Source organism: Falco punctatus (assembly GCF_963210335.1).
Source record: "Falco punctatus genome assembly, chromosome: 1".
NCBI lineage: Eukaryota > Metazoa > Chordata > Aves > Falconiformes > Falconidae > Falco > Falco punctatus.
In genome coordinates this window covers 7,205,544-7,493,901 of record NC_137580.1, presented here as the reverse complement: position 1 = coordinate 7,493,901, position 288,358 = coordinate 7,205,544, and the positions used below count along the sequence as shown (strand labels likewise).

General features: G+C 39.1%; 8 protein-coding genes and 1 long non-coding RNA gene across 25 annotated transcripts in view; 3 read left to right on the top strand and 6 right to left on the bottom strand.

Annotated features, from left to right (window-relative positions):
- Positions 1-2,568, top strand: part of PGRMC2 (progesterone receptor membrane component 2) — a 12,748-nt gene extending 10,180 nt beyond the window's left edge. The window contains exons 2-3 of the mRNA XM_080390206.1: positions 434-589; positions 1,326-2,568. Coding sequence (XP_080246332.1) covers positions 434-589; positions 1,326-1,423 — 254 coding nt within the window. The 3' untranslated portion in view covers positions 1,424-2,568. The remainder of the gene's footprint in view (positions 1-433; positions 590-1,325) is intronic.
- A 4,871-nt stretch (positions 2,569-7,439) lies between these two features.
- On the bottom strand, positions 7,440-39,995 carry LARP1B (La ribonucleoprotein 1B). 10 transcript variants are annotated; one of them, XM_080389868.1, is made up of 19 exons: positions 39,359-39,994; positions 31,395-31,456; positions 30,254-30,313; positions 27,052-27,220; positions 25,493-25,636; positions 22,977-23,120; positions 22,597-22,765; positions 18,634-18,778; positions 18,254-18,428; positions 17,238-17,410; positions 16,380-16,754; positions 14,529-14,652; positions 13,453-13,664; positions 12,975-13,081; positions 12,280-12,437; positions 11,821-11,965; positions 10,479-10,588; positions 10,130-10,257; positions 7,440-9,344 (listed from the first exon to the last, which is right to left on the bottom strand). In XM_080389868.1, exons 1-19 carry the CDS (start codon positions 39,633-39,635, stop codon positions 9,111-9,113), a joined length of 3,111 nt encoding a protein of 1,036 aa, XP_080245994.1. In that variant the 5' UTR covers positions 39,636-39,994; the 3' UTR covers positions 7,440-9,110. The 10 variants fall into 10 exon arrangements, 9 of the variants coding, with proteins under 9 accessions (XP_080245994.1, XP_080245993.1, XP_080245995.1 ...); XM_080389867.1 differs by having other exon boundaries at positions 12,280-12,440; positions 16,380-16,751; XM_080389869.1 differs by having other exon boundaries at positions 12,280-12,440; positions 23,019-23,120.
- Positions 39,996-44,245: 4,250 nt separating this feature from the next.
- Positions 44,246-69,113, bottom strand: ABHD18 (abhydrolase domain containing 18). The gene is made up of 14 exons (XM_080390265.1): positions 68,995-69,113; positions 65,862-65,999; positions 64,923-65,031; positions 61,544-61,628; positions 60,375-60,475; positions 58,555-58,633; positions 58,371-58,465; positions 57,568-57,585; positions 55,173-55,311; positions 53,067-53,156; positions 52,226-52,327; positions 50,468-50,846; positions 48,235-48,397; positions 44,246-47,221 (listed from the first exon to the last, which is right to left on the bottom strand). Exons 3-14 carry the CDS (start codon positions 65,012-65,014, stop codon positions 47,170-47,172), a joined length of 1,395 nt encoding a protein of 464 aa, XP_080246391.1. The 5' UTR covers positions 65,015-65,031; positions 65,862-65,999; positions 68,995-69,113; the 3' UTR covers positions 44,246-47,169.
- A 40-nt stretch (positions 69,114-69,153) lies between these two features.
- Positions 69,154-81,706, top strand: MFSD8 (major facilitator superfamily domain containing 8). Of its 2 annotated transcripts, XM_080390188.1 has the most exons (12): positions 69,157-69,444; positions 71,104-71,189; positions 72,217-72,260; positions 73,393-73,633; positions 73,952-74,065; positions 75,356-75,500; positions 76,123-76,181; positions 77,299-77,404; positions 78,481-78,615; positions 79,004-79,107; positions 79,205-79,464; positions 80,236-81,706. In XM_080390188.1, exons 1-12 carry the CDS (start codon positions 69,359-69,361, stop codon positions 80,449-80,451), a joined length of 1,596 nt encoding a protein of 531 aa, XP_080246314.1. In that variant the 5' UTR covers positions 69,157-69,358; the 3' UTR covers positions 80,452-81,706. The 2 variants fall into 2 exon arrangements, with proteins under 2 accessions (XP_080246315.1, XP_080246314.1); XM_080390189.1 differs by lacking the exon at positions 80,236-81,706 and having other exon boundaries at positions 69,154-69,444; positions 79,183-79,314.
- A 2,039-nt stretch (positions 81,707-83,745) lies between these two features.
- Positions 83,746-102,016, bottom strand: PLK4 (polo like kinase 4). Its single transcript, XM_080389959.1, has 16 exons — positions 101,850-102,016; positions 100,928-101,023; positions 100,080-100,175; positions 99,872-99,986; positions 96,906-97,935; positions 94,793-94,893; positions 92,861-93,234; positions 91,901-92,005; positions 91,423-91,525; positions 90,422-90,571; positions 89,378-89,508; positions 88,406-88,497; positions 87,887-88,028; positions 86,073-86,213; positions 85,121-85,227; positions 83,746-84,359 (listed from the first exon to the last, which is right to left on the bottom strand). The coding sequence occupies exons 1-16, from the start codon at positions 101,877-101,879 to the stop codon at positions 84,260-84,262; spliced, it is 2,913 nt and encodes a 970-aa protein (XP_080246085.1). The 5' UTR covers positions 101,880-102,016; the 3' UTR covers positions 83,746-84,259.
- Positions 102,017-112,559: 10,543 nt separating this feature from the next.
- Positions 112,560-137,038, top strand: LOC308064945. Its single transcript, XR_013928600.1, has 2 exons — positions 112,560-112,708; positions 115,124-137,038. It is a non-coding gene; the product is annotated as an uncharacterized lncRNA (long non-coding RNA).
- Positions 137,039-137,688: 650 nt separating this feature from the next.
- On the bottom strand, positions 137,689-162,724 carry HSPA4L (heat shock protein family A (Hsp70) member 4 like). 3 transcript variants are annotated; one of them, XM_080390102.1, is made up of 20 exons: positions 162,359-162,724; positions 157,961-158,018; positions 156,460-156,600; positions 154,988-155,110; positions 153,397-153,496; positions 151,522-151,655; positions 150,340-150,584; positions 150,177-150,253; positions 148,838-148,989; positions 148,226-148,332; positions 147,702-147,835; positions 146,283-146,485; positions 144,853-144,900; positions 143,657-143,758; positions 142,996-143,133; positions 142,015-142,140; positions 140,760-140,867; positions 139,551-139,670; positions 138,845-139,006; positions 137,689-138,384 (listed from the first exon to the last, which is right to left on the bottom strand). In XM_080390102.1, exons 1-20 carry the CDS (start codon positions 162,463-162,465, stop codon positions 138,190-138,192), a joined length of 2,580 nt encoding a protein of 859 aa, XP_080246228.1. In that variant the 5' UTR covers positions 162,466-162,724; the 3' UTR covers positions 137,689-138,189. The 3 variants fall into 3 exon arrangements, with proteins under 3 accessions (XP_080246228.1, XP_080246226.1, XP_080246227.1); XM_080390100.1 differs by lacking the exon at positions 144,853-144,900 and having other exon boundaries at positions 162,359-162,723; XM_080390101.1 differs by lacking the exons at positions 143,657-143,758; positions 144,853-144,900.
- Positions 162,725-163,094: 370 nt separating this feature from the next.
- Positions 163,095-176,981, bottom strand: SLC25A31 (solute carrier family 25 member 31). The gene is made up of 5 exons (XM_080400842.1): positions 174,291-176,981; positions 173,206-173,465; positions 170,615-170,717; positions 169,041-169,262; positions 163,095-165,857 (listed from the first exon to the last, which is right to left on the bottom strand). The coding sequence occupies exons 1-5, from the start codon at positions 174,734-174,736 to the stop codon at positions 165,641-165,643; spliced, it is 1,248 nt and encodes a 415-aa protein (XP_080256968.1). The 5' UTR covers positions 174,737-176,981; the 3' UTR covers positions 163,095-165,640.
- A 104-nt stretch (positions 176,982-177,085) lies between these two features.
- INTU (inturned planar cell polarity protein) lies at positions 177,086-233,367 on the bottom strand. Of its 5 annotated transcripts, none has more exons than XM_080389819.1 (17): positions 232,881-232,995; positions 226,742-231,844; positions 221,417-222,003; positions 209,560-209,645; positions 202,468-202,671; positions 197,674-197,792; positions 195,024-195,113; positions 194,374-194,451; positions 193,423-193,612; positions 189,268-189,321; positions 187,972-188,034; positions 186,712-186,933; positions 185,727-186,146; positions 185,089-185,186; positions 184,177-184,366; positions 180,155-180,309; positions 177,086-178,144 (listed from the first exon to the last, which is right to left on the bottom strand). In XM_080389819.1, the coding sequence occupies exons 2-17, from the start codon at positions 227,203-227,205 to the stop codon at positions 178,033-178,035; spliced, it is 3,132 nt and encodes a 1,043-aa protein (XP_080245945.1). In that variant the 5' UTR covers positions 227,206-231,844; positions 232,881-232,995; the 3' UTR covers positions 177,086-178,032. The 5 variants fall into 5 exon arrangements, with proteins under 5 accessions (XP_080245945.1, XP_080245944.1, XP_080245946.1 ...); XM_080389818.1 differs by having other exon boundaries at positions 226,742-231,905; positions 232,881-232,958; XM_080389820.1 differs by lacking the exon at positions 226,742-231,844 and having other exon boundaries at positions 232,881-233,367.
- Positions 233,368-288,358: the final 54,991 nt, after the last annotated feature.

The following is a 288,358-nucleotide window of genomic DNA, read 5'->3' as shown; positions in this document are numbered from 1 at the left end:
GTGAAATTATTAATTAGCACTCCAATTTCTATTTATTGATAAAATTCAACAGATATCTAATTAAGATGTCTATATAATTTGCTTCTATTCATGCCTGACTTGTAAATATATTCTGTTTTGCTTAATAGTAGTGTTTCTTTTGAATTCCAGCCTCCAGTCCCTTTGGAATTTACATCAACTGACAGGGATTTCTCCAGATATCCCTTCAAAGCTATTTTCCTGGTTCTGCTTCTCTCTGCAGACTTTATCTCCTAGTGACGCTTAAGACTGAATTGCAGTGCTGCTGAATGTTGAACAGCCATGGCATTGAAACTGCTGCTGTTCCCATCACTGCTGAAGTTTAATGTATGGCTTTGGCAGAGTGTATAAAGAACTGAGATTGGTCACTATAAACAAAGATTTGAAGGTCTCGATTTTGTCTTTTTGTTTTCAGAGGGTCCATATGGAATATTTGCTGGCAGAGATGCCTCCAGGGGACTAGCAACTTTCTGTCTAGATAAAGATGCACTCAGAGATGAATATGATGACCTATCGGACTTAAATGCTGTACAGATGGAAAGTGTAAGAGAGTGGGAAATGCAATTTAAAGGTAAATTCCCCAATTAGCAGCACATCTTTGCCTTAAGGAAATGCTTTTAATCAAAATGACTGATGTGGGCTTGGGGCAGCTTTTGACGAGATGTTGATGGTAATGTTAATAATGCAGCGTAACTTTCTTAGGAAAATAAGGGGGATTCAGGCCTTTTTTCCATAGGGAGGATTCCACTATAGCTTCTTGAACCTTTTGGTTTTATACAAGAAAGCTGTTCTCATCTCAGCTCTTCAGTGCAGAATTTCATTCTCTGATCTCAGTGTAGCCTCGCTGATGGAGTTCCTGCTCGCGGGTTGTTGGCTTTGGATGCCATGGAATTATGATTAGGACTATGAGTTGTTTTGGCATAAAGGGTTGAACAAGTTTGTCTTGAAATAATTTCTCAAAAGTATGGAAGTATGCCTCTGGAGGGAGGGGGTCATTTTTCACATTGATTGAAATCAAAACAGGCTAAGGGAATTTGTGCCAGTTCTAATAGCAGCATTTTCAGGCATTGTGTGATAAAGCTTGCCTGATGAGCTGTGGGAGAATTTAAAGTAGTCACAGTAGAGAAAGTAGTGAGCAGCAATGGCAGCAAGATTGTTTTGAGGCTGAGCTTGCTGATAAGTTGCCGTCAATTTCAGCAATTGAGGTTTAGTACCTTGGTGTGTAGGAGAACTGAATTTGCAGTAGTGCAGGCTAACTAGCAAATGCAGCTGTATTTGATTGTAATGGAATCATAACTCTCTTTCAGAAAAATATGACTACGTAGGTAGACTCCTAAAACCAGGGGAAGAACCATCAGAATACACAGATGAGGAAGATACCAAGGATCACACTAAACAGGAATGAACTTTGTAAACAACCAAAGTCAGGGGCCTTCGGAACTGCAACCTCTTATTCCCCATCACAGAATGTCCTGCATCTTTGGGTACAGTTCATCTGCTGCGAAAAACATTCAACAGGTTTTGTACAAGGAAAATAATATACTCACAAATGAAGATTTGAATACAAGACGTTATCTGTGCTGCCAAACTTTTTGTTGCAGTTTATTTGTGATGTCTGGTTAGGCTTTGTTAGTGAAGAGGGGCCAGGAATTTAAAGTCAAAAACGCTATTCCTTTTTATCAGTAAGTTGAAGCCTTCAAATAGTATATATTACAAGCTCTCCAAAAGACGTGAGTCTTCAAGCTCAGCGGAAGGTTTGAATCTTGTTTCATGTGTCTTCAGCATTAAAAAAAAAGACGTAGTCATATGCATCAGTATCAGTAGGTTAGACTACTGAAACTGGTGTTAAAATGTGAATTTCCAGGTTTTTTTGGGTTGGTTTTTTTTTTTTTTTTTTTTTTTTTTTTTTGCGGGCGTTAATAGCCCTGGCAGAATACTTCAGTTCTCTAAGAGAAGTCCGTGTAGATTAGGATGGGGGTAAAATTCGTCCTTTTCTCAAAAGGATTGGGTAAAACTTTTCTCTGCAACAACTATGATCTGAAGCCTGCCTCTCCTCCCTTTTCCCATCCTCTAAATCAAATCAGATATTAATTGTGCCTTATTTCGCTTACATAGACTTGAATTGTTTTAAGGGACAGCCCCAAATTTGTGGTTTCATAGTCACTACAAGCAGCATTGAGACTAAAGTTCGAATGTTCTGTTGACTGGAAAACCTTGATGTCATTCTGTGTATAGAATGTAAAAGAGGAATACTCAGTGTTACTGCCATATGTTAATACTACATATACTTAAATTAGCATTGTGATGGCCAAATGCATACTCCCGTGCTTCTTTTTAGGTAATGACAAACACACAAAAAAAGTCACCCTTCCTCCTCTTCCAGAAGCTGCCTAACTTTTGGGAGCGTAGCCTTCACCCCCCTGTAGAGTGAAGGGGCGTGCGCGCGTGTGTATGTGTGCGTGTCTGTCTGAATGCAAGACTTGGGAGGGATTGTTTCTGCAGATATTGTAAATACGAATACCATTTTAATAAAGCATGTACAATACCAAATGTGCTGTCAGACTTTATGTAGAAGCTGTTAGGCAGCTCTGGAGTATGATGGAATACAAAGTAACGGGAAGAACTCCTGGGTGTGAAACATCCACCGCTATTAATCCTGTTCCTAGTCCTTGTGGTGCCTTTTCTCCTTTCAAGTCCCAGCTGTTGAAGAATCTTGAAGAATTACTCAGGTAAGCCGTATTTAAGAGAATAAACCTATGCCAGTGGCATTTGGGGGAGGGGGGGGAAGTGCTGTAAAGAAAGGAGAGAAGCATTTTAGGAAACGTGTAACGTACTGTGAAAGGAATGTGCCTTGTGGCACTGATAGGACAAGAATGCTGGAGATGTGTACACGGGTATCGCTCAACATATTGTAGAAATTTCACCGTCTGTTCTGCTAAATTCATAATGGTGATGCTACTCGGTTTGCGACTTGCAGCTCTATGGCTTACACCCCTACCTGTGTTTGCAGATTTCACCTGTGGTAAGTAACAGATTTCTATAATGTGTATTCTGTTGAACGGTATAAACTGTGAAATTCAAGGGACGACTACTTTTTTTTATTACTATTTGACTGAACGAGATTTATATTGATGTAAACCAAACAAATAAACAAAAATCCTCCATTGAATCGTGTAACTCCCGTGTCCTGGAAGGCAAGTGGAATTCTTCTGTGTATCCAAGCCTGGAATAGAGTAATCACAGAAGCAGTAATGAAACGAGCCATTTTTCCACAGAAGTTAGGTTACGCCTGCAGGTTCTTGTACAGGCTGAACAACCACCCAGCCCGGTGTGTGGCTGTTCGCCTGCTGCCCGTAATTCGGTGAAGCACTGGCCTCTGCTTGGGTCACAGCCATGTAAGCCGAGTGACGGTACAGTGTCCAGGCTTCATTTGCACGTTGGTACTGTAAGTGTCTGCCCATCACCTTAACACTGCTGAAATGCTGGGCAACCACAAAAATAAACGTTTAACATGGAAAAATGGAAGCTACCCCAGGAGAAAGCTTTCTTGTATAGGACAGGAGCTAGAAGTACTTAAGCGGTTTAATCTGGATGCTTTGCTAGGGTTTGTTTTTTCTTTCTTTTAACTAAATCTTGCTAGAAAAGGTTTTGCGCTACACTTCATTTCGGTATGTCTTTCACTTTTAGCTTTTGCACCAGCTGTTGCACCTCATCCTGGCACCGAGATGCACGTAGTTGTGGAGCAGGAAAAGGTGGCTTCTCCAACTGTCGGATAGGACAACCAGATAAATATTTTTTTCCCAGGCTTCTACCTAAAATGGTATGTGTCAGCTTCTACCATACAGTCATGGCTGGAGTTTCTCAACGCTTGCCATGAGTTACTCCGCCTTTCACTCATTACGGCTGTTAGTATTGGCACACCTGGCATAGCTGTAGCGTTAGCTGTTTATCATGTTTGTACCTTTTATGTAGAAACAACATCCTACTGGAGAAAGAAGGGTAGTTTTGGATATGCCGTCACTGCCAAACCCCTTTTCCTTTCCCGTTAAGAAGTGCAGTGAAGTTTAATCACAGTGAAGTTACATGAGGTTTTGTTGTGGTTTGTTGGGGGTCTTTTAAATTGTTTAAAAGAACAATGGTCGGATTTTTACTGTTAGGACTGGTTGAACAGGATGGGTAAAGGATGAGTTTTGCTTTGAAGCAACCTAATGGTAACCGTGAAGAATACAAACCTGTCACCTATAGGAGCGGTATGCTGTGTAAACTTACTCCTGTATTTTGATGTCTAGGGGGTTCTAGATGAACCTCCTTCATCCTACATACAAAGTCACTAGTGATTCAAAGCTGACAACCTAAAAAAAGTGCTTGAAAGCACACAGGAGCTTTCATTTTTATAAATAGTTGACACATACAAAGAAAAAATCATAATATCAGATCCGTCAAAACTTCAGTGCAGTTAATGATTCCATGGAGGTGTTCATCCTTGAAATGTTTCTGTCAACCATTTGGTCAAAATTCACTGTTAACTAAAATGACAGGCAGGTTGATACTGACAATGTGTTAAATTTTGTTTGAGCAACATAAAGGACTCGAAGGAAGTATTTTTTACCATCTTTAGAAACAAAGTACATTTCCAGTGTAATACACGACTTGTTTTCCTAGGCTAGACTTAGTGTTAAACTAGTTGAGTAGTCATCTGTTCTGACACTTCTGCCTCATTTATACACCACCTCCCAAAAATGCTTTATTATGGCAGAAAATGTATTTTTAAACCTTCTTGATTAAAAACAAAAGAAGTACCGTGTCATTACTTGAGCTGAGCATCTTGAGTTTCCACCAAGGACTACAGAATTATCCTTTCACGTGCTTGTACTTGTTTGTCTCTCTTTATTGAACTAAATCTACTTTTTTTTGGCTAAGGTTTACATTTTCTATCCTTCAGTCAGACACGACACCTAAAAGCAGTTTGGCACTCTGCTTCTGATCTCTTTTCACTTCAGATATAGGTTAGTTCTAAACCATTTCCTAATGTTTGGGGTTTTCTTTTTCTTCCTGCAAAATGAGCTTGATTTAATATCTTTGTTGTAAAGGTCAAGGAATAGTTAAAGCTTACTTATGCTTTAAGTCTCTTTGATAATTACTTTCTCTACAATAGAAGTTTGTGGGGTTTTATTTCCTCCAGGAAATACATGCATTATAGTATAATTAGTACAAAATACTGATCAAGACTTAGAACTTTGAATATAAATTGTCTTCCTGGCTCTACTTTGCGGTTGGTTTTGTCCTAAAGGAGTAAAAGTTGCATAGTTTTTCATGAAACGTCACTCAGCCACTCAGTACTGAAATGTTGCTGAAGTTTATTTCAGCAGCCCAGAGTGTGTCTGCGATGAAGTCCTGCAGCCTCGGAGCCCTCCTGGCAGCCTCGGGGCGCTCTCCCATGTTCGTGCTGCAGGCTGAAGCGTAGGCTGTGGGGAAAACCCTCCCCTGGCTGCCCTCTGACTGCTCTTGCAGGCATGAATGGAACGATGCCATTGCAGCTGCAGATTTGGCTATTCACTCCTTTTCCTGCTTGACGCTAGTAATAATCTAACTCTGCCCTTGAAGGCTTACTTAATTATTTGGTTTCCATATTTAAGTATGACTGTTACTGGCAAATCCTTTCACTGGCTTCTAATTTATGGCTGAAGGTGAATGTTTGCTAACAGGTGTTTACAGATTGGGGTTTAAGCTTGCTTTTGATAGAATACCTGTGCCAAGGTTGGTTCAAACGCAGGTGGAGAGCTGTTTTACTTGAAACAACTCAACCACCGAACCCCAAACCAAACCCAAGCCTTCCTCACCCCCCACCCCTCCCCCTTGGGGGATTCTTGGGGTTTTGTGTATTTTCTCCTGTACCAGAAAGCAGGAACTTTAACATGTGAGATCCAGTCTGGCACTGCCGCCTTCCTGCAAAATCCATGAAGAAATAGAATTGTCCCCATTCTGGTTATGAAGTTTAATTGGGGTTTTTTGTGACAATCATATTTTACGGATCTGTCACGTCTTCTAGGTAACTGGGCAAAGCCTGCAAGTGTACACTCTCTATGCATCTAAAATTAAAGCCTTTTGGAAGTACGAAGTTCTGGTGGGATTTGTCAGTAAAAGAACACTGGCTAACACTTAGTCTCTTTCTCTGTCTGGAACTGAAGGAGTGTAGTTTGTCACCTCAGTACCACAGTGAGGCCTGAAGCAAAGGCTGCAGGGTAGAGGCTGTTACGAATATAAACTGGTTTCTGTTCATCCTACTGCTTTATCTCCCACAGAAATCTAATCCCTGTTAGCAGCATCAGCCATGTAGACAGACTACAGCTGCTCCTTACAGGAACACGTTATCTGGTCTCCATCAGGAACAAGAGCCATCTTGAGTCTTCCCTTTCAAAAAGCCTTCAGCATCCAACATTTTGAGCATGACTAAAGAAAAATTTTACCAAGTTTGGGCAGGGAAGTGTTCCGAAATATTTGTAGAGTCATTTCTCAGCAGAAGAAATGAAGACAGACCTAACCAAGAGTTCTTTGTTAAGCATAGGGGAGAATTTTTAAACAAGGAAAGGTCTAGGATTTGCTAGTGTTGAGGAGTAGACTACTATTAGAAATACAACCAGTCTTAAGAAGGACAAATTGGAGGTTGGCTTAAAGGGAGCTTAATGGAAAGGAGGTTGGACACATAGGTGCATGTTCAAAAACAAATGCATGGCTCCGCAGCCGGTATGCCAGTTACTGAAAGGTGATTAACCACTTCCAGCCATATAGAGCAACAAGCTGCTCAGCCAGCAACATCTTTGGGGTTTATTCTAAAATTCCATGGGTTTCTTCGCAGCTCCACGTGCAAACAGCTGTTAACGGGTTGGTTTGTTCCACCTGCCTGCAAGGGCTGAGAGGGGGAAGAATCAATCCCCTGGGAAGTGAAGGGGTGCATTCCTGAAAATGAATGCTGAAACTGGGGGTGGTATTTTGTCCGCCTAAGTAAGGGGACAGTGTCTAAAGCAACTAGCCTTGTAGAGGCCAACAGCACAGACAGCAGGTGAAGAATGCACCCTCTTTGCTTTCAGCTGTATTTTTCTTTGATAAGTACCTAGTTATATGGAAAAAATACATCAGTACTGAACTTGAAGAAAGCTGGTTCACATTCCAAGAACTACTACAGGGTTTGAACAGGCAGGGTTTTCCCCGCTACCTTGGTGCACCAGAGGCGACAGAAATTTATATGGAAGTCTACAGCTTTAACGATCTTTCAAAGTTGTTTTTCTTCACACGTTGTAGGGAAAAAAGTTGACATACAACAGTGTTAGGATTTGGGCTTTTTTTGTTTTTATGAAATTTCTCAAGATATCACAAAATTACACACACTGTAAGCTTAATCTGCACATTTTCCAATGAAAAACTGAAAGGAAATACCTTAAATTTATTACTTGTATATACAATTTCAATCCAAATTTACATTCGTATCATTTTCTTGGATAGCAAAAGGCATGGATCAAACACAGGATTGAGATGTGCCACTTCAGCGTAGTTACAGGATATTACTTAAAATATTGGTATGAGTAAATTGAAATTAATTTAGAACAGGCCGTTTAAAAGGCTCCATTTTGTATTGAAATGGTATTAACTGTTGGGAAGGTCACTGCAAACATACACTACTTTACAATGCAGACGTTCATAATTTGTTTCATTGAGATTCACAAGACAATGACTGAAAAATGAATGGACTTACACCCTCTGAGATCTGGTAGGAGTTTAAAACCCTGGATGTGGCTGTGCAGTCAGTTCAGACACCTTCACGGATTAAGGCATTTGTGCTAGACGTAGCTTTTTAACTTTAAAAGTGAAGTCTTTTCTGCAGTTAATGTTTAACAAAAACCTGAAATTCTTCTTACCTGTTCTAGGAAACAAGAAGTTACTCATTTTGAGTCTTCAAAAACCAAGTAATGAAGTTAAGAAGAAATTACAGGATATTAACATCCCCATCTTTCAGCTACAGCAATGGATTTGTATTTGAGTAACTTACATTCGGTGAAATTGTGTTTAGACCTGCTTGAAATTATTTATGCTTAGCTAGCACAATTTAAACAGAACTTCATTCAAATATTGTAAAATAAAGCAAAAAATAAGATTTACAAGGAATACTTTGTTTCCCCTCCAAACTATTTTTTATTACTTGAAATATGGAGGAAAAAAACCAAACACATTTGGAAAAATTATGCCTCTCCTGTTAGAGCAATTAATAATCATGCTAATTCAAATGAAGATACCTCTCAAGCCAAGAATAATTTGAATAGTTTGCTATTTTAACAACCTGCACAAACTGTAGATACTATATGTTAATTTAAGACCCTATGAAGCCAACAGATCCATCTTCCCCTGTACTCTTCTGTTGCTTGACTTACTAAGAACCAGTACTGAAGGAAATACCTGCAAAACTATCCCAGTTATGTCCACTCAAACTCCATACTTAATAAAATACTATGGAGACCCTGAAAAAACCCAGAAACTATGTCTTTAAATAGAATCCAGAAATGCAGTTTCATGTATAGCTGCACATTCTCAAGCGTGCTTTTGCACAAAAGCGTACTTTTTAATAGTTAGATTCAAGAGCAAACCAATCAAATAGATCTTTCCTTTACATTTAAAATTCTACATACAATGTAATCTTTTTTGCTTTGGTAAAATACAAAAAATGGGAAACTCTGGGTAAAGAAAGCACAGTAAATATCATGGGTATATCATACCTTTTTTAAGAAATATGAGCTGAAATGTAAGGCATCCCCAAAGTATTTTTTGCATATGCAAGGAATGCAGTTCTTTGTAAACAAAAGCTTGAGGAAAGCAATACTGAAGCCAAAGAATCTTCCCTAGGATCCTTCCAATGATCCCAAAACCAAGAGCAAATCTCCTAGGGTAAGTGTTATGGAACTAAATCCTGTGAAAAAGAGAATCCAATCCTTTGTCTTACCCATACATTTTTAATCATGTATTAGATCGGCTCGCCTTGAAGATCTCCCAATTAAGAGAATGATGTAAAAGTTGATTCTCAAGGGCGTAAGCTCATCTTAAGTCTATTTTTCTGGTACATCATTTCCTATAGATTTTGCGGCAGCACTGTTATGACCTACGGATGCTTGCACAGTGTTCCCACTGGTAAGGTTTCCCAGTGCCTGGGACTGACAGGCAGCTGTGGGTTTAGCGGCAAGAAGTGCTTTAGATGAATTAGACTGATGTCTGCGATGACCTGAATCTTCACCTGCAGCAGCAACCGGTCTCTTTCTGCCAGATTCTTCACTAATAGGAGGCTGAAAATAAACATGAGCAACCTGTTAAATGTTTTTCTGTAAGGCCAGGTATTTGCCCTTTCATACACTTAACAGATCAAAAAAGACAGAGCGTTCCATAACTCAGCTTAGTTATTCACAACTCATTGGTAATATTCTACAGCTCTCCTGGCCATTTAGCTAGAAGCGCAAGTGCATGACATATTAAGGACTTTAAACAGTCTTACATTATTTAATTGTCACTGCCCAAATGTTTGCCACAACTCCTAGAAAATGGAGGATTACCGGGGACGATGGTAACCAGGTACGAAAGGCAGGGCAGCACTATACTCCGGAACCGTACTCTTAAGAATTCGGCATTCTGCAGGGAGGCTGCACTGAATTTGGCACTTACATTCTCAGCAAGGACAATGCCTGTCACAGTTCATCAAGGATTGCCATTCATTAATTTGCCAAATTCCTGAACGGTATAGAAATCATCAGTCTTACTAAATGACAAATAAGCTTTTTTTATATTTTATTTTTTTTTGCTATTTCTTTCATTACACAATGAAAAATGGATCAACGCTTTCTACGTTTTAGCCACCACACCTCAGCACCATACTTGGGTTTAAAAAGAAAATAATAACAAATGGCTAGAATACAACTGCCTTTTTCATTTAAATTTTTCTAATCATGCTTTTTCTAGTGATTGACAGGATTCGTAAAGCTGCCTTTTTGTGAACTGAAGTAACTGTTCTCAGTTTACCTTGCAGTAAAAATAGTCATACACCAAATATTTATTTGAAATAGGTACTGAAACTTACATCTACTCTGAAGTCCTCCAGTCTCTTAAATTTACTAAGGTACTCTTGCAGTTTGGCGTCAATGGCTGGAGTCTTCTGCTGAGAGTATTTTAGATAAGCCCAAAATTTTTCCAGTCCATAGAGCTGACCTGATAACGGAAAAACACAATTTTACCAATTTACAGAGGTCAGATGTAATTAAAAAAACCTTAATTATTCACTGGTAACTGTATGTTTAAGAGAACTGAAGATAAAAGGAACACAAACAGAAATGGCTCTTGGGTTCATTAAGTTAGAGGGCCAAGGAACGGGGATTATCTCCAACTAAAAGTTACCCCAGTGTGAGCCGTGACCGGCCTATGATAATTACCAGCTTCGTAGTCTTTCTTTGTTTCTTCTTGGAAATCCTTGAATATTTCTTGCCTGAATTTCTTTTCTAGGCCATAGCTGTAAAACCTAAACAAGCATTCCAATCCATACCTGTAACAGAACAAAGAGGTACAAATACCTTACACATATGCTGCTCATCCCTCAGAGGGAGGCAAGTTTCCAGTCTCTCCTTGCATTTAAGTAGACAGCACAGTCTCATTTTACCCTTCTCCTAAAAAAACGCTTCCTTTTCACATCAGTTTTTATCACCCCATCGTTCTGAAACATCTTCACGAATAACCAAAACTGACTTAGGAAAATCAGGTCTGTCCCATGGTTTCAATTTAGGATCTACGGACACTATACACACATACAAAATGAAGACAAATGCTTTCATGTTTTCAGTATGTGTGTGCACACAAACATTTTTAACACAAGACCAATCATAGTGGGTCGGCCCAGGAGTCAGCCTAACCCACCACCAGCGCAAAACCCGCCGTGTAAGGCAGGACTGTGTTCCTGCAGCTCCCACCCACCCCAGTGGCAGGGTTTCTGACTCAGCACTCAGTGATGCTTCGGCATTACTCTGGCTTTGGCTGCCTCGGGTCTCCAGATAGCGCAGACCTCCTCCCGTTCTTGTCTGCTGCCACCTTAGCGCCCTTAAAAGCCTTCTGAAGTTTCTCCTAGTAAACGTATCCTTGGATAATCACAGGGCATCGAGTAATCCAGAGCAGAGAGACAAGGCGTTATTAAAGCCACTTCACACCCCAGGGAATATCACTCTGCAGCCTCAAGTGACATATCCAAACTTCAGGATTCTGTAAGCCGGTAGGTACACCCTCGCTTGGCACTCAGAACGCTGGGCTACCTCGTCTTTTCAGCTAAGGGAAACAGAGGTGGGAGGAACTGGGTGGAAGGAAGGGAATAACATCAGAGAGCTAAAGGGGCAGCGGTAATTTCCTTTGTGGTCATTTTTCTGGTATTTTTATAAGGCCAGAAGCAGTTGCACCAAAGTTCAATGAGGTTAAGAACGTCTTCACCTATGGAAGGAAGAATCTTAGGAGTGTAAATAAGTACAGAGCTGACTTGTCACAGTCAACAAGTTACAGGGTTTTGTAGAATTCAAGACCGATGACAAGTCAGGAAATGCTGCACATTTAGCTATTCTCTGCAAAGCACAAATATAAACAAACAGATTTTTGGTATTAAAATAACTTACACAGGCTGCTATTTTAAAGATTTCCAAAGACTCAAAGCCAGTACTAAGAATGTTCACTTCAGATATACGCAAACTGCACAGGTACGACCTCAACTGCTCTTAACTTCCAGGAAAAAGTGAATACCTGTAGTGTTCTCTTGCATCATCTAAAGCAAGTTGTTTGAATTCTTCATACATTTTCTTGTTAAAGTGATCTCTCAAAAAAAAGGACCAGAAACGAAACAACGTGTTCATTTCTTGGGACTGGCCAATTCCCAACCGTTTCCTCTCTGGAAGAAAAAAGAAAGAAGTAAAAAAAGAGAAAGTTATTTTCAATTTTTCAGCAATATATTTTCAAGTGCTTTTCCATTAGTAATACACACACAAGAGCTTACAGTAACTGAAGTTTAAATGCGAGGGTAATTTTTTTGTCAAGGAAAATAAAGTTAAATGGAAAGCAGAGCTCATAAAAGAGAAACAAAATAAATCTTGCTTTCCTTTTCCAAGAAAAAATTAGGATGAGGAACAGCATGGAGAAAACTGGTATCAGATGACGCCTTGAAAATTTTAGGTAGAATTTCAGGAAGTACATTTAGTGGCTTACCCATCAGACACCTTCGACGATATTTGTGGTACACCTGTTGAGTAAAGCCATTTTCCTTTAACAGTTCATGAGAAGGATGCTGAAATTTTGGAAGAGAATTTGGGGTACACCCGTAACCTCCCGCTAATGGAGCTCCTTCTGAAGGTGAAGCACTGGAACTGCTGAAGAAAGAAAAAAAAAAAAAAAAGCAAATGCACTTCCGTCCTGTAAAGAGTGCTTTTCTATAGAAACAGTTTTCAACCATTCTGATGTATGCAAGAGCTGTCAGAATAGTGCAGTCACCGGACCGCCACTACAATGCGTGCCTGGGGTCCCAGCCACCCACTTTTGAAATCAGATTCTGAGCTAATATGTCAAAAAACAGACAGTTTTGAATGACAATAATTAAACATTACATTACTGCCTGATTTTAAATGACCACCTAACGGCAAAATCACTGAAGTGAATGTCAGTACTTCAAGTAATATTACTGCTACTGTATCATGGCTCAACAACGTTGTGGAACGTCGTCAGCCTGGCTAGCTTACTCCCCAGTAACCTCGCATTCTATCGCTTTGTCTTTCTTGATGGCTCTTCTCTTCCCTCCAATGTGTTTGTAACTTGTATTTTATCACAGACTGTTTCTCCATTAGCAGTGAGAACTAATGATACTGCAAATAAATATCCTACAACCGGAAAAAAAAAAAAAAAATTACCTCACAGAGGAAGTTCTCGGCCTGTGGTCTCTGGAATCCATCACCCAACCCACATGGCATTCTAAGGGAGGATTTGTACTGTGTCGTGTTTTTCTTTTTCTTGGAGTCTAAGAAAGCAAATGAAGTATTTATTTCCCTATTTTCATTTCACTCATTCTCTCCCTATTAAGACAAAGTTCTAAAAATTTTATATTCTAACACATTATAGTCACAACACTCTGGTTACATAACCTAAAGATTAGTCTTATGTAACAAATTCAAAATCTTTGACATGACACTTTTTCAGCAAGGTCTTTTAAGAAATGTTACACAGAAAACTAGGAAATCATTTTGTAACAATATGGTAAATATTTTGAAGATAAGCCATAAAAATGTACAAGTGTTTATTTTTTTTTCTTTTTATTCCTGGTAAATCGTATGCACAGGCATGAGTTTTACAGACTTTTTCTGGTTTTAGAAAAAGTATGTTTCCATTTACCTTTACATCAATGGATCGTGCTTCTTTAACAACAGGGTAGAACCTGGGTGTTTTGTTGGGATCCTGTAGCCTTGGGGTGCGAGGTGTTCGCGGGGTGAAGCCAGGGTGAATGCAGGGGGAATCTGGCACTGCTGTTGGCAGTGATCGAGCTATTGCTGCCGTCGGAGGAACTTCAACACTTAACAAATTACAAGGCAGCTCCTCTGCCAAATCTGTAGGCAGGAAGGACAAAATACTCATTTTCAAAACAGACTTCGGATTTCAAAGCTTAAGCTCCCCTAGTATCTTAAAGGCTTGTTTCATTTCAAACGAACCACATCATCCCCAAAGGATAATCAAATTAAAAAGAGCACTCGGTGCAGAAGCAGCACAAACCGCTCAAAACTAGGAAATAAAGTTTCAAGCATGTCTTTGCTAGAAAATTTAAACCCACTTCTTCACTGCTTGTTCTTTGGTACTTACACTAGGGAAATAATGGAAAATAAACACTGGTGAAAGCATAACCACATTCTTGCTTTTTGGTGAGGCAGTGGGTTTAGTAAGGTGGTTTTCTTCAACTGCTTTAAAGACACTATTAGCATGTATCCGAGTAAATGTTAATACTACTACTGTATCAGAAATACTCAAAAGATAAGATTTGGACATAGTGACTGCTCAGTAAGGTTATGATACAAATAGAAAATTCTTCTAGTTTCAATTCCTTCTATCCCCATTTCCCGTAAAAATACTGTTTTCTAGAAAATGTTTCACAACATCACTAGCTATTACTTTACACACTGTGAATGTCAAACTACACAAAAAGCACCTGGTGTTGGTACATGGTGACAACAAAATAGAACACTGCCTTTTGATGCTCATATACATCCTGCAAAGTAGTAGTACCAGCTTGTTCTAACTCAAGGGAAACCATGCTACTAACAAACAGTTGACAATTTGAAAAATGAGCAAAGAGCAATCCCCTCGGATTGCTGACTGAACCAAAATTGAAATATTACACAGGCAGAAAGAGTTAAAACACCTATGGAATTGCTCTTTATTACAGAGATTCGGAAAAAAAAATAATACTTATTACTTACCTTTCCGTAACCCTGAAGGTCCTGGAGGAACTTCTTGGGTTGGATCAGCAACTGGTTCTGGTGCAAGACTATCAAATTCCTCTTTACTAATGAGGCTTAGCTTCTTAAAGTTCTCAATCTCTTGCTGAATTAGAGAAAGCAAATTGTAAATGCAAAGCACAATAATTAATATCATCCTGAGAAACAGGTGAAATTCATAGAAGAGAAAATAAGCAAGCCAGAACTGACACAGCTACCCACACACAGCCAGTACAGATTTCTGTTAAGGAAAATGGAAGAAGTCTCTAGCACACGTTGTAAAAAAAGCTGCCATGGACACTGTATATAAGCTCACACTGCACTAGCTAAAACAAAGTTACGCCCGTAAATGGGCAAATGGAGACAGTAAGGCCACCTACATGCGAATTTTCACAGACAAATAAGAAATAAAAACAACTGAGACCCTGCCCCTTGCCAAACCCCAAACCATCCCTCTTCTGCAGTAAGTGTGCCAAGGAAGGCCCTAGCAATTTAGGGGAGCAAAAAAGACCCTCCTCCCTTTCTCAGGCAACATCTTAAGAAAAGCCAGCATTTGTAAATAAAGCGTTCAGCTTGCTTTTTTTTTTTTTTTTTAATGTTTTCATTGGTAGCTTAAACCGCAAAAGCACAGGATTTTCCAGGATGTGTGGCAACAAGTCAAATCACTCTTGCCCCTGCTCAGCTGAAGGTGGGGCGGGACATCTCTGTGCTCGCATGCTGTGCGTGAAAAATCTTGTTTAAATCAATGTTAAGAAGAAAACAACAAAAAAGTAGTTTTCCCTGGCTGTGTGCTATTTCTCACTGTCCTCTTCTAGTGTGCTGGTTTTCTTGGTCCGTTTCCTTTATAATAAAAACTCCATATTCTGAATTCTACCTTTACTTTCCTGCTCTTATTCTCAACATTCGTTTTTATCTGTCAGCTCTTTTTTGTACCCACATGCTCCATTTGTCCTTTAAGCTGCTTCCCCCAAACCACCTTTACCCTTGTGCACAGATAAAGCTCCTTCTCCTCACCACTTACTGTTTAGGTAACTTTGTATTTCTGTACACTTAATATCTGCTAGTGACACAGTGAGATCGTTGACACACGTGCCACTCACTGGGCTCACTTGCACAAGAAAATAAACCAGGAGTGATACGTGACAGGACTGCAGTACGCCACGTTGACCTCTGCCTTTGCAGTGCTGGAGTTCAACTCATCTAATTTCACAGCTGCTCAGTATATTTAAAAAAATAATAAATAATATTTTTTAAAAATATCAAAGCTGACCATCTCCTTGTAAAGGTTTGAAAGCCTCAAAGACGGGCCCACACACAGGCTAGGAAATAGAAGTGTTTCTCCAATGAAATGTAAGGTGTACAATCCAAAGTTTCATTTGCTGACAGAGCTAACATTGTAACAAGCTACAAGGCAAACAGAACCTTAACGTAAAACTACTTCAAAATGACTGTATTACCGTCCTCTCATCTTATCTCAAAAATGTGACCACTTCCTCTCCGGTAAGGGTTTGCAAATGTTATGAAATAAACTATTCATAGAACAAGAAAACACCGGAAAAGTTGAAATTTCTCCAAAATGTTAAAAGATAGTTCTAAAAATATTCATTCAATGTTTTTGGTCAAATCTGTGACAAGAAAAACTTGCCGATTCTGCTTTCAACTGTTTACAATATTATCAAAATAAAGAGAGTTCAATAGACCCGTAAACTGAACTACTATCACTTTTCTTTCAAAAAAAATACAGCATTTTACAATTACACAGCAGATGGCTGAAATCCATTTTAGAACTGTTTGGACGGGCATAGTCTTCAGGTAAAAATTTAAGAAAGTTACCTTCAACATAGTGTCATTCTCACTCTGCTCCATCCACAAATCCTGTTCATAATAGTATAAGCCATCATTAATAACTTTAGCAAGTTCTGATGTTATTTTTGCACGGCATACATGGTTGCCAGAACGATCTCCACCAAGATGTCTTCTCATATATGGTGGTGTCTGCGTTACGATCAAAATCTTGTTTACATCCTGATCATCAATTTCATAATCAGAATCGCTGTCTGACCAATCAGTAAATTTATTCTTCCGACCTTGAATTTGTTCCATCTCTTCATCAAACATAAAATCAAGTTCTTCCTGTTCTTGTTCCTCTGGAGGTGGGGGTGGCTGTTGTTGATCTGATGTTTGATCAGACACAGGAACGCTGCTCTCCTAAGTTGGAAAAGGTGATGCGTTTTACATTTGAATCGGACAGACATTATCCAAATGGGAGACAAACAGAACATGATAGAACATTTTCAATGAACAAACATAGGGGAAACTGGAAACAATATAGCCATTTTCAGATGCTTATTAAGTAAATTACTGTACTAAATAATTCTGCCATAAGCTTTTAGAACAATTACCAATGCACATAATACATTTTTTCAATAATCAACAGGTACAACTGCCCCTCAGCAGAAAAAAAAACAACAAACACACCACAGTATTTCATTTTAGTGAGCATTAGATCAGAATTTCAAATGCACTCAGTTATTCTAGGTCCGACACAGTGAGAAGTATGCACACTAACTGTACTGCATTATCACGCATCACACGTTACGATGTGAAAAATCTTGTTTTACAGTATAATCTGTAAGTTGCCAGGTTTTGCATTTGTTTATTTAAAACCAACTTAAAGGTTTTTGATTTTACCTTTAGTTTGACTGTGGATGCACGGTGCCTCTTCTTCACTTCTATCCAAGGTTCAGAGTCCAAATCAGGCAAACTTGTAGACAATCCTTTAGACATCGTCTGAAAATTACTCGTTTCGGTGTTTTCCTTTGGACTCAGCGGGCTTCCCAGTCTTGGAGAACTTGGTGCAGACTCTAGCAGTGGAAAACAGTTCAGTTTCTACTCTGGATTGCTTTATTTTTGTTCAGTTTCATTTTGTTAAGGGTTTTTTTTGTTGTTTGGGGTGGTTTTTTCAGTTGTTTCACTAGTCTCTTTTAACCATAGTGACTATTTTTCTACTTCTCTGATGAAATGTAACACTGATCAGCAGAATTTCTTTTCATTTTTAGGAGATGGCTTTTTGCAGTTCACTCAACATTTTAGGGAAATATCAATTCTTGCAACTTATTTATGTGTAAAGTTTCTAACAGTCTGAGATAAATTACGTGTTAGTCAGAAAACAAGAGCAGCATCATTGGGGACAGGTTTTCTCCACGCCATCCTCTAGCTCTACGGATGGGTGCCTAACTCAGTCTTCATTCTTGCCATCTAATTCCAGCCAACATTTTAGTAAAAGATTTCCCTGCCGAGGGCTGCCAGCAAACAAAGCCATCTCCCTATTAATAATGCAAATGAAATCCCCATCCAAAACCAGGATGCATCAAATAAAGAGTTAACATGCAGCTGCTACCAAAATGAAGCAGGTTTTACCACTAACTTAAGATTACCATTACTACTTCTACTATTACTACACAACTGTAGTCCATCATACTATATTCCGGAGAACGGTCACAGCAGCAGCATGTAAGACACATTTTTATCTCCTTCACATCAGCCATGCCAGCCATGTGACTTGGCAACTGCAAGGCTGACAGACATATGAGCTGAATAAACCATTACCAAATGTACAAATTCTATTATGAAATCAGTATCAAAAGGCAAACTTCCTAAGCTAGATCGACAGTCCTGAACTCGTTTCTATAAAATAAATCCTTTACCAGTATGTGAGCCGAAAATTTGGCCTGGTATGAATTCTGGACAATTGATGAGCTGGGAAAAGTCAGTCGGTGGCAGGCTGCACGGAGGAGGACCTGGAATCGGCCACTTTTCTGGATCAACCCTTTTTCTTAGCCTCTGATCCACAATTTCAACTTCTGTACTGTCCCTTAGGGCCTGCGTGACAAGCATATTATAACTTTAGAAACTTTACATATCTAGCACCACCTAAAAAAGAAAAAAAACACTCCCAAACTTTGCCATTTATAGTCTCCTTACAAAATCCTTGTCAATGCAAACAGGAATTCATAGCACCGACTTTAAACGGCAGTACAAAATTAACCAAACAACTTTCTACATACATACTCCTGAATTATTTTACCTCCAAAATGAGGGCAGCATTTGTAGTCAGAGCTTGCATCCGACGGAAGCTTGCAATCAATGAAACAGGCAGAAATCCTTGTTGGTCCATCTTTCTCCTCAGAAAGAAGTCCCTTTCCAAATTTTCTGTGCTGAAATAATACTCACTGCAGAAAAGAAACATACAAATATGAGCCTGTTATAGGTTAAAGAAAAATCCCAAAATAGCAACTTAGAGATTCCTTGTTAGAAGTCTTCCATTAAAAACAGACCACACTTTGCCATCATTAACAAAATCGTTCCTTCCACGGGTGTATCATTATAAACAAAACTTACAGAACAGCATGCATGCTCAACGTGTTAAGAAAGAGTTATGATCCAGTACAGTACATAGAGGGTATAAATCAAAGCCTTGTTAACATTTGCATACATGAACTGCATAAGGAAAAAAAACTATGCTCAATTTTTCTTTCACCCACCCCCCTTCCTTATTACTTACATGAACAGAAGGAAACAACATTTTCTTAGCCTCCATATAGATGAAGGACAACTACTGCTTACAGTCAGAGCATAAGTTATTTCCCACACAGCAGTATCAGTGCGCCTCCATTCTGAACTGTATCTTTTCTTTTCCCAGTTTCCAGTACATTAGAAGGTTTAAGTATCCTATCTGAGTGTTGAGGCACATATATGTACTCTGAATCATTACTTCAAGCATGCTTGTGGGAAGATGAGAAAACAAAAATAGTAATGTTGTATTTGTCGTGAAACTGTACCAAAAGGCACAACAGTTCATGGCAAAAGGTAAAGTCAAAAAGAAGAGATGATGTTAAGCAGATAAAGAGAAGAGGGACAAGGACCATTTTGAGAATCTGACAATACCACAGAACGAGAGAGACAAGGGACAAAGACATAGCAGAAAGACAAATCTTCTTAAACAATGAAGCTGCTCTACAAAATGGTTAGGGTGTCAAGATGTTTTATACTCTAGTGAAGAGGAAAATAAGGAATTCAAACCATGACCTGTCACACAAAGCAAGCAAACAAGAAAACATGTTATGAAAAAGAATGGACAACCCCACCCCCCCCAAATTAATCATGATAACTAAAGTCTAGGCCTTTCACAGAGTTTACACATCACACCATGATTTTGCATATTACATCCAACGAACACTACTCCTCATCAGGTTCAAGATAGTAGGCAGTGAAATATTTAATGGAGAGCAATTAAAATTCCGTAACACAAAAATAGAGATAGTGCAAAATAAAACAAGAGGGCATTAAAACGCTGAGGGGGGAAAAACCCAACCACATGCAGATGTAAATCAAGTTAATTCTAATTTCAACTAAGTATAAAATGCTAAGTGTCTCCACTGAAGTTGGGATCAAGGCCAAAGTTACCAAGAGGAGAGGACTCTGATGCCATCACTGACCCAAGGAGAAGCTTGGTACCATTTCTCGCTCTAATTTTTGGTAGCTAAAGAAATCCAAAGTTAAAGCTTTCTATATGAAACACTCGGCTCCAGGACTGAATGAATATAAAAGTCTCAAAGTTGGACAATAAGACACATGACAAATGAAAACACTGCCATTAGATCGGAGCACACAGAGAAAAGAATAACTCTTTCGGAGAATTAGCTCTCACTCAGAGCTAAGTAAACTGACCAGTGAAGCAACTGCGCACAAAGAGAAAGTTTCTTTCAAGAATATCCTGTTTACTGTTCTGAACTGCTACATTTCTTCTCCCCTCCCAGTCTAGAAGATAAGCAAGCACAAAAGCCATATATCAAGTTTTTACTACTGTTACCTTTACAGTCATACAGTAAAGGTAAAATCTTGTAACGATTCATCTAGTTAAAAATTCCACAAGCAGAAATGGACAATGACTGAACTTGACTCAAACTGCCTCACTTGATGTCCATCACTCTAGAAAAAGGAATGTGAAAGACCATTAATGATAAATGAAAACAACGCACAAATTTGCTCCAAGTAGAGGGACAAACCTACACACACACATACACCCCCTCCTCCAGCTTTTCTTTTCATTTTCCTCAGTCCCTTCACTTGTTCTTGAATTGATGGAGACCTGGGTGCGTGTCTGGACTTGTATTTCTTTATTTTTTAAAGAAGAGGACTTTTAAAATAGAATTCTACTGCCTGTTGCAGACTGAGGAGTTGCTGAGCACCGAAATATTTCAGGCTGACAACTCCAGCCTGTAATTAAAAACATTAAAGATGTTTTTGTATCCAATAGAAATATTACGCTCACTTGTACATCAAGCTGGTTCTTGGGACAAGCATGAACTGCTTGACAGCAGTGTATTTCTTACTGTAATTACGTATCGACTCAGCTGAACATAGTCTCTTAAGATTTTTCCCTCTTAAGCAGGTAAATTGTTTTAAAATTCACCAGCTGACTAGGATTCAAACCAATCTCACTCCTCTAATATTTATCTTCGACTCCATAAGGAACGCTGAGACCTAACAGTTCTGTGTAGCTTTATTCTGTATCTACTTCCTTCTTTGGCATGGTTAATACTTTATAACTAAATTATCCCCATTTAGAAGCGAAAAATAAGTAACTGATGAACAAAGTCTGTTTCCAATAATTTTTAATGTGATAGAAAAAGTGAATAAAAAACACGTTGGGTTTTTTGGGGTTTGTTTTTGGGTTTTGTTTTTTGTTGTTGTTGGTTTTTTAAGGAGCATAAAAATAGTGAAGTTATGCTCTAAACCTGCTCAAGAATCTCCCTCTCATGGAAAGCAAACTCCATAATCAATCTGCCTTAGAAGTTCACATCAGACAAGCAACCAACGGCTCTGGTTAGCCAGCCATGCCAAGTCTTCTATTGACACCTGCCAACCTCTCGTTGCTAAAACCAAATACAAATATAACCAGAAGTCAGATGCGACCAATGCTGTAACTGACATTTTTCTCAGCAGAGGGGGACATCATCATGTCCTACCTTAGAAGGTCTGGATTCTACACTGCATGCCCAGAAATCTGGCCAACAGTGGAGTGTCTGTGCTCCTCCCCCACTTGTCTGAGGACAGTGCAGGCCGATTATCCTGACATGGGGGTACATGTCCACTGTCAGGTCTCATAAGGGCCTGGCAGCAAGAGTAACAAAAAAGACTGCAATAGAAGTTTTGAAGTTGATAGCCACATGCCAGATACTTTCTGCCCTTAAAGAGGCTTTTTTCTTCCTTTTTGCGTCAACTGTAACAAAAGAAGCAAGAATAAAATAAGCAAGTTGCTTTATGGAATACAAGGGCAATCAAAAACCACCACAAAGGCATCGCAAACAAATGCCGTTGCAAGTACAGAAGATGAAATATCTGCCAGTGGTGGAAACTGTCTCTTTAAAATGAACTAGTGGTTTCCAGGCCCTTTTTGACTTGTCTCCTGGTGATAATCAGTCTTCCAGATGGTTTCTCATTGCCTAATGGTGTACACGAGAAAGTAAACATTTCAGATTATTGAAAAATCAAGTACCATTGCAAAACTACTCTCTTTCAGTTAAATGTTTCAGGTGAAACACTCTGAAAACATAAAACTAACAAGACTTCTCAAAGTGAAATTGAGAGCAAATAAGGGAAACATCTAGCTACATCACCCAAGAAGAGCTTTATAGGCAAACAGACCAACAGTACTCAAAAAGCACAAGCTCAGAGACATCCAAATCTCAATTACATGACAACATAAAGAGGGCTATGTACCATAAATAAAGCAGGTATACGAGTTAGAGCCAGACTACAGCACAAGATGCAGAACAGCTTCCTTAAAAATCCTCCCCATCACTCAATTTTTTCCACCCCACTAGTGAATAAATTCAAACTGACACTGGTAACAGTCAAATCAAAAAGTTAAATTGAAATGCCTTAATCTCCATCTTTATATGGATAATAAGGATTAAACGCCATTTGAAATGAGTTATCTTAACCAGATCCCTAAAAATGTGTTTACATTAAAGGATCCACTTACATTTGATGTTTTATATATTCTTTGAGAAGTGCTTCATCCACAGAATACATCTGCACTCCTGTTCCATCACCATAGTAATACATCACACTAGCATTAAGCTCAGGATGAAATACTTGGTCAGTTCCTTCACCATACAGTTCTTGATAACCAACTGAATATTCAAAGTTCACTTCAAAATAAAGGAGAACATAAAAGAAAGATGACAAAAATATTAAGCCCAGCACACAAGTATAGCACGCTGCTACTTTACTGTTGGTTTGCAGCATCTGATCTTAAAAAGACTCAGGCTACGTTTTCTGAGACAATTCCTACTTCATGTGCAAACAAAAACATTATAAACAGTTTTAAAATTTTTGGTTAGCATCTACTTCTTTGCATACTTCTAGGGTTTCCTCTGCCTCGTCCTCTTCCTCTGCCTCTACCTCTTCCTCTGCCTCTGGAGAATCCTCGAACACTGCCACCCTCACTTCTCACGCTGCACACTTCGTCATGATCGTCTCTCTTTTCTCTATCACGACGCCAATCTTTGAAAAGAGAAAAAAAAAACAGTACTAGCAATCATAATTAAGTATCACAGTGACACAAAGTCCCTTGTAACAAAGTTCTCAGCTTGCGCCCAGGCAGTCCACCGACTCAACCATGCTGGCCAAAGCTGAAGGTCAGATCTGAAGCTGCCGGAGTGGAACAGTAAGGTTTGCCCAGCCATGCCTGAGGTGAGTCGGGCAGAAGCTGTTAGCAATAAAGAAGAGTACATGGGCTTGACTGGCAGGCAACCTCAAATGCTTCTGAAGCCACTGGACGCTGTGGTGCCAGTTCAGGGATCACAATACCCAATCGGCTTGGGACAGGAAGGAATGATCATGCAATTCAACTTCCCTTCCAGGCGCAATAATACAGTCTCCTCCTGTGGACAACTCCCAGTACCTAGAGAGAGCCAGGAAGAGTTGCCAGCTCTTGACAATCCTTCTTGGTGTGGGATTTCCACAGCCACGGCTCTCTGGAGCTTCCATTTTGGTCCTAGAGGCAGCCGTCTACAGCTCCCCTGACACGGCCCATTTAATGGCGATCATTTATTATTCTCTGCTGGTCGTGCCCCAAACCGAGCTTTTAAGTTAAGGACCCCTTTTTGATAACACATGCACATCTAAGACAACTCGGTAAGAATCTATGTAAGGTTTTCATGTAAGTATGTGGTCTGCACATAGCAGAAGAGAGCAAGAGAGAAGTAGAAGAAGAGAGAAAAGCAAGCAGGTCCAAACCAGACCCCAGGGACCTTGGCTCCACTCACCACAAAACTTAACGACAGATGTAATTCTCCCTTTACTCATGAGAGAAAACGAAGCCCTCTCACACCATTTCTTTCTCTTTTCCTAACACTCTCAGAGACTTCCATCTTCAGGCACCCTTGCTTAAAGTTTCTTTAAGTTGTAATTGGATATCTTCCAGATGCCGGGGGACCTCTCTGTCAGAGGAATGCCTGGGGATACAGCACCTACTTGATCAAATTGAGAGTTGCTAGATTTAACAAAGGACTGACTAACGATATGATTTTTTTTTTTGTTCATATTACAAATCTTGGTTTACTAGCAACTGTTTTTAATGAACCCTACGACAATATATGTGTGCTCATACATTCAAGTTCCTGTATTTTACTTTTTGTCAAATAAGACTCTGAATTTATGAGTATCATAACCTGTATGCGTGTGTATCATTGGGAATTTGGACCTTAGCGTTCACACTTGCCACCCTCAACCTTAAGAGGTCCGAAACGTGTAGAAGTTACTTGAACTGTTTCCTCAAATCAGTTTTATTTTTGCACTCTGAGAGTACATGCGGCTCAGACACACGCTACAGTCCTACGTGAAACACCTTAATGAGCTAGTGCTGATTTAAACCCGAAACAAGCTTTTTATTTAAACAGCCAATACTCCTGAAGAGCAAAATGTGTTTCATGGTCCCTCACACTGAATCTGGTCTTGAATCACTTACAGCTACAAGTTTCTGGTCCTTTGACCAACCCTGAGAAATAACTGCTGAAGAAAGTGGTAACACTAGTGAAAATTCTCCCCTTACTCCTGTCCATCCCTCAGACATCCACATCAAACTTTGCACCCATGCTCCTAAAAGAACTTCATAAACAAATCCCATCTCCGTGGCAAATAAATAAACCAAAGAGTTACGCTCAGCCTAAGATTTCTGCCACCTGACAAGCTGTATTCAGGACACCGAGGACCAGAAGCAGTACAAGCTGTGGTGCAATTCTCCCTCTGTTGTTCTAGTACAACTTTTTGCATGGCCATCCTGAGAAACAGGTCAGGGAACCGAGGGAATCGGTCCAACTTAAAGGAGAAAACCAACATCAGTAGAATTGCCAAAGCAGAGTTCAAAGTGTAGGCCCCCAAGCAATTGCTCTGGTAGCAACAAGCTGCGGGAATAGCAGTAGAGCAGGACAGAGCAGCCGCCTTATGAGACTCCAGACTTTCTGTATCGTAAAGCTGTGGCCCAAGACTCTGTAGGGAGCCATAAAGAGAAAAATATATGCTGCTCTGATTCAGAGCGCCAGCACACACCGTAAAGGTAGACTGTTTCCAAACTCAGTTACTCAGCAGAGCCAGTGATGGAGACATCACAACTCTGCTCAATTATTGAAAAGGTTAAAAAAAAAAATAATAATTGGGCAGCAAGCATTCGAACAAAATTTTTCGATCTAAAATTTGTCAAGCTACAATTATTTATTTATTGCTGGTTATTGGCAAATATAAACACTAGGTTTTACTTAGTATAGGCAAAGTCATGTTCAACATAAACTGCCAATCAACAAAATAAATGCCTACTCATGTGGTATTATACTTTGTTTGCCACAAATAGAAAAACCCAGAGACTGAAAACCACTTACTTCTTGCCTCATTCCGTCTGTTGTTATGAGGTATTAACTTGTTTGTTTCCAGCAGAAATCTTGAGCTAGCTCGAGAGCCTGGTCTGTCTTGATTGTCTGACCTTACGTCGTCCAAGTGAAGCGGCACCCATTTCTGCTTGTTACCTTGAAAAGTTGATATATTACTCTTCATTTTAGTACTACTGGAGGTTTCAGCTCCTGAGAAGATTCTATAGCATTCTTCTTGTAGAACTAGTAACAGTCAATTTCTAAGTTTAAGAACTGGGAGAGGCTTAACATTGAATTTGTAACCTACGACGAATAACTAAATAATGATAAATGCAGTAAATGGGAATTCCTCTAACTGACAGGTCACCTTACCTAAGCTTTAAATATGAAATGAAGGTGAGCTGCTTCTACCAAGAATGTAAAGCTACCTAAGTGTTAAATATATACAATAAATTCATTACTATGTAGTTTCACAACTTGGATATGAAACTTAAAGGTAAAAAAATAATATATCAAGTTAACCACTAAAATGAAGATTTCAATCGCAAACCATAAATTTTCCTGAAAAATTTAGCTACAGTACTGTATTTTTACCTTGTAATATACGATTAAGTTCCACTGCTGCGTATCAAAACTTATTAGTAAAGCTGTATTTTGCTGCAAGCTGGCTAAAATATTTAATAATAGTATTTGCTGTCCTATACTTGATTGGTATTGCGGGCTTCATACCTTTGTAGCCAAGAAATATAAGGAAATACATAGTATGTGTTATCCACACCAGGGGCGGGGTGGAGGTGGAAACAGATTGTACCTGTGGAATGCTTTGCTTTAGATTTCCACATAGACTGAAAAAATTAAAAGTAATAAAGGGTTTGTTTTTTAATATTATATATCTATATATATAGGATGATTAACAAATCTAAAATCAACTCAACTAAGGTCTCTAGGACCTGAACAAATACCAGCAGGGAAGCAAGGGGAAAAAAAAAAAACAAACAGCTGATGGTAGCTATATCTTAAAACTCCCTCAGCTGTTTCTCCAGCCTACTCCAGTCTACTGACCAAATAAGATACAGGTTTGCTTCCTAGCTTTAATGTTACAGATTGGATCAAAAGGAAATTAATAACCTGGTTTACTTTTCAAGTCATCGCTTCAAGGTATAAGCTAATAGTAAAACATGAAAATTAAAGTGTTAGTATATATAGTAACACACGTACACACATATATATATGTGAAGTTAAATTAACATAGTGCTATCTGCTTAGGGAAACAAAGATACGAGAGACAGTAATGGTTTGCACAGCCATGCTAAAGTTTTCCAGAAATTGTCAGAGCTTCATGGACCATTAATAGGACATTAGCTGCTTTTTCCTTGGAATTCCTATTTGACTGAACAGAACACTCCAAAACCGGAGAAAGGAAGCCTGTTTTAAGCTTCCTAGCAAAAAGCAATACATCCTGTTATCACCTAGAAAATGCAAAACATCAAGGTTTCATGAAGTCATTGAATGGAATTAATGTAACTGTATCAAAAGTGACTTATTGCATTACACACAGCGCCCAGGCTGACCTTTTTTCCTCTGGTTATTAGCTGGAGCTTCATCTTCGCTAGTATTATCTCCCGGACCATCTGGCTTTGCCTCTGGGTTGTCCTTGATTCCATTATTGCTTTTCTGATCAGATTTATCCTCCTTTTCTCTTCTATTTGTTGGCTTCTTACTGTGACTTACAGCCTTACACTGCAAGAGATAGTAGTAATTATTTCTAACAGCAGCTTATAGCAAAAGGTATAAGTTTCCTTTACCTATTAAAATTACTTTATTACTACCTGTTCTCAACCTCTTCAGTATGGTAAGTTTTAAAAACTGTGCTGTTTCGTAAAGTCTCACTTAAAATGTTTCTATATTCTGCTAACTTGGTGAGAGTATAAAAAGAATTTTTAGACTAGAAGATTTTGAAGTTCCTTAACTGGATATGTAGAATTGTGGAGCACACAACAGTCGTGTTCCAATGCCTCAGAACTGAAATTTATTTTACAGAAAAGAAAGAAATATTACTCACCAGTACCTAATGTTCAGACTGATTATCTTTAAAAAGCTGTGCTTACAGAATATTGAATGTAAATCGGAAATTCCCATGATGCTGAACAATCTCAACAGCATGCCAAACACTGATGTAAACTGTAAGGAGCCCTAGGTCTTAACTCTGACAATTATGTTCCACTAAATCAGAACACGAACCAAAGATCAGAGGATGTGGAGGTGTATGATTACAGATTTATTTTTTCCCCATATTAAAATACAGCATTTACTGGGAACTGCGTCCCTCTGAGTACTGCCAGCATCCTGCAGATCATCACTTCTTGGAAATCCCACAGAATGATAGGTTTCAAAGAAGGCAAAATGAACAGCATTTTAGCAAACAGTATAAAGTTTCATTTTTCCCTGGTATCAATACAGGCTGGAGGATGAAGGGATTGCGAGCAGCCCTGTGGAGAAGGACTTGGGGGTACTGGTGGATGAAAAGCTGGACATGAGCCAGCAACGTGCTCTCACAGCCCAGAAAACGAACCATTATCCTTGGCTGCATCACAAGAAGCATGACCAGCAGGTCGAGGGAGATGATTCTGCCCCTCTGTTCTGCTCTGGTGAGAACCCCCCTTCCCAGAGCACCGCATCCAGCTCCGGAGCCCTCAGCACCAGAGGGATGGGGACCTGTTGGAGCGGGTCCATGGGATGGCCACAGAAATGACCAGAGGGCTGGAGCACCTCTCCTTTGAGGAACGGCTGAGAGAGCTGGGGTTGTTCAGCCTGGAGAAGAGAAGGCTCTGGGGAGACCCCATTGCAGCCTTTCAGTACCTAAAGGGGGCTTATAAGAAAGATGGGGAGAGACTTTTTAATAGGGCTTGTTGTGGTAGGACAAGGGGCAATGGTTTTAAACTAAAAGAGGAGAGATTCAGACTAGATATACAGCAGAAATTTTTCACGATGAGGGTGATGAAACACTGGCAGAGGTTGCCCAGAGAGGTGGCAGATGCCCCATCCCTGGGAACATTCCAGGCCAGGTTGGACGGGGCGCGGAGCAACCTGATCTAGTTGAAGATGTCCCTGCTCATTGCAGGGGGCTGGAGTAGATGGCCTTTCACAGTCCCTTCCAACCCAAATAATTCTGTGATCGGATACAATATCTACCTGCAAAATTAAGCTTTACAGACATTTCTGCCAAACAGAAAGAGTACTCCTACGTTGTGGAGATAGCTTTGAACCAGGAGTATGTACAGTATATCCTGCAGTACCACGCCATAATTAATTTGAACGCAAAGCCTTCCCCTAGACAAATAATTGAGACTAAATACAAACTAAATGTTATGTATTTTAACAGCTGTTACATGAATGTGTACTAAAATTCTCAGATATTTAATTCAGCAAAAGGTTAACTATTATCTACATAATACAATTTAAACCATCTGGTAAAACAAAAAAATATTTTTAAAAATACTCTTAAAGCACACCGTTTCACACAGAAAATGTCAAATGTGTATATTCTTATGAAACACCACACATGCATCTCTCTCAGCCACTCTGACTAGTACTGTACAGACACCATTATTCATAGCAAAATTTGATAATAACCAAGTAGATGATAAAGATCTGAAGTACTAAAGAGAATGCAAAAGATATGGGTGCATATTTTCTTAAGTCACCTACACCTCGATGGGACATACACCCACATCGAAGTATTCTACCTGGTATCTGAACAACTGAAGGAGCATTACTTTATGGGCATATAATCAATTCAGGTTTTAAAGACTCTTCTAGCAATCTCCAGGATTTTCTTTGAGATCCTGTAGAAGAAGATACTAGAGGAGGCAAATTCTACCTACCAGCAAACGTAAAGTTGTGTCAAATCTACAGACATCTGTAATTTTCGCCTGCAACGCTAAAAGCCTAGTTAGATACCTGAAAACGTTCTGCTGCCGACATAAATAACGAAGTTAAGACAATCAGCTGGGGGAGAAGGGAACATGTTAGAAACTGAGCCCACAGGACAAATTATTCATGCCCAACTACTTTAAGATACTCTTTTTCAGCTTTCATTTGGGCACCTTCCATTATACAATGCACACTGTTGAACCCAAATCTTCTGGTTTCCCTCACCAAGAAAACAGTAAAAGCATCGCAGGGTGCTGCAGAACTCAAGTGAAGAGTGAAATGGCACCTCATAGCTTGCAATAATCTGTGCTCTAGTCTTGTTTTAAATAACACAAGATGCAAGATATATTACGTGCTTATGACTCAAGATAAAGTGAAAGGAAGATAATTTGACAGAACAGATGTTACTAAAGATCCAGCAAGGGGAATATCTCTCAGGTCAAGGATAACGAAGTCATCCGAAGACAACCTGCACAAAGCATTCTGAGCCACAAGGGAGGGCAGCAGGTTCACAACCCCAAAGGCCTCATCTGTGCACAAACCTCCCAACAAGTAGCAAAGGGGAAAACAAGTTTTAAAACAGCGGAGTAAACATTTTTTTACCTATAGGTCCATGGCACACCGCTAACGGAGTGTATGTATCTGGGCTTACAAAGGGTTCAAAAATTGCAGTACCAGCACAGACAGTTAAGCATAGACCAGTACCCTGAATTATTAACGGAATTTCTGCTGCAAGCCTGTAACACCCAAAGCACATGCTGGGGGGAATGGTATTAAACAGAGAAGTCAATATGTTGTTTTTTTTAAAAAATAACACTGAAAGTAACAATGGGTACTTACTTCATTGTTTGCTATTTCACTTGGTGTTGGCCAGTTTGTGATATCACCAAAATCACCAGCCTGCAAAGACGACAAACAGTTTATACAACTTCCCAGATTTGATCCTTTTTAATATATAGAAGATGTCAGTCATGACTCAAGTGGCCAGACTACCCCTTTGAGCAGAATTGTTAGGAACAGCAATTTTTTAAAAACTGAGAAATACAACAGTAAACAAACACACAACTTTTGAAAACAGAGTATGATCAACTGTAGAAACAACTATTCGTTATAGTTACATCCAAATCCAGGTCCAACAGACCTTAGCTTGTAATTTGTATAACTGTCTAAAGAATGCCTTCATGAAGAATATTTTAGGTGAGCACAGCCTAAAAGAAGACAGCAAGCAAGCAAGATTTTCTACATTCTATTATAAAACAAACTAAAAGGGCTTATGACTTTTGAGCACACATAAAACAATTGTCAGATTAAATGTTGTCTTACAACCAGTCACCTATGTGATTTAAAGGTATCTACTGCTTAAAAGTCTCAGCTTTTGGAAGACCTCTGAGCACAGGTATTATTCAACCTAAAGAACGGTGGCTGTACAAGATTTTAGAAAATTTTTCAGTGAAAGGATTCAGTGTCTCTTGCTGTCATAATGATAATTTTATGACGGCACATAAAACGCACACCACGTAATATGCAAGAAGGATTTCCAAAATCTATCTAGCATATCTTGTGGTCAAGTAATGTTCTTTCTTTGCAGAACCCTCACATCTTCATACAATCCCATTACTTGCTTGAACAACAGTGGCTTTTCCTTATCCCTCATACATACACCACTTAAGCATCCCTCCTAATTTTAATTTCCCTTCCTTTTCCACTTTCCTGCCTTCAAAATTAACCACTACCAAGGTAGGACATAACACTTCTGGTTGTAACTTAAAAATACCTTGCTATCTTTTTATTTCAGTAATATCAGCTGTTTATCATAGTGACAATTTACAGCCAGAAATTCTCCTTTGAAATTATTTCATTTTCCTAGCATATTATCAGCCAAGCTAAATGCCAGTTTAGATTAACAGGTTACATGAACTGGGACTTCAAACACAATCAGTCCAGTAACTCACTGCTAAATGTCCTTCTGGCAAATACAAACCTTGCTGCATTTCCTTGTCCTGGGTTTTGCTGCTTTTATAACTTTAGCAGAATTTTGTAGTTCTGAAAAGAGAGAAAAATATTTTCAGGTGAAGAATTAGACTGCACTTCATAAGAGTAAGGAAGGTACACTTTAACAACTCTGTTTAACTATCATACTACACCAAAGTTTTTTTGAGGCCTTGGTATTATAAGTCAACCAACATATCCATAAACTAACTAATACTACAAGACATTGAAAAACCCATGTTCATAGTAAGTGTAAATAATCTTGAAAACCACATGTACAGGATACTGTATAACGCAGTATTTAAGCTATTACTCAGCATAAGGCCAAGACTGTCTCAAAAACCCCTGGTATTTTAACCTAAGAAGCAGCAAAGAAAATGAGCCCCTGAAACACATTTTAGAAGTCACCCTATTAGAAACTATATTTTAAGACAGAATTATTTTCCGAAATCTGTCATTATGCAAGCATAAAAAAAAAAAAAAAAAACAGAAGCAATTACATATTCACAAATTCCTAGTAATTTCTTTTTATAAGCAGTTATTCAAATGCCAAATAAAATTCAGGCATATTGCTCATAATGAAGCCAAAGCAACAAAGAAAAAAAAAGGGGGGGGAAGAGAAAATTACTATCACTACTACATTAAGACTAATAAATTTTAATGCCCAAATTCCACAATGGATATCTTAATGACAAATACGAGCATTTGCAACGAAGCTGACACTCAGACATTTTCAGAACCATCCTGAGTCAAGACCGAAACTTTATAATAAACGATCTCATCTGATCTCCTGAGCAACAGTCTATTATATCATTGTATTTCTACCACTAATATCTGCCAGGAATTAATACAATGCTTGGAAATAACTCTCTCTCTCTCTCTCATATATGGCAACATTATTGGGCCTAATGATCTAGGATCAATAACCCACATTGAAAAAAAAAATCTGTTTAAACTTACTAAGTCTTTTAATACATGTGCAATTACCCTTCTGTGTATGAGCCCGATTTTCTCATTCTGTGCAATTTTTCCCTACTCATCTCAATTGTGTTCTACTTTTTGCACTGGCAATACAGGGGGAAAAACCCCACTAGTAACCAGGCAATTTTTCTTTGAGATTAGAATAGAGACAGAGGAAACCAGCTCTTAACCTCTCCTGCTAAGCCCTGGTTCTGTTCTGCCGATCCATATTTTCCCATAAAGAAGTGGTCACCACCTTTCCTCAAAACTTCTTATTCAGTATTTTATTGCAAGACAAGCCTGAAGCATTGAACATGCCTGAAATCACTGGATTACTATTTTGTACAGGGATAACATCACCTCCTCAACCCTTATCGCTTTCACATCCAGTGACTAATCTTCCTTATCGCAGCTTCACACTGGGAACCCCACCCAGTGACTCCGAAGCCCTCTTGCTTTCTGCTTTCTGGAATATACCGCCAACATCAGAAGCATAAACTAATGTACACTCCATGTTCCTCTGTAAATTACATTAATACTGCTATATACAACTTGCCCATCCCACAGCGAATCCCCATCAGCCTTTGACTTCTGCCACACCGTTTACCAGCAGGTTTGGGGTTTTTTTCCCCCTCTCCCACAGACTGGCTTTTTATAACAAAGACAAAACACACCTGCCCCTGCCCCCCCCCCCCCCCCCCCCCGCCTCTTTCTTCTTACTCAGCCTCAATTAACTTCATAGACTTCAGAAACTTTCATTTTCTGCCTTCCGCTTTCAGAAACACGCAGTGCCTGTGTAATCCTAATTTTTCCTTGTCATCCAGTAGTAAACTAATTGCCCTTTACAAAACAAGACAAACAGCTGTTGGGGTGGAGCAGCAAACAAATTTGTAATTTTCTCCTACAGAACTGCCAATTATCCATAAAGGTAAACTGACCGGCCATAGCATTTGTCCTCCAGTAGTCTGTAAACACACGTCTCTTTAGCTTGTTCAATCACCTTAACGAAGCTCTTTTTCCATCTCACAGCACTTTTACTTAAATTGCTGCTGAAGGACTGCTCTGCCAGGACTTCTGTGTGTCACCAGGGCGTAGCAAGGAATTAAAAAATAAAAGCCTCAATGTCGCTGCACTATCTTAGTCATGGGATATTATTCCAGGCGGCAGGAGAGACTATCTAAGTCAAGCAGAATGAGACCCAACTCGTTTTAAGGAATCTCTCTTATCCGTATGTAGCAATCCAAGACTTGGAAGATGCATTTGCACACTAAACAAGAAGAAAATTAGTATTAGGCAACACACCGCCTAGTTGATGATGCCCTTTCTGAACTCAAAAGGCTCGAGATCTCGCTGCACACCATACTTCCCTACCCTCCGCAGAGTTTCTTGTCCTCCCAGAAGAGCCATGCTCAAAACCAAATTTAACTGATCTTTCCTAACTGGCTTGCTGGGGCTTATCATGTGGGAGCCGGATTTCAGCCAGAAGCATTGAAAACTATGATAAAGGGGAAGGAAAAAAAAAAACAAACCAGAAGAGGATGGAAGAGAAAAAAACCAAAACATCAGGTCACTGGTTTTACCCAGGTCACATTTGTTACATTGTTATGAAGAGGGCTAAAGCCACTGTTCAGGCAAAACTTATTCTAGAGTCCGTTTAGATAAAAATCTCTATGCTTAACATTACTCCAATGTTTGGTTTCAACATCACGTAACAGTGCTGAATACCCAGAAACAGCATCTTTAGTACACTGCTCCAGCAGAACCCAACAAGCCTTTGCAACTAAACTATTTCACTTAGTAATTCCAACCTGACTGTATTAAAATATTTGTTCAGTCATGTGCTACAAGGTAACCTGCTCAGTGACAGCATGCTGCCTTGATAAAAATTCTGTTATCTTCAGTTACTTCACCTGCTGTGTTTCAGCTGAATTGGGGGTGGGGAAAAAAGTAAAATCAAGGATGAGCAAGTTTAATCGCCAATTACCATCTTTCAATCACTGAACTCCATCTAATAAAGATGTCATTCATTCACAGGAAAACAGAAATCAGCCTTCAAAGCCATTTTTATTATAGTTCTCCCGAGCCTCTTAATACACCACATCCTAACGTGAGATCTTTTCTGCAGAAAGACATAGATGTGCAACCACGCCAGCTGCAGTTATGTCAAGACACATGGGATGACAGTTCTGGAAAACGAAAGATGAATTCTGGAACCACCAAAACAGCAGCAGAATCTTCTGGGCCAACAGCAACAGAAAAGGAAAAGCAGGCTGGATGCTGTGCAGAGACAAGAGAAGCAAAGTTTGTACATAAAGATGTATCACCAAAGTACCACCGACTGCAAGACAAATTAAATTTACTGTAGTAGTACTTCAGAATGGAAGGTCTGAAGTTCTGCAAATAATTAGTCAGCAAGTAATTTCTTCTGCTAGAAGGGGAGGGATGATTTGCAAGTTTCTTCTGAAAGAGTCTATTAACAAAAGGTGGAACACATTCTAATTTTGATACAAACACGGTTTATGCTGTCAGGATTTCTAGACAATATACAAGCGTTATTTTTACTCTGACTGCATGTGTATTTCCTTCAGTGAAGGAACAACATTGCATATACACCAGAAGTGCTTCAGGAGGTGGTTGAAATCACCCAGCGGAACAACTCTTCAAAACTTGAGTGGAACGCGTTTGTTGAACTTGTACACGATTTTCGTTTCAATGCTTAGTTTGAAACTTCACAGTATAACCCGTTTTTAAACAAGGTAAGCTATACTTAAAACCAGTGTTTTAACATGTTTACATGAAAGCCTTGCAAATCTGACAAACCAATCCCTTAGAGTATATCATAATTTAAATCTAGAGCGTGGATTTAGATCCAAGAGTCTGGGAAATAAAAAAAAAAAAAAAAAAACAACAAAAACCCAGTAATTATGCTAACATCCTTTCCTACAATAGTTCTAGTATTTTATAGCAAAGCTGCGTTTAGATTGACCTTCTTCACGCTATTTGAACAACTAAACAATGCAGCAAGTTATGACACCAGCATCCTTCCATCTAGTGACATTCGAAACCCATCAGTTTTTCAATACAACAAGAAACAGGGGGAAAAAAACCCCAATATATGATAGATTAATAAATAATAATTACATTATTTCTTTTCCTTGCATTTTATTTCTCATCTCATTTTTTTTCTTAGCTTCTGCATAGGAAGCTGCAACCTGTGACTCAATTTCTACAAAAGCTTTTATGGTCTAAAGGGAGCACGTGCTCGAGCACAGCAAGCCAATACTGTGTCTCGGACTGTAGGCAGCAGGATGGATTTCTCTCTCATTACAGGTCTCCAGCTTAGAAACAAAGCAAAAACAACAAACAAACTACCGTACAAAATTACATATGCTGTTATACCCGACTAAAATACAGGCAGCAGGTTTGCAAAGATAATGTTTTTAATCCCTTCAGGGCTGGAGTAATCGTCAATGTCATACCTTCGGATAATTCTTAAAATGATTTTTAAAAGCTGCTATTAAAACACTCAGTGAATTCATAAGAGCTAACGATAACACCTGCCTTAAATACACCAAAAAGTCTTGATAATCCGATCATTTACCAATTTACTAGTCAAAAGCTCACTACTCCTAGTAACACGGTATACCTTTACTAAACTGTGCTCTTACAACTCGTTTTGCCCACAGACTAAAGCAAATTAATTTACACAAGAGCACCAGAGTGAACTGCTTCTGCTACCAAAAATATCAACCCGATAAAAAGTGTTCTTTGATACCCAGAAATACACACAACAAAGACAGACAAACTGAGCACAGCATAGACGACTGAAGCGTGCAGTTATTTTAATTAACTACATCATTCAAGCATACTAGGATGCAAACCCACTTCAACCACTTAAGCAGCACAGGTATTTCATTTCATTGAATACTTTCATAAATTTCACGAACAATTTTAGAATAATTAGCTAATGAATCATTAGAGACCCACACCTGCTATACAAAAGGCTAGAGAACTTGTCATTCAGATTCCCTTTTGCAACCTTACAAAAAGGGCAGTACTTTAGGTTTCATCAAACGAAGAGGTGAGAGAACTCTTGTAATAAAATTAATTCAACAACTCCATCCTGGGAAAATTATTTATACCGAGGAAGGGTAACTAGCTGCTTCTGCGAGAGCCCTGCTCTGAGTAGCAGCTGGGGAAAAACAAGACTCAGAGGGGAAAGACAAGGAATACAGGACTAACACTGGGCTGTTCCGCAGCTTCCATACACCTTGTTGGCTCAATTTAAGAAAAGTTTATCTTGTTACCTCGTGAAAAATTATCTAGAAGATTATATAGGACTTCTTCCTTGCAGCTGTTCCTCTCCTCTTACACAGCTTCATCCTGAAGAACCGAAGATTTACTGCAATACATTGCCTGGGCACTACAAGTGAAGGTAAGGGGAGGAAGACCCATCGCAGAAGTTACCTTTCATCATTTGACAGCCTATGCTAAAGCTAATTCCTTGTACTCACAATCCACAATCACCAGGATTAGTCAGAAGCCTATTAATTTCACTAGCAGTTTTATACTGCTGAGTCTTTCTCCCATGAGTTAAATGCAGATCAGGATGCAAAAGTAGCTGTATAATTCTGAAATTACTGTGCTTAAAAGAGAAGCTTAATAGAAGGCTTTAGTCAGAAACACTGAACTGTGGTAAGAAACATACCATGAAAAATCCAAACATATTTACATTAGGTGTTTGGTTTACTATAGCATGATTAAAACTTACTAACATATTTGAGACCAATATATATATATAAAAAAAAAAAAAAGACCATAGTAGCATCACTTCAACCGAATTCTTTTGCCAAGGATTTTAAGCCTTTTGCATTACTTTTTTTCTTTCTAGTGTCAGGTGACGTTAACAGTTTCTTTCAGCAACAAGAGTCAGATTTGCCTCTATTACAAACGAACACCACACCACATTGAAAGTCAAAAGATGACAGACTGGGGTCAATTTTCTCAAGTGCATAACTATCACTGAACATACCACGCGTGCATGTCTCAGGAAACTTTCAACAAATTAAGCCAGGATCAACAAGTTGAACAGGATTCAGTCACTACTTTGATGTGAAATTCTTTTACATTTTATTATCCTCTTGACGGATAGTTTTACATTCCATCCCAGTAGTATTTCTGCTCATCTAATTATTTCACATGACTAATTACCATACTACTACATTCATAAGGGCCTAGTGTGGCTGATTTTGCTTTGCCAACATGCAATTAGTAACTTCAAAATACATCCCTCGTTGCAGATGGAGGCACATGGCAATTCCTTCCTTCAAACAGCCAAGAAAGATCAGCTGCTTTGCCTTTTACAGGGGAAAGAGCAGTGGCTCCTTCACCGTGCTTTCGGCAGTGGCCAAACCAAAACACACACCCTGGCACGTGTTCTTCACCAATGCCATTCACCAGCAACAGCAACTCCCATCTTTGCTCAATTATACACTTGCCACTGAAAAAGCTGTTCCAGCGCAACTACTCAGTTTAACATTAAACTTGATAAACGCTAAGCGCAACTTTCCTGCGGAAGAAAAATACAAAGTTCTCTGAAATCATCAAATTAAGCATGTAACATGCACAGCGTATGAACTCACTGCCTCCTTTCCCCTCCTTCCTTCTACAACTATTTGTGCGTTTTACCTGAAGTGGAAAAGTAAACTTTAAAAAAGGTGAAGCACGAGGTGCTAATAAAACAAAAGCAGCTTTCCCAGTGCTTCGGACCTACCATTCATTATTCTTATGACTGCCACGGCGAGGCAAGTGAGTGACAAGTTCTCTTTCATGCACGGACAAGACCACAGGCTGCTGCCCAGCAAGCCAGGTTCCAGAAGCTATGCATAAACAGGTATTTATGAGTGTGTCAGGACACGCAAACAAAACAGTCGAGACGATAAAGAGGGCTCCACATGTTGCCAAAAGGTTTGATCTTTGGCTAAGTAAAGACTTTGTGGTCTGGGGAACTCTTCCGCTTGCGTGACCTGTCTACTTGAAGCTATAAATTACATATTTCTCTTTGTGACGGAAGTACGTATTTAATTCAAGGATAAAAGTGACCGTGAGATCACAGAAAGGTTTGCCAGGTGCCTGGGGAGCAAGCGCCGCGATTGAAACTCTCGGGAAGCGCAGGTTGAAATACGTATTCTGAGGCCAGCGGTTTGCTCCCTGCCGAGAACAACGCTCCCAGAAGCTGTGAACTTCTAGGAACTCTTTGCTAGCCCAAGCATAAGCCCTGGCAGCGTTAGGCCACCTCTTTTTTGTAAAGCCACTTGCCCCTCCAGTCGGCACGGAGCCCGTAAAGTAGCTTTATCTGGCGCGCAGGGATTAAAGGCCCGAGCGTTACACCAGGGCTGCTCTGCCCTCCGGATTCAGGCTGCTCATGCGGGAAGCGATGGAGCAGGGCAAACCGACCGCTTTTGTTAGCGTTTAAAGCCTCCACAACCCAAGTCTTCCAGAAAGCCAAACCAAGTAACGGATCGCCCAGAAAGGGCCCAACTCTGTAATTAGGAAAAAAAACCCCGGCAGACCGGCGGTAAGGCCAACGGGACTTAGCCACGTTTCTAAAGAAAAAGCGAAACGAATCGCTTGCGAGCCCTGCGAGCCGGTGCCCGAGCCCGGCGGAGCCCATTCGCAACGGCCGGGAGCTGCTGCCGGCGCGGCCGCTGCCCCCGCCAGCCCCGGGCCGTCCCGCCCGTCCCTCCCCGCCCCGCGCCGGGCCCCGCGGCCGCCGGACCCCCGCCCCCGCCCCGCTTCCCTCCTCTGCCCATGTATGTCAAAAGGCAGCGCGGCCCCGCCGGGCTGCCCCGCACCCGCGCCGCGCCGAGCGGCGACAAACACGCGCGATTCGCTCCCAAAAGACCCCACGACACCACGCGCCGAGCCCCACACCGAGGAAGCCGCACACGCCGCCGCCCCCCCCCCCCGCTCCCCGGCCCGGCCCGGCCGCCGCACCTGGGTCCTGCGGGAGGAGCTGCCCGCCCGCCGCGGGCGGTGAGGGGCTGTCCCGCGCCGCCCTGCGCCTCGTCCACGGGTTCTCCTTGGGCGGCGGGGCTTCCACCGCCGGCCGCCGCCGGCCGCCCTCCTCCGCGGCCTCCTCCCCGCCGGGCCAGCCGGGCTCGGGCCGCCGGGCTTCTTCCGACTCCGCGGGCCGGCCGGCCGCCGGGCCGCCGCCCTCAGCGCCCCAGCCCCGCCGCTCGGCGGGCGCCGCCGACACCTGCGCCGCGGACATGCCCTGCCGCCCGCCGCGAGGGGCCGCCAGCCGGGGCGGCCGCAGGGAAGCCGAGGCGGGGGGCCCGCTCCTCCCCCCGCCGCCCCGCCCCGCCCCGCCGGCCGGGGCTGCGGGAGATCCCCTGTCAGCCTCCCCCGGCCTGGCCGCGCCGCCGCTCGCTGCCCTCCGCGTCCCTTCCGCCGCTCGGGGGCCGGACGCCTCCCGCGGCCGCCGCGAGGGCAGGCGCGGGGCAGAGCGACCCGGGGCCGCTGCGCAGGGACGGGCGGGCGCTGCCGGCCCCGCTGCGCGCCGGCCCGCGTGGAGGGGGGTGCGCGGGCGGCGGCCGCCGTAGCAGCGACGCGCGGGGCGGGGCTTGGGGGCACTCCCCTGCGTTATGACCTCACGGCGGCCGCGCTCCAGCACGGCGGCGCGAGCCTCCCCCACCCCCCCGCGGAAGCGGCGGGACGGCCCCGCTGTCCCCGGGCGACGGCGCCACAAGCGCCCGCGTCGGTAACGCGGCGAGCGCAGCCCGGGGCGTGTCCCTGCGCGCAACGCTCCGTCACTCGCTTCGGCTGTTCCCCGCACCTTCGTCAGCGGCCGTGCCCCGTCCCGACCGCGCACTAATCGTGTGCGTTAATTAAAAAGGAGAAAAAAAAAAAAAAAAAAAAAAAGTCCACTTCGGGGCCCGAAAGGGCGCCCGGCACCAAGCCCTCTCGCACACCCCGCTCCCGCAGGCGCACACACACTGAGCAAAAAAAAAAAAAAAAGCACACCCCAACAGCTGTAGAGCGAGGGCATGCCTCAGTTTTTAACGCCTTATTAGAATCCGTGATAATTTTTTTTTTTTAATACATCAAGCCGCATTGAAAGCGGCTGCCTGGGTGGAAGGCTGAAATGGAACCGCAGGTGAAGGCGGCAGCAACACAGGAGGTGAAAGCTGCACAGGGCAGTGCCCATCTCCTGCCTGCTCTCCGTTACCGATGCACCCAAGATGGTTCAAGCTCCCAAGCAATGCGCACTGGGCCTTTTGGGTTTCTAGGTCTTTCCCATACTTGCACGATGTGACCAGGGTCTCAAAACGCAGTAGGAGGACAAGTGTGGTTCGTTGAAGCAAAGCGGACTCGCCTGGTTCAGCCCCTCCGGCAGCCCAGCCTAGAGAACGTGTTCAACGGGCACATGAGAACATCCCTGGGTCCAAGCAGTGAGGGCATTGCGTGTCATTTCAGCACTGCCACAGGCGGGGACCTTCGTATCGTGTCCCGTCCCCTCCACGTTTCTACTTTCTGTCAAAAATCTGCCAGAAATCACCTCGCGGCAGCACACTGCACTGGACTCGTTAGGAGGTTACGCCGGCACTTCTGCCGCTGCCTTATCCCAGAAGCACTGTGGGCACAGAACGGGGAAAGCCACTACCGCATGACATTGGTCACCCCTTTCCCTCTCTGCAGGCTCCCACTGCTCCTGTAATTCTCCTCGATTACACCTTAAAAAAAGACACCCTCTCCTACCCCACCTCTTGCGTTCAGTCTCATGGCCCCATTTTACTTCCTTACTTATAAAAGGTCTTCCAAAATAAAAAACCCAACCAAACCCCCAATACCTCCTTAATGAACTAAGCGAATTCTTAAATAGGCTTTTATAAAGCTAGTCAAATATTTTTAAAGTAGTGTCACATGTAACTGAATTTCCACTGTTTTGCAGGAGCAAAACATGTTCCGTTTGGGGTAACGGTACTGTCTGCTTTAAGGAGGCTGTAGCAGTTTTACCCCTTCGTCAGAAAGAAAACCACAAACCCACCAAAAACCCAACGAACCCCACCACAGCTCCCACTTCTTCAGGCACCAAGGCGTTTTTAGGATTACTCTGGAGCTGCAGGTACAGTAGCAGCTCAAAAGAAGAGAGGCCACCTTCTGCAACACCAAGCACTTCAACTGTCCCGACTGGCCGAAGTGGCTCGTGGCCACCTCCCTCCCGAGCCCAGTGCCACTCAGCCAGGTGTGATGGGGTCACACCACGTGGCTGGGGCCCAGGTCCACCTCAAAGAACCCCGCCCCTAGGTGCTTGTTGCTTTGGTTTTTTTGGAAATTAATGACCTTTTGTGGTAAAGGCTTGAAATTAAAACACCCACCTCAATGGTTATGCTACTACAAACAAACCACAGATACATGAATGCACATTTCTGTAACTGCAGGTTTCAGCACCAAACATTGGGAATAAGTGAGGAATTTCTCTTTTCGTAAATAGAAAATCACTATTGCTTCTAAGCACTTTTGCACAAATAGTGACACGTGTATCCCTTCTTCATTTTAAATTTGCACCACGAAAGAAGGGGGGGGAAAAGGCAGAATGATTAAAATGAAAGCAAATCTTCAAACTCATAGAAGCATTTTTCCTTTGTAAGCCACCAAGAATGTGATTTGTTTCAGATGCAATAAATTTACTAATCAAGGACATGCCGGTTGCATATTGCAGTGACAAATTTGAAATAGAGGAAAGCATTCTTAGTAATTTTGACTGGGGAAAAAAAAAGCCAGTATCTGTATATGTTTACATCTACGTTCCTGATAGCAGAAGCATCCATCACACTGCCTGTTCAAAACGATTCTCAAATCTTGTATTTGGTTTCCCAAACTCAGAAGTTAGCAGAGGTTGGAGTGATATGAAAGGACAAAGGCCCTACCTAAGTCACTGGTAAGAAGGGGATTAACCTCCTGGTTCCTCTTTTCTTTGCTCAAGGGTTAGAAGATAAGGGAGCAGATGCATAGGCCGGCTGGGACTTCAGAAACACTGTAGTACTGCAGTGCAGGAACCTGAACAGACCAGGAAAAAAAGCAGAAAACTGATGGAAGAGTTAACAATGTGGGGGCAAAATACCAGTCAAGGTGACCAGTAACATGGCAGCTTGAGAAGCTTTTGTGCATACTTGTTTTGTAACTTTGTGGTAACAGAAGGCTTACCCTCTACGTTATTGGATGGACGGGGCCTGAAGAGTATAGAAAAAGGTTTTATAGTTGTGCAAGACTCATTTTTAACTCTTTGTCCACTTTGTTTCATCCCTCTTGTTACTTTCAGAAGCAGGACAAGTCAGACTTCCTTGGTGAAGCCCACCTTAGTTTTCCCTTTAAGAGCACAGTATTTAAAAATACTGGTATTTGAAAAAGAGGTTGATATACACTACATAAAACCAAGAGAATAACAATCGTTATGAGCTACTTTACATTCTAACGCTTATGTTTTTTCTTGTGTGGAAGCATCCAAGTGTTCCAGGCAACACTGCAAATTGCAGGATTGTGTAATACAGTAGCATTTTACTCATGTAATAGTTTTTCATGGCAAATTACATGCCTACAGACTATACAAACCTCCTTTCAATACTGTGTAACTTATCATTAGAGCCAAGCTGACAGAGAACCTGACAGTTTAAGATAAAGAAGCTTCCCTGCCCAACCAACTGTAATTAAGAACAACATTTTTAAAAAAGTGACATGGCAGGAGCAATTAGGATAAATAAAAAAAACCCAAAACTAACTGCCTCAAAATGTTAGCAGCTACCAAACAAAAATTAAAAAAAAAAAGCATTCCAAGGCTCCAAGTATTTTCACTTTCTCATCTACTATTTACAGAGTATCTGTATACATGCATATGACATTCCAGTAAGAAAAAGCAACAAGGCTCTGTTCCTTCATATCATGATACCTTTTTGCAGACTTTCTAGTGTAATACAACACAAGTGATCGATCCTTGGGAAAAAAAAAAAAAAAATTGCTGAGCTGTCACTTTTGAGGGGTGTGTGTTTTTCTAACTCAGAGAGGGGGAAAGATTACAAAAAGCTCCTTTCAACAGATCAGATGCGTTCTGTTCTAGACTGTGACCAGCCCTTCGATGCCAGGAGAAATACATGTAAACAAACACTAAAAAAAAATTACCTGGGTTACTCACGGGTAACACACCAGACCTAAACTTTCACTCCGTCCTGAGCCTTTCCTTTCAAATGTAGGCAAAAAGGACTACCCGCTCTGTCTGTCCTCCTCCTGTTTTGTCAGTATTAGTATGCAGAAGTGTGTTGCCACGACCTGTTCAGACAGTGTAACTGAGCACCAAAACAAAATTTATTGCATCTTGGTTGCTGGGTACAACCAGCAGGCTTCCACCAGAATAACTGCTCCAATTCCACAGAGTAAGCCGCAACAGTTTTCCAGGACTTTTTTTTTTTTTTTTTTTTTTTTTTTGCATATAAACATCAAGACTCAAAGATGCACCTGCTAGTAACATTTACAGCTATCTGTTCTAAGCAGCTTTTCAACTAGCATGTGACATTCCCATTCGTGTAACAAACTGCTGCAGACGAAGAAACAGCCGCCTCCTGACAGCGGCAATCCAAAACTCCTACCACCTTCCCACCTTGCAACCATTAACAGCAAGGGTGATTTTTTCCAGTTCCTCTTAGAGGTGTCCTACAATATGCTCTAAGTTTATTATGGCACAACACACCCTTGCTCGGAACACAGCAGCAAGCAGGAAGAAGTTGTACAGGATTTGGACCCTTTTAAAAGCAAAAGGGATTTTAAATGAGTTCAGGAAATTCTAGCACAATGAAGCCACTGAGAAGTACAACATTGGAACCACAATAGTATCTTAATGAGATGATACAAGTTTATTTTCTTTACTAGGTGCTGCATGTAGAAAAACATGAAAGCAGTATCACTTTTGTTATGTGAAGCTTTTATCTTGTGCTGTAGATTAACTACTCTTCTTGTGCTACAGTACTAGTAGGCATAACAAGGTTACAGGATGAGTGAGATGCACTTCGAATTTCCTCTTAGCAAGAAAGAAAAAACCCTCACACCTATTTTTTTAGGATTTTTATTGAAAAATATTAAAACCAGAAAATTATCAAGGCCAGTTTTACAATAAATTTAAGACATACTGAATGGCTTATCTGCTACTCAGATTTAGTGCAGGAACCTTATTCCAGTATTTTTCTTAAGCAATTACTGGATTAAAATCACATTCCCATTTAACATCAAAACAGATTATTAATAATGCTTTCATAGGATTTAACCTTAAAATCCAGTTTAAAAAGTCCATTTTCAAAGGTTAAAAACATTTACACAGCAGAATTCCCCCCTTCACAGACCAGCTAATAGCTTCCTGTGTCTGATAACTGGCAGAAATAGGCCACAGAGCTCAATTTTCCTTTTTATTATTCAAACCTGATAAATTTCTTAAATGCTTCTTACCAGGCTTTCCTATTTGGCAACATTACTTTAGTTACGTAGCAAAGTGTGATTTCTCCTTTTTTTCAGAGACCAGTCTTTCACTACTTATCCCAAAAGACACACTCGCAAATGGGAGTTACATTAGCATAAATCTGCTTCTGTGACTAGTATGCCCTTTTGGCAAGTTAAACCTTGTTAGTAATATCATCAGAACACTGACCTCAGGATGTCAAGTTCCCATCAGTTGTGTAATTCCTAGTATTGTGCGCTTTGAAAATATTTACTTTGGCATGTTATACTTTGTAGCTTAGAGAAGATGATTTTTTTTGTGCTTACTCTCAGCCTTACAAAATATCTTTTCTCTCTTCCATTTATTCATGCCCTTTCTCTCACCACCAGTTACCTCCCTTTCTCATAGCTGCAACAGAAACAGGACATAAAGCACACAAATACATTTAAAATGCGAGATCTTAAAAACGTTGGTGGACAGCAAACAATAGTCTTGTAAAACATTCTTAGATTATGAACGAGCTTGTAAAATACAAGTCCCATAAATCCTCCAGTATAGTATCCAAGCTTTCAATTTTAAATTTGTAAGCTTAGTTGTACTTGATTTCAAACTTTTATTCAGTGTTCTAATCTATTTCAATAAGCTAGTCACTCCACACTTGCTCCCAATATATATAAAACCAACACTGTCTAAAGAAATGCTGAAAAACCACTCAAAGGAAGCAATTTAACTTCCAGCAGAATGCATCTTACTTTGCACTTTCTGCAAAGTTGTACGTTGAATCATTTGGGTTACTACAAGTTGTTGCACTTTGGTTTTAACTGAACTTACCTGATTTTTAACCACGATTTCTTCCCAGTTACTAGTCCTATCTGCCAGACTAAAATTCAAGATAATATAGTTATATAAACTGAGTTTTGTTTGTTTCATACTCTGCCTATTAAAAACCATTACGATAATCATGGAGATCAATGAAATGCCTGACATGAAGGGTGCAGGAGTCACACATCCTGAGAAATGTCTGGATTTTTCTATTTTTTTTCTGTGTAACTCTGGTCATTACTGTACTTCAGCTTCTCTGCAAACCAGCTTTATGAGAACATTACAGGAGATTACCATAAAATAAGATGTGGACAGATACCACATAGAGCTGAGGCATGACAGCCTTTTATTCTACTGCAATTTGTTGGCTTTTTTGATCCCAAAAGAGGAAACAACAGACTTTGGATTTTCTTAAGTGTACCCATAATCCCAATTTTTTATTTCCCATCTAGTTAAAAAAAGTGTTGAGAAATAAGGAGCTAACCTTACTGTTCTAATAACCCTTAGTCTCACATACATTATTATTATTATTATACAGTGAAACTGTATTTTGCATATCAGCACTGAGTGCACTTTGAACAGGACCTCTGTTGAAATACTCCAAACAGGTCCTTATAGCACCATATAATCTGCTGCCGATTTAACTGCTTACAATCAGACTCTTTGTGCCACTGCTTCTAAAGAAAATTACATTTTTATTTCCCCTAGCATTCTAAAAAAAATCTAGAAGAAAAAGTTTGTTATCCAACTGAATGCATGTAAACAATTAATTACTAGACAATCCATTTTCACTTATTCCAATTTTGTGAAACTGATCAATTAATTGCTACCTGATTCTTCTGAAATGGCATGGTTTAATTCAGTGGCAGAAAAATCTCGCGGATGTGTTGAATGAAAAAGTCTTTCACTCTTCACTGAATTTTGAAAGCCTCTTTTTGCAAGATTTGATGCTGCCCCTTCTAGTATAGCTAATTTTCAATTAATAATAGAGAAAAATCAGTGAGAAACACAAGAGGCCGAGTGCTGGCAAAGCCACAGTGCAGCACAATAGGAATAGCAAGGGATGAGAAAGCAAGAGGAAACCCAGGTACCTGGAACAAACTAGAAACACACTAAATGCAGGAAAGCATCTTAGCCCTACAGCAAATTTTACATTCTTTCAATACTTAATTGGTCTGTTTTCAACTGATACACAATTAAGGATTTATTCAGAATTGAAGGAATACACAATGTGATTAAACATGAAGTACGTGAACCATTCATGCACTAACAAATGTTGCCAGCCATTGTTTTTTCACAGCTTTTTTCACTGAAGCAAGTGTGTCAGAATGGCATTTGGTTAAAATGAAAGTAATGCTGGTATTTTACCATTCTTGATAATTGTTACCTACAACAGTCAAACTCAGTGAGTCAAACTCAACGTTGCAAGAGGCTTGTTTTCCAAATATGAGTTCTAGTAAGTGGAAGTACAAATGAGATTGGTTTGAACACATTAAGAAGATCTTTAAACTGTGTATTTCTGAAGGAAGCGGTCAAATGCATCATAAATCGCTTGTCTAAAAGAAAAAAAAAAAGGTAATTTGTGTAATTTGGGAAAAGGCAGATATAACTGGCCTATTTTCATATATTTCAAAACATGTTTACAAAGCTATCATTGCAATTTCAAAACAGCACTCAATAAAAAAGTTGTATTAGTAGTCTTTCCTCCTTCACTTATTTCTAGGATCTCTCACTTCAACCCAGTAATATATCTATGTTTCAGGAACAACTGGGACTGTTTACCAACTTTAATACGACTGCAAATGTTAATGGATTAGGAGGTTTCTACGCAAACATGTCAAGAAATGGTCAGAGAGACATGCATAATTCGTAATTTTTGTGCAACTGTCACATAATAAGGGTGAAGTTTTAAACAGCAATGAGCTACTAGTTAGCATACCTTGAACCAGTATATTGCTATTTCTTTTTGTTGTTGCTCAAAGCTTCCAAAATGGGAAGCATGTAGAGTCTTACTAATTTCTTCCATTTTAAAATAAACAGCACAAGTATTTAACTTTTTAAAACTAAGGAATTGCATTTGTATAAGCGACTTCTATAACTGTCTTCAGAAAGTCAGTGCCTAGTATTACTAAGGCAAGAATTCATGCAAGTACTACTCCTTGGCAGTCAAGCTTGTATTCTGCTTTTCAATTGTGTGGGTTTTTTTAATCTCAGAAAATAAGATTTGCAAAAAGACAACAGCTGCACAATACAACATAAGCAGTCACTGCTTAAAAGAATATTTTTCTAGTGTCCAGTGAACAAGCTAACCAAAAACTTTTGTAGGAAAACAAGAATGAGAAGGATCATTCTCTTGCCATTGGCTTACTGAATGACCATACTGCACCTCATCTTTGCTCATAAAATGGAAATGTTGTTATTCTCTTTAAATGACTTCAGATCCAGCAACTTATTCATCAAAGCAGTATTTGGTAATTGTTGCCTTAGAGTAGTTACAGACTTGCTTTTAGAAGAAAAATCATGTATGTCGAAATTGCGGATTTAAGCTTTCAACTATTTTTTAACTTACCTGAAGAGCCCTTGTTTGAAGAGGTAGGCACTGACATGACCTCCATCCAGATACCTAATTTCACACCCAGGCCAGATTTCTTGAAGACTGCGCACCCCAGTCCGAGGAATATATGCATCCTCCTTAGCTTGTACAACTATGATCAAACTTGGGTCAACTGGAACTAAAGAAAAACAAAACTGAATTCGTCTAAGGTAAGAAAGAGAAACACATCAGCTGAAATTTCTGTTGTAAAAATGTTCTCTATTTCTAAAACAAGTTCAATTATTCTAAGCTTTGGTAAAATTATGTTTTCTGAAGTCTCCTGGCAGAATTTGTCTGGTTTTTGACATTACAGTACTGAGGCCATCAGTAGGGAAACAAACTAATCAATCCCTTTCCCTCCCTTAAAGCAGAAAGCTTCAAAAGTCTCTGAGGAACGATAGAATTGTCTTTCCTCTTATCAACAAAACTCTATAGGATTCAGGTCAGTTCTCTGAAATCTCTTTTTTCCAGTGAAAAGAACTAGGAGACATCTGAAATTCAGAGTAGAAGCTTTGTATAATTTTTTTTCCTCGAGTACCAGAAAAGACAACTTTTCATATGAGAGGTCAGACAAAGTGCAGTATCCATTCACTTTCTTTTCTGTTTCCTACATGTTTTAGTTACAACATAAAACGCCCAACATACTGTTATATGTATTTATTACTCATTACAAGAATTGCACCAACCAGATTACTAACAGGAACACCACCAAAATGATGCTGAACACAGAACAGTTCTCTCTTCACAAAGAATATAAGCGGTATGGTAAAGAGTGGCCAGCCAAGACGTTTGACAATGGGATGCCACAAATAATTTAGACCCTCTACTTTCATATATCCTAGGTCACGTAAAGAGGACATGTAATGCTAAGATAGATTCTAGCCTTCCATTCAATTTTCCATGAAATCTGAATGTTAGGCGGATTTTCTGAAGCTCCTCTCTAGACACACTCCAAGGATACCCTGGCAGAGGATACAATGTCTCCCAGAGCATGAAGAGACCTGGGAGACAAATGACACGAAGCGCTACATCGCTTTGACAAGTGCGTTAGGATCACAGATCCTCTTAAGTTTCAAGAAAGGTCAACACTTTAGCTAAGTGATACCTGTATAAGTGTCTAGAGAAACAAGAACAGCTGTAGTTAGAATAACTATTACAGACTTTTTTCTGTCTACTGAAATAACTTTTAAAGGTTTAAGGAAAACACTTCACTGGGATTTATCACGAAACCTCTCTGGCTAGATGATCTCGGACATCGCCCAAGTCAAGAAATCTATGCTATTATAGAAGTCTTTGTGTTGTTTTTTTTAAAAAAAACATTTAACAATGGAGTACTGAATGTCAGATTTAAAAATGAGGTGGCACAGGGTCTCAGTATCAAGAATGTTTTGACATTCAAAGACAACTCTTTCAGAAACCTGTCTGAAGTTAAAACACGTTCTAGGATGTGCTGAGTGCTCAGTGGGTACACGCTCAGTTGAACCATTTTGTCTGAATGGACTGCCACAAAAGCAATTCCAAGCCCCAACTAAAGCAAAACCCTTTCAATCAGCTCTAGGATGAAACCACTTGCATGGCCTGCAAGTGGGCCATTGAAAGGGATTTGTCCTAGAGGCCAAGAAACCCAGGTTCATCAGATTTAAGGCTCAGTGAGCTACAGCTCCCTCTATATGCTATACCTGTCTTGGGAAAGATTATATTCAGATTGCATCATTCCAGAAGGACCTCTGTGCACTTTTACTGGTCACACTTGTCTAAAAGAATCATTCAAGCTTGGTTCTCCGCTATGTAGTTATCAGATTTCCACTTTTTCTTTTATTAACTTGAATCTGTTTGAAAAACCTTATTAGCAGATAAATTAATCTAGCTATTAGATCACACCTAATCTAATTTTTTGTTCTTTTAAATAATACCAATTTGCACTAGCACATATCTGAAAATAGCCACAGCGAGGCACTGAAAAAATAAGCAAAGATACTGAAAGGCAAACTTTTAATTCACTTTATCATTAAGTGGCCATTAAGAAGAAACAGAAAAACAATTAGGAAATGGAGTGGTAAACAGACGCTGTTCAGTAACACTCAAGATATTTTCCTATTTCAGCTAAGGTGCCAGCAGGTTTACACAATGGAGGATGAAGAAAATACCTCTCCTTCCATCGTATTTTACTGTTTTCCAAACTGCACATTAAAAAAACATAAATACATACCTGAGAAGTTGGCTACATGTGTACATTCATCCATCACTCCTTTCATGAACCTTAAGGATTCTCTCTGTAAAGTGTCACTCTTTCTTCTTTTATTTATCCTGTGTCCTTGTGGGCTGGTTAAGTTTTTATTGCTATTGCTACTGGTTGAAAATGTTTGATTTATGCACTGCATTTTAGGAGCATCTTGCATTAAGAGTCTTTCTGATGAGGCACTTAGAGTACTTTTATTTGTGGCAAAGCTGTGAACAGCTTCTTTAGATACAGTCTGGTTTGAAGAATCAAGGTCAAACATTCTGGAAGTCACATCCACATCCTCCAGACTGTCCACACTGTCAGGGAAGTTTTTAACAAAGTCTTGCCCCATCTTGAAAGAATCCGTCTAAACAAAACAACAGGTAATTTACTAAGGGTTTCTCCTTTAAACCAGTTGATTAATCTTATCTTTAAGATCAACTCAATATTACAAGAAAAAAGAACAACAACAACAACAAAAAAAAAGATACAAAGGGCACTGCTCACAGTACTTCTTATTTTCAGCCGGCATGTCACTCAGTTAAATCCTGACCATCATTATCTCTTGACAATTTCATTCTACACTTCTGTCAGCTTAAAAAAAAAATGCAGAAAGTACTTATATATGATAGCTTATGATACAAACATTTGGTTTTGATTCTATATTAAACTCTGAATTTATAAGTGCAGTCATTTAAGTTTAAATTTCTGGGTACTAAACCTATGTGACCACATCTAATGTTATGTTTAGGACTGAAAAATCTAAATACGAAATGTCCCTAAATACTAGGAAGACATAAGCTGAACATCTTGAAATGTTTCTTCTTCTAATGATGTCTGCTCCATCAGTGTTCCTGGAGTGTATTTTACTTAAAAATGGCAAGTGTCTCAGAAACTATCTTCAGCCCAGCCCCTATTCTGTTGCAAGATATTTGAAAAAGGACAGTCACAAAGCAAAGAATCTTAGGAAAAAGTTATTTATCAGAATTGGCTAGAAGACAGTGTTGCGACATACAAGCAATTCTCAAAAAGTTATCATTCCAATCTAGAAGAGCAGTGAGGCATAGAAATTCCTCTTGGCACGAGTCTTTCAACCCTAGTCAAAAAAAGTCAAGAAGAAAGCAAAAAACATATGCAGACAATAAATTACATTTCATGAGGAGCAAGAATCTAATTATAAAAGCTCTAAATCCTGTTTATCCCAATTGCCTGTGCAGTAAATCTAAAGCTGAGGGAGGTCAAGCATCACACAAAGAAACAGAAATAGAAAGACCTTGCACTAAACAACTTAGAAAAGTTACAATGTTGCTACATATTAAAAACAGTCTACAGCATTGACTATTTGGAAGCAATTACTTCAAAAGGTAATAAATCATGTTTTAATACTTGATAATACACCAGGTTATCTGTTCTCCAGACTATAAAGCCAGTTACTGAGAAACACTATCTACAGTTTCAATGTTTTGATTAAATTAATCTTATGTTGCAGATCACACTAAGTGTGGTCACGGAAAAAAATATTTAGCAAGGGCTATACTTACACACATTACACCACCAAAATATCAGCTTCTTTTTTTCAGCAGGTTTTCCTTCAAAGATTACATTTATCAAAAGCATAAGGAAACAACAGGCAAACCTGTTTTAGCTAACAACTGGTTATTTATACTAGAAGTAAAATGAAGTTACATTATTTGTTAGATTTTCACATGTAAATATTAGCAAATAGGGAAAATAAACTATACTTACTCCACAGTATTCAAGCATTTTTATGATTTCTTCTTCATAAACAGTTTGTGTAAAATACTGTTTCTCCAGCTCCCTCCAGTTCACTGCCTTGCTCAACACACCCTGAGATTATAAACACAAGCATCCAGTACACAAGTAAAACCCACAGATCATTCTAAAATAACAATATACAGAGAAAATGGATCTGTTCCTCTTTGTGACCTGATTTTTCCAGTGGAATTCTGGCCAAGTTTCCTGATAACCCTTACAAATATTGTAATCAAAGCATAAGCACATATTATAAAGCTGGACATTGAAAACCACCTCCCTTTTAAAACCAAACTAAAAAATAAGGGGGGGGTGGTGGTGGTGGTGAAAAAGACAGAAACCAGACCCACTTCGGATTTGCACATATCTAGACTGGGCTAAACCAACGATGGTTGTCAAAGCCAGTCTATTCATTCACCTACCCCAGCAGCAGCAGCAGTGAAAACAGACACCCACCATGGTAGTAGCAGCATTATTATCCAACTATTTAAGCCAGGCTTTGAGCAGAAGAAAACATGTTTTCGTGGCTTGCTTCCTCACCTTCCCACACTCAGACCAGGACTCTGATCATTGTCCCACAAGCCAGCCCCAGTCCCCACACTGGTACAGGACCCGCTGAAGTAGCTGAAAGCTACCTTCCTTATCACCTGTTGTATCTCTGGAGCAGGAAGGGTGGGTTTTGCCACTAGTCACTAATAGAGGCTGAAAGGTGCTGAAATGCCCTAACTGAAAAGGTGAATGTGGCCAAGCCAAACCTTTTAAGTTCCACATCTAATTACATTCTAGTATATTAACAACAATATATTTTAATTACCGTAGTAAAGACTGCAGAAGCTGTTGACCAGGAAAGACACGGAACCAATGGCAATGGTTTAGGCCAGTTTGTCACTGCCAGTGAAGCCATCTACAATCAAAAGCATTTATTAGTTATTTTAATACTGAAATCACAAAATGGTAAAAAGAACTCTCTTATCTTCAATTTAATTGTTTATACAGTATCAACCAAATACACAGTGTCAAAGTAGTTAAGGACTGTGGCAGTTGGATATACTTTCACCTATTCAGAAGATACAGCCTATTCTTCAGTGATTTCCCTAACAATAAACATTGTTGTGGATAAGGCTAAATTTCAAGACTGAATTTTTGTTTTAAGAATTCCCAATGGCATATTTATTCTGACTTTTAGTTGTTTAAAACTATGAAAACTACCTATAAAGCCTTTTCATCAAGCTCTTGCAAGCTTATTCCAAGGCAAAATGGAAGTCTCCCGTCTAAGAGAACTATTTAAAATGCCATACTTTTAAAATTTGTATACTGGAAACAAAATATGGAGAAGTAATTCAGCATGTTAAGTAGATTCTTTTTCTGTCCTGTAAAGTTTAAGTTAGTACTTTTACATCAGTTCCCAGAACACATTTTTATGAATATTTTGTTTGTCCCAGAAACGTATATAAGTTTCCTACATGGTATGTTCTTGACATGTTTTATTTTATTGCTCTAAACTGAACAACAGTGTAACCCCCTTAATATATAATACCCCATGTCTGTGCCATATGATTTCATAAATTGATTTATATAACTAAGCTATAATTCTATTGTAATTATTTTTTTAAATAAAAAGTTAGAACACCATCACATATCTATGTTCTGATAGCCAGAAAGTCTGACTTCTTTCTTTTTATTTCCAGCTCTCCCCATCAATTGAACTGAATTTGTGCCACCTACCTTCTGTTGCAAAACACATTCTACAGATGATCAACATAAAATACAATTTATTTCCCTGGTTTTAAATTGTACCAGAAGTCCTGTAAGTCAGGACCAGTCAAACACTGTATGTTCCAGACTACGAAAAAAATTTTCAAAGGAGTTTCCAAACACACTCTCAGATCTTGCCTCCTTCTATACCCATGCTGCATATGGTCATTGGTACCGGATACAGCACTCCATTATTCCTAAAGCATTTGCACAGCATTTGAAGTGTCCTGCAGGGTTAGCGGGGCACGTAACTGTTTGAGAATTCCAATCCAACTTACAGATATAAGACAGGGAAGACGTGTTTAACAAAAAAGCTGTTGTTGCAGCAAGGTGATATTTATGTAAACCAAAGGTGATTAGTACATTTACAACAGTAAGAGTTATAAAAATGTGCTTTGGGGGAAAATTACTTTCCTTTCAGTAGACACTACAATTACCAACATTATTTATTTAGCTCCTAACAACAAACAAACAAGGATCAGCAAAACAGAGGCATGCTGTTTTAATAAGCTTTGTAACTACGTCTCACAGGCCAATGATTATCTGTAGAGATATAAACAGTAATATTTTAACTGTGTATTAGTCTTTCAAGCATCATACTAATACCCTGCTGTTTTAGTTTGAATATGCACAGTGTCATACACAAAACGTTATCCACCTCAGCCACAGAAATCTCCTCTGATCAATACCAATGATTGGGGAAAAAAAGATGAGCAGAGAACAGAACTGACACCAAAAGTCACCTCAACTGCAACACACCTACAAAGAAGAGACATTTCACACAACCCATTCAAACACACACATTTAAGGCGAGAAGAATGGAGTTAAAAAGGGAGAACTAGCAATTGATCAGTACAGATCTTATTTCAGAAAACATTCCCACTCCATAGAAAAAACCATAATTATGTGAGAAGCTTATATTCTTATTAAGCCTGTCAGGAGATGGCTGACAAAGGGCTCTATGATCTGTCAGTACTTACTGAGGATTTTACTAATTCAGCACCACAGAAAGTAAGAATTGCCAACAATTTGTTTCTTATGACTGTAAATGTTTATTTTAAATTACTTTTGAGAGGAACACTATAAAACAAATTCTTTCTGTATGCTAAATGATCAAACGAGAAGTTAAAACAAAAATTACTGAACAGGAAATATAAAAGCTTACATGTCCTCCCATGGATATTCCAGTCATCCCTAGCGGTCCATAGCCTTCTCTCTCTAGCCAGTGCAAAAGAGCTGCCGATTCTAGAACAAGAGCTCCTCCCATCACAAACAGGTCCGAGACATTTTTTAAACATGACCGTCTTTTTGTCCCCAGAAAAGGAAAATATAGGATTTATTTTCTAAGATTAAATTTTTACAGTTCTCATCATTCTATACATACTTTTATACAAAGCCTGATACAATCCCAGAGAATTTTGGAGCTGAACTCCTGTTGATGCAACAGGAGAAAAAGCAAGTCCAGATTCTCTGGCACTTGTACTTCTTCATCTAAATAAGGATGAGAAATAGACACCTGCTAAGCTTCTAATGTAATATCACTGACAGCTTGGTCTTCTAGCAACAGATATTACCAACATCAGAATCTCATTAGCAGTAATCTTCTACCCTGTAAGGTCATAACGGACCTTTTAGAAATAGAATCAAAGTAATACAGTCCTAGATATACACTATCTCATCTGCAGAAACAGTTCTTTTTTTTTTTTGTCTTGTTTACCTGTTTTACATCATTGAAAAATTGCACACAACATTTGAAGAGCAATCAGTATGTCAGCTTTGGAAGCACTCATCAGTGTCACTGTAAGACTGAAATTGCAAAGTGGGAAGTTTGTCACGGTACTGAGAAATTCATGTAGTGTACTGCAAAGCATTAAAACAGAAGAAACAAAAAAATGTAGAAAGCTATTCAGCTCAACCGTAAGAGGGACTCTAGAAAATGGGAAAAAATGTATTTTACAAAGCAATTGATACACCTCTAGTCTGGGGAGCGGACTGTGTATTTTCAGTAACACGCAGTCAGGTTACAAAAGGCTACGGGCCTCTTCTGCCAGCGTACAATCACATTTGAGACACTCTGAAGCACAAGGACAAAGCTTACTGTGCAAGTCACGGAGAAATGAACATAGCTGCTGCAGACCAGTATTTATAGGCTAATGTAATTCTTTCCTACAGCTTTGTTATGATATTCCTCAGCCCTGTCCAGCTGCTATATTTATTAAACACTGTTACTTGTATATTAACAAAAACCACTGCTGCTGCTTTGTAACCTCGTATTGAAGAGTGACAATTGCTTCACTGTTGGGAGTATTAGACTGAGCACTCTCTTTAAAAGAATCCTTCTATAAATCATGCATGTACTAAGCTGTCAAGCTAGAGAACTGAGGATGGAGTTAGAAATATCCTCGCCAAAATATTTAAGTTATTCTTCCGCATCAGATCCTCAATAGCTGGAAAAAGAAACCACCAATGGATGTATTCCAGCACACACTCTCTCCTGTCACTTCCTATCTCACACTTCTAAATGCCGTAATATTTTTTAAGCAGTTTCTCTGTCAAAAAAGCAATTCTTAGTTGAGAAATGTAATTTGCTTTCTTTAAAAATGTGGTTCTTATGCCAAAATAAATAAAATTCTGCATCTGCTTTGGAAAAAACCTAGAAACTATTTTTTAATTAAAACTTTCTCCTTTGAATTATTTTTTAAAATGTTTCGATTTCCTAAATCCAAATGCTGAAATTGAAATAAAATCTACAAAATCTAAAATGCTGTAGTGTGAGATGGTGCTCCTGGTCAAGTCTTAATAGAATGGACAGGTTTAAAATTAAATCGCTTTCTATGCATCTTCTACTCATGTTAAATGTCCAAGTCAGGATTAAAAAGGATTAGAAACACCAACTCATATTTGGATCTTAAATATTGGTAGACTAAACCCACAGCTTTGCCTCAGACACATATCCTGGTGAATTCTGTTAATACTCCAATGGTTCAGAAAATGCAAAAAGCAAAAAACCAGGACCATTTAACTAAGCTTCTAAATTCCCATTTAACAAACTGAGGGAGCAAGTTCTGTAAAATATTGAATATTGCATAGTTTCCACTGACTAACAAACAAGCAACATCAGATTTATTTACATGTCTGATTGTAAATCCTTAAAATATCTCAAAAAAGAAAAGTCTTAGCAATTACAGCAGGGAAATATGCTGCCTCACCAAAGATTATTCACAGTTGATTGACATATAATTGCAGCATTTGTACACGCACAGTTGTGAATCAGGAAATTAACTGGTGCTTGCATTCACACAACTTGCTGAAATCTTGCTCTATACTACAAGTTCGTCTTGTGCAAATTTCCTGATCACTGTGATCTCTTAACAAAAAATATCAAAACCATCTAGCAAAGGGTAGACAATTTCACATTAAAAGGTTACAAGTGGTCCATGTTGGGGACTTTTTTTTTCTTAATAAACCATCAAAGTTCATACTACTTTGAGCTTCTTGGAAAAAAAAAAAAGGTGGTAATTCAAAAAGACAGTTTCCATGAATGTAACAGTAATACTTACAATTGATCCTTAGGTTTTCTACAGCCATGTAGAAGACTCAAGTTAAAGAAAGTAAAATATTTCTATATAAAAACTGACAATCAAACAAAAAATAAAATAAATCACATACATAAATAACATGGATTCATTATAATTTGGAACTTAAATTCTAAATGTTTAACTGGAACTACATCAAGTTAAATGTAGTTTGATGATGCAGTTTGCAACAGAAGATTTTACTTTTGTCAGGTATGTGGGCAGGAAAAAGGTGTAACCAGAGAACCTATTCAATAAAACAGAGTAACAGTGTCATAGAAGTTACTGATGAGTTGATGACTAGACAGAACTTAACTTTTTTTAAGAGATAAATCTTAAACAGTAGCAGTAAATTTCTCACAAGTACCTAAGGTACTGAAGAGCTGTATTTGAGAAGGGAAGGCAGGAGAGGCAACTTTCTTTTCTGTCATTAATACATCCAGAAGTCATACAGGATGATACAGAATGAATGCAGTTTCCACGCTGTCATGGCTAAAGGCATGATATCAGTACTTTGATCAGTAAACAGATTCATATCAGAACTTTTACTCTAATGACTACAGTAAGAAGTTGTAAAAGACATTTTCAAAAAAACCAAAAAGCAATACTCGGTGTAAAAGTAGCCTACTATATTAATGGTGTTCCACACTGTGTTTCTTGCAATGGTCATACTTTGCTTCTATCTACTGAAAAGTCCATGGGAAATCAATCCATAAACTAGATACTATACCAGTGTGACGAGTCTTTTACCTTTTGGAGAGAACATTAAGAATAAATATGCTTTCCACAAAAGGATATAATAAGGATTTTCTAGCAATAGAGATGCCATACAGGCTTCTTTAATCATTGGGCGTGCCATTAATGTGCGTCTCCTCCAGAAGTGCTAAAGATAAGACGTACAAACATATATTAAGATAAAATCTGATTATTTAATTTCTCAATAACAATGCATTTTACATTTTACATACTTACATGATCTCCAGTGCCTGCTAAATGAATGCACACAGGTCTGTGCTTGCTATTCCATCTTCTGGGTATAATGAACTGAAATCTGTGAGAAACAAACACCTATTGTAGCAAAGTATATCTATTTACATGCTGTGCAAGATAAATTAATCCAAACAAACAAAAGAAACAAAAAAGAAAAAGACAGAAGAAAGTATTTTTATAACCCATGCAGCAAACTGCCAGCGACTCAGCAGTATCATTTTTCATAAACACATCCAGCAAAGAAAGGAATCCGAAAGCAGAAGAGAATAAATGTCAAACAAGAAAAGGAGCCAAGCTTAAAGATCATGTTCCTAAAAAAGACCACTACCTCATCATCACAATTTAAATTTTGCAGAGTGGAGAAATGGAACTTCAGATGAAGAGCAGCCTAAAAAAGTATAACTAGCTCTCCTAGGCAGATTGCTATTTTTTTCCTGAGGACACAACAGCTGAAATTGAACATTAAAGATAAGTAATATATTTAAATTAAGAAAAAACATCAAAACCCCAACATACAAACCATGAAACTATTCTATACACCCAACATCAATCACTTAGTATCTTTTGCTGCTACTCAAGTTATTTACAGGCTAACTACTGGGGAAAAAACCCAAACCCAAACTTCTGAGCCACTGGTATTTTCCCCACAAGATGGAGCACTGTTACATACAACAGTGTTACACTTTGGAAAAAAATATTCACACAATGCACAACTAACTTAAGAGACATTTGTAGAGCATTTCAAAACTGTAACAATACTGTCCAATACAGCAATTAGCATAACTTGACTACAAATTGTAAGAGAACATAGATAAGGAAACAACCAGTATACTGTATTTTCCACTATGGGACTATATAGTCCAATAATGTTAAGCAACAGTTTCTTTCTGTAACCAACGGAGAGGTGGAAAAAAGTTGATATTTTGACTAACAAACTTTTTCTGACATTCTTTAGTTTTACATGTTTAAGTACACATAAAACCACCAACCAGTAATATTGATAAAATTGACAATACCAGTATCAACCTGAGCTGACAAAATGTTTAAGTTATTAAACAAAGCTTGGGAAACCAATTCCATCATGAAAGTTTAGCTCAAAATTATAAGCAAAAAGAAATTATGCTCCCTTTCCAAACCCATCCCTCAACTGCAAAGCAGTATTAGTGTAAAACCAGCAAAAATGTCATTAGGTATCATCCAGCTTTCTGCAAGGATGCTTTTTTTTTTTTGGCTTGCCAAGTAAGAAAGGCACCAGATTCTCCTGCTACAATTAAATGAACTTACTGCTTCAGTACACATGCAATTTTTTTGTATGCAATGTAAATGGAAAGCTGGAATGATTCTTTCAAATACCATGTAACACGCTGCTTTCATGTAAACAGCTTTTCCTGCTATATGTAAAAGAAACAACTACTGTCCTGGCTATAGTATCCTTCATTTCCAGCATGCTGCTCATTTCGGAAAAAATAAACAGTTTAAAAAAAAACCCCAGGGTATTCCATAGCTTTATGCAATATGATTTCTACACTAAAAAAAAAAAAAAAAAAAAGCCCCCTAGCAAAGAACATACTTTGCTAGGGGGCTTCTTATTTTATTATTATTTATACACACATTAAACTATCATGAGTAAGATTAATTTTCACTTTTGAGGTCAAAATCTATTTAAAACATTAGTACAAAAACCAGTTTGAAATATTTTATATTGTATTACAATAAAATAGCTTCACAATAAAACTACTTACAGACCATTGTTTCTCTGCAATGCTAGTTTCAGAAAGGACATACCACTTGTTTTTTCTTACCTTGCTACAAGAGATTCGACTGGCAGGATACCTGGGACATAATGAGCCAATGGGGAAATGAAGTGCCCCTCAAGGATTTTACAGTCAGATTGCTCCTCAACCTATAGAGAGAATAGGATTAAAGCAGTATGTTTCATATCAGTGTTTAACTTGCTCTGAAAATTAATCTCTTAAAGTACAAGGATTTGTTACAGGATAAAAATGTACTTTAAAAACCCCAAAGCTGAGATCTTTTTTCAAATATAGGAACACACAGTCAACACAATCAACACAGTTGTGTCAAACTCTGCTTTTATTAAATGACCTATTGAAGGAATCAAGGAATAAAGTGTAATGCTGTCCCATTTCAAATAACTTCCATAACACATACTAAGTTTCAAGCATTTTTTGAGTCTCAAGATCTGACATCCCACCTCCACGACTCTTGTACTACTGGGGGAAAAAAAAACACCAGTATTTGTAGAGCCACTGCTTTCATCTTTCAGTTTCCTTCTGTTCTCTACTAGAAGCCAATGGGACTGCTCATTTTCCCATCCCTTCCAACCTGTTTCACATTTTTGCCTCTGCCTCTTAATTCTATCCACAGCAGCTCAAAAACAAGCAAAGAAACCAAAAAAGCCCCAGGAAACTATGTACTTAGCTTGCCACAGCATTGACCACCAATGCATTTATTTGACTTCAGAACCACTCTTTATTTCTGCTCCTCTGTTCACACTTTCTAGATTGAAAAGTCCTCAGGGCAATGATCACTTTATCTGCACGCCTCACACGTGGAAGCTCAGGGCTTCCTTTTTCCAATCAAGAGCATTTGAAAACTCACACTACTTAGATCTCTTTTGCCTCTACAGACTCACTTCCTCTTCCCACCCAGATCAATTGCAATGTCCTTTTCTTGATACAGAACAACTGAGAACACGAGTGAAGTCAGTTAATGTCAGTAAAATCTAACTAAATGTTGTCAGGTGCATTCACCACCCTATCTCTATGTACTCCCTAACCCAAGTTCCCAGTTGCCAATCCCAGCAGCAAGTCATGCTGTGACAACATCACATGACATCAAGATTGAATTTTTCTATCTTATAAAAGCAGCCTCCTAAGTTGATTTCACCTTTATATACCATCAGGAAAATAAACATAGTTGAAATGCATCATCTCTTGCTTTTAAGTACCTTGTCAATGAAAACTGGGTAATCTTTTGAAACCAGCGTCTGGCATTTTTCCCTGTTTCCAATAATCTTTCTGAATTCAAATATTCTGTTGAAAGGAAACAAGTAGAGAAGATTCAACTTTTAATCTAAAAAAAAAGAGAAGATAAATGTGTGTGTGTGTATATATATATATATATATATATAAAAACATTCAGGAGCTAAAGTAAGCCACAAAGAAAATAAAAGTTATGAAAGCAGCTTTGCATTTACAGATTAATCAGACTACCATACGTTAGGTATATAAGAATGCTTTTAAGTTAAAACATAAAAAAATGCTAGGTACGCTGCTTGCAGTTGCACAGCTCTTAAATAATATTTTACACCTGATATATTGAAAACGTCTATCATTTTTCGGGGCCAAATTAAGTTACAGCAACCTCCTACACTTGCACATCCTTGTAGCTACATTGGGGCAATACAGACTGAATGGGTGAAAAACAGGTTGGACCACCAACATCAAAATGTAGTTGCCCATGATCTCAAGTCTAGCTGGAAACAAGTTAACAGCAGCACCTAAGGATGTTTATGAATGACAAAAGCCAGAGGGTGAGGTTGATACCTAGAAGGTAAGGCTACCATTCAGAGCAACCAGGATAAAATGGGAGGAACAGGTCAATAAACATCCTAAAACTGAATAATAAAACTGCAAAATCTTGCACCTAGGATGCAACAGCCCCATGCAATAATACCAGGCTGGGAACTTCCCAGCTAGGTAGCAGCTCTGCAGGAAAAGACATGGGGTTTCTGGCAGACAGCAAAAAGAACACAAACTCACAACACATCCTTGCAGCTAGGAAAACCAATAGCATACCTTCTCCATTTAGCAAGAGGGCAGCCAAAAGGGCAGGGTAACGGGGTTTGCATTGCTGGAACGGAAGGCTAAGGGGCAAATCTAGTTGCCGCTTTTGCTACTTCAAAGGGCTGCAAAGTCTTACAGAGAAAATGAAACAAGACTCTTCACAGAGGTATACAGCCAGAGGACAAGAGGCAATGGTTACATGTTGCAACATAAGAAATTCCTACTGGAACACAGTGGAGATTTTTTTCAGAGTGGTAACAGTTAAGCATTAGAAAAGATTGCCCAGAGAAACTAGGAATAATCTCCATCCTCCAGGGACTTTCAAAACTCAAATGAATGAGGTGTCAAGTGACTTGACTCAACTAAGTGAGCTGTGGTTTGAATAAGCATCTGGGCTAGGTGTCCCCAAGATGGCCCTCTCAACCTTAAATACTCTATGCTAAGAATATCTTGCTCATTCTTATGGTTGTAAACACACACGAGGTTACCTGACCAACTAAAACAGCAAGATGTGGGTGGAAAGTACAGAACAACAGTATAACAGGAATGACGTGTTCACCTTCCCAACACCAGCGAAAACCAAACCACAGACAGAAAGAAAATCAGTTTACCACAGCAACAAAACCAGCTCTAATACATAGTCTCTGCTTTTCTTATACAGAACAGTTAAGTCTATTAAGTATGAGAAAATAAGGGTAAAATTATTAGATGTGAGCATGGAGGGTAAGCTAAATGAAGAGGTGTTTTGCTTGACACAATCCTCTAAAAATACTGATTTATGTATTTAATCTGTAGTTAGGAGGATACTGAATGCTAAATCTTGCACGTGTTGAGGAATTTCAGCTCTTGCTAATGAGTTGAGTGTAAAGCTTTACAATATTAACAGTCATCACATGAAGAGTATGTACGTAAAACTTCAGATTACATCTAGGCAGGTAGTCTGTAATATCAGTCAATGCTAGATAAGAAATTTCATAATTCCTTCTAATAGAGCATCACAGTCATCAGTTTAAAAAAAAAAAAAAAAAGATGCTGACACTGTTTCTGGCAGCACAACAGGGCACACATACTAGGGAGCGGTACTGCCTCCTCTCACTCGCCAATGTGAGGAATCGGTGGGAGGTGAGGTTCTTCCTTTGTCATCCAGGTGAAGCCAGGCTGCTGGGGAACAGCTCATCTTCTTCCCATTGAGGGGCAATACATGTAACAAATCCTCCCTTCCACTTTTCAGACCAGCAGGCCCACAAGCCTGCCTCACGTCTCCCCCATAGCTTTTGATGTCACGTGAGAGGTTTTAGGTTTCCCCCCCTCTATGAAAAAGGACGAGCCACAGCCAATACCATTACTACTACCAGCAATGCTTCTTTGTTGCCATTTGACATTAGCACAATTACCCTTATAGACCCCATGTAAGAGAAAAGCCTTGCCTAGTATTGCAAAAACAGTAGAATTAGTCCGAGGTTCCCCCATACAGACAGCAATTGCACTGGGGTCAGGAGGGGATAGGGCAGTGAAAGTTCATCATGTCTCACCAAGAACCTAAAAGTTTTTTAGAAAGTGTTTTGGTAACGTTAAGATGTCCCCTATCAGATACACATGTGTAGCAAAATACAGAAATGCTGCAATCAAAACAAACCCGACATTTTTTACTTACTCCAAGAGAAGTAAACTAAACATTTTAGAAATTCAACATTCTAATATGGCAGGAAAGCCTGCTACTTAAGAGAAAAAACCAACTGAAGACAGACATACAAAGCAATCCAAGTGCCATTTTAAGATGAGATGTTTCACTTGGACTTAAACAAAAAAACAACAGCCCCCCCAGAACTGCACTGCTATCCAGAGTGAATAAAATTTTATTTGTTTTTTCCTTAAAATGTCTTTATTGATTTTCAAATACCTAAGAAATAGCTTATTAAATGCAGACTTATAATTTCCTATTTAAATATTACATGATACAGAAGATATATATTCAGTTATTTTTAAAAATTAAGAAATTTAAGTGCTTATCTCCAGGTGTTACTCTTAATAATAAATAATAATCAGCAAATACTTGAAAATTAAGAGGTACTTCCATTTTTTCTTATTTTCAAGATATCTAAATTGGGCTATGAAGACCTTCTGATTACATCTTACACTTTTAAAGGTCACTATTATTAAGAAGTTACAGAAAGCTAGCAAAATCCTCTGATGTTCAACGTAACAATTTCTCTGCAAAAACTCAGCAAGTTTTGATTTTAGAAAACACTTTCAGAGATGTTGCTTGAAGTATGTTATCATATATGCAGAAATTAAAAATGTAATTGGACATATATACATTCTCTCAAGAACAGCCTCTTTAAACACAAACATTTAGCAAATCCCTTTTTGACTTCTTTTAAATCCATTTCCTCCCTTGGCATGAAAACACATGATTTCCTGAACAAAACAAAGTTTAACACTTTGGGTTTTTTTAAATACAGGACAATAACAATTGTTGGTACTTCAAGTGTTGAATTTTTCTTTTACTATAAAATACTGTTTATGCTGTTAACAAGTCACCTTTTCAGATCCTCTGGCTTTCCCCATCCTCTGATGAAAAGTTTAGTGAGGAGAAGCTTTCTGTATAAGACGTCTAATTTACTTACACCCATTAGCAGCAAACTGGCATCTAGAAAAAAGAACAAGCAGAAACAAGGCAGTTAAAAGCGGTTAATTTGAGTGGCAAATTCATTGGCTTGTAACACATAGTAGCTTCTTATTCTGGTACCTGTAGTAATGAAAAGCCAAAGCGTTTTATTCCAAGGTAGTTAACCTTGACATTCAGATCAATACTTTAAATATTAAACAAAATACAAAGGCAGTTAATACAAACTCTAGCTTTTTTAGGAAAATGCAATTTAGAAGTAGGAATTTGATGTGCTTAATATAACTAGGAATTTATTACATAATTGATCACAAGCCAACCAAAAAGGCACATAAAGTCACAGAACTACATCTTCAGCCAGTCCTAACTGTATTTTACTTGAACCAATAAAACCAAGAGTGGCATTGATACCTGCCTTATCAATATAGCTGTGACAGCAACTTTTCAATCCACATGGGCTTTCATAAACACATTTCAGAATGGAAGCTTGAAACAGTATTTGTTTTTCAACTACTATAAGGCTAGATCCCTAGCTACATACTTATTCATTTATAAAAAAGAAAAAAACATAGCTCTAGTCACTGATGCAGAGAAAGTTTAGTTTTGTAAACTTCTCTTCATTGGTGTCTCAAACATATATCCTAACCCTTATTTTATCCATTCTTTTCCAATTTTTGACAACTGATTTCTTACAGTTTTGAAAATGATGCTCCCACACCCTTCAGGGAAGAAATCACACTGTCAAAATCCTTACTAGTATCATTTCTCTTTCAGCAAATACACTAGCTCAAATATAGCTAATAGCAATAAATACTATTAGTATAAATAAGTATTATTTTCAAAGCTATACTTACTGAAGTGAACAGGTAGCCACTATTGTGCTCTACTGATGAGGAAGTGGGGCGGGGGGAAAGATAGCTCAAACCTGTTTTTTTGGGCAGCAGGATACAGGTTATTCAATTAAAAAAAGGAATTCCAGGATCCGCATACACCTAAGAAAACAACAGATTTAACAATCAAAGACTTGGTTAGTAAATTACCTACAAGTATTTTCTAGTATCTCCAGATCCTTCCATACCAAATGGACTAAATAACTTCTTCATACTCTAAACCAGTGTAATTTAATTCACATAGTTTTGTGTTTTTCACTTTTAATCCAAAGTTCATCTATTCTGCCACGTTCATTCTTAAAATAAACTTGTCTCAATATAGCAAGTTAAAATTGTGGTCAGATTAATAAATACATTCCTTTGCTCTTCTAAAAAGCCAACACTTAAAGCATTTTTCTTTTTTTTTTTTCCCCTGTATATTCTTAACACCTACAGTAAGTTACTATCAAAACAGAAATTACAGACAACTTAAGGTACTTGAATACCTTAAGTACAAGCATCCTAGAAAGCCAAAATGGTTCTACGTCCAGTCATTACAGGGCAGAAATAAATACCTGAAATCACCAGAGAGTCAAAAGCAGGGACCCTCTATTTTAACACCGTAGAAAGTGTTACATTTCTACTCCACCAGTCCCAAACAGCTGATTGCGCAATCTTATTATTCTGATCCATATTTGCTTGGTCTAATAGAATCACAGCCCCAGTGCAATCTTTTTCCTTGCCCACTCTGGAGATGGCCATTGACCCCATGTGCTGCTGGGGAGTCAGACGGGAAATGTTTGCCAGCCTCTGCAAGGTCCCTCTTCTACTTTTTGAAGCAGGGGGACAGCTCAGCATTTTCCCGGTGCTAGAAGAGAACTGGGTGGTGGAGACAGAGACAGCAATACAGAGTGGATGCTATGGTGCTGGGAAGACAGTTCAGAGGGAGGACACACAACACTGTTATCTGTGCTGTCAAAAATATACTAAAACTAGGTTTGCAGTTCTATTACTGCTCACCAGTAATTGTAAAAAGAAATTTTAATGAATGTTTTGACACTTAACAAAGCAGCCTTGTGTGTTTTGTTTGTTTGTTGTGTTTTTTTTTTAATGCTCTCCAAAATAAAAGCCAAATAAGAGAGAAAATATGAAGATGTTGATTTTGCTGCAAGTTCAAAGGCTGGCCCGATGAGCTCGCTCTGTTGCACAAAGAATGCCAAGTTTCTAGACAAGTACATTATATTTAAATGCAACATTGATTGAGGTCAAAGAGTTGTCTCATTCTGTATTCTATTTCATTGACTGAATAAAGACTCTAAAGTAATTCAGGATATTTCAATTAATCTGATTCAAGATTAAATCGCAACTGGAAAGAGTACAGGAAACACTAAAAAATATTCCAAGTACATGAAGTATGTCATATACAACTTCAGAAATATTACTGAGGTAAAATAGGGCTCATCCTCCCATTTTGTTTACCTTAGTAACAAAAGGGTAGGACATGCTTTAGTCACCGCACATCAACGTCTACATGGAAAGACAATTACAGATACTTTCACTGTCAGAAAAGGCAAATCCAACTGTTGGAGGCGGAAGTTCTCTAACTTCATAGCAGAGCTACAGAGTGTATTTTAGTAGCGAGTGCTTGAACTTGAGAAAAGAATCAGCAGAGCTTGTTTTGGAATGCAACTGGATTTCCACCACTTGATACCATATACATCACGTCATGAATTCCTTTGTAAGACAGATCAGCTAGAAGTCATGACATGATAAAGATGGTGCATAGTTGTGTAGCCCAAGAAACAGTACCTGTGTTATGAATATGTAATGAGTATATTTGCTAACACGGTAAGCTCTACATAGTTTAAGTTGTGAATGTAAATTGTAACAGATCAAAGGCACATAAAGAAGCGATACACACACACACACACAAAAAAAATACTCCCACATTTTAAAATAGTATTTTCCAGAGAAGAAGACAAGGAAACCTACAGGTAAATAATAATCAGATAAATAAATACTCTTGCTCTAGGAAGAGTGGGTTTTTTTGCTTCTAGAACCCTCATACTGCATAGTAACTATAAATTTTTGGTATGTACAATTATTTCATAGAAACAGACACAAAAATTAATCCAAAAGCCAACACATAAACGGTCAGCTAGTCCCTTTTTGCCAGTGCATGCAGCTTCAGTTACAAGAAAAACACCACAGGGAAGTTCATAAAGACTTTATTATAGGCCCAGACCACTTTTCCTATACATGAATAAGAAACTGCTCCCACCAAGAAGTCAACCTGAAAAAGCCAAGAAGGTATATCTATTTTAGAAAACTAAGTCCTTAACTTCCTTGCCCTATTACCTTTGGGGGAGAGGGGATGGGAATAATAAAAAAACTCTTCCAATTAATGTCGGGTCATGCTTTTTTTTTCCCTCTTTCCCTCCAATAAGTGGCAGCTTTTAGAAAAAAACCGAAATCACAAAGAAGTCACGGCGACAAGCCAAAAACAAGCCCCACAACAGCCTCACACAGCGCACGGAGGAGCCTGCGGATAAACAAAGGGGCCTAAGCCAGCAGCGTTCCACGGGCCGCCGAGCGGCTGCCCGCCCGCCCGGCACTGGGCTATCGGCGGCTGGGCGGCCCGACCCCGGCACCGACCGGTCCAAAGCGCAGGGCCGGACAGACCGCGCCTGGCCCCGCCTGGCCGGCAGGTGGAAACCCCCTCCCTCAGGCACCGAGCCCTCGGCCCGCCCCCAGCGGCACACGGGCGCTCCCCGGGCGGCCGCGGGAAGGCGGGAGGCGCCCGACGGCCCGTTAACGCCCCGAGGCGCGGCGGGGACAGGGACGCCCGCGCCCCCTCAGCGCCCCGGACACCGAGACCACCGAGACCACCGCCCCCTCCTCCCGCCCCAGGACGGGGGCCGGTAGCCCGCCGCGGGGCCAGGCCGCCTCAGCTGGCAGCGATGTGCCCGCAGCGCCCCTCGGGGCTGGGCACAGCCGTGAGGGAAAAGCCCCAGTGGGGCACGGCTCATCCGCACCTGAGAGCCGCACGGAGACCAACCGCCGCTCCCCGGACGGGCGGGCAGCCCCCCTTCCCGTCCCCCCCGCGAAGGTCACTCACCCGACGGCCGGGCACTGCCGGTGCTGGGGCACCACATGGACGGGCGGGGGGCAGGAGGGGGAGGAGGACGAGGAGGGGGAGGGCGGGGCCGGCCTCACGCGCGGGCGGGCGCACGTACGCACGCAGGCCCTCAGCAGAGAGGGGCGGGAGGCTGCTGGCCCCGCCCCGCCCCGCCCCGTGTCACTCCCGGCCGGCTCGGCGGCCGTTGGCGGCGGCGGGGCCCCTCGCGCCCGGCCGGTAGCGCCCACCGGTGTCACGGCCGCCCTCTGGTGGCGGCGGCGGGCGGGAAGGCCGGCCGGCCGGCCGGCGGGGACCGGGGGTGGATCCCGGCGCTACCAGGGCTCGGAAGCTGCCCCGGCTGGGTATGGCGGCCGCGCTGTCCAGCCCGGAGGTGGCTGCTGAGGGACAGGAGCCTTTGCTGAGTGCCGGAGAGGCGGAGGAGGAGGGCAGGTAGGGGCTTGTTCCTTCCCGCGCCCCTCCTTGCTGAGGCGCTCCCGGCGCCGCGGGCGGGCAGGAGCTGCGCCAACAGGCGCCTCCCGTCCCTCCCTGCTCGGGGGGGGCTGAGGCGACACCCCCACGAGTCGCTGCAGGAGCCACCCGTGGGTGACGGGTCCCTCTCCCCCCTGCGCGGGTGCCTTGCCCCGCAGGGAGAGCCCGAGCCCGAGGGAAGGCGCCGGCAGCCGGCGCGGGGGGTCCGGACCGAGCCTCTGGGGCCGCGGCGGCTCCTCAGCCCGGGCCGCGCTCGGCAGGGGCCGCTGCTGTAAGAAAACAAACGCCCTCGCTGGGGAGGTGTCTAAAAAGCGTAACGATCGGTTATGGCGGTGCTGGAGCCTGGGTGCTCGGTAGCACTCCTGTGCTGGGCAGCAGCTGGTCACCGGCTTGTTTCCTTCCTGTCAGGACAGCGACAGCGGCCTGGACCTGTAGGGCGGCTAATGCTGCCGCCGCTGCTGCCGCTGCCGCCCGCTCGGCCCAAGGCGCTCTGGCAGAGTGCTCGCTGCTCGATTTGCCTAAAACCAGAGCACTCGCTGCTCGATTTACCTAAACCCCTGAAAGTCGCCAAGCGTAGCATAGGCGCAGCGTGTACCAGGGTTTGACTCGCTTTTTTCTATCATGATGGGCAATAAGATAACAAATTACATGTAGGAACATCGTTTATGGGGTTAAAGTATCATTGAACCGAGGCACTTCAACGGTATAAACGTTTCTGAAGAAATAAATGTGCAATTCGTGCTGTGGAATAGCTGTATTAGCTTTAAAATTGGGCTTGTGCCTAAGTCCACGTACGACGTATATAAACAATGTTTATAAATTATGTTCATGCCTAAGTTCGTGTCCGTGTACGACATATATAAACAATGTTTATATATTATGTTCAGGCATGTATAACCGAGGTCTGTACCTTTTGGACAGAGATTATTTTGTTCATAACACTTCAAAACCAGTGAAGAACCCTGGAATGCCTTTGCTTCTGAAAAAGTACTTGGGTCTCAGATGGTACTTATGAATTCTAGAAAAATAATTTACTGCTCACACAGTTTGTAACTTTTCTCTTTTTTTTTTTTTTTTTTTTTTGCAGCCCTTACAATCTATGGCAGTACCTTTTACATGCTTCTTTTACATTGTATTGTTACTTTTTCATGGTAAGAATAGGCAGCCCATACCTTTTAGTCAAATCAATAGTATTTCAGGTTTGGATATTTTTTTGCTTTAAAGTCAGCGTTCTGAGAAGGTGTCTGGGTTTTTATGGTTTAATAGGCACTCCTTAAAGCCTTTACATGATCTCTTTAATGCTCCAAAGTGTCTATACAAAGAGATTGTGGAATTGAAGAACTCTAGATAAAGATCTCTTTATGTAACTTTGAATGCAGTGGTACAGTAATAGCGTTTCTGTTAGATTTTTGATTTGTCAATGTAGTATTTTCCAGTGAAAAATTAGCTTGCTTCTAAAATATTTTTGTGTTCTTCGCTGTGTGGAAGTCCATTCCTGCATAACAGTTTACACAACTGTATTGAGAAGTCTGTGAAAAATGTTTTCTGTGTCCTGTGGGAACAACTAGAAGAGAATCTAATAATGATTTCTTTCTCTCTCGACTTTTGGTTCAAAAACAGGGATGCTGTGGAAACACAAGAGCATTATAAGAGCAGGTGGCGGTCCATCTGGATTATGTATCTTACTATGTTTCTGAGTAGTGTAGGTGAGTAAACACAGGTGGATTTCAATGTTATTTCCTTAATATATTTTGGGTTGAAAATTATGGAGTTTTCTAGAATTCAACTACATTGCTCCTTTAATACTACTGTTCTTTTATAACCTTAAAAGGTACGTTTTCTGATTCTTCAAAAGAGAAGATAGGACTAGCAAATCAAACAGAAAGTTACATTTAATAAGACAACTTAAACAATGCTCTGTTTTGAGACTAAATGACATGTTACTTAAATCTTTATTTTATGGCTTTGTAGTAGTTCAGGGTAAAAGGTAGTGGCAGAGTAAGGTTATTGCTCAGAACCAAAGAAGGCAAAGGTCACACTTAGGTCATCCAAGTGAAACTTCTGGGGAATGGAAATAGAAATAATGCAGAGTTCTTAAGAGGTAAGATCTTTGTGGGAATGTGTGTTATCTATTTCAAAAAGTGTATTAGAGCTTGTTTTTTCCTATGGGATTTTGCATCTCCACTGGAGAACAAATTACTTTTGATTGCAAATTGTTTGATTCCTAAATAACTGCTCCTGGAAACAAGACTTCTGTTGGTTTTTGACTTTTGGTGATTTTCTGTGGGCCTAGAAATGATCTTGAAAATTGTAGGATTCTTCAGTGATTTTTTTTTTATTTGATTAATTAAAATTTCTTTGATAAAGGAAAACAAATATATCGGTATATCAAGAAATTCTTTTTGCTCCAAGGACCTTGTTGTCTTTCAACTGGGAGGGAAAAACCCATGCAGTTTGCTTGGCACATCAGTATTCTTTTTATAGGAGTTTTTTATTTGGTGTGTACGCACCTATAAAATCTCCTTTTAAAAACAGTTCCTCCTGCTAGGAGGAATTATCACTTTTTAAAAATGCACATAATACATAGTTTTTTCAGATGACAGACTGATGCACAGTTTTAGGCTATAATACACTTAGGAGTAGAAGAATGAACCTGTAATAACTGTTTCAGTAAGAGCAAATTACTGATAAACATGACAAAATAACTTCAGTTATATTTTTACTGCATTGCAGGTTTCTCAATTGTAATTATGTCTGTGTGGCCATATCTCCAAAAGGTTTGTAAATGTGTTTTATTTTAAAATTAATGAGAACAGAAAAGTCCTGCTTGAAAAGTATGTTATACAAAAAATGGTGTTTTATTTAGGAAAAGAGACAGTAAAGGGAAAAGGCTTTTATTTTGCCATCCACTTAGCTTTCACTATTTCATGTAACATCTGTCAGTTGATATCCTGAATTGATAAAGGTACATCACAATCCAGAAATGTTTGGTTTTCCAATATAGTTTCACTGTTGTTATGGACAAGGAAGCAGTAGAAATCCCTTTATCGGAATGCATTTGTAGTGTTAAAACGTAATACGCAAGGCTTGTCTGCATTTTGGGGTGGGAAAAAAAAAAAGGCAAGCTGAGGGTAGGAAGTTGCTCTGTAAATGTCAGATTGTTGCATGTAGACCTTCTTGATACTCTCAACAAGGAATTGCTTGTGTTCATGGATAGTGTTTTTAGTTTGTTTGTGTTTTTTCCCCCTCTTTGTTACATTCTTGTTAATCATGGCAGAAAAGATCTCTAAAACTTTTAATTTAATCCATGCTAGGATTTTACTGCTACTGGAATTCTAGAAGGCAGTTTCAAATGCAAATCTGGAAGAACATATCCTGAGCAGGGTCCTAGTGGTATCGTTAAAGTTGAGGCTGGTGCTGAATTCTTGGGGAAGAAAAGAAAATGCATCCTCAGCCTTGTAAATCAGGACAAGCATGTGGAGAGATGACTTAAGTGATTCCTTGCTCCTGGCAGGTAGATTGTCTACTGTACTGCTTAAGTTACATCTAGTGCCATATGAAAACTCTTAGAATTTGCTGCAAGTGAGCCATTTCCAATCTCGGAAGCAAAGCACTTTTTATTGGTTTGGTGCTTTGCTGGAGACAGGTACCCAAGGTTTATTGCCCCAGACAAAGTACTATGTGAAAAGAACTGCTTCTGAGCCCCAGAATGGTGCGTTTATATTCAACAGCAAACAATGCCATGCAGACGCACTAACTTGTTTGGTGATCACTTAGGTTTAACACTGCACCCTCAGAATTACAGTGCAGAGTCTCAGGTATTTCAGGTACCAATTATAAAATGGTTTTGTTGATACTGTACAATACTGTAATACTTTACTTGTGGAATTGATTAACTTATTTCTGCAGATTGATCCGACAGCAGATGGAAGTTTCTTGGGCTGGATTATAGCTTCCTATAGCATTGGCCAGATGGTTGCCTCTCCCCTGTTTGGTTTGTGGTCCAATTACAGGCCAAGGAGAGAACCTCTCGTTGTTTCAACTGCTATTTCAGTAGCTGCTAATTGTCTTTATGCCTACGTCCACGTACCTCATTCACACAACAAATACTATATGCTGACTGCACGTGCTCTTGTGGGATTTGGAGCAGGTAACCACAGCAGAATATACATTTCTGAAACTTACTGAATTCTGTGTCTTATGTAAGATAGTTATTATATATTAGTACCAGATTTACCATTATTATGTCAATGATAAATTTACTACATAAAAAAGCAAAGAGTCAGCCAATATAAGTTTATAATAAAATTGTGTAATTGTGCAGTTGTCTATAAATGCTAGAGGGAGTGCTCGGGTTTATTTTTGTGCAAAGTAAGGGGGAAAAAACCTAAAATAAATATAACTGGATAATTTAAGAATATAACTTGGTATTTCCATGAACACTTTCTTGGTGTGTTTTTTTTTTAAGGAAATGTGGCTGTAGTTCGATCGTATATTGCAGGTGCCACTTCGCTTACAGAAAGAACAAGTGCCATGGCCAATACCAGTGCCTGCCAGGCAGTTGGATTCATATTAGGACCAGGTAAAGCTTATATTCTTTCCTCACTTCCGTAATACTTTTTTAGGATGGAATTGAGCTTTGGAAGTAGGAAGTCTCTGCAGATGCATGTTGGGGATTTTAAGGCATAGGTTGTCAGTGGTATCAAAATTGAATAAATGGGATATGCTCATATATACTTATGTTTGCCAATATAAATTAAGTATTCTAGTCCAAAGAAATTCTAATTGTAGTTAAAAACTACCGGGTTTGTACTGCTTGCTGCAGGAAAAACAAGTTCCAAGATGCTCTCTTGTACCAGTACCCACTAAATAGACCATTTGCACTTTATTCATGGAGAAGAGAATTTAACATTAGTGTACTAGGGCAAAAATTTCCACCTTTCCAAAACGACTGAAAATTTCACCTTGCCTCACGTGTTGTAGAAAATAACACCCAACAGATCTTTCTGATCTTGTAATGATGATAACCAAATCTTCATATTGGCCAAAATTTTAAGACATAGCACAGGATTTACAGGGAGCTAAGGGAACAAAGAGCTCGAGGGGTGTTTGTTCGACCAGGCATTTCTGTGGCTCCTGAGGTGCGCTATCTGCTTTGTGGGAGGAAAAGTGTGTTAGACTTGCCTTCTGTTGTAGAGAGAGACCAGCAATTTTGTCCTAAACAGCCTCTACCGATTACTTGTCTTCTATAGCTGGAGATTAAGATTATCCGATTAGTAGTAGAGCTGAAGTGCTCTGTGTATGGTAATATAATGAGGTGAATGTTTAGGGCTGAAAGTTTTTTTTCTCCAGTTGATTATTACTAGTGCTGTTGATAGAGCATTAAGGGGTCTACAAAAAAAAAAATATCTGCGTTCTTTGTGAGATTTGCATAGAGTACAAGCGTAGGTAATTCCCTTTCCTAATTTGATAGGGACTCTCTGTCTGTTTCCTAGTCCAGTCTCAGGAGCAAGGTTTTCCGTGTAGGAGGAAGAGGAAAAAGAGTAAATCAGCTGCCTGCACGTGGCCAAGAAAATTAACCATTGGTACACTCAGAATTCAGTTCCAGTTCTTTTAAGTGTCATGCTGTTATTTATACAGTGTATTTGTATGTAACCAAGTAGTTTTCCGGATAGTTGAGATCCTACTGGTATCAATCAGTTTATTTAGAATCAGATGCTCAGAATGTAAAAGGTTGGACAGGTACAATATTTAAATTTTACTTAGCAATTAGAAGAACTTTGCTTATCCAGTGTTATATGTTTATTCTATATGTGTTCTAATATTTTCTTAATTATTCTCAAGATTTTCCTAATACATTTGTGTTTTTAAGTTTTTCAGACGTGTTTTACACTTATTGGAGAAGAAGGAGTAACATGGAAATTGGTTCATCTTCAGCTGAACATGTATACGGCTCCGGTTTTATTTGGAGCTCTTTTAGGAGTTATTAATATTATTCTCTTCTTTGCCATATTCAGGTAATCAAGTGAAAACAGAGAAATATCCTACTTTTTTTTTAGTGGGTGGCTTGTTACAATATGCTGCTCGCAAGGAGGACTAATGAGCCTGAAATCTGGGGTGCTGAAACTATAAGCTGTTATTTATTTTTCAGGGTTTCTACCTTCTTTAATACCTATCTTTTTCGTTATTCTCATTAATTAATCACAGTGATATTATGGCTAGAATGTAAATTGATGGAAAAAGTTAGAGCTGTTAGATTAGTAGCTTAGCCTTGATATATTTTTGATGTTGATGATTTCTGCCCATGTTTTTTCTCTAAAGAGAAATAAGGTTAGCTTGTCTGTAGGGTTCTCACTCTGTGTCTTTCCTTTAGGAATCTTGAGGGGGGATTTTTATACATTATCCCGTTGGTGGGAGTGAGGGGAGGGGAGATATGCACACAGATATATGATATTCTCCCGCTAGGATATTTTCTTTCTTGAACATGGTTGTGTCAAATGCAGACTGCACAGATGATGTTTGAAGGAGCTGTGAATACTTAGAATGTAAGATAATGTAATTTAGAATTATTTTAATAGAAACTTGACTCAATAGTAGATCAAATAAATATGGGTATTAATGAAACTTCTAAATTTCTAGAGAGCATCGAGTGGATGACTTGGGACGGCAATGCAAAAGTATCAATTGTGAAGAAGAAGGTACCTGTGTTTTCTTGAAAACTTATTCTGTGATTATAATTTTGAAGTATTTTCTTCCTACATGCAAGCCTTTGGAAGTATTCTAAAGTCTGATGAATTTGGAACAGATCAATAAGTGGAAAGTAGGCTACATCTCTTTCTAACTGCCTCATGTCCATGCTGTGTCCATACTGCTGTCTGGTAGCGAAGAAGGAAAAAAAAAAGTATGGATCCTTCCAGATTTTCACCCTGGAACTGTCTCTTCCAAGGGGCAGGATGAAGTGAACATGAACGTTAAAAAAAAAAAAATCTCCCTTAACTTCTACTCTGCAGTCATACTTCTCTTTCGTTCTGTATCATGCTGAGCAATATTGTTGTTGCATTTCAGCTTTCACATACAGCATCTTATTAGAAGATGTATGTTGTATAAGTAAATTTGGTTGTTGAGACTAAAGTACAGTAGTTGCCCCATACAGTGCAACAGTTTATGTTCAACTATATACCTTCATATATAACCTATATATATGCATACTGTATGCGGTTCAAATTTTTTAAAAACATTGTGAGTATCCCTTTCACTTGAAGAATAAAAAGTATATGAAAGGTCATCTTAAACCTCTTAAAATCTATGGAAGTTGCCAGTTTCAGTATTGTATTAGTTTTCTGTTTAAAAAGGGAGCTATTTGTGCATACCTCACACGGGTGTTTTGTGTGTGAAAACACCATGCCCAGGTTAGAGGAACAAAGGCTCTGTGGTAGTGTGGAGAATTCTACTGTGTACTTTTGATCTTGCAAGAGGAACAGAAAGTGTTTTGGTTTCCATTGTTAAGATTATTTAAAGTTTGCTTATTTTGCTGTCACTCGGGGCTTTGTCGGTCCCAGCATTACATTCGGAAAACAGGTGTTATAACCAATTTGGAAATAATTTTCCCTCATTGTCAGAGGAACTGAAGTTTCAACAATTCCATTTCAATTTAAAAACATTATGCTTAGATTGTCAAAATACAGCTGCCTAGTCACCCATCAACCTGCATGCTAAATACTTACCAGAGTAAGGAAATCACTACTGTTTGTAATTTGTAGTGGTGTAAAAAAAGCTCAGTTGGCAAGTTTAGATTATTCTTTTGTTTTGTTGCAGAAAGTGTTCAGGATCAGGAGGCAGAAGGAAACATTGACCATGTTGCTGTGGTAGCAATCAATGTTCTTTTCTTTGTCATCTTGTTTGTATTTGCTGTCTTTGAAACGTAAGTTTGTCTATTTTCTCTCAAAATACTTAGACGTGTAATGTAATTAGGCTGGATGTGCATATAAAGTCCTTTCTGTTGTACTCATTTTCTTAACTGTACTCTTCATAAATAGAAGTCAAAACCCATATGCAATCAAATTGATGTGTACTGATATAAAGTAAGGAATTAAAGGTCAGTAATAACTAAAATTATGTAGCATACAGTTTGTGGTATGTGAAACATTTATGTAAAGGCTTTTGAATGGATGCAAACCCATATCCTCAACTTATGAAGTGTTGGGGGGGGGGGAAGCTACCTGAAATATTCAGAGAAAACTCTGTTCAGTTGAGTACCTTGTTCTATACTTTTTATTTTAATTTTGTGTAATTTCTTAGCATGGTTCTGTTCAGCTCCAAAAGCTCTAGTAAAGCTCTTATTTCAGTAATGACTAACACAATTGTTTGAGATAGCTAATGCTTATTCTTAAATACACTATTTTACACGACTGTTTAGTTTACCTAAAGAGGTGTGTTATTCACTCCCAAATTTTCTGTGTGTAAGAGAATAAGCAAAACTTCAGGCTGAGGGGTACTTCATTTTTTTAACTTACAAACTTTATAACTTACAAAATACTTTGAGTAAGCTTTTTGATCTCTAATGTAGCTAATATGCCTCTGTCTTCAACGCATTATTTTTAGAAAACTGGGTTCCTAGAGACTGGTTGGTTGCAAAAACTGAAACAGTATAAAATGTTTATTATTTTTACATTCAAGGGCCTGATTTTTTTTTTTCCCCACCTGCTCCGTTACTCTTACTTTGACTCCACCATCTCTTCCTCCACTATGAGGAAGGGATTAACGATGCTTCAGAGTTTGGCTGGTGTAATGCAGTTGTGAATTTTGTCTAGTGGATTTAGTTTTAATAAATGATGCATCACAGAATTAGTTTATGACTAGCCTGTGTTTTCTGATACGCCTGTCAGGAGGAAAGGCTTCTATACCACTGTGTTTGATGTTTGAGACAATATATGTATGGAAATGACTGTATAGAAGAAGGTCTTTTTTAATTAATGTAATGTCGTTCTGTCAATTTAGTATAGCTACTCCACTGACGATGGATATGTATTCCTGGACCAGGAAAGAGGCTGTTTTTTACAATGGAATAATCCTTAGTGTGGTTGGTGTTGAATCGGTTATTGTTTTCATGGTGGTTAAAGCACTATCTAAAAGGTAGGGGTTTGGAGTTTATGGGAATGTTGTTACTGATGTTAACTAAGTGTGAAAACACTTCACATTTGGCAAGGCCAAATCTGCATTACTCAAATCTTTTACTTTTTAATGATTTTTGGTTTACTACGATAATAAAGTACTTCCAGTTTTGACACAGCCGTGATGCTGTTGTCATTCTTTACTCTGTTAACGTAACCCCCTTCCTTGTCTGTATTTTACCCTTCAATCGCAAGAAAAACAGGTTTTAAGTTACTGTGATTTTGCAGTTGTCTTCCAGGTGTTTTGGTCAGGCATTGTTTCCAGAAACTAATGGGCTATGTCGTTAGCACCTTCATACATTTTACTTTAATTAATTGATGTATTTAATTGTAATGTCATTGTTTGATAGGACTGGTGAGCGTGCCATACTCCATGGAGGCTTACTGATTGTCTTGGTTGGATTCTTTATCTTACTGCCTTGGGGGAAAAAACTACCAAATATCCAGTGGCAAGGTATAAATCAAGTCGTACTGAACTATCATCATCGTGGATTTTTTGAAAGCTTTTTTCGTGTTCTTTTCTTAATAGTATGCATAACTTAATTTTACAGAAATAAAGAATAACTCCATTCCTAGGACAACTTCCACTGAAATGTTAATGCCTTTCTGGAGTTTGCAAGCAATGCAGCTTCCGTCCAACCACACAGCAGAACCCACCGGCTGCCCTGTCACACAGTCCTGGTGCCTGAATACTCCTATGATCTACCTGGCTCAGTATATCAGCTCTGACATACTAATCGGGTTGGGCTATCCAGTCTGTAATGTCATGTCCTACACTTTATACTCAAAAATTCTAGGACCAAAACCTCAGGTGAGCATGGTGTCTTAACAGTTTATATTTCCTTTGCTCTCCAAGACTTGCACCCGCTTTATTAGAATGAGGGATCTAGCTAAAATTCCTTTTGTCACCAGCCAAATAATAGTACGCTTCAATTGCGGCAGAAGTTTCCAGAAACTGTAATCTTTTTTAAAATCCAAGTTAAGTCCCTGGCGGAATTAGAAAGCAAGGCTTGGACTACAACTTACGGCGAATCTTCCAGAGTGAAAATTTCAGAACAACTCTGAAATCCAAAGCTTGTGGATTTCACGACTGTTCTGGAAGGGTCATTTTTGTAACAACCAATACAATTATATATTTGGTGTATTAGTACATAATAATGTTCCTCTTCCTGTGTATATTGTATAAAGGCTGCAAACACTATGATAGCTCCAGTTACTGACACTTTACAATGTGAAACACACAGCATGCTGATATTACTGCTTAACAAAAAATTTTCTTCCTTTTCCACCACTTATCTAATTTTTTCCGTGTTACATTTTGCTGTGAGAGACTAGATGCTTTGAGCCAGAATGCCATTTTATTAGAAAGCGATGGGGGATGTAGCTCAGTGGAGCCCTCAAATTAATGCTTAGAGAAGCTGAGCAGTACTCTTGGAAACAAAGTACTGAGTACCTTAACGAGTTAAGAAAGATAGGCAATTGCTTAGATACTTGTAAATTTTCTAATGAGGATAATTGGTGGGAATTACTGGCAAGCCAAATGATTTCTTGATCGCTAACGTAAGCTTTTGATTTTCTGCAGGGTGTCTACATGGGATGGTTAACTGCCTCTGGAAGTGGAGCACGAATTCTCGGGCCTGTTTTTGTGAGCCAAATATACACTCACCTGGGACCGCGTTGGGCATTTAGCTTAATCTGTGGGGTGGTTGTAGTCTCTCTTTTACTCTTGGAGATAGTATACAAGAGACTAATTGCATTTTCTGTCAGATACGGAAGGATGCAAGAAGAGAATTGTTAAATATGTAGTTAAAAGTAAAGCCAACCAGAAATAACACTGAAGTTTACTACTGCTTTTTAATGAGGAGTACCTAACCACTGACCTTGTTGGCTGTATGCTAAGAGCTGTACACCTATACTTACATATTGACAGAACACAAAACTTGTCATATCCTAATACATGATTACACCTGCTGCACTAGGGCTTTTGTAGTCTGCTTTCCTAGCAGCAGAGGGAGGGACGTGAACAAGTTAGATCAACACAACAGCACATTTGATGTGCGTACAGTTTAAATGATCACCTGTGTACTGAATGCAGCTGTGAAGGTCACAGGTTATGTGCATCCTTTCCAGAAAGAAGTAAAAGAAATATTGTCTTGATTCTGTGAATCAGGATTAGTAACTCTTTTGTGACTACAAGATTAGTTGAGCTGCATGCACTTTGTATGGAAACATCGCTAATTAAGTGAACCTTCCGAAGTTCAGTTTGCTAGCCTGTATGCACTGATTAATACAAAATGTCTGACTTTGCAAACTGTTAAGGATCAGTAAATCTTCTCCAGGATTTCAAATGAAATGTGACAGAATGGTACAGGAAGGTAGGTGCCTACTTCACAAGCAGTTTATGTGGGATTTGGGTATTTGAGTTGGTTAAGAGCCATTGAAGATCACAGCCTCCATGGCTGTTACTTGAATTACAGTGAACCAGATGTGCAATTTTTCTTCTGCTGTTTTGCTGAATGCCTTTTTGTAGCAAGAAAGATAACCTGCACAGAGCTGAAATATGCACAGCTTTTCTTAACTTTACTACAAGAAGGAAATACTAAGAACGATAGTTTACACTTCCGTTGTCATTTGAGAGAATGAATGCGCTGTGCTGAGCAACCGGTGTTAAGTAAAGAGGAGGAAACTGGCTCCTTGGGTGTTGACTATTATCTGTAGACTTCTTTTTTTTTTTTTTTTTTTTAAATAATATGGTATGAGAAACAGGAATTTAAAATTTTTGGATCATTCAGTGTTTATTTTAAAAAGGGAAATTCTAATTTTCCTTCATAATGAGGCCTAAGCTTATCTGTATGGGTTTGGTTTATCTGTTTTGGTACTACTGGGGGAAAAAAAATATGGAGTAACTCCAATATGAGGGTTGTAGCTGCTGTTTAATGTGTCTAATATTGGATGTTTACTGAATTTAATAAATGTAATTAAGTATTCCTATGTAATCAATTGTTCAAACACTCAAAACCTACTCAATTAAAAGATTATTTTTTTAATACTGACTGAAAGGAGTACAGAAATTTTATTCTCTCTCGGGCTTCCCTGCTGCAGAATCACAGAATGTTAGGAGAAAGGATTTTGCTTTTAGAAGCATTTATTTTACATGCTAATTCATAATTAGTAGTACCAGAAATACTGCTTTGGTGCTGAAGGCAGACTGCAAAGTGCTTAGTTACAGCACTGAAAGTTACTTCAGCCATGAGAAACTGGTATTGCCTTAGACATGAGAAACACAAGAGTTTTCAAAATGGCTAACACGTTCGGATTTTGTGTTCTACAACTCAGTTTGTGCTGAACGTTAGGACAAAGTATGTATGTTGGAGGGTTTTTATTACTGTTCTTCGGGCTAGCTAACTTCCAGCGTAAAAGTGAGAAAATGGGTACCTGGAGGTATGTTTTACCTGTAACTTGTGTAAAGGGTTAAGAATAAAACTAGATACAATCCCCTTCTTCTGCAGCGCATACCTGTGGAACGCAGAACAGCCCTGGAAAGGGGTAGCCCATGCACATTGATGTTCACACCATAACTGAAGTAAGAAAGCGAGATTTAAAATTCTTTGGGTGTGAGAGTTTTTACGTTCCTTAGTCAGCTGTGTTTAAAGCTATGGCTTCCCTGTTATGGGTTGGCATCCTCTCATTCTTACAAAACATCTTGTTATTCACAGGTAGGGCATCTCTTTTTTCCATTTTATTCTGGTTAGCAACGTAATGTAACTGCGCTCAAGCCACACTGTTTCTTACACTGGCTGAGTGTTCTTTCTAGGCGCTTACGCCTTTCTGCTCTCTGGCATCTACCCTCGGGCTCTCTTCAACTATTAGTGCATTTAGCTTACACAAACTGTAGATTATATTGTGTCTGAAGTAAAGAGAGTAAGCATGGCTGGTAATGCAAGTTTTCTACGTGCAGTGCTGGCCCACATCTTATCAAGGTTGACTTGCTACATTTAAGATGAAAGTACTAAAATGCTTCTTAAAAAAGAAAAAAAGCTGTATTTACATACCTGTGCACATGCTTCTAGCTACAGGTTGATTCAAAAAACCTTAAGAGTCTGTGTAAGAGCTACACATCCCACTTGGTTTATCAAAGACTTGTAATAGTTAAGACGCTTTACCATGCAATGACTCCATCTGAGCAGTAAGGTCCAACATGAGAAGGGGCACTTCTCAACTGAAAGCAGTTAAATTCCACTTAGAGAATCACTTAAGCCTTTTTGTGTGGGGTTTTTTTTTTTTTTTTTGGAAACGTGCTACTTGTTTATCATTCTTTATACAAATTCTTTATTTGCAAGCTCTTTCCTTGATTTAGACATGAAAAAATAATCAAAATTGTCTGCATTAGAGACTAGATGAATAAGGAGAACTGACTTTAAGGCTATTGCAGCTCTGAGCTGAGCCTGGAGATATGATGTGAACATCTTCCCGTTTTGGAACGTCTCTTTCCTGAGGGTTTTACAGCTGTTTGTTGCATCCAGACCACATAGGCAGGGCCCTGCCCGCTCCCCTGAACCTCCACCCTCCTTGCTGCTGCCACCTTTTCAGATTTCACTCTTCTTTACACAGCAGGAGAAAGGGTTTTGCCGAGAAGATATGTTGGAGTATTTAAGTATAACTATAAGCAGCATCAGGAATGCTACCACACTAAGAAAAATGCTTTAAAAAAAAAGGTACTATTAGTGCTACTCCAGTTTGTTAGCATGCTTCATTGTGTAAGACAAGGTAAAAGTATCTTAATAAAATTCCTACAAAGTAACAACCTAAGTTACTACAGTAGGTGCAGTTTGTTTTCCTATCTATGTGCTCCTGGTTTTACTCAGCTGTAGGCCAAAGGTAAGATCTGAACATGCAAACTACAGTGCACTTGCAGGCCAGAAGTAACTTCTGCAATAGCTTTATACCACTGCTCCAAGTTTCACTCAGCCCTGAACTCCCAACCTCTGATGCTCTAAGATACCAGATCAGTTCCTGTTATAAATTGTGGTTAACACTACAGAGAAAAGGGCTCTCACCCAACCATCACTTGAACATGAAACAAACAAATAGGTCTGGACAATTGCCACTGGATTTAATTTTTTTTTTTTTCGTATAAAATGCTTGTGCAAGAAAGTTAAAAGCTGATGCTACAAAAAATAAAAACAGTTGTAAAACATATACATATTTACATATATTACTTGTAAGACAAAAATACAAGTTATTTACAAATACAAACACATCAACAGCACAGATGCATTTTCCTTGATTGTTGGCACCAAATAAGCACTGGGCGTAAAAAAATACAACAGATTGAGAATATTTCCAAGTAGTTGATGCTATCTAGAACTAAGTTGCTCAGAGTTTTACTTGAGCAAGTTTATCCATCATTTTGAGGAAAAAATGCTTTGTATGATACTTTACAAGCAATTTGCTACACAGAAACAGAGCAACCTTCCCCTTCCTATTTTTTTTTTACCAGCTTTTGAATGAATTTCTGCATAAGCTCAGTAAGATCAGTCACATCACTTGAAAGTCAGTAAGTGGGTTTATTAAGCTCTTGTGTCCTGACACCTGCACTGCTTTAATTAGCAGGGACCAGCTGGGTTGGTAAACATCACAAGAATAGAAGACAGACAGTGCAGCTTCTCTTTGATGTATTCTGGCAACTTATCGTTTTCTCCATACCTAGAAAGACAAATAAGCACAGAAAAATTTAGATGCTTGAAATAAATTTCAGGACAGTATAATTATTTCAAAACCTGAGTGGTTTGCCTATTTACAGGCAAGCAGATTTTAAGTATACCTAGACACACTGATTGAGCTTGATGGCTTAAATCCAGGCTCCCGGTCCATATATGTATTTAACTGAAAAAAGCGTTTCAGATAAATATCTAAACCATGCGTCAAGCTGTAATACCATCTGAACCAACTGTCTGTTACAGTCTTGAACATTGCACAAAGGAAGCACGGTACTGAGTGGCTGCATTTGTGTGGGAAGTGCCTAGTAGCCAAAAGATGGGCAAAACTTCACCTGAGCACTTCAGGTCTATGCATCAGTGGTGACATGTTATCTCCCTAATCTAGCAGCATCTTGGGGGAGGGGAATAATAAAACCTTATTTTTCTTCCCCTCCCTCTTTTAAATACTATACAGGAATAGTGGCTATACTCTAGAGACCAAGTAGATGCATTCCCAGTTTGTTTGGGTTTTTTTGGGGGGTTTTTTGTTGTTTTTTTTTTTTTTTTAATTGATTTGTTATGCAGAGTTCAGTCAAAGCTGTAGATCCTTCTCTTCATTTATCAAGCTTATATAAAGCTAATCAACCAACAAGTAATGGAAAAGCTAAACTTTAACATTTACAAAATGCGTAGCAGACATGAAGTTTATGTTTAACAGCTTTGTACCAACAGCAGACTGGGCTGTTTTTATAGCAGTGATGGACTCACCTAGTTGTCTGGCCATCTGGAGATGTGTAAGTGATAGAAGAAACACCTGCCTGGGCTACCAGTTGGGATCCATCATTAAACTGAACCCACACCGCTCCACTGGTCAGCTAACAAAAGAAGTTGCATTATGGTTTGAGAACATAAAATACAAGATTGTGTACCTAGAGTTTTTCTAATTGAAAATTCTTCAGAATTGCTGAAGTGACTTAGGTATCTTGGTCAGTCTTTTAAAGATTGCATGTGTACTACTTTGGATCAAGTAGTCTTACGCAGTCTCAAGAGTCAGACTCCCAAAGGTTTCAGATACTCTGCTTCAGTCATCCTTTTTCAATGAGAGTTAAACGAAGAAGTGCCTTTAATCATGCCTAAAGGCATTTTAAAAAGGACCAAACGTAAAACAGAAGGCCCATCTGTGAGAGTTCAGAGCAATAAACATTTTAAAGTTTATATATGTAAAGCAAACTTCTGTTAGGACAGGAAGCTACTTTATCTGGATTGCAGAGAACAACTTTTACATCTAAAGCTGGTCCCACAGAAAAGCAGAGGAAAAATTTCTATGGAAACAGCTTTTCCTGTTGGACAGGCGGATTCATTCTTCTTGTATAGATCTGGTAAAAACACTTTGTCATGACACCTTTAAATTTCTGTCCACTAATGCAGATGTAACAGCTTTGATTTTTTACTAGAGTCAGATTTAGATGACTGAAGACACTAAAATAGGCAATAACCATCCCAGGAAAATTGTGGTAACTGAAGCACTGTCCTATTTATCTAGGACACTTACTTGGAAGAATCTTTCCACGTAACAATTTTCAGATTTAAACTGTAACAGAGCATAGCTGAATGTATTCCTCACAGATCAAGTTTAAAGTAAATTACTTAAAAATACATATCTCAAGTTTAATAGGAAAAAATAACAGACACCCCTCCTTTATCAGAATTCACTTCTCACCTGAGAAGCCCAACCAACATTTTTCACGAAGACAGATTTTAGAAGTTGGGCTGAATTTGGACTGCATTCCGTTTGATGAACAGAGGAGCACGTCGTTTCAGCAGCATTTGTCATAAACGCAGACTTTTCATACGACACCACCTAAAACCCAGAAATGCACAGTATTAGCAGCCTTAGTATTCATCCAACAGATTATGTACTAGCTGTAAAACAGGTGGTAATTAACCCCTAATCTTCTCATACACACAGACAGATTTAGTCTATATGCTTCATTTAACACCATTACATTCTAAAAACGCCACAGGATTCCATATGACTTCCTCAGTATTACGACTGTTTTTCTTGCACTGCCCTGTACTCAAAGGAATTGCTTTCCTGAAGTGATTTTTTTCTAATTAAGCCCCATTTTTCCTTATTTAACTGTCAGAAAATACTGTCCATCTTCAACAAAAATGTTCAGCACATGTTAGATTACAAAATAGCTCTCATCCCAATGACCACTTGGCCAATATTTTACTAAAACATGGACGTTACTCTTAATTGGAAACTAGAATATTAAACATGAATAGAAGAATTCTACAGCACATACAGTCTGTTATGAACAGAAGAACAACAGAGGCTCAAACATTGGAGGTCTTCAGGACAAGGCCACTACCACTGTCTAGGAGGAACACATCTGCTTCTGTAAAAGTTCTGCTACTCGGATACCTCCTCCCATAGTCAGAGAGATGACAAATGAGGCGGTGGTCTTAGCAGGATTTAAGATTCAGGGTTCAGTGAAAAGGTACAAGTCAGAAGATGCCTCTGAAATAGGACAGCTTGGTCAGGAAAGAGATTAGGATCCAGATAGTTACAGGAACCTGAAAGAAACGTCTTGTACCTCAGGATATACACATCTAGTTCAAGTATAAAGAAACTGATAAGAGTCGAGGGTTAACACCGAAGGGCAACCAGCTATTGTGTTATTTTGCTTAGAAATACGTACTTCAGAGGAGAATGCAAACAGAGGAAGTCTTACAAAAGACCCAAGCATTTGCTATATGGCACACCAAGAATGAGTCTGAATGCTGAACCCTCAAGTTAGAACTCCGGTGGTGGGTATCCTTAAGTCAGTGTAAAGATCAACACTAATACTGAAGCCCTAAAGAATTTTTGTTGCCAGGTTCATTTCAGTCAAGCAACAACTGCGCTAAGGGCATGTGCTGCACAACCGAAGGACAGAGATGCAGAGCCACGTAAGTTCAACACAGTTCACAATACAGTCTCAGCGTGCCGAGACCCCAGTACAATTCAGTCAGCTGGGGATCCTGTATCAGGGCTGTGATGCAGCAGTTGAAGCTTTGAGGGGCTTTTAAACAAGCTAGATGAAATCGCACACAAAACCTTTTTGGCTATACGTATATTAAAAAAGTGTAATTGTAAATATATTTATACACACTAACACTTGATTATTTCAGAATGACCTCAAGTGTAATATCCTTTGTGACGACCATGCCATACACAGGCCTGAGGGCACCTCAGAGCTCTCCAAAACAAATTGAAGACAGTGCTGTACAACAGGAGTAAGCAATTCCCAGACTATGTTCCCAGGAGGCATTTGTGCTGAAGTTTTGGAGGATCTTGATTTCTCAGATAATCTTAAATCCAGATACCCAGCCAGTTAAACTCAAAGTTAACATTTCTAATCAATATGCTCACAAACGGCTAACAAGAGCCTACATCCTTACAAATGTTCATCCATTAGTTCAAATACAAAAAAAATATTTTAGTTCCTACTGATGAGCAGTTTCCACTGTATGTTCTTGTGTACTTACAGGAGGAGTACAGTTTGGAGTTTGAACTGGAGTAGAACTGGCAGCTGTATTTCTATCCAGTGCCATAACTTCTTTCAAACAGTTTGTATTGTCCAACAGCGGAGGTGCTACAGCCTGTGGCGATTCACTATTGCCAGGTTTTCTGGAAAAATAGCGAGACAAATTGGGAAAAGGTCTGTTCAAAAAGGAATAAAGAAACAAGTGAGGACAAAATAGCTTTTCCTTCAGTTTCCCATGGACCGTACAAAGCACCTGATGGCAACGGTCTTCCGCAGAACTGTTTTTCATGTGCCGTTAGCCTGGTTTAATCTTAAATCCACAAGTATATGTTGTCCTAGGATCAAAGGGGGCTTCGCAGGTCCAAAATAAGGTGTTCATATATGCTATCAAGTTAATATTTATCTTGCTAATGACTATAAGCCTCTGTTAAGCAACCCTGGCTTCTGCAAACATTAGCTGCATAAAGCTGCTTAGTGGGAGTATTCAAACGTATAAGTATTTTCAAGTTAAATATACTACCTTCCAACAATTATTGGGAAAAATGGAACACTTTCACTCTTTTTCTCTTCCTCCAAAACGGCAGATTCCAGTGCAAGGCATATACGATGTCCCTAGAATTAGAAGGAGCTTGTTAAAAAGTTTTTAATTGAGAACAATATAACCATTTCCTACACTTTTAGCACGGCAGGCGAGCCTACACAAGGAAATGCTTTTTTCAGGGGTACTGAGTATCAGTAATAGCTGCACTACGGAGGCAATTCCAAAAGCTTTACTACAGCCTGTAACTATACTACTCCCTGTAACTTCAGCACATCTGGAATTATGCTCTTAATCATCACTTCCCTTTTAGTAGAGCTAGACAGAGGACTAGAAGCCCCCTGAATTCTATTCCAGAAAACAACAGAACTTAAAGAAGACTGAATAGGAAATTTGCACTGTATTTTTACTGTTTCTTAAGTTCATAAGACAAAAAAATTACTCATGACTGTTAACTGGATGACCTAAAGGGATAGAAAGCACAGCAGGCAGGCCAGTTAAACACTTGGCAGGTTTTTGTGCTTGTTTTTGGGGTGTTTTTTTTCAGGGGGGTTGCAGGGTGGAGTGGAGCTTTGTGTGTGTGTTTTTTCTGTTGGTTTTTTTGTTTTGTTTTGTTTTGGGGAGAAGTATGTGTTTAGGTTGTTTGTTTTGAGGTTTTTTAAACTTGTATAAAGCAGTTTCATTTGTTCTGTTTAACCCTGTACACACTAGTAAGAATTTCCTAACATTCTTCCCATAAGGTATTGTTAATGTAGAGGCAACAGGGATACTCACTCTTATAAAAAACCCAACAAAACCAACAAACCCCACACTTCTTCATCCCTCCTTATTAGTGTAAATTTGGGGAAAAAATAAAAATATGAAAAACAACATCAGAAGCGCATTTGTGAAAAAGAAAGTGAATTTTCAGGTAGTTGCTTTGCACTGGAAAAATGTCTACGTAGAACAGCGTACCTCATTTGCATGATCCATATAAGCTTGTATTTCCTTCTTCAAACCTGCTTCGCTTTCTCCTTTCAAAGTGAAGGATTTCCCTGATTTTTCAATCACACGAGTTATACCAGCTGTCTTGTGTATCTTTGCTCCTGTAAAAAAAACCATAAAAACTTCTACTGTGAATCGTATATCAGCTTCTATAAAATACAGATTTCTGCCATTACATTCTAAAGTGTACCTCACTGACTTAATTACTGCAAGAATAAAACCACTCCTGCGTGAGCTCTATGTCTAGCAGACATAAAGAGCCACTTAAACTGGAACTATGATGTTAACGTAATGCCCTCTGTGGCCAAAGATTACTACTTAAGTGGGCTGAATAATGTGTTTATTACATATTTTAAGAACTACCTTTCTAAACAATCTGAGGCAATATTAAAGTCTGTAACAGCATTGCCAAAAATTGGTTAAGCAGGCTTTATCAGCGTTTGAATGTCATTGTAAGAGAGACGCCCATTCTTTCAATAGCGCTTCCACAATGAAACAAAGCTGTTAAGTCTTTTTTTTTTATTTGTCACAAATTCTGTTGAGGTACGTCTACGCATATAGCAAGTCATCCTAATTGACTGTAGCCTACAGTGAAAAAACCATCATCAATGCAGTCTAGTTTAGGAAGGGTAGAGTTGGAAAAGGCAGCCAATTGCTTTCTCCAGTCAATGTTCATGGTAATATTATTACCTCAGTCAACAACGGAAAGCTTGGAGTATGGACACACCCTTCCCTAAGTTAACTATCAAATGTAGATTCAAAGAAGAGCTCATGAATAAAAACAAGGCGTAATTTAAATAACACTTTTGTAACATGTACTCCCTGAAGAAGATATCAGTAAACAACTAATGAATAACAAACTGATCTGCAAGTGCTAGAATAAAGACAGAGTGGCAAATAAAAACCCAAAGGTTCTAGTATTGTCTTCAACCTGAAGTTTAGCATTTGGCAATATTCTAGTGCACCTTTAACACCACAGTAACTATTTGCACAATTGCCAAAACGAATACATACCATCATAAAAACAGACTTCAACATCTGCAGTGGGTGAGTTTTCCATCAACATGCACTTGGCATATCTTGTGTAGAACGTAACTTTGGGGGTTTTTGTTCTCACCAACTGCACAAACTTGGCTGCATACTGGTATTTTTTCCAGTACTTTTCTAAAAAAAGAAAATTTAAAAGCTTTTGATCTGAGTACTTTCAGCTATCAAATACATATTTTAAGTTACTTCCCTCCGAGCTGGTGCACAGCGTTTAACAAAAAAAGTAGTGAGCAACATTTCAGTACTTTACAGAAGTATATTCAAAGAAACTGACTTATTTTCACCAACTATTAGAAAAGTGTGTATCTTCAATAGCTTCACTTGAATAGCTTCAATTAACATTGTTCAAAACCTAAACAACATAGTGAAGTGCTGCATATACCGTTCAACTAGATAGCGTGGTCCAGACGGCTTCCTGGCTTTACGTAAAACCTAACTTTGATGTCTAATTAGCAGAAAAGTCTGCTTGTCTCTTAAGAGCTTACAGTTAGCTTATACTTGTTCTTCAGCTGACTACATTAAATACTTTGTCAATGCTTTTAAATATGTGTTTTTCCCCTTCCTCCCCAAGCTATGAGCGTTAGGAAGCACAAGGTAAAGTTGCTGGTTTAAAAATGACTCCATTGTATTTTTCCACTCATACGTAAACAGTTTCCAATATGAACAAGGAGAACATTAAGAAAGCTTTAATTTTAGTACACTGTATTATAGAGTGTATTATAAAGGGGTAAGTGACTCCTCCTAACTTCCATGCAAAATGAATGTAAACCTGCAGGTTTACACTTTCTTGCGAAGTTTCAAAAATACAGTTCCCAGTTAAACCGTAGTTTGAATCTTATTCTGAAAGGATTTTTATCTTCACAATCTGAAAAGTAGCAGCTAAAAGCCAAAGTCTCAAACAACATTCTTTTTTTTTTTTTTTTAAAGTCACATTAACCATCATAATTTTAAAATAAATTTCAAGTTACCTGGCAAGTTGTCAAAATTATACATACAGATGCCTTCAGGAGGAGCTGGAGGTCTGTCATCAAGAAGGAAACCTCTTCCTTCATTTGGATGATACACTGCAATCTATAAAAAGGGGAAAAAAAAAAGTGTTTATAGTTGCAACTTACTACAGCACTCCCTACTTCAACAGGTATGGAAATAACCAGTTTAATTACTTACCATATTGCTCTATTCCTCTAAGTAATTATTTAACAGCACCAGTTTTTAACAATACTTCACCTATTCCAAAAGTTAAGCCTAATTTTGCTCTGAAAGAATTGCTGACTATCTATATTTGTATGGCTGTACTACAGGGAAAAAAAAAAAAAAAAAGGAGTTTATAGCTATGCATATGTAAATATCGCATTTCCAAACAAATAAACACTTAAATGAAAATAAAAAAAAATTCTGAAAGAACAGAATACTCTAACCCCGACAGTGAAGAAACTGAAAACATACCACATTTCCATCACAAGATATTCTGAGAACTTCTTTCACAAGTTCTTGTGGATGGTGTTCTTTTAGAAACTCCATACACACTTCCCCGGTATCTAGAATGCTCACCTAAAATATTTTAAATGCAGAAATTAAAAAACTTTAGTTTCTAGCAAGATAAGATAACATTTCTTTCCACAAATGCTTTAAAAAAACATTGGTTTATTTTTCCTCAAATGCACTGCAAACTTATGCTACTTACAGTAACTTGTCTTAGTAGTGCTATTAAAGCAGAACACTGCAACATGACTGATTGTTATAAGCCTGGTCAGTGAGGGTGGGGCTTCTTAAGTGACTAATCAAAGACAGGTCAGCTCTATTATGTTCTTTTTCAAAAAAAGAAATTGGGGGTGGGGGGAAGCATGACAGGATGAATAAGATTCTAAGAAATGGAACAACAGGTGATACCAGGAACAAGCCAACCAGAAAAACGTAAAGTGATGATCGGTAAGGATTAATAGAATTTGTTTTGCTTCCTCACCCACAGGACAGGGAAAAAGCAGTGCTATAGGAAAAAGTTTCAAGTTTGTACTTGAGAGCAAGACTCTTCATTTCTAATTCAGCTATTTATCTGATCTGTAGAAGTGTTTTATGTATTTGACATAGTTAATCTTAAGTGCAACTGTACAGCTAAGCAGGACAAAGTTTCAGAACAGTAAGTAGTATACATGCACTTAATATTTGCTGTGTCTACCTACAGCTTCTTTGCTTGTAAGCTAAAAGCAATGCCACGTCACTGCAGGTAGTGACCATGAGAGCTCCATACACAAAAATTAAGATGCATCTTACCAATGTAACTTTAAATTAGGTCATTATAGATTGTTTTCTAAAAACAAATGCTTCTAGTTTACCAAGTGATTTTTAAGTATTAAATACAGTGTGACTATCTCTTACGTTGCTTCCATTTTAGGAACTGATACATACCACTGCATTTTTCGTTTTTTGCCTGATTGGTTTTAGCCTGTGAGCATTGAGAGGCGATACTATACTTCGCAGTGTAGGTTTCTGATGTGCTGGTGGTTCTTTGCCCCACGTTTGGTTTTGTTCTGAAGTTGACCAAAGGCCACATGCAGAAGACGGTTGAATTTTGTCAGGTTTGCAGAGAACGCCAGGGATGTATTTCTTAGGGTTTCTCTGGTGTAAAGAATGTGGATAGTCAACAGATGCATCGTGATTCCTTATATCTTTTAAGGTGTTCCATGTATTTCTTGATGCATCTTGCTGCATATCCAGATGATAACGAAAACCTCCATGTGCATTACTGTTGCCAGTTAGGTCTGCAGGTGGTCTTGGCGGAACTGAAAGAATCATAAAGGTACGTTATAGATTTGAAGTCACAGTCAGAAGAAAAAAAAAATGCTATTATGTTTTTATAAGCTTTCCAAAATATCATCTTAGAAGGCTTAAGTGGAGAATGGGATTTCTTTAATCCTCAGTCCAAATCATTACGCTATGACTTTAGCACCAATCAATACCAGTGTTAACAAAATTCCAATGCTGCTTAAAAGAAAGTTACGAAATTTCAGTTATGATGGCCTTCAGTCTTAACATACAGCAAATCATTCTGCAAAACCATTTATAAACAAACTACTATTTCAAATAGATACTTAAACAAGAATTAGTTTACTCCACCAAAACACAGTTTACCTGCCATTCAGATAACTGCTAGTACCAAGTTTCAGCTTATTTAACTAGTGTTTCAGCATCAACCAGAAGTTTTGGTACTCAGGATGTTAAATGAATCCTCTAAACCTCTTGTTTTATTTCCAATCACTTGTTAAAAGACAAAAAACTATTTTTGTATTTAAACTTCTTATAACTGCTTCCCTAGTTTTGATATTTAAGCCCTTGATCAACTTTCATCCCACCTACCTAAGTACTGCACTCCTCCTGCCATATTGCAGGACAGTTGAAAAGGGACTAAAAATTAAAACAGGATTATTCAGACCATATGTCATGCAAGTTCAATTCCCTGTAGACAGGAAGGGAAGGAGTCCAATAATATCAAAACAAAAGAAGGCCAGAATGGATTTGTGATTTTGATTTATGATTAAATTACATTATTTGTAAACGATGTAACATGATGCACGACAAAGAACACCTCCTTCCCTCCTGTGTCTTTTGTCCTTTCCTCCACCCCTCCGTCTGCAGCCTCATTATCTTTCTCATTCACTAAGGTCCCATTTTCTCTTAAGGAGTATTTACACAACTAAATTAACAGAGCTTTTGATTCACCTGCCTATCTTTTGTCCCATGTTTATAGTTAGACATTTCAAGTCACAACTGAATAATTATGGCAGGTTCTAGAATGGTTTTCCTTTTTTTTTTTTTTAAATTGCTAAAATACTAAAAGAGAACAACCTCATTTCAGGAAGTTAAGTATTCAAATTCAATGTACAATTTCTTCAACTCTTACAAAGGCAGTTAGATACAATTCATTATACCAACCCAACAGCTTAAGAGGAACACTAACTACAGAACCTTCTGAAATTAATTCCTACCTCATGAAACTGAAGCATTAGAGCTTAGACCAAAAGAGAAGACAAAACAATGTTTCCAGTGGGCAATTGCTTGCTTAAGAATGAGTCTACAGATCAGCAATGCTGGAAATCAATCTGTGTCAAACAAGTCAATTTAGGGTCTCCCATGCTTTTCATTCAGAAATGGAAAGTAGCCTCTGTTAACATCCAGTCACTGTTATGTCAGATGCCAGCCTTATACGCTGGTATCAGTTACTTGGCCATACAGACACTTCTGCTATAAGTTTAAAGCAGTGAAATATAGAAAAACCCACAGAAACTGTTAAGTCGCTACTCCGGCTTGAGTGCAAAAATAAACAACCGATTGATAACACACCATTTGTTTGCATGCTTCCAAGCCACTGCTGCATTGTTTCAGCCTGGGACTTCTGCTCTAACAAACCAACCTGGGGCTTCATTGTGCAGAGATAATTCGAGCTGAAAAAAGAAGTTACATATGTAATCAAGATCACATCAAAGACATTTGCACAGCAAAAATTATGTTACAGCTACAGAAACCACAACACTTTTAGAACATTGAAGAAACACAGGTGGCATTTCACAGCCCTAGACAGCTTAAAACGTGCTTCTTTTTTCATGGGGAATGTTCATTAGGTAAAGCATAAAAAAATAAAATACTGTTTCCAAATGGAATGAACAGTTTCAGCACAGATTTAAGCCTGTTAGCACTCACTAGTAGAGTCTTGGAACTGAGATATATGAACAAAAGAGCTATTGATAATGCGCCAGCTCTGGATGTTCACATATCTAGTTCTTAGTTCACAGTATAAGTAGGAAACAACCTTGAAGACGACACAGGGATGATGCACACGACCCCAGTGGCTCTCATTCAGCATCACACATATGAGCTGAAATACGTAGGCAATCACCTACGTGTCACCTAACACACATCACCTAAAATAACTTGAGTTTACATAAACTATAGTAAATCCCAAATATTATCAAGATTTTTTACCAGCTTTTTAGACATATGTAGTCACAGGTGAACTCATAATCCAGACACTGAAAAATACACACAGAAACAGTTACTGTATCTGTTGCAAAGTCACACTAAGCTCCTGCGTGGTTGTCTGTTTCTATAGCCGGTATCTGTCTGTACTTTCATCTTGTGATGATCACCACTTTGGCATTGGCAAGGACTCAAGTCGTCATAAAAAAAAACTCAACCCAAAATAGAAGTATCTAATGTAAGTCTTGGAACCTTGCATTTATGATTGCTGTGCAGGCTAACTGTAGATGTAAGAGACTCTCCTATAATCAACCATGTAAAAACCAGTAGTAACCACTCAGTTAATCTGCACACTCATATTAGTATTCTGTCACTTCTACATTCAGTATGTCTTTATGTCATGGGGAAAACAAGCAAGCATTATGTTAACATTTGCACGTAAGAATTTCTTTTTGGATTCATCAAATATTTCTCAAACTAGAAAGAATGCACATGCCCACTGAACTTGCTGAACAGAGGCTTATGTCAAACACTCCATTTACTTTTTCTACTGGGCAAAATGCTTATTTGCATTTTTATGTAACTGATTTGCAAAAAGAAAAACATATTAAACCACCGAAGTTGCCACTTAATGTGGAGAGAAATGCAACAACTAAGATATGCAATAGCCCTTCTGTTAAAACAGGAAAGTGTTACTTGATACCCTGCTGAGGGAAAAAACAAAGCAAACTTCTGAGCATAGACTGAAGTTATCACAAAGGAGGACTCTATTTGTGTAGCAGTGTAGCTCAGAAGGTAAGGATGAGGCCTCCAACAACACTCTGGCATCAGTTGTAGATTTGATCCCCGAGTTGGTTTATATCAGCTGGGGAAGTCCATCAATGTATACAAAGAAGCCAGGATATTAACCTAGAAACTACAACTAAGGACAGAACTAAGTCTCAGATAGTTATCTTTGAGTATTATTTTCCTTTCTGGTACGCCAATTTTATAATCCATCACCTAATTTTGTATTTTTTTCTTCCTTTATCTTGTCTAAGCATAACAGAAAAGAACAGCAAAAAAAGCCAGAAAAAAACCCACACAACCAGAACAGAGCAGCAAGTTAAAGCATTGGTAATCACACTCTGAATGCCTTCTGGCCTAGTCTACATCTCTTCTACAAAGAATTAGTAAGGCTCTCTACTACAATTAGTGTGGGGAAAGAAACACTCTACTTGCTGCATATGGCAGTAAGCCAATAATAAGATTATTACCAGGATAAATAAAAGCTACAATAATAGATGGAGACTGAGATAGGAACAACGGGGAGGTAGACCTCTACATAGCAACAGCATTAACTATTGACCTCTCCTACTTGCTATTCAAGCTACAAGTGTAGACTTTGGACACTTACTACAGCTTAGTTACAGGAAAAAAAATCACACGTTTAACATATAAGGCAGCTCTAAATTTCATCTTAGGAAAAACTGTTTCTTACTGTGGTTGATCTTTTACAGGTGGAGATATTTGCCCTTCAAAAGAACCAGAACTACTAGAAGTCTTCTCCTTAAATATTTCTCCTATATCAGTATAGCTGTTCGCAGGTGAAAAGCACTCTGTATTTTCTCTTGTTCCTACTTTAGGCTTAGAAAGCAGTTCCACAGAGTGACATCTCTCAATATTTGATACGCCTTGAGTCTGACTACAGGATGTGCCAGACCTATCTGAAGAGTGGGCTCTTCGGAGGTAGCGTGAATGTGGTCTCTCTTCAGCAAGTTGCATTGTTCTTCCTCTGCCAGTTATGCCCACTTCTTTTCCCTGAATTCCCCATTGCTGGAAAGAGCCACTTCCATCTACTGACGAACTATTACTGGAATTCCTGGTTTTAGGAAAAAAAGTAATTTTGTTTGGGAGCGGCTGTCCAACTAACAGCTTCTTCTTTTCCTTCAAGCAACCACTGGTACTGATGCTGGAAGAACCTGTGAAGGTTGTAGAGATAGTAGCATTTCCACTGTCCATGGAATCTTCTGAAGTTCCCGAATCTTTACTCCGTGCAGAACTACACCTGGACATAAAGGGATGATCCAACACAGAGGAAAGACTCAAACGATCTGCTGGATTTTTGCGAAGTAACCTATGTATAAGGTCCTGTGCCTCTCTTGATAAAAACGCTGGCATTTCATAATCTGCTAATACTACTTTATTCAGCGTATTCTTGACCGTGTCGGTGTCAAAAGGTGGCTTTCCAATAAGCAGAGTGTAAAACATACAGCCCAAAGACCACACATCAGATTCCAGTCCATGTGGACTCCTTGTGGCTATCTCAGGAGAAATGTAATTTGGAGTTCCACACATGGTATAATGCTTTTCATGAGGCATTTTCAGCTGAGTTGCTAGTCCAAAATCAGCAATCTTGACATTCATATTATTGGTGAGTAAGATGTTAGAAAGGGTGAGGTCCCGGTGCAGTATTCCATGAGAATGAAGATACAGCATACCTGTGATAATTTGATGCAAGAAGTGTCGGGCTGTCAAAACACAAAACCAGATGTTTTAGTTGTATAATTGAAATCATAGCTGTGAAAAGAACAACTTCATGCAGTCTGCTATTGGTCTTTTTTTTTTTTTTTAATATCCTTGTAACATCGTCACTATTTAAGTGTCCTGGTAATGAGATTGAAATTAACTTTCTGCTTTTTCCTTTAAACAACATGGCACAATTATGTACAGAGTTCCTTAAAAAAAAAAAGGTGTTCTGTAATGCAGTAACCAGATTGGTTTTTTGCTGACACAATAATGTGAACAGAACTGGAAATACTTTCAATTGGCCTATATTTTTAAAATCAGGTTCCTCATTAAAAAAGTTAAGTCGCCTCTCACTTTCAGAAACAGCAAATATACAAAATGAGGCAGCTTCACTACATGCAGATTATAATCTAAAATGTCTCCTTATTTTATATTTTTTTTATAATTATCAAACTGGCAAGGCTAGTATTATTCCAATTTTTCAAAAACACCTACATTCACAATATTGGGATAGACTTTCTGTTCTATTACATTAGAAATTCAGGGAATATTTAAGAATTTTAGCTTACAGCTGGAATAACAAAACCTCATCCAGGCTGAAACAGCATCATTTATTACAATATCGCAATTACAGCAATCTTAAGAATCATTCTTTCTAGAGCAAATAATTTACAGCCTTCCTTCTCTTAGCAAAGTGAGGGCAAAGCAGGTAATAAATGTTAGCAGAAACCACTGCTTGGAGGAGGAGACTTCTTCATCCAGGTCAGTGGTTTACCAGCTTTTAGAACTAAGATACCATCAAGCGAACTCTTTCTGCTGGAAGAGACACAAATTAAAGAGATGATGCCTGTAGAGCAGTACCCCTTTAATCCAGTCCTGTGATCCAGGTTGTGAAAAATCCCTATCTGTAATTGCTTAACAGAACTATATTAGAAACTGATAAGAGAAGCAGGTAAACTGGAATAACTGTGTAAGAGATGATCAGGTGCTACGTTGCAAAGGCAATAACCACTGAATCCAGATCAGGTGAGACCAGACTAGCTTGTCTGGCTGTGCCCTCAAACATTATATACTGCAGCTTCTTTGCTGTCTTTTTTCTAAGTACTGCTGTTCTGGTTAGGCTTCCAGTGGTCCGTGTTCTAACTGAAACCCTCTCTCTCAAAAAGAGCTGTAAGAAAATGGAGTATTAGTAAATTCATAAGATTAATTTTTTTCCAAGTCTTCTTGCTCAAAACAGTATTCAAAAGAGTAACATAGCCAATTTAAAAAGTTTTAGCATTACTCTGACAATGAACTCTGTGACAGACAAAATTTTCAGCACTCTCCATAAGAAATGGAGGTAAAAACCATAGTAGAATTTCTCTTCAATTGCCAGTCCTTCAAAAACTCTAGATGGAGTGTCAAATTGGACACTTCCTTACTAACTCAGCCCTTAAGCAACACAGTTAAGAACATTACCTTCATTTCCACGCAGAGCTTAGAACACAGTAAATACTTCCAGTGATACCACATAAGGCAACCTATAACCTGGAAGGTTTTTAACTTGTGACACGTAATACAGTAATACTGAGGTGAAGAGATGCAACACAAAGAAAGCAGATGTGTGGATGTGAAGTTGCCAGTTCCCTTCTGTGGAACTTTTCAATCTTGACCTTCAACATAATTCTATGTACAAAAGTAAGCTCTACCTTCTACACACCTCTACCTTCCCAGATAACAGTTTTTTTTTTTTAAACCCCAAGAACACATGCTACTGTAAAATGGCATAAACAGAAACAAAAGTATACAGGAATTCAAGTGAATATATGTGTTACATTAATCAATCTCTAGATTATCACTCAGCACAAGGTTTTAAGCTATAGAAACTGGTTCAGTGATGGCAGTTATAAATATTTTTACAGTAATGCAAAGAGAACTACACACAAAAAAAAGTCTCACCTTCTTCTTCTGAAAAGGGTTTCTTTCTGTTCTTTATGTATCTGCTCATTTCACCATTGTGACACATCTCAAGTATCAGGTATACATAATTGCTATCTTCAAAATAGTTATAAAGCTAGAATATAAAACAATGAAAAAATTGAAATACATTTTATAGACTATACAGCAAGTCACATATACAGTCTTCTCTACCAAAAAAAATCCTTACCTCAAGTATAGATGGATGCTTTAGCTGACAATGTATTTTCACCTCATTTTGAACCCTCTGTACCATTCCAACTTTGTGCATGGCTTTTTTATCTATCTGTAAATGGATGAAAGAATATATTTCAAGCACCACAACATCAATTACATACATGTTAGTTTCAAGTGAACTTGACATTTTACATGTTTGATGCATGTTGGCCTGAAAACTTCTAAGCAAGTGTCCACAGTTTAACCTAATTATGCTTTTAATGAACAAGTACCATAGATAGCTGGAGGAACACACAACTGTCTGAAAGAAGGTAAGCATTAATGTTTTCAATACTAACACCAATTAATTTTTTTTCTGAAATACTTAAGCAAACAAACCTAATTTAGCAGATATACTAAATATAGTTAACATTAGAAATGTAGCTAAACCAAAGTACTACAGATTACAAGTAGATCTGGCAAAACACCTGTGATGTGTGAATTTCCTTTGCAAACAGTTTGTCCTGGCAGTAAGGGAAATTTTTCAAGGCATTTCTTCCAGGACCTCTCCAGCCACAGGGATTCTAAATGAAGCTTTTGTGATTACGAATTCCTGAATTAAAAATTATAGGACCGACTGTCCACACAGTGTTGAATATTTGAGCTTAGGTGCTTTTAACAGTAAAGTAAGCATTTCTATTAATTATTTGTATAGTCTAGTTTGTTGCACTGCATCTTTCAGGATCGAATCCTAATCTAGATATCGTTAGATACAAACAAGCAATCCAGGCATGAATGTCCAATTGCCTAACTCCAACCTGTTGCAACTTGCCCATGTTCAGTCTCTCTGAAGCCAGAGACTTCCTTGGCTGGCTGCCTTACCATTTTGATAGCCACTTCCAGTCCGGTTTTCAGGGACACTGCTCTGTAGACCCCTGCGAAGGAGCCCTTCCCCAGGAGGTTGCCCACCTTGAAATCCTGCAACACGAGCAAATAAGTCATCGCCCTCAGCCCCAGCCCAGGTTTTGATGCCCCTCTCCCGATACGTAGAGATCTCGCCCTCGAGATGGGGCCCCACACCCCTGATGCCGGGGCAAACCCTCAGCCGCCGCCGGGGTGCCCGGGGGGTACCTGGACGGAGCCCTCCGGGCCGCACCGCACACCCCGCGGCATCGTCCTCCCCGCCCGGCGGTCGCCTCGCACTGGCACCGGCGCTGCCCGCGGCGGATCGGCGCCGCCACCTTCCCGCCGCCTCTCCCGCCGCTCCCGGGGGGCAACAGACAGCCGCCCCCACTCCCGCTGCTATGGCAGCGGCTGGGGAGCGACCGCCGGCCCGCCCCGCAAACACAGGGCCTGGGCACCGCCCGGCTCCCAGGCAGCCCACCGGGGCGGCTGCCGCTCTCCCGCCGGGTGTCATCGCCCGGGGGCGCTCCGCCCGGGCCCCCCGCGAGTGGGTAAACGAGGCTTCACGGCTCGACCCCGGGGGCGGGTGGCGGGACCGGCGGGCTGAGGCCCTACGGCCGCTCCCCCAACGGCCCGACCCCAGAGGCGCCTGGGGGCCCAGCCCACCTCAGCCCGCCGGGCCGCACCCGCAGCAGGAGGGCGCGGTGGTGCGGACGGGCCTGGGAGGAGCCCCGCTCGACGCCCCGGCGGCCACCTCCCACAAACAAGCCGCCCGAGAGAGAGCCGAGCCGGCACCGGGCCCCCGCCTGGCCTCTCCCCGCCACCGGCCCCACAACCCCGGCAAATGGCGGGGCGGCCCCGGCCAGGCCCGCAGGTGGCGGGAGGGGGCTGGGTTCCGCACCTCTATTTTCTCGCCGATGCAGGTCGCCATGGCGCCGGTCGCTCTCCCCGGTTCCCGCTACAGGTTCTCCTCAGGACCTCGACCGCGACTCGCCATCACGGTGCCCTCCGCCGCCCGCCTCGGCCCAGGCCCGCTGGCTCCGGGGCCCGGCGGCCGCTCCCCTCCCCCAGCGCCTCCATTTTGAAAAATCGCGCCGTTACCCCCCGGCCCCGCCCCGCCCCAGGTCGAGGCTGCGTCTGACGCAATCACGTCACGCAGGGGCGCCCGGGGCGCTGGCGGAGGCGCGGGGAGGCGCGGCGCACGCGCGGCATGGCGGCGCCCGCTCCCCCGCGGCCGTTACTGCGCAGGCGCGGTTGGGCGCCCGGCGGGGGTGTCTCGTCGGCCGGGTGCGTCAGCTCGGCCCGGTAGCTGGAAAATAACCGGCTCTGAGGGGCCTGTGTGGTCCCAGGTATCCCTCCTCAGTGGAGGGAGAGTCTCCGCGCTGCCTGCGGCTTAGCCTGGCCGTGTTCACCAGGAGCGTCCCGATGAAAGTCCTCAGGCTTGGAAGACCGGCCGAGCAGAGCTGGCAGGGTTAGCTCCTGGGGGCGGTGTGAGCTCTTTTAGTCAAAGGAACTGTTCTTCCCTCACGTGGGTTTCTCTCTCGCACGCAATAGAAAGGTTTAGCTGTTTCTGGGCTATTACATTACTAGCTGAACTAAGTTCTGGGGTGAGCTCGCACAAAGTTTGAGGGCCTCCCTTTGGCTTACTGCCTTCCATACCGAACACGAAGTGCAGTTTTTTCCGTCTTGCTTCCTCTAATACAGTGTCTAGTAATGAAGTTGCAGGGTGGTCGTCTGGGATGCACAGGCTAGAAACAGCAACGAGTGTAGGTGCGAGGGTCTGGGTGCCCAGCTTTCTCCTGTAGGGTCCCCATGGGGGAACGTGCCCAGAGCTGGCTCAGACAGCTGTCGACTGGGTTTTGTCGTGTATTGCCCTCTCAGGTGTTCCATTCGCTGAAGGAAGAGGTGCGAGTTGAAGCTTTAAACCCTCAGTTCCCAGTCTTCTTGAAGGTACGTTTTTGGGGCTGTAGTGCTAAATTAAGTAATGTGCTGTGATAGTGGCATAGCTTCAACACACAGTGCACGACCGTAAGTAGGTTTATCACGGAGTGCGCTATGGAGCAGTGAGCTGCGAGTGGTGATTCTTTGTGTCTGATACCTACTTCTTGGGTTCTTTCTATTCTCTTTCATATGAAATATAGAAGTTTTGGAACGCAGACTTAAATACGAAAGTTGCTTAGGACAAAAGTATTTGTTTTTATTGAAACTTTACTAAAGTACTGTAATCAAAAGGGCTTTTAATAGAAGTAGTGCTTCTGGGAACAGATTGTCATTTGTGATCAGGTTGTATTTCTCTTATAAAATGTGGGCATGGTATTTTGGCCTGCTTATATTAAGGGGCATGGGGCTTAATATAGATAGTCCTCCCTTAGCAGATACCCCAGCTATATATATATATGTGCTATGTATGTGTATGCTCCGAAAGATGATTGAAATCGATTGGAACAGAAGGGGGAGCTGTCAGTACACCAGGCAAAGAAGAAAGGGCGCTGTAATTTTCCAGGCAGAAGAGTTTGCCTCTAGAATTCCTCTTCTGCTCTTAACAGGAGTTACTGTTCTTTTCTGATGATCTGGGAGTGGAAAAAGGGTACTTGGTCCTGTAATGATCTTGCACGATGAAACATTTAGCAGTAAGAACTCTTTCTGAGACAATCCTTTCTATTAAGTGACCAGGTCAGCATTCTCCTACTTGACTTGATCTTAATTCTTTGTCGTTAGTAAGTGGCTGTCTCCCTTAAAGCATCGGGTTTTGTCGTTTTGTCAGCTTTTTATGATGTCCTTTAAGAGGTATATCCTTTTCCTTTAATTGTCTGTAGCATCATCACTCCAAAGACCTCACTGTTTTTCTGGCCTTCACTTTTATGAAATGTATATAACTGGATAACGTGTTTGTTTCTTGTAAGTGTGCTAACATGTTGTGCTCTGCTCATTACACGCCTTCGTTTGCATAGATGAAGTTAACATTCTTGCTGAGTTACTGTTTAGTTAGAAAATTATCAAAGTTGAGTGGTTTTGAAAGTAGAGCCAGGAAGATTTTACGTTTAATGGAGTAGAATCTAAGCTATAGAGGAGTAGACAAACTTTTTGGAACTATTTATTTGGAAAGGGAAAGGCACAAAAGGGAAAGCAGACCTGTCATACATAATTCCATTATTTACATTTGGTTGTTTTTCTTGCTGTGAGATTCTGCTTGTGTTTTGGTTTATTTTACTTGGAGTAAAATGCTTTAGTGGATCTGGGATGGTTCAGTCATTCCACAACTATTCTATCAGCACCCTTGTTCTCAGCTGTGTTTCTGATCTCTCTGTGCTGCTTTCAGCTGCAAGCCATGCTTTTGCAACCAAATTCCTCTTGAGTCTTTAACCTTTTCCAAAGGTACTGCAATTCCCACTTCTGTTAGCCTGTTCCACTGATAGAAATTATGCCGGTTTTACAGTGATGGTTATTGTAATTATTGCTAGAATATAGCGCAGCCTTTCTTTGAATTGCCTTCTACCACAAGAAGGTATAATGAGTGTTAAGTACAGGCAGAACTGAGAGGTAAAGGCAGAGCAGCTGGTTTAATCCATTTGTAAATTTAATTCTTAGCTACATTGGGGTTTTTTGCAAAAATGCTCTTTCCAACTATTTTTTCTGCTGAAATAACTTCTGAACTGTGAGTTGGATTGGAGTTTTAAAAAAACACAAGTGAAGAAAATCAGGAGTCAACCTCATTCCATCACCTGTCCTTAGCATACTCTTCTTAACGTAAATCTTTCTTTAACCTGAGTCACTAATGCATTATTGGGCAGAGCCCTGATTGGTAGGCCTCTTGGCAGACCTGCAAACCTACTTCTTAACAGCAAACTCATCCTTTCTAAGGCTCTTGGTCACCGTTAGCTTGGATGAGGTTACTCAGGACTGCCATTGTCTCATCTATCTTCTTTAATGTGCTGGCTGTGATGCTCTTTCAGCTGAGTGGGAAGCCTTTTTAAGAAGCTGAAACAGCTCAAAATGTGGTTTTTTTCGGCAGGATTAGGTTTTGTTCAGTGCCCTGAATTAGGTCAGCGTGTGATTGTGCCAGCAGTAGTGCTGGTGCAATGGACGGGGCAGGACTGCAAAATGGGAGCAAGAGGGAAGGTGGGACAGTAGCAGCTCTCTCTTGGATGGGCTGATGTTGCTGTGGAATTCCACCCAAAGGCAGAAGGCAGTGAGATGAAGCCGAGCAGGGGCAAGAGCACCCTACATTCTTTTCCATTCCATTCCATGACATTATTACATACACATTACATGTACATTATTACAGATGCATCATTACATTAGGCAGTTAAGTCTGCTGTTTCCATATAGGACTTTAAAAATGTTGAGTGACCTTTTTGTGTTGTGTTTTATGGAGAATTTATGATAAAATAAAATCCTTCAGCTGTGTTGAGTAGAGAGTGCTATTCTCACATTGTCTGTGTCCTTTTGGTTCTTTCATTTAGATTTTGTTTATGATGTCAAAGTAGCAATTAGAGCTGGTCAACAGCACTTGGTGTCTAAGGTGAAACAAAGTAACATTGTTTTAACAAATTTGTTTTTGTGGGCTAGCTGACTACACCTGGTGCCAGGCATCAGTGATGAATTTTCCTTCTGTAGTTAAGGTGAATTTAATATGTGAGGGAACGTCTTCAAGCTCCATTACCTGACCAGATTGTTTACATTCTCGTGTGCTTTTCTATTCCTAGCTACTCTATTAAAAATGGAATTCATCCTTGGGCAAGTATGCTCTCAAGCAGCATTCAGACTCAACCACTATAGTGAACTGGTGCGGGTCCCTTGCACAGAATAAATTGTCTTCAGTTTTGGAGAAGATAATTGGCTTTTCCATTTCTTTTCAACTGGTAATTCAGTTGTTTATTTATTTATTTCTTGACATTCAGATGCAAAGCTGTTGAAGCTGGCTGATGCAGACATGACTGTTTCCACCCTCTGTTTCTTCCTCTGCTCTGTGACAGGACTGTTCATGTGGCTACACAGTGAACCAGATCAAGGAGTTGCTTTTGGCTGGGGAAAACAATTTTTGTTTGTTTGGGGGTTGTTTGGGTTTTTTTTTAGTTAGATGGCCCTGTGAATCACACTGCCTGATAAACAGCTTGCTGGCTACTTCTGTGCCAGGGGAGTGCTCCCAAAGAGTTACTCTGGCTAGGGCAGGCTAGCATCCAGGATGCAAGGAAGTGCATTGACTTAGCACTTCACCTTCTCCAGTGTTTGCCATCTTGTGACTATGATCTTAAACAGTTCCCTCACTGCCTGCCAGCTTTCATTGTTGGAATAAAATATGGAAGTGGCTTGTAATCAAGCTGCACTTTCTCCTTCAGAGGAGGGTCTCAGGACGTTGCATGCAGTCATCCAGTCCTTCGTGCGTATAAAATGGATTGTGGATAAGTGTGTGTGTCAATTGTTGAGAATCCTTAAGTGTAAAATGGAAGCTATGTGACTAAATAATCTGGTTTGTGGAGCTGTGCCACATCAACAGTCATCACTGGTTTGAGTAATTAGGGTGGAAAATTAGGAAAAATAAGACTTTCAGTTTAATTTCAAGGCTGGTTTTTTAACCTGAACAGCGATGAGAAAAGTTGTGTGAGTAGATTCATGTGCCAAAAGTATGACTGATATATATTGATGTTGGAGCAAACTAAATAGCTAATAGCATAAAAAATGCGCTGCATGACTATACAGAAGACAAAATTTGTAGGTAGAGGTAATACCTTTTTATATTAGCCACTGCTGGAAAAGTGTGTGTGCTTTAGGGCACGGGGACTGGTTTCCCTGAAGTGCTGTTGCATAGTGCGTAGCATATTTGGGGTTGCATAGTAGTTAGGAGGTTATAAATAGGAAGTCTTCTGAAGATGATTGTGTTTCTTGCATAAGATTGGGAGGTAGGTGTCATTGTTTAGTTTGGCTTATTTTTCTTTCATGTTACATAGTCCCCGTTAAAATGGGAGCCAGAGAGTCTTTGGACTTTCATCAGCTGGGTAACTGCTCCTCCTATAATTGTCAAGCCAGCAACATGCCAGTGATATGATACTTTCCTCTGATTAAAAAGAAAATTGAATCAATATTCTGTTGTTGGGTTGAATTTAGAGGTCAGCATCTGCTGTAAGCAGAGCTTGCAAGATGAACTAGCGATGTAATAAATCCCTTGCTAACAGAAAGCGAATATATATCTAATCCTGTTCTCCATGCCTCCGTGTTGAAGGAAATGCTAGCTTAAAGTCTTTTTAAAATAGTTTTAAGATAGTAATAGGACTTCCTTAAAACAGGACATGCAAGCCTTCTTTCGACTTCATTGCACAAAAAAAAGTGAAGATTTAGAGGGTCCTTCATCAGTGGAGAGCTCAGATTAGCAACAAGAATAAAAAGGAGCTGAGGAGGAAGGATGATGAAAAGCAAAACTAGAATATACGGAACACAGAAATTGGGAGAAAGCGAAGTCATCATCCGTTCATGCCATTCCGCTTCATTCAGGTGACACCGTAACCTTCTAAAGCTGATGGACCTCTTCCAGCCCAGCCTGGGGAGTAAGGGAGTGATGACAGGTTTTTGAGCAGAAGGTGAACAAGAATTGTCAAGAGTGTTTTAACTTGCAGCGGTGGTGATGGTTCAGAGCACTGTGTATGTGTTGGTGCGTTACGCCTTAGACACAGCATTAAGCAGTGAAAATGGTTATTTTAGATCTGATGTCTCTTGGCTGCACTGACGAACTTTATGAGCATGGATAATTGTCTTTGCTATTGAAATCCATCTCTGTGTGTCACAACTGATGCAAATCAACTTCGTCCTTGAACAGAGTGGCAGAGGTGCAGTGTCAGTGGGTTGCAGAAATGTCCATGCAGGTAGAGCTCAGGTCTTTAATTAGCCTACTTGTTCAGAATATCTCCTGATATCTAATTTGTTCTCATTAAAAAGGGCAGAATTTACTTCAATTTACATTCTCACTGAGTCAGAAAAGCGAGCAGAAAGTTTGAGTGGTAGAGGCTGCTTGGCACGCCTTGTTTAATAGTTATTTCATGGGTATAGCATTAGGTGAGGCTGCAATGCATTTGGACTGTGTATGGTTGGTACCAGTTCGGTAGGCTGATAAGCAGAGTATTATTCTTAGTACGATCTTGTAACTTGAAGATACAAGTTCTTTTGAACATGCAGTCTCTGGATGGGTTATTTTGCGCTAGCTCATTGTCATGAAAAGAAAAAAAAATAAAAATTAAGGTGTCCTGTGGCTTTTCCTGATCTGTTGTACATGGATCAGGTATATGCAAAAAACATCTTATGTCATGCAGACAGTATGATCTGAGGTTGTTTTGGTCTGGGCTAATTACATTGGTCTGACCACTGGTTCCAGTACTCAGGCATAACTAATAGTATGTATGCGATACAGCTGTTTTTCTGTGTGTTGTGATTATAAGCAGCCAGTAATTAAACAATTTCTGGTGAAGTATTTCATAGTCAAAATGTGAAGAAGATCAAATTGACCCTGTTTTTATTTTTACCTTTGACATTACAAATATAAAAGGTTTTGCTGGGTCAGACCAAGAACACACTTTTTATTTTAGCAGGCCTTTTTCATTGTGATTTTCTCAATTAAAAAACAAACAGACAAACTCAAACAACAGACCTTGGATTTCTGGTTGTAGCTCTTAATTTTAACAAGCCCCATTTAAATAAGAAAGACTTACTTGTAAAACCTGAAAGCAGCCAGTGCATTTGTAAAGCTGTATTAAAGAATATGATGAATAAACATGGATAAACATGGATAAACTCAGAGGGTGCTCAACCACAGGGCATAAAGTTACAGTTTACAAATTGTAATCTGTCATTATCGATTGTTCTGCAGCTTTGCTTGCATCTTGTCACAAATGTTCATGACACTAGTAGTTCCACATATTTAATGCAGGTACATATTTATCTCTTATTGCTGCTTTTGACAGATGCAAGGAAGCTTTCTCAGATTTATCTGGTAGCATAGTGCCAGTCTAGACAACAAAAGTTGAGTCTTTTCAAAACCGTTGTTGGCGTATCCTGGCTTTTATTTGACAGTTAGGACTAAATAAAAAAATCCACTTGGTTTTGTTTTTCTCCTTCAATGACACTCAAGTGTCATGAAACATTAATTCTTACTGACATATTTTTTTTTGTTGTGATGAATGTTGGTTCCTGATGCTATTGCCAAGTGGAATTTGGCTTACTGTTTTGTACAGCACATGACTTCAGCAAATCATATCCCACTAAACTTTAATCACAATGGGTCCTTTTTGTCAAATGCAAGGGGCAGTTGGAGAGATTCTAAAAAATGAAGTTGTGATACTTCAAAGGTTTCTTTCTTGTTTGAGGAGAAGGGAAAGATTGAATAAGGCAGCCAAGGGCTTTGTAGATAGATTCCTCCCCTCTGCCCCTTCCTGTCACCACCCTTGCAATACTTTTGCAATACTTGATTTCTATAGCTAAGCAAACTACTATTAAGGCTGCTTCACACCTGCCTTTGTAATCTGACCATCATGGAAGTTGTTAAATGAGAACAATGCTTCCTATTCACTGATTTGTATTCACGCTGCTCAGATAGTCAAGCAGTAGGGCAATGGTCAAGCTAATGCTTTGGAACCTTAATTTACTAGTCTACATGGTGCTGATGTCTATTTCTCTAATAGCATACTGACAAACAACACTTATGACCTCAAGTGTTTATTTTATCAGTATAAACAAGCCAAGCTTTTCTATTCTCATATGGTGGGTATGTTCTTTGTTTCCCAGGTCAATCTGTAGCTTTTCTCTGCACTTCCTATGTAGTGAATTTATCTTTTTCTTATCATGAGTTGTTAGGGCTGTTGCTGGTATTAAATTAACACTTAGTGCTACTATTCCTTTTCTTTTACTAGAAATACTTCTGATTCTTCAGAAGATCACACTTTTTCAGTCCTGTTATACTAGCAGTTTATAGTCTTCATGAGATCAGCTATTACATTCAAATCCTTCCTTCATTGCCGTTCTTCAAATTTAGAAACATCTTCAAATAGCATAATTATTTTTGATTCATCCACAAATGCATGATCCTTCACTGTGTATTACTGGATTTGATTTCATTTCTGTTATTGAAATTCTGAGGGTCATCAGATACATCATCTATGGTACCCAACCCTCTGTTTTTATGATGGCTTCTAATTCTATGTTATCATTAAAGTGTATTCTTGCTTCCCGCATGTTTTTATAAGAGGGCCATTGATAATCTTTTCAATTTCAAATTTTGATGAAAAGCAAGTTTAAGCCTTCTCTGTACTTAGGTTCCAAAATCTTCCTAGCAAAGAATTGTATTTTTGATGAACTGAGATATCAGCAATAGCTCCATGATTATTTTCTATGAACAGGTTTTTTATGGTGGTTTGCGAGTTGTCAGTCCAAATTTCAGGTAGTGTCACCCCTCTCTGGCTCACTGTACTTACGGCAAGTACTTTGCTTGAACTTCAGTTTCCTTTGATCTGTTGAATTGTTTTCTCATGCTGACACTACACTCTGTAATATTTCTCCTTCTAATCCTACAAGACACTTTAGCCTTATTTAAATCTGATTCTCCCTCTTCTGGACTTTTTACGCTACCTCAGTGAAGTATCTGAACCCAGTTTGGAATCCCCTAATTGATTTGACCCTGTTTAATCTACAGTAGTTCTTAATTATTTGGTCTCTTATATCATCAACATGTTGTACAGACTCAACAACAAAACTAATTGGGTTAGAATTTCAGCATTAATTATTAAATGATATTTGTCTTTTGGGATCCAAAGTTTATACCAGCCTTTTGCCAGACATATGTTACTAAAACATGCTCAAACCAAGACAGAAATAAAGAAATCTCTCCATGTTACTCTGCTGCAGCTGCCATGACCAGACATACTCAAACTGTGCTGTTTTCTACACAGAAGAGAAGGAAGAGTGTGGGCAGTGTGTTTGCCTGAGGGGCCCACAGCTCTGCAATTCCATCTCCAGGGATCTCATTTCCATATTAAACATGTCAAATGACAATGACTCTGTCTTGCCTTTAGCTAGGTTGTCTCAGTGGTTAATTGCCTCTACTTTAAATGTATGCATTTATTCTAGAGTGACTTTACCTAACCTTAGCTTCAAGCTATTTAGCTTTTTGTTTCTTTTCTGCTAAAATACAAATCACTACCATCATCCTGTTTGAACAAAAATGCCAGGTGGTACTAAGTCAAATGCTTTTCGAAAGTCTTAAGGTTGTGGTGTTATATCTGGATTGTCATAGGCCTTCTGACTGAACCAAGGAGCACACCTGCAGCGTTTCATGTCACTTCTGTGACATTGTGTGACTGGTGTTTGCGGTGCTAATACCCTTTAACTCTTTCAAGTCTTTTACTTTGGTCCGCACTGATGTCTGATTAAGCCATCCATATCTCAGGTCATTCCATTAGCCTTTTAAAAATATTATTGTTATATTAATTTTTTAGTGGTTTTCTGAGGATTCCCCAAGTTTCAGCAGCTTGAATAAGCTCTTTAGTTGTGGAGTGGCTGGAAGAATATGGGCATGCTATGAGCAATCCAGACCGAACAACTTGGTTGTAATAACGGGCCGGGGCTGTAACAAGTTGCAGCTGCTGTGAAGGGCATCTGCAAGGCCAAGAGAGGCAAAGAAACTGTGTAATCGCAGAGAGATAAGAGAGTTGGACTGAAAGATGAGAAAAAGCAGGATGCCTGCATAAGGGGGGAGCAGCGTGTGGGCACCACACCGGGACCAGTCATAGGGGAGGCGGGAGCGTGTGAACGAGTAGTTTTAGCCTGTCACCTTCTGCATAACAAAGCCTGCGTAGCGTGTGTATCTTGCTGAGAGTATAAATTGCTGTAAGTCTTTTAATAAAGTGGCACTAACTTGATCACATTGGTTGTATAAGTTGTGTTCGAACCTTCTGCGTCAACAAGTGGCGCCCGAATGGGGACCCTCTTGTCCATGCTTCCAGGAGCGAAGAGGCGGCTCAGAGGGGGCAGAAGCAGCCGGCCGTAGCAGGTGCTGCCCCGGTGCCTGGAAGACGCTCGAGCACAACTGTTGGAATCTTGCCCTGATCACGTGAGCTGTCATGGAGGAGATGGGGTCCACGCTAAGCAAAGAAGAAGTAGCATTAGTTAAGCTCCTCTGACATATCCTGTCTAAGAGAGGCTTATCTTATGATGAGGGAAGCCTGAAGAGGTTGCTGTCATGGGCTCGGCAGCGTGGATTAATCCCCTCAGTGAGTGCAGCCTTTGAACTAGATACTCGGGAAAAGATTGGCGCAGCACTGCAGGAGGACATTAGTTCAGGCTCTAAAGACAGTGGGAAATTCTCCACAATGTGGAGATTGATCCTAGAGACTCTGAAAGAGATGAAAGCAGAACGACAATCTACTGCATCTGCTTTCGCTGCCCTGTCGGCAGAAGCTGAAGGTGCTAGTGCAAAAGACTCTGCTACTGCTATGACATTCTCAGGATCCTTGTTCCCAAAAGCCAGGACAGGGATATGTTGCGTGTAGCAGTAGTGCGGCTAAAGGGCCGAGAGCTAAAGGAGATGAATCTGCCACCACTTGTATCTCCTGGTCCAAGTTCGAGAGAACAGTCCCCGGAACACGCATGCAACGTCTCAACAGAAGATGGCTTCTATCCACCTTTGCTTCCGTCACCCCGATCGGCGTCTGCAGAACGTCGCTGTGGTTTGGAGAATGTGCAGCTGCAAGATCTCATGAAAAAATTGGAGCAACTTGAGATGTGAGTGCAAGAAGCAGCTCAGCCTGTTCCTACAGCACCGCCACTATCTCCCTTCTCTACTAATCCTCTTCTACGGGGTGGAGTGGGGGTGGGCAGTTCTGGGAAGACGTTAGCAGCGGGACCGCTACCACTGCCGGTTCCAATGGGAGGTGTGGGGGGTAATAGTAATCCAGCACGTCGATGGCGGGGGGTTATTTGGGATGCAATTATAGAGGGGCAATTTGGGCAGCTTGGGCCAATGGCATTTCCTGTTATAGTAACGTCACAGGGTGACGAGTGGGAACCCTTAGACTGGAAGGTAATTTAAAAAAGCGAAATTAGCAGTAACACAATTTGGGTTGAAATCTCCATATACTAACTCAGTAATTCAGCGTATTTTTACAGCAAATTTATTAACTCCGTATGATGTGCGTATGGTTGCACAAACTTTGTTAACGGCTTCTCAGCAGATCCAGTTTTTTCAACGCTGGCAGGCAGCGTGTGACGCTGCCGCAGCCATGCCTCGTCAGCAAGGGGATCCGCTGTTTGGAGTCAATGCCCAAATGCTGACAGGCGCCAGCCCCTTTGCTAACCCGGAGTGGCAAGTGGGATTCCAACCTGAGGTGTTACAATTAACACAGGAGCTCGCTCTGAAAACATTTTTTACCCTCCATGATGACAAAATAGCGCCAGGATTTATGGGGATAAAACAGGGACCTACAGAATCTTAATTTTTAGACTGTGTGCTGCTCTCATGAGTAACCCTGATTTGAGCGAGGATATGAAAGCAAAATTTCTTGATAGGCTTGCTTATGATAATGCTAATGAAAAAACTAAGAAAGCTTTAAGCCTCCTACCACGCGGGTTGTCAGCTGCTCAGCTGTGGGAGGCGGCAGAAAGAATGATTGATCAAGAAAAAGCTGCCTTTATAGCTGCTGCGGTAGGAGCTGCAGTGAAGCTGCTTGTGCAAGGAAAAAATAATAACGGGAAGCAAGACAGAAAATGTTTTGATTGTGGCAAGATGGGGCATATCAGATCACAATGTCGTGTTCCAGGCGCACAGCAAAAGAAATGGTGTGTGCGGTGTCGGAAAGACAATCATAACACTAGCGATTGTCGGAAAAAGGGAAATGAGACGCAGAGCACGCCTTGCCCTTGTGCTATGACACAAGTCCAGGGTGCTTGGACCACTGCTCTGCCACTGCCTCCGGAAGCGCCGGAGTGGACCTGGCAACAGCAGTAGCTATTACTTACCGACACCACAGTTCAATTTGTTGATTCAAATCTTGTGGGATCTTTGGGACATGGTTTAAGTGCCTTATTAATTGGGTGTTCTTCACTATCTAGGAAAGGTGTTTTTGTGGTCCCAGGGCTTATTGATGCTGATTTTGAGGGACGGATTAAAATAATGGTTTACACACTAACTCCCCCTATAACTATTAAGGAGGGATCAAATATTGCTCAATTAATTCCTTTTGAAGCAAAAGTGCCTAACGCAGAACAACAGAAAAGGGGGATAGAAGGTTTTGGGTCTACTGGTCAACCCGATGTTTTGCTAGCCATGGACATCAGTCGGGGAAAGCTGGAGGAGCGAATGGAAATGAGGCACCCTAATGGGCAAGTGTGTAAATTGCAGATGATTATAGATACTGGAGCTGATGTAACGATTTTACCTTTTTTTAAGTGGCCTAGGCAGTGGCCTCTAATGCCAGCAGGTACCGGCATTGTGGGGGTTGGTGGAACTCAAGCTACCTTTATCAGTAAAGATGTAATTGCATTCATGTTCTCCGATGGTAAGGTAGTAACTACACGCCCCTATGTAATGCACTTACCTGTGGCACTCATCGGAAGAGATCTGCTTTGCCTTTTTAGGGGCGGCCACTGTTGAGCAGCCAATTCTAAAACTCAGCTGGAAAACCGATGATCCAATTTGGATTGACCAGTGGCCGCTAAAGCAAGACCGGCTGCAGATTGTTAATAATTTGGTGCAGAAACAATTAGATGCTGGACACATTGTGCCTTCAACTAATCTATGGAACACCTCAATTTTTACAGTCCCAAAGAAATCTGGGAAATGGCGTCTGTTACATGACTTATGAGCAATCAATGCTGTTATGTGTGATATGGGCGCCTTACAACCCAGGCTACCCTCCCCGGTTATGTTACCAGAGGATTGGGATTTGGTGATTATCGATTTGAAAGACTGTTTCTTTACAATTCGTTTACATCCGGAGGATGCTGAAAGGTTTGATTTTACAGTGCCATTGATAAATAAAGCAGAGCCAGTGAAAAGATATCGCTGGGTGATGCTACCACAGGGAATGAAAAACTCACCTACGATGTGTCAATTGTTTGTTGCATGGACTTTAGAACCCGTTCGTAGGCAGTATCATCATTTACTTATTTATCATTATATGGATGATATTTTGGTAGCAGGAAAACAGCTGGATTCTGAGACGATTTTATGTCAGCTCACACATAGTCTTGGAAAAAGGGGGCTGAAGATAGCTCCAGAGAAAATTCAAAAGAAAGGGCCATGGTTGTACCTGGGCTGGATCATTACAAATGGAATTATTCGACCCCAGAAAGTGAAAATTAACACAGCAACAGAAACACTGTCTGATGTGCAAAAACTAGTGGGAGATATCCTGTGGGTTCGTAATATCTGTGGGATTATGAACGATGATCTGAAACCATTGATGCCGCTCCTGGGAACAGCTGCGCAGGCTCAGGAACGCCATCAATTGAATGAGGATCAGCAACAGGTGTGGCAAGTGATCACTAATAAGATAGTGACAACTGATGCTCGCAGATGATTAGATGACCAAGCTCTTTCTTTTATGATAATTAACTCAGGAGGTCAGCGAGAACACCCATTAGGGATTATTATCCAGCTGGGAGAAGGGAGACCGTGTTTATGAATTTTGGAATGGGTTTTTCTCCCCCTCCAGCCCAGAAAAACAGTTGTTATGCGCCCTGAATTGTTTTCACAGCTTCTTATTGAAGGCAGGCACTGAATTGTAGATGTCTCAGGCCTAACTGTATTTGGACTGGTTGTTGTCTGCTTCAACAGCATTTCAAATAGCAGCTGCTGATTTTTTGTGAACTCTTACTAACAGTTACCCTTTGGACAAACTTTTGCCATTGTTATCTCATCAGCGACTGAACATTTGCCTTTGTGATCAGAGGTTCCTGTAAAAGGGATAACTGTTTTTACTGATGCTGGACCAAAATCTCGGAGAGCTGCAGTCACCTGGAAAGTAGGAGAAACTTGGGAACATAAACTACTCTCTGGGGTGACTGGAGACTCTTTACAGACTTTAGAACTCCATCCAAGCTGGTTTTTGGGCATTTCGGCACTGGATTCAAGAACCTGTCAATGTGGTATCAGACTCATTATATGTTGTGGGTACGGTACAGCGTTTAGAACATAGTATGGTGAAACCTGTGTGACATCCTGTATTGTGTACTCTGTTGTTACAGTTGCTAACGCTTTTGAACCAACATTGGGACGAATATTTTATTGTGCATATTTGCAGTCATCAGAAATGTGGGAGTATAGCTTTAGGTAACGCTCAGGCTGATCAGCTTGTCGCTCCAGCCTGGACAGGTCCTGTTGTTAAAACCTTTGAACAAGCTAGGTTATCACATGAGTTTTTTCACCAGCTGGCAAAAGTGTTGGCCAGGCAATTTCACATTCCTGTGGCTGATGCTAGAGAAATTGTACAGTCCTGTCCTGATTGCCAGAAGGCAGGAGTTGGCCTTGGTTTGGGGGTGAATCTTCGAGGACTCCAACCCCTACAACTTTGGCAGATGGATGTAACTCATATCCCAGAATTTGGCAGGCTTAAATATGTGCCTGTTTCAATTGATACCTTTTCCCCAGCGCTCTGGGCAACGGCGCAAGCTGGTGAAACAGCACGGCATGTAATTAAACATATGCATGCTGCCATTATGGCACTTGGAGTGCCTGCACAAATCAAATCTGGTAATGGCCTGGCCTATATTTCTCGGAACTTTACACATTTTTGTCAACTTTGGGGTATACGTCATATCACAGGCATAACATGCTCCCCCACGGGACAGGCCATTGTGGAACGAGCGCATCAAACACTGAAAGCGCTTTTGCAAAAACAAAAAGGGGGAGAGGTATTGGGCACAGCAGAGCGCCTTGCAAAAGCGATATACGTATTGAACTATTTGCAGTTTACAGGTGATAGAAATGAACCGCCAGTAATAATACATAGTTTGGGTTTGAGATCTGCGGTAAACCAGTGTGGAAATAGTGGTTTTGTTCAATATGGAGATGCCGCTACAGGAGAATGGAAGGGACCTGAGGAACTAAAAATGATGTGGCGAGGATATGCTTTTATTGTTACAGATACCCGTGTTAGATGGATTCCGGGTCGCTGGGCGCGGCCCTGGAGAGGAGATCTTAAGAATAATGAAGTAGAGGATCAGGTTTAATTTTGTATGTTTTACAGGACATGAGTCAATGTCAACAGTAGCCTTACGTTCTGAGGCACTTCAACGACATTAACATCGACTGAACTTGGCATCTTGACCCCGTTGCTGGCAGCATGACAGCCGGCAAACAGTGAAGCTTTTGGTCTTTTGCCAAATTTGCCGTTGTGTCATGCAGCTGCGCGAACGCAGCCGCTCAGCACAGAGCAGACCAAGGGAAACGGCACAGCTTGTCGAGAGCGTGTCTGAACTGTTGACCTCGGGTTTTAATACATTGCGCGTGGTGTGACAAGAAGACTGGGAGAGTCACACGTGCATGTGATTGGGATAGTGCGTTTAAATGTCACTCGTGTAGTGATCGGGTTGTGTTTTATTCTGAAGCGAGCGGGTTGTCTGACTTTGTAGGTGTGTCAGCATATCAGTAATCTGCTATTAATATAGAAAGGCAAGCACAAATACTTAGAGGATAACAGTAGTTTTTTGAGGCTTTAAGCTTAATTGAGGACCTTGGGCAAGGGGTTTTAGCATAAATTAGTTTCAGGCTTTTGAAATGCTTAGCTTTGCAGTGTATTCATAGAACAACAAGATAGTTGATAAGGTTTGTGGACTCGGAATAAACATTCCTCGAAGCTGGCAGGTGCATCAGAGCAATTGGAAAAAGGAGGTAAAACGATGGCAACACCTTAAAAGTGGATCACAGTTATGTTAACTTGTTTTCTACCAAGTAGTGAGGGGGTTTTTGACATTTTACCCAGAACAAATATTTGGGTAACAACTGGGGTAACAGATTTTTGTCTGAGTTTGCAACAAGCGGATAACCCTTTTCAAACCTGTTTGATTAGTATTCCATTAATATCAGTAGGAACCATGAAAGATCGCACAGATCTATTCGAACCTTTGATGATACATGTAACGACAACATACAGCTGCCATCATTAGCCACTGTTATAGCCACATCCTTTTTCCTCCCAGAAGGAATGTCAGACATAAATGCAAGAAAAAAAAAACCCAAACAAACGTAGATTAGCATGTTGGGGCCAGAAACCATTTAATTTGATTTCACAAATGATAAGTGAGCTACTTACTGATGTAGTTAGTTTTAGACATGATACTTTGCAGAATAGAGCTGCCATAGATTTTTTTTATTGTTAGCAGACAGACATGGTTGTGAAGACTTTGAAGGGATGTGTTGCTTCAATTTGTCTGATCACTCAAGAAGCATAACTTGGCAATTGGCAGCACTGCACGAGAATATGAAGCATGTTACTGAAGGATGTGATCCTTTTTCTGGCTGGCTCAGCGGTCTTGGACTAAGGGGATGGTTGCAGGCTGCAGTTAAAGGAGCATTGGTAGTGTTGATAGTGGTTTTGATTTTGATATTGTTTCATCCCTGTTTGCTTCAATGTTTGCAACGCATGATGGATGGGTTAATTAAACAGATGTTTGAGAATGGGGTCTGGATTGCTCAAAACAAAAAGGGGGATTTGTGGAGTGGCTGGAAGAAAATGGGCATGTTATGAGCAATCCAGACCGAACAACTTGGTTGTAATAACGGGCCGGGGCTGTAACAAGTTGCAGCTGCTGTGAAGGGCATCTGCAAGGCCAAGAGAGGCAAAGAAACTGTGTAATCGCAGAGAGATAAGAGAGTTGGACTGAAAGATGAGAAAAAGCAGGATGCCTGCATAAGGGGGGAGCAGCGTGTGGGCACCACACCGGGACCAGTCACAGGGGAGGCGGGAGCGTGTGAACGAGTAGTTTTAGCCTGTCACCTTCTGCATAACAAAGCCTGCGTAGCGTGTGTATCTTGCTGAGAGTATAAATTGCTGTAAGTCTTTTAATAAAGCGGCACTAACTTGATCACATTGGTCGTATAAGTTGTGTTCGAACCTTCTGCGTCAACATTCAATAATCTCTGTATTTGGAAGAATGGAGAGGTGGAGTCATTTACATAAATAACCTCAGATTATTTTCCCCCCTAAATTTTATTGCTTCAGATATGTGCCAGTCTTTGTTCTGTATTTTGTTCCACTTTAAGTCTAGGGCCAAATGCTCAGTTTCATTTTAATAATAAATGAAGGCCATTGAGTCCTCTGGACAGATATTTCCCATCGAGAAAAATCCACTGCTTGCAATGTGTAATAAGCACTTTTTAAAATCTGAATTGTGATTTGAGTTAACTTAAAAACTGTCCAGTTTTGCATGAATATATACAGGTCAATTTTGTTTCACAGTGTTCTACTTCCCAGTCCAAGAACAGCTTATCAGCGCAACAATTAGAAACCGTAGGCGATCTCTTTTGTCATAGAAACATTACGCTCTACAATAGTGATACTCTGTTGAAGCTGTTCCCTTCACTGTGTTTACTTCTATAGTGTCAAATGTTATAGTAAAAGATTAGTGTGAAAGTCTGTAGTTTTTCTGGTGCAATACAGACATGGTCAAGCTGACACCTTGCATTTGGTGAGTGGTGATTTGCGGGCTGTTATTAACAGTATTCTGCTAAGTGTTATTCTCTAACATGAGAAGGCGGGAGTGGTTTGGAGAATGACTCAATCATATCTTCCCTCATCCCCTGAAGAGCTGGGAAAGGTGGCTGTGCTTTTGAAGAAAGCTCATTTAGACGACATGGCAAAGTTTGATGAGATCTTCGTTATTTCAGATTTAAATATTTTAAGTTTGCATAACTTCTCTCACTTATGACTGCTTTAATATGCAAGAATGCTAGAAATAACATGTTCGGCACTGGTGAAGGGAAGAAGGAAAGGAAATGAACCACATAATGCATCGTTCATTCTCTTAAGACAATTAAGGTGTGGCACAGGAAGGTGTTGAAAGGATCTCTGTCTGGTTCTGCTTTGATGTGTTAACTTTATATCCTAAATATTAGAATAAATCATGCCTTAGTTTCACAGGCATATGCACAGGAGATTGCTGTGACTGGCTAGGGAGTGAGCTCATTGCAGCGTGTTTGTGCAGGGAGTGTATTTCTGCAGCGCTGCAAGCTGTTGGAGCAAAGAAGGGTAGCAAAGCAATCCAAGCACCAGGGCTTGTCCTGCCAGTCTGCCCGTGTGCCTTAGCAACCTGTTAAAGTAAATGCAATTCTGTGAGACGTTGTCATTGGAAACCAAGTCTCACAACGACAAGAAGAAAACTTACTTAAAAACCGAAGTTTGTACTTATGCAGCCACAAAACCTTAGTGGGGTGTTTCCTGGCCTAATACCATTGAAATGCATATTTTGTTTTTCTGTTTATGACTCCCCTGTGAAGGAAGAACCCCTTCCAGTTACTGTCTCAGTGACACCACACAAGCAGTTTTCTCCAATATTCTTCATTCTGGATGGTAACACTAGAAAAATTGGGCAGGGAAGGACTGATTTACTCAAAACATAAAATTTAGTCCAATCCAGTTTATGTTTGCAATGCTTTTTATTGTGTATTTTTTATTCATTTATTTTATTCAAGTACATGATCATGAAGCTTGGATGCCTCTCTTTCACTGAACTGTGTTTCTACAAAGATTATAAAATTTTATCAAATTAAATATTTGTTTTGCTGCCCACCCACACAAATGCTTTCTGCGTTAACCTTTCAGTAAGAGAACTGAGCTTTGCTTTCAGAGATGAGAAACCTTGCTCTTGTTATTTAGAATTATCTGTCTGATGAAAACTTGAGTGGCGAAAAGCAAAGTTTCTGTCAGTAACAATTCATTACTGGATGCTTGTTTCAGTCTGGCATTTCAGCGGTTGGTTTGTGAATTTTGGAACATACTTACTGGATGTTTGCTGTTTACAGTGGTCTGCAGTCTTCACATAGTGCTTTTTATGTTAAACATAGTAATGTAATAATTGCAATAAGTACGTCTTACAGAGGAGCATAAAAAGGTCTTGCCACTTTTGTGCTTTATCTTAAAAGGCACCATGCCAAAATTCATGAGAACAAAACCTCTGTATCTTGATTATACTGAAGTTTGGAGCAAATTCACTAAAAGTTTTGACTCTTGACTGTGCTCCTTTGGGAGCGTATGACATATTCCTGATGGTTATTATCCACACCTTCAGTGTCTGTAAATTTATTTTTTTTCCTAAGTTACAAACTGTCCAAAAAATTTAGTGTTCTCCTATGACTCAGAAGATAATCTGGGAAAAACAAAACAAAACAAAACACCTCTGAATTTTTGGCTTATGCAAGGGATATTCCACCTCAGACTTTATCTATGCTTAATTCAGCCTGCCAAAATGCCCTCAGAGGAATACTGCAACATCAAGTTACTGCAAATGCATTTTATTCATGTAAAGTCTTTAGTTTACAAATTCCATTTTGAGCATCCCAATATTCAAAGGTGACACTGGCCTCCAGTTTGTAGCAGGTGAATTTTAGTTGTTTGTCTTCAGCTCTGTAAACCTTTTCATCTCGTGTTTCTTAACCTTTTCTCTTGACAGCCGAGTAACCTGGTACACTGGAGATGCAACTCCACAGATAAACATGTTGGCTGAAACGTGCTCAGTGTGGTTTTGTATCTGAGGATTCACTAGGCTGTTTTTATCCTTGCCCAATGCCAGCATCATTTCTCCCCCCTCCCTCCAGATACACTGCCTAACATATTAGTTTATTTAGATGTTTGCTAGAGATTTCTTTGGTCTTCCTTACTGAATATTCAGTTGCCAGCAGTGGGTGTAACTGCCATTGTTGACAGCTAGTTTTATTTGCAAACATAGACTGCTCCCTTAGGCACAGTTCCTTTGTTAATGATGTTTCCAAGCCGTACAGAATTATGCAAGAGTCATGACATTAACTACTGTCTTATGTCATATTTTATTCCTTTTTCTAATTAGCATTTGTCCTTATATATGTTTTCAGAACGGATCTTTGCGCTTACCTGTACGCTGAGCTTACTGTGAGCAGATGAAGTTTGCATCTGTTTCATAAAATCCAAAAAGACCACCGAACAGGAGACAACTGGATTTTGAACTGCACTTTAATGCCTCCATGCAGGAAGACAGGATCATAGTAAGCAATGCTTTTGATAATGAATGGAGCATTCGTATCTGAGCAGTCTTTAAAAGTTAAAAAAAAATACAGCTTATTAAGTATAGATACTTTTAAGATGTCACAGGTAACAAAGAGTTAACCTGCCTTTATAAAATGTAGTGTTTATTATGCTCTTCTATCAAAAGAGAATTAATGGATTTACCCCTGTCTTTATGCTTCATCCTAGCAGTAAAGCTAACCAAATTGTAGGAGGAAACATATGTGCCTGCCCTATGCAGCATAGTGTAATTAGGTATATTTCTTTATATTGTGAATATTGATGATCATCCAGTGAGCCATCAGGTATTACCTTTTGTCATATGAAGTGTAGAAGTTCTCTGAGTGAGTAAATGATCTAAGTGACCATCGCTGTATTCCTGGGATCCAAAACTACCGGTGACATTCATGCAACTGCAGAGGCTTGCCCAGCTATTACGTCACAGTATCACAGAATGGCCAGGGTTGGAAGGGACCTCTGGAGATCATCTAGTCCAACCCACTGCTAAAGCAGGTCTCAGCTTCATCCTCAGCTTCCTCTAAGATAAGAGGGGCTTAGCAAAAAAAAAAGAGGAAGATTTCTCTCAGTTTTAGCAATAGAACTGATCACCAACTAAATGAACGTGGTTATTTTCCACTATCTTGACTGAAAATAAATTTGAAGTGCCTGCTTAAACCCTGCAACTCCTCTGAAGCAATCGGGGCAGCGCTTTCCAAGGGCAGAAACTGTAATAGACTATTTTCATCTCTAAACATAAGCAGCTGTAGTTCCCCTGAAATTAGGTAAATTGTATTGCTTTGTACAAAGGTTCAAGTTGATTCCCAGGTTGGGGGTTAAAATTTTCAAAACCTGTGAAGCTGCGTTGCTTCTGTGACGTTTCCAGCTCAATAATAAATAGCCTTACTCATAGCAAATAGGAGGAAAAACAGAATAACGGACTTCTTTCACCAGTAAAATTCACATACTGTCCGATAGGCTTTTTTTTCCTGCATGTTCCAGTCTCAGGAATACTTTGGCTTCACATATGCACCACTTCTTTTACAACAATGTGTGCCCACTTTTTACTTAAGCCTGAGCTTGGGCCTGTGTTTGGGGATTAATAAGCCTGTGTTGAGCACTGTGCTGCTGTGGTACTTGAAGAAGGCAGTTTAAAGTTGGAAGGGGTCTCTTTACAGTGTGATTGAGTTTTGGAGGTACACAACACAGTATGTAGGCTTAGCTTTCTTAAAGAAAATCCTATGCCCAGCTTTAATTATTGAGCTCTTGGTTCTCCTCCCTGATACTCTGCCCTACCATTAAGAGACCAGACTGGTTTTCCTTAAGAACTTTCCATGGCCTGTTTATGCCCATGATACTTTATTGCTCAAGGCTGACAAACAATGGTGTTGCTACAGTGCATTACACCCTCTGTTTTTCCTTTCAGCAGCCTAAGCTTATTTTTTTCCAAAAAAAATTTCTCCACTTCAGATGTTGCATGTGGCTGCTCAGGAGAATGACATTTCTCTCTGAAATGTGCTCAGAGTAAATACATGAATTTAAATGTCAGAATGTTTGAGTTGTGAGAGACTGGGAGTTGAACAAGTATCTTAAGACCTGTGTAATTTTTGATGCTTTACCTCACACAGGAAAGGGCTGTGATTCTCATTCCTCTGTCTGATGGTGAGTTCTTCAGAGGGAACATCTGTTTCAGACAGAAAAATAAACTGAAAACTTCTTCATCCTGTAACTGAGCCTGCCACTGTCATGCCAATCTAGAAAAAAATTATTTTCTCATCTATCCTATTCTTATGCTAGTGAAAAATCCACCTATTTCAGAGAAGGATATTTTTTTATTTAAATCTGTATCTTTAAGAAACAAGTCAAACTTGTCAGCCATGTGATTTAGTTTACTCATCTGTAAAATCGACGTGTTTCCTCCTTAGCTGAGGAGTGTGGGTGGCGTTATTTCTAATGTAAGTGGAAGAAAAATAGTTTGTGCTAAGAATGATTCTTTCTGAAATACTAGTTATTAAATATATTCTGGTTTGAGTAAAATCCTTGGTATGTCATAAGGCTTTGTTTCAATGTCGAATACATTTTTATGGACATTCCAGCTTTGAACTCTCCTATCAAGTTACTGGCCCGGCAGCAATGTCCCGCAGTCTGTTACAGGAATATGATGTTGCTTATATAAATGCTGTCAAAGCCAGGTGGCTATTCTGTTTTTGCTAATTTTGTTGGACTCCAGTGCCAGCATTTGGTAGTCCGGTGAGATTAACTCAATGGAATTTCACCATTTATGCCAGCATAAGCTTTTTTTCACCTTGTATCTTTTGTACGTCTTAGTGACCTTATGGTATTTGTAACTTCATGTGGTATATTTGAGTCCTGTTCTCTGTAGATACCAAGTGTGAGGTTACTCACTGATTTACCGCTAGAGCCAGGCTGACATCATGCCTATATTGTTACGGAAACAATGAGGTCATTGATAATGTTTTGGTGATTTAGCTGATGCCTTGGTTGTAAGAGTCTGCCATATTTGTTGCTGTATGGAACATCATACCAGATCGTGCCGTGTTCTTAAGCGGGACATGAATCAGCATGAAAGCAGCTTTTATATTGTCTTCTCTGGAAGTTCGCTGTATGTTCTTCAATCAGGCTTTCAGTATGTTAATCTTCTGTATTTGGAAGTCATCTATTCCTGATTTGACTTCCCTACTCTTGACTAAACTTACCGGTTTGCAGCCTTCTTTGTAACTCCGTACATCAGTGGATATCAGTATGTGATAGATACATTGACTATGAAATGATCTTGGTGTCATCACTGTAGAGCAAACACAATTGCAAAAGCAATTATTGTTAGTTGTGATTTACAGTGTGGTAGTGTTTCCCCTTTCTTCCTTGTTCATCAAACTTCTCAATGGCAATCAAATGTCTTACGTGTATATCTGCATATCTTTTGAAAATGAGACGACATTTCTAGTCTTTAACTGTACAACAGTAAAGAACAGATACTAGATGGGTTCTAGGTTCAACAGCGCTCAGTGTTTTGCATATGCATATTGATATTTTCCCTGCAGAATTTGGTCTACATAGTTCTTGTCAAAAAGGAGACTTGTTCACAGCCAGATTGAAAATTTGTCGCAGCTATAAAATCCATTTAACAAGAAAACATCATTAAAAGCCTTTCGTTGGTTGGTTGGTTGTTTTTTGTCTGTGTTCTCTGTGAACCTGCAAATACATCCTCAGTATATCTCCTGAGATTATGAAGTCTGTCATTTTCAAGAGAAGCAAAACACACACTTGCTAGGACAAGTATACCTTTTTTATTTTTGTCTTGATGCCCTTAAGTTGACTTGATAACCTCTAAATTTTCTGTGATTCTTTTGATTGTACAGCACTTGTGACCCCTAAATAATAGTTCCTAATAGAGCAAACTTTTGAAAGTCAAAATAAATTTTGTGAGAAAGGGTGGTCTCAGTATTTGAACTGTTTCTTAAGACCTAGCTTTGTCTAGGATTATCATTAAATTCATCACAATTTAATTAAAGTCTTCACAAACCTTGCTTTTATCAGTGAAAAGAATTCCTCACACCAAAGTGAAAATAATATTATCAGAACACAGATGAAGGAGTTTCAAATCAGTGCAGATACTGGGTTAGCGCTTGCATTGTGTCCCTTTACGAGTGGTGTTCTGCCTTGTAAAGCAATACAAATTTAAAATTAGAAAACAGATTTTTCTGTGCAGCAACACTCCTATTTGGATACCTACAGCTAAAACCCAATTTTAATAAAAATTTATTAGGTATTTCCCTAGGCTGTTTTGTCAGAAATTCTGATTGACTCCCTTTGAAACTATTTTTATAAATTTCTGGTTGTAACTAGCACTTAGTTACCAAGCGAGCAGCTGGATTTGCAAAGAAGCTGAATCCCTTGGGTAGTGCTATCTGCTAAGGTCATTCAGGTAGATCAGAAGAGCATAATTAAGGATGTAGTATAAGATCTAAAAGCTTCCTTAACAAAATGTCAATTACATTGTAGTACGCCTGACTGAAATACTAATATATCTTTTTCCTTTTTTTCAGTTCATATGTCACCATCAGGGCACATGTCTGCCCCTTTGGCTTTGAAAATCAGTTTATTGATATTATCCATAAAAACAAAATGTCACCCGAGCATAGTAAATGTAATTTATGCATTTGTCCAGTTGTTTACAAAGGATTTATATCAGCAGTTTAGCAAATTAAGACAAATGACATTTCTCAGTGCCCTTTTTGTGGCAAACGGGTGGTTGTGGTGTTTTTCCTGACATGATACTAAAGGAAAGCAAGACAAAATACTTCTCTGATGGCTTGTTATATCACCAAGATGGTGTAGCAAGAAGTTAATTGAAAAATCAGTTTCTGTTGTCTGAGTTTGGTTAATTTGTCTTGAAAAAGCACTGTCATGGTAATTTAGCAAATTGGACTGTGGTTGTTTATTTCCTTGTGAGCAAAGGCGAATGCAAATACTGTATTTCTGACATTTAAAGTTGTGGGAAAATTATTTTAAAAATTTCCATAGTCATGGCAAGTTAGTGAATTTAGATACATTTTCTACTTCTACCTGTCAAATTATATTTATAAATATGTATTTCGTACTTCCTGTAATATGGGAGAAAATGAAACTTTCCCGTGGTAGACCAGGTCAAATAAAATCCCTGTTGAATATCTGAAGTCTTAATGTGGACTTTTGGGTTTCGAAATTGAAAGCTGTGATTTCTAAACCCACCGATTCTGCCTAATTTAGAAAGGAACTAAATCTCCCGACACAGTGCCGTTTGGTTGGCAGATCCCCAGCCTCGGCTGTGCAGACGCAGCACCGTCTCGGGCCGGCAGAGCTGGAGCAGCCCCATCACTAGCTCGGGGCTGAAGTCAGAGCGGGTGGAGAAGACGCAGCGTGCCTGTGCCTCCGTCCTGGAGCGGTGCCTTCCTCTGGAAACTGCAACGGAGAGCGTCCTAGCAGCTGGAATTGCAGGGGAGGAAATCTGTGCTTCCATTGCACGGATGGAAAACAAGCTCCGGTAGACAAGTTTGGAGATCTTAGCTGAAAACAATTTTTTTTATTGTTTGGGGTTTGGTTTTTTGGTTGTTTTTTGTTTGTGTTTTTTTTTTTTTTTTAATCTTATAGCCAACTTCAGCTTGCCTTTTTGGTGGCAAAACCAGTCCAATAACATTCTCTGTTCTTTAAAAACACCTGTATAGACAGAAAGGTCTGTGTGGAAGAGAAAAAATTGCAGGGTTGGGCTTGTATCTCCTGTGCAGCGTCACTTGAAGGTTTTTGAGGGACGAAGCTTCCCAAGTAAAGTTTTGTGTTTTGCTTCTGATGTGTTTTATTTGAGATGACTCCACTGAGTTCAAAGACTGCCTTATTCATGGAGCGAATGATATTTCTCTGACTGTCTGAAGAATAGAAATATTAATGGCTGCAGTTCTCGTGCCTGTGCCTAAACTGATGAGTGACTAACATCTGCCTCTTTCTGAAGCGTCTGCTGGGACTTGACCAACTGTTACCTGAGCGAGACATAAGAAAAGACAGAATCCATATTTTCACGTCTACCCATTTGTTCCTAACGCCTGAAAAGAGAGCTCAGAGCGCAGGTGCTTAAGAAGGGGCTCAGAACTGAAGGCCAAAAGCTGTGTTGGGACTGAAGTGAGGGACGTTGGCATACAAAGCCCTAAAATCCAGTTCTGTTCTGGAAAGCCGTGGCAGCAAGCTGCGTGACACCTCTTCATCAGAGTCCTAGGCTCAGATTTGGTGGAGAGTCATACCTGTGCTCTGCTCCATTTGTTGCAAGCAGCGCTTCTTACATTGGTAGGATTAATCACACTGTGTTCAGGTGAGGATCATGGTAAATCTTTGCAGAACTGGTCAGTGACCTCCATGTCAAATTTATGTGCCTTGTAACTACAAAGTTACTCTTTGGCAATTGGTGGCTACGTAACAGCCTCGTTGATCTGGAAGTCAAACTGCATGTTTGGGTTCTTTTTCATTTGTAAGGATATTTACGCATTTATTTACACATCTGTAAAGCCATTACCTACTGGGAAAAACCTGAGAAGAATTTAGGAAATCACAAGAAGTAGCAGATGTTAGCTCGCTCTGAGGTAGTTCTACAAGGTTTAGGTAAGGAAAGTTAGGAAAAATGTGTTTCTGTGTTTTCTTATTTAAATCAGTGTACTAAAAAAGTTGTTTGGAAAACATACTGAGCTATGAAAAGTCCTCTTTGCTCCTACCTAATTCTGCATGTGTGGAGTTATCTGCAGTGTCTGCAAACTTTTTCTGAAAGCCTTTTCTCTGGTAATTGCAGTAGTTTTGGCTGCCTATGTGGAGCGTGTTCAGAGGTCTTAGACTCTCTTCGGTCGTATCTTCTACTTGATTTTAATGTGTGGTCCTGTTCCGGAAAGTGTAAGTAGAAATGGGGTTGGTTTATTAAATTTTATCTGTTGACTTACTGAAAGTGTTTGAGACAAATAGAAATTTGCATTTACTCTCCTTTTTGGTTTTATACTCAAAAGAGAGGAAAATGTACTGTACTTTTGTTTCTAGGTATTTATTTCTCTGCTTGTAAATGCTGGGACTTTGTATTTTCCTGCTCCACCCTTTGCTTCTTTAAGTAATTGTCTTTGAGGTTTGGGGTTTTGTTTGGCATTTTTATTTTTGTTTCTTTCTCCAAACGTGTTTGTCAAATAAGTAAAATATCCTCTTGCCTCTGGCTCTTTTCTGGGGAATTGAAGGTTGTTTGGGTCAACAGTGCTGGTCAAAAGTAGAATTATGAAAATGCTGGAGAGAGAAGTCACTGAAGGTCTTTTGTAAACGAGAGATTGTTTAGGAATAGCGCTTTCATAATAGGAGGGAGTTTGGATTTTACTTGAATTCAAGCTCCTGCTGTCACTGAGGAAATAAAGCCCAGCCGATGATGTGCAGCGCAAGGGAAATGGTCGAATCTCCTCCCTTTTCCTGTAGAGAATGCCATGGTGCACGAGGTGAGGAACTTTGAGAAACAAGGATTAGGGTAGCAGGAACTAGGGGAACCTTGAATCAAATTATAATAATTTGTGGCAATTACGGATACGTACAGTGAAAAAGAAACCTCACAATCTATTCCCTTTGCTCTGGCTTCTGCAGTTTGTGAGGCAGCCAGGTCTATGCATGCCACTACTGTGTCAGTTCTTGTAGAAAAAACATTTTTCCCCCGAGTTATTTATTGTAAGGGGCTCACGGCTTTAGGCGTGCAGAGGTAGAAGTGAGTTTCTCCGCAGCCCATCAGAGCCCTTGCTCCAGGGCAGGTGCGGGGAGAGGAGAGGGCTGAGGAGGATGGAATACAGGCTGTACCCGCGTGACCCTGCCTACTGTCACTTGCAGAAGGTGGTGTATCCTGCCGAGGTGTGCTGCTAGCCCACCCGCCCCGAGTCCTCCCTCCCCAGCGGGTATTGCCCTTCACCCGTACTGCCCACGGCTGTGGTGTGCTTAAGCTTCTCTCCTGTCCGAGGCGAGGGAAGTGAGGCAAGGCACCGAGGCTGGAGGAGTGTGAGTAGCTGAGCACCCTGTGTTCTGTGAGCACGGCGGTCATAGCGTGAGGTTCCCGTTCTCATATAGAGGGGCAGTCACTGAGTGCACTGTGCGGGGGAGAGCAGTCTGCATCGCTCCCTGGCTAAATCTGTGTGCTGTTACTTTTCTGATACGTCCCTTAGAGAAAAGACCTGGGTTTAGAATCGTAGAGTCGTTTCGGTTGGAAAAAACCCTTAAGATCATCCGACTCCAACTGTAAACCTAGCGCTGCTAAGTCCACCACTAACTGTCCCTACCTGCCCCATCCACACGTCTTTTAAATACCTCCAGGGATGGTGACTCAACCGCTTCCTCGGGCAGCCCATTCCAGTGCTTCACAACCTTCCCGGTGAAGAATTTTTTCCTGAGCTAAACCTCCCCTGGCACAACTTGAGGCAGTTTCCTCTTGTCCTATCACTTGTTACCTGCGAGAAAATCCTGTGTTTCTTTATGGAAGCAGTTCTCTAGAGGAAAACGTTGTTGGTTTGGGTTGTTTTTGTTTGTTTTTTTTTTTTCATTACAGCAAGCAAAGGAGTAACTACACGTGTGCCTGGATGTGGTGGGTTGCCTGGACAGGAACTGCAGCTCTTTGTGGGGAGGGAGCAGGTGTATTTCTTACGGGCTCTCTGCTTTTTTCTGTTTGACACGGAATACTTCCTCCACTGTAAATTTAAATTTACTGTAAATTGAAGCCCAGAGATGCCAGCCTCTTCAGTTTTATCAGGTGTTTGTGAACTTGCCTTATCATTTTAGTTTCCAAGAGTAGCTCTTGTGCTGGCTGCTGCCGTGCTTTACAGAAGGAACTCAGAAGCTCTGGCCTAGGATTTTTATGCAGGTGCCTTGCCTTCCTGGTGTTGAGGATGGCTGCAGTCTGAAATTCAAGACTAAATTGTCTCAAGTTCAAGGTTAAATTCAAGGTGAAAGTCTTCAAGGCACCTTAAAACATGTCCCTGCCACCACCTTCCTTAGAAACTGGTGTTCATGTTACAGACAGAATAGCTGCTGACCCAAAGGCATAAAATATTTGTGTTAAACTGAGCCCAGTGCCCCTGTCTTTCTTGTTTTTGTGGGTGCTTCTTGGAGAAAGCTCATGGCCTTACTTTATCCTCCTCAGCACATGAGGGTCTGGGGCGTAGGGGGAAATGTTTGCACAGGCCAGACTTCGGGAACTGCTGGCCCTTGTGGAGCAAATTCCACTGCGGTGTTTGTTCCTGGGTGTCCTGCTACTGCTACCCCTGCTGTGGGAAGCCCCAGCGTATTTACAGGCCTGATCTTGTAAAATCTGAGTCTTCTGATAGCTGGGGGATTTTGTCTTTTCTGTGGCTGGTTAATTGCTCGTAATGCCTTCCTCTGAAGGGAGACATGGAACTGCTGTGGAGTTAGACTATTGTCCTTGAAAATTGCCAGGCTGGTGTGGTTTATTGCTTTAATTCCTCTTCTTTAAACTTCTGGGTTTAATATTATTACTGTAGCACATAAATTAGGGCAAAGAAACTGCTGTTTGGTGAGTGCTCAGGCAAGATGCGGCAACAGAAAGGACGTACGGTTGTGAAGTTATTTAGGAACCCACGTCCGTAATCTAGTACTTCTAAAAATCCTTTTGGTCAGACGGTGTGTTTTTCTTATTTCCCAGCTGGATTCAAAATATGCTTGTATAAAATGTAGCCTTGGGAGACAGAACCACTGGTGACACAATTCCGGGTGCTTCTATTGCCCGCTAGTGCCAACAGCAGCAACGGAGGCACGTGAAGGCGGCAGCGTTGGGGATGCGCGGTAGGGCAGGCAGGGTTTCTTACCTTTTCTTTTTCTGCTGTCTTGGCTGAGAATATATTTCTACTGAAGAGTTATCCAAGTTCAGTGCTCAGAGAAAAGACATACGAGAGAGAACCCGGGATCTCCAGAACTCTCACATCTGATTTGCTGTGTTTTGGGGAGCTGTTAGTTGTGTCCAACGGGTAGTGGAGTATTTTCTTTCTCTGCTGAATCTTCTCCCACCAGGTATGTCTCCTTGAATATATGTATATGTTCAAGTATATTCTGGAGAAATTTGCAAGTAAAATATTCTTGACTTGTAGTTTTTAAATGCTGTATTTGCTATAGAAAGTGCCCTTTTCTTTGTGATTGAAAGTGTTTCAGCAATACTGACAAATCCAAGTAACTTCTTACAAAAGGAAGAGCACACATATTTGTAGGGAGAATAAAGAAGGTAAGACAGGGTTAATCTGAGAAAGTAAAGGATATTATTTACTTGCAGTCATGGTAACCATCACTGGGACACTCTTGTTTCAGCTCAGTGACAAACACGGTCCCTGGGAGTAGATTGTTTTTATTCCGCAAGCAGCTCTTTTCTGCCTGAAACTGCACTGCACCTGCCTGTTGGGATAGCGTGAGGACGTCACAATGCCAGATTTGAGACAAAATGTGAAATCTACCAATGGGTTTCAGTGTTTTGATGCAAATACCATTAGTATGACATCATGGCTATGTCTTTAATTCTTTAAGAGTTTCAGCTGGCTACCTTAAACTCTTCAGGTTCACTTAATTTTGCTGGAATAATTGATTTTCCTCATTTGCAGCGGAACAGTGCAGTAAGTTTCTTGAGGGTGAGCGTCCTTGCACAGCTGGTAAATACTGGAGCGTGAACTGGCTGATGTAGCAATCCGAGATGCTCAGATGGCAACGTAGGTCAGGGGCAGTATTTTCCCCTATACTGACACATGGAGTTCATTTTCAGATTGTACAGCTATACATGTGCACATATAGATGTATATACGTGCATATAGGCGTGTATGTATTTTTTTTATTGGCAGGACCTTTCCCCACCCCTAAATCCCAAACCTTGCCTGTGAAATTAATGGTATAGTTTAAATACTTCATTAGACTTGATTGAGATCCAAGTGTGCAAAGGCTGGAAGAAATGCAGACTTTGTGAAGCTTTTTAAAGCGCATTGAGGAAGACGGATATGAACATGCTGAGCCATGTTGCAGTTTGATATGGTTATGCAGATGGTCTACAGCCCTCGCGTACCGGTGGAGGCTGGAGGGAATCCCATTGCGCTGCTGAGACATGAAGGAACTCCTGGAGCAAGTCCATGGACAGCTGCTTTACTGCTGCGCTTCACTATCTTCTCCAAGCACCAGCAATGCCCAAAGCCAGCAGCTTCCCCCAGCAGTTCAAGATGCCAGGAAATCTACTTTGAACGCGTTTGTATGTTGCAATAAATAATTTGTGAGAGGAATTACTTTAAATTTGGCAATGTGTGCTTATCCAGATGGACAAATGTGACTGCAGGTGTGAAAACAACTGGAGTTCCCCTGAGGCAAACCCGTACCGTGTTTGGGCTGCGGCAGGTGGAGCGGTCACAGGTAATTCACCCGGTGCCATGTGTCAGCAGGAGAGAGACTGCAGATGCTTGGGATGGAGAAGCACGAGAAACCAGCCCTGCCACCGCCAGCAGGACAGGGTGAGCCACCAAACCCACTCATTCCTTACCAGGGGTCTTTTGGACAAACACACGTTGAATCGATCCGTGGCTTCAGAGCATCTTTTAAGAGCACCAGTGTAAAAATGAGGTCTTGGGTGGTCATTTATGGTTCAAGTAGCAGTTTATATATTTATTATAATTATACACAACCTTGACAATCTATATTGCCATTCAAAAATAAATTGAAATATTGTCAATCTGCACATGATCTGTCACTAATAAGAATCCCATTTACATACATAGTAAACATTTTGCATACTTAGAACACTGCTTTAAATTCTGACACTCCCATCTCACCCCCGCCTCCCCTCCCATCCTACGGAGTTATGTTCAGGCTGTGTAAACAAACTTCTCCCACTACGCAACATTCAGGGACTACCACCTTTTTTAATTAATTTAATTAAACCATTTCAGTGCTTTGTAGAGGTGGCCGGTGGGTACAGCTCTTAGAACTCTTTTTGTTTAAAATGATTCATCAACAGATCACGTGGCAGCGATTCCTACTTTTTACCGCTTGCTCTATTTCCTTGTGACCAGGAAAGATGGAACACAGGGTTTAGTATCTGTATCAGGTGAGTAAAGTCAGTCACACAAGTGCATTCCTGGTGTGCTAACAGGAGCTATTCTGCAGTGCTAACAGTCACATGTAGTTGTTTTCACTGTTTTCATGTGTAATCAGTGGTTGGAGTCTTAAACTTTCAACTGGAGAATTATGAATTCAGCTAAGAGTCAGCCACAACACACATGCTTTTTGACTACTAAGAGTTTGCATTTATACTCCAGACATTATCTTGGGAGCTGAAATGAGAATCAATGAGGCGTTAAGAGGCAGCGTAATATTCTTCTATCCACTTGAAGAAAACTCAACAGCTAGTGGTAGCTAACAGAAGCATCCTTTGAGCGCGTGGACACTACACTGACCCCCTGCTGAAGTTTGGACACCTAGGCTCACACAAATGAGCACATTAACGTCTTACACTGTGCTAACACTGAAATGAAAGCCCTGCTGCCCGGTCGCGAGGTTCACGGTGATGCTACCTATGGGAATTTACCTTTTTTTTCTCCTACAGGGGCTGGCACATGCTTTCAGCCAGCAAATGCAGCACGGTTGGAGAATGGTTTCACATTTTTTGAAAGGCAGGGATAACCAGAGCACCGAGCAGCGTAGATTCCAAGGGTTGTTAAGGCTGTGAAGTTCTCATATACTGTCCAAGAATACCTAGGAAGCAAAGTCTCCTGCCAGCTCCTTGCCCGGTTCCTGGAACTACACTTAAAACATAATCCTTACAGGGAAAAACCCCACTGAAGTAGGGGGTATTCGAGAGCAGGCCAGTAACAGGAGATATCTACAGTAGAGGCTGGTGTTCAGGGCACAGAGATACTGGTTTCAAATGCCCAAGATGCAAAGGAGTCTAACCAACAGCTAGAGGGGACACGCTGGAGCAACGGCTTTCCCTTGGAAGTGGAAAACCCAACCCCCTCATACTGCATCCCCAGCAGCAGCCCCCCCAGCTGCCCCCGAGGCATGCACAATGCTGCAGCCCTAGACATTTCAGAAGCAGCACCACAGCACCTGCGGTTCCGCAGGATCTGGGACCCAAGCGCGTGCTCTCACCCCAAAGGCAGCGTTTCAACTGCGCAAGAAGGGCACTGACTGCCACAAGCAAACACGGGAGAGGGGTTTTCAATTCAGAGCAAACAAGGCAGGCAGCTGTGCCAGGTTGTTTTACCGTGTAGCACACTTGCCCGTTCAAAGAAAAGTAAACTTTTATACTCTTAAGAAAAAATCTGCTTATATTACATCTGAATGAAGCTCAAAGAAAATCCTGAAGTTTAAACCACTGTAATGAAAGACATGGAAAGCAAGCCATGAATCAGTTGTAAAACAGCTAGTAACAACTTCAAAAGTTCACTGTAAAGCCATTTCTCGAGCAAGTCCACTAATGCTCGAGAGAGCAGCATTTCCTTTCTTTAAAGGAAAGAAAGATGGATGGTGCTGGTAGAATAAAGTATTTATGCTGGTTTGTAACTGAACTTATACATGAAGTTTTAAGACCACGATTAACAAAACATTTTTTTATTCAACACAAAACTGTACTGCCTTTACAAGGATGGCGTCACGTCCTGTTAACTTCCTTTTGGGGGGTGGAGGGAACATTCTCAAACACCAGAAATGTATCTTTGCCCTTCAACAGAAAGTCTAGCAAACTAGATACTAGCATATCGAACTAAGTACCAGCAAAAAATACCTGCTTTGAAAATATACAAGGAGAGTAGCATATTACTGTTGGTTCCCTAACAGAATTTATTTTATGGTACAAGATACTTATTCCACTGCTGCTGGGGTAACCACAGGGTGACCTGCTTCTTGAGTCCAATGCACAAAACCTCATCATCAAGTTGTGCATAGCTTGTATTAATACTTGAGAACCTTACCATCTGCATCCTGGGAAAATTTCTTATTTGTAACAGAAGACAGATAACTTATTACAGTAAGGCCTACGTTTATGTGTCAGTGTGAAGTTTGCTGTGGAAGAACGGTTTTGCCCTTCCAGATGAAGTTCCTAACCTGTATATCCACAACCAGTTGCTCTCGGCAGTCTGTGGGCAGCACTCCCCTCCACCACCCATCCAGAGACAGAGCAGACAGATGCACAGCACCTGTGCGACTAAGACAACTTTACTACAATTGCTTGCCATAACCATACCTGCTTTTAAGCTTACCTCTAAAATTATACCAGCCTTTGCGCATAAGTGCCTTGAACATTTGAAATGTCGTATCAAGCATCTGCTGACCACAAGCAGAAGACTTTTATGTTCTTACACATGACCTAGCTGTTGGAGAGCTTACACGGGAGGTTCCCACTGTTCAAGCTCTTCAGCCAGGTATCAGGAAGTCTACTAGACAAACTGATGCGTAGATGGGTTTTAGGAAGTCAACACTCAAGCACACAACTCATTCCACTGCTGTGGTAAAGCCACAAAGATAGTCAGGATGTTAAAGCCTACAGGACCAAAGCTAGCTCAGTTGTGTACAGGCTCAAACTTATCGGGACAATTGACACTGAAGTACAATCACCCCCTCGGTGCCAAAGGTGTGCGACCACAGTGGCAGAATTCAAGACTGAGGTTGCAGAGCAGCTGCAGCTCTCTTCAAGGTCACTCAGGTTTTGTTCAAGGGCTTTAAATGTGTCAACTCAGGGTGCCAGACCCCATCCCCAACTGACAGCAGAGCAAAGTACACCACACATCTCAGTCACTTACAAAGATACAATTCCAGCACTCGAGCTAGTAGCAGGTTTATACGCAGCTGTAAGTGACACCTGCTTTCTCTGTGAAGGTACATCAGAGGGTAGTTCACCTCCACCACCTCCAGCGTGGGTCAGGGCCTGCTCTCGTAGCATCAGCAATGCTGGAGCACGAAGGACACAGCTGCAGCTGAAACGGCTGCCAAAGGCAGGAACAGGAGCACGACCCTTCCCTCGCTTGCAAGGAGAACTGCTGCAGGAGTGCCTCAACACCGCAACACCTACAATGCATTTCTGTGATGGAGTTCCAAGTCACTGAAGTGATACACTGGAGCTAACCCCAGCCCCTTCTGCTGACTGGACTAAGGAATTACTTCCCATGGAGGAGCCTATTCCTGTTCCGGTCAGAGTAGTTGTTCCAAGTCAAAAAAAAAAAAAAAAGTGACTTGCTTTAGCCAGTGCTACAGTACCTCAGTGACTGACAGCGACTGAAGTGTTCAGAATATACAAACACGTATTAGACCTTGACAATGTCTAAGATGTATCAAAGAAAACAGTGACTCAACTGTGTAATACGTTATCGACACTTTCATTAGATCGGCTAAATGACCAGAGATAACTTGTAAGCTATGCAAGCTTGTGAAGTAGATTCCATCTTTGGGGTAATAATATCCAGTTTGAAAGCTCTTTTGTTTAGATCCTCAACCCAAAAGATTTACGATTTACGTGCCAAGTACTGAGGCTTAAATAAGCCTGCAGTATTTATTTCAAGTTTGCAACAAACAGCATTTAAAGTAACCTCAAAATTAGGGTGCTAACACCCAGCTCGCACAGCACAATTTCTATTGTTTCTTCTCCCCAGCACAAGATGTGATCAAGACAAAGAGATTTCGTTCAAAACAAAAGAAATGGAAATACTAACATGTGCAGTAAGAAACTTCCAAGGGAAAACTATGCAACAATTCCTGTATATCCTACCCCTTCATACTATTATCATTAGCATCGTCCTATCGTAAGCACAGTACGTTATGTACAGCGATGGGCACTGAGACCATTCACTTAACTGCAGCACGCGGCAGAGCCATCACGCTAGCATTTTGTAACTAAGATTGTTAGTAGTATGGGGATCTAAAAAAATGTTTTAAGCTTGTATTATTCAGTTTATGAAAAAGACGGTACAATTCTCATGGTACATCAACAAGATGGACTAGTATGCCAACTAACCTCTATTTTAATATTTAAATTATAACAATACAATAACTAGAAAAGGTCAGTGCTTCAAGTGACAAGTTTTGCCACTTCAATTCCAATATTTTTCCAAAATAAAGATGCAATTAGATCTACACTTGAGCATCAGTAGTGCAATACAGTATCCTTTCCTGAATAAAGGAGCTGAGGTTTATCCACAATAAAAGCTTTAAATAAGGTAGATTGTTGCCATTTATATATCAATTCTGTATGTTTGATATAAAATATATTGGGAAAGCTTAAACTGACTTATACAATCTACATTTGGCTAAAGCTCCACGTAAGCAGCATCAGTGGAAATGAACATCAGAGGTGTACATAATATAAAACACTTTCAAAACTACTCAGCAACAAATGACAGAAGGTTGGCTAAGAATAACTGAACATCTGAGGCGTGTACCAGACAGAAAGAATGGACCCTGTGGTTACTTGCACTATTTAAAGTAAAAGAAATGCAAGAGTTAGTCCACTTCCATTTCTCCAGGTGGTTTGGTCTGCTGAGAGTTCTCCTTCGCTGGTTCAGGTTTTGTTTCAGTACCGCTCTGTCCATTCACTGGTCCATTGTGTTCACCGTTAGCTTTTGACTGCCCATCATTGGGAGGTTCTATCTTCGGTTTGGGTTTGTATATAATGGGATTACAGAAGCTATCCAATTCCTAGTTGTGACAGAAGTGAGACAGCAAGTTCATTTCATGGCACAGTAACTGCACAAAACTATGTCTCAAATATATTCCTGGTTCATAATGACCCGCAGTTTAGTTTTTAAGGACTAGGCTCTTCAGTTCTATCAAATCTAGAAACTTAAAATATTTTAAGATCTCTCACTAGCTGAAACCTTCCAGTCTGTAAAAGGCCAATACGGCAACCCACTCCCTAGCAAGCCTGGTGCTGTAACTCAGGACATTCTCAGAAGGCTTATGCAGAGGTATGGCTGTAAATCACAAAGAGCCAGAACTAAAAATCAATAGAACTGCTGCTCCCTCTGTATGGATCTTTTAATAGCTTTAAAATCTCTGAAGATTTTAACATTCTAGCTCAACACAAAGGCCAAAATCTTGTTAAGGAAAAACTTATCAGAATGCAACAAGTATAACTGTATTTTATTTTTTTTTTTACCTTAGATTTTGTCAGTATTTCTGCCACCTTAACAACTGGATCCTGAGTTAGACTTAGTTTGTTCTGGGCATTCATTTTGCTGTTCAACCAATTCATAGCCTCGCTGATGTATTTCTCAACTTTTTCCATGTCAGCAGGATCTAGGTGATCATATTTTTCATCCTAAGGGGAGAGATATTTATACCACCGATTAATTTGTGCTTCTCACTCAAGTAAGAATTCCGTCAACACATAATGAAGTAGGGAAACATTGCTACAACCTGACACAAGTAGTTTTAACAAGCATTTAGTATGAAGAACAAGACAGACAGGACATTTTTTTTTAGTAATTTGAAATTTTGATCTTCAGTGCACGCTGCTGAAGCACAGGTTAGTAATGAAGCTGCAAGGAAAAGAAAAGCACCTAACATTCCGTGTAGTTTGTGTAACTAACCCCAATAAGAGTTCTGAGTTACAGAAACTATGCTAACAGCCATAACTCGAGATATCCATTTCAAGTGGTACAAGCCATAAAAAAAAGTTCTTATCAAGAAACCATTTTTGCTCGCAATCCAGAACTGTTTTAGAAGTTCCTGGAGGAGAAGTCAACAGCCATTTTAAAGCAGCTTAACAGGTAATCTTACAGGATTTCTTTTTAAACGCAAAAGACTCTACAGCCAAGCTCAAAACACCCATAATAGTTCATTCCCTAAGTAATTAGCTTTACCTTATTTTTGTATGCTTCTACTGCTTTCATAAGGAGCTGAATCTTCTTTCCCAGTTCATTTAAAACTTTTGGTCTCTCTTCATGTTCCATGTATCTTTCCTGAATAGGCTGTCCAAATTTCTGGAAACAAACACAAAGGTCTTGAAAAAGACAGTTTTACTTTAGTCTGGTCCAAGAATAAAACACGGCATCATTAGGAAGGCTGCCTTAACACCTTATCTCACCCACCCAAGAGGTTCAACTTTGCATTTTGCTTTAGAGTACAACAAAAAGCAGCCCAGAAGCTTAAACACGGGAGTAGTGCCTGTCCTTACTGCGCTTAGTATTTTGTGGTTATTTTCAGCAAGAGCAGCATTTGGTACAATGCATTTGGAAGAAAAAACAAGACAGGATTTACATGGATGGTTTAATGTCGAAGTAGCTCATCTGGAAACTTCTCTGTTTTATTGTTTGTTTTTAACTTCTCTTGAATACTGGTATCCAGGCAAGCAGGCAGTTGCCAGGATCTGCACTGCTGCTTCCATCAGTTATCCCTCCCCCAAAAGAAATCAGACTCAAGAGAAAACAGCTGAGGCCCAAGAGCTAGAGACAAACTTATTATAGGGTAGCGAGTCATTCGTGAGAATTCATTTTCCTGTAAGAGAAAAATCTCAAGTATTCAAGTTTTTTTTGTCATTACTAATCCAATGATATAGTGGAAGCTACTGTTAAAGCACTTTTCACCATTTGTCATTAGGTATTAGAACAAAAATTTTACAATACAGCTATAGAAGACTGCTGAAATCGTGAAAACCAGAGCATATATACACTGGAGTGTAATTCTGAATACCTGGGAGAGCAGTCTCAAAAGCCTCTCAGATTGTAACAAGACTGACAGAAAATTCCCGTAGCAATTAATTGTATTGTCACTAGTTCTAGACACTAAATGTCTGCTTCATTTTGACTGTATTCAAATTAAGAGCACAACTGACATTAAAACAAACTGTATTTCTCGTTCTAAATATTATGTTCATTTCATAACTCCGCTACATCCAGATGCAACCTGAATGTCCACACTCAAAAGTTAATGGATTTACATAACTCACATACGGATGTGCACACACATATCCCTCATTAAAAGAGCTCTGCATACTTAGCCATATTTATGTAAATGCTCCCAGCCCCAAAACACACACGCGATTTTTCTAAAAAGTATCTTAAAAACCTTACTCTTAATTCCTGAAGCTTATCCATGTATACTTGTTTTGGCTGGTCCTCTCCGTCTTCATAAAGCCAGTTTTCTGTGTCCTCCAACATCAAGGTCAGCTTGTTTGAATCCTGTGAGGCAAGGTAGGGACACACTAGTTCAGAAGAGAACGCAACAAATGAGACTTCTCCCCCCAGCATGCAAAGAAACTCCCCTGCTCAGAAAAGACCGTTTCATCAGTTTAAAACATTCACAGTGATAGAGAAGGAAAACTAATTAATAGACTTCAAAGCCACCATCTTACAGAACGGCGAGAGAGGCAGGACAGCCCTACTAATCTAATTCGCAAGTAAAGTTTATGGGAATTACGTAGCTTCAGGATTGATTTTCTAAGAAAGCATGCGCATCCCAAAATTCCCGCCTTTTATCTTGACATGGGAAGTTCTGCTTCTCAGGTTCTCCGACAGCAGGACAGAACAGACAAATACGGACAAGTACACAGATAGCTGATGTTGCAATTGTGGTAACTCGACTCTGCTGGCTATAACCAAAGATTTTATCTTAACTTTTTTAGAAATAAAATATCTATCCCCATAACTTAGGTAAAAGATTGCTTTTAGATTTTAAATAAACTCCTGATTCATACTGGAAGGGAGTCTGTGCTGCACTGCTGGGTTGCAAACCATGTAATCCAGAGAGCAGACCTTAGAACTGCTGCTGGGCATTTGTTTCACCAACTGGTTGCTTGCATACCAGTCAATTTAGATGGCTGTTATGGAAAAATGTATATTGGACAAGTGTTCTTTCAATACTGCTTTTGCAGAAGCCCAGTGTACAGCTTTCTTCTTCATCTTTTTCTTGGACTTTCAAGTGGGGAAAGAATCACGTTTCTAAGTTAGTGAAATTAGACAATAAAGCCCAGAGCTACAGACACACTAATTCTGCTCATTTTCATTTTATTCGTGCCCGCTCATGCCATTTAGAAGCTCATGGTGATCTGTCCTGCTTGCCTACCCCCACCACGGGGTTTTTTATCTTCTGCCTGCATCGCAAAACCTTCCTCACCACTGAGAAACTTCTCAGACAATAAAAGCTCTGCATCATTGCATGTCAAATGTCAGATGTAAGTGTAGTTTGAACTTCACTTCTGTGATTTTTAGAATACGAAACGCATTAGTAAGTCCCAGAGACCCCTGCAGCCTCCACGCAGCCACACTCAGAACTTCTAAACACAAAGGAATTTTTTCCAACAGCTGAAACACATAGGCAAGGTCTTACTTCTTCTGTGATGAATTTCTCATAGACTCCACACAGCTTGTCTCTGAAGTCATACACATACTCTTCAACAGCATTCTTTGCATCGTTCCTTTCTTTCTCAAGCTTGTCTTGCATCATCATTTTCCCCTAGGGTGGAGAAAAGCTTATTTAAAACTAAAAGCACTTGCAAGTGTCAAGCTTAATGATTACACTCTTCAAACTGTACCACAGAACTTTGCAGGAGCCTGCTAATTTGCAGTTACAGATTACAATTTTCACCTTTGTCTAAGTCATCTTCACTGCAGGCAGAACGGCAACAGAGGAAAAAACAGTTCAGATTTGGAAGCTGTTTGGCAAGTGCTTCAACCTAAGTGGATCAGATTATCAATTATCAACCGACCAGCACAGCCAGGACTAGAAGACAAGTCTCGACTCTGGTTTGTAAGTCACTAGAAATCATCCTGCTCTACAAAAGTTATTTTGTATTTGATTCCGCAGACTGACCATCCTTCAGATAGGAGCTTATGCTGGTGAGATCTTCGTAGATACAATACCTAGAAAGTTCAGAAAGGATCCTCTGAAAAGTAAGTTTCCTACATGTAGTAATACTTTCCTGCTGACACAGGACTTGAAGGGCAAAAGCACGACAGAACTAAGGACACAGCTTCTGTAAGGCATCAAAACACGTGCAAATGCTACTCCCGACCAGTATTAGGTCAGTCAGCACACTGCGCAGCCTGTACTGGCAAGCCTTAGGCATCTTCTGCCTAAGAAGAGAATTGACACCAGGTAACAACAGGCTAATAGGTCAAACTCAGACATCTGGGTACTTAAATCCAATGAAACTGATTAGGTTTACCAAACAGCCCAACCAAATCAAAACCCCTTAAAAGACAAACCCCCGGAAAATTCTACATTAGATAAACTTACGGTTGCAAATACTTTCTGGATAATTATTTACAGTGACATTAATTTGAGTGGTCATCTGTTCAGGCTGCTTACCTCGTTTTCTATATAGCAATTGATAAGATCTTGTTCCAGTTGTCTGTAGAGGCTTGCCTGTATAGGTAGGTCAATACTCTTAACTTTTGCTTTAGCCTTCGGCTGGGCTGGATGATCTTGCTTGTCTCCAGAAGCGGTCTATAAAAAGATTTACACTCTTAAGAAACTTTTCAAAATAGAAATATTACTGCATTTATGCTTGACAAGAGACAGATGAAACTAGCCGGACAGCTACAATTAATTATACGTAAATGAAGTACCTAATTGTCCTCCTGCTATTCAGAATCACCACTACCTTAGTTTTGAACCAAACTGGTGGAATTTCTTTAAACAAAGAGCTGTTGAGAAAACTTGTTCAAAAGCTAAAGGCGCAACACAGTCTTCTGCATAATGTTTCCAAAGTTCTCCTAGATTCCGCCTTCACTACAAACCTATGTTAAACAACAGAAACTTACTTCGAAGTCTTAATCATATACCACGTTGAAAATGAAAGTGCTACGGTAGCATTGCTAACTTAACCATTTCAGTCTAGCTGTGCTCCTCCAAATACAGTCTTGTGTTTTGCAACTAGTAAGATTAATGACTGAGAATACTGGGTAAAAAAAAAAGAAAAGTCTAAAGGAAGCAACATTACATTTCCTTATCAATACTGAATACAAACTTTTGTTTCAGTTCCTGCATTTTCAGCTTCCTCATCTGCTTGGTTCTGTTGTTCAGCTTGATTTTTCTGAATACCTTCATCTTGATCAACCTGCATTTTATCCTAGAAAAAGAGTTACATAACTGAATGTAAAGAGTTGCTGTACAATTTAAGACTGACGTCAATTACAGTAGATGGCAGACAATATATGGACTTCAGAATCAATCTGAAGGATTTTTGATTCACCATGTTTAAACAGGCATTTTGATGTAGTACTTATATTCATTTCTTTCTCAAATTAAACGAAAATCCTATTCTGCCTGTCCCACTTCAAATAATTATGATGTTGCCATCTGTCCCCATTATAGAATTACACTAAGTCTTGTGAATGCTCCATTTTAAATTAGAAATAAATACATATAGAACATATGCAAAGAACATTCTAGAAACACAGCACCAACATCGGCAATAACAACAGGTTCTTTATGGAACAGCCAGAACTTCAACCTCCTATCATTTTTCACCTGAACATTATAAAGTTTTTAATCCAAAGCAGAAGTAACTTCGCCATTGTAATTGTTAATGGCATCTGTCTCACAGGACCATAAAAATTAGTTTCTGTAGTAGCCTCTTGGAGCACATGACCAATTATCTCCCCTCCCTGACACCCAAAATTAAGGGAGTTTCACTTAAAATTTGTCACCGATGCCCTATTCTAAATTTAAGGATCTTAAAGACATCACTTATCACTAGTGCTGATCACAAACGGTAACATAGCAATGGATAAGTCTGATATTTTTAGGATGACTCCAATACTTGGACATCCAGAGCATCAATAGCTAATGAGCTGTAACCGAAGTCTGAAAGTTCTGAGATTACAAGGAATTAAGATTCCTGGATTCACAAACTACATATGCATGTAAAACAATTTACTGTTAGTTCTGCAAAATACAGGGAAACGTTGTTTAAGGATTTCAAACTCTAGCACCAGTGTGTGGGTTGCAGTTTAGCTATGTTAATTGATTCAGCAGGTTTTTAATGACAGAAGCTGAAAACAAGAAGGCTACTTTTACCAAATTTAAGTTTTGTCACTTCGGAGCAGAAAAAAAAATATCGTTTGCTGTTCTTACTGTTCACACAGAAAAGGCAACAACTGGAAGGAGCCGTTTTGCCTACGCAGAACAGCTAGAGGGGGAAAATACATATACACCACAAACCTCCTCCTCAGTGTCGAGGGCATCGTCCTCAATAGTGAAAGGTAATTGCTGACAAGCACCATTGTAAAACAAAAGATGTGTTAGATGAACGGAAGTACTGCAAATTGAAAGCCTGAGGATGGAAGCGGTTATTCTTGCCCTGAACAGAGGGTACTCCTCTTAGTACCTCCACAGGCAGCAGGCCTGTAACACTACATGCCAGCGACGGTACTTTCAACCATTTTTCACTTGCATACAAACACCAGATGCAGAGCACTCATCCACAGGGACCTGCATCACGTTTGGCATTTCAAATACGCTCTAATTCCTGAAAAGCAGTGTAATATTGAAGGAGTTGCTTGTATCAATTGCGTAGTGCTAACTGTGTAACCACTTGCTCCAATTCCTGTAGTATATCCAACTGTAAAAGCTGCTACTTTTAAAAAGCTACACATTTAAAAAGATAATGACAGGAAACGCATTTGTCCCTTCCTCCTAATAAAGCTGCCAAGTGTTTGCTTTCTGTCCAACCTTACTCCGCAAGAAAACCTTCCCTCAGTGTGCCCGACAGCCTGCAAGACTGGTCACTCTGCCAAGCACTCTGCCATCTGCAGAAGGCAGCAGCAGTGGGCAGCAGCAACTTGCTTACTGCTTTACCCTCTTTTTCTCTACAGTATCACCCCTCTCGCCCCCTCCCCGTGAGCTGTGACATAACCAAAATCCCAGGCAACAGAAGGGCACAAGCAAAAGGAAAGGCTGCTGAGGCTGGTGTGCCGTTCCCTGCTGCAAAGTGCTCCCTAGCACCAGCCCTCAGCTCCAGAAAGTCAAGTGTAACAGCTGCACCTCACTACTCTCAGTGATCTACTTCCAGCATGCAGTGCACTATCAGGGAAGTTGATCCTCCTTGCACTAGAATAGGACAACATAGTTTTGTTAATTCCTCAGTATTAATGACATTAATTTCCAGTAATTTTCCCCTATAGGCTTACACGCCATTGATACTTCAGTACAGTTCTTACATAGAAGTGCCATCAGTGTAAGAATGTTTCTGAAAAACAAGTCTTCCATATATAAAGAAATACCATATATTTTTTATTCCATTAAGGTGTAGTACTTGAGGAAAACCAAACTTTTAGCATTAATTTGTCAATCGATCTCACCGAGTATGTTGCCATTTGGTAGCAACACTAGATAATGCTAAGACTAGTAGAGAGATGGTAAAGAACAATGAAAAAAATTTTTAGAATCTGGGTTTACATTCATTTTTGCTTTCTTAGCACCACATCACCAGTACTTTAATAAAAACCATGAAGAAATGTGTTACATAACTGAAGAAATAATTTAAGGGTGGAGAAACAAAAACTGTCAAAAGCTACACACTATGTTTTAATCTCTAATTATTGGCTTTCGTCAGAATTACAAGGAGTGTAGATATTTACAAGTTTACATACCAGCTCATCATCTCTGCCTTGGTTCTTACTTGATGATTCAGTGTCCATAGGTGTGTCATTGTGATCTCCCTCTACGTTCTGCTTCTCTATTATAGAAGCGTTAGCCACGCTGAAAAGGCCATGAATATTGACACGCACTTTAACCTTCACTTTGGAATTTTCACCATCATGTTGGGGACCAACATTCTGAATAGTGAAGCGCCCTTGAGAACACAAAGATGGTTTTAATTGTTCAAAAAATAGTGAAAGAGGAATAAAAGAAATAAAATATGTTGTTGGAAGGGTGTTAATATTAATAGCATCTTAACATAAACTAATTGGAAACCTCCTTCTTAGTTGTCAATTCTACAATGTAAGCCACAGCTAAAGGAATTAAAACCCGATTCCCCAATTATCAGTTAACTGGTAACTAGTAAGATTGTTTAGCTTTATCTGTGTTTCTTAAAAAATGTCAACATCACACTTTATTAGGCATTTTACTTCCCTGTTGACTTCTCTAACCATCCTCCTAGAGAAACTACTCTGATTCACCTTGAATGGTTTCTTTCATCCACATAACTCAAACTTCGCATTGAAGAATAAGATGTTAACAAAGATAAACCATTCTGTTTGAATTTGGTAATGTGGTTGTACTACACACTTTGGGGAACAAGCAGTGCTTATCAAAGCTTCTGGAAACAGACTGACACCTTGTTTGCAACTTGCTGGAAATTTGAGTGTAAGTGATGCAGACTGTGCACACCTAAAGGAGAATCCTCTTTCCTAAAGACAATAGACTCCTTGAACAGACAGCTGAACAGGCAGTACCAAGTTTCTATCTGATTCATAAATCAGTAAATAAAATTGTGAATTAGCCTAAAGACCCAGAGGAGTCTACTAATAAGTGCAAGTAAGGTAGTATTAACTATCAGGAAACTTACTCATACCATCTAGTATTTTAGGCTCTACTACAGATGCCAAAGTTTAGGAAATGCCTATCTTGTGTGTTCTCAGATTAACAGAAAAGAGACATGACAGATACCTGTCTCGACAGAACTGTCTACTGCTAACTGCTTCTTTGATCCGGTTTCTTTGAAAAATCCAGGCTGGCGAGCATGTAAGATCCTTATCCATTTTATAGAGGTTGAAAGAACCAGACAGTAGAGCACTGCACTTATTGTACTTATTTTTTTTTAAATCATTCAGAAGCAGTGAAGACAGACAGATACTAAAGAAAGCAGATTTTTTTTTTTTTTAAGGAACTGCCAAAAGATGTTGATACTGCCTGATCACTGCATCTACACCAAGAAGAATGTACAGAGCTTTTCTAAAGAACCTAGAAAATACGGAAGTTAACATCTCAAAAAACCCCAGGAGAACCACTTTTCTCATCATCAACAACAGGAGTTGGGTGTAGGATTTTTCTTCACCTGTCCTTACCTATTCTGGAATCAGGATAAGGCACTTCATGCGGATGAGTATAGTACGCTTCCAGGTCAAAAGGCTCCTTCTTGTGGAAAGTAATTACTTTTGAGAATGGAGCAGCATGGTTCTTACTGAAGACTTCACACTCCCTAAACCAGTAAAATATTAAGTAAGGTTAAACCACTGAGCATAACATAATGGACAACCACAGTCAAGGTATGTTAATCATCAGCAGCCATGCTAGCCAAGCAGCTAAGTAACTTCGTTTAAGCCAGTTTATGACAAGAGTTGCAGGTTGAAGACCTGTGGGTCTCAAAGCTGGACTACGTATTCTATGTCACACTTCAATATTAAGCAACTTCTACCAACGTTTTTTAGTTACATGTATCTTCAATTATTAAGCAGTAATCAAAGGAAGAAAATTAAAACTGTTCGAGTAGATGACAGCTTCAAGGTCTGAGGCCTGATCTTTCCCATAGCTCAACACTTTCCTTTATGTACACAAACACGCACTTTTTAGTAGGCACCACAGAACCTACCCTGTTCCTTCTTCGTAAGACGATTTCCATCTCAACGTTACAGAATAAGGAACAACATCTGTGATGGAAAATTCACGCACTTTAAAAGCTGGGGAAAGAATTGCACACTAGAAAACAAAGACCAAAGTTTTATTATATCCAGGCAGTCAAATAAATAGCAAGTACAATAATTAATACCTAAGTGCAGAAAGGCTACAATTCACATAGAGGTCCTGCTTATCACGGAATTCTTAACAGAAACTTCCTATGCTTAGTACGAAATTAACTGAACTGAAAGACTTAAGTAATAGTAACAGATGCTACTTCCCCAGTGATTGTCAGTAAAGATACGCAGCAAATCCTCCAAACGACTACATGGAAGTGGAACAGTGCAATGTGGGTCATCAAATTTAACAGGTCTCTAAGACGACCATCCTTCTAATGACACAGCCACAAAAAATTAGTACATGTAATACAGTAATTTCTGACAGTTATTGCCACCAACTGTTGAAAGAAAAGTAAGACTCTACATCTTATTTCAGCTATAGTACCTTTTGCTTTTGGTTAGTTGCATTTCATTAGTACATGATGTTAAAGAAGCAATACTTTTAAGTTTAGTTTTAATAACTATACCTGCAAGGCACAGCCTCTTGCAACAGCTTCATCAGCATTTAGCGTGGTGCTTATCTCTTTACAGAAAAAGCTAGAGATCTGTTCCTTCACTGCTGGAATTCTAGTAGCCCCACCTACTATTTCTATACTGTAGATATCTTCACGCTGAAGTTCTAGAAAAGAGAGCGCATGGCCTTAAGTTATCATCAAGATACCAAAAAGCTGTCTTTGGACAATCAAAAAATTAGGAGTTCTCTTATTATCTAGACACTGTGACAAGCGCTGAATATATTCAACAGCTGACAAGGTCTTTAAAATCAGATTTGTCATCATGTGTGCTATTCAAACTCTTTGCCTCTCCTGCAGGCTACAGTTTTCTGGTTGCACTAACCTGGAAAATGCAGAAGCCAAGCACCAATGAGGACAGCTGTTCTTTAAAATGCATTGTCCATGTGCATCCTCCTTCTGGTGTGCATTAACTCCAGAGTGTGAAAAGAGGTTTTCTTTGGCAGCCCTGCACTACCGGACAGTATCTCACCCCTCCCAAACAAGAGAAAAATGAAACCTAAATACACCTCATTTTATGTCTACTTTAATTTGGCTGCCAATACAGAAAAGCAAAACCCTTAACTAAAAATAAACAATATTGGACTGTGCTTGCAGGCTAGCTTTTTAATTCTGAACTCAAGAAGTGATCTCAAACAACTGAGAGTCCTTGAACAGCTCTACTCAGCAGTTATTCAGGTTCTTACTTCCTGTATCAGCTATCTAGCCAAGTCACAAGATATGCAGATTTCTTCCCTTTTACTTGAAGATGCTAGAATTGGAGAGTAAAACCTTTCCCTGTGAAAGTCTAACTCTCTGCTCTACACTACATTATGCAAAAGAAAACAAAACAAAAAAAATGTTATTTGCACATGCTTCAGAAAATTTATTTCAAGAATATACTGCCAAATTCTCAGGTCAGTGAGGACATGTATGTATCACACATGGAACAGGCTGGCCAGACAGTTGCAGTAAGGAGAAATAGTTTTTCCCGTCATAGTTTCAGTTTGGTTGCTTTGTGTTTTGAAATAAAATAATCTTTCAGGGCACCAACCTTTTCCATTACACAGGGTGAATGAGGGTCAATAAACCAAGGTTGCAGAGTGATACGTGTGCTAAATGAGGCAGGAATGGGATCATGCATACATGACAAGCACATGAATGGAACTTACATTTAACTTTTCAGTATTTAGCTTTGCAATTCTAATAAATACAAAAATATATTAAAAAGATAATCATTAAAGAGATCTAGGATAACTGGATTACTAGTTACTTTCTTGAACCAAAAGCGGCACCTAAATTAACTCCTACTTACTAGCTTGATCCATGGCTGCTCTTAGGGGAGGTTCCACTCTGGACAGAAGGGCAGCACACAACTGCTCAAACTGAGCTCTGCAGGAACAGGGAAAGCGGTTCACATTACAGGACAGCTTAGAGACCGCACTTCGCTGCACTTCAGTGAAAATAACGGTCAGTACCTGTTCATCTTACTGGAGACGTCAAGGTCATTCATGAAGCACTCAATATTGAGTGGAAGGTCAGATGCATTTGCACTCATAAGCTTCTTTAATTTTTCACATTCCTGATACAATCGCAGCAGTGCTCGGGGATTCTCTTTTACATTCAATTTGTATTTTGTCCTAAATTCTTCAGAGAAGTAGTCTACCAAAGCCTCATCAAAATTCCTACCACCTACAAAAGGGTCAAAGGTAGTAGCCAAGACCTGCACAGAAGTGAAAGAACAAAGATTCAAAGTTATTAGACAATGTTAGCTCAGGTATAGGGATAGCTTTCCTACAGACACTAGTTTCCTAAGTTAACACCTGTAAAAACAGAGGTTTGAGATGGGAAAATTTTTTGTGGTTTTCTCACCACCTTCTATGCAATTGCCAGACAGAACAACTTCAAAGGTCACTCAATTATTTAGTATTTTATTTGTGAAGGGAAGAAACTATCACATCTGCCATGCTATTTTCTACCGTGGTGAAAGCCTCTACTCTGTTTACTAGCTCACTAAAGAAAAGGCAGGCGAGGATAGCTTTTTGGTCATGCTATTACTAGTTCTGTGTCATTACTTGAAACAGAAAAACTCTTATCGTCTTCCACGTGACTTCAGATGACTACATTTTGCTACCAAAGTTTACAAAAAATTCAGCTCACATCCAGTGAGCAACATCAGTAGCTCACAAAGTCTCCAAACCAGGAAGTGAAGACTGTTCAGTTTTACTTCACATCTTATTGAATTTAGATTTTGAACAGTCCTGGGTGGCAATAAAAAAAAAAGTCACAGAACAATTCGGGGAGTTCAACAATTTCCCATAAGTCATTCAGCTGCACAACTGCAACATTTCTGAGACTACCAGAATATGCAAATATTTCAGTGATATAACATGGCACAAAAACTATGCAGTATACTTAACAGTCAAGCATTTTCGAAACAGACTTTGGGATACTTAATTTCTGCATTTTATAAAAACAGATTTGCTAAAATGGCCAAAAAATAATGAAACTTTTGTATTCAACATTTTGAATATATTTGCTAGAGGCATTTATTTAGTTAAAAAAAAAATAATCTTTCAGCAGAATAAATAGTATTTTGAGTATTGTTCAATTAAATACCTCAAGAACATGGAATTTTACTGTATGACTTTAAACCTTACCTTCAGTTTTCCCTTGTTAAAAGCACAGATTGAAACCTGATACGCAGAATGCCCCATATCTACAAAGACAACATTTCTTGGCTTCTCTTCCAAGGCTGGCAGGTCTTGCTTGTATATTCCATAGGCTAGTGCAACTGAAAAACACCAACCAACAGAAGGTAAGAGAAAGCCGTATACAGCTGTCAGGCACACATTAAGAGCTCTACCAATAGATAGACGATACTTATGTTTACTCTTTCTAAACACCTCCATTACTTTGCTCAAATAGAACATAAGGGTCAAATGGATCGCAAGTGTTATTTTCATTTCTGTTTGATTTATAGTAAATTACCTCATGTTCATTCATGTAATTGACATTTAAGTATTCTGCATTACCTAACATCTCTTTCCAACAAGAACTGGATGCTGTGTACCTTCAAAGCACTAACTAAAAGTCAGCAGCACATATGCCTTCATAAATTTTTTTAGACCCAGGATTTAACAGACTGGCTATTTTTCCTTTTGCTTAAGAATCACTGTCGATATATAAAGCAGCTCATCACAAAGCAAGTTAGCATTTTGAAGACACTTCTTTCACTAACAAGGGAAAAAACATGTCGAGTGAAGGTTTTACACTACCAAAGCATCACCTTTTATTTCAGTTCTGCTTGTAGCGAAATTACCATTGTAACGTGTGAAACTGCACAGGTTAAGTCTCATGCCTACATCTCTCCTTTGAAATGCCTTATTTTCAGTATTTTTTAGCTCAGCTTTGCAAAATTCAAGCATGCTCAAGAGAAAAAAATTGTTTAGACGACTAGTTTATATGAATCTAAGATTTCAATACCAGCACTCACTTTGAAAGTTCGTTGAGACTTTCTAAAAGCAAACTGAATTTAAATCAAGAGAAAAAAAAAAGTTACTGGTTTCAACAGCTGCAACTTTAGTTCCCATGAAGTGTTTCTATACTCTACCCTGGAATTCACCAAAACCATAAGAGGGGAGTAAATTACTTCACAGAAACAACAGCTACACCAGCACCAACAGGACTGCCACAATGTTAAACTGTCATAGTGCCATGGACACATGCTTGACGATGGGGGTATTTTGTAAAGTCATACAGTTCAAGTTGTTTCTAAATATGATCAGCAACACTGCTTTCAGAAAAAGCTCCATAAAAATGCTCTTTGTGTAGGGGAGGCTTTCAAAGCATATGTATATATTAAAAATGAAAAAAATCTTTGGATTACACACTTAAAAATTCCTTTTCCATGTACTTCACTTCAAGTAAGTATTAGCTTGTGATAAAAAAGTACTTCTCATACTTCCAGATTTTTTTTTTAACACCAGCACACCCATCTTCCAGTAAGCTACAAAGAAAATTAGAAGACCCCACTACACACCTATGTTAAACATTTTACTGTAATCTTTCAGACAGATGCAAATTACATCTGATAATGCTGTACTATACTGTTATTTAATACAACAACTGAGAATTTAGGTCAGGTCCACACCCCAGCTGGACCAGCAGGAGACTGTGAAGCAGGCTCAGGCCTTCCTGATACAGCTGCTGTAGCTCGATGGTACAGCTGAGAGGCAAGGACAGATACCAGCTTTATTTCAGAAGCAGAGCAGCTATTTTCAAGTGGCCCTGTATTCAGGTTAGCCAACCTGAACTCTCACCATGTCTCATAAGTGCTGAGCACCACCCCACCAAAACGGTTGCTGTGTATCCAGTTCCCAAGCTGGATTGGGCAGTACTAACCTGGATAGCTTTTTCCCCAAGCTTCTAATTGTGTAACAGGAGTATGTCATCACCCTCACAAATTCAGTAGTCTGAATAGGTTAAAAAAAAAAAAAAAAAAAAAGCAAAAAGCAAAATTTGTTGCCCTTTACCTGCTGTAGTTTCATTCATCAGCTTCAGACAATTTAATCCTGCAATCTGTGCAGCTGCCATTACAGACCTTCTCTCAGCATCAGTGAAGAAACTGGGTACCTGTTTCCAAAAGTAATTACGTAGGATATTATGAAATACGGACTTTTTAATTTAAAGAAGTCAGACTTACCCATTAAGCAACCCAATAAATGTCAGTACCACAAGAAACTGTTTTAAGGTAACCTCAGATTAATAAGGGAGTCTAATAAACAGCTATGTAATTCATTTTAGTGTATATTTTAATTAAAATGTCAAAACATGACGAAAGTGGAGTGACATCCAGGGTTTTTTTAAACAAAAGTAGATTTAAGCACTAAAACCAAAAAGGTTTCTTCAGATTTTTCTGTTGAGTCTTTGATCTTAAAATCATTACCAGTTCCTAAAAACATTTGTGCACAACAAAGTCAACACAATAAATATTCATACATAGCCCCAAAATAAGTTGCTGCATTAGCACTACAGCAGTGCTGGAACCAAACTCAGAGCTGAGCTACGCTTTGTGTTACGACCAAACCTGTACCCATTTTTCAGTTATCACCTCTACCACAGCGCACTACAATATTCAGTTCCACCGAGAACAGCCAAAGCACAGCTGGAGCCCATTTAGAAACTGGCTGCATCAGCCCGCATGTATTTTCAACTTCAGTCAAGCTTGAGACACAGAACTACATTCTTAGTTTATTTCACGAGCTACCATTGTGGGGTATAACCAAGGATCCTTATTTGTGTGGGAGGTATTCTCTGCAAGTGTCTTTGTATGCCATAAAGAAGCACAGACAGAGATCAAAGCGGATTTCTAACAGCTGAAGTATACAGCTTGCCAGTTTCCACGTCTCTCTTTGACAGAGAGAGGATAACCACAACACTGCATGCCCAGACTTCTCACCAGAACAAGAGCAGAAGTGAAGCAATAAACAAAGACAACGTGAAAAGCAAACATTTAGAACTCCGTATCAGGAACAAAACCTCATCTTCAAGCTCACCCCCCTACCATGGGGGATGGCACTAGCTAAAAAAACCTCAACGCAAGTAAACCAGTCAAATAAAAGCAACCTTTTCAAACAAATGTAGGTAGCTTGGGCTTCTCAAATTGCCAGTATGACCCTCAGAGCCACAGAATTCAGGCTACTCTCAACCACACTACAACCCAACAGTATTCAACTACACAACAACAAAGAAATTCAACGTGAATTTGGGAAGGTTCTTTGGAATGGAGGAAGATGAGCTTACACGTAAGACAGTTCGCATTTATCACAGGGACTACAGTAGCCAAGATTACTGTATGGAGCACTTGGAGTTAGCCAGTCTCGATCACCTTAAGTAGTAAATTCCTCCTGAAAACACACCCTTGATTTCACAAGTTTTCCATCTTCTCACACATGGTTACATAAGTATTCTACGTTGGTAAAACCCATAATAAAATCCCTTTTTTGGGGGATGCAATTTCTATCCACTACTTTTAACTCTTACCACTGCACCATGGCATAAATGGTGCTAGCTTACATAAAGTTATCTGTAGAAAGAATTGCAATAAATATATTACAAACTTACTGAAATCACACAGTCTGCCACTGGTTTCTTCAAAGCACTTTCTGAAGTCTCTTTAAGTTTGGCCAGTAACATTCCTGTAATCTGTTCAATTGCAAACAGTCTCTCTTCATCTAGGTATCTCACCTGAAAGACAGAATTGCAATTCTGTAATAAACCATCTCAACTTCTCTCCAAGATGTGCAACCTGAACATTTTTTGCAGTTTTGCGCATTGAGACCAAGTTTAACAGCAGATTCTGGACACGAATAACTCTCCATATCAACTAATGCTATGGATTTGTGCTACCTACAACAAATCGTAACAGTACAGTTTAGCTGAAAATTGTTGTGTGAAATGTAACACCTGAGTTCAAGGGGCTATTCACAATGCTTCAGTATTTTTTTAAATTAAAAAAAAAAAACACAACCACACAAAATCCCTAATACACATAGAGACACATTTGTCCTGTCACAAGCTAAAAATAAGTTTTGGAGTGAACCCAAGGAACATTTGCTTCCTGCAAGGATCACTCAGGCACATGAGGCAGGGAAGAGGCAAACAAGGCAATTCTAACAGTCCTGCCCTGTTCCAGCAACACATCTAGATCTTCAGCCTTCGTGTGAGCTTCCTTCTCCTGAACTCCTGACAGGCTGCTGTATCTCTAGCAATCCCAAACACTCTTGTGCAGGGAAACCTAGAAAGATGAGCAGCAGCTGTTTATACCAGCAATTAATGTGACTTTGGGAAGAACAGTTTCCAGCCACTTAGTTTAAAAGCAAATTAAAACTAACTTGTTCAGATTATGTCTTCACAGCGCTACCTTGTTTTCCTCAGAATTGGTCTGTGCATGTCTAAGACCTAAACTCAGATGAGACTAATAATCAAACACTGTAATTAGATGTATTTGAAGGTAAATCTAGTAAGGTAAGGTGAAAAGCTACTAATGTGACTATAGAAAGCCAATACAATTGATGAGAAACCTCAGCAGGTATCTGACAAAGTACAGGACTTGAGCAGATGTCACTGCAGGGAATTAAGTGTCCTCATCTCTTGCTAACAGCAGATTTATTACACAGTCCATTTTAATGAAGGGGAATGAGACCAACTTAACCTTTTTTGGGGGGAGTGCTGTTAAGATTTTATAGCATACCTGTACGGCAGATGACAACACTTTTTTTACACTACTTTATTACTAGAAGACATGAGCATGTAATACAGAGCAAGTGCTCTAGATCTTCCTGAACATTTAAATAAGTGAATGAATTACAAAGAGAAGCAAGAAACACAGCAAAACTATGCCAAGGCAGACTCTGTGAAAAATAAAGCTTTTATTGTACTGGTTATCACCTGACTTTTCTTCTCAAAATGATTAAGAATACATTTAGAGTTGTGTTAAGCAAAATGTAAATCAGCCTAAGTAGGAAGTTAAGTGACAGAGGTCCAAAGTGCTCATCTCTACCACTAAAGATATTCCGCACAAAGCTCTAACTCACCTTTACTCCTACAGAGCCATTCGGCATCTTCTGAAGTTCATAGGGAAGCTTGGCCCTTTCAGCTTGTATGTAAGGATCTTCAAATGCTCTTCCATGCAGTTTTTTGAAACCATGTAATGTATTTTTTACATTTGTGACAATCTGTGGGAAAAGGTATTTTGTTTTTAATTACTCATGACATGTAGACTTTAGAAGACGATTTAGAAAGGAACTCTTGATATCTTGGCCTTAATGCCCATCCTGAAGACCCCTGCCAAGCTCCACACATTTACTGGAAAGCAAAGGGTGGGGGGAGAGAAGTAACATCTATTTTTAATCTATGGTCTCCATTAAAAAAACTCAAATTTCCTTCACTCGTTAGTACCCATCAGCTCGCTGCCATCAATTCTCACTGTACTTTTTATTTTTAGAGCTTTCTGACACAGCATGCAATGTTTAAAACCATATTACATATTGTTGCAATGGCTGTCTGCAGGAACAAATGAAGTTATCACCTACGCTAACCTTAAATGAACCTTTGAGAAATTAAGGCATTTCACTTCCTTTAAAGTTCTCCTCTAATTCAGATCCCATCTGGACATAAAGCCTTCCCACACCTATTTTCTCATTGGTGTTTCAACCTAATTACTTTAGGGACAGACTTTTAAAGTAAAAAAAGGACCAGAGCAAACACATCCTAACACAATGTTTAAGCTATTGAAAGAAATTACTCCAGCGTAATCTTCTCCAAGATAAACTAGTTTAAACAGCAAACTTCATAGCTGGGAGAGTACTGACAGGATACCTTCTCACCAGCAAAGCTCAGGGGTTGAGCTCAGACAAGAAGCATAAAGTTTCTCCAAATAAAAGCGATAACAGCCGCTGCATACACTGTCTGCCCATGGCACCACCAGTGGGCTCCATCACCTTCATATCTGCCCAGCAAATTTCCAGTTACCTAACTCTACCCTAAGGGGAAGGAAGTCCTCAGCACACTAACGTGACGCATGAACGCAAAGAAAAAGGATAAGACCCCATCTGTTTTGAATTTGTAGATTCACACTGGCTATTCTGAAATTTTACATATTTTCTTTCCAAAAGGAAGGCTTTCCTAGGTTGCAAGTGATTTTACAGAGGATGAAGAGAAATTTTACTTTTGTTCTAAATTCAAAATTGAGACAGTGCAGCATTCTTCCCTACCCCCAATGGAGATTTAATTCTGAACTCCATTCTTGCTGTCATGCGTAAGCAAAAAGAAACATCTTTTACTGGGGAAGAAACATGGTTTTCTGTTTCTTCCCATTTTTTACTCCAAATGACAAAACAACACAGAAATAGCGTTTCAATTTCAATACAGGAAAATAGTGTTGAAGCAGTAACTATTACTGTGAAACATACACTTATTGCAGAAAATTTACTTGAAAGCAGAAATAAATATATCAACTTTATTCATTACTTTTCTTCCCGCAGTTCAAGAGGAGACAAGTTAGTTAAGTAACATGAGAGTTACTGATCCATTTACCTGGCTCTTTGCTGCGTTCCCAATGGCCCGGGTCTTTGATCCTAAAGATATACATGCTCTAAATAAAAAACAATAAAACAGAAACTCAGGTTTAAACATCAAAAGATAATTCCACGATACTTTAAAGCACCCACAAAAATTAAAGTCACAAAATACTGATACGGCATTTAACAGCATTACTGCATGAAGCATCAGAACTTGGAGTGGAATTCCAGTTATTTTTTTCTTTGCAAATTAATTCAGAAACTACAAGCAACTGCAATTGTTTTCATTATAACTGCATTTACGGAATTCTTTAAAAGCTTACATGTTCTAGAGATCTTATCATGAAGGTAAGGAATTAATAGTTACTTTTGGGTCACAGGTTATAACCAAAGAAGCCTGTGACATTAAACCTGAACTTCACCAATCAGGTCTTCTTGACTCAACAACCCTGGAAGTCTGACAGTACCACTGCAAGAGACATCAGCAACAATAATCGTAAGACAAAAAAGTTTTTTTAAAAAAATACACACCCAAGATAGCTAAACAGCCTAGTTCTACAAACTGTTGAGCGCTTCCTGTGCCTGAGGAGCCTGAGGACGACTGGCAAACAGGCAAAAGGGGAGATGGCTGGCAACGGCTCCCACCCACCAAGCGCTTCGGAAGCTCCAGACTTCCTTGCAGCTTGCTTCTTCTCAGGTCACCACTGAGCATTCCTCTCAGCCTGGCCTCTGGCTCTAGCAAAGGTTGTCCCAGGTACCCATCTGGCCACCTCAACTGCCTTTAGAAACCTTTTTTTTGTCAGTTACTGTTCACCACATCTTTGTTTTACAGATCTGAAATGGAACTCCTTCCCCAAAACATAACAGATCAGGCTAAACCCATTCAGTAGGAAATAACAAATACAACTCTGATTTTATATGGTTCAAATTGTTTAATGAACACGTAAAGGTCACTACAGTAGATTGCTTCCTGCCTCTTCGCCATCATCACAACAATGAGGGCACTGTGTGTAACTCGATAGTGTTATCTAGCAACCTCTTCTGCTGTAACACCACACCAAACATGCAAAACCCTCTCCACAGGTACCTGCTGCAAACAGACAATGCATTACTCTACATCTTCAAATACGTACTTCAGCTTTCACAAACTGCTTTTAGAATTTTTCACGTCACTTCGCAGACTAGCTCCCAATTATACTTTGTAATAATTAAAGTCAGGTAAGAGAGCAATTTAGAAAGGGTGCAAACAGTTTACAAGACATTTTATGGATAGGAACATACTAATGCTATAAATATCACAACTTTTTAGTTCAGGAATTTGACTCTGTTGACAGCATCACTTGCTAATACTCCTGCACGGAGCACAAAGCATCAAGTCAAAAAGCTCCTCAGCCCACCACAGTTCCTGCCACGGTTTACTTCAATTATGCAGTTCCAGCACCAGGGGATGTCAAGAAATAAAATGTGCCCTTCGGCTCCAAACACTTCAGTTGTATCCGAGACAGTCCTTTAGGAAGCACATCCACCATAAAGATGCAAGTGGGACAACTGAGCTGTCTCCCCGCCCACTACCCTTGGCCTGCTTTGAAGCCAGCTTCTGAGCAATACACAGACTTTTCCGAAGGTCGCAACTCTCTTCACCAGGACATTCCAAACCTCCATGCATTGTTTTGAAGATACTATCTCACCATTTTAATTATCATTTGTGATTACCTTAATTACACATGGTCTGAAAAAAGTTACCAAAAAATTACGAGCTATCAACAATCAACCATTTTCCCACACCACCACAGTGGTGAGACAGAGCACCTGAAAGCCATCTGCCATGAGAGTTCAACACGCCAGGCACACCAGCAATGCGTACAGCAGGCTTACTGGAGTTCCCAGTTCAGAAAAAGCCAGTTGCCAGTTAACATCCAAAGAGATGCTAAGGCCAAAAGCCTTAGAAAGTTTAAGTTATACTGAAACAGATGACTCCATGGCAGAATCTTTTTCCCTCCTAGAATTCTTGTGCTGAAGTTTCAAAGATGACACACGCTTTACAAATGCTAACAATCCCATGCCTTAGATTACAGGAGGTAGGTTTTAGGCAAACAAAGGATCATCTGAATGTTTTAAACCACCAGGACACTGGATTTATGCCTAACAGTGCTGCATTAAATTGCGTTAATACGCATCTTCCGTAGATCTACACTGCTTTTGTTTGTAGCACTGAAGTATGCTTACACCAACACTGAACTGTTCACAGCAGTATCACACAGATACCCGAACCGGCTCCAAAACTGGAAGCTGGCTGCATTAATTAGCCTTGCCCAGAAAGAACAATTAGCCCTGTAGAGGCACAGCCAGCCCTGTCCTATCTTTAGGACCTAACCCAGTATCTTTACATGGCTTAACACCACCACACTGCGCATGGGAGTGCACTAGCTTGTCCAGAGCTAGTTCAAGTATTTTAATACCACACTACAGAGACACAAACATTATCGCTCTGTATTTCTGGGAGTAAGTCCCAAGTATTTGGGACATATCCAATCAATGTTAACCATTAGCAACTTCAAGTATTTAAGTGACGTAAGCGCCTCTATAGGAACATATAAATAAAGAGCTCATTTACTGCGTTGCTATGCATAATAAGCAGAAAACTTTTGATGATTTAAGAGTTGGATCTGCCTACATCACTCAAATCCTGTCTGAAGCAAGGTTTAGTTACTTTGATAAACTTCCCAAAGTTATAAACCTGTTATATTTCCATTTACTACGCTGGTTTTCCTTAAGACAACAGCATTAAAAAGGAAGTTCCTCATGTTCTCCTGTATTAAATTTTGGAGAAAGAGAAGAAAAAAACCAGGAAAAATGTCATTAAGGGAGATAACCACTGACTTTAAAGTATCTGTGCACTCCAGATGCTACCTTACCAATTGTGCTTTAAACCCCTTTGATCACTCAGCAGGCGTCTCGAAAGTACAGTTTCTCAGACACCACAGAGAAAAATATTAAATGCAGGGAAACCTACGTGAAGCCTACCTGCAAAGAATGCACTCCAAGAACAGCTAAGAATTGGAAGTGCTCTTCAGCATAAGGGGGAAAGAAACTGCAGGTGCCCGAGGCTTCTTTGGGCAACAATTTCAGGGGTTTCCTTGCACAAAATTTGGAAGGTCCTGGAATTTCAGTCCTCGTGAAAAAGTGTACAAGGATAACAACTTCCTGAGAGTTCACACGAGAAGTATATTTTTCGAAGTATTACAAAGAATTTTAAAGTATTCCTATTAATACAGATAATATGCGTTTCAGCACTCAGTTTCTTTGTACTTTTAAAAACCTTTTTTTAGAAAGCAAAACAAAACCTGCATTTCTCAGATCAAAAAGACAGCAATGCTAAAGTTACTATAGCCTCACGTAACAGAAAAAAGAGTTTTTTTGCTGTTGGCTGCAAATTCCTTTTTATGAAAGGAAGCACCATCCAAACCCCGTTTTTTTACGAGTATTATATGAATTCCTGAATCCTCCTTGAAAATTACGCACAGATGGAGCTCTAAAAATCCTAGACGGATCCCATAGAAACAGAAGGGAAGTATCTCCACCTACTCTTGCGTATCCCATCATCACGGCCGCTGCCCGCTGCCCTCCCCCACCCCCCACCCCCCCCTTCTTGCAAGACCTCGGTATTCCACGGCCAGCAGATGCAGCGCGGTGCCAAGAACAGGTTTAAGGAAAGGGAACTCATCGCGCCACTTCCCTGTCTCCCTGGTGAATCAACGTCCTCCTCCTCCTCACCCGTCTCACCACCCCTCCATCATAAAATTGTTAATGAAAACGCTCCAAGCCCTGGCAACCGCTCTAGAGTTGGGGAAACACATGCACTTCCCTCACCGAGATCTTTGCTACGCGAAGCGAAAGTATTACGGGCGGGGGGGGGGGGGGAGGGGAATGCCCATTGTGCCCGAGGGGCCGCGCGGCACCTCCAGCCCGGCGCGGGATCTCAAGGGCACGGAGGAGGCACAGCCCGGGGCGGGGGGCAGGTGTTCGGCGGGGCCTCCCGCCCCGACACACGGGTCCCGCGCCAGCTCCACACGCCGCCCGTGTTCCGAGAAAGGGGCGCTCGCCCGTCAGCGGCGGCTCCTGACGGGCGGCGAGGCCGTGGCCGGGCGCTGGGCGGCACAGCCCGGCTCCTCTCCCGCTGAGGGGAAGCGGCCGGCGCCGGGCCTGGCCGTGAGAGCCGCGCCACGGGCCGCGGAGGGGACCAGGCCCTACGGGGACACGCGCGACTCCACCCGCCCCGCCGCCCCGGGGAGCCCAGCGCCGGGCGCGGCGGGCTGAGGGCGGCGGGGCTCGGGGCGGCGGCGAGGGGGAAAAGCACCGGGGGAGGGGGGCTGAGCGGCCCGGCGGCGGGCGGCCCGGCAGCGCCGGTACTCACGGGGTGCAGCGGTCGCTGTACTCGTTGGCGATAGTCTCGATACCGCCGCTCCGCGCGACGCCGATGTAGCAGTTGAGGAAGCCGAGGTCAATGCCAACCACCGACATGGCTGCGCCTGGTGCTTCCCGCTCCCCGCCGGCCTGTGACTATCAGCGGCAGCGGCGACCGTCTGGGCTGCTGGGACCCGGCTCCTCGCCCGGCTCTCCCCCACTGCGGAGCACCGGCCACCAACCGGCAGTTGCTCCCCTCTGCGCAGGCGCGCTGTGCCGGCCGGCGGGGAATCCGCCAGGCGCCGGCTACGGCTTCGGCACTTTCCGGAAGGGCTCGGGCGGCGCTGGCTGCGGCCGACGCGCGTTCGAGAAAGATCTGGAAAGGGAGGGAGCGGGCGTTATCTAGAGCGACACCCCGCGCCCAGACGTCACGACTGCGGCGGGCCACGCCCACGCCCCCCCCTTAAAGGAGCCGGCGGGCGGTAGCGGCCCTCCCTCACCTGGCGGCAGCGGGGCGGGCGGCGCGGCCCGGCCTGCCCTGCCCAGCCCAGCCCAGCCGATCCCCAGCGCCGAGCGCTGCTGCCTGCCCTCGCCCACCATTTTAACACACGAGTTGGTTGCAACACAGAGTAATTGAACGCGATTATAACAACCCAGTGCAATTACTGATGGGCAGAGATGAGGCCGGTTGGTATACCGTGGTGAGTCAGGTGCGGGCTGCGGGCCCCCTGCCGCCTGAGGGGCCCAGGGCCCTGCCTGCTCGCCACAGAGGTGCGGAGCGGGGCAAACACCCCCAGCTCCTGGGGGTGATGGATGGCCGGGGCACCTTGGGCACCCCACGGTGCCCCACGGTGCGGGGTTAGCCCTGTGTGGGAAAGCCAGGTTGGCCATCAGAAATGAAACCCAGGCATTGGTGTCTGAAACGGAGCTGGGGATTGCTTCTGGTGCCAGGGACCGGCAGAGACTTCAGACCTTGAAGCCCCGTCTATCCCCCTCTCGCTGCCAACACATACAGAAGAGCTGTCGCCAGTTTGTGCCTGCGTACTGCCAGAAGCACCCTCCTATTTGTCATTTTCCTCCCCAGAGAAAAGAGGTCTTGAAACCCGAGTATCCCTACTGCAGTTACCCCATTTTTTATGGGTGTCTTTTTTGAGTATGGGGGGGCTGCAATGCTACAAAACATACCTATAGGCTTGAAAAGCTCTGTATTTTTTTTTTTTTACTTCTAAAAATGATGTCACCATTTCACAGAGCAATATGACATCTTTCTGATGCAGCATGTGACACTGTGCTGCACAGTTTTGTTGCGCTGGAGAGACAAAAAGTAAGTGTTAAGCCACTGAACTAGATTTGCATCCTGTCAAGAGTTTCGATTCTCTCTCCCTTTGTTACTGTTTTCAATGGTGTACAGCCAGAGTTTTCCTGGTGAAGACGACAGAGGCTGTTTCCCTCTAAAACCTCCAGAAGCAAGAGAAGCCACGGTTAAATAGAGGTATTTGTAACACAACTATTATTTATTAGCACAACCAATTAACCACCTTGTTTTCCTTGCTCGTGTTAGGATCAGAAAGGCAAACCAGGTCCAGTCCCATCTGCAGGAGCTAGGGAGACAAATCCCAGCTTGGGTTTCTGCTTTGCTGTTTCAATCTCTGTTACAAAACCAGTTCTCGGTGATTCAAGGTATTGCAGCATCCAGCTTCTGCAGCACCACCCGAGGCTAACTCCTGACTGAAAAGAAACCTTGGGCCAAGAGATTATATGCAAATACTCCTGTGTGGCTATGCCACATTACTAAACCAGGCCCAGAAGAAATTGTGCAACCTTGCAGCAGGGGGACAAGCCATCGCTGCAGACGCACTGGCATATCTCGCATCTCAGCAGGATAAAGCAGCCTGTACGCAGCTTCATGCTGCCACTGCAGCATTGTTTCTGGCAACCTGGCCAGCCGATTCCAAGCTGCAGTCAGGAACGTAGATGTGTGTGTCTACATGATAGCGACAAGGAAGTGCCAATGGACTTCTTCCTTGCTTTGTCAAGAGTAAGACTGTTAGGAGTTGGAGATAAGATTGTAAGCAGAATAAGCCAAACTCAAAGTATTTCATAAAAGTCTTGTTTGTGTGCTTTGGTGTCATACTGATTGCCCAGTCTGCAAGTATGAACAGAATTCAGTGAAGTCAGATTAGCCACAAAGTTGCCTAAGCATATCCTCCCACAATCATCTACTGCCACTATAGCTGTCTTGGAATTGGCGTTGTTCAAGTCTTTGCAATTCTGGGCCTGTGGATCACATCTGTTTTTTTAGCAGCTAAAAAAATATTTGTACTAACTCAAGGAGTTAAAGAGTTTTGTGTGAAATTTAATGGTTGTGGAGACATCTCAGGAATGCTGCTAGCATTAATTTCTTTGAAACCAAACATTTAAATAAAGGTCTCCTAAGTGCTTTCTTTGGTCCCCAAATTATCAATATTCCACAAGGTTTGGTTTCTTTTTCCTTTCCCTATTGAAAATTATTAACTCAGAAATAAAAATTAAGTTTCATCTATGTACACTGTAAGATTTATCTTCAATAATGAGAACAATCCTCAATCACTTTAAATTTCCTCAAGAAATAATGTATTAAGTGTTCTATGTCTCTAGGTACTTGGGTCTCTACACTTTTGGGCTATGTTTTAGCTTAAAACGCTGCCAGACAGACTACAGTCCTCTCAATGTTGTTTGAGCAATGGGACAGAGAGAAAAAATGGTTGCTGTATTTCTTAATGCCAATTTTTTTTTTTTTTACAAAAACAACAAATTTAAACTCCTTTGCTGTCCTGACTTGTGCTTTAAAATATCATGAAAACACATCAATGGGCTAGAAACTGCATTTCTTTTTACTGTGGTTCATGTAGAAGCTGTAGCAGGCTGATATGTACGTGTACTTACAATGGACTCTGCTAACAGGCCAGGGAAACTGCTGTTATCAAAATACATTCAGCTACAAGCTGCAATTTAAAATTCAAGATGTGTAACATTTAGTATGAATAAAATGGAAACACTGAGAATTTTAAACAAGAGGCAAGTATTTTCCTGGATCCATTTCTTGAATGAAATGCAAACGGTGTTCTTAAGTTCCCTGAAAACAAATTATTTGATTTAGTACATGCTTATCATAAAAACACACAAACAAAACCAAATAATTTCTTAGAATTATTGCTTATGTGACATTTAAACTAAAAATATGCTATGCAAACAATGAGAATTCTATCATGTATGCTGTACAAACAAAACAGAGGTCCCCTCGCTATTTTAATCAGATCCTGAGCTCTCCGAAACAACCAAGATTAAAAATGTCCTTAATTTTGTCATAAAGAACTAGCACTATGGCTCCTCTTGTTCCATGAAGGGTGTTGGAGAATGCTCCACGGAAGAAAGCACTCAGCCGCTCTCGCTCATATATTTTCATAAAGCAGTCAACGTTTCCTTTATATTGGCATTCAGTCTCCCTGCTCTGCACGCAAATAATAAGGACAAATCATTACTGCACTGCACTAAGAAAGAAGCGGAGATGCCTAGCAAATTTGTCTTGCTTTAGGAAAGAACACTAAGGAACTTCTTCCTAATGTTTCACTTACTGCAAAGGAGTTATCTGTTAACTAATAAATATTTATCTGATGTAATACTCTGTTAGCTGGTTCCAACACCTAAATTTAGAAAGGTTGTGATCCTTCTTCTGATGCTTCTTTTAAGCTTTACTGGGCAAGTAGAAGGCTTAGGAATTAAATGAGGTCACTCCAGTCCTAAGAGTGCTCTGAATTGTTTCAATGCTATTAAAACTTCCACAGCTCTTTTTTTTTTTTTTTTCTTTCCTTAGTACCATCGAAATATTTTTATACCAAGTAGATTTCAGTTCATTAGTAATCAATAGAGACCTCTAAAAATTGTTCAGGTCTTGACTAGCACAACTATTTAAAAACACAGGAAGGCTGAGAAGGAGCTCAGTCCAGTTTCCATCTAGCCCACCTGATTTCTGAGCATTAATTTGCTTGTTGAAAACAAAGCAAAAAGGAGCATTTGTTAGTTGGAGACCTCAGCACCATTTTCACTAAAACTCACTTCAGGCGCTTATAGGTGAAGGAAGTAAAGGATGACAATCAGTGAACGTGCACATGCATGCACGTGGCTGTTTCTGTGCAAGTCAGAGCTGAAGTGCTGACACCCCCTACTCCCCCTTTACAGTTTTTTCCAAGTGCAGTATCATGCCAGCTCCTTTAAGTTTTGAAAACCCCAACAGTAGAGACAGCCCAGAGAAACATTGTGTAGCTGTTCTCGGCACAGCACGTGGGAAACACTCTTGCCCACTGTGGAACTCAGCATAATGATGACAGCAGATCTCTCAGATACTCTGCGTAACACCACAGCTCTGACAAAGCGTTTTTTGCTTGGTAAACTGTCAAACCATTCCTGTTTTGGAACTGCAGTCTCTTCAGGATTTGAAGACTGTAGTAGGAACGGACACTGGGTTTTGTCTTCACTAGCAAAAAACATTGACAATTTTTTTTGAGAGATTAATCCAAATCTCTGTCTTTATGTGACATTCAACTGGAAAGAAGACAGTAGTTGGTGGGGGTTTTTTACTTCCTGTTGAAGATCTCACTTAAATTAGCTAAATCTTAAGTCAAATCCACTTGCAGTATCAAGATGAGGTTCTAGACTCTACAACGGCAGAAGGATATTCTTGCCCACTTTAGGCCTTTGTGGTATACTCTGGTACTAATAAAGCGATGCTTGAATTTTCTGATGGAGACAGGGTTACATTTTATTACATCTTCTGTTAGGAATCAAGATATGAGATCACTATAGATATCCTGAACATAATAAATGCAGGACATACATCTATGATAAACAGTCACATAAATCAATATAAATAAACATTGTAACATAGCTAAAAAGCATTTAAAATATTTTTTCTTGAATTGACATGATTGCAAATGAAAGGATATTTGGTAATGATTGCTACTGCTTAGCTGACGAAAGTCAGCTTTGCTGAAAGCAGTAACAGTACTGTGCTCATTATTTCAGAAAGTTACCTCATCTGGCAAATATACTTTTCACTGAAGAAATAAATGGTGCTGTATTTAATTCAGGGCTTCCTCTTGGATCAGAATACACATCATTAGTATGATTTTCCCCAGTTTCTTATCAGCTTTATTTGTACCTGAAGCTTCAGAACTACATGAATGAAACAAGGACACCAGATGAAATACATTAATACATCCACAACATATATACAACCTCCCATTCTCATCTTTTGTGCTAGTAAACTCATTATCTTATTTCATATAATTATAAATTTATGTTTTTAATAATCTTGATACTATTCTCTGTCCTAGTGGTAAGTTAATTACCAGAAATACAGGCAATTCTTTGGTAAGGCCTCATGAGGCACAGTACTTAGGAATAAAGACCGCATTAACTGTAGGCCTACTGCTGACTAAGCAGATAAAACAGAATCTGAAGACAGTGAAATGATACATAGTCTGAAAGGAAGAGAAATCAGCAGTGCTAATGGTGTTTTCCCACTGTAAGCTTCAAGGTTTCTGTTATTTAGGACAGATTACCAGAGGTGTGCATGCATTGTGTCAGAACCTACATATCCCCTGGCATTTCTTGAAAGCACCTAAGCAAGTTCTATGCCAAAATTTATTCCGATTTGCTTTTGACTTTCTGGAATACTGAGAGAAAAGAAGATACTCCTGAAACAAAATGTAGAGACACTTCTTTGGAACTAAGAACTCCTTTCTATTATCAGATGGCAAAACTTCCTCAGGGATGCAGAGAACAAGGTCCTGATTTTTCCGGATCTTCAGGATTTCAGAGTTTTTGTGGGTTTCTTTTTATTTATTTTGTGTTTGAGGATGATCTTCATAACAAGAATTTATATTACTAAGTGTGCTTCAAATGCTATTGAACTACCTAGTAAAATTACCTAATATCTAGCAACAAGATCCAACATTAATTGCTAATAATACACTATCATATCCATCACATGCTGAGAAGCAATTCTCAGCTTGTACGGAGCTTTGAAGATCACCGATTCTACCTCATACCTTAAGAACAGCTGTGTGCCACAAAGACCGTTTTTCTAACTGCATTAGCTGAGCTAATAAAGGATATTATTCTACCTACAAACCTGTCTTAGTCGAAATACCTGGCTTCTGAGTAGGAAGAAGAAAACAGATTCTGTTTTTCTACTAAAAGCTCTCACCAAGCCATGAACTGATTATACTTTTACCAGGCTCCCACAATACTTTTGTTTCATTTTATTTCTTTTCTTTCTGGAGACGTTTCCACTTTTCTGAATAGTCTCTAACCTGCTATAAGGCTATACAGTGCTTCAATTAGAACACCAAACTTCAAAAATCTTGCAAGTAATTTTCAGAAAAGGATTGCAAGCTAGACTGCACCTGCATCATCATGTGTCTCCTGACAGTGTGTAAAGCATAAGACAATCATTTCTGAGTCACAATCTGAGCAACGAAAAAGGAAGGAATTTATCGAGTTTGACAATAATCCCTGCAAAATAATAATAAAAAAATGGAAGCCTGTACAAATTCTATAAAATGTATGTCAAATCCAGCAGATATGAAATATACTTTTGATAATCTCTGCTGTTAATTCTACTGTAAAATGATTTGGCTCTTCAGTAATACACTCTTTCAGCACAAATAAGTGTAAAGACAAAAGCTGCAACAAACACCCTCATTAGTTCATAATAAATTTTTAAAATACCATGAAGATTCAAAATGTGTGCATTTTTGTTTGTAAGAGCTACCTTAATGGTGTCATAACATCCAAAATAGGAGGCTTGGTATACAATGAGTCTCTGTAGTGAAACACCAAAACCCTGGTGCAGGCCAGGAACTCTTATCTGTCTGCAATTTTAATAATACAGTCACCAAGTCCCTGGAATGGTTGCTCAGCAGCACCTAATATAAAATATATTTATGCACATTGTTATGCGTTACAGAAGCCCTTCTTTTTCATACAAACTAATTTGCATGACTGAGACACATAAACATAGTAGATCGTTATTTTGTCCACTTATGAACAAAGCATAAAGAAGAAATTGAGATGCATGGATGGATGAAGAGAGTTTCTGAAGACAGAAAACAGATAGTGGTATCCCGCTGTTGAAACACTTTCTGGTCAGATAACTACCGTTCCAGTTTTGTCCTCATTCAGCAGAATGCTTATATACAAATTCTCTTACCCTCTCTCTGGAAATAATTTTTTCTACGTAATACCATGCTTTCACTTCCTCCCCACATGTTCTTACTCAAATTTATTAGAAGTGTTATTTGTTTCACCTTTTTCCTATAGTGGAACACTAGCCACAAGCTGTGACAAAGTTAAAAAATCCGCTTTTATATCTGTAGATTTTTTTTAATCTGTTTCCACATTCCACAGGTAATTACACCCAAGCTCTTGGGATTTTCCACAGGTGAAAAGACAGCAAGCAATAAACTAGTCTTTGAAGAGCAATGAACTAGTCTTTGAAGGAAGAACTACACAGTATGCACCTTCTTATACTGAAGGTATCACAAAAAACCCACTAATTCAGCCCAAGTACGGACATGGAAAGTAGTAAGTCAAGTCAAGCAGCCAACTCCTGGGACAACCTTGCACAGCACAGACAGCAACTAGAGTTAACTTGGCCCATTGCAGGCAAATCAGGAAAGCCAACAATGATACAGAAAGCAGAGATTTCTTTCTCCCTGCTGCAAAGCCTTCCAGACACTGTCTTTGGGAAATTAATTTTATCTATTTGAGTGAATGAAACACATACCTAGAGACATGTACTACCCAAAATCTTTGTTGAAAATCTTCAGTTAACATTCTTGGTATAGAATAAGGATGGTCGTTAACTTTAAACGATACCCAATAAACCACAGGTTAGGGAAAAATAAACTCCTTTGGTTTCCGGCATCCAAAATTGGCAAAATTAAGTTAGACTCTTCCATACAGAATCTAAAGATAGCGCAAAACTTTGACAGCTGTGCTATAGCACTGTTTCCAAAGAATCCTCTTTCACTCACCTTCATCCTCTTCAATAAAGGTTGTACATTTCTTAATACTTTTACATTTGTAATTGTGCAATGGTAAATTTTTAAGTAATAGAATTCTAATACTGTTGAAAATTCGTCTGCCTCTAAAATGAAGTAAATATAAACAACCTGAGGCACATCAGTTAAAACTGGAACTGCCATTGAAGAGATTTCATTACCTTTCCCAGCATCCACAGCAAAGTCTAACAGGTACCATATGCACATGGATGTCATTCCTGCTGCTCTGCCAGGAGCCAGGTTTTTCAAAAATCATTTCCAGAACTGAAACGCAAAAATTGCTGTATACAGTTATAAAAATACGGTATTACAATACCATAATACTGACCTTTGTTGTAAATACTACATGAAATTTCAAAGCATGAAGAGTAAGAACTATCTAAAATACTGTAGTATTTACAAAACATTCAAGAAACATAGCAGTCTTAGAGTAAGACCTATACTGGTGGTTTTTTTTCAGAATATCCACTTGTAAGGTTTCCTGGCTATTTTTACGTTTATTAAAAAATGTTTATAAGCTATTTTCTTTTTCAACTTTTTCAATACGGTGCGCTTGTGACCCCGACAGCAGTTAATATATTTCTTATCTATAATTATCCACTCCTCCATAACAATTGGCCTGTGGATCTAACTGATACAACAACTGTGCATCAACTCTCCATGAAGGGGGAATGGGGAAACATAAAAATCACTGCATTTACTTTCAGCATCGCCCATACTTATTTACCAAATAAGAAAAAGCTAATCACAGTAGAAGAAACATTTTGCGTACCATTTTAGGTGGTGATATCTGACATCACTCTGTCCACTTAAAATGGCATCACAGGTACATCTTGTGTAGTAAACGCAGGCCATGCAGATGTACTCAAAATGACTTTTTAGTTGCTGGTGCATAGCTTAACTGCCCTAATATTTTATTAGTTATACTTCTATACAACCTGCCCTAGCTCATGTTGCTGCATAACCTGTTGCTAGTTCTAGTAGCAAGCAGGGGAGGGGGCAGCTGCAATATGAAGGTCCTTGACTGTACCAGTACCAAGTGTCTGACATGTAGATATAGCCTGTCTTCTTTAACAGAAATTCCTTTGCACTTTACAATCTAATGGTTTTAGCAATTTATTTATTATTTTTTTAAAGATAATCCAGCTAAGCAACAACTAATGCATGTAACCATTTCCTATCCTGCACAAAACACGTTAAGAAAGCATCCAAACCCACTGAGCTTCAACAGTGCATATGCTACTTTGCTAAATACTGTACCTCTAAAGAAATTAATCTTGACTGCTATTCATGGAATGTTTCTAAAATTTGAATCACAAGCTCATACACATGTAAGTCATCTGGAAACACTTCTAGGAGACATAAAGGAGATTTGAAGAACTATAAACACAGTGTTATTTACATCATGCACGTATTACTTTTTCCACTGTAAGAAAAGAAAGAAAATAGAAACCTTGAACTCTTTACATACAAAATTACTGTAATTGAAAAAGGACTGCTTAAGAATTTGCATGCAATACAAGGAGATTAATCAAACCTTAATAACTGCCAGCATTCCTCCTGGTCAGCACCACCAGAAAAGCCTGTGGCAAGAAAAGTTTCTGGCACTGCAGTAGAAAACTGTCGACACGAGAAATCACATAACATTGGAGTTTTGTTTACATTATCAAAACCTAACCAAAGAAATCCTAAAACAGATAACCTAAGACAGACACAAATAAAGCAGATTTTCCAGCTATTTTCACATTGCACAAATTAGATATGAATAACTTATTTTCCATTCTGCTCATATGAATGAATTTTATGTAATTTGTTAAACGCCAGTATCAACATTTCACTTCCAAGACCAAGATTTCTTGTAATTAATTCCATGGCTGTGTCTTTCAAGAATCCATCCATGTTAAGGGACTTTTCCCAAGTACACAGAATTGCAACGTAAGATGGTATAGCCCAAAAGTTTAATTGCCTTTCTGAGCTATAACCTAAACCTGGTCTTTTACTGGAGCATTGTACAAAACTAAGTTCTTAAGATTAACTATTTAACTATTGGTAAGTACATTTCTAGCTTTACATGTGCAAGAAACCAGTTTTCAGTGTGAATCCTTACTTATCTACAGCAGTAATAGGCACTTAAGTTTTTTCTGACACAGATACTAATGATTATCAAGAAAATAATATGAAAAAAAGATTAAAGAGATTCCTGCTTGAGGGACACAACCCAATAACTTCACACATTCAAGCAGCTGTAATTTCATGTGAGTGAAATTACGAACATAAAGTTTTTTGAGACTAGGGAGCACATTAATGCAATCTTAACTGTAAGAATGTAATTGGGGGGTTTGACAAAGCCCAGAAACATAGGTGTCTGCATCCAAGATTTTTAATATCCATCTTAATACTCGCGCATCAATTAACTCCAAAATAATTACGTGTCCTGAACAAAACTCTGAAAATTCTGACTGCAGTTATAAGCAGTTATTTACATGCACCTCAAAGTCATTAATCTTTAAAGATCAAAAAGGAGATTTCATTACCTTCAGCAATAAGCTACACAGGAAGCCATGCTCACTCTTCCTCTTGTTATAAAATAAGCTCATTACAAAATCTTAGCAATATACCGCTACTAGTTACCAACCATGCTGAAAGAAAGAATTGCACAGCTCTTGACCATAGAATCATGCAATCATTTACATTGGAAAAGACCTTTAAGATACAGTCCAACTGTAAAGCTAACACTGCCAAGTCCAACATTAAACCCTGTCCCCAAGTGCCACATCTACATGTCTTTTAAATACCTCCAGGGATGGTGACTCAACTACGAGATCTAGTTTGTTTATTAAGCAGAAGTCATATGCAATATTTACCTGTTTTTCTTTATTCACCTTGGACATGAAAATCTGTTTCTGTTTGTCCTTAAAAGCAAAGTATAGAGCCTGTGTTGGGTAATACCCTATAACATTTGCCAAACTGACACACCAAAAGCTAAAAAATTCTGCAGAAAAAGAAATGGATCTTTAAAATAACATTTCCAAAGTTTATACTACACCAAGTATATTATACAATATTCCTTCCATTGTTTCTGCTTTGGTATGAGCTGGAACAAAGGCCAAAAATGTGCTTTTCAAGGCCATTTATTTTTCAGGCATATGGTACTGGAAATTGGGATTTATTCTGACACTTACCAACAGATGTATACATTTAGCGTTAGCACCAGAGAATATAAAACTACAAGTGAAATGTGAATAATGCTGAGAAATAGGTAAGATTTTTCAACTTTCTTACTTGATACATTTCTAAGACTAGGGATACCTACATAAAATGCAGCCTGTAAACCGCAGAATAGAAGAATATTTCACAGAACTGCATATAAACAGTTTTCCTGAAGTAGCCTGCCTATGCATTTTTGCTTCCATAGGGGGTGCTCACACTATGTATTAACGCGATGACAAGCGGTTTATACAGGTATTGGAAACATGGCAGTGTTTTTTTATTCTGTTCTAAATTAAAGAACGGATCCCTTTGCACACTAAGATAAATGCATAAACAGCTGAATGGAGTTGAGGAGGTAGCGCAGGTGCAGATGATAAGAAAAAAAATAACATATCTGAAGATTTTTGCAGATGTTACATTTTGCTAAGCAGTGACAATGAAGTCATCTCTGTGACGCACAGCCATGCTCTTCATTCAAACCTCTGAATTTTCTTGTGTTACCATGGATGAAGGCAAAGACTCCTTCAAGAAAACTCAAAACTGGGTTTTCATTTCTTGTTTTGGTCATGCTTTCCTATACATTAACATGAGAACGCCAAATCCACTCTGCTTTTGTAAAACTATCACAAGGAAAACAAGTATTTTATTCTGCCTACACATACCAATGAACATGCCTTTGCTACTACCAAATAAACCAAAAACTTCTGTGAGGATGTTCCCAGCAGTAACCCACTCCGCACCACCTCATCCACCAGTATCCATACTCCTTTGAATGCCCAAGACCCACAATGGCCCAAGAGATCAAAGGCATTTCTAAAAGCTTTTGTTTTTCCAAGGTTTGGGAGAGACAGGGCAAGGCATGGGGATGGGGGAGCACCCCAGGGCCCCCAACCTTGCTCCCTGGGGACACACACGAAGCAGCAGCGTCCCATGCCCTTGTACTGCTGGTCTGCCCAGACCTGCTGGACGAAGCATTCCCCATTCCCCTGCAGCAAGGTGTTCCAGTGTCCTGAAAGCAGGTCCTTCCCAGTGGAGATGGCACTGTAGGGGTCCTTGCCCTGCAGGGCCACCATGGCACACAGCACTGCCCTGGCTGCTCCCCGCCCCACACTGCCATTGCCTCTCCTGCCCGAAAAGCACGCGGCCAGCGGGCACCTCACTGGCTTCTTTTTCCTCCAAAGTTAAAGTCGATGGTCTCAGGGTACCCAGGAGCTGAGCCGCCTGCGTCCCCCACCATTACTGTCCGCGAGGGGCTGCTGGGCTCAGAAGCCGCACCGTTTGCTTCTGCGCCATGGATCCTGTCCAGGGAGGGCTGTCCTGCCTGAGCTGCGGCAGCAAGCTCTGCAGAGGCCTCGGGAACCTTCCAGAAGCTTCTGTCAGCTGTGGGAACTGGCCCCTCGCCCCTGACCAGGAACTAGATAATAGAAAAGCAGGTAAAAAAGGGTAGATGTTGATCATATTGAATTATGAGTTAATAAACATTATACATGAGAAGTAAATGATACTTACTGATGTTATTTATACCCATTCTGTTGCAGGTCAGAAGTACCAACTCCTCCTAGACTACTGATAACGTTTGGTGTGTTTTTTTTTTAATTGCTTTACCTCCCCTACATCTCCTGACTTCATGACTAATAAGGGCATGAAACACCTATTTGTTTGTTCAAAACATTTTAATTGATGATGTTTTTAAATGCTAACTTTCGTTTCTTGCATTCCCTTGACATTAGTAGTTTTAACCCTGGTAACTTCATTTCTATGTTGTATACCACATTGCTTGGCTAATAGTTTTTATAAGTAGCAATTTAAAGGCAAAAGAAATTAATTTCTTTTGAGCCTTAATACTACCACTTGAACTCCTTTAGTAGCTTCTCCATATCTATACCTTTTGACATCAGTTCTGTACACTGATTCAGTTATAATCTTCCGGAAAACTACAAAGCTACATGATTTCTATCAAAGATCCCTGATTAAAAAAAAGAATAAATCTGTATTTGGTGGGAAATGAAATCTTATCCTTTTGGGTCTCTTTTTAAATATATTCTTAAAAAATCTGCAAAATACAGTCTCTACTCAGCTGACTAACAAAGTAACCAATAAAAATCTCCCTGAGGGTAGTATCAACATGATTAATGGAAACTTTGAAATGTTTTGTTGCTGAACTCCACTGCTTTGAGTATAAAAGTTGTACCCTTAATTCTGTTTAAAGTATGGCTTCCTGTGAAGGAGCAAGCCAATCTAAATAGCTGATGGGTACTGAAGGAGTCCCCACCTACCTTCATTCTTCTCTTCTCCACACACATCTAAGTATCCATGCTGTTTCTTCTTCATGGACTCAGCTGTGTGTTTGGCCCAGCTGAATCAACTGAGTTTAACCCCATACACTGGCAGCAGAGTAACCTACTAACTAACTAAATAGAAGGATCTAGATAAAAGTTAGCTGTCTCCTTTTAAAAGGATCTTTAAAAGGATCAAATATCTTCTTTTTTAGCATTCAAACCACATAGCCCAGGCCTTTGGAAGACTGAAATGAGACAAACATCAGCAAAATTACCCTTTTCCATACGGAGACACTTTCAGGGGCACACACATGCAAGTTCTGTAAAAGCTGTTAAACTTACTAGAAGCAGTGCAGCACAGAATGCTTTTCTGTATTCCTTCTTATATCTACAATGAAATCTAACATTCAAACCTCACATATTTTAGACTTTTGAAAGGTGCTGTTCAGATGTCATCCATACTATTACATACTTTTATTTTTCAAACGAGTAAATATAACGTCCCTTGATTTATGGGTGGGGAAGAGATCTAAAGCACTATTGATATAACTCAGTTTCAACTGAAATACTGTCTATTTCTTACATTCTAGGAATCATAGATACTGGAGAAGGCTGATTAACAAAATCTTCAATCATATGCTTAAACTTCAGGCTTAAGACTTCTACTGCTTGGACTTAAAAGCAACTGCTGAGTGATTCAGGACAAGCTGTGAATCACACTGTGACAGTGGGCAGTTATAAGCATTGATTGACTATTTTAGAACTACTCTAAACAGTGTAATTTACTAGTGAAAACAAGATCTAAAGGTTTGATCACGAGAACCTGTGGAACTGAATTTACTTTCCTGCATACTTAGAACTTTTTGATCCCACTGTTTAAAATGCAACTTTAGTCATGCATTTTATGAGAAGCACTCATTAAAAGCAAGTAGAAACAGCAGAAAGAAAAAAGAATGCCCTGTTGACATGGAACACGATGAAATGCTATGCAGATGATCAGATGTGAATGTGCTGACTGGGGCTAAAAAGACCCCCAAAAAATCTTAACATTTTAAACTAAACTTTAGTAAAGTTTAGTAAAAAGTAGCTGGTGTGTAGTTTACAAACATTTTAACAATTTGTAGGAAAGCTGAATTTTGTAGAAGAACTCTGTTTTTGCAAACATCTTGCTTTCTATTGCCTTATACAGATATAACCTAACATTTTTCTTGTAATAACCAGCTGTAAATTGCAGCAGATCTAGCTAAACAAATATTTTTTAAATAAACAAAAGAGAAAATACGTTAAGTAAAAAGGAATAGAATAACACTTTACTGGTCTTTGAAAAATATAATTTTTTTATTAAGAAATTATGAATATAAAATAAGCGGAGTCCATGCATAGGTCTTAACCCCACCCCCCACCCCACCCCCGCCCTTATCTTCTTTTGTACCTTCAAAATTGTGCTTTAACAAATACAAAGTATTATTTATAGTTGAAACTCATGAAGACAAGTAAAACATCAACCACACTATAGTCCTTGAGTGTGCAGGAGACCATACTGGCAAAAATAATAAGCCATTAGTTTTGTGCGGCTAAGTGCTGTGAATTATCTGGAAGATTTCTTTCTGTTTTGATTAACACAGTGTTTCTGGAAACATTCAGTATTTTCCATGCCCTTAGAGGCACAAAATTTTAATTAATTGGAAAACTTTTTTTTCCTCTATCGCCAACTGCCAGATATTCAGAGTACTTTAAGGATACCAGCTTACCATTTTACATTCCATATTATACACTGAACAGCAATGAATGTACCAATTAAATGATGTTTTCATATGATATAGTTAAGATCAGGATAAATAATTTGACAGTATACAAAAATAAGAACTTCGCTTCTCTGAAATCTTTTTAACTATTCCATTGATGAGACCATTAGAATCACTGCTGAAATTTTACCTGTGTCATACCCCAGGGCAGATTGCTTTTTTAAAAAAGCATTTCAAAGATATGGCATGGGTGGGCACCACAATTGAGTTAATTTCTCTTTATATTGGAGTACTTTAAAGAGATGACAACACCATGCAGGATGGCTGAATGTTCAGGAAGCTTGTCTATGTAGCTAAGCCGAAGGACAATTTAAAGGCCAGTTCAACAGCAGCTTCTGTCACTGAGTCATGAAAACAGACGTAACACTCCTGAGGTTTTGGATGTAGAATGAGTCTCCTGAAGGAAAAAAAAATAAAAAAAGAAAACTATCATTGGTGTTAGCTTTTTCTCCTCAACCGTTTGATATATTCTAGTTGTACTCAGGTTTCAGCAAGATGTTAAAAGCAACTGCTTTCTAAGACACCTAGCAAATTTCCATGGCTCTCCTGAATTATCTTACTCCTTTCAATACATTCTATTTTATAATCAAGTTATTCTCTGCTCATTTTTCTCAAGACTGTGTATGGAAAAAAATTCTTCAGGTTTTCAGGACTTATTTGTATAGTACTGGTGTGTTTGCAGTAATCCAAGTTTCCAGGCTACAAGCTGCATTCAAGGTACTTGGGAGCAAGTGCCAGTATTCACATACTTACTTATTCTTAGACTTAATACATCTGGATAGGTAGTTTCCCACATGTTAGTCTAGTAAGCTGTTTTAGTGGAAGAGTTAAAATAGGAAAGATCTCAGTACCGCTGCACAGCTGTGTGTAGCCCTCTAGCATAGCATATAGCTCTGCAAATACTAGTGGACTCCCCCAGATTTAACATGTTGTTCGGTAATGCAGAGACTTGTTCTTTTCAAACATCTCAACAGCAGCGTAAACATTTTAAAATGTTTAAATTACAGATTTTAAGTTTTCCAACCCCAAGGACAGCACACAAACTGCAGCTATGTACATTCATGGTGAGAAACAATTATTTTTCTTTTTTCTCTTTAAAGATCTGACTTGGAGGCAAAAAGGTTGAACAGAAGTTCTGTTAGAGAATTTCTACATTATTATTCCTGGCCAATATAATTACCTATGGATGATGTTTCCTCTCCTTGTATCAGAAAAAAGTTCTTACACCATATTCAGAAATTTATTTTGCCATTTTCTGACTTTCCTATTTGCACAATAGTTGAACTAGTTGAAAATCGTAACTTAATGAATTAATCAAGCATAATCATTTGTCTTCTTTTCACCCCTTGCCTAGACTGATTTTTTTTCTTTTCATATGGTGAAAGCACAGCTTCCATTTAACTGGGTATTTGCATTTTTCTATTCATCTAGTAGGATTGCCAAATACAGAAGATGAATGCAGAAAAGAAGGAAACATCCTGTTGACAGACTATTCCTAATATGTCTGCTTACTGCAGCTAAAATGTAGACGGCACAAAATATAGCAGATTGAGGAAAGAATAACATATGAGAAGTAGTGGCTACAGAATAGGGCTTACTGGTCTGGACTTAAACAATCACAAGATCTGGTGTGTTCTGAATTGTGAAGAAATAGTACACACTATTTTCTCATTACACCTAATTTTAACTACTTCAGAAGCAGTATTAATTTTAGTATTTAATTCCTAGGGCAGTATGCTGTTCTGTCCTGCAAATAAGCCTTAGCTATGTAGCAATAACTATACGCCTCATTAAGAAAATAACTTAAAATTAAGTTTAAATAACAAATTAAAAAAAAAAAAAAACACAAATCACAATCCATTCACAATGATAATGGCAGAACTTTGAAAACAAACTGAGGAAAGAATACCCTCTTTCCAAAATATCTCAAGTAGACTGCTAGGTTGATTTGGTCCTCCCAATGAAAAAGCCCCGACCAACCAACAACTACAATTGTTCACCTTACTTCTTTGTATCACTGAATCGGCATTATGCATGGAGGCAAGACAAGTAAGATTTACTTGCAAAGGAGGGAATGGAGGCGTCAGAAAGAGTGCAAGGAGCACAAATAAAGTGCAGAATTGTGAAAGAGTATAATTACAGCACTTCCGCATGTCTGCGTAGCACAGCGTAGCACTGCAAAGGTGCCAGCTCTGCTGTGGTAACATGCTGGCACGGTGCTCACTTGAGTTACACACCTATGTTTGACAGCAGGTGGAATAACTTCCCAGATCCCAAATCAAAGCTACCTCACTCAGTCAACTCAAGTTTCTGTGATGCGCTACAGTTAAAGTTAATCTTAAAGAATACAGTGGTATATTCAAAATGGAAAACTTTAGGAGAAATATGCATTTGTCTGTAAACTCACCCCACAACCCAGTAATTCATTGTTGGTGGTGGTTTCTTCTGATCAGACCAGTTATCAGGAGAGCACTCAAACAAAACTCCATGTTCTCTCACCAGATCTAGGTCCTCATCTGCCTTACTAAATTCTGACATCCCACTGTCTGCTTTTGTCTTTTTCTGTAAAAGAATCGGCAAAATGTTAGTATAGAAAGAAATATCTTTACATAAACACTAGTAAATATAAGTTTGTGGTTTCTTCAGGAATCTCTGATGAATGATACTGCTGTTAAAAAGCCAGACTTAGAAGATGTAACTAACTTGCTTACATGATTCTTTTCTTCCCAGTTTTGTTACTTCAGCATCAACAGGCTTTTCCATTGTTATACAACTTGGAAGTAGACACATGTTCCCTTTTTTGATTTTTTCCCCCCTTCTAGATGAACACTATTTCTCTAACAAGGCATCTGAGATAATACAGCTTCTTTAAATAAGTGTGTTACAACAGCTAAAGCTCTTGTCTTTCTCTCTGTGCCTCCCTAATTATGAACTGTGATAGTAAAAGTCTGTTCAATAAACTTAGCCAGGCAGGAATTTCTTTTTGTAAATGAACAGTTGCAGCACTCAGAGCATTTTCTTGCTCTTACTCAGCATGAGTGCATAAGATGTATTGAAAATAAAGACATTTTCATGTTTCATTGAGTTTTTAGGGCTATGCTTTGTACAGAGCTTTTGAATAAACCTTGCAAAAGTTCCAGTTGTTTCTACCTGAATTCCTGGTCCCTGTCTGGTGAGGTTCAAACTGCAGGCACAAAATCTACTTTTTTCTCTTTGCTCTGTCTTGGTGCTCAATGGTCTTGTGAGCCATGATATCTTTCATCAGAAACACGAGGGGAAAAAGAACAGAATGGACACGGAGATAAATAAAGGAGGAATTTTGAAAGGGTTTGTCACTAGTTTAACTCTTCTCCCACTGAAGTTAAAGGAAGTTTATTACTTTTTTGTAAACGTCTACGTAATAATGAAAAAAAAAAGGAAAAAAAAAGGAATCTTTTTTTTTTCTTCTTTTTGAAGCATGAGAAGCATGATGAGATTATGGAAACAGGAGTGGAAATCCCATTGAGACAAATTGGTCTTAAAAGAGTTGCTACACCTGGGCATCTCTGGATCTGCCAATGAAGCTTCTGTTCTAATCAGTTGCTTCAAAGGTAAAAGAAAATGTTTTCTTGGGAAAAAAAAAAATTATCTCAAGGAACTGCTGTCTGCCGTATGCAGAACAGAAGCCACATCTTTCAATCTGCCTACAATATTGAAAATGTAGGGGCTCAAGATCTAGCAAAGATGGTCAGAACATCACAACTATCTTAATTTCTCAGAAACGGTAGAAGTGAAATGTACCTTAGTATTTGAGAAACAAAACATCTACTATTTACTTGAGAAAATGTCTTTTAAATTCCCTAAACATGCTTTGGATTAAATGCATAAAGCATATTCTAAATTACTATTAGTTTATAGAGTGGAAGACATTTCACAATAGATGACTTGACCCTTCCTGTATCATTCCTTAGTATGTAAAGTTGTTTCAAACACTGTTCTTGCTAATACTGCTATTGAAGAAGACTTAAGGAATATGTTAGTATTCAGTCTAATAATTTTCCCCAGCAAAAAAATGGAGTCTTCATCATGCAATTTCCATTCTAACATCTGTTTATATTTTAGCACATTTTACACTGTGCTATTCATACTCAAGAAAAAATACATATTAAGAGGGGATATTTGACAGAACTACGAGGGTTTGTACTGTCATATGCATTAAAACTTACTTTCTTCTGATTTTATTTAACATTAAGAAAATACTACAATGATGATGAAGAAAATGAGGCCAAAGCTGGTTATTGCACACAGCGACATATATTTTAGGGTTTAAGACTACAGAGCTTATTTTTACTCAATTTAAAATGTATTCAAATTTCCTGTACACATTTAGAGGTTAAATCGTGTATTTTCGGTTCTCAAAAAGCGAGGCAACATTAATTATCGATTGATTTACAATAAATTTGCGTTACTGGTGCAGTTCTCTGAATCCTAAACTATAACACAATATTTAGCTGATGCCAAGGAATAAGCAGTATAATAGTACATTTCTATATTTGACCCTTTGTCGTGCACTACAAACAAGGAAAACTTCTATTTATTCTTTCACATTTTCCTTATGCCATAATGCAACCTGCCAATTTCAGCATTAATGGTTGGAGCTAACATGCAAAAAACACCCCAAGTTTCTCTAAAAGAGAAACTTTGTTCTGCAGCACATATCCATCCATTATTTCTGATTTTCAGAGCAGAATGAACCCAGCTGCTGCCTACTGTACTTACGTCTGAAGAAGCCAGAAAATCATGTGCTAAGGTAGTTGTGTCCAAAACCGAAGTCTTGACTTTCAAGTGTCAGTTTTTCACTTTTTATGAGCTACATCTAATGGTTGAAAGGTTTCTTTTATTCAAGCTTTTTTTTTGGTTTGAACTATAAACCGTTTATTTAACAGTTGTAACCAAAGGCAATTTGATGATAAGAAATATTTGTGTATTCTCTCTGCTTGCTTTGGGTTTCTGTATCTCCCGACAGAAGCGTCTAAAATACATGACTCATTGCCAAAGTCCTACTCAGCCAAACCCTGGTGTCATATGAAGTTGACAGAACAATCCACCAAATTAACCTATTTTTCTAACATGTAAAAGTTCCTAGATCATTTACAAGGCACATCAGTCTAACCAGAAGCGACTTCTTTGGTAATTTGAAGAAAACATTCAGAAAAAATACTACTATTTGCAAACTGCTTTCATTCAGTTTGTATAGTTATTTCCCATTTCTCATTTAATTCACTTGGATCGTCACTTTAGGATGTAAAAAATCCAACTAATAGACAGTATTCCCCTTAGGTTTATAGTTAACTATTTCTCTTTTCCAAAAGGACTGAGCAGGTCACAAAATTAGTAGAGATGAAATGTTACCCTAATTTTAGTTAATGACAATAAAAATCAACCGTGCAATTAACAAAACTGACTTTTATCAAAATAGAGTGTGCATTGAACACAAAAGGTCTGATCTGGATGGAGTATCTCATAAATGGATTCTTATACCCAGTGTTTAAATGTATGCGTTACTACTACCATCTTTCTCCAGACAGACCATTTGAGGTAAACAGATATTTTTAATCAAACACAAGGCAATACAGTTGCTGACATCAGTTCTGTCTATTTTTAAGTCTAATCTAAATAGCAATACCCACATAAAGCTCTGGCAGCTGGCATCGGCTTCAGCCCACAGCTAGAGCAAGGTTCAAACGGCCATCTTTGTAAAGGGAAAAAGCCTTGCCTGTTCCAGCATGCCAGCTAATCTAAAAAGAGATCTGGCAGCATAATTAAAAGGAATTGATTGTTATAGCCAGGGTTTTTTTCGATCACTACCCATGTGAACAAATGATTACAGACATTAGTGGATGGCAAATGTATAAGCAATCCTGAGTAGCACTGAGACCAAAGACACCAAGTGTTCAGACACACTGACAGCACGGTGAGGGGAAATCGCAGTCACTGCTCATATGAAAATTTTCTGGGTAAAAAAAAAAAAAAAAGAGTGCCTGAATTTCTTTTTGCTGCCAATCTGAAATCCCTTCCCAGAATTAGAATGGCTAAACACCCTCCCCTTTTGCTACTTACAGTTTCTGAATCCAGCATGTGAAACTTTTTGCTACGTTACAAACAACAGTCCTAATATGAAACAAAGTAGGAGTATACTATACTGGAGACATGGGAGTATTTATTTTGAGGGCATTTTTGGTGGGAAAGAAAGCCATAATGCGTACTTGGCTGGATGGTCAGAGAAAGAACCTGCCCATAACAGTGAAAGTATTAGAAGCTTTAAAAACAACCACATACATGGAAATACACTTGCTAGTGAATTATTTAAATAACGAAGTGAAAACAATCTTGAAATGCTGAGTTAAGAATGTAAATATAAAAACAGGAAAAAATCAAAAGCTTCCATACTTCTTTCCTCATGGACTGCTGAAAAACGGAACGAATTGAAAGACAGCAACGATAGAAATTCTCAATTAACTGAGGATGGATGGAACCACCAAGCCGTGCTACTTCTTTGTGGGTTGGAGTAATAAAGATTCCTTGCATCGTTTCCAAAGTTAAATAGTGGAAGAGGGTATTCTCAGGACCAGAAGTCAACCTTACCAAAAAAAAAAATAAATAATTTAATACCAAAATAATTTTGAAAGGCATTTCAGTTAAACAACATATACTTTTGTTTCTTAGGAAGTAATTGTTTTTCTGGTGACTGCAATAGTTACAGACAATAGAGATACAGATACTCAAAAGGTGTCTATTTTCACATGGTGGAAATCTTGCTAAATTAAAAAAACCCGAAAACAACAAACCGAAAAACTATGGTACTAGTTAGGTATTGCACTTGTGTTCTCAAAAATTCTCACCACCAAAAGGAAAGGGGAAATAAAAGTGTTGGGGTGTGTGTGTGGGGGAGTAAAAGCTTTCTTTAGAGCTCAAACAAAACAGCAGAGCAGACTGCGCTGTCACAAGCAACAGGTGGGAACTGGGAAGATCATGACTTCTTTGTCCTTTGTACACCTACTGGAAAGGCACAAAATGTACATGTGGCCCAAAAATGCTTCTGTTTGAACTTTCAAGGTCACATATATGTGGGACACGTGCATACATTCTACTGACACACACTTGAGAAAGTTGTCTTTTCTAATTAATTTCTTCATTTAAGAGTGTCACTATTTGAGAATCCTCACACAGCAAAGTTCTGGTTAGAATAAAATTATGCAGGGACTTCTGTAATCTATTTATAAATAGATTCAAATTCATATTCAAAAAATGATCCAAGTATGGCCTTAAAAATTAAATACTTAATACAAAATAATTTCTTACTTGATAGCATTAAGAAGTTCTGTATCTTTCTCTGAAAGGTTCTTTTTGAGGTTTCCTAAATGAAAAGGATTTGGTAGGGTATGTTTTTTTCTAGTGGCCTGAAAAACAAGCAGATAGATGAACTAACAGAAAACGCAGCTATCAAAAGAACAAAATCAAACCAACAAATCACCTACGAGGAAAATAATGTATAATTTTTAAAAAGGAAAAAAAAATTCCATCAACTTATATAAATGTAATTTATAGCCTATTTTAGACTAAAATGTGTTAGAAGCGGTTGTGCAATTGTACAGCAATTTGTTATGACAACTTATGTTTACGCCATTGTTATTGTGGGGATATTCTCCAATTGTTTCTGCTGATTCCAACACAGCTGTGCCCACTTCAGTCACTGAAACCCCCAAATATTTACAAGCAATAATAAAATAAAAAAATGTGATTGCTCTGAGGCTGACCCAAAGCTTCCCAAGGCAACAGAAGCATATTCTACCGAATTCATGACTGCTTAGGTTTATTCTTCTATAGTATGCTTGGTTGTTTGGTTTTTTTTTTTAATAGTTACTTGAGTGAGTTTTTAAAAGAATTGCCTCCTCCCCTGCAACCCACCAGAACCTTATCAATTCTCCTTGTTCTCTGACCTGATCCACTATAGATTGTGGATTACTGCTTTCCTCTTCCACAGGACCTTCGTTACCGTGGTCAGATCCTACACTGTTTCTTGTAGGGCTTGGCTTACGTGTCGTTAAAGAGTCACCAAACAGGGTCCTTCTGCTTGCCAGAGTGGTTACCGATTTGGAAGTATTTTGCAGCTTACTTAGGATGGGTGAGGTGGTCAAGCTCTCCAGTCTGTCATGTGTTGCAGGAAGGAACCAGTCAGCACAAGATAAAGGTGGATTGGAAGGAGAATCCAGCCGTTCCTCTATGCTGGCATCTAATCCTTCCAGCTGAAGTATCGTCGCTTTGACCTGATCCACATATATACAGTCTGGTCCTGGATTCCCAATAGCTTTTGAGGCACAGCCTCCTGCCTCTAGCAGGACACACAGCATGAAATTTCTCTGTAAATACCGAGGTATCAACATTAGCCTTTGGCTTAACATACAGTACGTGCTGTGTTATATTTATGTCTCATATTATACTTGGGCAAAATACAGCACTACGTTCAACACTCCTTCCTCATCCCTGGAGGAGTTACTTTTTTTTTTCCTAATTGAATCACATCCAAGGAGATCTTTCTGTTGTCACGTTAAGTTAATGATGCAAATGTAAAAGCTATCACTTAGAAACTCAGCTGTTTGCTTTAAAAAAAAGAGCTCACATTAAAAACCCAAACACAGTTCTGAAATGAGTTGCCTGAAAATACCAGATCATGAAAGTAAAAACATAATTAAATGAAGACGCATAAAAATAATGAGAATTTATACTTAAACTTGCAAGCTTTACAAATGTATAAATAATACTACTCTCTTGAGGAATTATATCCCATGAGACAGCTATAATATGAATATTTGGTAAAATTGCTAAATAAAATGCATGGGAAATGTTGCTCTTACTTAGTGACAGACAACACAGAATGACAAAACAGAGCATCAGAGAACAGACATATTGCAAACGTTAACTTACCAAGCCAACTATGAGTAAAAAGTATCTGGCTTCAGGTTCCCTATATCCTGTAAAACTTGAAACTTCACATGGCTGGATATGATGATGTGGAAATACTTCCCGCCATATCACTAACTGACCAATCTTCTGTTCTGCTGCCAAGGGTAACAGACAATAGTGCCGACAATATAAACCTATATCAATAAGATCTTCCTTTGGCAAGTGATTACCAATCAAGTAACCCTTAATTAAACACAGAAAAGGAAGTGTATTCAGTAAGAAATAAAACACCACCACTTAAGAGTACTTTTCATAGAAAGATATCCATGCTCCACATGCATTAAGATTGTAAGCTTTTTGGCCAGAGACTGTTTTTCTGATATACAGTTGTACAACAGATAACACTGAGCTTTTGCATCATATCTGAAGAACCAAAACACTGAAATATAAACAAATAAAACATCAGCATATATGCAAGTTATTAAAGGCGAGCTGGGAAATGCACGGCTTCAACAGCTTGCAAAACAGCTACAGAGTTAAGGTGCTTTAATTCTCTCTCAAATATATGGTGCTTTCACTAGAATTACTAAAATTTCCAAAGAAGACACATTACAATGGTGTTCCTAGCACTAAGGGCATTACAGTTAAAGTGCTGTCATGGTAGACGGTGTGCAGTTCCATTTGTGCTAATAGTTTAGTCTCATAACACTACTAGCACAAACAACAATTGCATGATAAAATCCTTAAAATGTACATTTCCTTAACGCAAAGGCTGTTGTCTTCCTCTTTTTACTGTTGAATACAGTGACTACATTTAATAAAAATAAATTTACAAATGAGGCCAAAGTGAAAAAAGCTGTCAATACAGTTTCTCAAATCTTTGTTTTAAAGACAGACTAAAGATAGATCACCTGTTATCTTTACTAAAAAATGGCAATGAACAAAAAAAAAGCGCCTATTAGAATATCATACAGTCTCACATTTGAATTGACTCTAGTTACTTCCTTATTACTGTCCCTCTCCAATCCTTGGATCATACGCTGCAAAATTCCCGTAAGACAGTTTCAAACAAGTATTTTGTTCTTACTGATACATATCACTTCCTGACTTCAGTTTTTTCTGTTATGGTGTTTGTGTTTTATGTCTGTTACTAGAAAAACATATTTAAAGCAATCATACAATTCTTTTATGTTTGTGAGGTTTTGCAAAGGGTTACTCCATGACTGTGTTAGATTTCCAGATGCATTTGCCTAATCTTTAGACCTTAATCACTGATACTACCTTGTAGAAGAGACAAGCACCCATAATCATATATAATCTTCTCATGTCGTAATAATCTTCAGACTGTGAGAAAAAAAATCATGGTATAGTTTTTCATTCAGAATTGTTATTTTATTTACTAAATGCAAGTCAACTAATTCCAGCAAATGGTAATCAATATCTTATTTAATACCTTCATTTTTGACCACTTCTTATTGTCAATGTCAGTTAACACTGAACAGTTAAGTGGAATACCAAGCTTTTAGCCTCTATTATTGATTTTCATGTCACTACAATTTTCTCTAACAATTTTCAGCTCAAAATTTCCTGATTAGTTCTTATCTGTAGATAAACTATTTTTAAGATACGCAAATTCTCAGGATTCTTAACAGCAAAGTAGCTGAAGCATAAGTACTGACACCAGAGGCCCTCCTAGAGTAAAACATCCAACTCAAAGCATTTTTTTCCATTATTTGACATTTTACCCAAAATATAGCCATTCATTGATCTATTAATCTAGATGCCCAGTGCTCTCAGATTAGTAACACTACCTTTAGGTAGATATAGTGTATTTTAAATTAAGTGGGTGCAAGCAATTTCTGTGCAATAAACTACAACTTATAAATTTGCTTTTTGTAAATAATCATCCAGGTTGTTTATTACAGTGATTCTTTCTTTTTTATTCTTTTGCAAGATGGGCTATATGTCTGCCTACCTTGTATTTTAGGTTTTAAGAATCGTTAAGCATATTTTTTAATTAAGAACACTTATGTCCCAAATTGTTATGCTAAAGAGGTGATCAGTACAGTAAAGAGCACACACAGCAAGTGACACAAGTAAATTACTATCTTCTCCCTTAACTGTATTAAAATTATGCATAACTTGTAATTGTTTTCTGTAAACTGGAAAATTAAGTTCTTAGTGCGCCATATAAGTTTTCAGGTTTATTCACAATTGCTTGGGAAGGAGACAGTTATCTATACAAAAAAAGAAATGTAACAACTATCAGCTATGCTGAAATTAGAGTGTCCTTGTAGACATCCCATGGGCTTAAATTATAGTAAATCATGGCTTTTCAGTGACTAACCCCTGTAGGGTTATAAGACAATTATAATGTTAATCATGGAGAGAAATTCAGGTAAACAGAATGGGTAAAATTAAGCTTAAAACAAGAATAATATAGTATACTTTCGCTTTGACTCTCACTTGATTAAAAAAAGTGGACTAGTTTGGAATTAGTGCTTTTTTAAACTACTGAATATGACACCAAGGTAAAGAGATACAGTGCAATGCAAACAACAAAAAGAAAATGTTTACCAGCTCTGCAAAGTCAGCTGCTTCCAGATCACTCAGTGCTGTGTCAATTTCCATCTGAAATATTTAAACAGTATATTTTAATAGAGATTTCCAACACAGTAACTTACAATAATAGCATAGTTCACTCTATCTTGCTAGTCTCAGAAGATTAGGATTCATAAGTACAAAGTGAATAGATAAAAATTTGCACATGCTTTTCAGTAGTAATATCATGAACGCCTCTATTCAACAGATTTAAAGAAAAATCCTTAATTTCTGTGTATTTTCCTCTTCTTTGAAACTGTAAAATTTCTCTGCTTGTGTTGAACGCACCGTTTGGTATAAAGGAGATGTCACTCTTTCAGCATGCTTTAAAACATGAAGTCTAGAGACTACCCCTTGAAGGCTATGGAGAACTCTGAAATCTGGCAAGCTATTGTATCCAGCTGAGTTATTAGAAAAACCTTTTTCACAATGGATTTAGTTTTTGCCTCTATGGAAATTGCCAAAAAACTCTCTCACACATTATCTTTGTTCTACTGAAACTACTTTAAACTTGCTTATTTCTCTAACTACAAGAGTGATTGTTAATATACATTTTACTTAAAATACTTTCCTTTAAAGAACATGGTACTAGGCACTGAAGTTCATGACATAAACGTGCTACTTCATGAAAAGAACCTAAACCTCATCATTACAAACTTCTCGGGCAGTATTAACAGGCTGCCTCTAATTGAAATACAGCCAGATTTTCAAACAGAGAAATGTCAGTGAGGCTGTTGGCAGCTGACAACTCACCAGTCTCTCAGCTTTTCCCCAGTTAAAATTTAAAGGGCTTTCTGCCCAATAAAGAACTGACAATTTTTGTTTTAATCTTCATCAAAACTTAACTGGAAGTTTCATCTTCTGCAACAAAATTCTTCTGGAAAATGTGGATGATCTCAGACAATTTTGGAAAGCTAAGTCTGTATTATAAATATCAATGATGTTGTTTTCTAAATCCCTTTAAACCCCACAATTTTACAAGAAAGAAACAATCTGCAAGCTCAAGTAGAGAGCAAAGTGTAATTGATACAAATAGTTACAAATATTTTGGGTATATCCACGAAAGAAAACTCTCAGTTCAAAATTTCCCAGCTGCTTCATTTGCATTAAATCATGGCAAATAATCATAAAAAAAACCCCCTCTACCATGACAAGACTAACATATTCTAAACATCATTCCATCTTAATGAAACTTCTTTTTTCCTGTGAAATTTTGCAAAAACTGCCATACATGTGTTGACTAATATGGTATGCAAAAAACTCTTCACACGATATGAAAAATAACGTCCTTGTTATGGAGTTGGAAATATTTCAAGATCACAAAGGCAAAAAAGAATCCTACATGCACTGATATTCAAGGGGATGGAGAATGAAAATGCAGTGAATCTTTCTTTGATCCACTTTAGACCCTCAAGTGAAATGACTGATAATCTAACAGGTCCACTGCGCCTTACTACAACATCTGATATTTAACATTTCTTGAATGAAGGACAAGATATAAAGTATTACCAAACTGCAATTTAAGTACATGTGATGTGTGGAAAATTACCCTCTCAACTGCAATCACAGATATTAGAGGTTTTATATGATATGTCAAATGATTGCTCTACATAGAAGTGTTCCATTTTTACAGTATGTCTGTCTCAGTAAAGGCCAGCAGATTTAAACAGTAGTTAGCTACTTAGTCATATGCTTAGGTCCTTGAATGACACTGCATTTCATTAAATACCTACAGTGCAGGTGTTCTTTATTTGAGCTAGTCCTTACACTTCAGGTTGTCTTCATAGGTAATGCAGATGAAGCCACAGGAGTCTTGAGGCATGATTCATCTAATACTAAAGTAAACAGCTGAAGCTCAGTAGTTGAATTACTATTAAAGTACCAGATATTCCCCATTAAATAATAAGGAGATTTCAGGAGTAGCACCTCAACTGTAGTAATTTATATAATAGCTCTAAAAGAAGGTGAGATGGTTTCTACCTCAAGTTGCTACGAATTCAATAAAGAAGCCTCATTTTGCCTCATTTTTAACTTTATTTTGCTAAGAGGCTAAAGACCCAATTAGGAAAAAAAAAAACCCTCTATGGGATTAAAATGAGAAACATTAGTAAAACCTACAATGGAATAACAACTATGAATATTGATGAGATTACAGCAATTGGAAGGAAAAAAAAAAAAAGCCAGGAGATAGCCAGGGTACTTGTATTACCAGCCCTGCTTAAATTTTTGCTTTAGCGCTCTATAAAATAATTTCTTGTGGATGCATTATTTATCCAAGCAGACTATACTGTCTTCCAAAAATAGAGCTTTTCATTTAAGACAACCAAGAAAATGGGGGGGGGGGGCAGGGAAGAGAGCTTTCCTGTACTCTGTGCCACACAAAAGTCCCCGAAGGAAACTTAAACCCAATCATTTCACAATCACCATGTCTTGAAAGTACACTTTGATTTCTGTACTTCCAGTATAATTGAAAATAAAGCAGGAAACTTCACCTAGCAAGACTCAGTTATCTTCAACTGAACCTACTGTCAGATCAAAACAGGGTTTAGCAATGCTTTACATGGAACACATAACCCCTTAGGTAGTGATGCTAACTCACTTTATAGCACACTGTAACATGAAAACAGAGAAAAAAAAATATTGGAAACTACAAGCTCTATGAAAGAGTAAAGGAAGTCTTCTGGTTCATTTCTAAATACACAATTGTGTTATTTAATAATACATTTTTTAAAAATTATATATATATTAAAAGATGATCTGGATACACATCAGAAAAAAAAATATACAAGAAAAAACATTTTAGAGGAACTTTCTGTACCTGAGACACAACTATCAACTTTTGTGGTAAATGTAATTTCATAAATTTTTTCCTCTATGTACATCCTTTGCTGATTGTATCCTGTTCACTTGACAGAACTTACTACATTAATAAAAGGTATTATAATAAGCTTGTCTGCGAACTACTAGGATTTGCTTATCTGTGCAGACCCAAACTATGCTGGAACTGTGTTACAGAATCTGCCCCCCGGTAAGACAAAGTTTTTCTAGTTGCAACCCGTGTTGCAGACTTTGTTTTGCACAATTAAATCTGAATTCAGTTTTCATTTTGTGGAATTGAAATAGATATATAATTCCAAATAATACCATAAATACTAAACAAAACCACATAAGGCCATATATGTTGGTCTCTGCTATGTTCAGCAGTATGGTTCCACTGCTGAAATCTCCTTAGGATTGATTTCTCTTGTACAAAAATTTTTACAATTGTTTCAAATCGGAGAAATATCACCTTCATCTATCTTGGTCTAACAATGTCAATTCTAAGGTGTATGTGAAAAACCACTTCACAGAAGACTTGCCAGAGATTATGCATCACATGCATAAAATCTATTATTTTTATTTAAAAATATTACTTTACTATTAATTATCCTAATGATCCCTATTTTAACTTCCTAATGTCATCAAAATGAAGGTTTAAGACTGAAAGCTATAATGCTATTTACTGTGATCTAGCTTTTGTCTTACTACTGCTTAAAGCACAATCCGATTTCTGATTGGGAGGTAACCAGACAGTGAAATGGTGCAGAAAAGCTGTACCTATATGATGTCAAACAAGTGCTGTATGGGTATTTATTTTGATTCTGCAACAGGCATTTATAACTCTCCTAAATTACTAGTTATGCATGAGCTTCTGCAGTAATATTTTCTACCTAGAAAAATACTTAAATGGTCAAAATCAAACATAAACCTACATACCAGGGGCTGCTTTCCCTACTGCATATGCTAGCTGTTAGAGAGGTTGTGGGGTATGCATGTATATATATTTTTTATTATAATTTTTTTTTACATAAAATGTAATTCCTTTGTCATCACGTTCTCTTCATAGATTTAGACTTCCTAAAGTCACCAAACTACACTCATGACAGCAGTGTTTCCTGTGGGAATGACTGTGTAGTTCCAAATACGCAAATGATTGTGTAGTTCTTAAATAAAGGATCCTATAGAAAATGGGTGGTCTGGGACGGGCAAAGCACTTACGTAAATTACACAATAACAGCAGAAGATGCCTGCATCAATTTTCTTGGCCTTCCATATACAAGGTTTTCTAGAAAGATCCAAAAATGACATTACCTTGACTTCCTGAGGCAATGTCAGCCAGCGCAAGCCTGGGAGACTGTCTAAGAATAATGCACTGCAGGTATCATAGTGTTGAGCACTTGGGCTGGCATTTGACTTGAGTCTTGTAGGCTGAAGTGCACGCTGGAAGAACAGGTTGAAAAAATGATCCAGGCAAGAAACATTTTCCACCTGGCAAAAAGCACTGAACAAACATGAACTCCAAGTTAGAATAACATTCAGACACATGTAGCTTGTTTATATAACCCTCTGTGCTACAGAAGTCTCTTTAGAGCATGATACTACATTTAGATTTTTTTTTCTTAACATTCATTTTAAATATAAAAAATCCCACTAGGCCCATATCCAGGCAGTACCTACAAACAAAGAAAAAATCTGAAGCACCATAGATGTCTTAGACCAACTGAAGATGAGACAATGATCAGCTTCAACCTTTTGGAAATTAACATCTTTCTTTTTCTTTCTCTATGGCATATGCACTTTAACCCTGAATTGAAAGCAAGCATACGAATAGCCTACCTTGGCAATTTTGTTTAGGTTATAGTCACACTGAAAATTTTCTGGGTGATTTCCAAATGCAGAGAAAGACAGCTACTCTGCCAAATGAAGTTGAGAATTCTCGAGTGTTTACTTTATTAAAAATACAACACTGATTCATATGTACGTTTTACAGATGGTGCTTTAACACAAAGGATAACATTTGCAGAGTGCTGTTGACAACCACAGTGACTTAGATTTAACCTAATCTAAGGACAAAACTTTCTGAAGTAACAAAGGCTGTTAAAAAAGAGTCTTAATAGTGTTGAGACTGACACAAAAAGGCAAGAACAGAATTCCGTTTTTTTGCAGAAGTGTAAAGCAACATGCAAAGAAATTCCATGTAAGCATTAAAATTAATGCTATTTTTCAATCAGCATCAATAAAAATACTTCTGAAAGAACTCACCTGTCTAAAGAACTGTACATAAATTTCAATGTCCTGACAACATCTTCAATCATGTTCCTCAGCTGAGAAAGTGGCACACTAAAAAATAAAAATTGAAACGTACAGCTATGTTTATAACATTTTTACTATGATTAAGTGTAGTCATATTTTGAAAAGCTCTATTCTCAAATAGTGATATAGTGGAAACACAAAATTCTTAACTGGACTGCACAAAAGATTTCTTCCAAGTGACTTGCCCATGATGACACAGACAGTAGTAAAGCTGGGGGGGGGGGGGGGGGGGGGGGAAAGGAGGGGGAAAAAAAAAGGTCCTCCTAGAACACATAAATATGTAATATTACTGCTGTTATTCGGTAGTCTCTAATCAGGACCTGACTTTACCAAACACTCAAAATTACTGTTTTCTAGCCTACACATATTTCTGAGATCTTATGAGACCTCATTCCGTTTAGAAGAAATGAAAAAGAAACTGTAACAATGGATATATAAAAGATGCAAACAAAGTCAATCAAAAAAGTGGGATCACAGGTACAGAAACTAATTATAGTAAAAAGAGTACATTGTAAGCCCTCCCTGTCTTGCTTTTTTTGATACAAGAGTACAATATAAGGACACACAAGAGGAAACAAACCATTCTACTTCAAACTTACTTTTCTTCAGGAAGGCCAATTACAAGCAACTTATCACATTCTTTCCAGTAAACAACTTGAACCAGTTTTCCACACAAGAAGAGCGAGGAACTACGAAAATTAAACCAGAAGTAATTCTCTTAACACTGTGAAGTTATAGAAGACCACCACTATAAGCCAGAATGATTTATAAGTATTTTGTATGCAAAGTCTTGTGCTCATGTATAATCACATGCATGCAGCTGGGCTAGGTAATTGTATTAATTAGAACTCAAAGACTCTCTGATTCCTGTTCCAAACAGATCATGCCAGTAGTAATGTTTTCAAGTATACAAATGTAATGGTTGAACAGCCACTATTGAAGAGCTACAGTCATCTTCTGAATGATTCAGATGCTCTTTAAAGGTCTTCCTGCCTAGCTTTTAATACAATCAACTTAGAAAATGAATGTCATTTCAGATCACATTGAGGCAACTGGAGGTACTAATGAAAGTTCTGAACATAGCAGTCACTCACAAAATCATTTAAAAAGACTCTATATACATTCTGACAACAAGCTCAAGAGGTATTTGAACATACTACCTGTGTGATAAACATAAGCTTGAACTCTTATGCTATCTCCTTGTATAGAAAATTGCTCTGTAAGGCTCAGCAGTCCCAGAAAGATGTAGAGACAGAGTGGATTACAACATGAAACAGAATTAGACCCAATGTTCTAATTAGCAGTAAAGCTCACATCATGCACCTGATTATCAGATTCAATGTACTGGTTGCTGCTAAAACCAAGGTCTGTAAATATCCTGATCACTAAGTTTACATCAAAACCCCACCTCTCTTACTATCATGTTAGAGATTTTAAATAACAAGATAACACTGCTGCAAAGTGAAAGAAGGATAACTTAAGTTTATGCTGAAAAGATTCAAGAAATTAATTTTTAGGACATGGCTCCAGAATTAACTTGCTTCACCGATTCTCTCATACCATAAAACTGATGGTACTGAATAAGAGAAATGTCATTTCATTAGTTAAGAAAGACCTTAGTATTTCCACAGGTCACCAGAAAATTTTTATTCTTCACGTAACCAAAAGTGCTTTCCAAACAAAACAAATTACATACTTATAATGTAATTAACTATAAAGAAATAAACATCTCCCATCCCAAAAGACACACAATACGTGTGCAGACAATAATCGTGATTTACTTTTCTGACAGAAAAAGCTTCATAGGAGAGCTGAGGACTATCTATTCTGTTTTTGGAAGAGATGAGACAGTCCACAGAAACCAGCAGAAGTGCCTTTGTATTTCTAGAACTCAAAAATGGGAAATTGAGAACCTTAACAGGAAAGGTGAATCTATGCTATCATGGATTTCTGTATTATTTTATGATCTGTACCCATGATATCAGCAGAAAAATAACAGATTGATTTGTCATTTGGATGTGTTTGAAAATCTGGACAATAATAATGCATAAACATTTAAAAGAGGTTAACATACCTCAGTGCTAATTAATGTGGCATCGCATTCAAATACTGGTATATGCAAAAGATCAAAAGCCTGCATTTGATACCTGCTGCTAACATGACTTTTAGGAACTCATTAACTGGAAAGTTATAAGCATGGTTAAAGCGCAGTCTTAAAACTTCTTATTCAAAATAGCAGGATACTAACAAGTCTGAGAAAAAAACAAATTAAAAACAAATGTAAACAAAAGTAAATTAGCCAGTATTAATTTTCTGGTAAGCAAAAATATTCAAGAGCTCCTTTTAAGGAAAAATTTATCAGTGGAAAACCGAACTTTAATATATCAAACAGGCTTTTTGCCTTTTGAGGAATTCCTTATTATTGCCAATGACATTCACTACTGCTTGCACTGTGTATTTTTGGGCCTGAAGTCCCATTTTCATTTGGCTTTTTTATACTCATCTAGGTCTTGTGTCTTACACAGGAGGCACTGATGTGCTGAAGGAAATCTTGCCAGAGATCCTCAGGAGCTGCAAACTCATGTACTGATTCTCAATGGGAAGAAGTGTGAAGTGGAAAAGTGATACCTGCTATCTCACTTCTAATTATTCCATCAGAAAACCATCTACCTTTACATATTCAATAATCTCCTGACCTACCTCCACCACCCCTATGCTGCTCTAGAAACTCAGGAGTGGTTTTTTTTTTTATTAGACTTCTTACTAGAGTCCTGGTCTGTAGATACCAAAAAATCTTTCAGATGTTCCAAGTTGAATGTGAAATGAAATTAATTTAAAAGTAGCAGGCATTCATGAATTTAACTGAATTACATTTTATCTTTTAAAAATTTGTTTTAAAATTTGTTGAAGCTGTTGTAGAATTTCCAGTTTGTCATAGTACAGTGCCACAAAATCTCAGGTTAGGTAAGAATGTTTTAAGAGGTCTAAGAAGGGACCTAAAAACAATTTCACTGAACTAAAAAATCCTAGTCATTGCCACCCATGACAAAGAAATTCCCCCAAATCAGTGTACACCTGGGCTGAGCAGTCCAACTTCAGGCACGCTGTTCAAGTTAAAAGATTACTGCCTAACAGGCAGAGTCACTCCTGTTTTGTCTAGAACTTGACGCATGACCCATGCGTGGTTTTCTGAACACATATGTATAAAATAATAAAAGTAGTAATATGTTACATTTCAAATACTTTTACCTGATAATCTGGGTACCAGTAACACTTTCCAGTATGTCAGACAGTGTGAGAAATATTCCTCTCACATTTTTCAGTTTTTGGGATGCTTCTGACATGGGGTACCGATAAAGAATTTCTTGCTGTGAAGAAAGTAAAGCTGTTAGTTAAGCAAGTAAAACAAAACCAAAAATCACAAAAAAAAACAAAAAACCCCCACCCAAACCCCACAGCTAACAAGATTAAAAGTTTTTTTTTCTGGCATAATTTTTTTTTTTTAACTGTGAAAGCTTTTATCATATACTTTCACATGGTAAAAGCAAGCAGTGGTCTCCACTGGCATACTGGAAAGTTCTAAAATGCACATGAATATTTCTGACATTTTAAACTTTTCTATTTTATAGGAAAGTAGGACTTATTTAGAATCATTATTATATGGAGAAACATAAAATGACAAACAGTATGGCCACTGCCTTTTAGAGCTTAAAGTACACTGTTAACAAATCTGATTTCAAGAGGTATCTAGTGTTTGTATGGTTGTTTCAGTATTGTGGTTTAAATCTTTAAAACCAACAATATAAAGCCTCCAATCTCTCTATATAACCCTACTTAATTTGCTTTACATGTATGGCACAAAACATAACTGAGCTATATATGCAAACATCATGTACACCACTAACAATTTTATCACCAAGCCTCTGACCATTTGTACCTGCAAACTCTTAAAAAAGTAATCTCAAAACTGAAGATCAGTAGAGAGAAACATTTGTGGCAATTATTTTTCTTTTTCTAGCCAGTTCTTTAAAATATTTTTTGAAATTATTTTCAAAAATCTTATATTTATTATTTCCACAATCATAAAAATGTAGTAATAAGCAAACATATGATTCCCTCGTGTTTATTGCTTTCTGCCAAACCATGATGGGCCAGAAATAATGCATGTAACATTAAGCATAATCAGTGCAAAGAGTATAGTGAATTATCTTTCTACACAAACAAAAGAAGCATAGACATGACTTAACTTTCCCATTTATGTCACTAAGCACAGCCAGCACCAACACCCACTAGAAAATTTTCCTTCATCAAGATTAAAAGAATGTAAAGTTTCATTACTGAAGGACCTGGCAACTCTTCATTCTTATCCAATTTAATTAGCTCTATTTTTAAGTACTCATTAGTGACAAGGATTATTTTTTTTCTTGAATCAATCCCTCACTGGCAACCCCCCTGCCATTTTCTAATTACAGCACTACAAAGGGTTAGAAAGAGCCTTTTTTTCTCCTCACCATGAAGTGGGGCCTTTACACAGAATTCATTTGAGAATTATCTGTACACTTTCCCAGGGGAAGAAAAGACAACTGTAACAAAAGGTCACAGCTGTATCACATATATATATATATATAGACACACACGCATATATATGTGAGCTTGCAAGGTTCAGCTCATACCACCATACAAAAGCAGCTGTTGTCAGAGCAAGGCGAAAGTTCATAGGCCAATTACAATGGAAGTAATAAATGAGAAGTAGTTCATTTCTTAAAAAGTGTAAATGCTGCCTCAACCCGAAAACCCCCAATCTGGACAGACTACCTAAACTAATGGCTTATCAAACAGCTTCTCTTTTTTATGTTTATTTTACTAATTTCTCAGACTGAGCCTAAATAACATTTAAAAAATAATTAGAACAGTCTTGACAACATAAGAAATGACTGACAGAAATTGTGTCAAAATGGTGCTGATCAGCTAAAACCCTATAATGTTCAAACAGAATGCACTGACAAGAGGCTTTAAGTTGCATCATATGTAAGATTTTAAAAAAAACAGTATATGAAAGACAACTATAAAGATCAATTCAGAAATAATAAAAACAGGGAGAAACGCTACAGGCAGTACAAGTCAGTGTCTGTATGAACCAAGCTATCTTAACAAGTACTCATAATACCTGCAAATATGCTAAACACCTGCTTCCAGGAATACTATCACATAGGAGGGATATGACCATTATTCCTTTTAAGACATCGTATCATCAAAACCTGTTCTAACACATAAAGATGTTACCGTTGTATGCTGGTACAAATAACATATGTTACAATCATAATACCTGCCTTGAAATAAAACATAAAAAAAGGCAAGATCAACCTTACTCACTGAAACCATTATCGTAAGGGGCATCTTCCACACACATGCACATATCCTGAATTATTTCTGATACTACTTTCCTTTGTAGTTCAGTAGACAGAATTCAGAAGTCTTAGAGCTCATTAATTCTATTTTTGGGTGCCAGAAGTTCACAAGTGCAAGAATTAGTTACTAGTTCTAGTTGCCATTGTTAACATAGACGTGATCTACATACCATGCCTCCTTTGGATATGGGCAAAGAAGCTTAGTAAAGGTTCATTATATTTTTAGTGTGCAATATGGCTTAGATATATAATAACTTCACTGCTAATTTGAAGTACTACTGTAAAATAAATTTGAAACAGTACATCCACAGGAGAAATGTCACTTACTGCTCACCAAATGAAATTAAAGATAAATGCCTTGAAGAAGGTGGCATTCTTTTGTTAGGAAATGTTATAAAGAGCTGGATTACACCAACAAAGCACGTCCCAACATTAGAGACTATTTAGGGCTGCATAACTGCCAAGACCTCTCAGGAAACAATTATTCCATGGTATGAAGGGAGAACAAGTGCATTACAATCCCTCTTTTACCTTTGCTCAACGTTCAGGGTTAATCCTGTTTCTTGGGAGAGTATAAGGAAACAATTGGGCAAGAGAGCAGTACTCCATTTACTCTGAAGTGCAGGAAAGGCAATTATCCATTTGCATATCTATTTACCTACCAACAGAAGAGCCAGAGGCCCTGAAATAATTAGTTTTTAAATATTTCATAAAGTTCATGTGACCAATAAAACACTGGTCTAAGTCTACAGTGATTGTCCATAGCTGTTCTATCCACATAACAGAGCAGTCTTGGACTACAAACTTAGAATTGAAGAAAAAAAGAACTATTTGCAGTATGTAAGTAAACCTGGATAAAAGCATCTTAAGTTTATTTAATTTACAGTTAAATGAGCTCCTTTCATTTTTGTTGTATGCAAATACCAAGGCAAAAAAAATACTGCAGTATCACATGTTTTAACGGAGGCATTTTCCAGGTAGGAAAGAGAGACATTGCTTAGCTGCAACACTACTGAAAAAAGAAAAAGTAATAATTATAAGGCTCATTTGTATAAACTAATTTCTGCTGAAGGTACTTCCCATGAAAAACAATTTAATCTCTTAAACAGGATTAGAAAGAACTGCAAGCCAAAGCTTACTGTGTTAGATCTTGCTGTAATACGCAGTGAAGCACACACTACCTTAAAACTATGATGTTAAGAGCATGACTTATATTGCAAAGTACTCCAGTCATGAAGTACTGGATTTACAGTTGCCTAATAAGCCTTAATTACACACACTCATCTGTCCATCTTGTCCTCTGCACAAGACAGGCATCTTTCAGAAAAAAATGAATACTTAAGACAATGTCGTGATGCATATGTACAAAAGGGCTGAATTATTGCACAAGTGGCCATAAATCTGTCATTTCCTAGCTTTCAACCACTTCACTCTGCTAACTTACAACATTTTTTACATGATACTATGATATCACGTCATTTTCTAGGGTTGCCCTCCCCAGTCCTCCCAGTTCAGTAGATAAAAGTAAACTCCATTACGTGTAGGTGTAACACTTTTTCTCTATTACTCATCACCAACAGAGCAATACAGACTTCTGTCAGTTGAAAAATGGTATCAAAAAATATAAAGACATCTCAGAGAAGGGATGGAGCACTGAACTGGATCTAAGGATTAATTCCAGGGGAGAGAAAGCAAAATTTCTGCCCCCCACTCCATCACTGTCCTGCCATCCCAGTCCCTGGGGACTGGCAAAACTTGTGCTTCAATTGATGTCTCCGTGTCATAAATAATACAAGATCACTGGGGCACTATGCTAAATCTAAGGAGAATTTACAGAAGAGAAGACTCTTTTTCCAAAAGCCTGTTCCTAAAAAGTCCACTTTGTCCATTTGTCATTTTCAGATTGGGCAAGAGGTCAGACTCAGCCCTCCACACAGTTCTGCGCCCCTGTGTTCTGAGTGGAGTATTTGTAGCTATGACTACATCATGACCACCACCTACACAAACCTAATGAGTTACACATAGACTGGCAAAATTTTTCTGAAGAACACAAAAAGGAAAGAAATGTGAAAGGAAGCTTTACTGGACAAAGGAAAAGTACTTCAGAAGCTCAAAAATGCGGCCCAAGCAAGAATCAACAGTTGACTGCAAACAGCCGACATGCAAGAGTCCCCTAAGAAAAGGCATATTAGCATTTCAAAACAGGAGGAGCTAGATGGATTATGGACACGGACTGCCAACAGCTCCTGCTGGGGAAAATTCTTCTGACTAGGCAGATTTGATAGTTCAAGTTTGAGAAGTGTATTGAAAACATCACAGTGAGCATCTGACAAGACAATAATGAAGTTCTGAATTTATCTCTGCTTTCTCTTTAACACCTCTACCCTGCTCTTTATGTGAAGACATTCAGCAGCACTGAAGTGATTTCAAGTCCAATTACGAGTTTGTCAGCAGCGATGGTAATTTTTCCCCCCCCCCTGGAATTTCAGGCCTTAATTCTGGACATTTTTACAAACTATTCCCTACTCAAAATGATTAGCAATTTTTGTTTATGAATTTTACGTTAAAAAAACATGACAGCTGCTGTTGTCAATTGTTACCCTTCATCTTCAGTTTTATTTCGTTTGCCACATACCTCATCCTTAGATGTTTCAGAGTCCAGTTTCAGTGTGAGGAACATAACAATGTGAGGCACGTCTTGTATAGCCTGTTGAAGGTCCGTACTATCTTCTCCCCACAAGAGCCGAACCAGATTGTTCATACTTGACTGTGCCCGTTTATACCTTTGCTGAGAAGTTCCTTCAGGCTCAAATATTGATGTTTCAAATGTAAGTTTAACCTATTAAGATAATTAATTATTGTGAAAATGAGGCTGTAATTACAATTACATTCTAGTATCAGATGAAACAGATGCAGTTTGAGCCCTTTAAGAGATTATAAACTTTCTTAGCTTTACTGATAAAGATGTAAGCATTCAAAAATTCCTGCTGTTTCAAGAAAACCAATTATATATTCAGCATTACATAACCATATATTATTAAGGACAAAGCCAGCTATTACATGCTTTATGAACCATATGAGTAAGCATGTGGTTTATGTGTTTTCATACTTAATTCTTAGGGTTTTGAGAATGGAAAAATATACTTACTGCTCTGGGTTTGTTTGAACACAAAACTTATTACAATGCTTTTGAAACACACACTGACTTTTTTCAAAGTGTCAGCACTTTCATAAGTATATATCCTCAAGACTCTTTCATGAGCATTTATTTGCTCTTTTGACTGCACTGACAGGTATATTTGCACAGGAAAATCAATTTACATTAGACTGCAAAAGTCTTATTTTGTAACAGAGTAGCAATTCTTTCAATCTGCCAACATATTCACTGTTAACTTTCCTTCTTTTTTTAACTGTAAAGTCAGCAAATAAGAGTTTTGTTGCTGAATTTAACAATTGCGCACAACTAGCAAGAAGCATAAAAATTGTTTACATCACTTGCTGCTCTATGTCTTCAGAAGAAAAAACAATTAAAATCAAAGCACAAACAAAGCATTCTCTCTTAAAAAATAATTTGAAGTTTAGGTGATCAAGCTAATTTTCTCAAAAAATTATATGATGTTTACTGCCACTTATTTCCCAAATAAAGATCAGGAAATTTAGAATAAATGCATATTTCCTGGCTCTCAAGCAACACAAAATCCAAACCTAGTGTGGAAACATGTTTCACAATTTGCTTTACAGACCTCCTTTTTATGAACACTGCCTTACAAAAAATACTTTTGTTGTTTCAGCAGTTATGAAAGAGTGGTGTGGGGTTTTTTTTGTGAATGAACACTTCATCCTAAGTATGAAAGAAGGATATGTGAGAAATACCTAGCCCTTGACTGAACATAAAATTGTAATTTCTGAGGAGAATAAATAGGTTTACTTCCCTAGTTTTCATCATTGTTCAAAGTGACTGAACATATATCTATTTGGACTAAGTAGGCATGCTCTCAGTTCTCTCTTTCATATGTTTTTACTCAAGATTGTTTGTCTGCCTTAAAGTATCTTTAACATGCCTATTTGACTGGGAAGTTCTAAACATAATACATCACACCAAATCCTGCTTCTCGTTAAAAGTCAGTGAAAGTTTAGCCTAACGATTGATGCAACCAATAAGGTTTATATTTGAAAAGCCCAAGCAGAGGTAATTTATACATTTAAACCCAAATAATTTACATTTTTGTAATTGCCTATGTATATACAGAAACTTAAGAGAGGAGTGCCAGCACGAAATAATGATGCTTTAAGACACCCACTGCCTGTCAAACTAGATCAGAGAGAAGTGCCATCATTGGCTCTTCCAACTACAACACTTATGTCACTGACTGCCATCTTTCCATTCCCCTCTGTTCCTTCCCAACACTTCTCATTAATCTTTTCCTCTCCTCTTTTGGCTGCTAACAGCTTTTTTTCTCTTCCCATTCTCTGGAACAGCGCTGTACTCGATCCTGCTCTCCTACAGCGTGCTACCACTTCCTTTTCCGACAGTAACTCATCCCCTGCTTTCTCCTCATCATTTCAGTTTCAATTCATTAAACTGCATGTTAACAGGACTCCAGGAGCAGAAACATCCAGTCAAGAAGCAGTGGCTTTTAAAGACCCAATAACTTGATTGTTCACAGTTTTATAGATATATATTTTCTTCTCCAGCATTCTGTGACTCAGTTCTCTTTCTTTGCCATGCCATCTGCATGTATTTCAGAGGATTTTCCTCATACCCTGTTTAACTTCTTGCAGATTTCCTCAAGGCTCAATAGTTATTTCTCTTAACTTCCACTACATCTCATCTGTGGACACATTCATGACTTAAGCTACAGTCTCTACACTAACAACGCACAGATGTAATTCTTGCTGCAGTCTATATTTTAGTCTCTCAATTCAAAAAAACCAGCTCAGTCTGTTTTGTTTTAAGATACACAACCATACGGCCCTCCAAGCAAGAGCTCAAAACAAATTGGACCAAAGAGAACTTCAGCTCTCCCTCCTCCTGTAGGCATCCATGCTGCCTCCTGCATCCCTGTAGGCAATACCACACAGCTTAAGTGTATTTTGAGAAAGATCTCTTGCCACAATTTGGCTACATATTCCTTCCCAAATCTTCTTGATTCTAACAGCTTGAAACATGACATTTTCTGTTCCCCTCTACTTTTGTCCCAAATTTAATCTATTTCCTGTCTTTAATAAAAAAAATACTGGAAAAAGACCATCTAGGTTGGAAAATGCTGTAATAGAAAGTGACCAAAAGACTACATTTCTACATACCCTAAAAAACTATTATTTTTTTGTTGTGGAAGAGAAATGAATCTTTGTCCTGAGCAGTGCACAGGATCCGACTGAATATGTGACTACTGAAGTACCCTTTTGTAAATACTGACTATGAAATCTTTCACAACTTTGATTTCATTTCTCCTAAAGAAAACCAGTTCAAAGCACAGCAGAAAACAAAAAAGGAAATAAAATGAAGAATGGGAAAAGCACAGAAAATATTGATATTCCACTCTATAAATATATAGCATTCACATAGTCTTAAGACTTAGAAGAGTTCTCAAAAAAATATTAATCAAACCGCAAGAAGGCATGGATGAAGGTGACAATAACAGCAAACCATGAGGTACACATACAGGGATTTTTCCGCTTAGGAAAGATGTGGCAAAAGTGGAACATAACAGATATCTCCAAAGGCATGCAACGATATAAAGAATAAGACATGGACAGTTAACTATTCCTCATAACACAGGAACCTGGGGATGGGAAATGTACTTAATTAGATGGCAGTTTGAAAACAAAAAATGAACGTAAGACAAATTAGTTACAAAAATCACTGCTACAGTAAGCTGTGGAAGTGAAAGAAATTTTAAGAACTAGATTAAAAAAGAAGGTACAAACCTTAAGTGACCCAGCATGTCCCTAACTACTGACGGCTGGGAGCTCAAAAAGTATGATGGGAAGGTCACTCTGTATTTATATTGTTTCTTAATACCCTTTATTTAAACATTTGTCAGTGTAAGTGTCATGGTTTAACCCTGGACAGCAACTAAGTACCATGCAGCTGCTTGCTCACTCCCTGCTCCCCTAGTGGGATGGGCAGAATCAGAAAAAAAAAGGCGAAATGTATGGGTTGAGATAAGAACAGTTTAATAAGTGAAAGAAAACAGAGTAATGAAAACAGTAATGAAAGGGGGGGTGGGGGGTCAAAAGGAATAAAACCCAAGGGGAAAAAAAAACCCCGAAACAAGCAATGCACAATACAATTGCTCACCACCCACTGACCAGCCAGTCCCCGAGCAGTGATCAGCAGCCTCTGGCCAACTGCCCCCAGTCTATATATACTGAGCATGCTGGTCTATGGTATGGAATATCCCTTTGGCTAGTTCAGGTCGGCTGGCCTGGCTCTGCTCCCTCCCAGGTTCTTGTGAACCCTCCTCACTGACCGAGCACGGGAAACAGGCAAGTCCTTGATTTGGCAACAGCTCAAACATTAGTGTGTTATCAACATTATTCTCATCCTAAATACAACACACAGCACTGCACCAATTACTAAGAAGAAAACTAACTCTACCCCAACCAAAACCAGGAGAGTATGAAAGAGGAAATGTAGCAGTTATACTGTTGGCCTGACCCAGAAAGGCATGCTTTCTGTTTATCTGCAAGAAAGCTGTATGCCTTAGAATATGGATTTTATTATAGCCAGAGCTGGTGGCATTGCCTGCCTTTTCAGACTGCGCACCATTTCCTGTTGTAAGTCTCTGTTTTCCATGTGGTTATGCTTTGCACAACTGTAACTCAAAATTTCAGTCTGAAATTTCTGATTCTGAATGTCTGCCTCAGGCTGAATATTTTTAGAAAATTTCAGGTAAAATGATGCTGCAACTTCCAAGTATTGGGATAAGGAAAAATACATTATTTTGGCCTATCTTCCCCCTCCTATTCTGTCTTCTCTGTCTTGTGGTGCTGGGAAAAAGCAGATATTTTGATTACAGAAATGTAATATTGTATAAACTTCAGAATATAACTTTATCATACTATCTCAGGCATTGACTGAGGGGTATGCTTCGGTCTGTCACATTCAGTGATGGCTACAGAACTTCTAAATGAGATGTCCAATGCTTTAATCAGAGCAAGGACTACCTTATTAGGTGACGTGCAAGCATCCAAACAGAAACAGTTCTGCCATTAAAAAAAACACCAAGCAACCAAAATCTGATGTTGCATTTGGACTTCTACTGCTCAATAAATACACGAAATTAGCCCTTACATGCCTAGAAGCTTGTTTGCCTAAACTGAGGTAAGGGAAGCAAACTTCCAGAAATACAGTAACGAGAGATGTTACGCCACACACCGCAACTGTGAGAATCTAGGTAGATTTTAAATTACTTCCAGTAATTTTTAACACTGAATCCAGAAAAGCAGTGACTTAGCTTATGTAAATAACTTATAACCATGGTAAAATGGCTTTAAACTGCATCTTTTTTGCTATTTTGCAATGTATGATGAATACATTAACAATTTTGCTTATGTAACAGCTGGCTTTATCACTAGATCTCAGAAACAACAACCCTCTGTTTCTTCAGCAGCATGAACACAGTGTTCTACACTGCAAAAAAACCCAGTACTCTGTATTTAAATTCTCCACTGGTCTATTTCAGCCATCACTCTTCTGGCTTGACTTAAACTGCACAGTAAAAAAGGAGTAATTGCACTTTAATAAAAGGTTTTGGAAAGCCAACATGACAAACGGGTATACATTTCAAGTAATCGCTGTCTACTTGACAGATTTACTGACAATGTAAACATTAATGCTGCATTAAAAGTAACTACTATGTAAAGGGTTGCATTGCATTTTAGCAACAAGTAATACATATACTTTAATCTAGCAAGGATACAATTAAATAAACAATATAATATCTGCTTTTTTAATCATTCTGTATTTAATAATACTTACAGCAACTCCATATTTGGTCAAAGGCAGACAAGACAAGGTTTTTCTACCATGGAGCTCTGCCAACACCTGACCACAACTCTGGTAGCTTAGGCAAGATTCATACTGTCAAATATCTTGGAATGCTTCCTAAACTGACATACTAGTACTCAATCTTACTGCAGTGGCAGATGTAGTTCTACAGGCACTTACACTATGTAAGTTGCAAACAGAAGCATGTTTAACAAAACCTAAAATTTCCACTTCTTTTTATCTCTGGACAGTAAAACATTGCTATTATTATCACCTCATATATTCTACTTGAAGAAAAACTACCAAGAGGTTACAGACATACTGTAAGAGACACTGTAATTTTAACCTGCTCCATCTCATACCTAAGTTGCAACATTTACCTTGTCACCCTATCCACCAGGAAGTGGATTTAAGCAGAATAACCCAAAATAATTTTATGCTACCAACATCCTAGGAAATTAACACTCTCCTGGTTTAATTCTGAAATACCTGTCTAATCCTTTATTAGTTATTTAATTCTTCATTATAGCTCCAAAATTATTCAGCTAGAAGCGAAGATATATGCAGTATGTTTGGGAGGAAGAAGTATTATTCAGCAGGTCAGGTTTGTTTGCTGGGGGTTTTTTTCTCAATTTTTTTTTGTTTTTTTTGTTATCAATCTTTATTACTGACTTCTATTGGTCTTCATCACTGTTCGGTTTTACAAGATCTTAAAAGTAATATAAAAGCTCTTAAATACTCAATAATTTATTTTTCTTTTTAAATATGAAAGTGGTATCAATTTCTCCATTTACATGCTGTTAAATATCTTTAATAGCACTACTTGTTAATTCAGGCTTCTTTTTACTCTCTTGTGGTTTGTGAGTCTCATAGTGATGAAGAGATAATTATGTTATTAAACTATTTGCATAGTAATTATTAGCATTTAAGAACAGTAACTGACAAAAAAAGCCACTACTATTCTGTGGTTGACATATTTATTTTTAAGCTAGACATCAATATCTTGCTTCATACATCCTATTGCCAGACTGCACATCTCCAGCCATATTACCCACCAAGAGCAAGGCATCCATGTTACTTTCCTTGTCCTTCATTTGCTGACATCAGTGTTCAAAATAATAACTGTCAAAGCAACCATACTTGCCATCTTAGCCTGTAACTACAACTATCACTGGTTAAAAGCTTGTGCAAGTCTCAAAGGAGTTACTTCCCTGTATTCAACAAGAATTGTGATGCAAGTGTTAATCTGTTTTCTAAGCAGAAAAGTAATAAAGCTTGATTTTTCACATGTGTATGTACTAGTTCTCATAAAGAAACATGTATACTCAGAATTCTGCAAGTATAGAATGCCTTGATTCTCACACTCAGTAAAAAAAAAAATAAAAAAAATCAGGTGTTACGGTTAGTCTAAACCTGCAAGTATGCTGCTACCTCTTGCACAATGTCGCACGGGCTTTCTGACTGGCTGATAACAAATAAAGTATGTAACAGCTGGACTGTGCCCAATATCCCTTCATGGGACACTGAGTTGAGTCACTTGCACCTACTTATTTTCACAGAACTGACTAGAATTAAATTCTGAAAGTTTGACTGGTCAACCAATGTGTCCAAAAAGTAGATGAGGAAGTTCTAAGAAATGGACTGCCCAAGTTCTGTTTCCTAAGCAAAAAAAGCTATGAACAACATTAATTTTTACAGAGGACAGCTGGAATAAGTGTTTGACTACCGTACCTGCATAGGACCTGGAATGCAAGACAAAACCCTCTCTATGTTTTCAGAATTCACATCAACATCATTTACAGCAACTAGAGCATCTCCTGGAGATAAAACAGACAAGAACATGAGAAAGTCAGATGGTATTACACTACAATACAAAGCCAAAGAGTGTTTTGTTTTAAAAATTAACATGTCATTTCAAAAAATCATAAATGTCTTTATAACATTCAAGTAAATGTTTTCTGCATGCAACATCTAATATGTTTACAAACATTTGTCTATTACCTCCGTGCTCTTAAGGCCTTACTGCCACACTTCTATCATTTTACAAAAGTAAAAAAGTAACTGTCAAAGCCTCTTCCCTCCATCCAGGCTTGTATCACTCTTGTTACTTGATCAGAAAACCCAACAACTTCACCTATCAAGTTTTGTCCAAGAATTACTTTTTTTTCCTCCAAACCCACCTCTGTTCACTTGCCAGTCCTCCACTGCTACCTCTGTTGATATAAGCACTTCTGTTTCCAAAAGCACTTCAAAAGTCACTCTTCCTATAGCAGCTCACAAGTCCCAGGACATTGCTTACACCAAAGGTTTCAATTGTTAACTGAGCCTAATGATGCGGGAATCCCACCACCCCTGAGCCCCCTCTCTTTGAAGCAGTCCTGGCAGTTATCATGCATATCAGTAACTCAGCTTAGTTCACTAAACCGGCAGAAAACCATTCACTCGTCCTCATTTCATCCCTACGCTACCTTTGTCTCTCAAGCTACATCACAATTTGGTCCTTTTTCTTCTTTTTCATGCCTCCACTGCTATGGCTTCTTATTCTGCCCTCTTCATGCTTTTATCTGCCAGCTCTTCCTACTTAATGACATCTTGCGTTTTCTAAATCTGATTCTTTTCCCATTACTAGAAATCAGGATAAAAAAAACCCAACAGGATCCTGAAGGAAAAGTTTTCAACTGCAAATGGAAAAGGTTTGAAGAAATTAAAAGGTGCTAGTTATGAAAGCAAACAGAACTGAATTAGAGCTTACAAACTTAAAATCCACATTAAAGTACAAAGACCAAATTGGGATGTCTATTTGGAAAATATTCTAGAGATGTATCCCAGTAATTATTAGCTGATAACCTCTGCCACATTCCCCTCAAAAAGATGCATGTTTAAGCATGGAGTATGTAAGAAGTATGAAAAAGACCAGTGAAAAACCCCACCTAAGAAGTCAGAAAACATGAAGCTAAAATAACATCAAAAGATAAAACTACTGAGACCTGTCAAAAGGAACAGAAATTGAAAAGTAAAAATACAAGGTTTTTTGGCCTTTCATCTACTTTCAAAAAAGAAAAAAGGGAGCAGCAGTAAGAAGAGGATATATATTAAATATATTTCATGTATGGTAGTGGGAGCCTAAATCAACCAAAAGATGTGATAACTTAATTGCCAATTTAGAACATCAGTCCAACATTTAAGGTGAGATTTTAGGCTGAACCTAAGTCAGAAAAATGCCTGCTAAAAGGTTAGTCCTTGATGGTTTCTCTGATGTCAACATCCGATGTTGGAAGCACTTTTCAGTACAAAAGAAGCACTGTATCACAGAGGAAGAAATCAATAAATATTAATGGAATAACAGAAATATAATGGAATTAAATAGCATATTCATTCTCAAGAAGGTAGCCAAGCAACACAAAACATGAAAAAGACAAACACAGCACCTGCATGCGTTACGGAAGACATTTCTTTTGAATGTAGGTAAGTATTAACAGGACCTGACAGGATCCCATCCAGAGTACTACTTACAATTCTAGTCACCTGCGCTTAAGAAAAATGAAATCAAATGAGATCAGATATATAGAAATAATACTGCAGTGACCATGGAAAATGGAGAACCCATTTATGTTGGTTAAAGATGAGGCGAGTAAAGGCTAGGTGTGAAAGCAGCTAGAGTAGAAATCAGGAGGTTCTTTAGTCTCTAAGCAGCAAGTTTCTAAAAAGCTTTCCAATAAGGCTATCTAGGGCAAAAAACCTAAGATGAGGCAACATAAATTTATGAAAAAAACTATACAAAGTGACTGCCCGTGGCACCACGATATAGGACTTGATATGGTGCATTAGGTCCTTTCCAGAATCAAATATTCAACTTCAGAGAAACAAAATAGGCCTTATTTTATACTTGATTTTCTTTGGTGTCACTGTCAGTTGTCTGCTTTCTGTCCTATTAGGTGAAAAACTCAATTAGTTTCCAGCTTGTACCTTCTGTCTGTAGAAAGGGAAATAAAGAAATGAGCTTCTTACTCAACACTGAAAGTGACTTCATTCCAAGATCATTCTTATGCCTTTTACAGGTGTAAACTGAAAATTGAAGAGCTGCTCTGGAAGAGCAAATTGAAAACCAAGCCTAACTGCTTGAACTGCACAAAGACTCCCTTAAAAAGTGCCTCCACATCCTCTTCAAGCTTATGAGTATCAGTGTTTAATATAGTGTAACATGTAGTGTGAGACACTTCATAAACAACTGAAAAAAAGAAATATTCACTGAGGTATTCAATTTTCTTTCAAAACAGGTACTCTTGAGCTTTGTTTTCTAAGGAAATGAGGCTTCTCCAGTTGTACTATGAACAGCTTTGATCCCGATACTAAATTTCAGCCAAAGCTGGAAAAGAAGGCACAAGTCACGTTATGTGCTACAAGTTCCCTTAATGTGCTGAATAGAGAAGCCCTCTCCCTTTTCCCTTCCTCTCCTGCCCCTGGTAAAGCCGCACCCTGAGCTCATCACCTGTCCTGTTTGTGCTCCAGCCCAGCTGACTCCAGCTGGCTGAACAAGAGCAGTTCAGAATCAGACACAGCAAACACAAACTTGTCCAAAAAGCTGTTAGAGGGCAGGAGAGGGAATAGAATAAGAGCAATATGAGGTATCTCCACGTGTGGGGAGAGGTGGGAGGGGAAGAATTCTGAGACTGGCATAGTGAAGGATGTGTGTATTTTTTTAAATTTAATTTGGATATAAATCTAAAGACAGCTGTACAGCTCATTATTTCCTCTGTTCACAGTTTATTATTTTTATATACATTTATATCTCATCACATTTAGGTGAGCCATATTGAAAAAGGTGAAATAAACCAGCACTTCCCTCACAACTAGGGCTGCTGGAGTTCAGGGAATTATATGAATTCTTGAATGCACAGGCTAGAAGCTGTAATGGAGGTACTTGTCCTTTTCTCCTGCGCCAGGACATGTACAAAGCCAGAGGCAGTTACAGCAACATTCAACTTCAGCAAGGCAGTAGCAGCAGTGCTCATCACTCCTTCATGCAGTTTAAAGAGATTAGAAAAAGGGTATGGATTTGTAGTAAATGTGCATGTTAGTATAACTATATTTTAAGCCTTGACTTGACAACAAAAACGTGCTCAACTGCAGCAATAAAGCACTGAACAACTCTAAGGTTCAGTATATATTTCAGGTTTTCTAGGGAGAAGACTTGCTTAGCTCAAACACAGTGATAACGATGTGCATACTAAGGAAAAGCAGAACCTGTTGCCTCTAAGGTCTCTCCATTTCCTGAGAATCTAGAATATGAAAGTTTAGAAAAATTCTGAGTTTATAATTATTTCTGTCTTCTACCTTGTTAAACACCATCAAATACAACTGGAATTCTTCCCAGGTACTGGGTCAATTGCTCAAAATCAGTGCAAAACACAATTAAGGCCCAATAAGAGAAAGAACATTATTCTTAACTAACCATCAGTAAGGAAATACAATTAAGGCCCAATAAGAGAAAGAACATTATTCTTAACTAACCATCAGTAAGGAAATACAGAATCCCCCCCAAAATGCAAGCAATATTCCTTTTTAATACACTAGAAAACATGCGCTCCTACTCTTTGTTTACAGCAAAACCAAGAAAAGGTTAAGTTCTATTAAACACTCAAAAATACTATCATTCGTTGGAATGAACTGTTTTTTCTGTACCATGTGATAGCTCTCTCCCTAATCTCCGTGTTTTTTAATGCACAGCACAGTGAAGTTTTAGCCTACAGAATCTTCAACATAACAATAATTCAAAGACAAGGAAGTTGAAAGTTAAACAGCATTTAAAAGCAACTCAGTAAGTCCACGCCAAAGCCCCAAGACATGAAAATTAGTAATCAAAAGCAGAGCATTCAGACTACTCTAATATAACAAGAAATTATAAACAGAAATACTACGTTCTTTATTGAAGAACGCTGTATCGAAGATTATCATTCACAAATACAAAAGAAAGCAGCAATTGTTCTTGTACTCACCTGCAGCACTGTTTAAACAAAAACTGTTTGTGTTATGTTTTACTAGAGACCTTACGAATTCTGTTGTGAAGACAACAGTCGAGCCAGCTAATCCACAAAGCCATTCAAATGAGCTACACACATTTGGTGAAGCTGTACGCACCTTAGCACTTAAGGGAATACTTTTGAACCATGTCTCCCAGGGTGGAATATACAAAGACACTCTGAAAGGAGAAGATCCAACAGTATTTACATCTCATATACCCGAAGTGTTTTATTTATTTGACGCCTAATGTACATATGTAAAACTTTCATTGCAGCAGTAAACGTTTATCCCACTCTATTTGTAAAAAATGTAATCATATACCATAAATGGAACAGCTTTCCAGAAGACACAGCCAAAGCCGTCCTGTCAGGCTGCCTTCATTTTGCCAGAAAATGCTGTTATTAAAGAACTGCACCTCAGAGTTATAGAATTGTTCAGGTTGAAAAAGACCTTTAAGACCAACAAGTCCAACCATTAACCCAGGTCTACCAAGTCCACCGCTAAACCATGTCCCTAAGGACCACATCTACACATTTTTTAAACACTCCAGCAATGGTGATTCACCACCTCTGTGGGCAGCCTGTTCCAATGCTTGACAACCCTTTCCATGAAGAAATTTTTCCTCTATATCCAATCTAAACCTCCCCTGGCACAACTTGATACCATTTCCTCTTGTCCTAACTTTATGTAGAACTGAGAAAAAAATCTAGATTTATCAGTATGAATTTCCCAGAACTGGGGGTGGGAGGTGGTAGTAGGGTGTTCACATTTTTTCTTTCTTTTATTTTGCCAAACACAAGAGCATCCAAAAAATAGAGACTGAAGTAACAGAATGAAAGACATCACTGGCACGATAGGAAGTATGTAAAATTACAAACACCTAATATCTTAAAGCAGAAGGTGACCAACAAGACCTATCCCGTGTGGCAACTGATGCCAGCAAAAGAGTTTATATATGCAAATGTTCCTTTGTTAGAGCCTCGCATCTACACTTTCTTGGATAATTGTTTTCTCCTCTTTAGGAAAGTAAAAAACTTACACAAAGTGAGACTGACTTATGTCTTCAGACATTAAGTCTGTCAAAAAAATAGCACAAATGTATAAACTTTAATTTCACTTATTTAATGCTTAATCAATTTATGTTAAATGAAATAAAAGGGTAAATGGTGTTTCCAATTGTATTGTTTAAGTTGATCTAACCTGATGGTTCGCAGAGTTCAGTCAAATTTTCCCAGACTAAAACATTGCTGAATTTCAGATGTAGAGACATTTCATAATAGAGAAAAAAAGCTGTACAGATGATATTGCAAATACATTTTCCAATCATTCTTGTGCTCTATGAAGTGGGTGAAACCCCCCCTGCAACTGACTTCTCTTAAGTATCTAAGATCAAAGTGAACTTTTTCCCCTTTGCATATACTTACATAGACAAGAAGCAGACACTTGCATGAAATGTTGTTTTTAAACTTGATATAAAATAATGTAAAATTTTGCTTTATTTTTAGATTTTTCAACAATACAGTTGTATACAAAAATTTTACTGCATAATACTATATAGAATAGCACTTGCCCTTGTTTCCTTGGCGTTTCTACCAGCAATAAGATCACTATTGTCTGCCATGAATTCACCAGCATGTATGTTACAAGATGAAGAATATTAGAACAGTCTCACTTGGTTCCATTTTTAGAGACAAAATGAACAACTGCAATAGAGGAAATAAATTTTCTTCAGGCAGCTCCAGGATATCAGACCTTGAGTCAATGAATTTAATTTAGAAAAAAATCCATGTCCTTCTCTTTAAGGAATAAAGTAAGCTTTTTTAAAAATCCCATAACAATGAATAATCAAGCTTCTGATTTCTATGATTTATTATAAGAAGATTCTCAGTTCACACAGAAACTGTAAGATGTCCATGTATGTCCTCCACACAATGCCAAGCAGAACTGAATTTTACTAGTGATGGAACAGGGAGAGGAGAGAAGCAGGAATTCTTTCCTATTTTCTTTGTTGTATCTTCCCATTTTCTCATTAGAAAAGACTTCTTGCATCCAGTCAGTAGTAGCTAAGAACAGTGTATATTGATATCAAATACCTAGTTTGCACATAGCTGATGAAATTTTTCCTGCTTTTTTAGAGACAAAGTTTAGAAAAGTCTTTGGGACTGCTGGCATCCCAAAAATGTTTATTTCAGAGCTGCCTATCATTTTGCAATGAAGCACAGGACTACTACTTTTGTTAAATACCCATTCCCTAAAGATAAACCTGCAAGCACCGTTTCTAAAAGTAGATGATCTTTGTATTAAGCTGGGGGACACTGATTGGCAAGTGAATACTACTTCCATACTGTGATGAGAAGTGAATATTTTTGGCTGAATTAAAATCAGAACCATGGGAGAGGACTGAGGACACTTTTTTCATGAAATCCTGGTTTTTAGTTTCCTCTGTTCTTGGTAATGACTTGGTGCAAGTACTTATAAATGTTCACATACTCCTTTCCAAAAAAGGCAAAGTATGGAACACATTCTACTGAAGAAAGCCAGATCCATTACTTGCTTTATATGCTAGCAGGCTGCTTTTACCCAAACCAATACTGTTATGCTTCAAGAGGAGATTAAAAGAACATAAACGACATCCCAAACTCCACAGTGAAAACACAGCAAAGCTTATGCAAGCTCTGTATTTCTATCTTGCGTGCCCAGCATCTCTGCTTTGGAGAGCCTTTTCAACAAGTACACCATATATGGTAACTCCTCATGAAAATCTCACACACTCACAGTATTTTGGTCCTTTCAGGGACATTTTTCTGACAGGACTCTTAGTTCCATGGTCTGCAAATGACAAAACCAGCATTTATTTTAACTGTTGGAAGATGACTGCAAGTTGCTTAATTTTTGTAAATGGATTACCATTTTAAACCACTGTCTATGCTATAGAAATGTAACAGATACACTTGTCTTTCCAGCAATGATGGCCTTGTTTACCAGAACTTCAGAACTCCAAGAGCAATATCTGTATTTTTACTATTAAAATGAGCAAGATTTCTACTTGTACATTTATTTATTTGGGGAAAACAAATAACCCTCCCACATAACATTAACGGAATTACTGGATTAGAAACTCATAGAAAATCATATTAGTGAATGGGTTGGGATCTGGACCTTTGAACTGAAGCTTGCAACAGCAGCCTGCATCTTATGAATACTTGTTCGAAACTGATTATAGCCCATCTTTACTATCATCCAAGATCACTCCCTGGTCCATAAGTAGTTTTAACACTTTTTTTACAATTGTACCCACTGATAGGGTGAGAGAATTCATGCACACTGTTCAGTGATGAAAGAAATGAGAACAGAAAATAACTTCAAGGAGGATAACAATAGTATGCTCTGCTAGTGAAAAGAGCTTTCTTGTATTTTCAGTGTTGTTGGAATTACTCTTCCATTTGTACTACAGTAAAAATGATGATCATTGGCATTTAGAAGTATCCTCTGCTGTGAATCAGACAGGTTTCAATTTGAAACGGAGGCTGGCGGGGGATATCAAATGATAATGGCATTTCCTATCACAACCATTATTTGCCTGGATGTAAAAGTGAGTACTTAGTGGAGCTTTTTATCTTTGAAGATAAGCTCTAAGATAAGACTAGAAAGGTTTACATAGCAGGCCAGGCTTTGCATATTGTTAATAATGAACGCAAGTAAGAAAAAAAATTTTGTGAAAAATACAAAAGGCACTTAAAAAAACATGAGGTAAAAGCAGCTGTATTTCATAATGATGAAAATGAAAGTGACAGTAAGAATGTAAAAATCAACGAGGGCTTTTTTGTTTGGAAAACTTAAGATAGATGCTGAATTGTTAAATATTAAAAATAAAGATAAAGGAAATGATTGCTACAAAGCAGCAGGGGTTTTTTAGCTTGCAAAACTGTTGTATTTACTTTCATATGGTCAGTGCCTGCATTCTGCTTGGTTAATAAAGCAGAGCAACAAGACTTATGACTTCCATATGCAATCTCAAAAAAAATAATTAAAGTGTAGTGCACAAATAATAAACAGATGTTTTAAGTGTTCAAAGCTATTAGGGATACACATTTCAGAATAAGTTAAGAAAGCCACCTGAGTAAAGTGATTATTTAGAGGGGGGAAAGCAGTTATTTCTACTAAAAAATGCTAAAGCAATAACCACTTTGTAACTGTTTGAGTGAAGAAAAATGAAAAAAGCGTAGTCCCCCTTGCTAGCCATTTAAACTGCTACCATACCTATCACTGACAAATTAACTAATAAGTCAATGAAAATATGAAGTAATCAGTAACTTGGTTATTAGTTTACATATCACAAACCCAAGACTTGGAAAAAATAATCTAGAGAGTCCAAGTTTTAAATAAGGTGGGAAAGTTAAATGCTCTCCCAAGTGTAACTGGCAGGATTTTAGTAGCAGGGTGCTACAGGAGTGACCCATGTGGCAGGAGGTCATGAGCTGCCTTGTGCTGCTCATAGCCAGTTCTGAAGCTGGTACAAGCAATTCATTGCGTACCAAAACTTTGCCTAGCTGGGGAAGCCATGGTATCTCTGCCCAGACGTACTGAAGAAAGCAGCAGTCACCAGGGGAAGGGTTGTAGCCCACAGAGGGGACCCATCCCTAAAGGGCTGTGGAGGAGTCATGCTGCAGCACAGGAAAACAAGAAAGAAGCAAGGAGCTGTAGAAGGAAAACTTCATACACACAGTCCCACCTTCTTGCACCATCCATTACTTCACCAACGGAGTTGGGGGACATTGTTACCATGCAGTGAAAGCAAGGGTACCTGAGACTAGGAAAGGGGAGAGATTTTTGCTTGAAGCTGAGCCTGGAGAAGGCAGGGGAAAAGGTATTTTCTTTATCGTTTGGGGTCTTACTTTGTTTTCACCTTCTCAGCACCTGAAACAGTGATCTGAAGTTTTGTATTAATGGACAGAGTTACATTCAGTAACAATTCCCTGAGTCAAGACTATTTGCCTGCAACACGTGTTGCAAACCAGTCACCACAAAGACCACAGTGTATCATTTATGAAATGTTTCTTTTTAAAGGTAAATATACTTAGTATCTGCTTCACAAAAGACTACTACAAAAAAATGGCCTGCACCATTGAAGGCTATTAGAATATTAAAAAGCAAAACATAAACAGGTTAATATCTATGCATATGCAGGTCAATGAATATGAACAAAGTTATAACCAAACCAGCTAGCAGGCACCATGCTATACTGATCAGGTATTTGTCATTTGTTCAAGAAGCTGTTATCTTTTGTGCAAATTGTTCAGTTTTAGACTGACCACAGAAACATTCTTGACTGTTTCTGCAATTCCTAACAGGATTCCTAAAACTGACTTTTAACAACAATAACAAAACAAACAAACAAACAAAAAAAAAAAAAAACCACAAAAAACCAAAACAAAAAAAGCAAAGTTCTACTGTATTTTTCTTGAACTTTCCGTCCAACTTCAGATCCTGGGAGGATCTGAGGAGGCTATCCATTGAACTACAAGTTGCTTCTAAATCAGGCTTTGGGTGTTTACCATAGTTATCCCATCCTCTGATGTGCCATGAAGATGCAGTAAACCAGATGGTTTTTTGACCGGAACAAAATTTTTTTAATGCATATTCTTTATGCAGACAGCACTGAAACCTGAGCATCTAATTTATGCAAAGCATTCCTATTTCTAGACACCACATAAAAATTCCAGAGTACACAGTGTTCACTATAGATATATAATTTGAGAGTATTTTTATATGAAAATTATATATTTTATACTGTTGGCACAGAATACAGCTCATTTTCCCAGTTAAGAGCTGAATAACTACAGTATGCTTGAAAGTATTTGTTTCCAATGCGCAAAAACAAGGCAATATTGGTTGATGACAGGCTAGGACATATTAAACTGCTAGACTCTTTAGATTAATTTAAATTTTCTTCTATTTAAAACAAAACAAAAACCCCCACAGTTTTTGTCCTCACTAGCTCCAGGAAGCATTAAATCCTGCAGATGAAGTACCATCTCCATTTAGAAGATTAGCTTTATCTCCTGGATCTGCTATTTGCCTACATGTTCTGACTTCACACCTGCTCTTTCAAACATGCAGTTACATACAAATTTGTGTCCCAAAAGTAACTTGCACATTATAAGTACCCACTCTTACGTTAATTAGATTAACTACCATTAAGCAGATCAAGCTGAAACTCACTCCCTCCTCCTCCTCCTCATGCATCCCCCACTTCTTGACTAATCAGTTCTTTCTGGCAAAATCTGAAAGTTATCCAATTTTCCCTCTGGAGTATTCTTTAGCATCCCTACCAAAAACACGTGCTAGAAGAATCAGCTAGTCAAAGCACGATTTGCCGTTTTACACACACAACACTGGAATTTTAAAAGCAGTCATGCTGACTTTGTGGGATTCGTGCTACTATAGCATTAAGACTTTCATGATCTTCTAACCAACGTCACATCTTTGCTCTCTCTCTATGAGGGACCAACTTCAAGGGTAATTAAACAACCAACCTTCCACCCTTTACAGATGTAGTCTAGCTCTCTCACATTTACTGTCTGTGAGGCTGGGGTCTTGTGAATGCCAAGTCCTTTTAATGGCCTCTTGATGCTGGAAGTGGAAGTATTTCTGCTCCTTCACTACCAGCTACCTTTAAAGGTTCATCCCTCTCCATTATTCACGCTCGGGTGCTTGTCAGGCCTTCTGTGACCCCAGCTTAACTTCTTATACCAGCAAAAACTAGACAGGCAATATTTCTTCTGGGTTAGTTTCCTGCCAGGTTATTTAGTTGCATCAGCTCATGGAAGTATCTGACAACAGCCAAACCAACATAAAGGAGAGCTGCTATACTGGCTCACTGCCTCCTCAGACTACAGCCCCACTATGTATTCAGAGGCCTTCTGATCATGATCCCTGAAGAAGCAGCTGTTATACTTGCTAAACAGAAGAATATCCAAACAAAACTGTGCAGAACATTTGTAACATATGAATGTATCTCACTCCGTATTTTTTTCCCTCATTTTTATGGTACAAAATCCATTTAAAGGATATACAGTAAAGCTTTTTATCTAAAGGGGATGGTGTGGAAAAGAATTAAAGCAAAATACAAAGTTTGGCAGACTGTAGTTTTTCTCCAGTCCCACTTATCTACTGAGAAAATTATGCACTAAATTAAAGGTGGTGGTGGCAGTGTATATGTTGTTTGAAGTTCAAGCTGCTCACTCCCTGTACCCTTGAAGGATAGTCATCTCCTTACTATATTAACACCTTCTAGTTTATGTTACGCATTCTTAAAACCACTAATAAAGTAAAATTGAAGAGATAACAAGATATCAGATGCAATAATGTTTATTTAAAATAATCCCTCAAGAACTGACAAAACAGTTGTAAGTAATTGCTTATGCCTTGGAATGTTCAAGTCAGCTGCCTCAAAAAAAACCCCAAAGAACCAAAAGCCAAAACCCCAAAAAACTCCAAACCAAAAAAAATATATCTTCATTTCAAAGGAGAAGTGCAGAAGTTAACTATTTGTTCAACTACTTACCAATCAGGATTTGACCTGTTTTCATTGCTGAACTACCTGGCACCAAGCTATGTACTACAAGCTTCTCTTCACCAGTTCCTCTGATGACTTTTTCCTTCCTGCCTTGTTTTTCTGCTCTTCTGCTGCTCCATGAAGACTGATGGACAATCCCTACTAAGGCCTCCAGCAGCTTGTGCTGCTCATCTTCTCCAGCACTGTACAGTTTTCTGGGATTTACATAAACATATACATCTTTGTATTTTTGCTGAACAGTGACACAAATTTTCTGAGCAGACTGGTGTTTCAGTATGGAAGTAGGCCCAGTGGAGTGCACATTACAACTTCCACTGCCTTTCTTACCAGAACACTTTGGTAAAAGACTCTTCTTTTTTAATATTTTGGTCAGGTTCTTCAGTTCATACTTTCTTTCTTTTCGTGATCCTTCTTGAATAACTTCAGCTTCATTTTCACGAAACCTGACATGATTCACGGCTGGCATTTCTGGACAGGTGTTCCGAAGCAGAGCTTCTTCTTCGCTTTCGCTCAATTCTAAATAAAATAATTCCCCATTTTTCTGCACACCATCCAGCCATTCAGGCTCAAGGTCACTGGGAAAGAAAGAAGAATTATCAGTGACAACCCTGATAAGGAAGACTGCTATGCAAGTGACATCTGATTACTTCAGATACATAGGGAGGGGATAGAGAGAGGACAAGGAAAAAAGAAAAAGAGAAAGAAAAAAAATAATAATGTCACCTCCTGAACACTGAAAGCTCAACTGTTTTAAGTTTGCCATGAGGGTAAGAGCTCTTCTCAGACAAATTATGGATATGGCAAGGAAAGACATCTCTCCCAGATGTTAAAATAGTTTATTCAAATGCCTTACAGGAAAACAGCCATTGCAAAAAGCAATACTCCCTTTTCTGAAAACGAACAAAAAACCCCAACCCCAAATAATTTCTTTCACATATGAGTTTTAATTAGTAATTACATTCATGGGCACAATGGGGCTTTCTCTTAAGAGAAAAGGCGCCATCCTATTTGTTCTCTCCAATTATTTTTTCTCTTATGCATTTACAAGACAGTCTGTACTGCAAGCCCTTTGGAAAGGCAAGATTAACATTTTAAAATCACCTCTCTCTATATATATATAAAACCACCCCCAAAACAACAAAACAAAACAACCTCAAGATCAAGTCTAGGTTAACACTTTTCACAAGACAGTTCAAAATAGCATACTCAAGATCACATTCAAAAATACCCAACAAAAAAGTAAAGAGACAGCACTGCTACAGAAGAAGTTCTAGCAGCTGGAGTGGATCACTTTAAGTCACTAGCAACAAGCTGCTGCAAAGAAAAGGCAAGGCAACGACAGGATGTATTAACAGGAGTGCCATCTGCACAGCGCAAAATTTTTTTTGTCCTAATTTGGCAATGGCAATGTGTCAACCATGTCCAGTTTTGGATAGTGCAATTTAAGAAAAATGTAATAACTGAAACAAGCCCAGAGCACAGAGACAAATAGTAAGTAGTTTATAAACATGTTTTAAAGGGAGAGGCTGAAGGAAACAAAACTCTTTTGGAGGAGAAAAAAAAACAAATGAAAAACGATAGCAGAGAAGCAACAGGCCAAACAGTCCAACTGCAGAAGGATGAGGATCAGTAATGGTCAAAGGATGCGTACTTAAGTGGTTTAACTTACCAAAGTATCTAACCTAAACAATATGAAAAGTTTTTGATCTCACACAGACAAACACACAAAATCAGCATTAGCAGGCAATGTAAGGAACATATGGGATGTTCTGTATGGAAGATTTTCACAGACAGGACCAGTTCATTCTTCCTGACTAGATGACAAACAGGTCTCCCTTTCTTGTAATCTGAGACCACACTGATAAAAATCAAATAAGGAAAAATACAGAATGGAGACTTACATGCTAATTAATATAATTGTTTAAAGTTAACATACATTCATACGTTTTATACTAGAATTAGCTATTTTACTGAATAGAGAATGCAAATGTCATTTATAACTAGTATTCTAGAATTCAAACAGAGCATTGATTTGAATATACAGATAAGTGATGCAGCTTCAAAGTCCAGCTGAACAGAGAACGTTATACACAGACACTGCACCACAGCACCTTTAAGGGCTCAAAGAGAGGATCTGGCTGGACTAAGAATACAGAGAACACTGGCATTGCTCTCTTCCAGGAACCCCAGTGACTTAGAGAAGTTTATGGATGTGGCAGACAGGAAGAAACATCCTGCACTTCCTTTGCATTTATTAGTTTGCCTAAGCTGATAGTTTTAAAAGATGACACACCACTTGTGATAATTTGGCTGCTCCTAATGGCTATGGGTAAGTCAAGAGTTTGCATCTTCTACAAAATCTTACTCAAGATATTTAGTACCTTCTTATAAAGTATCAAAAAGATAACGCCACCTAAAGTCTGTTAGGACCAGATAACGGTATGATTGAACATGTCTCAAAGGTGGTTAAGTAAGAAATAACATGACAAAGTTTTTCCTTGGTTTGTTTTTTTAAGAAGTACTCTTGCATTCTGGTACATGTAAGCAAAATCGGGAAAACCCAAAATTGATAAAGGAAGCATTAGAAACTTAAAAAGAAATAACATTTGGGTTAGCAGAAACTCCTGTGATGTACAACAGCTTCTTTGTTCCCTCTTTTTTTTCCTCTTTGAAAGGGATTATTGTTTTTGGAAAAGCTCGCTCTTCTTTGGGGTAGAAGTTGACGTTTCAAGCTGGATGTCAGTTCATACACACACGTTCTCCAGCTTCATTGTCTATTTTTATTAGAAACTACTATATGGATCAAGGAAAAAAAAAAAGGTAGGGGTGTGTGGGGGTATGTTAGCATGGTGTTTACATTGGGTCCACTCAAACAGAAGCACTCCAGAGAAAAGGCTCTTCAAGGAGCAGCAGCACATATGGCAAAGTCACTCTATGTGAATAAGCTGATGAAGATGGAAGACTGAAAAAATGTCACAATGGCATGAATTTCTCTCCTTGAAGGCATTTTAATGAGGTACTGCAAAGGAACTATGACTTTCTGAATACAGATCCATACAGACATCTAAAAAAGTACAGGTTGAAACAAGAAATCTACAGCTAGAATGACAGGTTTTTTCCTTAATGCTGTAGTTTCACAACTAATTTATACTAAGCTAAACAATAAAATACAATATTCTCAACACCTTTCCTTCCCATCTCTCTTCCTTTGTGCCAAAACAAGCACTTGCACAATAACCTGAGCTTCTACATAGGTCTGGAAGCTTCAGTCAAGGGATCTAAAAATCTGGAAGACCCACATTCCTCTAAGAGCAGTTTCACTGATCCCCACAAATATTTCTTCTTTAGGATAAATGTCTGAAAAAATGTGCCAATTGAAATTGCCCGTGTATGTAAGAAACATATACCAGAAACGAAGGATCCAAGTTCTGATTCTGAAGCAAGACAGGACTGTTCTCACCCAAGGAAACTCAGAAACAATAAACAGTTAACATCTATAAGCCTTGTTTTAAAGCAATTAAAAGAAAACAACGAACCAAAGGTTAACTATTGTACTGCACTATATGATTCAATTCCACCCATATGATACTTTGCAGAAGCAAAGTTAATCATCTTTAGTCTTCCCAACCTCTGCCTATGCAACAACAAAGTATGGCTTCAGACTGAGGCATAAGTTTGGTACATGCAAAGCTGCCATCCTCTTAACAGCTATGGCTGCCTAGAAGGGTCCTGATCCATCACAACTAGTGAAAGTGGCAGCAAGTGTTAAATTAGAGAAAACTAAAAAAAACCAAAACCAAACCAACACACTACTTTCACAATGGCATATGTAAGCATTCACTTTACAGCTGTCTGAAAATAGGCCATGCAAAAAATCATAGGGCTCAGATGAAGAAACAACTTGCATCAGCCCTATTTCTACCCTTACACCAATGCTCCTTGGTGTACCTTGGTTTGTCCACATTAGCTGTAGTATTAAGTAGTATAGTTTCAACTGACGGAAGTTTGATCTGGAGGTCAGTAACTTTTAATTCAGAAACCCATTCCCAAGGGTTTTCTTTCTTTCTTTTACTCAAATATGTCCTACTATAAAACCATACACAGATCACCTATAGATGAACAAATGCCATTATCTTACAATAGCTAACAGTCCTATCTTTGTACCTTTTACTTTGCAAAACTGTACTGTTTCTCTCTCCATCTTCATTACAAGCCACATCTTAACCTCTTGTTTCTGTACTCAGAAGGCTGGAGTGGTACAGGTCCAATAGAAGACACTATTTGGACCTAAAATTAAAGCTTCGCAGTCCTATTGATGCAGTGATAGAAAAGATGTGTTTCAATTTATCCAACAGTATTATACATTGTGTTCTGTGTTGAAAACTGTGGAACACGGCTATATCCCCTGAACACGCACAAAGAACACCAGTAGATTTGCATTTTAGATGCAAGAATTGGAAAAGAAAAAATCCAAAACACATAAAAGGAGGAGGGAAGGAAGAAGGAAAAAAAAAAAAAAAAAAGCATGGGTTCAAGTGAGATGTGTTAAAGTTAAGTTCTGCCTTACAAACATAGGAACAAAATAAGGCAGGTGTACATCCAAACAGCTTCATTTCTCATGTCCCCAGAGGCACGGGACAACTGCAAGACAAAGTGTACTTAAACATGTTTCAAACTTAAACCTTTTCCTTCTTCGCTGCATTACTTATGAAAATAACATGCCAAATAAAATCCATCGATTAGACCTTGAAATATGTGTTTGAACTGTCAGACAGAATTGTTTTAATGCAGGGTGCAAAGAAGAGAGTAAATTTTATACGAATTACATGAAAAAAATAGTAAGAAAACCCCAGCGGTTGCGTATGTGACTTTAAAATATGTACTGCTGTTCCAGAGTTGTCTCCTCACCTACCATTTCCCAAAAGAGAGGCCGCTAAAACAGGCTGACTGTGTCTCCAGTGCTAAAGCATTCATAATACATGAGCCAAGCCCCAGTCTCCCGCCTCTCACGCAGCGCCCGGCCGGGATCCAGGGCCAGCCCAGGGACTGCCGGCCCCCTGAGCGCCTGCTGCCGCCCGCCACGTTACCTGCGGGGTTCTGCCACACAAACGCCGCCTCAGAAAGCACAAAGCCACTAAAACCGGCTCTGCGGCTTAAACAGGCACGGACGGAAGCTCCCACCGGGCCGCGGCCCACCGGCCGCCTCCTCAGCGGGCTGCGCTTCGGCCGGGCGGGGCGGGGCGGCACGCTGAGGGGGCCCGGGCCCGCGCCCCGCCGCTCGCCCTGCCCTGGCCTCCCCCGCCCCGCCCTTACTCGGAGCTCCCGGACAGCGAGGTAGCACACGAGCCGCTCTCGCTGCCGCTGCCCGCACGCTCAGCGTCTTCTCCCCGCGGCGGCTCCATCCCCTCAGCGGCTCCGCGCCCGCTCCCGCCGTCCCCCCCGGACGCCATGACACCCGCGCCCCTCCGCGCCGGCCGGGCACGTGACCCGCGCCCTGCCCTCCCCATTGGCGGCCCCGGGCCGGCGCCATGGAGACGGGAAGAAGCGCGAGGGCACGTCCCGCCCGCCGCGGGAGCGGGAACGGCGGCGGCACCGCCTCTGAGGCCCGCGGAGGGTCCCGCCGGCCGGGAGAGAGCCCCGGGCATCGGTAAGCGGTAATAACGGCCCCGCACTGTTGCCCGCCTCGGGAGGAGGTAAATTGCCGTTTGAGTGTGCTGGTAGAAAGGCCAGCTGGCCGGCCGCTCCTCCGGCTGGCAAGAATAATCATAAACAAACATTTGAAAGTGCCCAGCCTCCCTGTTTGCTTCCTCAGAACGCGCAGCTGAGTCTCACTAGTCCCTTGAAAGTCTTTCAGTGGGTCAATATGGAACACATAATGAGAACAGACTATTTAGTTGACTGATATCAAGGTCCCAGCAACAGTCCCATAAAAGAGACTACTAATGAAACTCACAGTCCCAGGGCAAGCCTCAAAGCATTGCTTATAATAAAAAACTGACTTGGAGAAAGAAACATGAGGTAAATCGTAATTTTCATGAAGTCAAATGGTTAGCGGTGGAATACTTGTATGCTTTATGTTATGCTCTGTCATAAGAAACTAGGGTAACTTCTCTGTAGGTTAGTCAGGAAAGCAGTTAGGTTAGGCAGGAGAGGCAAGGATGTGAGACAGCCGAACAAGCTAGATGATTTAGCACCTTAAATCAGTCAATACAGTCTACGAATGCAAAATCATGCACAGTCAAGAGGAGGGGGGGAACCCTACTTGGTTTTCAGGACTTAAATTATTCACATCCATAAAAAACAAGACCCATGGCAACCCTGCAGACAACTTGCTGCGTAGCTATGTCAGTAAACCCATCAGGACACACATGGTGAATAACGAAAGGGATGAAGAATAATTGTTGGAACATTTTTAATGTGTTGGATTTAATCTCTGCTCAGTGGGATATTTGCACTGCTTCAGCAGTGAGGTTTTATAGTGCTGGAGCACTATGTAGAAGTCACAGAATTCTGGTATGAAATTCCTGTGCTTGAAACCGTTTTAAGGAAGCATTCACTAATAAGTGTGATTTCAAGTGAATTAACAAACAGAAATGTTCTGGACTCGTATCCATGTCATTAAGGCTTCAACTGAAGTAGTTAAAGATACCTATATTAAATTTTGTGGCCATTCTGAAGTGCCTGTACAAGACCTGATTTTACAGATAAATCACCGTTACGTGGATTTTAAGACTACAAAGCTATCCAAAGGAGACAGAAACATTCCCTACCTAAAGAAAAAAAAAAGTTCTAATATGGTTTCATTCAGTTTAGCTCAGGATATGGTAGATAATTTAAGGTTTTTTTCCTATCTGAGCCAGCAATAACCACTTCACACAAAGTACAAAACCCATGCATGCATGGCAGACAATTCTTTAAAAGAGAAAAAAATAAATCAGGTCTTTGGTTGTTTCCAATTGTCAGAATGCAAGATATGCACCGACTTTCATTCTTGATATTGCTTCCAGAAGAATAAGTGGAAAAAATATTCTGAAAGTACCCTACTTCCCAAACAATTTACTTTTTGAAAACAAAAAAGTACTTTTGAAAAAAAAGAGACTTTATAAACACAATTTCCCAAAGAGTCTAATGATTTTATGATTTTCTAAGAGGAATACTGCAAGAATATTCCTGCATATCTAAAAGAAATATTAAAATTAGAATTTTAATAGAGGTAGGTGAGATACAGTGTCCCGCCTTCCCTAATTCTGCTTGTATTTGCAAGCACTTATAATACGCTGAACAGCACACTGAAGTGTTTCTGTTGAGAAGCGATAGTCTATGCCAGATGGTCCTATGTTAGTTATGTTAAATTTCACTGAGTTCAAGAGTTGGTTAATTGTTTCCAGTTGTTTGCTCAATAAGTGAGAAATACAGGCACTCTAAAAAGGAGGCAGCAGTCCTACACTACTGCTGTTTTATAGGGATAACCCTATCATGAAGGAAAGGATGATGGAAGATTTTGGTCCACTTAGGTAGTTGTGAGTCACCTAAGTATTTTTCTGAATTGAATGTGAAATTTTTGCTGCTGTGGGAACAATTAAAGATCTCAAGACATAATATATCTCACACAGCAGGATTTCATTTTAGTGAAGACACAGATTTTCCCACACAATCCCTCTCGAGAGGAAAGCCTCTCATTTCTTGTGCATAAATATTAGGGAAAGTCTCGAAATAATTTGTCTTCTGGCAGATCCTTTACACTTACTCCCAGTAGTTGAGCTGATGCTTCTCACTGAGGAACCCATAAGCCTTCCATGTTAGGTTGCTGTTACTAACAAGCAGATGGTAAAAATTTGCCACAGGGCATCATTGGCATCAATACCACAGCTTACCCTTACTGGACAACTGGTGAATAAGCATTTAAAAAGTGGGTAATTAAAAAGCACTCCTCTTTGCCTTAAGATTGTTCTGATTAGTGCAAGGAACTAAATCCATGTGCAGAAATTAATTTCAGAACAAGAGTTCCTTGTTACTTTTTTGGATTAACCTGCTTCAAAAGCTATTATGCTTTAAAAGTAAGTCTACCTTGAGCCACATTTATATTCAGGACTAGATTGGAGTTAAAAGAGGACAGTGTATAGGACACACAAAGAGATACTCTGGTCCATTCTAATAAAGGAGAAAAATAACTAGGGTGTAACTATTTTTGGGAACTGTTGCATGGATACTTGTGAACCCCAACTCCAACCACCGTCCAATTTAAACTACTAACATTTTTTCATTATTACGTACTGACAGCTGATTTTTTTAACTCGATGCAGAAGTAATGAGGCTGGAGTTAGAGTCTTTCCTGGCAGCTAGATGGAGGAGCACAGGGAAATTTAGGATTAGTGTTTATGACTACTCTAACTTGACGCGTTTGGTTTCGTATAGTCAGGCCCAATCTTAGCAATCTTACCAGGACCCACAATTCACTGATGATATGCCAGATTGATTTCACGGATTCACATTCAGAGGGCTTGTTGGGCCTGAATTGCGGATGTAGTTGAGCTCTTCTCAACACAGGGCTGAAAACTGTGACAGTGTTACACCTCTGGCATACTGGGGCAAACTAACGGTCCCTCTGCTACGAGTGAATGCCGCCTGATACTCAGGAGTACCCATTATGCTTGTGAGGTGTCAATGCAATCTCCCAGGATTAGATCAGATCCCTGATTTTTTAGCAATCTTCCCTTCTTCTTCAGGGTCACTCCCCCTGCTAAATGCAGGCGGTGGGTGAGGAAAAGCAGACCATAGTGCTGTCTCTGTACTTACCTGAACAGTGCTCCAGACTGGGAGATTTCTTTTAATGATTGGATCTACCACTTTTGTGGCTCTTTTGTACAGTGCAGGCAGTTTAAACAGGCCACAGTAACACTGTGAGACAAATCTCACTGCATATACCTGGACCGCTGCTGAATCTGTCTTACACTCACTAGGCGTATCAACAGCATTTTAAGCGTGCCTTTGCTTTCCCACTCCCCTTCCATACTTCAAATTACAGCTCTTCATTATTCATAAAAAAATAAGAAGGGCTAAGTGACCTCTCATAGTTTCATTTTTTCCTTCTTGCTTGTTCTCAAATCAGGCAAGATTTCTAGGAAGGCTCTATCAACAACTGGATAGCCTTAACACAATATATAACAGATATAACGCGATACATTACAAGTAGATACAACTAAGATTTTAGGAATAAGATAAGGGAAATATTTTCATCATTGTGTAACAGTTCTGTTTCTTGCTGATAACACCTGCTTTACTCAAACATCTGAAGAAAAACTAACAGAAAACCTGGACTGGTAAAGAGTGACATTACAGACTTTTCACCTATTGATTCCTATTGTTATTTTATTCCTTCAGTGTTCAGCATCAGCAAAAATGAGACAGAAACAAGTTCTTTTTTTGTAAAGATTAATGACAATACAGCTTTCCCCTATCCTGCCGGACTTTCTTAAGAGACAAAAGGCACATTTCACAGGCATTCCTTAATAAATAGGATTTTGTGATTACAAGGTTTACATAGAACTACACCAATCAGATCACAATTACAAAATCTTCCCTTCACAGCTTTTCTGACATTACTGCATAAAGACCATCCACAGCAAAGTAGCATGAATTGAATAGTGATACTGGACTGTCATTTTAATTGGAATATTTACATATCAACAGACTAAATAAAAAATGAAGGCCACCTTTGTGACCAAAGGAACAGAAAACTTGTGAGAAAACACCCCAGTGCTCAATAAATAGACCATTCTTTCCGACTTTTAAGCTTTGTGTATCAACTTCCCTCTATACAATTAGAACACAAGTATTTTAGAAGAACAACATAAACCCAACAGAAGACTGCCAAGAAGAATTCGGGAAGACTAGTTCAACCCATCTCATTCTTTTGCTAAACAGTCTTACAGAGCCAGGAGTTCCCTCTAGCATGAAAAGCAGCTGTAATTACAAATAAGATTTTTTTCTACTGTTTTTGCTTTGCTTTAAATCTACAGGCTTTTTTAGGATCACCTGCTATGCATAGCAGGCATATCAAGCATGAAAGAAAACCATTATTTGCAGTCAGTCAACATGAAAACATTTCAAGTATGAATAGTACCTTATTACACTGAAAGTATATGAATGTAAGGAATACCATGGGGCAGCATGTTTTTAACCCAACTTTGAAATGGAGCATTTTCTGTTAAGTCACTGACAAATGCATGCACAGGGTTTCAGATACCAGAAGGTCCCCTGTTAGCTTATGGGCACATTTATTGCTTAAAAAGTGGTTTCGGCGTGCAATGCAGGAACGGGCTGATCCTGGTGTGCCCTCCTTGCTGTACTCAGTGTTTTCATCCTCAGCGTTCACAGGAATGGATTTTAAGCGACTATTCAGTTTGATGCTTTGAGCTGGAGAGAAGCTGAGTTAATAGTTGTTAGTTTCCATAGCAAAAGCTGTTTGGAGTCGGCACTAAAAGAAAGTGTACTTTTTCCTTCAGTAGGAGATAAATCAACCTAGCTGAGAAAATGCGTTAGGAAGCAGGCACTTTATAGGACAACTGGAGATGGGCTTCTCCTGGACACTGCCACCAAACGGGCCGGTGTTTCCTTTGTAAAGTTTAAGCGGCTCTCAGCTGGCCATAGAAAATGGCACTGAGGCTGACTTTGAAAGTCCTGCTTTGGCCTATGGGGCAAGAACTTAATGTCGAGATTTCTTAGTGGGGGGACACAGTGGAGTACTGCACGTTAGGGATGGCGAAGGCAGGGGCAAAACCTAGTGTCTTCTCAGGCAGCATGCATCCCACACACCCGCTTAAGGAGTGCCCGGCCCGCATTTGTGTGCGAGTTCAGGTTTATTGTATTTTTTCCCCTGCCCTTAAAGAAGGGTGCAAAATGCACATGGAACTGATGCAAGAGTTTCCCTCTGTCAACCCGCTTCCCTCAGAAACCCAGAGGGAGCCCCCCGGCTGCCCCGCAGCCCTGCAGAAACGCTTCAGGGGAGCTCCCCTCACCTGCCGGTCCGCCGCTCCTCAGGGAGGAGGGAAAGCCCGAGGGCGAGCCGGTGCCCCGCGAGCAGCCGCCCCTTCCCCGGGCAACGGGCGGGCCCGGCTCCCGCCGCCCGCCCGCCCCTACCCCCGCGGCGGCGGGCACGGCGCGCCCCCGGCGCCCGAGGAAGGTGAGGGGCGGTCGGGACGCGGCCCTTCTCGCTTCCCGCCTCGACAACAAAAGGCTGCCGCGGGGAGCCTCTCCGCAGGGCCGGGAGCTCGCCACGGGCCCCCGCTGCCGCCCCCCTCCCCCCCCGGCCCGCCCGGGGCGCTCCCGGCCGGCGGCTCCTCGCGGGGCTGCGGCGACCTCCTGCTGCGCGGAGTGGCCCGGCCGCCGCTCCCGGGGGATGAGGGCGGAAAGCGAGGGGCTGCAGGGCCGCCTCCCCTTCCCCGCCACTGACCTGTGCAGCAGGACGCTCTGCACCGAGTCCAGTTCCTCCAGGTTCCTGGTGACGGGCGGCGGGATGCTGTATCTGCCCGCCCCGAACATCGCGGGCGCCCGCGGGCCCTTCATCGCCCGCCTCCCGCCGCACCGGGGACTGCGGGCGCCCGCGGGCAGGTGGGAGCCCTTCAACCCGCCCGCCTCCCGCCGCGCCTCCCGCGCGGTCCTAGAGCCCGCCGGCGCCACGGCGCGGGGCGCGGGGGACGGGCGGGGGGGTGCTGCTCCCGCGGAGACGCGGCCTGCCGCCCCCCCCCCCGCCCCGGGCTCTGCCACGGCCCCTTGCCACCGCCCAGTGGGCTGCTCTACTCTGTCGCCCGGTGTCGGCTCTCTCGGCAGCTAACGACCCGCCGGAAACACAAGTTTCATATACATGCAGTAAAGCCGTGCCGAGCTGCAGCCATAGGTTGGTTGATGGGTTTTTTTTCCCCTCCCAGCTGCATCCCCAGCTCCCAGCTGCATCCCCAGCTCCCATTATGTGAGAAAATGGGTTTCCCCCCACGTATTTTCCTGTTGGTTGAAATAATGTAATTGCCTGGCTGATTCAATTTCCTTAAATATCAATACAAAAAATTGTCAGTCCCACAAACTCTGATCCAGTCTTTGCTTCCCTTTTTCACAGAAGAGTAATTAGAAGCGCTTTTACTGAGTTACAGAGCTCCTTACTGGTTTCCCACCTGCAAAATTCTCACACGGTGTATTGAACAAACACTGATGCAAATGTATAAGAAGTGGTGCAACCCATACCTTGGCCATTTTTATTTCTTATCCATGAATTGCCATCATTTATTTCCTCTGCTCAATTTCACAGAGATCAGTTTTCTCTAATGTTCAGATTTTTTCAAGATGTGCTCATCTCCTCCAGATCTGCTACATGTGATTTAAGATCAATAGCTAATAAAGTCTTGCAATCAGTTATTAAAAGCATCACATTTAGTTTCTCTCAGTCATTGTGTCTGAGATAATTATAGCAACACAGCAATGAAGTTGTTTTTTTTTTTTCTCAGAAAGACCATTAAGAGGAGGACCATCGGCATGATACAGAATGGATTACAAATTGGAAGCCATTGAATATTTTAGCACCCAACACCATGGAATATTGGCCACTGCATGGAGTAGAAACTTCAGCTTTTTTAAGCCTTTGGCTTGAGCAGAGAGTGAGTGACAACAGCTCAGTTTGAAGAAGGTAAATGCAGAATCACTGTGAGTCTGTGGCTGGGATTCTCACCAAGCAGTGAGACTCTAGTGTTTAGGTGTCTTAACCACTTTTTCCTTTTTTAATTTTTGGTTTCTTTCTTTCTTTGATAACAGGTAGAAATTTTAAGAGAACACTTTCCTCTGAATTCTACTCCTGCCAAAGAACCTGGGAACCACTGTCATCCACCGAGGTAAGCAACAGCAGTGGTACTATTTAGGATTATGACCATAAAACCTTTGTCGTGACCTTTAGCACCAGGGCTATGGTGCCAGGGAAGCTGAAGGTATACCAGGATTTTGGGTCTAAATAGCAGTGGGTGGAGAAGATTGGGATGTACAGTATTAAAATAAGCACAAGGCTTCTGCAGTGGGCACAGAGCGAAGAACTTCTTGCAATACCCACATCTTGATTTCAGAAAGCTGATGGAAATTGCATGGTGGTTATGTCCCCATCACTCTAGAAAAACACTTATGCACTATCCATGTTTCTGGGTGACTGTACCAGTAGGCAATGTGTGATCTGAAGCTTAGAATGTTCCATTACACAAATGTTCCTGGAAGTATGGCTCAGATGACAAGGTTAGAAATTTTCCTCCTGTTCATAGATAGTTTTGTGTCTTCACAGTATGTCTGCTATGGTTAATGAGCCCTGTGAAAGTGGGGAAGTGACAGTGCAGGTGGTTTTAAATTGTGTTCACTCATCTACATGCCGAATTGAAAAAAAAAAAAGGGGGGGGCAAAAATTAACTGATGATGCTTAATGTTGCATTGATTAATCAAAAAAAATTTTGTAATTCCTCTTTGACGTAATCAGCCTTTGGCAGCTCAGTGTCTGACAGCAGCATAATTAGGAGCCAGAGCTGCTAGCGCTGCATGTATTTTCTTCAAGAAAACAAGAGGCAAAAGTCCCTACACATGCATACTGAGGCTATAAATTTTAGGCTAGAATTTCATATAGATCTGGGATTTCAGCAGCTTATCTGGACTGCTAGATTCCCATCAGTCCTGTACAATGTGGTTTTCAGAACAGCATTATGGAACAGCAACAGAACAAAAAGCTGCAGAGATTTATTTTGCTATATTTTTTTTCACTCAGTACTATTTTTATGCCCCAAGGGAGCAGAGATGTTTAATTTTCTACACAACAGGGGTGTGTTTTCCCAGTTCTTTTAGGACAACACAAACCCCACTTCTAGGGCTGGCAGTTTGATGATAGAAAACAACAAAACCCCCAAACATTACCATCAAAATCACACTGCATTGCCAGAAGGCCCTTCCAAGATGCTTGTCAGCTTTTCTTTGTCCCTGGGTTCCTTCTCACAGGAGACCATTCTTTGTGTTTCTCACAGCTACTGATCTAATGCTGAGCTTCACGATAACATCATCTGCTACTAATATTGTACTTTCACATGGGCTTGGATTCGACTGTGAGGATCTTTATTAGAATTGCTTACATCTCAGCAAAACTAGAACATGTAAATATAAATAAAGAGAGCCTCAAAACGTGCCAAAATGAGAAAAGGTGACTTAGGTTTTGTGTAGCTCCTGAAATGGCAGATCCAATGGCACCACGCTGCTGGTAAACAGGCAACATTACTAATTTAAAATAAAATAGAATGTTTTTCTAGATATGAATTACATCTTTTACCACCATCTGTATGCCTAGGCTTAATATTTATGGACAACTGGAAAATGAGAGAGGAGCAGAAATTCAAAAGTGATACAGTGGATACTTTCAGAACCATTCCCTCCCTGCCCCCCCCAAATATATTTGTTACCTTTACCACACATAAGATTCTTAAGTTAGAATAGAGAGTTCTGAGCTAGCATTAATCCTATAACACAACTTCTGCAAATCCCCCAGGCCTTTGACATTTACAAGAATTATTTTAGTTAAGTCTTACATATTAAAGTTTCACTAAAATACAAAGTGCCATTTCATTGTATTTTCTGCAAGACTTTCACATGAGTACAACAGGGCACAGGAAAAGGAAGGTCACCATTCCAATTTGAGGTCTGTCAGCTCTTCTATTTAACTACATATAGAGAACATGGCATTACAGCGTATTTCCTGAATCCAATGAAATACATGCAACTGGAGAAAGATTAAGAAGCTTTTCTATGCAGAGAAACAAAACCATTAGGGACTGGGGAAGGAGGAAATTTAACCAGGTTAAAAACAGCAATGACAACAAAAAATAATTTTAACAGGCACTCTGCATACAAAATAATTGTAGTATGCCTGGGTTCCCCTTCCATCTGCAGTACTTTTACTGCCAGTTGAACTGCCTTAAAAGCCCTTCTACTTTGTTAAAGAACAATTCTGGTGTTTCTGATATAAAAGGAAACAAAAAAGAAATAGCAAAGTATTATGATGCTGTGCTTGTGACAGAGATCTCTTTTGGAGATCGTAGTGTGTTTTTTCTTAAATAAGCTGTTGTTAGGCACTGATTATGAAGCTATTTCCTATGCTGACAGGGTCAGAAGTTTTTGAATCGTAATCCCCATTTGGAAATGACTAAAAGAGGTACTTAAGCTACTTTTGCTGTGTTTGAAGACCTTTGCCTTCAAGTTTGAAGACGAGCCTTGACTTGGCTAGTAAGTTCTAGTGTACCTAGAGATCAAAGACTAACCTGCTTTCATTGGCCGCACAAGGTGGAAATCAGGTTATCATCACTTCATATATATGGTTTGTCATTTATATAGTTAGCTCTAAGATGTTAGTACTCTCGGGATAGCTGAAGTCTTTCAGAAGAGACTTTATCCCTTCCACTGAATTTGGAAGGGGAAATAGGAAATTATTAATCAATCCCCTCCCCTTGAGGCAATACATACTTCCTAGTCCAATGCCCTGGTAATAGCCAGCTGCCAGGGCTGTTGGCTGCTGACCCAGGATGGGTGAAGTGTGAGGTTTGAATGAAAGCGGGCTGACTGTGACTGTTTGGAGAAGACAAAAGTTGTACAAAGATTCTAAGAATTTAATGGAAATTAGGAGTGCAGAGCAGGGAGGGTTTGGAGGTTTTTTCTCTTTTAGATCATTTTTGCCTATAACATTTTTTTTGTACTGGTGATAAATTTGTAGAAAAAGCTATTTTGTTCTGCTTGATTATACCTATGGGTAAGGCAGACTGTACCTTACTGTACTCGGTTCCCAAACTAAGGGCTATGGCACATTGTTGTTTGAGGACAAGGTTACTTTCCAGGCTATTCTATCCTTCCTCATCTTTTATCTTATGAAACTACCCCTGTAACAGAGACAGCAGAACAGGCGCTGAGAATGCATTTCACCAGCTGCAACTCATAGTCCAGCATATTAACTTAACCCCCTGTCTACTTCCATTTATTTTGTTATGCCAAGCTATAAATTGTGGCAGCTGAGTGTCAAGTTCATGTATCTGTTGCATTAAGCTATGGTAACCAAAGGGATCCAGGAATGATGAACCAGAGACCACTTTTTCTACTCATCTGAAACAAGAGAGATTTGAGAACCTAATGATTTTTTTCCCCTCTCCATCTGACCAGGTCATGTGTAGTTTATCTTTTACTTTTAAATAGGAGATTGTTTCTCTTTGGATGTAGTAGGCAAGCAAGGGCTACATTACCACAAGGGATGAAAACCCATAAAGGAAACTAATCAGCACTGGATTGTTTTGTGTTGTTATATTGCTTTTTTTGGTAAGTGGGTTCATTAACAAATAGGCTTCTACTGTCTCAAAAACTTAAAAATAATGGCAAAGATTAGTAAAAAGCAGCCATTTTCATTAGTGAATACCGTTCTTCAGAATCAAGACCCATGAAGGAGGAGCGTGCATAAATTCTGCTATTCTGTGTAGAAATATTCTTCAAGCCTATAGTGGTTTATTTCTAGTATTACTTGATTTTCTGCTGATTAATAGCGGATAGTGATGGCAATTTTGCGGAGTGTATATTTATTCTCAGATAACAAGGTAGGATAGGCTCCCACTCACCAGAAGATGCATACTCCTGTTGCTGCATTTAAAAGGTCGAGAGGTGGGGTTGGAGGGTATTTTTGCCGAGGAGAGGTTTCCAGGCTCTGCCTCCTTTTCACAACCAGCTATCAAGGTTATATAGGAGGCAGAGATAATATCTACTTTTCACTTCTGACATGACCAAATATGAACATCTGCCTCTGTGCTTTTTATTCTAATGGAGGCTAGATGCATGAAAAAAACCCATGTCAAAACACAGAGATTTTGGTGTTATTGCATCACTTAAAGGATAGCTCCTTCTTTTCTGTCTGCGTGGAGAAAGCTGGTTCCCCAAGTTGTTGTCCTGTTAACTCACTTGTATTATATCAGCACTGCAGTGCAGAGAGCAGAAGTTTAACTCAGCTATGCTGAACTTAATGATCTGTCCTCAGAGTGCAGGGGCACTAAACACTGTGTGCAGTTGCCATGACTGCCTTCAGTCCAGCTTTCCAGCAGCAAGAGAGAAAACCCAGTTTATCTGTCAAACAAATTTCCTGTAATTCTGGGATCTCTTCAAAACCAGCCCCAAAGGCAATACTTTTGACAAACTGGCAGTCAGCAATACATGAACCCCTGGAAATAAGAATTAATAGTCCAGGGGTAAACCATTAGTCCAAGGAGTAAGTGATAAACTGAAGAGAGTGTAGGATGCTGTTGGTCATTTCAATCAATCAATCAATTCCCTCCGCAAAGACTTTTCAGTTTGCAGAATAGTGGGTATAGAGTGGCAACATGTGGCTACTTTGTGGCCTTTAAAATAATTTACTAGATTTTTATTACTTCCTCTAAGAGTTTTTTGTACAAATGAGGAGTCCAAGTCTAGCTGAAAAAGCTGTCCTAAAATATTATGAGATTATTGATATATTGCAAAGGCTGCTAAAACATAATTAGATTTTGTTAAACTGAAGCTGATAACGTTCCTGTAAATTTGTCTATAAATGTGGTTTGTGACCATCTGCTCTTCTGAGAAGTAGATGAGAACTATAAAAAGGGGCAACTTATGCTTTATATGAACATCTGGGCAAAGTATAAGAATATCTGGCAAACATGCTAAATAATAAAAAAAAATAATCCTGTGACCCCAGATTTATTTTCTGGAATTGATTTTAAGGCTCTCTTTTACTCTTATCCCCACCTTCTGGTCTGAGTTTCTGGAGAAAGACTTAAGTGTTCAGCTAGCTCACTCCTTCTGTCTTTTTGCTTCCTTCAAGCAGCAAGTAGACTTGTTGTTGCATTATAGGTTTGTTTGTAAAAACTTTACTTGAATGTTTTTTTCTTGGTAGTGTTTTTTTTTTTTTTTTGTTTTTATAAAAATAAGCACTTTTTTTCAAGTCCAGATTCTGGAGACATGTGAATATTTAATTTTATTTTAAGGAATATGGTTCCTATACCTAATCCTAGTGGTTTCAAAGTAGAATATGAAAATTCAACTTTATTGGTACTAAGAAGACAAAACCCACACTTTTATTGTGTTCAGATCTCATAATTGAAAAGAAATCTAATGGTTAATGATTTGATGTATGCTAATTAATATTTGGGGCTGGCAATGCAGTATATGTCACGATCATTGACAGTAACCCATGGCAAAAAACATTCTGCCCTAATTCATGTAATAACAATGATAAGATTGTGTATTAATCTTATTTAAGACTGAAGGAAAGGAAATTTATGGAACATTGATTAGGCAGCTTGTCTGTGATTTATGCATTCACAAGCAAATATGCACACTTTGTACGTGCCATCTCACCACCAGTGCTTTTGAATTAAGCTGAATTTCCTTTCTTGTGTGGGACTCTCAAAAAAATGTATGTCGAATTTTTATGGATTAAACAATGTATATAAGTAGTTTAATCATGAGGTAAGTAGGATTATTTTAAAAGTTAAAGGCTTTTAAAATTTTCCTATCAGGTGTGCAAAGAATCCTCCACTTCTTAAATATATACATGCATAACACTCAAAGCAGTCACAACTGACTTATAGCTTGAGAAAACAGATACTTCCCTCACTCATTTAATCAGAGGTTATGCTTTTAATATGTAAATATTTTAGTAGCTCACAAGATTTTACAAAAAAGCAGAATAGCACCACCTGGTGCTGAGCAAAGTTTTTACTATCCATTCCAATCTCACTTTTTTTGAGATTATTGCTGTACAGATAAACTACTGCCTTTCACAATCACAATTTCAGGTCAAATGATTAGGGACATGACATTACCACTATCTCTATTATTAATGCTTCCTGGCCCTTCTTTCTTCTAGGCCTCCTCCCCGCCCCCAGCCGTAAGCTACAAGTAAAAAAGTTCTTGTAGCTTAAACATTCTGGACATGTGTAAAAAACTTCTTGATTAAAATCTGATTTTTAGAGTTTTATTCAGCTGGTGTAGATTTGAGGATGATGAAGAACTACAGCTTAATGTGAACTTCACTGCTCTTTCTCTTTGTTTGTAATTATTTCTGGGCTTCCTCACGGTGCTCGGAATTAAAAGCATAATAGAGGTTAAGACCTACATCCTGAAAGAACTTCAGATGCCTAAAAGATGTCAAAATCGATGAGAAGTTAAGTGCCTGAGGATCTGTCCCTAAGAATTAAATTTCTATTCATTAGATATTTATTTCTGCAAATTAAAGAATTAAAGGTAGCATCTTGTTTTAAAGTAATCTATTTCCTGCTTGATATTTATACAGTCCCCAACTGAAGCCCATGAAAAGTATAAAAAAAATCCTTTGTATGTGACATCCTAGCAGGAACCCTAACTTGCAGCTACATCTTGAACCTACCTAGAATTACAGCTTAGATTTCAGTCTCCAGCTGCGCTGTCACTCTTAGGGCTTTCTGATTCTGAAGCCTGCACAAACAACAAAAGGAAACCAGCATCTCAGCATTAAAACTGAAAGGAAATGCCTTCCCCCAAAGCTTAGCTGCGTCTTTCCTTACCTGCCTTGCCTTCAAACAGTAAATAAAACCATTTGGGAAAAACACTGAGCCTCATTTTGTTCCTGCTGAAACTATTGAATGCTGAAGCTATTGGATGACAAACTGCCATAAAACTTTATATATTGGCAAAAGGGTTAACTGGTATTGACTGTTACTTAGTATGAAGAACATCGAAGAACGAGGTGGTTTATTTCTGCCTGACGTTTTGTTTTTCTGTGTTGCAGTTTGCCATTCATTCCTCCTTCAGTGATTGATAGCACATTATGATCACTCTGTCCCATAAGCACCACTTTGTGTGTCACTGTTTTGATTATGTTACTTTTTAAAGATGACTTGCATCTATTTTTTTTGGAGTAAGAAAATTGTTTTTATAAAACCAATACACTCATACAATAAACACCAATACATTAATAAGTCAGTCATTACTTAAACTGTCAGAAATGATTAAGGGGCAGTTTGTGAATTTGTCACAACATTGCTTTGGAATTTATTATTATTTTTTTAAAGTTTTATGTGTTTGGAGTATCAAAACTATCTAAAATTGGTATTTTTTCAGATTAATGAGGCAACACTGAGTACCTTTATGTAAAGAGATACTATGGGCATATATGAGCATGTACAGCAGGAGGGTTGCAATCTCTCAACTAACAAGCCAAAAACTTACACAATAAGAGCAATGCTGTACGAGATAGTTGCTTGACCCTAAAAGTGTGATCAAACCTGGTTAGCTTGCGCTCAGTGCTGTAACGATACATTACTGCTGATGTGCTACAGATCAGGAAATCAAAGCATTCACAGCTCTAAAAATATTTTTTATTTCTCAGATAGTTGCTAGCTAATAGTGAGCTAGTTTTCTCATCTGACAAAATCCTGATGTACATGTAGCCTTTATGATTTCTGTAATTTAGGATAGAACATTCTAAATACACTGTGGCATGTCTTGGCCTGGTTGCCTGTTGTCTTCCAGCATCTGTGCTATTTCTCACTGCTTACTTGCACAAAAATCAGGGCAGTCATGGTGTTGTTTAGGAGATGACGTTCACTCTTCTGAGATAACAGAATTCTAATCAAACTACTGTGCAACTTTATTTCTTATGGTCTCTGAAATCTCAGGTATTTGTTTGCTTTCCATCTTATCAAAGCATTTTCATCTGACATAGTCTCCTTCTTTATTTCTTCCATATAGCAGATGCACTTGATCATCTTGACCCTGTGCATAGGATCATGCAGCTGAAAGGAGCCTGTGGCACTGCAGGGACAGAGCTATCTAATCCTGTGCCCCAGCCTCTGGAAGATTCACTCCTTAGCTATAGGTAGTGTCATGGCTTCTTTCTCACTATGTGACTGTAGGTACATCACATTTCTTTTGCAAGCATGTCCTGAATGCATGGATTTACCAATAAACAGAGTCTTAACAGTTTGCAGGAGAAGTTGAGAGGCATATTGTTCACTGTTTTAATTTCAAATGCCGAAAACATTCCACAACCTGTCTCAGCTGAGGACAGTTTTACCTAATCTTCTATGTTTCATGATACGGCTGTATTTACAATTGTGCTTGTTTTCAGTATCCACAGAGGGACTTAAAAATCCAATTAGCCAACCATTCTGATTAATTTTCAGACTATAAATTTTGATTTGCAAGCAAGAAACACTAGAGGGCATTGCAAGTTCTGTGCACATAATTTCTGGTAACTCCACAGTGCTCTCATTTAACAGCAGTCATCTCAATGTGATTAACAAATAAAAGATTACTAACGTGATAGGAAAAGCTGTGGAGGGCATGTGCAGACCGAAAAAAATGGCTGGCACTTAATGACAAGTACAATGATCATTTGGTCAGCAAGCACATGCAGCACACACAAAACAAACCAGCATAATATGAGGTTGCACATGAATTTCTCTGAAAATGGAAGCAAAACAGTATTAGGTACAGCCATTTCTGAAAATAGAATTGTATAACCTGGGGCTGGAAGGGTTACGTATTCCATCCTGTCTCTGGTCTGAGAAACAATATTTTTTCCCCACATGCACTGTACAAATTCTGTTCAAAATTTCACAACATTTCTGTTCAATATTTAACAAAAATACTGATGATTTCACTACGGGTGTTTCAAGTGAGTTCTGAACTGCATGTGTTTGTATGAAGAGAGAAGGAAAGTAAAGGCAGAATGAGTGTATACAAAGGGGGATTTTAGGAGTAGTTTCAAAGTCATTTGCTTAGAATTTGCAAGATGGTTTTTGATTTTCCTGCAAAAAATGAAGACTCTTCAGAAACTTCAGCGTCTTGTAATACATGTCACTGATCTTTCTTCCTGGAAATAATAGTGCAGGAAAAATTCTGAGGATGCAAATAGTTCTTGAGACAGAACTGTGCATATGGGATACAACAGAGGACTGTCTTCCTTTGAGGAGGAAGGTGGCTTACCCTCCCTTATCTCTTTGTCTGGTTTAGATGTCTGTATGTGTCTGTATATGCCAGACTTCAAAGAGGGTATTTTTTTGAAAAGTGCACATGCTGCCATGGTGTCAGAGGGAGTGCATAGTGGTGCAAGGAAAGGCAGCCTCCTCCTGCTTCTCTGATTCCTATCAGTTTTGCAAACCTGCACAGAGCTGTGCACTGTCACACAGGCTGGGGTCCAAAATACTGGCATTTATTGCTGTCTTACTTCTATGTAGTTCTGTGTTTAATCAAAAATGATTAAGCCTGGGTTTTTTTTCTGTAGTCATTTTTCATATTGCTAAACTACTCAGCCCATGTAGCTATTTAACATCATCTGTCACAACTGAACTGTTCTTAGGGATTTTAGAGATTTCCATATCAAGAAAGAGACATTACTCATTTTTATGACTCTGAGCTTTCTTTTGGAAAAATCAGAGGAAATGAAGCATACTTTATACAGAACTAGGATACATACACACATCGGTGTCATTATCAGGGATACCACTGCCATGAAGCAGAGAAAAAGAAAGCCAACTCCAATGAAACTGTTGTGTCCCATGACTTTAAACCAGTCCCAAAAAAGGCATATTCCCATTAGACAATGAAGACACATAGTAGATTGTAATCTTATGAAGTATGTTCTGCAATTAGAAAACAAGCAGACCACACTTCTTTTCCAAAGGAATCATTGTCTATTGCAATCTTAAAGCAACTATGCAAAATCCAGTGTAGATTGTAGTATTTGACTTGCACATTAAGTAATGGTGACTAAAACTGTGCTTTAACAGAAAGCAAATTAATTACCTGAAGATCTGGATTATATACTATAGCTACTATACAGACAATGCGTTCAAAATAGTGTGTTTTGTAGTGGAAAAGAAAAGAAAATTAAGGTTTTTCATCACTGGATTAGTGTCTCAAATTCACTTTCAAAAAATCTGACCAAATTAAAGATAAACAAAAAGTGAAATATAGCCACTTCTGAGAACATAGTTAGCAAGGTTATAGTATATAGTATATTTATCTGATAACAACAAGAATAAAGAACAACTTTTAGCAAGGGAGAACATTACATGGACTTTCTCTACCTGTCATAAGTCCCAGGGCTTACGAAAATAACAGACATCTTATTGCATCCTTCACAAGTTGTCAATAAAAATTCATAAGGCTTGAGGTCACACAGAAATGTTTTGAAATTACAGAAAAGCAGTGGAAGCTTGCAAAATGAAGACTATAACTCCCATAGTGTTTCCCAGTGGAGCAGCATCAGCTCTGTGTTTGCCCATTCAGACTTCTGTGAATAGCTTGCTTTCTCGTTATGACAAACTGCTGGAGTTGCCACTAGCTGTAGTTTTCACCAGAACAATTAAACCGTGGGATCTGAAAATGTTTCTGTTCAGAGTCTCACATGTTGTGGATTCTGCTTTTTGCTAGCAGCTGCTATGACAGAGAATTTCGATGCAGGCAGATGAGCTAAAGCCCGACACTGATGAGATGAAGGTTACTAAATGAGAGGTCTTCAGGAACTGAAAGACAGTATCTGCACTTTCTGTGCCAGAAATACCTTGTGTTTTGTCATTCTATTTATCTTTAAAGCTTGTTTTCTTTACCAAGTAAGTATTTTTCTGTTCATAATCAATTGTAGTTAAGAACTGTGCAGCTTATGAGTGCTTAATTGTCCGTTTCAAGTACTGGTGAATGACACAATCTTTTTTCTAGCTATGGCTAATCAGAAAATTATTTCAGCTTCTTTTGGTAGTGGACTTGCCACAATGATCCATGCCTTAATTTGCAACTTTCAAGTTCGAAGCAACAAGAATTTTAATAGCTACTGTACCAGTGTAAGACAGGAGACGGTGTAACTGTCATTCAAGGTCTGTTGTGGTAAGCTGAGATGTACCATTACTCTCCCTGAGCCACACTGTTGTGGGGTTTCTAGTGTGTTATGGCACAGATCAAGTAAAACATGGAACAAGGATTTGTAGCCAGGCTGAACAGTCAGACGCAGAACCAGAACCTAGCCAAAATGAATTAGTATAAAGCATTTTATATTGACTCTTGCTGCTGTCTAACCTGATTATAACAGCTTTGTCTTCACTAGGAAAAGATGTATAATGAGTTGAACATTAAAATCATAGTGTACTTAATGCAGATGTAATGACTTTTTTAGATGATTAAATAAGGCCTCATTTCCTTCTGAGAAGAATCTTAAGACAGGGTCTTCGATGCAATTTTGCAAATTATTTGTACATCTTTAATGCACACAAAATACCCATCTGACTGCCTGATAATATTAAGTAGTTTACTGAGGAAGAAAACCACAATTCATCAGGAAGCTTTTAAGAAGACAAACCACATTAGTGTATTGCCAAACAGGAAAGCAATACGAAAACTCCCCAGTGTGTTGAAGGAGACTGGCATGATCTATATAGTGAAAAAGGAAAAAAACCCACCTTTCTCTGTCAATTTGGAACATAAAAGAGAGCAACTTAAAACTGTAATATGTAGTACCTGCTGCACAAACCACTTCAACTTATGTTTAGCTAGAGCTCTCTTAAGGACAAGTGGTTTATATGAAGAAAAATTCAACTGCATTACAGCAAAGCACATATCTTCAATTTAAAATAACATGCCAAAATAATACCAATGCATTCCAGAAACTTCTATAAAGGCATAACTAATGCAGTTCTGTTTTTATTAAGCCCAGTTATGTCAAGATGCATAACAGGCCTTCATGATTATCATAAATCAGTGACAAAGTATGCAATAAAAGTCATGCTGTAGCTTAGGGTTATGTTTTCTGATTGGTAACCAGTGAAGTCATACTACGAATTTACTGGACATCTCTGGAAGGGTAAGGTGTAATCATATTGTTTAGATTACGCACCAGTTTCCATCTTATAGTAAACTATAAAGTACACTTTTTTTTCCCCTGAAGTATTATTTGAAACATTTAGAATATTTCTGCTTGTATTACATGTGGACATTGTTTTTATAAATACCTCTGAAAAAAAAAAATAATATACAAACACTTTAAAGCTCACTGATCTTACTAGCTCTTGTACCTTTTGTCGTATTGGCAAGTACCACAATGGTGCTGTGCATACCTTTGGATATTTATGTTTTAAAATATCCAGTTTTCTTCTTAATCTTGCTGAATACGAATGTTCAGAACAGAGAGGAATAGCTAAAGATCTATGAAAACAGGAGCTGGTCAGTGCAATTAAAAAGACGTTCTTAAACGCAGAGAATTGGATTTTCAGCTTTAAGGTCTGCCGTGAAGAAAAAAATAAAATTTTGTAATTTATATTTCTTCATTTCCATAATAAGTAAAATTTTGGAATGTGTGCAAGTATTTAGAGTAGGTCAGAATCTGACTAGAGGATAGGGCTCACAGAAGAATTGCTCTGATATCATCTTAAACATTGAGGAATGGAGTGAGAGAGCAAGTTCAGGATGTTTTTTTGCAACCCACCCCACCCCCACAGAAAATAAAAATACTGACAAGTTACTTTTCAGAATCCTTTTGAGGTGTGGTTGTGCCCTGACCACTTTCATCATTCTGCAGGGCAACAGACGCAGCTCTTTCAGCCCTGTGAAGGGAGAATTGCCCTCTAGCCGGTTAAGGAATTCTGTAAAGGTTAAGGAATTATATTTCTGGAGAGAATCCCAGTTTGATCTCCTCCACAAAAAGAGGCCAACAGTCACAGAAGGGTGTTATTGATTAAAGGCTGGAAAATCCAGGCAATACCATTTTACAAAGGACTAAAGAAAAAATTAATATTGTGCAATGTGAAAATATATTACATTACATTTAAAAACAGTACTTATTTCAATTGTAATAAATTATTTTTAATTTTACAAATCATTATACCTAACAGCCAACCTTTACATACTATTTCCATATTTGAAAGCTTTTCTGTTTTTATCTGAAATAAAATCAAAAATTCCAGCTTGTGCTTTGCGCTCAATATTAAAGTGTTTTGGCAAGTACAGGATTTAATGGAATAAATTCTGCTTAATCTGCAGATACCATTGAAAACAGTCCCAGCTAGTTGCTTCCCCAGAAATCATGAGAACTTTGCTTGAGTACTGAGCCCAGGAGAGAGGCCAAATAACAACTGACTGCAAATTACTTTGCATATTGTTATTCAACAAGAATTGCCTGGAATTACTTTACACTTCATATGTTAAAGTATATTTTTGCAATACTTCCCTGAAATGACAGTAACAAGTTCCTGATATCCTTTCCTTATACCGTGGGTCATTAAGCGAGATTTGAAACTGCACTTTCATTGCTGTTGCATCACCCAGTGCTTTTTGAGTAAAAGAAAGAACTATATGCCGGCTAGCGGTACTAAGATGGTATCCTGTGGAAGAACATAAATCGTGTGTCTTTTTTACATAATTATGTAAAATCCTAACTCTCCTTCTCACCTGTAGATTATTTTACTTTAGTAAAACACCCGAAGATACCTTTCTCTTGCCTATCGCTGGATTAAAAATGAGAAGGTGTTTTTAAACTAAATCTACTTATTCCAAAGACTCTTCATGCCAGTGTGGTTGGAATGAAAAATGATAAACATCCTGGAAGAGCAGTGTGCTTGTTAGTAGTGAAAATGCCTCTGTAATGCTTCTCTTACGTGCTGTAGCCTAATCCCATATTGTTTAATATGTTTGTACAGTTGTCAGAAAAAACATACTGAACTTGTTTGCACCTCTGTGGAAGCCAAAGGCAAGTATTTTATTATTTCAGTGGAAGTGTTGGGAGCACAAGCACAGACCTTGGTAATGGAATATGCCTAAAGTATCAATATTTGTGTTACATAGGACAGTAATAACAGTAATTTTGCTGGAAGAAAGCAATTGAAATAGTGCTCCATTTATTTAAGCACCTTGGTTGTATTAAATGCTCCATCTCCACAATTTTCAGATCTATAAACGAGGTTATAGGAAAATAAAATGTTTGCTTATGCTCATAAATACCAGGCAATACTGTTCAGGACATCTGATTCCCAGTCTCATGTTCTTGCCATTGGTTATGTCTACCATGTCTGGGTACGTTCATTTTTTCCCATTGGAAATTCTGAACAGCTTTTGAAGATCTTTTCTGCTTCTCCGACATTTTGTCTATAAGGCCATGGGTGAATTTTGTTATGACCTACTATTGATGTACACATATGCAGTAACTTTTGAAACATCACTAATGTTTCAGATCTACTTCATGGGCTCAGACCACCTGCCTGTTTCATGTGCACATTTTCGCTCAGGGAAATCCCAGGCCGAAATCTGTGAGCACTGTTTTTCAGAAACTTCAATATCACTTCAATACCTTTCTGTCTTGTGTTTCACTGAGAAGCTCTATAAGATGAGAAAACATTTACAGTGTCTTCTCTATCCCAAGTCTTTGTACGTCACTGTCTGTCCCTCTGGTAATCAAGCAGCACTTACTTTTCTCCGTTATTTCTTCTTCAATTTTTAATTTTCTTTTCCTTCCCCCCCCCCCCCCCTTTTTTGAAGCTAACTCTGATACATAGAGTCTTACTGTAACAATTTCATTGTTCAGTAATACCACCATCTCTGAAATCCTTCCCTGAGATGCATATCTGATGCTACCTACCTATTAGACAAACAAAAATGGATACATTAGAAAGAAGTGAGAGATTATTACTTACACTTACAGATGAATCTTTTTATTTTTTTGAACTATTGAACTGTGGACACTTACACTTACAGACTCTGACAACATGCATGATTCTTCTCTCTCCCTCTCTTTCCCTGTTATATAGTAAGTGAAATGCGTTGTTTTGAATTGGGTCCAGATGCTAGGGTGAATTAGAAGACACATGCTTAGCTTCATACATTGTGAGTATTCCTGCTGACTCAGTACACAGCTCAGTGTGTGCCATAATTCTGCACAAAAACAGGCCCCTAGAAATAGGCCATTTAGAAAAGTTTTAGGACAGCAACCTTGAGTTTATGAACTCTGTGCAATTGTGGCTTCACTTCCAAATTAGACAAAATTTACAATTTATCTTACTCTGTTATATGGCTTTATTAAGGTCAGTATGGTTCACAAATAATAACAATGTGGTTGATGGCATTTAGTGGCACATAATTGAAAAAATAAGTATTTAAAGAAATTCCCTTGAATATCCAGATAGCACTTAAATCCAAAATTCACTGCCTTACCTTAATAAAAGTTCATTTAAACCCAACAATACAAAAGGACAGCCTTAAGTATGTCAAATGATGGAAGTTTTCCTGTGTTAACAGTATGAACAGCCCCATGGAGATACCTTTTAATTTGATTGTTAATCATCTTACCCCAAAAGGATGTATTGGGTAAACCCACAGGAGTGAACTGTAAAAGACAAGGCTGTATGCCTTTGACCTTCTTGATGAACCAAATATCTGAGCTCTGCAAAAGGAAAAAACCCAAACCTGTTTGCATTGTGTTTGCACGGCAAGGTTTTGCTAGCTGGGGTGCTATCAAAGGTGGGACTACCCAAAGAGGGATTTTTTAGACAGTAGAACAGAGAGGTAAAGAGGCTATGGATTCTCCATTTTTAGAGATATTAAAAACTTGACTGGATATGACTCTGAGCAGCCTGTTCTAACTTTGAATTTGGATCTAAATTCAGCTAGCCCTGCTTTGACCAAGCTGTTGTACCAGCTGACCTCCTGCAGTCCTTTGCAACCTCCCTTATTCTATGATTCTGTGATAACACATGACATTTTGCAGATCCCCACATATTTATGTCTATTAGTAAACAGCTATGGGCAGCCTGCAGAACAGAAACACAAGCATACGAAAGTGGACAAGCAGCTAGAAAGCTTTGCAATTAGATTTTGGAAGATTCAGATTTTCTTTTGGATGTGCTATGGGGTTATAACTACAGATAAGTTTTTGTGTGTGGTGAAATGGTATTTTTGGAGCTTGTAAATGGTGCGACGACAAAATAAGTTCTTTACTATGATAAAACAGGACAACGTTTCTCCTCAATAAAACTAGAAAAGGGCATGGTATACTTTCTACTGACTTTACAGCTGAGATATTCTTTCTGCATGATTATGTAAAAACATAATGTACCATCACTGTAAAGGGCAGCAGAGTCATCTTTTTTGTCTAATCTAATATAACCAACGCATGTGAACTTTTAAAATCCTAGACATGTAGGTAGGGTGAGCAGAGGCCTCAAGGACATCTGTTGCAAGGGGTATCTGGAGATATTGCAGATCCAGTCTGACTCATTTCATTGAAGCCGACTAGTGTATTTAGGCAATCAAATCCTAAGAAAAGCAGATGTTTGTCTACCACAGCAGTTCTCAGACCTCTGTGCTTGCAAGTTGTCTTCCCTGTGTGACTTCTGCTGTGCCTTGCCTTCTCCTCCAGCAGCTGACTGTTCTTGGGCTTGCTCACACTGGATGAGAAAACCTCTGACTCCAGCTGGGGTCATGACTTCTAATTAGGAAGCAGCTGGTCTAACCAGGTCATAGTAAACTAAACACAGTCTCTCTTAGTAAACCGCTCCAGAATTTCCTGATGCTGGCAGTTTTGGAAGGTTTTTCCTAATATCCAACTGGATTTTCATTAACTTTTAATTATTGTTTTTTTTACCAAATTGAATTTTACTGTTCTTCTCCCCCTGTTACCATGGAGAATAACTGAATACTGTATTCTTTACGAACACTCTTTACAGACTGAAAGATACGCCTTTTTTCTAGAATAAATTCCTTGAAGTATCCCTGATAGACCGTGTTTTCTGAATGTGTTTTCTTCTTGTTCTCCTCCACGTGCTTTCCCCCACGTTTATATCTTTCCTGCATGACAGTGCCTGAAACTGCATGCACTCAGCTGTGGTTTCATCACAGAGAAATTTTTTACATGATTTTGACACAACAGTTATGTTAGTATATTCTATACTGAACAACCCTGTTTTTGCAGTAGTATTGTGTTATTAACTCGGATCATTTGGGATTCACTTCATTTCTTGATCTGCTCTCCACTACTAGTTACTCCTCACTGTTTTATTTATGTAACTTCATTTGTGGCACTTGGAATTTGCCTTTGTTACTATCATTTTGGATTATAACCCAAATTTTACAAGATAGGTTTTGATTCTGATTGTGTCCTTCAAAGTGTTTGCAACCCCTTTTCTTTTCCTATTGATATGCATACCTCTTACCTTGCAAAATTTCATTAATTTTATGGAAGAAATAACTAGAGAAAGTTGTATGTCAACCTCATCTTAATTTGTTCTCTTTCCCCAGTAAGTAATGGGCTTAGATACTGTCTTGTTCCTTGTTAAGGCATAAAATACCTCCAAATCAAGTAGCACTCTTAGGCCTTCTGGTTGTCCTAGAGACTTCCTGAGATGTCAAAGAAGTAAATGAGCCTTCCTGAATGCATTTCAGAGGTCTGACTCCATTTTGGCTTCCAAACAAAATAAAACTCTGTCCTGTGTCACAAAAGACAATAAAACAATCTCCTATGAGATAAAAATACAAAAATATTTACAGTGAAATAAAGATAGTGTATCCAAATTATTGTTATTATTTCATTAAAACTCAAAATATATGACTTATTATTTAATTCATTCAGGAAGAAATTGGGTATTTGTAACATTTCTGGTGAACACTGTGAGAGAATATGGGATCTCTGGACAGCAAACTGCGTTAATACGAGCATATTTTTGAGGACAGTAAGAAAAAGTATCATTTCCATTAAACTCAGAAAACTCCTCAGGAACTAAAAGAATGAAGAAACGGTAGCATAATCACAGAGGAGTGATCAATTAGCATGCAAAAATTTATATTGGAGCTTCAAGTATTTGACACCTATAATAATTTGGCTTGCAGGCCTTTGGAGGAATGACAATCTTGTTCACATTTGCTGTGTCAGATATGGAAGACTTCATTTGAGCAAATGTAGTTAACAAGTTTGGAGGTATAATGGAAAAAAGAAAAATTTTTGAAGATTTCCTTCCTAATTTTCTATTCCTTTAGTTCCTGGCCAGTGTACTAACTCTTACAAAAAGGCAGTTTAAGAACTCCTAACAAGATATATGCAATAATACTTTTACCTTCCTGTACTTACATGGTCAAGAATAATAAGCTCATTTGTAATCTGAAGTATGTTTTATAATTGATAAGTCTATTGCTGTTAAAACTATGAAGCATATATAGGAACTATATGGAAAATCAATAGCTTATGAATTTTTAATTGTGTTAAGTATACAGATCATATTTGGGATATCAGTGGACTATCTGTTACAATTAATTTGAGCATTTATGTGTGGGTTTGAGATCTGTGCTTCAATTGTAGATAATTTATTTTGTTTTCACATTTATTTTCAGGTTTTTGTATCAAAGGATAATGTAGAGGAGTGAAGGCAGTGGGTTGATTAGCATTGATAACATGCAGCTGTGGCCTTGCCTCAAAGGCGGTGGGTTGATGGACATGGACGATGTGCAGGTGTAGCTCATTCCTGCGAAGTAGTTAAATAGCCCTGAGGATGGTGGGACATGTGGTCAGATGGAGGGGGAGCATCGTGGTCTGATATCTGGGAGGGGAAAGGAGAATTAGCATGGACAGCAGTCTCTGATTGTAAACCCATTGTTGCAGCTTGAGAGCTTGTTTGTGTTGCAGCAATCGGTGCCCCCTGTGAGGCTTAACTGAGCTGGACTCTGACTACAACAACCGGTGCCCAATGTAGCTGAGACTAAGTGGGAGAACCTGTGACAGACACTGTGAGAGGTGAGCCATTAACAACTAATTGATTTGGGTGTATTGTAATATTTGTTGTCCATCTTTACTCAAATTGCAATTGAATAATATGTATGCTTTTTTTAAACTGGAACTTATAAGGAAGTTCCTGAAAGAATTAACTGCAGAGATTTTAAGCTGTGCATATAGAAGCTTCTGTATTTTCTGCACCAAAAGAAGTATAAACCATTATACTTAATAATACTACATCATTGAGATTTTTTTTTCAGCGGGAAGTTTTTATCTGAGTTCTTTGAACTGATGAGGTACTAGCTGAGTAAGGCAGAACAACTTGTACAAATTGTACAGATGAGGCACTGCAGCGAATGAAGAGACGGGATGCAGCTTGATGCAAGCACATGTCAATTTATTATACAGAAGCACGCGTTTTTATACACTTTCAGAAGCTGTGTGTTTTAAACAGATTGGTTCTTGAAGCTAAGCCTTGCATACTAGGCAATCCCTGATTGGTGGTTAACTGCCAGCAATTAACAACAAGGTGTTATCTTTCCTTGGCGCCATCCGTCTCCCACTCCCCTGTGCTCTGCAAACATGCCTCACCATGTTAATTGTTGTCTAGACAAGCTCGAGCACATTCCCCTCAGCTAACTGATTGCCATGCATGGTTCTAGTTTGCAGACCGCTCCTGCAAGGAACTGGTTGCATCTTATGTAGCAAGCAAGTTCAAGGAATGGCATCTCGCTGCTCCCAGACACTCTTTATGTTCAGCTCACTCAAGAGTGTACCACTATATTAAATATTCCTCTAGCTATTAAAGTAAAAATGTTGTAATCGACTCATGAGATACTACTAGCTAGCAAAATGTAAAGAAAGATTAAAATGACAGCAATGAGATGGAATGACAAGCCCTTATGTTATGCAATGTGTTTCGATTCCTCACTGTAGTGAGGATGTTATAGATATTTTAAGATGCTCAACCTTTTCCCTAAGTTTTTTGATCTTTCCGAACTAAGCAGGATTGTGAAAGTTCAGTTTTCTCCTGGTCTAGATTTCTTTTTGATCAGATAAGCAGTGAAGTCTAACCTTCAAAAGTATTTTGGCACTTGCTACTGAAACCATTAAATTAAAATACTGAAATGAAACTGCTGAAAGGCAGAGAGGGACAGATACAGTTCTGTTTTGAAGTGGAGGAAGCCATTTCCTCCCAGCATTCATTTGTGTACTGGAATGTGGAGGAGCCAAAGAAAAGGAGAAAGGCACATCTCTGACTGCACAGCAACGACTTCTACAGGGGCCACGTACCCTGTAGGAGCTGAGGGAGCCCTGCTAGAACAGCAGGATTCCCACAGCTGTGCAAGGGCTGCGATGCGTATCCCCTTAACTCAATATTTCTTGTAACTCTACACCTACTGAGTCCCTGAAGAATGTTGGACAGCCTGGGCTCATGGCGATTTCATGGTGACTGCAGTTGTGTATCCATGCTGGTTGTGATGTTTCACTGGTTTAGTCATTCTCGATACAAATACAAACAGATTAATAGATTATTTTTTTAAAATGCTAGAAGATGCCTCTGCACCTTTCAGTCTGTATACCACTATGCTTTTCACTTCTCTCATTTTTTTTTTTTTTACTGATACACCAAGCCAAATAATTTGTTTGTCCAAAACATCACTTCCAGCCTTATGGTAAATATATCAGGGTATACAAAATCCACCATTTCCCTGGATAATCAGTTCAAGTAGTTAATCACAGTTAAAATTCTGTGCCCTATTTCCAGTTTAAATTTGTCTTCATTCAGCTTCAGCCATTGTCCATACCATGTCTGTTTTGTTAAAAAGAATTTATCTTTAGTATCTTACGTCTTTTTCTGAAGATAGCAACTTCTCAGTTGCTTTTTTTTTAAATCAGGTTGCCCTATGGGTATAAAATGTGGTATATATGGGTATAAAATGCCCTATGGGTATAAAATGGGTATATTTAAAAATATATACAGCATTTGATTACATAAGTATTTATATCTCCCTGGTGTTCCTATTGGATATGGAGAGCTGTCAGCATGCAATGGGATCCTGTAACTTTTCAACATTATCTAATGAAAAAAAATGAATTGGAACACCAGAATGTTATGGATTTTTATTATCTGGAGATGGCTGTAATTGCTTTGTGTTGAAAAAAATTCATGCCAGTCTCTCACCCTAAGATGATACAGGGAGAGGAGAAGATACATTAATATGTCTGTTGTATTACCTTCTCCAGCTTTGCAAATACAGTGCAACTATTGGCACCAAAACTGTATGTAGTATCACAGGCTTGATCTTACTGTTATTATACAAAATAACATTTTGTATTATACAAAATATTATACAAATAATACAATTATTATAATACTATTATACAAAATAACATTTATTTCTATTCAGTCCTCCCTGTTCATAGACCTAAAGGTCATATTCACTCTGTTAGCCATAGCTTGACAGCAGAAGCAATGCAAGTGGTCCCTCCGTTCTGACTCTAAATCTTTCTCAATCATTACTCTGCAGGATGAAGACTATTTATAAATAAAAATTGCGTTCTTTACTCCTAGATATAACTGAATTTGGTAACACTGAAATAAAATTCTATTGATCCAAGCTTGTCAAATGATCCAGATCACGTCACCTTCTTCCTTCCAGTCTGTGGAATCCATGAAGAGTGTCTGATTTTTATCAATTGTTATTTTGTATTTACTTCCAGATCATGGAGAAAAAATGTTGAATACCAATAGCCTTAGTACTAATGCCAGGAAGACCCTATCAGATGCAGTCTTACTGAATGAAGATTTCTAGTGAATATCTACTTTGATATCTATAAATAATTTAAGCGAGCTAACAGGTGTTTTACTAATATTTTAAATGATAATTTTTTCAGTTGTAGTTGAAAAATCTAAACATATGTTGTGCAGTTTATAATGTGGTTGAAAGCCAAATATAAACAAAGGAAAGCTTCTTTATTGTACTATACTTTATAACTCAAATTTTTTATTGAGTCTATATCAACTTTGTTTCTCCTTATAATTTCTTATAAGGAACAGCTTAACCCACCTTGATTAACTTGAACGGGAAGAAACATTGTAAGATTTAAAATAGCTTTTCCTATGGATTAGCCTCTACAGTGTGAGTCTGAAAGAAGGGCATCCTAGTTCTCAAAGTAACTGGAAATCCTTTCTACTTTTGAGTATTCAAAGTTTTCATCAGAAAAAGATTGATTTTCCTACAGTGGTGTTGATACGATCACCATCAACAGTAGGTTGCAAAAGTCAATTATTAATTACAGGTTAAGTTTTATTTTGTGAAGTTTCATATCTTGTACTGGCTGCATTTTGAGTTGTTTCAGCATGTCCACAGGTTCTGAATTTGAGTCTTTAAGGAACAAATACAGTTCTCAAATTTTAAACATTCATAGATTGATTTTCATTATGATGTACTAGAAAAATGGGTATATTTAAAAATATATACAGCATTTGATTACATAAGTATTTATATCTCCCTGGTGTTCCTATTGGATATGGAGAGCTGTCAGCATGCAATGGGATCCTGTAACTTTTCAACATTATCTAATGAAAAAAAATGAATTGGAACACCAGAATGTTATGGATTTTTATTATCTGGAGATGGCTGTAATTGCTTTGTGTTGAAAAAAATTCATGCCATTTTCCAACTATGCTCTCCAGAGATCTGAGACAAGAATTCCCCTTGCTAACTTTTAGTTCTGTCTTCTGATGCCTGGTGCTTTTGTTTTAAATTGCCCATCCAGTTATTATCTTTTGCAGATTTTTATATTAAATGCAACAATTAAAAATGCTTTAATTTTATATTATTTAATAAAGCCCTCCAGATGGCCAGAATCCTCCTGTGTAAACATTCTGACACTTTTTTGTTTAGAAGATATATCAGCATGTGCAAGGCAATGGCCAAAGAAATCTGCATTACCTCTGTTTGACAGGGAATGCTTTGAAAAGCATTATTTAACAAATAAGAAAAATCAAAGAACATCATCATGGGCCTTTATACATAACAAAAAAGGCATATTTATTGATTCATTAATACTAAATGTAAGATTGCTGTGTTGACAGTCAGCAGTCCAAGTGTTCCATCACCGACAGGGAGTATTGAATATAGAGTAAACAGTGGGGCCATTTTTCTCTCGGAATAGTGGGTGGGTCTATTAAGTGACTTTAAGACTGAAACTCAAGTCCCAAAACCTCAGATGAAATAACACACCATAATTCATCATTTTATAGCTATCTATTCTAGATTTTTCTCTTCCCCAGACCTTGAACATATTTCTTCCTACAAAAAATAAGCTACCTTCCCTTTTCCTCTCTTTAACCCTTCTTCCAGGCTCGGTGTCTATTCTATTTCTTCCCTCACTTTCTTTGAAGGTTTTTTTGCAGCTTGTCTCCCTACATTCTATTCCCTTCTTGTACTGTACTAACAACACTTGTTTGTTCCTTGTTGTCCTAACTCCCAGTATTTTTTCTTCCCACTTCTCATCTTATCTTTCATTAGAGCTCCCCTTTCTTGCATGTTAAGGTGACTTTTTACAGTACCGGGTTATTAACAGGTCCTATTAAATATTTTGCTCTGTGTTTTTCCCAATTGTCCACTGCTAAATATTTTACAGTGTTTCTTTTAACTTTAAATGACCAGAGCAATAAAAGCATCCTCAGCTTCATTTGCCTGAGCATTTAAACTTCCAATAGAACTCACAGCTGGAAAATATTTCTTCTACCCCATTGCTATTTCTCTTCTTTGATTTCAAAGGTGAAGGAGTCAGTGCAGGTTGCTGCTATCCAGATTTATTAACAAAAGGGATGGTATGCAATTTAGAAGCAGTATGTCTCTATCTATATAACCAACGCAGCAGTATGCCTTATTGTAACATTTCCCTTGTCTGTCTTTGCCAGCCTTCACCACATGATATTCTTCCTTGCTATGTCTCCTCTTCAACATCCAATCTGATTCAATAGGGCAAGGACCTGCTGTGTTGGACAGTGTGTAGCAACTCAGCTTCCTACATTTTAAGGCAGTTAGGTGCTATTACATAAAACAAAGATACTAATCTCATTGTCCTGATTTATAGTGTCCTGTATTAACCTAAGCTATTCCTAGCCTTCCTTGATGTTTACAATCTCTAATATGGGTGTGTAGACATCTGTCCAAACTACAAGTACTATTTTTTAATACTTTAAAAAATTATTTTTCCCAGTGACGTACCTTGTAAGGCGATATCCTTAGTTGTCAATTTGTCAAACTATTTTTATGGTAGAACAATCATGAAAGCAGCTCAGAGAGGTATGTATGGTTATCGTGTATGTAAAAGAAAAAACTTGTCATATTTGTATTATTAGATAAATATAATGGCTGTGTATTTGTTTTCCAAAGTGCGTATGATCTCCTTTGGCTCCACTGGGGTATCAGATCTAATTCTTTATGTATACAGAAAGGCTGATCATGTCTGAATTGAAATTATATAAATAAGCCTAATTTCCTGATAAACAAAGGAGAGAAAACATTAGCTCACAACTTTTTAGGCTCTCAGACTGTTTGGGTTGGATGATTTTCTGGACATTCCTAAACTGACCACAGAAAGCTATTGGATTTGTATATATGGAGTAACAGAACCTTAAATAACTTTAAGATACAAGTTGTTCCAAAGTAAAACTGATTCTTGAATGTTTAAATTGGACTAGAACAAGGTAGTAGTAAGAGGAAATGTGAACAAAAGTTTTATATGGCGAATACTGTGCCTGTGCAGGTGTGGAGGATAAGGGGTTAAGATCCTGTATTGTGCGTTGCATAAAAACTAGTCATAGAATTAAAATCTGCAGTATGAAGAACCAGTGAATTAAAAACTTCAGTAATGCAGCTTCTTGGTAAATATTCTTGCTCCATCAATTTCAGCCCATGAGATTCTCCAGGACCTTGTGAGAATTTACTAGGACAAATATGGACATAACTTGTCAGAACAGCAATTAACAGTCTGTTTGATACGCTATACCAAAGGCTGCGGGAAAATCTATCCTGCCATTGACCCGATGATGTAAGCAGCCACTCCATGTGTTCAGGGGTACTCTGCTCTAACGCTTATTTGATCACAGGCCAGGCCTGCTGATTACTGAATGTCAAAGAAAACAAGAAAAACTGAGCAGATAACACAAAATTGTGCAGAGGAGGGATTGTTGCTGAGAGAGTTCAAAAAGAATGTTTTGGATGAGAGTCAAGAAAAAGTTGAGATTATTTGGAAAAGAGTGTAAGGCAAAAGGATATACCAGTGAAAAGGTCAAAAAGGAAGTTTAAGGAAAAAACCAACTTGTCTTAGATATTTGAGAACCTTGAATTAACATACTAAAGCTTGATATTGTTGCAAAGAAACAGCAGCTTTTTCAATCAAACCCTATCGGGCTATTGTATTTACACATGGTCCAACTAAAAAATTCTGAAGTCCTTGCTCAGATGCAGCAAGTCTTGGATAAAACCTGTGCTCGATCCTATGAGGTAGTTCTTCCTGAGCTGCATTGGAAGAGTAAGATAGGTGTAACTAGATAACAGAGGTAGTATTTGCATCTTCCTGTACTCTAATGTACTGATTAATTATATTTGTGTAAATAACTGCTTGTGTTAGTTATGCAGTTCTTTAGAAAAGCTACAGGGCAAGATGACTGGTTGAGAAAGGACAAAATTTTGAAACAAAATTATGCTTTCAGTAGTCCTTTTAAAGCTCTTAACAGTGGTTGGGGACCCACTTCAACACTGACAACTTCATGTTTTTCATAAATACATGTCTGCATATTTTGTTACAATATGCAGAAAACAGATCTAGACTAGCAGCATCTAACAATGCTGAACTGGACCTCCCAAGGAGCACGTTCAAAAACCTTCTTTAAAGCTCCATACTATCACAGTTAGATTGCCTTGGTACCCAGAGGTAAAATTACTGTTACTTGCTGGGCTTTAAATACCAAGCTACATTCCTGATGGGTGATGGCAACAATAGATGTTCTCGGTTAACTGACCGAAGACAAAGCATTCACTCAGAATAACTCTGGTCATTCAAGTAAGTGCTCTTTTGAAAATATTTTCAGCACACATCTTAGGTTTATTATGCAATGGTGCATAAAAATCTATTAAACGTGTCTCAAGACAAGAAAAAATTTCCTTTGAAGAGACTGTCAATCTTAAGACAAACACTACAAGTTTAGAGATTAATTGATCATATTAAACAAGGCCTTTTTTAAAAAATATTTTAAGTCTACCTCTACAATTGTACTCACTTTAAAACGTCAACTGCTGTAACTCATTATCCCCTTCAGAGCTGCAAGCCCTGGGGCTTGTTCTTTTGCCAGTTAAGTAACAGCGTACTGTGCCCTTGTGGGGAACATGAAATCAGAGGTTTTAATCTTTTCCTCATTCAAGTATTTCTTCAGCAGCAAGTCCAGCATGACAATGCTATTATTAACTTCTGCCAATAGGAAAGGCCTACAATTTAGCTTGGCCTGATTTGACATCGCGGAGATCCTGTACTGTTCTCCAGAAGCATTCAGTCAGCTCGGCTGATGCTTCCAGAGCTGCCTGTTTCAGAGAAATGATATAGTCAGCAACACATTAGTATGCTTGCTATGTCCTGGTTACCTTTCAGTAATTTTCTATCGGGGTTGAAGTAAAAGGGATGGAAATAGCAGTTTTTCTGTTGAAATTTATCATTAACAGTAATCTCTTCTGATGTACTACTTGGAACATCTCTTTTCACTTGTCACTGCTTGTTCAAGACCCAGTCACATAAGCTTCAACTCACATGTTACTCGATACCCATAAGTACTGCAGATCAAGGAATTCTGTTGCATTCAGTATGAGTACTGTGGTTAGGGAGCTTAAAAATTAAGTAAATGCAGTTCACAAATAGAAATTGTAGGCGTTTCTGTCCCTGTCTGTATCTGACCCCCAAATCATGTATCTCCCAGGATTGGGCCCCACACACTATGCTGGGGCATGGCAATCTTTTACCTCTGTAAAAAGGTACCACTATAGAAGCTGTGTAATTTTCTATAAATACTTAAATGTGCACTGAGTCAGAAAACTGAGAGAGAATAATTCTCTGCTTGGGGACTACAGCTCTTGGTTTATGAGCAAACTTGTTCCTCTTCCAATGATCCTTTAAAACATATTTGGTATAGTTAACTATTTCAAAGGGAGGCAAGGGAGATCTAGAACATCTTAAAAACCAGCAGCTGGAATATCCCCTTAGGAAGTGAAATCTCCTGTGGAAGTCTGGCAAGAGGGAATGAAGGTAAAAATACACTATTGTGGTTGTGTTTCAGGGACCACTACAACCTTGTTAGTTTTGTTTGATTACCCCTAAAAAGCTTCCAGGTGAGGTATTCTGACAAAAACAGGCAAGAGACAAATTTAGGATGACCAAAACTTTTCTTGACAAATAGTCTGTTTCACAGGAAGAATCACTGAGCTGTGAATGATGGTTAGCGAAGACAGCACCATATGTTGTGAATTTTAACGGGACCTCCAAATTTCTCTACAATTGGTGCTGCACCAAATAACATATCAAATGTCAGCAGAAAAATTGTCGCATGTATTATATATGTATTAATACACATATTAGTTCAGGATTTTCACTATTTTTCAAAAACAGTAAAACTTGAGAATGGTTACTATGCAGGAGCTTAAATGCAAGGCAGTGGGGAAAAAAAAAATAGCCTGATGTTACATGTTCCCATTTTCAAAGATACACACTTCTTCCCTAGATAGATTTATATACAAAAGATACAAACACTAGAACCACAGCTTTGCTCTGTCAAACACTCCTTCAAAATCCTCCTTCTTGCAAATACAGTGGAATAGTACTACGCCTCCCTTCACAGTCCAGAAACATCAGCTTGGTTATATCTGGAGAAGATAGTGCCAAAATATGACTTGAAACAGGCTTATTAAATCAATTAAGGATGGTTTGATTAGATCTTGCAGATAGAAAGCAACAACAATTTAAATCTGTCAGAAAACTTCTATTAACTTCGTGAAATGTCCCAGTTGTTGTGAAAACATTTCAGTGAGCTGTGAACAGACTCCACTGCCTTGTTTTTTAACATTCAGCTGAATTCTACACATTTTATTATTTGTTTGTTCTATAAACATAGCAATCTGCCTCAAGCAGATTAGTAAGAGACAAGCAAGCATATTCAATTCTATAAGGGATTCTGAAAAGCAGCTATCTAAAAATCAGCAATTCTGTTTCAGACGGAGACAAAATGAGAGACTCCAAGGCATTCTCTTTACCAGGTTTTATAACTATTTGAATTGCAACACAGGGGAAAAAAAACCCCAGGTTTCTTTATTTGAATGGCATTGTTGGAGGAATTCTTTTTAAAAATTACAACAAAGCAGAAGTGAGTCTCTTTTATGCACAAGCCAATATGCGGCATCCTTGCAGCACACAGAAAAGTCAGTAACAATACCATTTTAGTTTGAAATGCATTAAATATAAGAATAGCAGCCTTCCCTTTCCTTTCTTGAAGGACAAGCATTTTAAAGCTACCAAAATAATTAAATATAAAAAAAGCACATTTAATAAGTTTTCATCAGAAATTGCCTTAGCATACATATTTGTATCGTATAAATTCAACACATCTTAAAACTCACCCTGAACTGTGCCTGGTGTGCCTCTGAATGCCAGAAAGGGCACCTGTTGTTTTTAAGCCTATTTGCAGCTCTTTCAGTGGAACAGCGCAGCTGACTTGCCTCAGTCACTGCCTCTCCTGGTTCCAAGGCTCAAAACTTCTTCTCTTTCCCATTTTCCATCAGTCCCTCAGCCTTTGCTCTTACAGCAAACATGCTGTTTCTTTCAATAGGGCGAGTCAAATGCTCTCCTTTTTAACACCAGTGATTTTACTGGGACTGTGTGTGCATAGCTGAGAGGGGGAAAATGGTCTTCTGTCATTAAGATAGTAAGAAAAAGTATCTTGGGGTGCAAATATTTCTGAGGCTTTTTCTGTAATGCATATGTGTAATGTATGTGTGTCTGCTACCATGCAGCATCTTAAAATTTTTGGACTGGTCTCCTGTGAAAAGCTTTAAGTGCTCTGGTATCTAGTCCCTCTTCAAAGAACACAGAGGATACTGGAGTGCTGGAATAGTTCAGCTTATGTGGGACCTATGTCTACCAGGCAGAGTCCACCCCGTTCTCACATACCTGCGTAATAACCAGCAACACACACAGAAAGTCGCAGGAAGAACTAATGTGAGGCTGTAGAGCGAATCCTTTACCACTAAAGGAAATTGTGGTATACTTTGAAAAGGACTCACCATTTACACTAGGGCTGTTTCACCGTTGCCAAAGCAGTATTTATAGGTGCTTAGAAGGGTAGAAATGAGAACACAATGTCTTAAATCAAATCAGAAAAGGCATTCAGAAGTAAATTTGTAGGAGCAAATGTCACACATCTTCATAGAATTATCATAATCGGCTAACTATTGTAACTGTATACCTTGTGATTTAATCTTGTCTGACAAGCACAAACATGACATCTAATTTCAGAGACAGTCAGAAGAGTGCAGTAAATTATCTCCAGTGTAGATTTTGGATTTTTCTGTGATGTTCACACATTTCTTGCCTGATCCTTCACATATACTGGTCTTAGTTCATGGCACAATTTCAACCGAAGATTTTAAGATGACATGTGAAATCATCCTCCGCCCCTTCCTGAATCATCATATTTAAGATATATAACCAAAAGAAGTGGACTGAGACAATAAGAAGGAAATACTGAGCGGTGCCTATTTGTGATTTTTATCTTGCTACTATCCTCTGAAGGAAGAGAAAACTGGACTCAAATACTGCACTGAAGATGGTCTGGGGCACATATGAAGCATCACCCCAGAAGTATGTGTTCTCATACTGAATAGTTACTTTCTCCCATCTTTTCTTCAGTTGCTATTAGCAGGGAGGTGTAGACATGGAGAGTACTTGAAGGTACAGCTGATTTTATATGGGCTAACTCACTAATATTTAGAGCTCTGTAAACTGCCTTTACTGAAAACAAATGCAGTTCAATGCCCCGCTCATAGCGTATGGACTAGAGAAACAGGTGAAGGCAGGAGCTCTGTAAACCAACACGCTGGAACCAAGCTGGGCCCTGAGAAGTCCAGACGGGAAAGAGTTACAACGTGAGAGAAAAGGCACATGCGAGCTTCTTACATAAACTTCCCAGTTACTGCTCATTTGTTGACTGGTACTGCCTCTTGGGTTTATTCCATCACTATCTTTGTGTTTCATGGAGGAAGGCTATTGTATAGAAGAGCTATATTTTAATAAATATATATACAAACTGTACTTGCTAAAAATGATTTATATGCACAATGTGGTGATGGGGTGGACTTCAGCCATGTTATCCTTGAACGTTTCATTCTGTAAAGGACTGAAAATGTTATTGAGCTTTCTGGTTAGGTATCAGAGGAAGGTTACAAATTTGCAGTAGAAGCTGAGTTAGCTAAACTTGTAGTAAGAATAAAATATGGCTCTGTTACATAAATACCAATAAGAAAAAGTTAGTCAAGTGACTGAAATATAGAATTTAAAGATTTGGGCTGGCAAAACAGTAATAACATAGTTTTAATTGGCCATTATTTGGGACTATATATGTTTTTCTATTCATGGATGTTGTTTTCTTTGAATTACAGCCTTTGAGGAAATGCTTTTATTTATATATCTTTTAGTTTTTTATAGTGATTCCTACAGTGAAAATACGGAAGAAACAGGGTAGTTGCATTATTTCCTATCTAGAGGTGATTTTGATATACAGCTTTCATTTGGAGGCTGAACATTAATATTTCAGTTAAGATTCCTGTGATGACCTCATCAGTGACTTGGGTATATCAAGTAAAACACACATGTGATGCTGAGAATACTCCCAGATTCTACATTACTGAGCGCTCTGAGAAAACATCACTGGTCATCTGACAGGACAGGGATGAATTTGCTTCAGAAATGGAGTCTGCCTTTGTCTTCGTGACTTAAAAAAATTAGGGTATGCCTATCCTTAGAAGAATTACAGAGTCATAGGAATAAAGAGGTACAGAAGAATTAAATCTCTTGCATATTTTTTTGTTTGGGATGGTGTATCAGATTATGTATTTGCTATATAATGTTTTTAAAGCTGGTAAATGGAACTGATAAAAAGAATCTCTTAGAACTGCATTGTGATATGATAGTATTACTGCCTTATGGAACTAACTTACCTTTTCACATATTCCTCATGGATGAGAGTTTTTGTACCCTTATATGGTGAGAGTACTTTCTGATTTGAAAGGAGGAAAGCAGCTCAAGCACTGTTTATCTGTGCTCATAACAGCAACTGTATATTTAAAGAACAATAAGCATTGTACCTGATTCTGCTTAGGTGCTCATTATGACTTTCTTAATAATTAGTTGTAATTATTTGTTTCTTTAATTTTTTTGTTGAGGATTTTACAGAACAGGGCTAAGCCTTGTGAAATTGTGAGGCAAAATGGCACAAAGCTGGAAAGGCATTGTTCTGTAGAAAACTATTAGGTTTGGCAGAAGAGGAAAGGCTTGGATTGTAATAGGTTATGTTCCTTAACTCCTGTCGTTGCTTAGATTCATCAAGAGCATTTTCTGATTGACAGCGTAAATCATTATAGGAAAGTTCATGGGCTAAATGCAGACTACCCTACTGATACAAATCTGCCAGTGAGAATCATTGCAGTACAATTCCAACTTGACTAAGAATACTGGAAATGGGAAGAGATTGACAAGGTTTTCTCCTAGCATCTTGTTTAGTCTTCTTCAGAACTGGCAATCAGACATTGCATGGTAGCTTTGTGAAGTCTTTTTTGTTGCTTGTTAACTGAAATACAGGTTGGACCTTTTGGGACAGATAACAGGTTCCTGAAGAATGAACGAGTTGTCTGTAAGTACGAACGGAGGTTAGAGTCAGAGGAAGGGATGGGACTGTTTGCCCTCATGCTTTGCTTTTGTTGTCATTCTCTGCCCATACTCCTTTGCCTGTTACTCTCTTGGCTACAAGATGAACTGTACTTTAAATCCCACTTTGGTGTACTCCCTCCATAACAGGACTTGTTACTTCCACATGTCTCTGTGTCAAACCAGGTGGTCCTACACTGGATATTTGGGTGACAGCATCCTGCTTCCCAGCTGTGATAATAAATAAGGGGCATAAGATCTGGCACTTGTAAACTCCTTTATTTTGGAAGCTTCTGACTAACATCTGGATAAAATTATTCAAAAACATATTCCTCCAAATAAAATATTTTTATCTAAACAGTGGTGTGTGTTGTGCAGATAAATGCACATAAATGCAGATAAACTAGTATTAGTCAGATGCACTGATTAACAGCAACAGCATGAAAGCAAAATTATTTCCTTCCATCAGTTTTTGATATGTGCGCATGGGCTAAACTCCTAATATAGGTGACTAAAGTATACCTATATATAGACTGAGTATATACTCGGTCTTGTGCAGATATTCCAATCATATTGAGAATCTTTTTTTGGTATTTTAGTAAAACAAACAGTACTATAACAATGAGTATGAGTCAGATACCTCAAATGTAGGTATCTAGTGTTATTTTAGGTGATTTGAGGTATCCCATCTGGTTTCCAGCTGCTGCCTGTAGAAGGGCAGCTCTTCCATTTGTTATGTGTCAGATCTAGCCAGGCAAAAGTCCTGGATGCTCTAGGGTATCCAAAATGCCACTGGTTGCCACTCTTCAGGCACATGGAATGCTCCAGTGTCTCTTGCTGGCACTGCTGGTTAGTGAGTAAGAATCTGCAGAAAAGGATTGTAAGTGAAGATTTTTTTTGTTAGCTGAGCTTCCTCCAGTGATTGAAAAGTTTAATCCCAAATACAGTATGAGTGGCTTTGGCAGCATGTCTGGGCAATAACCTAAAGCAGTTCTACATATTTTCATACATGCTATAAAGCTGACTTGGCCCAACTGAAATAAACCGAAAAAATTTTAAGGATCAAATCTGAGAAACACTTTAATTTAAAGTTCCATTTATAAATAGTCTTTTAATATCTGTTACATGGTTGCCAGATGGACTCCTGTTCTTTTATAACTTCTGCACTTATTATGTTGAATTCTCAGCAAGTGATTCTGTTGCAAGAACTATAAATAGCACGTAATCCAAACAAATATTTTTCAAATATGCCTGCTTTATACCTTTTTTTAGATTATTCAAAGTCTGAATTCTTTCTGTAATATCAGAGGGTTTTTTGGGTGTGAAAGGGCTTCACCATCATGGAAAGAAAGGCCTAGTCCCCATACATTATTTCTTTCAAGGAGTTTTATGAAAAAATTGTTTTGATCATTTGGATTGACCATCTTTTAGCATGTCCTCAGTATTTCCATTTTCTTTCTTGGTGAGTTTAAAGGTAAGGTGTATGTATCTGTTAGGTTGACACCTAACTTTCAGATCCATCTGGTGTGATGGAAATAATGCGTGTTAGTAGTACACAGGTTGGTCTTGAAGTTAGCGATTTTTAGTGATCAAATCTTGTTTAAATTGGTAAATGCACCTGCCACCTTGCCCATTTATTAACGATTCCTTCTGAAAATTCTGTAGATTTTTTCATCACTGCCAGTGTATGGAAATCGACTTCCCGTTGTACTTCCTCTTTCTAACCAAGTGATAGACTTGCAGTTTACTTTGGTTTTCATTGAATTTTGGGCTTTCTCATAACAGAATTTTTTTGAGGCAATGCTAGACTGTCTTTGTCCTTTTCTTGAGCTAGTGCTTAAAGCTACGTCATCGACAAAGTCTAGATCTTTAAAAGCTATTGTTGCTGCGGAATGGAATGCATATATCGTGTGTCTATATTTTCTAATATTGAAGCTAATGGCAATACCAAACATGATAGCTTAGAGAATACATCATTATTTAATTCAGTCTATATGATAAACCATTCTTTCAAGCCTACGCTTAAGTATGCAAGCTTCACTGTAATGCTGGCAATAAGTTTTGTTAGAATATAATAACAATTCAAGATGTTCTATGGTGGTTTGTGATAGAAGCTCTCCATGTGCTGGGGAAATCTATGAAGTTTGTGCTGAGTGGTAAATGGTATTTGATGCTCTCTTTGATGATTATACTTAGGGTAAAAATCTGGCCAACACATGAAATGCAGCTTGTTCTTGCTTTATTTTAGCTCTACAAGAAAAAAAAAAGTGCTTAAAATGACTTATGTCGATAGTTTTGCTCACCTCAATCATCATTACACTAATAAGTCACTCATGTAAGATTTTTTTTTTGTGTCTCAGTGTCTCAGTTTCAAGTGTTGTTATAGTAAAGATCTTTCTTGCTTCTGTAACATTCCCCCACTGCCTTCACTTCTGCAAATTTTAACTGTTTGTAGGTCTCCCAATCCTCACTTTGTGATATGACATGTTTAACGTTTAGTTCTGGGAATGTAATTTCTTTGTTGCAATACCCTGTGATGCTAGTTGAGTTACTCCTTGGAAAGTGACACTTTTCTTTTTTCTTCTCTGTTAAAGATTTTTTTCTGTTTATCCTTGACAACCTTTCCAGATAGTGTAAACTGGCTAACTAGGACCTTGTTGAGCTGATAAAGTGATTTACTATTACTTCTTTCAGCAACAACTTCAACTTCTTTGGCAATATTATCCGCATACTTCCTCTTGCCTTCTTACCTCATTTTTTACTGTTCTGTTCTTTCTTTTATAAATTTTTTTCCCTCTGCTTTTTATCCAGGAAAAAAAACCCATCTCCAAAAGTGTTTTTGAAGCACTGATGCTTGCTTTGGCATGTTTTCTTTCTTTAACATAGTTCCACATAGCATCCCTTAGCAGGTCTGTAGGTTTATTTGTCTGGGAGCCAGCTACAATTGTATCATGCCTATGATATCGCCACACAAAAAAGACAATGGCACATTCATGAGGCCTTCTTGTGATAGACTGAGGTCTATCTGAATAATATCTGAAATCTGCTCTTCGGTTTAATTTTAAATTGCTACTCTAATGCTTTTTATTTGAACTTTTTGATAGTGCTTTTTGATGGAATGGCTTTTCACTAGTTATGAAACCTAACTTAACTTGCTTAAGTGCAGCTTTGCCAGGCTTTCCACACTGATTTTGAGACTGGCTGTTTGTAGCACTCAGCTTCATTGTCCATGTCCCCACCCTTTATTCAAAATTAGGTTATAAAATGCACATAATTTTGCAATTAAGAAATAATTTATTAACTTTCTGTATCAAAGTTATTGGACTGAGAGGATAGCCACAGCCTTTTGTTGTGTTCCCACAAAAGACTGTGGCAGATACTGCTTTTATTGAATACTGGCAATACTTTTGTGGTCATGGTTGTTGCTATTGTTTGTTTAATTGAAATTAAGATGACTGCAGTCTGAGAGTTTGATCTACAAGCCAAGGGACAAAAAAGCCATTTTACTAAGTTTTAGACAAACTGTTTGTCTTGTACAAAATACAAAAGCGCACAGAGAAAGAGGAGGCAGTCTGGTGGTTGCTCTTCCTGTAGCAAATGTTCTTTGGGGTAAGGATGCCTGGGGCTTGCAGGGAAAAGACCTGGGATTCTCTTCTTTATTGACACCTGGCAAGTGGCTATAGCCCACCAGCTTGAGTCAGTGTGTTTTCATTTGGAGTTTGTTTTAGAAAGAGTGAGACTGCAGGGATGTGGAGACGCTTCCACCTGCAACATTATTCTCCCGTTTTCTTAAAAGGCTGCCTTACTTGGCTAATAGCTACATTCTGGCTTGCAAAGATTAAAAAACACTTTTGTACTGAGATGTATGCATATGCGTCATTCTATAATACACACTCTAAGTAAAACAATACTAGACAGAATCATTATATGCATGACGCTTTCAGTGTGCAGTACTAAAGACTAAAAATGAGAAGCATTATATATCCTTATCATAAAAACAAGTATCCTATCCTGAAAAATCTTCTGAAATGTAAAAGTGAACATTTTAAAGGGGTTCATTAAGTTGTAATGTGTACTGTCAGATATGCTTTTATGCTAAGAAATGACAGCTCATGTCTCTTGTTATTCATATAGCTGTACCTTAGCTCTTCATGGTTTCTTTTTGAATATAAAGTTGTTTTAGAAATATAATATCAATGGAATATTAAAGTTTTGGCAGCTGTATTTGAGGACTCATAAAGAAGAGATGAGATTCATGGAAGGTAAACATGCCCGTCTTCACAATGAAATTATTAAAAGAAAATTGTACACGAGTCATCCCAAGTTAAAACTCTTGGAAAAATAATAGAGCAAATAATCAACTAATCTATTTGCAATTACCTAACAGTTAATTAAGTGACTAGAAAGAACAAACATGGACTTTTCAAGATATATCGTATTAAAGCAACTTAATTTTCAACTCTGGCAGAAGTTCTTGTGTAGATTAGAAGCAGCACATCACATGCACCTTAATAAAACTTTTGACGCTGTCTCAGTTGACATTTGGCTAAGCAAATGAATACAAGTTGGTGTAGATTAAATTACTACCACGTCAATGCATAATTTGCTGGAAAGTCATACTCCATGTATCAAAGTTTCTCAACAAAATGGAAAAATAAGCCAAGTGGAGTTTTTCAGGAGTCTGTTGTGTTCATTGTTGTTCATGGTTTCATTAATAACTTGAATGATGGAATAGAATATTTCATTAAAGTTCCTGTGGAGAAAGTAATCTTAGATGTAATAATTTCATATTAGAATTAGCTGATAACATTAGAATTTTAAAGTATCTTGAACAGCCAGCCTCAACAAAGTTTTGAAGTGTTTAAAAATAGTTGACTACATTTAGGTAGGAGTAATCGGAGGCCATGTTTTTATGAGGTGAAATATTTAGTGGCAATCTGTACTGAAGATAAACACGGAGATGGTCTCAGAGAGAGCCTGTCTGAAGTTTTTAAGAAGAGGTTAGACAAACATGTATGAGTGATGGTTTGTGTGTATCTGATCCTGCCTACTGGCAACGGGGTGGATCAAATAGCCTCCCAAGTTCCCAGCATGCTATGGATTCTATTATCAAGTGAACCTGGTATGCTTGGCAGGAGTCAAAGCTGTAAGGGTCTGAATCTGATCTAAAGTCATTTAGCTGTCTTGAGTGGATGTCTAGTTTACATGAGTGTAACTGAGCTCCAAGTTAAGCCCTATGTGCAGCGCTTTCAGAAAATGTCAGTGAATGCCCACTGGAGTAATTGTGTCTTGAGAGAAACACTTTTGAATATCTCACTCTGTATTTGTCAGATTAATTTCAATTTCATTTATGGATCCACATCACTGAATGTATCAATACCCCCCTGGTTTCCACATCCATGACTGGATGTTTGTACCGGCAGGGAAGACCTGCATTATTCTTCAGGATGCTGCTTGCTACTCCTTTTGTTCTGAAGGGTGTTGACAGAGGAATTAATTTCCCTCTATTCTTCTATTTCTTTAATGAAATGCCCAGCTAATTCTTATTTGCCTGGTACTTTTTTCTATCCTTTGCTTTTTGTCATTGTTTCCTATTCCTCTTTTACTTTCTTGTGTTATTTTTCTTCCTTTGACTGAGCTGCTTCCACTTTCTTCTCACTTCAAAGCTGCATGCTTTCTGACATGGGCAAAGAAGATCTGATGGCAATACTCTTGAAATGTTGCTGGCCTTTGTGTGAACAGAAAATAATTATACGGTTTAGTTTGTCAGGTTGCATTAGAGCCAACATCCTCGTACAAAGGTTCTGTTTCTGTATTAGCAGCTCACAAAACCACAACAAAGCAGAGAAGGGAAGGGTTGGGACAGGATTCCGGTGCATCCAGAATTTAAAGGTGGCTCTGTGATCCATTTTTCCTGTTAGGAAGCTCTCCCATCAGATATGGAAAGGGCATTGAAGTACAAAAGCTAACTTTGTTGGAGCAGAAGCTAGCACTATGAGCTTCTACCAAGTAGAAAAAACAAACAACCCTATCTGCAGAGAAGATCGAAAAAAAAGTGCTTATATGTGAGTCGCCTTTTTTACATGTTGTACGCTTGCATGAAGTGTCTTCAGGTTTGCTGTTATTTCCAGCAGTGCCATGGCCTGATGTGCTGCAGAGACCTCTGCAGAGTATCCTGCATATCCTTGGGGAAAAATGTGTGGGAGAATTTCATTGTCTCTGTGGCTTGTAACAGCAAAGTCGCTGTTTGCTCTTGTGGCAGGTTTCTCGCTTATTGTGTGTTGCTTCCTCTCTCTGGCTGCTCCAGACTGCGCTCCAGAACCTTTTTGGTGCTGGGTGAGTTATCTGTCTAGACAGATAGACAGATGAGATGCTGTCCCTCCTTGACCCAGATGGCAGCAGCCAGTACAGCAGGAACAGGGAGCTTTTCTCCCTGCCGCTTAGCCTTTCAAAGAAACGCAGCGTACTTACTGTGAACAAAACAAATCCATCCACTCCGGTAATCTTCAAGCATCTATGTACCAATATATAATCCCTTCCGAATATTTGCCTTGAGGATTTAAGTGGACCTGGAGAATCATGTCCACCATTCATCTGTTGCAAATTCCTTCGAACCTGTCACAGCTCTGAAGTCACACAGCCAACAGACTGGGAACACTGCTGTAGGAATTTTCTCAACCTGTGAGTTAAAAATTATGGGAATCTCTGGCATCTTTCCTAAATTAGTTGACTTTGCACGAGTCTGACTTCTGTAACATATGTTGAGACACTTCAGAAAAACCGCTGGACTTTGTTGTTTAAGGGGGGAAAACACTTTCTGTATTACCGATAACATTTCAGTCCTGCAGTCCACTCCTGAAGCTGGACATATGATTCACATTGCTGCGTGTCTTGAAATAGCCATAGTGGGTACATATCCATTCAAGTAAAAAACTACATATTTTTGACAACTGGGGCCTTTCCTATTAAGAATTTATAAGATAAATGCCTTCTATATTTGGAATCTAACCTCCTTTTTTACCTCCTTGAAGAGGTCAGGCGTTAGAACATGTGTGCAGTGAAATTATGATACTTACAGGAGTACTTACAGATGTTTGCATTAAAATATAAGCCATAATAATTCAGTTCATACTAATAGCTAGATTATGTCAAAAGTCATATCCTGTGATAGGGAAGGGGGAGAATTGCACGGAAGTGCTTAAGAATCCTCGATTCCTTCCCTTACACTAGACAAGTAGCAACTCGACTGGCAGCAGCTGCAGGCTAATAGCACCTTTTCACAGGTTCCTTAGCACTCGGTACCGCATTGAGCGGTACACAAAACATTCTCACGTTCCCTTTCTGCTGCATCCCACTTGTTTCAGTGGAGAATATGTGGACGTATGCGGATATTTTTGTATACTGACAGCCCACAAAAGTTCTTACTGACTTATGTCTTGCTGGCACATTTGGTTCAATGGGACTTAGCCTGTCAGTTCAAAAATTGAAGAGGGGTTTCACAGGAAGCAGAAAAATTGGAAGCAAAAGTGAATCAGGAGTATTTTAAATACCAAAAGTCCAATTAAATTATTTGCAGTAACTGAAATAATTTTTGTCATTTTCAAACTGAAATAGGCTAGAAGAGTTTGTAATTTGAAAAAGTGAGGCAATTTTAAAATGAAAGCTGTGTCAAACGGTTGCGTGACCTAGAAATTGAGCTGATGTGCGGCATATGAAGTAATTTCTGTTAAAACACTATCAATCAGATCTATTCACTTTATACACATGACTCATCCTATTTGAAGCATATGGGAAAACTGTGGAGAAAGACTAGCAAATTCTAGTCCGTAGTGGGAGGAACAGTTGTAATATCAGAGTGCAAAGCCCAACCTGTTCTGCTGTTTCTTTTACAGTTTAAATGGAAAGGAACACAGGCAAGCACACTTACACCAGGACCCCTTGCCTCCATGGCTGAGGAAGCCATGGGGTTGTGGCTGTACCACAGGATGTGGAATTGCAGGCTATACCAGTTAGCACTATCAGGAGGCTAAAGCTCCCATTGCCTTCTTGCATTGCACTGGTGTCCAACTAGATCTGTGTTATGTGCTCCTCTGAGAAAGCACTATATTTTTTTCTTCTTGCAATAGTATTTTTACCCTTTACTGTGAGAAACTTGAAAAAAGTTAAAAGATTCTGACTCAAGCTGCAGAGGAACTTAAAAGTAAACGTAAGTTTATGTCCCCTGATGCTTTTAAAGCAAAAGTTCTGCTTTCCATTTTAAGATAGTTGATTGCTAGTTATGTTGTAGAGTCTAGCTGTGAACTTTGGCTTTGCTTTGGCCTGGAGTCACGGCATCTAGCTTGTTTCAGCACAGAATATGCAGAGCATTCGGCTATAAAAATCTGTAGTCTCCAAGGAACCATCTTTCCATATCTGATGTTAATGAGGTACACCTGCACAGTGTTGGACTATTACACGGGTCTCTATCATTACATTTATCAGAGCTATCTGGATCTAGCAATACACCATAACCAAGGCAATAAAAAAGGAATAGTTTGCTCATTAGGAATGCAAAAGTTTCAGTGTTCTGGCTTTCATTCTTTGTAACATCTGTTGTACAGCACTAGGTTTGATCAATGTCTAAATATCTACATACACATTTATGAAAGAAATCATGCAAATTAAGTTTCCTCTCCAGTATTGTTACTGAGGAAAGGGGAAGGCACGTAATTTTACTTGTAGTCTGAAAGCTGGTAAAACAAAGATGCTGTCAACTTTCTGTATTTTGTTTAAATTAAAAGCAGTTTGCTATCTTTGTTTATTTAACCAAGTAAAACACTAAGTTTTTTGACTGAATATGTGTCCATGTGAGAATGAAATTCAGAAGGGTCAAAGATAAATTTAAAAAACAGAATGGAGAAAGGAACGCAAGACTTACGGAGCCAGCTGGTATGCATAACTTCACCTGCTTTCTGTTAGGATGAATCTTTGTCTTAATGCCTGGCTTTAGGCTTCTATTTGGGCAGAAATACTTTTGTACAGAGTAGAGTGATTCTGGTCTAGACCTTGCAGAACTGAAGAGCAGCTAAACATTTCCAAGTTTGGGAGACTAAAAACTAGAAATGAAAAAGATCCTCAATAGTGAAGGCAAAACTGAGTTAGGTTCCTCAATAGTGCAAGAAAGTTCAGTTTTGTGGAGATGTGGTTCTGGCAGGAGTGGTGAAAAGCTGCTGGATGGGATCAATAGAAGCTGGAGCAGACAAGGAAGGTGCAAATGAGAAAAGTGATAAAGAGAACAGGGAAGCTGAGAAGCAGAGAGAAAGTGGGGGGAGGGGGGAGAGAGAGAACTGGTAAAGAATTTGAATGGGCAAAGAAATCAGGGGTATTTTAAGGGGTTGTGAAAGGCTGTGTAATTGTTTTTTTTTTTGCTTTCCTGCCTTACTGAAAGTATGCAGCCTTCTCTACCCCTTGCATCCATGCTCCTGTTTTGGGGGTTCCACAATCTGTTTTCTTCCCCAAACCCAGAATTCCCTTTTCTCCAATATACTTGATTCCTCCTGCTCTAGAGAGTTCCCTGTACCTGTGAGGATGAGGGAAGGCCAGAGAGCCACAGCTACTTCTGCTACCCCTCAGACTGAGGAAGGGAGGCAGAAAGGGAGACCAGCTGCTGCTACTACTAGGAGAGGCAGTCCCTCACTGTAGTAACTGTTGTCCCATGGGGAATAGCTCTTCCCTGTAACAGTGTCAATAGCATCAAGTCTGGCTTTCTTGGACTTCAGTGCACGTGAAGTGGGGAACAGGGCTGCAGACTTTATTTTCATCCAGCAGCGTTACCCAAGGTAACTGCCTACTTTGCCTGTGAGTAATACTGGATTGCAGAAACCAAATCAGGGGATAGAGGGGAGCAGAATTTGATCCAAGTCACTGTTCCAGAGAATGTTATTTATAAGTATTCTGGAGCTCCACGTATCAGTTGGAATTCTAGAGTTGGATACCTGTACAAGGGACTTTAGATCCCACTGGACAATGGCATGTATTCTATTTAAATCTGCTAAAAAGAAGTTAGAATCATAGGTGGACTCTGTCAGCACTCCCTCGACCTTACTTTGTTTTAGTTTAAAACCTTCTGAAAGTTGGTTTTGCTATAAAACAAAGTTAGATCAAGGGACCTGCACAGAGGATCCAGTTTTTGGGAATAGGATGTCAAGATGGATGTCATCAGATCTCAGTGGGTGTGGTCAGATCTCAATGGATGTGATCAACAAAATAACAGCTGTCTACACCAACTAGCAAGAAAGAAACACCAAGCTCTCTCAGACGTGATGGGTTTTTAGAGAAAGCACATTCCAAATGACAGTCTCTAAGCCCTCTCTATGAAGCAACCCAGAAGAAGAATGATTTCAAATGGGGCTCTGAGCAGCAAAAAGCCTTTGAACAAATTAAATGGGAGATAATTTAAGCAGTCCAGACTGGGCAAGATGTAAAAGATGTGCTCTATACCACAGCTGGGGAGAATGGCCCTACCTGGAGCCTCTGACAGAAAGCACCTAAGGTTGACCATTAGGCTTTTGAAGTTGGGGATACAGAAGCTCTAAGGTTTGCTGTTCTGCAACTGAAAAAGAGACATTGACAGCTTATGAAGGGGTTTGAACTGCTTTGGAAGCGATGGGTACTGAGGTGCAGCTCCTCCTGGCCCCTGGGTTGCAGGTGTGGGGCTGGATGTTCAAGGGAAGAGTCTCCTCTGCACATCATGCAACTGATGCTACGTGGAGTAAGTGGGTCACACTGGTCACACAGTGAGCTCAAACAGGAAATCCCAGTTGTCTAGGAATCTTGGAAGTGATCAGGAGTTGGCCAGAAGGAAAAGATTTTGGAATGTTACTGGGAGGGGAGGTGACACATTCTGAAGAAGCCCTGTGTTGGGCATCAAAAAGGACTGTTGTGGTTTAACCCCAGCCAGTAACTAAGTACCGTGCAGCTGCTCACTCCCTCCCTCCTCCCCTGATGGGATGGGGAGGAGAACTGGGGAAAGGTAAAACCTGTGAGTTGAGACAAGGACAATTTAATAACTGAAATAAAGTAAAATATGCTACTATCGCTATTATTCATAATAATAGTAATGGAAAAGAGAAAAAAAGAAAACTCAGGGGAAAAAAGCAAAACAAAAAAGTGAAGTGTGATACAGTTGCTCACCAGCTACTGACCGATGCCCAGCTGGTCCCTGAGCAGCGATGCCAACCCTCCCCAGTCTATATACACAGCAAGATGTTCTATGGTATGGAGCATCCCTTTAGCCAGTGTGTCCCCTCTCAATTTCTGTACCCCTCCAAGCCCTCTCGCTGGCAGGGCCTGAGAAATGGAAAAGTCCTTGACTTAGTATAAATGTTAATTAGCAACAGCTAGAGACATATGTGCGTTATCAACATTACCCTCATTCTAAATCCAAAACACGGCGCTGTACCAGCTACTAAGAAGAAAATTAACTCTGTCCTAGCTGAAACCAGGACATTAATGTCTCAGGTTTCACTCAACTTTGAGTTCAGAAAAAATATGTCACAACAGACTCTCTGGACCATTTTCTGGTGACAGCCCCCCCCCCACCTTGTAATTGGTTTTGATCCAGTCAGAATAAGGAAAAGCTTTTAAGCATAGGGGACCACAGAATAGCAAATCACAAGTGCCTATTTGCCTTGAAAGATTGTTGTTGTTTAATGTACTACTTCTAAGTATGACTCCATCAAAGAATTCATTAAATCAACTGATTTACTTAAGTGCATTGACGAATTAGAGACTTGGTTGGTTAGTACCAATGGTGTCTGACTTCAGTGTAATACCATCCCACTTGCAGATTGTTGAAAGATGAGATCACTAATTAGAAACCCATTTGTCCTTTAATGGAGTGCAATGTAAATGAAGGGTAACCTGGCTTCTTTGGAATTGCTATAGAATTTACGTAGGTAGGAAGAATTTAGCTCTTAGAGGCTAATGCTAATAACATTTGGGTTAGTTTCACTACTTACTGTATTACTTGCAAATTATAGAATTACTATTCTTTTTTTTCTGTGAACTTCAGAGCTGCATTTTTATGCCGGTTTTAAACTTCAGTTCAGTTAGGCATTTCAACTCCAAGCATATATTATACCTGACAGTTGCATTCCCCTTGTTTCCTTCTCCACAGTAACGATGTCCCAGGCGATACAACTTATTCTTCACTCTTCTTTGCACTGATATCACTGGGGACAGATTTTGCATATGTGTTTGAAGCTTCACTGGAGTTAATCAAACAGGTGTCCATCAAAGACCAAGATTTATGTTTAAAGGGCAATATCACTTGTGTGTCAACTTAGAGGTCTTTGTAGAGCAGTCTGCATATATTCGTGATAGTACAATGAAGAGAGACCATGTCTTCCTGTTTTATTTCTACAAGCTTCATCTTAACAAAATGACCCTGCCTGCTTATTTGTTCATTTACTGAAATTAGTAGGACTTAAAAGGTGCTAATTTCTGTTACATATTCAACTGTAAATGTTTGTTTGCACATATTTTGAAGACTTAGGATATTAAATTAATTTTAATTTAATATTAAGATTTCTGTGGCCTTTACTCATACTCCTTCAAGATAAACCTCTCTATGTAGATGCAGTGCATATCCTAAGTATAAGACTGGGAAAGGATTAAAGCATTTTTAGTTTTATTGTTGCTGAAACGAATAGATTTGTCCTCATTTTGCATATAGAAGTTGAAAGCATCTGCTGACCCTATTATTAGCAGTGATTTTTGTGGCTGTTTCTAACCAATGTATCTATTCAATAAAAAAATTTGTGCGCGCCCCCCCCCCTCCCCCCCCCCCCAAAAAAAAAGGCACCAGAAAACCTAAAACTGATATTGCTTGAGAGGCAAGGATGATTATTTATTTTACATAATACTTTTTTAAGTATTTCTACACGGATTTAGCAAATAAGTTACATTTCTGTAGAAAAATAGTTAACCTGTTCAATATACATATACACCATAACAATATACACCACTGCTTTTTGCTTATCGATGTGTTCTATGTAGCGTGTGTATGCAGGAAATGCCAGGCTGTGTGAACCATCAGGGAATTGCTATAGTGTTGGATTGCTTTAGAAGAATAATTTAGGCTGATGCTGTAAAGCAGTGTATTCTCCTTTTATTTCTGTTGGCTTCACCAAGCAAGAAAAGACACTAGGAAAGACTTATTCTTGCCTTCTCACCTTTTATCAACATGATTTAACTGGTGGTTGTCACTTGCAAGAATTTCTTTTATGTGCCTTTACTTGTGCATGGGTCCTATTTTTTGCAATTATAAACGGTGTCCATTTCCCTTCCAATATGTGCTTGAACTGGTGTGAAATTAGTGGTAGGAACTCCATCTTCATCTCTTGAAGATTCCCATCTACCAGAGAAGTCCTTTCATCAATGTTTCTGACTCTTTTCTGTGCTTTGGACCACTTGACTTGCACAAAATGAGTAGGAAACAAAGAACTGACTCAACACAGTAATTGTATTCTCTCGATATTTTAAAAATAATATTTTTGCCTCTTAAGGTAGCTATGTGGAAGACTCCTCAGGAGGTAATGAAGTAGCTGGGGGCGTAAGCAAATAAGTGTAAGGAAGTGTAACCAGGGAACTTAAGTATGTTTGCACTCACTTTGCACCCAAGTGTTAAGTATTGGCCTATAGCCATGCGTAATGGACTGAATGTCATTTATTTATGTGTTCCTTTCTCAGACTGCCTTTAATTTTATAGTCTCATTCTTCCTTCCTTGTCTGTATTGACAAACCGCTATGGCATCTGTGGGAGTGGACAGGAGCCCGCAGAGGGACAATATATGGCTCCAGGCTTGCTGCCAAGGCGGATCACAATTACAGTTATTTCCAGTTGAAGGTTCGGGTTTCCCGCCTCCACAGGTAATAACCAAAGAGTGAGTTCCCTGCCATGTGGCACATCCAAGATACACACAGACGCTTGAACTGACAGCAGAACCAGTAATGCACATTCACGCCACTCCAGTGTAATATGGTAGCTTCTGCATTTTAAGCTTCCGTCTGCAAGTTAACTATAACTTCTTTTGATACATCGAGTGCTTTGAAACTAGGGAGTTTTGTTTACTCCCCTAGAATTTTTGTATCACAGTATTTCATGTGCTTCTGAAAGGTTCTTGTTTTGTTTGTGTTAAACAAAATTGTTTGTCAACAGAGAAAGCCAGCATTTTTTTTTTTTTTTGGTTAACTAGAAGCCAGCGAAATGTCTGCCATAAAACAAATATGCCAAGGAACACATGAATCCGGCAATAAAACTGTTTCTAATCAGGCAGCAAAGCACGTGGCACAAGCCAAAACTCTACTCCAGCAACTATTTGCAACCTCTGCAACACTCAGGAGACTGCTGCTATGTTACAGCCCCTCTTTCCTGGTAATGCGATCCACAGAATGCAAATCAGAAAATTAAAAGTTAAACAAAATTACTTTACAGCACTGGGTCTTTTCTGGTCAGGGGTCTGTGAGAGGAATTTGTCCAATGCTTATGACCTACCAGGACTTGATGAGGGATAATTTTCAGTAACCATCTTGAAAGGCAGAGGGAGTGGGCTCGGATATCGAAGGATGCCAATGAACGTAATTGATAAAATGAAGCTACAAATCAAATGACAGAAAAGATACCTACTGTAAGAAATTATTAGATCTCTCTATCAGCAAAATAGTGCCTAACCGCTAGTTACCATTCATGGAGACAATTTTTAATTCAATTTGTCGCTTGGAAGGAGAGGAGAGCTCCTTTAAGCTTCTCAATAGCCTGACAAACCTGGTAGTGTCCCTCTCTTACTCAGAACAAGTTCTGATGCCATGGGTACTCAGTTTTCTAAAGTCACTGCATGAGATACAAATACCTTACAGATATTATAATTCTGTAGGAAAATTCAGTAGGAAATGGATAGCTGTGTACTTAAGGAACTGCTCAGCGGTAATTTATCCAGTTTGATCATTTTGCTTTCAGTAACCTATCAAAAATTGGTCTAGTATTCATTGGTATAGTATTCTTATTTTTACTGCAGGTTAGCAGTGTCATTAGTTGAATTAATATTAATTTGTACTGCAACACTTTCCATCTGTTGAACTTAAGGAGAATGAAAGCATCTTCCCTGGGTCAGTCTGTGTTCCACTGAAGATAGTGTCTTGAATTTCAAACATAACAACCCTGATGGGAGTAGTTAGATTTCTCTTTGATTTCAACTTTCCTGTTTTAAATAGTAATTTTCCCCAGTAATCTATGTGTGGCATTCTCTCAGCATGTTGAAAATATTATTAATTAAATGTTTGTAGAGGATTCTGTTTAAGAACCAACAGATCAGCAGCATGACTTTAATTTCCTCCCAAGCTTTCGTAATCTGACCTTCGCAAATTCATTCCTCTTTTTTTGTCTCATATCATGCAACAGATTTTACTATACATTCATTGTACTCCTGAAATTTAATAAATATTGTATCACCAGCATTGAAATAGGGCTTATAAGTAAGAGAAATTAATTTCAAACATGTCTTTAAAATTTTTTAAATGTTTCTCTTCAGGAATACATAATGTATAATAAAGGCAGATAAAATAGCAAATTGAATACATTGGGGTAATTAAAAAAGTAAAAATAAATTACATTATGTTCAGAATCATATGTCAGTAAAAGGTTTTGCCAATTCATTTCCTCACTTAAATTTAGCTTTGTCGTCTCAGCTCATTTATTAAATTTTGTTTTTTCTGGCATCTGTGAGTTAAGAGCATGGACCTCAACAATAGCAGATTCAGGAAAATGTCTTGCTTGCATGCCACTGCAAAAATGCTTATGCTATATTTGGACTTTTTTCAAGGTGGATTTTTTCACTCACAAGGCACTAAAAGAAAGTGTCGTAGATGCCATTTTCAACGATGATTGAATTTTCGGGGTTGGTGGTGGTGGGGCTGAACTGTTAAAATATACCCACTCTTTAAGTGGCATATAAGATCATCAAAGGGTTTGACTTTTGCTTTATTACTTGGGAAGGAGTGTTGGTAATGTATTTTTATTGTTCAATTTATATTGTATCATTCCATTCATCTGCTTTTGACACAAATTATATGATAAGTTGTATCCTTATACTCCCTTTTGCTACGAGTGTTTTTTGAATTCCCAAAGTGCTTTTAATAATAGATTATATAAAGATGTTATCTCAGTGACCTTAGTACCAAACAAATTCTTATTTTCACTATGATCTACAATACTGTCATGACTGTGCTGTCACATGGCTTCCCATATAGTGATACCATGCAAAAAGTGTTTCAGTTTTTTGTTTTACACAGAGTAGATAAATGCTCTAATTTGTGTCATTAAAAAATCATTATATCATGATACTGCACTCTTCTGCAGGGTGTTGCTACTCTTTGAAATCTGTTCCAATTAAAAGAGACTTTTTACTCTTATGTTGTATATGAAAGCTGCAAAAAAAAATAATATTAAAATTTCTATATACAAATGTAAACTATTCTTTATTTTTAGGTTTGCCATTATCCCTCATCTAAGCACTTAAATAACATACTTTAAAATGTAAAATACAGTTGAAACAGCCTTAAAAGACATAGAACAAACATACCTGAAAACAAAAGGCATAAGAAATACCATCTGAATCTTAAATTGTCTCTCTCTTACAAATACATTTTTATATTCCCCTGATTCTACCCACCACTTTCAGTGAATTTGGTGGATAATGCAAGCTCCTTAAGTGATTACCATTATTGAGAGTAAAGTACTTATATAATTTTACACCCACACATGAAAATGAAATTAAAATTGGAATGCAAACAGAACACTTGAAAGACAAAAAAAAACCTTGTGTGAATTTGAGTTATTGTGTGCCAGTGTGTGTGCTACAGGTAACCTCCCACGAGATAACTGCATGCCTCCGTTGTACTTAACCAGCCTCAGTAACCCATGACTATTTTCAGGGATGACTGCCTAAAGAATGATGTTATTTTCAACAGCTGAGTTTCGTTTGTTTTACTGTCAGACAAATCTAGGCACCATAGTGCCGGGTAGTGCACGTTTGACAAAAATGTTAGCTTTCTTTATACTCCTGTTAGGGTGGGCTGGGCGGCCTGACAGAGAGAAGCGAGCGGGTGCAGTGCTGACTGCTGCTGTACCGACAGAACGGCTTGTGGTGTTTCAGATGGGAAGGATCACTTGCCTCAACCTGCTGGCTCTATTTATTAGGTAGGAATGGGGCTGGAAGAACAGTTGGTTCTATGTTGCATTGTATACATAGCTTCCCAGCGAACATTTACTGATATTGCAGAAGAAACCATCCGCAGAACCGTGAAAAGCCAGGTTGTCTCCATACTGTTGCAATGCTTTTCTTGACTGGGAACATCAAAAGCTTCTCATTTCCGTTTTTTTTTTTTTTAAAAGGTAGAAGCTGAATGATGGAACCAGTGTGGTAACTCAGATAAAAGAGAAACCAGTACCAGAGGTACCACTGTGATTTTTTTTGTCCAGAGACTTGCTCTGTCCCTGACACAGAGGACTCACCGTAGAAACAGAAGCGGCATTACTAGTAACAACACAGAGCTTTTTGAAGAGAAGCTCGATGGCTCGCAGGAGGGAAGGCTGCATGCTGTAGTACAGACTTTTACCTAGCATGGTGTCAATGCCTATTCATACTCTGTCACTTATATTTTCCAGTCATAACGTATGTGGGTCTACCTTACTACTACCATTTGCAGTGGTTCTGCGATTGAAACTTGACTACAAGAGAGTCTGTGCTGTTTTCTCTGTGTAGGGGTATCACTAAGTCCATTCATCTGACCCTACTCAGAAAACAGATGAAAAATTATTTACAGTATGAAAGTGCTGATGGTCGGAACAGATGGATTTATGAAAAGTTCACATAACTAGGTTTTCAGGGTGAAAAAGCAAGATCTTTTTGTGGCCTGATCCTTCAATTCTCACTCTTGAATATATTTGCTTTGAAGTGAATAGGGATAGTTCATGAGACTAAGAAAAACTTAAATGAATAAAGGTCCTGTGACTTTACCACAGAAATTATAGGACTAGGAGATTGTAATATTGGATTAGAGATTTTATCAGTGAGGCTGAAATTTACTGAAGACGGTAAATTTGATTTATGAGTTGGGTTCCTGGAACGCAGCCTGTATATGCCTTCTCTATAACTATTCATATTAATATTTATTTGTACTTCTCCCTCAAATGTTGCCTAAAGTGTGGTTATTTTACTCACTTTATAAACATAAGTAAAGCCAAAACCTCAGCAAGTAAATGGTTTCTGCTTATTTGTTTATGAAGTATTATTCAAGCTTAATGTATTCCGTTATGGAAGTCTTAATTTGATACTTCACCAGAGAGAAAGTTTGTTATTAAGTAGACTGAAAATAATGGCATGATGAATTTGAAATTCCTGGGGAGTATTATTTTCTGTAACTTCTGGTGAACGGTTATTTTTAGAAGTTGATGGAAGTTGCGCTTATCTAGAAGTAGAGTTCAGCCCTAAAATTTAGTAATTTGTCCAAACTTAAGAAATTATATTGCTGTATTTGGGAAAAAACAAATGCTTCTTCCAGTGTGATCACAATGTCTATATTTCTGAAACATGTCTGTCCTGTTTGTTTTCTCTGTAGTTACTCTACGTTACTTTAGCCATTTTCAGAAGTTGCTGTTACTGGCTATAGAAAATTTTGCACCAGAAAATAATTAAAAAAAGGAGTCTTTTAGTACAGCTTAGCTGAAAACTATTCTATATTTTCAAGTAGTTGTCATGATGATACCGAAATGCTGTATTTCTATTTGACAAACTCCCCGGTTTAATCTTCCTGGTCTCAGTGTAATAGTTCTTTTTACTGTGTAGCTTTTCCTGCTTTCACATCAGGTAGGTTGTGAAATATATTTTCTTTTACTGTTTAGTAAACATTTAGGTTGGTTTAGATCACAAACAGATCATTAATTCAGATTGGTGGGTCCACCTGTTGGTAAAAATAGAAACTTTAAAATGACCCTAGAAATTGACATAACAGTAACTGGAGGCTGGCAGAAAAGAACTAACATTTTTTACTTTATTTTTTGTATTATTTTCAGAATACAAATTTATTTTAAATTTAGAAATTAGACATGCTACAAGAGAACCACAATATCTTAGTTAATATTCCTCATTATGTTAGCATGACAACATGTATTCCATGGTAATTCTCCCCTTTTTGCTGCTTATTATTAGCAGCAGGTAAGAAAATCAAGTCTAGAATACATTAAAAATGACATTAAATTCAGTGGCTTTCATCCATCATTACTCTGAAATAAGTTAAAGCTAAGTCTGTAGAGACTATGCTAACAATATCATGGCCAACAATCTTGTACTCCTTAGCGCCATCGCCCTTCTCTTGAGTTCAGTGGTAACAGGCTCAAGCTGAGAGAGTGAACTGATGTCAACATCAAAGAAATTCAGCTCCATCCTTCTACAACTTCCTATCCTACATGTTGGCTCTCAATGCATAAAGCACCCTCAGACCCTTATATTTGAGTTCTAACTTGTATATCTTTCAGACAAACTTTCTAGCTCCAGACACCAACCTCTGCGGGGTATGCAGTCTCGGGGAAGCCTCCTGGGCAGTTTTACCTGCAGTATAACCGGTGAACTGGACACAAAGGCCAAGAGCAATGCCTTGGTTCTTGCTTTGTTTCACTTCAGAATCAAATGCATCGGATTAAAGCACATATAGCTTAAGATAACCTGTTGGTCTGGAATGGAGCTGGGAAGAAACATTCATGCAGGCAGGCAGAAAACTTGGTGAGGTGCTATTCTGTAAATAAAATAAGTAAAGGAATTAGACTTTGCCTTATAAAAGAACTCAGACTAACCTGGACCCAACAACAGAAGGTCAGAAAACTCGTTAAGGCTTTTGGCTTGAGTTAGATCAAAGGAGCAATGCCAGTATACCCAGAAAGCATGTTGCAGTGCAGCCGGGGGAAAGAGCTGCACCTCCTCTTGGCACTGTGCCTCTTGATTCAGATCAAATTTATATTACCAGGTGATAACCTGCATCATGAACAGCCCCTTATTAATGATCACGACACCTGTGAAAACGTACCATGCCTCAGTGTTGTCTCACATCCATTCTCTTCAAAAGCTAAGGAATTGCCTGGAGTCTAATCCAAAGTTATGCTAAAAAAAAAAAATAATAAAAGCAAATTAAACTCACAGCATGGAAATTGCTTATTTTTGTGCCATCTAAACCACTGATTGATCTGATAGCGAATTCCCCCTTAATAAACAGGTTGCTGAAGTTCTGAAATACAAATCAATGCCCTGTAATAACCAAAAACGAATCTATATTGTTTTTAGCATAAAGCTGTAAACCTGCAAAATTCTCCTCAAACTCACTGAGATTAAAATTTAAAACTGAAAGGAAAGCCACACTTACACTTGTCCAGTTTATTATTCTTGCCTTTTAAAAGCAGAAGGGCATAGCAAAATACCATTGTGCAGTATCTATGATGTGAAACTACTCGAAGAATTTGGTTTCTATTGCTAGCTGTTGCCAGTTTGACTGTGAAGAACTTGAAAAGACTAAATGTTTCTCCTACCTCTTTGTTTGTCTGAATTTCTCAGGCAGCTGGGAATTCTCATTCTGAGGCTGAATTTCTCAGAGACGTATATAAAGTCTGTTGTTCCTACACCACCTGGTTCTGGTCTCCTGACTCAGCAGCAAAAAGTGCAAAAGTCATAAAACTACTGCTATCTTGCAATCCGCGCCTAGCAGAATGGCTTTTGAAATTAAAGCCAACTTCAGGCTGTTTTACTTACATCGAGGGGTAATTCCCCCTCTCCCCACAACGTACACATCTGTGCACTCTTGTTCTCCTTCAGTGCATTTAAAAGAGCTGGGATTCTCTAAAGATCTTGGTCCATATTTTGAGAAGTCTAGAAAACCAACCGGGTGAATTTCCTGTGCTACACAGCTGCAACAGGATGTTCAGCTCTATAAATTTAAACCGAATTTCTGCGCTGCCCAGAAACGCACCATGTTTAAAAATTCAGCGAACCAATAAAAAATGCACTTTAGGAAGATCCTAAAGACAAAGTAATTTTCAAGCAACTTTTGTAAATCAAAGTTGACCCCAACATTTTCCCAATAGCCTGGTAATTGTGAACCTCAAATGAGGAGGAGCTTTGCTATCCTTCAATGTAAACCCAAGGGTTTGTATTTTCTGCCTGAGCCCTTGCCTACAGTAGGTAAAGACTAATGAAGTTGTTTTGCGGATTAACCTCTGATCGTGATTAGGTGCGGAACTGCTGCAACAAAAAACGAGCCTTTACTGCTACTGTGTTTTCTGATATTGCCATGTGCTAATGAGTTTCCATCTGCCCAACACCTAAACTCAGGAGCCTGGCTGCAGTCATCACATCTTGGGCCTCCCAGGAGTAACGCAGCATGGGGCTGCCTCCAGGCAGCAGTCAGACCTTTTCATTGCTTTTGCAATTCACTTACTCTGAACCCAGCTCAGATACATTACCAGGGTTTATAGCACACTTTTACACATTTTTCCAGCTGGTTTTACTGAGGCATAGGTAGGTCAAATAACTTGATGCAAGGTCATATGGAAAAGTTTACTGATGCTTCAGGAGGGTTCAGAAATACACCATGTAATAAGGTAGTCCATCAAATATTTTTTTCTTTTTCACTAAATACTAATTTAAGCCAAAAAATATTAGAGTGCTGGTCTATAAGTTGTTGTTAGTGATTTGTTCTGCTAATCCTTAACATTCACAGTTCTAAAGTGCACCTATTGATCTTGCTCTAAGTTGTTGAACATATCTTAATGGTACTGCATTACAATTTGTAGTCTTCACATAGTCTGTGTAATAGAGCAAGGGAGGATGCAAAAGGGACACAGGTATGCTGTTCTTGTTAGTATTTCATTGCAGTGCTGAGGGAGACTTCAGTGACATTAGAGGATAAAGAAACCTAGAAATACCCTTACAAGAATAGGTGTGTTCAAGGCTAGTTCACTAAATACCTTTCTATAATCCAAAGAGATGAAAATGCTTGCAGAGGCCGAGATTCAACTGATAAGCTAAAACCAAATTAAAGCAATGAAGCTTTCTCAACTGATGCTGTTTGGATTTGAT

Coding starts and splice junctions, on each gene's coding strand:
- MFSD8 (XM_080390188.1), top strand. CDS start 69,359: ATGGCGGCCGCGCTGTCCAGCCCGGAGGTGGCTGCTGAGGGACAGGAG. Junction 79,108..79,204: donor ACCAAATATCCAGTGGCAAG/GTATAAATCAAG, acceptor TTAATTTTACAG/AAATAAAGAATAACTCCATT. Junction 79,465..80,235: donor TTCTAGGACCAAAACCTCAG/GTGAGCATGGTG, acceptor GATTTTCTGCAG/GGTGTCTACATGGGATGGTT.
- INTU (XM_080389819.1), bottom strand. CDS start 227,205: ATGTTTGTTTATGATTATTCTTGCCAGCCGGAGGAGCGGCCGGCCAGC. Junction 197,793..202,467: donor CTGAAACATCTAAGGATGAG/GTATGTGGCAAA, acceptor CTTTCTTCACAG/CAAGAAATTCTTTATCGGTA. Junction 180,310..184,176: donor AGCAGTCCATGAGGAAAGAA/GTATGGAAGCTT, acceptor ATTCTTTTACAG/AAAAAGACAAAAGCAGACAG.
- PLK4 (XM_080389959.1), bottom strand. CDS start 101,879: ATGGCGACCTGCATCGGCGAGAAAATAGAG. Junction 99,987..100,079: donor AGCATCCATCTATACTTGAG/GTAAGGATTTTT, acceptor TTTATATTCTAG/CTTTATAACTATTTTGAAGA. Junction 84,360..85,120: donor CCAGATGGCCAGACAACTAG/GTGAGTCCATCA, acceptor TTGTCTTTCTAG/GTATGGAGAAAACGATAAGT.
- ABHD18 (XM_080390265.1), bottom strand. CDS start 65,014: ATGGGTGTAAGTAAATTAGACGTCTTATACAGAAAGCTTCTCCTCACT. Junction 61,629..64,922: donor AAGCCAGAGGATCTGAAAAG/GTGACTTGTTAA, acceptor TCCTTTCAACAG/AATATTTGAATTCAGAAAGA. Junction 53,157..55,172: donor GAATATCCATGGGAGGACAT/GTAAGCTTTTAT, acceptor TTTTGATTGTAG/ATGGCTTCACTGGCAGTGAC.
- SLC25A31 (XM_080400842.1), bottom strand. CDS start 174,736: ATGGTGGCCCTGCAGGGCAAGGACCCCTACAGTGCCATCTCCACTGGG. Junction 169,263..170,614: donor TGCTGTGGATGCTGGGAAAG/GTAATGAAATCT, acceptor TTAAAATTGCAG/ACAGATAAGAGTTCCTGGCC. Junction 165,858..169,040: donor CTTATTTGTGCTGAAAGAGT/GTATTACTGAAG, acceptor GTAATGATTTGT/CCTTATTATTTGCGTGCAGA.
- LARP1B (XM_080389865.1), bottom strand. CDS start 39,635: ATGTCCGCGGCGCAGGTGTCGGCGGCGCCCGCCGAGCGGCGGGGCTGG. Junction 30,314..31,394: donor GGACAAGGAAATGCAGCAAG/GTTTGTATTTGC, acceptor TCGTCTTTGCAG/GCTGGTGATTTTGGTGATAT. Junction 9,345..10,129: donor TGGAGGACTTCAGAGTAGAT/GTAAGTTTCAGT, acceptor GTTTATTTTCAG/CCTCCTATTAGTGAAGAATC.
- HSPA4L (XM_080390102.1), bottom strand. CDS start 162,465: ATGTCGGTGGTTGGCATTGACCTCGGCTTCCTCAACTGCTACATCGGC. Junction 144,901..146,282: donor AAGGCAGAGATGATGAGCTG/GTATGTAAACTT, acceptor GGTGCTTGTCAG/CAATTACCTTTCACTATTGA. Junction 139,671..140,759: donor ATAAGCTTCAGGAATTAAGA/GTAAGGTTTTTA, acceptor GTTTGTTTCCAG/AAATTTGGACAGCCTATTCA.